At 45.3% G+C, this 208,896-nt stretch overlaps 2 protein-coding genes across 5 annotated transcripts; one reads left to right on the forward strand and one right to left on the reverse strand.

Annotated features, from left to right (window-relative positions):
• Positions 1–2,284: 2,284 nt before the first annotated feature.
• On the reverse strand, positions 2,285–40,621 carry DTX3L (deltex E3 ubiquitin ligase 3L). The gene is made up of 5 exons (XM_029605300.1): positions 40,273–40,621; positions 39,945–40,108; positions 24,123–25,622; positions 16,088–16,305; positions 2,285–3,793 (listed from the first exon to the last, which is right to left on the reverse strand). Exons 1-5 carry the CDS (start codon positions 40,553–40,555, stop codon positions 3,724–3,726), a joined length of 2,235 nt encoding a protein of 744 aa, XP_029461160.1. The 5' UTR covers positions 40,556–40,621; the 3' UTR covers positions 2,285–3,723.
• On the forward strand, positions 40,027–150,527 carry PARP9 (poly(ADP-ribose) polymerase family member 9). Of its 4 annotated transcripts, none has more exons than XM_029605299.1 (12): positions 40,027–40,158; positions 44,822–44,906; positions 53,313–53,412; positions 70,864–70,891; positions 92,067–92,929; positions 93,712–93,933; positions 94,041–94,259; positions 113,478–113,526; positions 118,628–119,191; positions 140,350–140,498; positions 141,627–141,801; positions 148,798–150,527. In XM_029605299.1, exons 3-12 carry the CDS (start codon positions 53,398–53,400, stop codon positions 149,100–149,102), a joined length of 2,589 nt encoding a protein of 862 aa, XP_029461159.1. In that variant the 5' UTR covers positions 40,027–40,158; positions 44,822–44,906; positions 53,313–53,397; the 3' UTR covers positions 149,103–150,527. The 4 variants fall into 4 exon arrangements, with proteins under 4 accessions (XP_029461159.1, XP_029461157.1, XP_029461156.1 ...); XM_029605297.1 differs by lacking the exon at positions 40,027–40,158 and adding an exon at positions 40,687–40,812 and having other exon boundaries at positions 44,822–44,951; XM_029605296.1 differs by lacking the exon at positions 40,027–40,158 and adding an exon at positions 40,687–40,812.
• Positions 150,528–208,896: the final 58,369 nt, after the last annotated feature.

Genomic DNA, 208,896 nt, shown 5'->3' on the forward strand with positions numbered 1-208,896 from the left:
CCAATATCTATTACCGGGACCTACAATTTAAGTTTTTATGGCGGGCTTATGTATCCCCTCAGGTGGCCTGCCAACTTACCATAGCACCCTCAGCCAAATGCATCTGCTGCCATGCCACCTTGGGTACCCTATCCCACATTTTTTGGTCTTGTCCCTTGGTGCGCCGATTTTGGCACTGAGTAGCAGACTACATGGCGGATGTGCTGGGCATAGTATTTCCTGTGTCCCCCATGTGGCTGCATTTCTCCCTTATAAAATCTGGGGTCGGCGCGCGCAAGGGGGTGCACATTTGTGCAACCTGCATGCGCTGCGCCCAGCGCGCGCTGCGCCCAGCGCGCGCTGCCTGTTCCCTCCGACGCCGCTCCGATTTCGGAGCGGCCTCGGAGGGAACTTTCCTTCGCCCTCCCCCCACCTTCCCCTCCCTAACCCACCCCCCCGGCCCTATCTAACCCACCCCCCTAACTTTGCGCGCGTCGGCTGGCAGTCCCGCTCCGTCCTCCGGTCCCGGGGGCTGGTCCGGAGGCCTCGACCATGCCCCCGGGCCGGCGCCACGCCCCCCGGCCCGCCCCCGAAACGCCGCGTCATTTCGGGAACGCCCCTGGACACGCCCCCTCCCACCCCTTTTCGAAAGCCCCGGGACTTACGCGCGTCCTGGGGCTTTATGCGCGCCGGCGTGTGAGGGCCCTACGTGCGTAAATCCGGAAGGATTTACGCGCGCAGGGCTTTTAAAATCCGCCCCATAATTTGTACCCTGATATAGCACTGTCCCATTGGTTATCCTCCTTCCACCATGTCTCTGTGATGCCAATTATGTCAATCTCATCATTTGCTGCTATACACTCTAACTCTCCCATCTTACTTCTTAGACTTCTAGCATTGGCATACAGACATTTCAAAGTGTGTTTTTTGTTTGTATTAACAACCTGCTTTTCAGTTGTTGGGGATAATTCGGAAATCATTAGCTTTGGTGATTTTTTACATATAGGCACATGGACTACGTTTGCTTTTAATGGAACCTCTCTGTTGGGATGCCCTAACTCTCTTGTTTCATTAGTATCCTTCAAGGATACATTTCTCTGAACCATGCACTGCTGAGTGACTGTCGGCTTTCCCCCTTGTTCTGGTTTAAAAGCTGCTCCATCTTTTTGAAAGTTAGTGCCAGCAGCTTGGTTCCACTCTGGTTAAGGTGGAGCCCATCCTTTCGGAAAAGTCTCCCCTTTCCCCAAAGGTTTCCCCATTTCCTTATAAAGCTGAATCCCTCTTCCCTGCACCATCATCTTATCCACGCATTGAAACTCTGGAGCTCTCTCTGGCTCTGGGGACCTGCACATGGAACAGGGAGCATTTCAGAGACTACCATCCTGGTAGTCTCTGAAATGCTTCCTACCTAAAATCCTAAATTTGGCTTCCAGAACCTCTCTCCCACATTTACCTATGTCGTTGATGCCCACATGTACCACAACAGCTGGCTCCTCCCCAGCACTGTCTATAATCCTATCTAGGTGACTCGTGAGGTCTGCCACCTTCGCACCAGGCAGGCAAGTTACCAGACGGTCCTCACGTCCACCAGCCACCCTGCTGTCTAACGGCAAACACCTGAGGAGGTGCCCACAAGGTACATGATAGAAGGAGAAGAAAAAATTGACTGTGCAAGAGCAAGCAGTGGATCCCAGGTATTTCCAGGAAATAAGAGGACGCTTCCAGTGTGACTGGGACAGCTTCATTTCATGGAAACATAAAGAAGATACCCTGCAGGATAGATGAAGGGACAATAGATGTATTCTGTCCCTGAGGCGACTGTTTTAATGTATTTCCGCCCTGGAGGCGACTGTTCAGTTCCTTGTAAACCGGTGCGATATGTATTCTTTACAGGAACATTGGTATATAAAAATTAAAAATAAATAAATAAATAGATTCATTGATCTGAGTTATAGTATGAATATTATTAGAGAGACTTGGATTCAGCTTCTTTTAGTAGCACACAAGAGAAGGTAACACACAATGCCCAGGGACATGGTTGTTTATCCTTCCCAATGGAAGATCTGCAGTTTGGAGATGATAGAATGCGTCCAGGACTTTGCTCTGGTACTGAGTGTGCACCCCATCACCTTAAAGGACAGGCTGGAGGTAAAGTTTCACTAATATTTACAATCTATTTTTCTGGCACTCTTATTTAGGTTAATGTGACTTTAATAGGGAAGAGTCTGTATCAGTGGAAGATTTCAGGCAATATGGACTACTACTTTCTGTAATAATACCGCTCTTTACACATTACCTCCACTGAGCACCATGTCTCTGTAAGTGCTAGATGCAGAAGTTGTCACAATTATAAACCAAATCTGTTTTTTTTTTTTTTGCTTTAATTAGAGAAACCAAAACAGGAAAGCTATTTTCATCTGCAGTACTGATGCTTTTACAGCACAACACAAACATTTTCAAATGGCTCATCACTCCATGATATACTGTTAAGGGTGAGAGGTGTCAAACTACATTCCGCCAGGGCTGCACCCAGGTCTGGTTTTCAGAATGTCAATTATGAACAAATGTAAGAAATTACTAGCATGGCTGGGTTTAAAAAAATGGTTTGGACAGGTCCACTACCATTTCTTAGCTAGGCAGAGATGGGGAGTACCACCATCTCCTCCCTCTGAAGGATGAGCAACAGCCAGATGATCGTGTAGGTACTTCCAAGTGATGCGGACTGGAAGACAGGATGCTGGGCTCAATGACCCATTGGTCTGACCCAGCACGGCCTAGCTTATGTTCTTATAAGATGTAGTGCGCTGGCTGTTGCAAATGTATCTTGAACACATTCATGGTGCACATCCCGAAAACCAGACAGGTTTGTGGCCCTGAAGGAATATAGTTTGAGACCACGTTCATAACTCACTGACTGCTAGTAAGGACTTGTGTCCATTCAAAATGGTTAGCTGGTTATTCATGTAGCTGTGATTAATTTTCTGTCTAAATATATAACCACTGTTCTTCATACAGCCAAAAGCTTAATAATTTTGGATAGGAGGACAAACATTTTTCCACAGCTTGCCCTTGCTAAAACTTATACAAGACGACAGATTTTCTTAATTTACTTGAAGCCTATAAAGACTGGTAGAGTTGATTAGTTTCAGACACTTCTATTTATGCATTAATTTACTGTGACATAAGATGGAGGTCCCAGAGGATAGCCGCACATAGAAACAGTCGGCAATGGCACTAGACAGGCCAAGGACCATGAGATCAAAAACTGTCCTCTCACCCGAGGAAGACAGGGACGCTGACACTGACTCCATCTATGTCATACCCCGGTGGGATTCTCCAGGGCCTCTTTCACTAGGAGGGTGGTGGGGAAGCAATTTTCCTTCTGCTTCTAAATTTACATCCAAAATAAAAAAAAAAAGCTGGATTTCAAATTAACCAAAAGCTGTTACTCAAGAAGCAAAGGAACCTGCAACTAACTAATACTCTACATCATTGCTTCTACAATGTTTGCAATACCAACTGAAGGGTAATATTGTCGGAACAATTTAGCAATGATCTAAGTTACAGTTACATCTCAGAATCCTAACACAAGGCTTTTAGTACTGACAGCTGTCACTTACAATAGGAGACAGCAACATAATACAGGAAAACAAGCTTAGAAGTGAATATCAAATCATTGTGCAGAGTGCAGCAGGCACGCTTTTGTGTAGCATAAATGTAATGACCTCTCGCTCGCTTGTCCTGCTACTCAATTCCCTTTGCTTTCAGCTCTTCTCTGACACGCTTCAGGTAGTCAGCATCAGGGTAGCCAAACCTAAGGAAACAAAACAAGAGTGGATTTGCGTACGCTTTTTTAGCTCTGGCTTTAGAAGCAGCAGCAGCAGTTGCATTAAAACATTTCTGTTTCTGAATAGTTCACCTGCAGGTGAACCAAAAAAAATCGCCACCGGGAATCATTCTTCTTCATTGTGATTCCTCTGTAATTGCTGACGTAGTGCAAGTGCTTAAAGATGTTTGTTTGGTTTTTTTTTTAAGTTTGGCTACTCCCTATTTAAGTAAATCAGATGCTGAGCTTATATCAGAATCCCCGCAGGAATCGCACGGACACATGTAGAAGTATAAACATACAGAGTTCGATACCAGATGGGGTTTGCCCGGCTAAATTTGGAATTTAGCCAGACAAACACCGAGTTTTAAATACCCCACCCTGCTGAACAGTAAAGTTTTAAATGGATAAGCCATTAGCCAGCTAAAACTCAGCCAGATAAAAACAAGACAGGGTGGAAGAGTTCCAGCAGCATTGCTTAAAAATTTACCCTCCCAGTACCGATATTCAGCGCGAGCTGGGGAAAGCCATCTGGCTAACTCTGGCCAGAAAAAATTGCAGTCCTAAAGTTAGCTGTTTGGATTTCTTTGTTATTCAAAACTAGCATGCAGAGCGGGTGCCAATCATCCCATCTCGCTCACCCTGATTCCCTAACTAAAAAAAAAAAAAAAAAAAAGATGTTGGCCAAATACCCACTCCCACCTCTATTCCCTGACCCCCAAGGTGACCCCATGGGCTGAGTACTGCCATAGAGCTGACAACTCCTGGCACATTAGTATTAATTTATTCATGTTACTCCAGGTGAAAAGACCAGTGATTGGTCCCTTCACTGACAGCTGCCAATGAGAGGACAAATTAATTACTCAGTTCTAAGCAGATAAAGTTATTAGGCTAACTTTAGCCAGTGAAAGAAACTCCGTTCTAATTTGTCTTCTCATTGACAGCTGTCAGTGAAGGGACCAATCACTGTTTTTTTTCACCTGGAGTAACATGAATAAATTAATACTAATGGGCCAGAAATTGGCAGGGGGCCGTTTATGGGGATTTAGACCACTCAGCAGGTTTTTTTTAATTTTATTTATTTATTTAAGTTATCTGGCTATATTCAGCATATAGCTGGTTAGGTTTAAAGTTATCTGGGCAAACTTATTCTTATAAAATTTTAACTAAGGATTTTCAGCGAGAGATTCGTTCCACTCAATATTCAGCTAAACTTATCCAGATAACTTTGCCGCTTGCTAAATATGGACCTCATCATCTAGTAGTTATTGGCAAGAAAGGACGTCTTCTCCCACCCAGCCTGGTTAAATATAGAAGAATATAAAGTGCATCACCTTTATCCTAAACAGTGTAAAATATAAGAAATTAATAATTTATCGGGATAAAATGAAAGACCTACAAAAAAAAAAAAGATGAAAAGGAAACCCAAGAACCAAGTCAGTCTGTTGCTTTAATAATATCAAAATACCAAAGGCGCACCGAGAATCTTTACTATGAGATCAGTTGCAGTGCCCCTGAAAGCAGCAGCTTACAAAATACTGCTCAATGCATATGTAGCTCCAAAGAGACCTTATGCTATGTGCTCCTCCTATGCTCATCTTTGCTGGAAAGGCAGCAACCATGTTGGTCTGTTTCTACCTGTCTAGTGGGAATGTCCCGAAAATAAAGATGTTCTGTACTATATTACATTTTGCCATTATCTGCCAAAAGGGTGCTAAGATTTTGGATAATGGTGGATTTGTTGGTTTGTATTTTTTATTGTTTTTTATATGACATGTGTGGCAGACCCTCCCAGTCTGGCCACTAGATACCACTATTACTGTCCTTAACACCTTTTACATAGGATCCATCCATACCTCTTTGTCCCTCCGAGTAGGAGGTTCTGGATTGGATGCCTCAGTGCTATTTAGACCAGGCATGTTATCACTCGGGTTCAGTTAGAAAGGGAAGTCAGAGAGTAAAGATGTATTTTTTCCACACTCTGGTAGGGCCTCCCGGCCTTTCCCAAAGGAGTTCTCTTCCAGGAGAGATACCTCATACTGCACTCCCTGCCAGAAGATCCTTCTTTTCATGAGTTAGAGAGAGACTTTTCTGAGCCAGATACCCTTTGGGACAAGAGGGCTCTCATCAGGGGACTGAAGACCTGCGAGTCCACTTTCATACAGATCTGGGCAAGCACCAGTGAGAGATCTTGCTGGAAGAGAGATTGTGAAGGCTAGAAGAATCCTATTTTTGAAGGGACTAATTCTCACCCTGCTTCTTTGGGGGTAACGTCATCCTTGCTGGCTATACCCGGAGAGCAGGGGCTGAAGATTAGTGAGCCCATTCACACCCTGACAGCAGAGTTGCTTACCTATAACATGTGTTCTCCGCGGACAGCAGGATGTTAGTCCTCACAAAACCCTCCCACCTCCCTTGGGGAATTGGTTTCTCCATGTATTAGCTATATCATGGATCTGAGGGACTCTGCCTAGGGGACAGGATAATGACTACAGCTGCACATGCTCAGTAGGGCATGTTTGAGAGTTCTAGAATCTTTGAGATCAAAGTTCTTTGTGGGTGGGGGAGAGAGCGGAAGAGAAGGTAGGAGGGACTCGCCCTCCCGCTGAGCCACCCGGAGACGCTGAGGAGAGAACTAAGTAGGGGAAAGTTTTGTTTTTGCTTTTCCCTGCTCCGGCTCCCCGAGAAGGAATCTGTGCAGGCAAGCCGAAGTCCTCCTGCGTGACGCAAGTTGAGGACCCTTCCGAGTATAAGACCGGTGGAAGGGCGGTGCCCCGCTGCCGCCGGCGCATCGCCTAAGCCGCGCGCGCCAAAGGGGCGCGCGGCTTGGACCGGCTTAGACCGGAGGCCGGCCAACTTCTTTTTATTTCAACGTAAATGGGCAAGAAACGGAAAGCGAGGGTCATCTTTACCTCCTCACCAGTGCAAGAACATCGCACGGGTCCTATGGACCAACACGTCGTCAGGGTGTTGGAAACGCCAAGAGAGGACAGATCGGGAGGTACGTCGTTGATCTCCCTTAGTCCTGGCGAAGGACAGTCTCCACCACCGCAGCCGAAGGTGGCAACATCTCCTGGAACATCAACGGAACTGGTAGGATTAGTACAGGGAGGTGCAGATGTTAATTCACAGCCTGTACCTCTCTGGACTGAGAAGGTTACTTCCCCTAGTAGAAGTGATTTACGAATGGACCTCCCAGTTCATACAGATAGTAACATAAGCCCGGTGTCTGTACCGGACAATGTTACTATGGCTGATCTTGGTAGAATGATATTGAAACTTGACAATAATGTAATTAAGATGAATGAATCATTAGTAACAGCTATTAATGCAAATAAGGGATTAATTGATGAATTAGCTAAAAGAGTGGATAAGCATGATAAAGAAATAGTGTTCCTGACAAATAAGACTCAGTTGATTCAGGATTCTGAAAACATTTTTATAAGGGATAGTATTATGATACACAAGGAAGTTGAACATGTGGAAAATTTATTGAGATCCAGGAATAATAGAATTATAAATTTCCCTATTACTCGGCTTTTATCCCCATGGGAAATGTTTAAAAAATTTCTGAAAGAGTCATTACAATATCATGATGATGAAATTCCCAAGATTTCTAAAATATATTATATTGAGAAAAAATCAGCTAGAGGTATTGATACCCAGAATGTGAATGGAGAAGTTTTGCCTTCTCCAGGAATTTCGACTTTCTTAGAGGAGTCAATTGATATCATTAATAAAAGAGCTACTCTTTTTATTTCATTTGTGGCTGAACAGGATAAGGAGAATTTATTTAAAAAATTCTTTAGATCTAAGGATTTACTATTTTGTGGACCTAAAATGCAAATGTTTCCAGATGTGGCTAGATCCACACAGGCTAGAAGAAAATACTTCCTGTCACTGAAAGCACGAGTACTTGCAATTGGTGCAACCTTTTTTTTGAAATTTCCATGTTTATGTTGTGTTAATTATAGAGGTAGTAGATTTGCATTTTTAGATCCAACACATTTAGAAACTTTCTTGGTTGATAAAAGTCAAGCAGTAACATCAAGTGAGCATGTCCAGTAAAGAAAAGTATACCTTCCTTCTCTTCATTTAATGTTTTATTGCTTGTTGTATAGAATATTATAAGTCTCCCCCATTTATGGTATATGTAACAACAGTAATAATAATGGAAATGTTTTGATTTTTATATTGTTTCTTGTGTTGAGGTACATATTTTCCTTTATTTATGATGTAAATCATTTAATGAAAATTTAATAAAGATTAAATTAAAAAAAAAAAAAGTTCTTTGCGGGTTCCTGCTATCCTTAGAGAACACCTGTTACAGGTAAGCAACTCTTTCTCAGAGGACAAGCTGGATAGCAGTCCTCTCATATGGGTGAATCCCTGGCTATAGTCTGTCCGAGCAGGACAAAGCGGGAAACCGCACAGTGCTAAGGACTACCTCTCTCCTTTGCCTTTGAGACAGCTGACCCACCAGGGGTCCAGGCTGGAGAAGAATTGGATTCGATGCCACGAAATGTCCGTTTAGAAACTTTATTATGGGAGACTCGTTCATCCAATGTAAAGCCCGACTCAGGCCAAGTTTCGCCCCCACAATGGGGCTGCTTCAGGGGCTACAATACACAAAAATCAAATACAACTTAACAATACAGGACATACAAAAATCAATTAAAAAATATGTATGCACATAAAAATGTGCATACATTCTTCTGCTTCCACTTTTGCATCAGGGAGGGGAGGCCTGCGCGATCGGCGCCCAGACCCGTCGGGGTAAGGCCTCAAATTTTTTCCCTTCCCCCCGGCGAGCCTGAGCTCCGATCCCACAGGCAGCGGCAAAAAGACCCGCCCACCAGCCCAAGCAACCAATCAGCGAGGGAGAGGGGCATTTAAACTAACCTGAGCTCAGGCGCCACGCGACAAAGGGGCCTGTCCCTTTGTGAGCCCCTTAGTGCAGCCCCTGAGCAGCCCCCCCCTTTCAACTCCACATGCCCGCGGCTCAAACAACCCTTTTCAACTTTCTTATTGAAAAGCAAGGCCTGGAAACGACATTTGCCCAGGACCCTTAACCAAGTCTCATCTTTGCACTCACAACAATTCCAGAGTAACACAAATATGATGACCCAACATATTCCCATCAGATATCACCGTCACCCCTTCAACATTCTTCCAGCTCAATCCTCTCCAGCAAGAATTCCCAGATCTCTCATCCCTATCCTGATCACTCCCCTGACTCAGCTCCTAGGTCTAACTCTTCTCTCAGTGACCCTATTCAATTCTCAATCCCTGACAAAAAAGACTCATATCCTCAACGACTATCTCTTAGACTGTAATCCTGACATCTGCGCCATCACAGAAACCTGGCTAAAAAACTCGGACATAGCGTTAATCAATCAATTGCCTACCCACAAATACGACTTTTTCTCTATCCACAGACACAAAAAACGAGGGGGCGGCCTGTTACTAGCCACCAAGAAAGAACTCAGACTAACATCTCATACAATCAAGACAGAATCCAAACTAGAACTAGGTTTATTCAAATCTAATCATCTGCAAGTCTTACTAGTTTATGCCCCCCCAGGAGTATTGGAAGCAGACGCCTCCCCCCTTATTGAATCCATTGTTAAACATATCAACACTGACTCTCCTACCATAATCTTGGGAGACTTTAACATACACTTTGAAGCCACTCACCATGCACCCAACTGTGAAGCCCTCCTCACCGCCCTCAATGCTATGGGATTCACCCAGATCGTCAACGGACCCACACATAAAGCAGGACACACCTTGGACCTTATCTTTATCAACTCTAACTTCTCCATCACCAAGGATCCGGTTTGTACCCCCATCCCTTGGTCAGACCACTATCTGACAACAACCACCTTCACCTCAAATAAACAGACACCCACCACCCAACACCTCTCCTCCATTCACTTCAGGAAATCATGTGCTTCCGACACTCAACGAACAGCTCACTAATGATCTCAAAAATATAGATCTATCCAATCCCAACACAGCGGTGCTCTCCTGGCACAATATCACAGAAGCTGTAGCAAATAAACACTGCCCATCTATCTCGAAAAGAATTAATCCTTTAAAAAAAGGAAATCAACCTTGGTTCTCCAATGAACTCAAACAGATAAAACAAGAACTACGTCACAAGGAAAACAAATGGCGTAAAGCCCCTTCCTCCTCCACGCTTTCTTCTTACAAAGGAACCTTACATCATTACAGGTCATTAATTTTAAAATAAAAAAAAGTTTTTTACGCCTATAAAATCCATGATATCCAATATGACGCGAAGGCTCTCTTCTCATATGTGTCTCAAATCACAAAGTCACTACCACCACCGATCCCAGACGAACAAGCTCAATCCAAGGCAAACGAGCTAGCCATTTTCTTTCAGCAGAAGATATCAAACACGCTCTCACTCCTCCCACCCAATAACAACACCCTCGCTTCATTTACCAATACCCATATGCTTAAGGGAGCCAAATTAGACAACTTCGAATTAACTTCATCTAAAGAGATTGAATCCATTCTCAAGAAGCAGAAACCATCCAGCCACCCCTCAGACAACCTACCAACCAAGTTACTCCTACTCATACCAAACACAATTTCTGGACCTCTGGCCAACATCATAAACTGCTGCTTAACCCAAGGTTTGTACCCAAACATCCTAAAAAACGCCTCTCTCAAACCCCTCCTTAAGAAACACAACTTAGACCCTAGTGAACTAGCTAATTTTCGCCCTATATCGAATCTTCCATTCTTAGCCAAAATCACAGAAAAGGTGGTTAACACCCAGCTCTCAGAATATTTAGAAGATTACAATATACTATATCCTTCACAGTATGGTTTCCGCAAATCACGCAGTACAGAAACCCTGCTCATCTCCCTAACTGACCATATTATTATGGGACTTGACAAAGGACACTCTTTTCTGCTAATCCTCTTAGACATATCAGCGGCGTTCGATACTGTCAACCACGCCATTCTCCTGAATAGTCTATTAGACATAGGCATCTCAGGACAAGTCTACAACTGGTTCAAGTCTTTCCTTAGTGATAGAAGCTTCAAGGTCAGAATAAATAATAAAGAATCACCACCAACAAAATCATCACTAGGAGTACCTCAAGGATCCTCCCTGTCCCCCACACTTTTCAATATCTACCTCCTCCCCTTGTGCCAATTGTTAACAAGTCTCAACCTTATTCACTACATTTACGCAGATGATGTGCAGATCCTGATCCCCATAACGGAATCCATTACCAAATCACTCTCGATCTGGAACAACTGTCTACAATCTATCACTAGTCTCCTCAACAGTTTAAATTTGGTCCTCAATGCTAACAAGACTGAACTCCTTCTCATTTCCGCCAACCAAGACAACTTCCAATCACAGACCCATCATAACCACGCCCTCACTCATACTCAGGTTAGAGACCTGGGGGTAATACTCGATAACCGTCTTAACCTAAAGAGTATGATTAACACTATCACCAAAGACTGCTTCTTCAGACTACAGGTATTAAAAAGACTCAAACCTCTCTTATATTTCCACGACTTTAGGACAGTTCTTCAATCCTTGATATTTGCCAAAATAGACTACTGCAGCGCTCTCCTCACAGGACTACCCAGCTCAACCATTAAGCCACTTCAGATGATACAAAATGCTGCTGCCAGAATCCTAACAAGCACCAACCGGAGTGATCATATTACACCCATCCTCCAAAATCTACACTGGTTACCAATCAACCACAGAGTCCTTCACAAATCTTTATCATTAATACATAAATCCATCTACGATCTCCTTTATCTCGACCTTGAAATTCCATTAAAACTCCATACTTCTAATAGGCCAATGAGAGAAATATCCAAAGGAACACTACAAGCCCCTCCAACCAAAGCCACGCGACTCATTGCATCCAGGGACCGAGCATTTTCAACAGCAGCCCCAGCTATCTGGAACAACCTCCCTGCTGAACTCAGGTTGGAACCTTGCCTGCTAACTTTTAAAAAAAAACTCAAAACGTGGTTGTTCCGCCTAGCCTTCCCAGAACCCTGGGATACAAATTAGACTTTATCTACTCACGAACAATTATACCTCCCCTCATCTGATTCCTGGACAGCATGGATACCAACTCTAACATGTGGACTAATTCTATTCTGAACTATCTCTAGTCCGGAATTTGTTATTTCTCTTTTCTTTAACTTAACTTTATCTCTTTTCTTCCAGCTACCTAAGCTTCCAAGTTCACGGTCCTCGTTTAATGTAACTTTGTCTCTTCCTTTACCTAATTATTTTTATCCCTGTTCGATGTAAACCGTCCTGATATGGTATTTAACCATGAAGGTCGGTATAGAAAAATGTTAAATAAATAAATAAAATACAAAAATCAATTAAAAAATATGTATGCACATAAAAATGGTAACAAATTGGAACATATAAAATGAAATACTTATTAAAAAATGACAAACAAAACAAAGTGGTATAAATGTATTGATTTAGATCTCTTACTTATATGGATTGTTAAAAAGTCTGTAGACATACAATGAAGGAAAATGACTGTGTAGCACTCAACTTAAACAATACATCTGATAAGAATTAAAAGTCAAACCAGGCAATTGAATCAAAACAGAGCTGAAACAATGGTGGAATAGGTGTGTCAAAAATGTATGATTTTACCTGTATGTGATATTTCTTGATATTGTATGATTTTCATCTCATACCTTATAGATTGTAGGGTCTGAAACACTGTGATTCTCTGCCCTTGGATGGTCGGGTAGAGGGGCGTTGGCTTCTTTTGCTCTTGTCCTCCGGTAACCGGGGTACAGGGTTTTCGCCCCATTTGTCGGCTAACTTCTCCAGTTCACTTCCGAACAGGAGGGCTCCTTTGAAGGGCATTCTCGTGAGTTTCGTCTTGGAAGTTGTGTCAGCTGACCAGCTTCGGAGCCTGAGTTGCCTTCTGGCTGCCACAATGGATGAGATGCCCCTGGCTGAAGTGCGCACCAGGTCGGAGGACGCATCTGCCAGGAAGGATATTGCTGGTTCAAGTGAGTCGACGGGCATGGCGGTGTTCCTGACCATAGACAAGCAGGCGCGTGTCACTACGGCACAGCAGGCAGCAATCTGAAGTGACATAGCTGATATGTCGAATGACTGTTTAAGGATGGATTCCTTACGTCTGTCCTGGGTATCCTTGAGTGCTGCTCCTCCCTCGACTGGGATGGTAGTGCTCTTTGTGACCCCGCAGATCATGGCGTCCACTTTGGGAAACGCCAGGAGGTCTTTGGTTGCGGGATCCAGAGGGTATAGGGCTTCTACGACTTGTCCTCCCTTGAAGCTGGCCTCCGGAGCATCCCATTCCAGATCGATCAGCTGTTGTACAGCTTGCAGCATTGGGAAGTGGCGGGATGCCTGATGGAGCCCTACTAGTAGAGGGTTCGTCTTTGGTTCCGCTGTGGCTGAGAGAACAAGGTCTGGCAGCTCGACTTTGAAGAAGCAGCGCATCATGGTTCGGTAAGGTTCCATTCCTGGAGGGATTTCCCCTTCCTCCAGGGAGTCTAGATCTTCCTCCGAGGTGTCCGTGTCCCCTAAGGTGAGACTTTTGGCCGGAGGAGGCACGTCTCTGGGATGCCTGGAGGGCCCTGGGAGGTTAGGGTCCTCCGGTGGAGGCTGTGGCTGTGTTGTCGGTGGCGTTGGATGCATGTGGACAAAGGTGTGTAGCCCTTTAAAGAATTGTACCCAGGAAAGGGTTCCTGGGTCTAGGTCGAACAGCGATGCGTTCCCAGGAGGCTGCGCTGGGGATAGAGAGGTCCGGTGTACTATCGGTGGATCCGGATTCCTGTACTGGCTGGGGAGGGTCTTGTCCTGGTTTTCCCAGGGCCACCTCGCACTGTAAACACAGGGCCATGGCCTCCTCGTGTTGCGCAGCCCTTATATGGCAGGCTGGGCAAAGGGCTTGAGCCTTGGCTTTCTTGGCCGGTGGTGCCATGGTTTGTGCGTGTAGGATCGCTGAAACCCTGGTCTGTGCGTTTAGCAATGCGAGCTGGGAGGCCGAAGATGTGCATGTAGGCCAGAATGCACGCTCACCGAGATGTGTGCGCCGCTATGCGCACAGCCGTAACTTGTATGCCCGGCACCATTGAGAGGGTAGTTGTGCGCACAGCACCTATGCACGCGCCGCTGTGTGTACGGCACCTATGTGCGCGCCGCTGTGCGTACAAGTAATTTGTGCGCCGCGCTCGCCTCTGTGCGCACAGTTCAACTAGGCGGACAGGGCAGCGATCAAGGGGAAATGGCGTTGGCGACCATGTGAGCAAGATGGCGACCACCCCGGAGGGTCTCCACATGGGAGGACCTCGTATCAGATCGAGGTCTAGCCCGGACGGGACTGATCAACCCAATAGTACAGACGCTGGCTGGCGATCTGTGCGACTATCCGAGCCTTGGAGACTGGAGACTTTTAGAAAGTTTTCTACCTTGTCTTGTCTCGGCTTTTGCTGGTCTCCGGCTGTGGGGGGAGAGGGGAATACCTTCACCGCCGCGCTTGGTCTTGCACCCGCTGCCTCTCAACCGCTCCCGTTGCCAGGGGCTAAGTCCACGCCGGGAACCGGCTACCGGACCGAGGCCTACCTCTGAGGGATTCTCAGAAATCACCTCAGGAATTCTCAACTGGGGGAGGGACCCTTAGGTATCACTGCAGGAGAGCGGGGCTCATCTGTAGAGGTAAGATTTCTTCTTTGTTTGGAATTTTCTTTGGTTTGAATACTCTAACGCTGTGCAAGCGTGTATAGAGTCCCATTATGGAGATGGAGAAATACTGAAGAGCAGAGCTACCTGCACGGGTATATGTACTAGTGCTGACGTCAGATTGAAATCTGACTGTCTCCAACTGCTATCAGGAGCACACTATACCCATTGGTCCTGAGTCCATCTGCTACACGCTAGAAAAGCTAGGATTTTTGGAGCTAAGCTGGGACCCTCTCAATAGGATTCCACTGGGAGAGTTATTCGCATGCAACATCACCATGGACTCTACCCGGAAGTCTGATTAAAGGGCACTTACCTACAGAGAACAAACATTAATGTACCATCAGTCAGATGTAAACCTATACTTCTGGACAATGGACTTTAATTTATTAGTACCAATCAGTAAACTTTTATTTAATACTCAGACCTGGTCCTGTGAGAGTTACTGCAGCATCTCACCTCATGGAAGCACTAACTCACAAAAAACACACTGCATATTTATTCATCGTTATGGGCCATAAGCGAGAGTCAGCGTGGGATGTAACATGCTAGCTGGAGCAACCCCTAAGATATAAATTGGCTGTGCGCTCTAAGGAGCAGAAATCCTCCAAAAAAAGGGGGTTACACACGAAACTGAAGGGATCATGAAACTGAGTAGTCTTTATTGAATATGTTTTATAACATATGTATTTTGCTGTCTATTTACTGTTAACTTTCTATTCAATCAAATGAAAATAATGAAAAAATAAATCCGCAAAAAACTATGTACCCTGTACCAGACCAGACATTTTATTGTTCTGATCAGGTAAAAAACTGAGGACAGATTTATGAAAACATAAGGAGTTAATGAGAAATGACTTTATCTTTGATGGGAAAAAAGCTCCCACTGTCATAGAAAATCACTTCTGAGAACTTGGCCCTGGATGCTGATGGGTTTATTTATATATTTATTTAATTTTGATATTTTTACAGTTCCCAACAACAAGATGAAAGCTACAATCTGAATGACTGGGCTGCAATAGTTAATAAAGTACATCTGAAAATGTTTAAAATAAAGTCTAGCAAAAAGGGGCACAAATCACAACTTGCAATGCAGAGGATGTGTTATCTGCGATTCGTCCAATCGCCTTCAATGACTTGCGATCAAATTACTCTCCCAGGTCTTGCACCTTCACCTCCTCCTCGGAAGAGGACCATGCGCAGATCCTGAGGAATAGCTTAATCCACTAACCATGATGCAGAGTCACAATCCCAGTGTGTTATCACCACCCGCTGGACCATGGATTCTGATCTGCAGATCATTCAGTTGAGTACCATTTAATATACAGGCAAAGAAAGCATTAGGATAGTCCAAAATTGTGTTTAACGTGGACAGTATAGGACTTCTCTTGGTGCTCTAATCATGCAGACTTCAGAATCAACATATCTCAGGCATGTGATGTATTTTCTGCCATGTCTAGTACTATAATAAAAAGTTTTGTTATTTCATTCTGCCATTCTGAATTGAGGAAAAATGTGCTCACCTTGCTGGCCCACCATCTATATTGGTTTTATGGTGGATATCGTTCCAGGTGATGACATCGTTGTATCCTGAAGTACGGGACTGCCCCACTGTGAAAATAAGTTTCTGATCAAAGGCTCTCTTAAGCAGCTTCAGAATTTCTTGCCCCTCCTTATTGTTAGGCAAATATGCCACTCGCATTGTTCCAAAATATTTTGCCCCTGGGTTTGGATGGTCTTCCTGTTTTGGGAAAATATAATCAATTCAAAACACAGATAATACAAAATAAACCAAGGAAACCTATGGCGGTGCTATGGCCATCTACCATACACACTCAGTCTATGCCATCTGCATACACAAGGAAACGTTCTCAAAGTTCCACATTTCAGCAAACATTCAGTGCACTGCTGACAAATTTCCCTGAGACAGAGGATTTACCTCTCCGTGTTTCTAGCCTTTCTGCTGTCTGATTCAGGAGGAAAGGCAAGGTCTCAGAGCACAGAGCTAGTAAGAGAGGTCATTCGCTGCCTGTTAACTTGTTTGATTTTAGATCCCTTCAGCTTTATTTGTATGCAATTTCAAATGCCAAAAATTCATCACAATAACATTTTAGGAAACAAGGAAAATGTTCCTAGGTATCAAACAAGTGACTATGAATGGACTTTTCACTGACATACATGAGGTTGAGTAGGGTTGGGTTCTTTTGTTATTGATCCACCCTCTGCAGGTGTGCCATGAAAGTTTGGCCACCCGCAGAGGGGAAGACAGGAGCTGATTACAACTGTCGCTGCCTCTTGGCAACAAAGTCTTCCTCTCTCTCTCTTTCCCCCATGTTCCCTTTCTGCTGCTGCCTCCGCCTCCTTTGCCAGCTTCCCACTGAAGTTAGAATTGTGCGGAGCTAATGGATTTCATCAAACTACAGGAAAGCCAGCAGAGAAGGCAGCAGGTAAGGAGTGCTACTCACCCAATTCCTCTTACCAGATGGAGCTTATCCCAAGTGGGGATGGGAAAATGGTAATGGCCGGGAAGTGGGCTGAATGGTGGTGATGCGGGGGAAGAAAGTAATGATGTCAGAAGGTGTGAGGGAAGGAAGGGACAGTGGTGATGCCAATGATGACAAGGTGTGAAAGGGAGGGAGGGAAGTGAAGTCATATTGCTAGCAGTGAACAAGGAAAGGCCAGAAGATTGGGGAGGAAGGGAAAGGAAGAGAATTTGGGAGGGGGACAGTGATAATGCCAAGGCATGGAAAGTGCTGATGCCAGGAGGTAGGATGGGGTGGTGACAATATTAAAAGCAGTGGGAGGGAAGGGGTGGTGTTGATGCCAAGCGGTGGGAGGGAAAGGATGGTGGTGATGCCAAGGGATGAGAGGGAAGATGGTTATACCACCAGGAGGTGGGAGAGAGAAAAAAAAAAAGAAGGTGGTGATGCCAAGTAGTGAGAGTAGATGGTGGCAGGGAGGGAATGTGGTGCAGGGAGTTGGGGGAAGGTAGTGATGCCAGGAGAGATTATGGGATGGAAGGGATGATGGTGATGCCAAAGTGGTGGTGGAAGGGAAGTGAATGCTGGAGAGGGTGGTGATGCCAATAGGTGGAAGCAAAGGGAAGAAGCTGGCTATAGAGGCAAAAACTCAAAATTAAAAAAAATATATATCAGAATCAGAAAGCCTGCAAGGGAGTCAGTCGGACCGTTAGATGATCGAGGGGTTAAAAAGGACACTTAGGGAAGCAAGGCCACCACGAAAAAACTAAACAAATTATTTGCTTTGATGTTTACTGAAGAGGATACTGGGGAGATACCCGTTCCAGAGAGTTTTCAAGGGTGATGATTTAGATGAACTGAACCAAGTCACGATCAACCTGGAAGATGTGGTAGGACAGATCGACAAACTGAAGAGTAGTAAATCACCTGAGCCACATGTTATACACCCTGTGCGATTTTCCGAATTTACAAATTACAATGGAAGCATTAACTGGTATTCTTTTGGTTATGCTGTATAATTTTTGGCACTGATACTCAAATAGTACACAGTACAAATAGTGTTGTTTTATAATTTGTAGAATTATAAGAAGGCTTGTGTACCATGGTGAAGAATTCTCTTAGTTTGATTTATGTGGGCATATTTCTGAAATCTGCTATATTACCTCAATGGTTCCCATAAGACATTCTTGTTGAAAATGTTTTAACATCTCCTGAAGAAGCTCCATATGGAGCGAAACATGTTGGGAATTATGTAGAAAATTGTGCAAAGATTTTGTGAGCAGTTGGATAACTGTGAAAAATTATGTGGATTTTTAGATGAGAGCATGTGTATGAGTAGGTATTTGAGAGTGGTGGTGTTTGGTTGTCTGATGCATGGTTGATTTTCGGATGTTTATAAGGGGTTTACCTTTTATGTAATTTTTATTAGCAATTTGATGTAAAGATTTTTTGTATTAGGAAGCTTTGTTGGAATAAAATTTAATATGAAAATTATATTTGTATATTCTTTATATTTGTCTATTAGATTTCATATAATATTTTATAAAGCCGGTCATTATTTGTGGTATGAACCAAAAATATTAGAGACATAGTGGTCCGATCAGTGTGCCTTGTGGAGCAACTAAATACAAGTGTCTCCTAAAGTAAGGGACAATCAAGTGGAAACTTCTCTTTGTGCATAATCCATACAAGGGGAAGAGTGAAAGCATCCTGTTTCTCAGGAAACGTTTGTATACAGACACTTATCGAAGAATATCATATACAGTGCATTCACAAAGTTTTCAGACCCCTTCACTTTTTCCACATTTTATGTTACAGCCTTATTCTAAAGAGGATGATATGCATTTGTCCCTCCTCAATCTACACACAATATCCCATAATGAAAAAGTGAAATCAGGTTCATAGAAATTTGTACAAATTAATTAAAAATAAAAAACTGAACTACCACAAATACATATTCAGATCCTTTACTCAGTACTTTGGTGAGGCACCCTTTGCTGTGATTACAGCCTCAAGTCTTCTTGGGTATGATGCTACAATCTTGGCACACCTGGCTTTGGGGATTTTCTCCCATTCTTCTCTGCTGATTCTCTCAAGCTCTGACAGGTTGGATGGGGATCGTCAACGCACAGCTATTGTTAGGTCTCTCCAGAGATGTTTGATCAGGTTCAAGTCTGGGCTCTGGCTGGGCCACTCAAGGACATCACAGACTTATCCCGAAGCCATTTCTGCATTGTCTTGGAAGTGTGCTTAGGGTTGTTGCCCTGTTGGAAGGTAAATCTTCATCATAGTCTGAGTTCTAGAGTGCTCTGGAGCAGGTTTTCATCAAGGCTCTCTCTGACTGCTCCATTCATCTTTCCCTCGATCCTGACTAGTCTCCCAGTTCCTGCAGCTGAAAAATATCCCTACAGCACGAGGCTGCCACCACCATGCTTCAGATGATACTTGCTAGGTGATGAGTGGTGTCTGGTTTCCTCCAGATGTGATGCTTGGCATTCAGGCCATAGTTCAATCTTGGTTTCATCAGAGTAGAGAATCTTGTTTCTCATGCTCCGAGAGCCCTTTAAGTGCCTTTTGACAAACTCCAAGCAGGCTGTCATGTACCTTTTACTGAGGAGTGGCTTCCGTCTGGCCACCCTATCATAAGAGCCTGATTGGTGGAGTGTTGCAGAGATGGTTGTCCTTCTGGAAGTTTCTCCCATATCCACAGCGGAACTCTAGAGCTCTGTCAGAGGGACCATCGGGTTAATGGTCACCTCCATGACCAAAGCCCTTCTCCCCCAATTGCTCAGTTTGGGTGAGCTGCCAACTCTAGGAAGAGTCCTCGTAGTTCAGAATTTCTTCCATTTAAGAATAATGAAGGCCTTCAATGCTGCAGCAATTTTTGTACCCTTCCCCAGATCTGTGCCTTGACACAAGTCTGTCCTGGAGCTCTCTAGACAATTCTTTTGACTTCATTGCTATGATTTTGCTCAGTCATGCACTGTCAGCTATGGGATTTTATATATAGACATGTGTGTATCTTTCCAAATCACATCCAATCAATTGAATTTACCAGAGGTGGACTCCAATCAAGTTGGAGAAACATCTCTCTGCGCTCAACTTTGAGTCACAGCAAAGGGTCTGAATAATTACGTGAGTTTTTTTTTTGTTTTTAATTTGCACAAATTTGTATAAACCTGATTTTGCTTTGTCATTATGGAATATTGTGTATAGACAGAGGAGGGAAAAGTGCTTATTCATTTTAGAATAAGGCTGTAACGTAATAAAATGTGGAAAAAGTAAAAGGGTCTGAATACACTGTATGTCATTATTTGTTCTTGTCCCCTGCTGTATGTAGGAAGAACCAAGGGACAGCTCAAGACGCACCTTATAGAACTCTGCAGTTGCTTTAATATACATTGTGTATGCTGGCATCATAAGTTTGCATAATTGCAATGGCTTGTTATGAAACAGGTCAATGAACAATGATGAGGAAACAATTTACAAAGCATTCTTAATTATAAAAAGCCAGGAGGGGGTGAAGGAGAGAGAGAAAGGAGCTCGAGCCAATTTCCTGAAGGAATATTTACCTACTTATTGCTTGGACCTTTTCTTTGCCCAACCGAGGGTGAGGCTGCTGTCCCGGCCCGTCGGAAAGGAGGCGCACATGTGACATCATCGAGGAGGGACCGGAAGGCCATAAAACCGGCCCCTCCTGCGGCGCGCAAGTGACGCCGGCGCGCGGCTTAGAGGAACATCGTGGACTCGAGAGGGCATATTACATTAACTTGGATTTAGTAAGTAAAACTTGCTTCTCTTTGTATCTCTCTCCTAATCGCCCCCATCTAAAGCAATTCCAAGAGTTTTAAAGCGTAATTAGTGGCATTGGAAGTAAGCCCCATATTTTATTTCTACTATATACGATTTTCTTAAATGCCACATTCTAAGAGAAAAGCTAGGATCAGGGAATTGGGGATGAATACCCCTAACCCAGATTCCTCTCAACCTACCATGACGGGGTTTATGGTTCCAGTCGTGGATCCCTTAGCTCCACAGGCGTCCTTGGTGGTGATTCCACAGGAGCGGGTGGATCAGGCACCAGACATGCAGGTCACCCTAAGCCCGGGAGCTCCGTCTACTCCCCCCTGTCCCTCTGAAGGTTTCAGGACATCAAGTAGTCTAGTGGGCAATGGAGAGCCATCTCCTATTGCAAGCAGAGCAGATCTAAGGATTAGCTCTGTTTTAGATCCCGGAGTGGTGGGAAATCCGGAGGGCCTAGCACAGGGAGCAGACATGCCGTCTCCCTCTGCATTAAAGGCCTCTACTCCTAGAGGGAATATAGAAACATCGGGGGAATCAAAAGGACAACAAGAGAATCAAGCTACTGTGCTGAATTTATTGCGCCCTGCTATTCCTAAACCCACTGAGATAACTCTGGACTCTATTTGGAGTGCCATAATGGTACTGGAGAAATCCATTGCTTCATTAGTAGATGTTACTTCAAATTCAGCTGGAAAACTATTAACGGTGGAAACAAATACCTCTTTAAATACCCAGAAAATAACAACGTTGGAAACTAAAGTTTCTCTTTTGCAACAAAATCAAAATCAATTGATAAAATCGGATTTGATACAACAACGTAAATTGGAAAATATTGAGAACTCTATTAGATACCAAAATTTGCATATATTAAATTTTCCGATTTCAAAGTGGATTTCTCCATTGGAAATGGTAAAAAAATATATATTGGAGATCTTAAAAATTCCTAAAGAATTGATGCCTACCATAGCTAAGGTCTATATGACAAAATCTGAAAGGACTGAATAACCCGATCAGGTGTCTGAACCTGAATTAGACCTGACAGTTCCTGGAAACATCCACAGAAGTAAAGATAACAAGACGAGGAACTTTGTTTCTACAATGTGTTTTTTCTCAAGATAGAGAAATGTTATTGAAAGCCTTTTTTCGTAACAGAACATCTCAGTTTTTTGGTCAATCGGTTTGGGTTTTCCCAGATATTACACGCTCCACTCAGGAACGAAGGAAAAAATTCTTAGCTATGGGAGCTGAAGTAATGGGTATGGGGGCCAGATTTAATCTCAGGTTTCCATGTCAATGTATAGTGAATATGAAGGGCGTTAAAAATGTTTACTTTGAACCTGAATTGTTACGTAACTTCTTAGATGCACGTACCTTGATGCCTTTAGTTTAATCTGTTTTTGATTACGGAATGTAATAGAAAAAGATCTATGACAGCCTCTATATATTCCTACACTATATTTCTTTATTGTTCCGCTTAAATTGTTCATATCTTGGAATTTCTTTTTTCTTTAATATTACATAGGATAAAAAACAAACTAGCAGTTAGAGTTATGTTAGATAACATGTATTTAGGAAGAATAACTGCAACTCCTATCTGTATTTTGCCTTTAATTTACCTGTATTGTATGGTATAAAAAATTCTATAAATAAAAAGTAAAAAAAAAAAAAAGCCAGGATTTAATTTGTAGACAAAAAGGAAGTGGAACTATGGATGGGGGAGGCAGAGTAGGGCTAGGTGTGACCTGTGCGAGGTGTCGGGGCTAGGGTCCCACTGCCTATCTCTTCCAAACACTCACACGCAAACAAACTCTTCCTCCTTACCCAGGCATTCTTTGCATGATGAGTGCTAATGGGCAAAGGATGGCTAGGGGTTGAGCACTGTTGGGAGCTGGGGATGGAGGACCTCTGGGGTAAGGAGGAGGAGAAGGGTAGAGAGATAGATTCCCTCTCTCTCCCCCTAGTGATCCTGTTCCTCCATTCCCAACCCCCATAATGAATCCCCCAGTGGTCTTAGGGCCCCTATCTTACCCCAGTCCCTGGTAGTGCTCAAGCCCTGCCCCTCAGGAAAATTACCCTCTCCCTCCATAGCCAGTAAGATACAGGCCTCCTCTTCGATCCAAAATCTGCTGGCTGACCTCAGCCTTGGGTGATAAAGGCAGATTGGTGTGTACCGCCCACTCTCCACATCCTCCTCAGACTGGGGGTGGGAGCCTAGAATGCAAAAGCATGTTCTGCTCTTTGCCTCCTTGATCAAGGAAAGAAGGGAGCAGTACTGCACTCACCTCACTCACCCCTTCTCTCCCCACCCCTCATTCACTCTTTCCCCAACCTTCTGATTGCCTCACTCACAGACTGCCCTCCTACAGAACAGGATGGAAAGAGGTGGGGGGGGAAGGACTGGATTAGGGAGCAAAGTGACTTTTCTCTGCTCTGTCTACCTCAGGTTCACCCCCTTCTCTCCTCTTCCCTGTAGGCTGCCTGGATGGGAGGGGCTGGAGCAGAACGCTCCTGCTGCTCTGCCTCTTAAGTCTGAAAAGAAGTGCCAGAACCGCGTTCCCCCAACAAATTTAGCCTTGTAGAAAGCAATCTTGGATCTTTCAAAACTGAAAACAATGGAACCCTTAGGAATGAACCATTAACTGGAATGGAACGCCATGATTTAAAGTCATCGATGGCCGGAGGTAATTGGATGGCTTAAATTCGTCACTATGATTGGCTGTTTTGGGGAGCAGAGTTTACCTTTTAACACCTGTGCATTTTCTCCATTTTTCATACAGATTTTTAAAGGAAATACATGCCAATAAGAAGGGGGAATAGTCTCAGAAGACGTGCATGGATTGCATCCCTGAAGCAGATACATGAAATTCAGAACCATGTCATGTGCCGATATTTTGGGATTTACAACCAAAAGGAAAAAGTGGTTTAAATGTCTGTGTAAAAGTGCACCATTTTAAAAAATTTTTTGTGAATTTACACAGCAATATTGAAAAATATACAAACATAATGAGGCTATGATTAAAATAAGTGGTTTTCTCTGTCACAAAGTCAAGTTTTCAGCATTTCATAGATTAGGTTAAGCGATATAAAGTAATATAAAAGGATAAGGCTGGTGATTTATTTCATTTGATATGTTTTCACTCAGCTTTTTGGGTTGTTTGTGTTTATAATATGGAAATCTATTACTGTAGGAAAACCATTTCATTATTAAACATGAACAACAAACAAAAAATCTGTTTAAATCAAAAGCATCTCTATTCATGGATAAAATACTCACTGTCTGAATGCCAGATGGGAAAGAATATTGAATAGTTAGAGTATCACAATTGTAACTGGGAAGGCGAGTTGACATAGTGGTGACAGACATGGTTCCCTCTGGCTGATTTCCCTTGACCACGCCATACTGCGTATTGCATACAGGACAGACTGGCTTTTGACTCATGGCCTTCTGGAGACACTCATTACAGAACTCGTGTTTGCACTTGGACAATGTTATTTTCTTATCAAACTTATCTAAGCAAATGGGGCAAGTATTCTCCTCTCCCTCTCCTGTCGCGGAAAGCTCTGAAATCACACCTGTTCCTTCTATTTCCATGGGTTCTTCCTGATCGCTCATAGCGGCTGAGGTGTGAGGCTGAACGCTGGCAGCTTGTGCTACTCCATCCTCATTCAAAAAGCGGGTGATGTGGGTCCCAGCAGCTGATATGTCCCTTGGTAACCCGGTCACAGTCAGTGTGCCGCTGCTGTACTGAAGTAGCACATTCGGATTGTCCTGCTGCAGCTGTCTAATGAACTGCTTCAGCTTCCGGTCCTGCTCAGCACTCTGAGCAGGGGAACTCTTTTTAATCACACTGGTCATGAGCCTTTGAAAGGCACCGATAAAGCTTTCGTATGCGCACAGGTACAGATTGGAATCTCTGTTCTTAGGTTTGAATTGGACGTTCACTTTTTTGCTACCCGAGGTGCTTTTCTCTATCACAAGACCAGCATCGTATCTGCGCTCTATCGTGTCAATTTCTTTGGCTAGTAAAGTTTCCAGGAGATGAATCTGAGAAGCATCAATTTTAATTCCTTTTTCCCATATGAAACTTTTTGGGACGATTCTGACTGACTTTTCAGGCCAGCTCTGCCCAACATTCATTCCCTCCAGGGTGGTTTTGGCTTGGAGGAGCTCTTGCTTTGGACCAAGAAGAATGGCTACATTTTCTTCCCATTTTGCTAGGACTCTTGGAAACTTTGCATTTAATGATTCTATCACTTTATTCGCTTCGCTTTTGTTAACCCGTGCAGGGACTCTTTCTTGAGATAAATTTTCTACTGTCTTCTGGTAAATGGAAATAAACAGCTGCTGGGCTTTATGCAGGTTATTCTTGTCATTAAGAGGTATAAAAGAGACAAAGCAAGAATCGCTTGAAATCTTGGAGCTTTTGATTTTCACGTTGCATTTTTCCTGTACTTCTTTAATCTCTTCCTGGAAAACATGCATGACATAGTCATAGAGGTCCAGATTGACCTGTATTTTATGGTCATCTGTTTCCTTAGAGCTTAAGCTGCTCCTTTGTTCTGAAAGTAAGGAACTTTCTCTCTTTCCCAGATGCAGCTCATCTAGATATCTGTACACTTTTTCCAGTTCCGTAAAGTCTCCGCTTACTTCTTCAATGCCAAGCTCATCTGAGTCCTTCACTATATTTAAGCTGGGAAACTGAATTTTTATTTGACACCTTTGATCCTTAGAAAACAAATGTGTATTCAGGCGGGCAGACATATGCAGAAATATCTGAAAATAATGAACAGAGAAAAAAAATCAAATCACCCTACAGCTGTTATTAGGGGACCATTAGCATACATGACTGCACATCACAGTTACGAAGTACTCTGTTTAAATTATTAGAACAAAGATTGCGTCACCGAACAGAGCACAGCTTGCGAAAACCCCTGGGAAGCACATCACTCTGGAGTGCGACCCTAAAAAGGTAACAATCTACATGAACCCACTGGCCGCAATGGTGCAAGGTCTCTTTATCAGAGAACACTGCACTAAGTAAAGTAGTGTATATTCCCTTGCCACAGGTATATTTGCAGCAGCTTTTTGTGCAGATATATTTTTTTCATGGAAACAACATGTGCAAACTTAAACACAATCTTTGGCATTTTTTAAGTAATTTTATTGAATCTTTTCCATCCTTACAAACAAATAAGCATTGCAGTCAAACAAAACCATAAATTGCCAGTAAGAAATATACATACTGTAGAATGGCGCAAAACTTCACTATGATTTGTTCATAGTAACACATTCATACAAATTCTTAAGCATCACAAGATCACTAATAACCCTCTCCTCCCCTGCCCCCCCCCCCCCCCAAAAAAAAATCCCCCATCTTGATATATGGGAAGCCTAACATGAAGACTTTGGCTCAGACTTTGGTTCACTCAGCTTATTCAGAACCCTTTGCTGTCTCTGGCCTAACAAACTCTGGCCATAAACAACCTCAGATTGACCGTAGAATGAAAACTCTGGGAGACATCTGGACTGCATTTGGAGCTGCTCAAAACTTATGGCAGAGGGTCACTGTTATGGTTAAGGGTGTTTGGGTGGATCCTTGGGTACTGTGGCAGATGACCATGCCCATGGGGAGGAGCCCCGTGGGGAGCCCCAGTAATGAGCTAGACTCAGAATGTACAAACACAGAGTTTAGTTCTTTATTATACAGCTTGAAGAATACCAGAGGTGGCAGTAGAGAGGCAGTCTGGTTGTAGCAGTCTCAGGGACCTCGGCAGAGGGAGCTCTTCTCACCCCGTTGGTATAGGGAGGTTCCAAAGCAGGTTTCCCAGCAAGGTAGTACTGTGGCTGAGATAGACTGAGAGTCAGAGTACTCACTAGATGTTTGCTGTAGGTATGCAATTCCACCAGGTTGAAGATGGTGGTACAGGCACCGAGGCAGGGAAAGCAGGCCCTCAAGGAGCGAGTACCTGTTCCCAGTAAGGCACCTGAAATAAAACAGAGGGCCCCCGAGGAGCAGGTACCCAGATTAGCAGTTACCCCGAAGGGCAGAGAGAAAGCTTCCAGCGGCAGCACAGAAGCGGCAGAGTAGGATAGTCAGGAACGGATCCGAGTCCTTGCTAACTCAACAAGCTAGCAAATTAAAATAGGTTATATAACCGGATGGCATGACGTCAGCAAAGGGGAACGCCCCCGAGGTTCGTGCCAAGGTTGGAATAAAGACGTGGGTGGTGCACGCGCATCCACCCTAGTAGTTACCTGGGAGGACCATGGTGGGAGGCTGCACCATAGCCGTTCCAGGGAAGCTGGAGAGGTCGGCTTGTAGATGCGGTGGTAGCCATCTTTCCTAGGTAAGCGGGAGGAGCCGTGAATAAGGTGAGGCAAATGGGGAGAAGCCGTCTAGCACCGACGGACGCAACAGTTACAAAGAGCACATGGACGAGGCCACGTTCTCACAATCAGAGAGTCCTGGAGATCCCCCTGAGCTTAAGAGAATGAAAGACTGACAGGACAAAGAACTAACAGAAGATTGACAGTAAGCGGCAGGCACATGGGTCTCAACTAGGCCTTAATTGGGCCTCAAGGTGGGAGGCGGGACAGGGCAACTTAGATTCAACTTATCTTGTTTTAACACAAGATACATGGTATTTGATACTCCCATTCATGGATTCCTATTAGGGATCATTATTTGCTTTACCTATAAAAAGCCAGCACACACTGACATACGGGGAGACACACAGGAATAGCTCTGGAAAGATGGAGCTGTTTCTCCGTGTCTTCCAGAGGTCCCCTAATTGCCTTTTGATATGTAATAATAAACTTAAATTTGTTTCTACTAAATTTGGTATGGTACCTCTGTGTTTATGGGGCAGCACCTTGAAGTTGATTTTAAAACTCTACAATCTCCATCTTGATAAATGTAAAATATGAACTATCAAATATGAATTTAGAAAAAGTAAAAAAGTAAGAAAGCATCCAGATGGTAAATGACAGAAAACAAACATAAATACAATTGAAGATTAAACCTGGCCTCAAGCAGTGGGGGGCTTGCCTAGTGGTTAGAGCAGTGGGTTATGAATCAGGAGATCAGGGTTCAAGTCCCACTCTCGCTTCTCGTGGCCTTGGGCAAGTCACTTTACCTTCCAGGCAGTGGTTCTCAACCTTTTTCCCACCTGACAGACCATGCTCACATGTGTGACACACTGCTCATTACAATTCACAGCGGAAATAAAAAATAAAGGTCCAGTATTATTTTTATTGTTAAGAATGACACAAGGAAAAGATAAGTACTCTGTCTGAACAGAATCTGCATAAATAGTAAACATCCCACACCAAAAAAGCACTCATTTCTAGTATTCAAACTGTAACTACCTTACCTAAGAAAAGGCAACACTGAAAATATTACACCAGGCCTTAAGATACCACCTCCTATTAAGAAACCAGAACAAGCCAGGCAACTACAGGGCCCTACACAGAAACTACAAGCCAGCAGAAAACCTCACCTGAATCACATGTGCTGACCCCTCACTAACAAAGAATAAAGAGACCATAAAGCATAACTAGAAGCATGCAGACAAAAACTGAATTGGCAACCACAAGCCAGAGTCTCTGTATGCAGTGTTACAAAGGAAAACAAAAACAAAGGAAAAAAAGAAAACACCACCAGTCTTTATAAAACAAATCAAGAAATATAAAATCAATAGCAGTAAAACCATACTAACAAAAAGAACAGATTTCAAAACAGCTGATGAATCGAATATCCAATAATTAAAGACTCATATCAAAAATGTCTAGATACCAATGGAGAAATTACTTACCTGATAATTTCGTTTTCCTTAGTGTAGACAGATGGACTCAGAACCAATGGGTATAGTGTACTCGTGCTAGCAGTTGGAGACGGATCAGATTTCAATCTGACGTCAGCCCCTAGTACATATACCCCTGCAGGAAGTGCAGATCCTCAGTATTCTTTCTTGCAAAGCATTGTGGATATATGTTTGACTGACCGATTGGTTAATTTGATTAACTTGTATAACTTCGTAACTATATAAACGTTATAACTTGATTAACTGGAGTAATTTGAACTGGTCGATTGAGTATAGCTGGAGACCGCCAGGGAGCTCAACCGGAAAGCGTCGACACCCAGCCGGGTGGAAACCTAGGTAAACGAAAAGGAGGCTTACCCTTTAATCATTTGCAATACCATGCGTGACGGCAGCCAAGGGCGGGCTGCTGAGTCCATCTGTCTACACTAAGGAAAACGAAATTATCAGGTAAGTAATTTCTCCATTTCCTAGCGTGTAGCAGATGGACTCAGAACCAATGGGATGTATAAAAGCTACTTCCGAACCGGGTGGGAGGCTGCCTGTGACCCACTCAGTATTGCCCTTGCGAATGCTGTGTCCTCCCGAGCCTGAACATCCAGGCGGTAGAACCTGGAGAAGGTGTGGATGGAGGACCATGTTGCCACCCAACAGATCTCGGTGGGTAACAGCATCTTGGTTTCCGCCCAGGACACTGCCTGGGCTCTAGTGGAATGGGCTTTGACTTGTAGAGGTGGGAGCTTGCCTGCCTCTACATAGGCCACCTTGATTACTTCTTTATTCCAGCGGGCTATGGTTGCCCGCGAGGCCGCTTCCTCTTGTTTCTTCCCACTGTGAAGGACGAATAGGTGGTCCGTCTTTCATATGGATTCCGACCTCTCCAGGTATCAGACTAGGATTCTGCAGACGTTAAGATGTCGAAGACGGCAAGAGTCTTCCGAGTCCTTAAGTTCGTCTGGAGATGGCAGAGAAATGGTTTGGTTTAGATGGAAGTGAGAAACCACTTTTGGGAGGAATGAGGGGACCTTGCATAGCTGTATGGATCCCGGTGTGAACCTGAGGAATGGTTCTTGGCAGGATAGTGCTTGGATTTCGGAGATGCGATGGGCCGAACATATTGCTTTGTTTAAAAATACGAATCTCACCCATATAATAACTCTGCCTATCCCTTTTTAGCTTAATCTCTGTTAGACATTAATTATTGTAAAGCTTGTTGCTATGTTATGTTACACTGTGAACCGAGGTGATGTTGCTCGGTATATAAAAATCTTTAAATAAAAAATAAATATTGCCACTAGGAATGCAGTCTTCAAGGTTAGGAGTCGTAGGGACAGACCGCGGAGAGGTTTGAAGGAGGCTCCCGCTAGGAAGTCTAGTACTAGATTGAGGTTCCATAGGGGTACCGGCCACTTTAGGGGTGGTCGGATTTGTTTGACCCCTCTCAGGAAGCGGGAGATATCCGGATGAGATGCTAGGCTGATGCCTTCCTCTTTGGCTCCGAAACAGGCCAATGTGGCCACCTGAACCTTGATGGAGTTGAGAGACAACTCCTTCTGTAAGCCGTCCTGCAGAAATTCCAGGATCGTAGGAATTTTGACTGTCTGCGGAAAGGATGTCGCGGTCCTCGCACCAGGCTTCAAAAATTCTCCATATTTGTATGTAGGTTAGCGATGTGGAGAACTTTTGTGCTTGGAGCAAGGTGTCAATCACCGCCCTCGAGTATCCGCTCTTCTTCAGGCGTGTCCTTTCAATGGCCAGACCGTAAGAGAGAATCGAGTTGGGTCCATGTGGAGGATCGGGCCTTGCTGGTGCAGATCCCTGTTTGGAGGTAGAGGGAGAGGGCTCCCCATCACGAGTCTTCGCATGTCTGCGTACCACGGTCTTCTTAGCCAGTCCAGGGCCGCTAGGAGTACTAGCCCCCTATGGTGTTCTATCTTGCAGATGATTCTGCCCAGTAGTGGCCATGGGGGGGGGGGGAAGGCGTATAGCAGGTCTTCCTGTGGCCAGGTCTGGATGAGGGCATTGATCCCTTGGGATTGTGGTTCTCGTCTGTGACTGAAGAAGTTGGGAACTTGGGCGTTGGACCGAGTTGCCAGGAGATCCATGGCAGGGGTTCCCCAGCGGTTTACTATCAACTGGAAGGCTGTGGCCGACAGCATTGATTCCCCTGGGTCTAGACTTTCTCTGCTGAGGTAGACCGCAGTGACGTCTTTTCCCGCGATGTGGGCGGCTGATATCCCTTGTAGGTTTGCTTCTGCCCACGCCATTAGGGGATCTATCTCCAGGGATACCTGTTGGCTTCTGGTTCCTCCCTGGCGGTTGATGTAGGCAACTGTCGTGGCGTTGTCTGACATGTCTCTGACAGATTTGCCCCAGAGCCTGTGACTGAACCTTAGGCAGGCTAGTCTGACCGCCCGGGCTTCCAATCGGTTGATGTTCTATTCCAACTCTTCCTTGTCCCATTGCCCCTGGGCCGTCAGTTCCTGGCAGTGGGCTCCCCACCCTCATAGACTTGCGTCCGTTGTGAGCAGGGTACAGGTCGGTGGAGATAGTCATACTCCCTTGCTCAGATGGTCTTCTTGTAGCCACCATTGGAGCTAGTTCCACACTTCTCCGGGAGCTGGAGGCGAACGGAGTATTCATGGGACATTGGGTTCCACCGTGACAGTAGGGAGCGCTGTGGCGGTTACATGTGAGCTCTTGCCCATGGAACAAGTTCCAGGGTTGATGTCATGAGTCTGAGGACTTGGAGGTAGTCCCATACTTTGGGGCGAAGACTTGTTAGTTTTCGCAATTGGTTCATCACTTTTCTTCTCCTTGTGGGGAGAAAAATGACCTTGTCTTGTCTGATGCTGAACCGGACTCCCAGGTATTCTAGAGATTGGGAGGACTGTAGACAGCTCTTGTCTGTGTTGACAACCCACCTGTTGCGTTCGTGCCTCTTCTCGTCCCTCGCTCCACCCTCTCTACCTTGGAAGCGACTCCCTTCGGCTCTGACGGACAGATGCAGCTGCAGCTTCTCCCTGCCTCTTGGTCCCGGTGCCCCCAGGCTGGCTTGATGCTACGGATCCGCCATGTTTCCGGTGACATAAGGGCGCGCGCTCCAGACTTGTACCAGCAAGGGCGTGAACCTCAGGGGCGTCCCCCCGTAGTGACATCATCCATTTCCACTTTAAAAGGTCTTTGTTTGCTAACCTCTAACGAGTTAGAAAGGAACTCCATCAGGACTTGCTTTGGCAGTCCACGATACTTGCAGCAACGACCTGAGTCAGCCAGGAGAATCCTTCCCCACTGCTCGGCCTTTTCACTCACCAGGAGTACCCGCTCCACGGGGGCTCCGCTCTTTCTTCTTGATTTCAGATTGCCGGAATACTCAGAAGACTCCTCATTGCCTCGCTCCACGAGGGCCTACATTCCTATAGCTCTGAATACTCCCTTCCTCCAAGATGCTATCGCAGGTACGGAGATCAAGAGTTACATTGGCAAGATTGCAGATAGGAACCGGTACTCACTCCATGAGAGCCCATGCTCCTAGAATCCTTTACAGACTCTCTTCTACTCTAGAAGCCATTTCATATACAGCTATTGTGAGTTCTTATTACAGAGGAACCAGTGCTCGCCTACGGCTCCTGTTCCTGAATATACTGATGACTCTCTGTGGCATAGAGACCACTGCAGACATCTACTATTGTGAGTGTACCATCTTGTATCCAGTATACCCTGTCTACTCACTACTTCTAGTCTCTCTCTACAGCTCAGCGACCCAGAGATTATATCCAGTATCAGTAGGACTTCAACCCTTTCGGACACAGCGACTCACTACTGCCACCTCTGGTGGTCCAGCTTCCAGCCTAATAAAGAACTATTGGGGCGGATTTTAAAAGCCCTGCGCCGGCGTGCCTATTTTGCATAGGCCGCCGGCGCGAGTAAAGCCCCGGGGCTTTGTAAAAGGGGCGGGGAGGGGGCATTCCCGAAACGACGCGGCATTTCGGGGGCGGGCCCGGGGGCTGGTCGAGGCCTCCGGACCAGCCCCTGGGTAAGCTGGCGCACGCAGATTTACGTCTACTTTTAGCAGGCGTAAATCTGCCAACAAAGGTAAGGGGGGGGTTTAGATAGGGCCAGGGGGTGGGTTAGGTAGGGGAAGGGTGCGCGAAAAAAAGTACGCGATCGCGCAAATTTTTAAAATCTACCCCATTGTGTTTACTTCATATTCTAGCCTAGCCGGTGGTTCCTCTCAGGATCTCCTCCCGGGGTTGCTGTCATCTGCCATCAGCCCAGGGATTCACCATTACCTCCAAGTGGTCATTTCTTTACACTACTGTCACTCTGTGGGAGCTAACCACTACAGACCACTAACACCGCTTACGGAAGTATTGTATATACAGCTAACTCCTCTTTCTATGGGACTTGTCATAAGCCTATATATAACAGATTGCTACTCCGTAGTGGAGGCATGATAGATTGCTATCTCAATAGCGAAGTACAATATATCTATTACTAGCTCCTCTCCTTGGAGGAATATCATTGAACAGATTGCCAACTCCTTTTCCTTGGGGAGTTGAACCATATCAGATTGCTACCTCCTTCCCTTACAGGAGCATCCAACAGCAGTTCATTAATAGCTTACTAACTCCGCCCTCCTGGCGGGTAAGCACTACAGATAGCTAACTCCTCCCCTCTGGAGGAGCAGATCATGACAGATTGCTAACTCTGCCCTCCTGGCGGAGCAAAGCAATAACAGATTGCTAACTCCGCCCTCCTGGTGGGGTGAGCGTAACACCACCCAAGGCTCTCCAGCAGCCTGGTGGTCACCTGATGACTTTCCTATGGAGAATTTGCCCTCATCAGCCAATTGTCCAGATATGGATCAGTCCCTGATCAGCCAATTGTCCAGATGCCAATTGCATCTGGACAAGATCTTGGACAAGATCAGCCAATTGCCCTGATCAGCCAATTGTCCATATACGCATCAGTCCCTCCCCGTCTCCAGCCCCTGCCCTAACACCACCCCCGCTCACCTCCCCAATTCTCCTCCTCCCAGATATATTATGTTAATAATCGCCTAAGATAAATATGTTTATATCTCGCTAATATATTGTTTTCGTTAATTTTATCACTCTCCAGTTGTTATCGTTTAAAATCTCTCCTGTTTTCCATCTCCCATTTCTTTGCTCCCTGTTTAATGTAACTTTACCTTTCCACTTAGTTGTTAATTGGTTTCCCCCTGTTATATTGTAAACCGGTACGATAAGACCTTGTCTTGAGTATTGGTATAGTAAAAGAACTTAAATAAAATAAATAAATAAATATGGGTGTAGGAGGATTCCCTCTTTCCTCACTGTTGCCGCTACTACCACCATAATTTTGGTGAATGTCCAAGGGGCTGTGGCGAATCTGAAGGGTAGCGCCCGGAACTGGTAGTGGTGGCCCAGGATCGCGAAGCGCAGATGCTCGTGATGGACCAGGATGTGCAGGTATGCTTACCTCTACAGACGAGCCCCACTCTCCTGCGGTGATACCTACGGGACCCTCCCCCAGTCAAGAATCTCAATCTAGTGTTAGACTTCCTAGCGGGAGCTTCGTTCAGACCAACTCGTGGTCAAGGGCTGATGGAAAAAAAAAAGTCCTGCTTTCTGTGCTTCCTATTAGTATCCTTCTGATACTAAATAGGAGGAACCACAGAAAGTAGAATTATGTCCCGCTCAAGGGCTTACCAAAAAAAAAAAAAAAAAAAAAATTCCTGCTTTCTATGGTTTCTCATAGGGGGCACCACAGAAAGCAGCATCCCCAATGTCTGGCCCAATTGGAACCCCTGCCAGCAGTAAGTGAAGAAGTGAATACATTAATACTAAAGGTCGGGCACTTGATATTAATTTATTCACTCCACTTCCTGCCAATTGGTCCATTGACTGTCAAATGTCAGTGAAAAGGACCAATCAGGAACAGCCCTGCCGGTGGTGGGGAGGGAGCTCTAGCCATGCTGCTCTAGACGCACAGCCACTTCTCCCGGGTGACCGATGCAGAGTGCCTGGGGCTCACAGATTACCCACTGCGCATCCCTTTTAGCGCGGCAGTTCATTTGTCTATTGTGTTGACCGCCCAGGACAGGTGGATGTGCGTGTGTTCAAAAAACATACACCCAGTTTGGATGCACTTTTTTTTTACGTGCTACTGCATCGGCCTGAGGGGGGGGCAGTGCATGACAATATACCATACTGGCATTTCTCTGCCCTCCTTCAGCCTGGTTAAAGGAGGAGAAGTGTATGTGGTCAGCAGAGAGCCTCTTTTCCCCATGTACCCCACCAAGCCACTGCAGGTGCAGAGCTTTGTAACAGAGGGTGGAGACAGGCTCGTCTTCTTTAGAAATGAAATGTGTGGGTATAAGAATGGAGCCCCCACTCTGCCATCTGTTACAGACCCTGTACCTGAGTGACCTGATGGAGATACGAGGAGGAGATGAAGGAAACACGGAGAAAGATGGAGGGAAGAGGATCCATGGGAACAAAAGTAATATGGAGGGAGATGGGTGGGGGGAGAGAAAGTAAAGGGAGAGGAACAAGAGAAAAGAGGAATTGGAGCAAGAGATGGAGGGGAGAAGGGGGGCAGAAGAGGGAAAGCGTGAGAAAGCAGAGGGCATTAAACGGGTAATGTGGGAATAGACAACATAGGATGAACACAAGTAAAGGTGTGAGAAGTATGCCTGAAAAGAAGACCAAAATGGAGAAGGAAATCCCCAGAACCCTCTGCGTGTCTTTGGCCTGCCTGGGCTGAATGGACTCTGAGTGACTTACAGAATGTCCCTGGATATCTGTGGAGGCAAGCTGGCACCAGACAGGTGATGTCTATTCATAGAGTCACCACAGGGGAGCTTCAGGCACTGTTCTCAGGAGTTTGTAATCCACACAGTTACAGACGTGTTGATTGTCTTGACCAGTAAGAGTTTACCAGAACAAAGAAAGTCATGGGAAATGGGCTATACATCCTGGGAAACCAATCAGGGATAGTTAGCGATGATTTAATCATGCAGTTGACATCACAACTTATGTAAATGATCCTTTGGGCAGTCATGCAAGTCTCTAGAACCTTCTACCCTGTATTTGAATGTTATCTATAAAACAAGGATCACTTCCTGTAGCCAGAGAGATGCTGGTCAGATTGTAAGACTAAGGGCACCCAGTACCCAGCATCTCCCGAGAACACTTATATTGACTAATAAAAATACATTATACTTTTACTGAGTCTAAGTGTTCTTGTGTCCCTGGCCATAAGCACAGAGTTAGCTTAACAGGTGATAAATGGGGATAGAGGGGTGCGTATGGAGAAGGCTCTGTTTAAAGTAATAGTGATGAAGGGAACCAACAAGAGAGAAAGGGAGATATTTTAGATTTAATTCTTAGTGGAGCACAGGATTTGGTGAGAGAGATAACGGTGGTGGGGCCACCTGGCAATAGTGATCATAACATGTTCAAATTTGAACTAATAACTGGAAGGGGGACAATAAGTAAATCTACAGCTCTAAAACTAAATTTTCAAAAGGGAAACTTTGATAATATGAGGAAAATAGTTAGAAGAAAACTGAAAGGTGCAGCTGCAAAGGTTAAAAGTGTTGAACAGGCATGGACATTTTTTAAAAATACAATCCTAGACGTGCAGTCCAGATGGATTCCACGCATTAAGAAAGGTGGGAGGAGACAAAACGATTATCGTCATGGTTAAAAGGTGAGGCGAAAGAGGCTATTTTAGCCAAAAATAAATCCTTCAAAAATTGGAAGAAGGATCCATCTGAAGAAAATAGGAAAAAGCATAAGCAGTCAAGTTAAGTGTAAAACATTGATAAGATAGGCGAAGAGAGAATTTGAAAAGAAGTTGACCGTAGAGGCAAAAACTCAAAATAAAATTTTTAAAAATATATCCAAAGCAAGAATCCTGTGAGGGAGTTGACTGGAACGTTAGATGACAAAGGGGTTAAAGGGGTCTTAGGGAAGATAAGGCCATTGTAGAATGACTAAATGAATTCTTTGTTTCTGTGTTTACTAATGAGATACCAGGTCCGGGGAATGTTTTCAAGGGTGATGATTCAGATGACCTGAACCAAATCACTGAGAACCTAGAAGATGTAGTAGACCAGATTGACAAACTATAGAGTAGCAAATCACCTGGACCGGATGCAATTGGTTCAGGAACCGACGAGAGAGTGAGCAATTTTAGATCTAATTCTCAGTGGAGCACAGGACTTGGTGAGAGAGGTAACGGTGGTGGGGCCGCTTGGCAATAGTGATCATAATATGATCAAATTTGATTTAATGACTGGAAGAGGAACAGTGTGCAAATCCAAGGCTCTCGTGCTAAACTTTCAAAAGGGAAACTTTGATAAAATGAGAAAAATTGTTAGAAAAAAACTGAAAGGAGCAGCTACAAAAGTAAAAAAAATGTCCAAGAGGCGTGGTCATTGTTAAAAAATACCATTCTAGAAGCACAGTCCAGATGTATTCCACACATTAAGAAAGGTGGAAAGAAGGCAAAACAATTACCGGCATGGTTAAAAGGGGAGGTGAAAGAAGCTATTTTAGCCAAAAGATCTTCATTCAAAAATTGGAAGAAGGATCCAACAGAAGAAAATAGGATAAAGCATAAACGTTGGCAAGTTAAATGTAAGACATTGATAAGACAGGCTAAGAGAGAATTTGAAAAGAAGTTGGCTGTAGAGGCAAAAACTCACAGTAAAAACTTTTTAAAATATATCCGAAGCAGAAAGCATGTGAGGGAGTCAGTTGGACCGTTAGATGATCAAGGGGTTAAAGGGGCACTTAGAGAAGATAAGGCCATCGCGGAAAGATTAAATGATTTTTTTGCTTCGGTGTTTACTGAAGAGGATGTTGGGGAGGTACCCGTAATGGAAAAGGTTTTCATGGGTAAAGATTCAGATGGACTGAATCAAATCACGGTGAACCTAGAAGATGTGGTAGGCCTGATTGACAAACTGAAGAGTAGTAAATCACCTGGACCAGATGGTATACACCCCAGGGTTCTGAAGGAACCAAAAAATGAAATTTCAGACCTATTAGTAAAAATTTGTAACTTATCATTAAAATCATCCATTGTACCTGAAGACTGGAGGATAGCAAATGTAACCCCAATATTTAAAAAGGGCTCCAGGGGCGATCTGGGAAACTACAGACCGGTTAGCCTGACTTCAGTGCCAGGAAAAATAGTGGAAAGTGTTCTAAACATCAAAATCACATAACATATAGAAAGACATGGTTTAATGGAACAAAGTCAGCAAGGCTTTACCCAAGGCAAGTCTTGCCTCACAAATCTGCTTCACTTTTTTGAAGGAATATATTTTATTTCGAATTTCTTCTATACCGATAGCCGTTTGCACATCGTATCGGTTTACATACAACTAAGAACTTTTGGGCGAGGCCCTTACATGAAACAATAGCAATTGTGTGAATAATAAACAAACTATCTATAAGGTGAATAAGAGGAGCAATATAAAACTGGGTATCTTAGGGCAGTAAAAGTAGAAAAAAAACCTAAATGTTAAACGAGGAATTATAAATTACAGAGGTATCATGATAGAGTACTTGCATTACAAGATACAAAATACCGGAAACTATAATACAAGGTATAGGGAGGGTTGAATGTGGGAAAAATAAAAAGGGGAAGTATAGATGACAGAGGAGGGGGAGAGAGAGAGTTTCTGGTGTTCATATAATAGATTACTGGCTGTTAGGTATTATTCGTGGAGGGGGAAGAGAGTTTGGGGTAGGCCTGAAGGAACAACCATGTTTTTAATTTTTTTTTTAATTTAGGAGTGGAGGTCTCTGTGCGTAAATCAGGGGGTAGGGAATTCCATAGGGTGGGGCCAGCAAGGGAAAAGGCTCTGTTCATAGTAGAGGTCAGTTTGATGGATTTGATTGAAGGGGTGCGGAGTGTTCCTTAGAGGGCGGGACGAGTAGGTCTTGTGGTTGTGCGGGGAAGGAGCGGAGGGTTGATCCAGTGGAGGTTATCATTTGTAAGGCTTTTATGTATGAGGGAAAGTGCTTTGTAGAGTATGCGTGATTGTATAGGTAGCCAGTGAAGTTCGATGAGAGTAGGTGTGATGTGGTCTCTTCTTTTGGAGCATGAAAGAATGCGTGCAGCGGCGTTTTGTAAGAGTTGTAACGGTTTAGTATACGTAGAGAGGAGGCCGATGAGGAGAGAGTTACAGTAGTCTATTTTAGAAAAAATTATAGACTGAAGAACTGTGCGAAAGTCGGAGAATTGTAGTAAAGGTCTGAGTTTTTTAATAGTTTGAAGCTTGAAAAAGCAGTCTCTTATGATAGAGTTGATAAAGGGTTTGAAAGAGATTGTTGTCAATGAGAACACCCAGGTTGCGAGTGTGTGAGGGGAAGGATGTGGTGGAGTGAGAGAGGGGGATAGGGGGGTAAGGATGTTTGGTGGAAATGATGATGAGTTCAGTTTGATGAAAATGGTGGAAATGATGATGAGTTCAATAAACATGTGGATAAAGGTGAACCGGTAGATATAGTATACTTGGCTTTTCAGAAGGCGAGAAGAGGGAGAGAGAGAAGGGAGGGGAACAGAGGGGAAAGGGGACAGAGAAAGAGAGAAGGGGGAAAGAGAGAGAAAGAAGGGGGAGGAGGAAAGAGAGGAGCTAAAGAAGAGGTCCTGGCCCTGAGAGTGTATGTTGAGTCCTTGTGTTTGTTGTGAGCCAGTGGGTAGGTGTCTACCTGGGAGTGTGTGTGTGTGTGTGTGTGTGTGAGAGAGAGTTGTATGTGGGGAGACAGAACATGTGTGTGACAGATGGCATGTATGATATCATGTAAGAGAGACAGTGAGCATGGATACTCAGGTGGAGAGGTTAGCAACAACTGCAGCAGACCCTGCCAGCTTGGCTCATCTGCCAGCAGCAGCAATTGCCACTGCTGGCAGATGAGCCAAGTTGCCAGGGACACTCACTGCAGTGAAATGCAGAAAAATTTGGAAAAAATATTGTGTTATTTTGAAAAATAAATGTGCAGAATTTTGCAGAATTTAGAAAATGTGTGCAGAATTTTCAATTTTTTGTTGCGGAATTTTTAATTTTTTTTGCACAGAATTCCACCAGGAGTATTACTTGTAGCCTGGATTGGCCACTGTTGGAAACAGGATGCTGGCCTTGATGGACCCTCAGTCTGACCCAGTATGGCAATTTCTTAGGTTCTTACGAGAGGGTAGAGGGAGAGTAACAACCTCCCCGCTATTGCCACACTGCTGCTCTCTGGAGTACCTTTTGGGACAAGGCGTCAGCGGAGTTCTGCCTGTGCACTTCCGGGCGCTGCCATTCTTCAAGATTTCTCAGCGGGAAGTCATCCGGAAGGCTGCAGGACATCGTCACGTTTTTGTCACTCAGGGTCAGGCTGTGCTCTCTTTTGGACATCACACGGTCACGGGCTAATTGAAGGAAAAACGAAACAGATTTCTGCCGACTCTGCTCTTTACACGTGAATTATTTGGGTTATATATATAAAAAAAAAAAAGGTGCTACTATCTAATGCTTCAGACCACTGTCCAAACCTGCCCCAGCGGCGGAGGCTGACCCTTCCCCCGGCCCTTACCCGCCATTTCCTGGAAGAGCACCAGATAGGTGCCGGCCTGCGGTCCCGCTTTCACGGTGCACTCCCCGCCTTCAGACACCTTCCTCTTCTGGAAATAGCACTCCAGCTTCTTCTCCAGGTCCGGGAGGGGCGGTGACACCCGCACGCAGAGAGGGAACTCTTCCCCTCGCGCTGCAGCTCCGGCCATGGCGCCCACCGCCCGGATATTCCCCGCCGCGCTGCAGCTTTCGCTTTCGTTTCTGCCCGTGCAGGGCGGTGCCGCCGGAGAATAGAAACTCTCCATTCCGCACCACCCTCCTCCTCCTTCGGTTCCCCCCCCCCCGGCCAGGCTCCGGGGCGCCCCCCCCACCCTGGGACCGAAAAAGCGAGGCGGAGCCGTCAGCGGCCTCTGCTTGCTTCCTTTCTGGAGCCCCTGCAGGCCCCTTCCACCCCGGACCTGTTGAAGCGTCTGCCAGTTGAGTTCCCCTCTTTCCACCCCCCGGCCTCCAGTGTGCTCAGGGTCACCGGGCGGAGAGACTCGCAGACAGCCGGAGGCAAACGGTGACTAAGAAACTTTATTCCTTCCTCTGCGCTGGTCAGAGAATTAGCCGGGGGGGGGCAAAGTAGCAGTGCGGGACGGGAGGGAGGAAGTGGGGGAGGGGCAAAGTAGCAGTGCGGGACAGGAGGAAGTGGGGTACGGAACACCTTGGGAGGGGGAGAAAGACGGGATCCCAATGAGGGATACTGGGTCTCGGTAAAAGGTGGAAGGGGCCGGGAGGAAAGAGGAGTGAAGGAATGGTGCGGGCAGAGAGAAGGGAGTGCGGGATGAGGTGCTTTCCTGATCAGAAAAGGGGGGGGGGGTTGTAAAACTGAGCAGGAGGTGGGGCTGGGACCGCTCGTCTTTCTATCTTCCTTTTCTCCGTAGTACACACCCCTTTCCTCGGGAATATCTTGGCTTACTACAGCTCGATACAGTAAAGTTCAGTTGAAGATTTCTCGTCTGTAACGAGCTCGCTGCGCACAATTCGGACGCGTAAGGCAAACCAGCGATACAGTCTCCAGTTTTGCGCGTCCGTAGCGCTTCTTAAAACAGACGCGTAACCCTTCCCGCACCCGGCATGTAAATGAACGAATTAGCTGTATAATGAAGGAATTAGCTATTCCCCTCCGATACCGTAACGGGCACTCAGGTTCTCTCATTAGTAACGCACTGTTTTGCCGCGGCCGTAACGTGTTAGTTTACCGCCTCCCCCTAGTAGGAGTTAGTACTGTGAGTCTAGTAACAAATCCATCGACACCGCTTAAGACACTCAAAAACAATAAAACACAATTTAAAAAAAAAAGCGATACAGAGATGATCGAGAAAATGTAATGATGTGGGACACATAAAACCTGTCAGAAGAAAAAATAAAAATTTTTAAATACCTGTCGGAGGGCCGCGTGGGTACAGGCGGCGGCGGCGGGAGCCGGGTGGTCGTGTGTTAAATCTAGGCCGCGGGCGGGTGGGCGCCTGTTTCAGGCGGCAGCGGCGGCGGGGGGACACGCTTTAGTTCGAGACGGGCGGCGGGTGGTCGCGTGTTAAATCTAGGCCGGGTCCGCACAGGCGCGCATTCATTCACTGCGATTCGGCGCTCAAGGCGTGACGTCACGGCATGTGACTGCCTTGAGCGCCGAATCGCAGGGGTCGCACAGGCGCGCATTCATTCATCCAGGCGGAGGAGCCGGTGCCTTCTCGGCAGCCCCCACCGGCAGTGAATGAATGAATGCGCGCCTGTGCGGACCCGGCCTAGATTTAACACGCGACCACCCGCCGCCCGCCGGCCGTCTCGAACTAACGCATGTCCCCCCGCCGCCGCTGCCGCCTGGAACAGGCGCCCACCCACCCGCGGCCTAGATTTAACACGCGACCACCCGCCGCCGGCCGCCTGGACCCACGCGGCCGTCTGAAACTAACGCGCGTCCACCCGCCGCCCGGAACAGGCGCCCACCCGCCCGCGGCCTAGATTTAACACGCGACCACCGGCCCCCCGGATCCCGCCGGCCGCCTGGACCCACGCGGCCCTCCGACAGGTATTTAAAAATTTTGATTTTTACACTTCCTGGTGCCTGTCATTTCAAATGTCATTTGAAATGACAGGTACCAGCGCACCCAGGTTACTGTATAGGCGCTGTATTAAGCGCCTATACAGTAAAATGGGTTACGCGGGCATAACCCTTCCCTACCGCTTTAAAGCCGCGGCATGCATTTGCGTGCGATTAGAGGAGAGTATCGGGGAGTTAGTGAAGAGAACTGTGCGTGCGGGGAGGAAGGGTGCGCCTGACACTACCTCACTGTTTCTACCTCGACCTTACTGTATCGACCTGACGCAAACTTATGCACATAGAAGCCACATGCATATAGCGGTACGTTTATTTGCATATTGGAAGTATGCATGTCATCTTTCTGGAAAACACTATGCACACATATGGAAATAGTTCTGGTGAGATGATTTTCAAGGGGAAAGTATGCGTGTACCTTCCCTTTGCACCTTGGTGTAAAGCCTCTGGTTACTGCATTTTAAATTTTATGCGGGCTGTTACCAAATTACTCCCATAAGGATTTTTTTTATTACAGAGTTCAGTTTCTTTTGATTTTTTTTTCTTTGATGCACTTTTATATGGGCACAGGTTTATTTGCATATTTTATTATTTGAAAAATTCCTAACCTGCGCATATTGCTAATAATTCAAGGTAGTTTACAGGATAAAAACATATATAATTTGTATGTAAAACATAACTAAAACAATGTTGCCAAACTGTGAATAACATCACAACTTGGTATGCTTTAATACATAAATATAATAATTATTGAAAATAGAATTTAATTAGCCTTTATTTGGTCTTTTGAAAATTGGGCTACTTTTGGACTTTGGGCTCCTACTTGGATTACTTGGCCAACTTTGGGCTACAGTTTCAGGCTGATACAGAAAGAAATGTGGGAGAGTGGGCGAGCGCACAGGCCAGTGTCCTCTGCGTGCGATCCAGCAAATAAAAATATGCTAATTAGGGCCAGCTGTAAAAGGAGGCGCTAGGGACACTACCTTTGGGTAGGCGCTAATTTCTGAAAGTAAAATGTGTGGCTTGGCTGCACATTTTACTTACTGAATCGTGTGGGAATAACTAATAGAGCCACCAACATGGGGGGGGGGGGGGGGGGGGGGTTGGACGCACGTTTTCAACGCGCTATTACCCCTTACTGAATAAGGGGTAAAGCTAGTGCGTCGAAAACGTGCGTCCAACCACTGTACTGTATCGGCCTGTTTGTCTTATTTTGGGCTATAAACCCTGTTTAAAACCTGGCAGCTCAGATCATGGGAAATGCATACAGACTGGAGAAGGGGGGTGGGGTGGAGAGTGGAGAAATCACTACTGGGTGTGCAGTAAGAAGGAGAGGGGGTGAGGAGAGCAATTTTAGTCCAGGATGAGTGGGAGCCTCAGGAAGAGGGAATTGGCCTTCACCTCACAGCTTGTCTTCATCCCTCTGCAAACTGCAGAGCAAGTTATTTTGCTGGTGGTTTGGCCCGATGTGCCATTTCCTGGGGTATAAAATGGGGGAGAAGGTGTTCTGTCTGGCACAAGCTTTCGCTAAATGGGGCCCAAGTCTTTGTAACTTTTCAGAACAGAAAAGCCAACAGATAGCTGCTCTGTACACCCCAGGAGGCTGTGCTGCTAATGCAAATGGAGAGTGCCTAGCAGAGTCTGTGCCACAGAGGGTTGCAATCCAGTCAGGGCTTTAACTCCCCATTCCTTTTAACACCAATAAGAAAGGATGCAGAGGGGATCATGGGCTGTACCTTTGTAGCTTCTGTCAAGTTCTGCTATCGAAAGACTCACCTATTCAAACTTGCATACCCAGAATAATGTATTCTTGTTCTACATTCTGTCTATTGCTGTAGTCTACCCCTCCCCCTCACTCATCCCTACATTGTTTTTATTTTTGTTATATGATTCTTTGATATTTCATTCATTATTTATGTAAACCGTATTTTTATTTTTTTTATCTTATTTCGTTTACCATTTTTATGTGTGTATTTTATTGTAAACCATCCTGAACCTTGGAGGGTGTGGCATGTGAGCACTTTAAAATAAATAAATGTGTATGTGGAAAATAAAATCTCCCAGATTGTGCTCTTCTCCATTTAGTTACACCATTGCTGTTTGGTGTTTCTCTGGAAAATGATGCACTAGAACATTAAAGATTACAGGACTTCCTCCCCTCTCGGTAGGTTCTGATAATCTTATTGGCATGGCAGTTTTACATGTGCCAAGTAATACAAGTAACCGCTTCCTACAGTTTGAATATGAAAAGGGAAATCTTTCTGGAGCTGTGGTCAGATCAGAGAAAGTACAGCATGAGCTAAGAGAAGGCACCAGATAAAAGAATGCAAAATGTTTCATTAATCATTTTATTGCTCCCTCCCCTTGTGCATTTCAGCCTGATGCCGATTCTGTTTCACTTTTGAAATGACTTGTCATGTTGTGAGCAGTGGAGCCATTTTAATCAGCCTGTCTTCACTCTGTTAACTTTCAGAGGAATAAAGGATCACCAAAGAAGGTGTAGGAGATACCTCAACTCGTTTGTGAGGACCTGATGAGAGAGTATAAATCTGTAAAAGGTAAATGGCATAAGAAGCTTAGGAGGATGGTGATCCAATGTACAAGTAAGTTACAAGTTGCATTGTAGTGGAAGCATGATGGTGTTTTTGTTTTCGAAGCTGCTACAGAGGTGTAAAGTTTAAAAAAAAAAAGTGAGAGTGATGCGCAGTATAGAAAAACTTTTAAATAAATAAAATGGGTTAGCAGAGGAGTGAGAAAACTGTCAGGAAAAATGCAAAAGCTCAGAATTTACAGCTGCAGCTCAGTAACTGCCGGATGAATAGGCAGGGAAGGAATTGTATTATAACCAAGGGACTGGATCCTGGTAGCCACACCCATCTCTCCTGCTCACTTGTCAGGCTGATTCAGTAAGAAATGCGGGAGAACTGGCGCTCTGTGTTTAGTGCCCGCTCTCCCCGATGCGCGCCCAGGCACCTCTCCTGGGCGCGTGATCCTATATTTAAATGAGGGGTCGCACTAAAAGGTGCTAGGGACGATTACGTGCCCCCTAGCCCCTCCTTGGCCCAGGAGAGGGGCGCTGTCAGTGGGTTCAGGAAACAGACGCTCAGTTTTATGAGCTTTGGTTTTCCGAACCCACTGACAGCGATCGGTTAGGAAAACACGCTGTTAAAATTGAGCGTCCATTCTCCTAACCGGGACTGGCTGGTACTTTTTTTTTTTTTACATTTTTGGTTCCTCCGACTTAATATTGCTAGGATATTAAGTCGGAGGCTGTACAGAAAAGCAGTATCTTCTGCTTTTTTGTACACTTTTGTATGTGGGCTGTGCGGATTGGCCGCACATTTTACTTTCAGAATCCCAGGTGACTGACTAATTGCCTCATCGACATGTATTTGCATTTGATGAGCGCTATTAGTTTCCAGGGGGTTTGGCCGCACATTTTCAACGCGCTAAACTCCTGACAGTATAAGGGGGTAATAGACGCGCGGTCAAAAGCGTGTTAAACAGTGCGCACGGACGAGCGCACTTTACAGACTTGGCCTGTGTGGGTTTGAGTGGCAGCCCTGCTACAGGTCTTCCCAGTTGGTTAAATATGGTTTAAAACTGCCTGCCAGATTACATATATTTTTTTTTTTTTGTTTATTTAATTAGTAAGATCCATTAATGGTATAGGACGGGGTGGGCAAACTTTTTTCTTTTTTTTTAAGAGGGTCACATTACTGGCACTTATCAGCGCCAAGGGCTGGCATTCCCCTTGGAACTCCATGGGGTGGGGGGTGGGGGCAGTTACACTGGCAATTATACCCCATAGTCAGAGGACCAGAGCAGCAACCATACCAATAAAAAGAATAATTCAACACAATTAAGAAATAGAAGAACATCAAATACTGATATAAAATGTCCCAAACATCCATAAAATATTTCAAAACAGACACATGAAATTATATCCAATAATTAAAACTAATTATTTTGCCCACCCCTGATGTAGGTTATCGACATGCTTCAACACTGAAATCCAACATTCACCCTGTAATCAGCATAGATATTTCACAAAATTACAATTATATAATGCTGCCTAACAACTAAATCAAACTTAACTTCATTATTCCAGATTTAACCTGAATGACCACCAAGACAGATCTAGCAATACCACCAAATGATCGAGCACTGGAGGGGGTGTCCCCAGTACCTTTCTTTCCTTTGGGTTCAGCAACAGGAGCTGATAAGCTCCTCGGGCAACAGTCCAGACAAGTGGTACTGAGTTCCCTAGTAGAGTGGCCTCCCAGGGCAACAACTTAAAAAAAAAATAATTCCCGCTCTTTTTACCTGGAAACTTTTGATTTTCGTATGCCCCGAGATTGTCATGAATTAGCAGGCGGGGGGGGGGGGGGGGGGGGCGGTGTTGTCGCACACACTTCCTCTCTTTCTCATGCATACACCCATACACACAATGATCTCTCACCCATAGGCAGGCACACAATGTGCTCTCAATCACCCACACGCATTGCTCTTTCACCCACCTCCATACACACAAACGTGCACTCGTGCTCGCCAGCTCCCTCACACACACCCCCCCAAGGCAGGCACCCATTCATTCTTATACACAAACGCACCCTAGGCAGGCGCACATTCATTCATTCATTCAGACACAGACTCCCAGGCTGGCACCCATTCATTTTCTCTCTCTCTCTCTCTGGTTTGGCCTGTGGCCGTAGTTTGCTCATCCCTGGTGTAGGAGGATTTTTCCAAATTGATGTCAATCATTTGTTTACTAAGGAGCTTGGTTCCCATATTTTAAAGAATTAATTATCCCCCTTACCCTGAACTCCTAACCCGCTCCCTCCCGCTGATTTCCCCCCCCTCCCCCCAATAATCTCTGTGTGCAGTAAAATGCAAGAGAAAGAGAAGCACAAATACAAAGTTTCTACACCCTTATTAACAAAGAAGGAATAACTCCTGAAATATCAACATCCTATGACTTTGGTTCACCTACCGCCCGAAATCTGGCCTGCAAGAATGGGTTCAGTTGGGCAATAAAATGTCCCCAAATGCTAGAAAATTGTTTGATCACTTTGCCCCTGCAACCCAGGCATCAGGATTTAAAGTCTATCATTAGAAGGTCTAGCATTTCAGCATGCCACAATGAGTAGGTGGGGGTATCTCCTGTCTCCCAGCGCACTCAAATACATCTTCGTGTGACACACAGACCCTTCGTCACCAGCAAACCCAACTCCTTTACACCAATACCCAATGTTCTGGTATCTTGTATTTTAATTTATCATGCAAGAACCCTCGAACCTGTGTCCAAAATTGTTTTATAGGAGGACAGTCCCAGAAATTATGGCGAAGAGTTGCAATAGGTTCCCCACACCTCTGGCAACTAGAACTATCAATGTTTCAACAAATGGGCCTTATGCGGAGCTATTACAATTCTATGCAAAATTCTTAAGCGCTATTCTCTAATGAGCGTGGAAATGAGTTTGCGATTGAGCAACCACAAGCTCTCTTGCAAGTCTTCTTTCTCTAAATTTATCCCTAGGTCATGGCTCCATACCGAAGTTAGAGCTTGCTTAGTGTGGTATGTAGTAGTAGAATGAAGAAATTTATCTAAAGTCGCCAGAGAGTGTTTCCCCCCGCTATATAGACCCATAAGTCTTTGAAAGGGCCCTGAGCCTTGTGTAGAGTTTTGTGAGTTAAGCCGTATGGAAATAAAGCTGTGGAGTTGTAGGTATTGCAAAAAATCGTGAGACTGGAAGTTAAACTGCTTCCTGCAATGCTGGAAAGGGAACGTGCGTCTGTGCGTAAAATCAATGAGTGAAATTTATCCTTCCTCCATCATGGATTGTTTGGTGAAAAAAGGGGTGCGTGCCCCTGCCAAGAACCTGGGGTTCCCGCACATCGGCAGCCAGGGCGACGAGTTCCATGTCAAGCACAGCATCTTACGTAGCATATGCCAGCCATATTGCATATATTGAAAAAGCATTTTATTCTTGTGCAAAAAGGAATCTCATCATGACACGCAAGTAGCAGAAACCTAAGGTGATAAGGACAGGCAATACTGGCCTCTAGGCCTGTGTCTACAAAAGTTCGATTGAGAAGCCAGTCTCCCAGGACTCTTAGGGCACAAGCCACATTGTAATAATGAATGTTGGAAATCCCCATCCCCTTCCCGTATGGGCACCATTAATTTGTGAGGCTCTTGCTCTTATTGCTTTCCTAACGAATCTAGAACAGATAGAGAGTAGGGCTAGCAAATCTTTATGGGACAGTACCAAGGGGAGGGTTTGCAATAGATATGAGTTTGGGGATAAGTGACATGTTGAGCAAAGCTATGCGACCCATCAGGGAAATTGGGAAGTTCATCCATCTCGTTGTACATCTTTCAAACTCTTTAATCAAGGGGACATTGGCATGATACCTTTCCTTTGTGTCCCTGTGGACCAAGACTCCTAGGTATTTAAGGCAAGAGGTCTCCCATCTGAGAGAAAAAGGCTGCCAGTGGTCATGTAGGTGGCCTAAAGTATCCAAAATAACTGATTTTTCAAGATTTAATTTAAAACCAAATGATAATCCATATTCCTCAAAAACATCTAGCATCAAGAGAAATAAGTCTTTAGCCCGGGGTATAAATAACAGGATATTATCTGCGAATAAAAATGCAAATGGGAGTGCAGCACCCTGATGGGTCACATGCGCTTTTTGCCCTTCGTGCAGTTTTACTGATAAGGGCTCTAGGGTTAGGATAAATAATAAAGGGGAAAGTGGTCATCCCTGCCGAGTTCCACGATGTAAAGAAAACTAGGTAGATAGCGTATTATTCACCCGTATCTTGGCCATTGAATTACAATAAAGTACCCCTATCGCTTGCATAATATTCCAGAAAAGCCGTACAATGCAAGCACTTGAAATAGGAAATCCCAAGAGACCCTATCAAAGTCTTTTTCTGCATCAAAGCCCACCAAGGCTGGGTCCCTGAAGACTCCTAGATGACATAAATCTAGCAGTATATGTATCCTTCGCAAATTAACACTAGCACGGCGACCCTTAACAAAAACCCATCTGGCCAGGTGATATAAGACCAGGTAGGATATTTGCCAATCTGTTAGCAAGAATCTTCGCGTAGATTTTAATGTCTATATTTAATAAAGAAATGGGCCGGTAAGAAGATGGCAACTGAGGCTCTCGGCCTGGCTTAGGAAGTACTACAATATGCGCCATGCTTAAAGTAGCCGGCATTTTACCCTTTTGAATCATTTCTACATAAAGATTTTTTAATCTATCTTGTATTGAAACAGCAAGTAATTTGTAAAAATGGTTGGTAAATCCATTGGGGCCCTGGGGCTCTGAAGCTAGCCAATGCCTGAATAACAGAGAGCACTTCAGCACTTGAAATGAAGGTGTTGAGAAATGCCAGTTGGGAAGAGGTTAGAGAAGGAACTGCTAGTCCATGTAAAAACTGACCTCCTAACAAAGGGTCTCCCCTCTCTCTCTCTGATACAAAACCGAATAGTAACCACGAAAGATATCACTAATATCTTTATTAGCTGTTTTAAGGTTCCCATCGCAGATCTCAACCCTGCTATAAAAGTAGATCTCCACTCTCCACCCACCAAATTGGCAAGGAGCTTTCCTGACTTGCTTCCATAGAGGAACAGCCGGTGTATTATGAGAGGCAGTAGGGATGAAGTTGACTTCTTGTGAAGAGCCTCATTTAATATTTTTGTAGGGGAAAAAAAATTTAATTTTTATTTGGTCCGAAGGATTAACCAAGAGTTGCTGTTTCAAAGCATTCAGTTGGGCTGTTAAAGACAAAATGTCCCCATCTAATTTCCTTTTTTGAGCCAAGACATAGCTAAGAATGTCCCCCCTAAGTACCGCCTTCATAGTTTCCCAAAAAAGGGTGGGGGTATCAGTGTATTGGGCGTTATTGAATGCAAACTCTCTCCAGCATGTTTGTAAATGAGGTGAAAGATTTATCCTGAATTAGCCAATGAGGCATTTTCCAAAGAGAGAAATCTCCCCCATTTGGGACTTGAAAATTGCAGGAAACTGGACAGTGATCAGAGAGAATCAGGGATTTGATTTCTGCCCTTGCTACTTTAGAAAAAAAAAAGGTTTCTGAGATAAGCACGTAATCTAATCGAGATTTAGAGTCTGTTGCCCGAGCAAAGTGGGTATAATCTCGTTCCCCAGGGTGTAACACCTGCCGTGAATCTATCAATTGGAGGTGTTTGCACAAGAAAGGTATCCCCTTCCCTTCCATCGATGGGCCTTCACAGGCGCCCTGTCTAGAAAATTATCAGCCACAGAATTAGTCTCCACACAGAATGGTAGGGGCCGAGTCAAGGGCAGAAACATGAGTAACAATGTCTGCAAAAAAAACTGATGGTCATAGGTGTTTGGACCGCATATGGATCCCAATATCATTGGCTTCCCATATAAAAGGCCACAAATTAAAATATATCTGCCATTGGGGATCCACATGTGAGAGTGTTGCACTTGAAAAGGAACGGATTTGTGAAATAAGATCGCCACCCCTCGGCTGTGTGAAGTACCCGAAGCAGCAAAGATTTGGTTAATCCCTCTCTTTCTAAGTTTCAAGTGTTTTCGCTGGGACAAATACGTCTCTTGTGGTCTGTTAAGATGGGACATTATTTTTTCGCGTTTTTACTGGCATTCCCAGGCCTGCCACGTTCCACGTAATGAGTTGAAGCAGATTACCCATACAGATCAGAGTGAAGAGTACTGGGTGCCCTCCAGGATGACCAATAGATGTCATGGGCCCTCCCCTCTCATTATCTGCTACTCTTATTCCGGCATGCGAGGAGGCATTGACAAAACAGAAAAGTGTCTGCAGTTGGAAGTGGTGTAACCACACATTACCTTTTATCTATGAACTCTCTTGCTTCAATAAACATAGATCCCTTCCCTTCTCTCCCTCCTCTGTACTCCTTGACGCAGAGATATACTCTCTGCATTCAAGAATATGGGAGTCTGTGATGCATTCAGGTGCCTCCCCCCCCCCCCCCCCCCTCGCATAAAAAAAGAAAAAAAAATACATAAGTTTGGTAAGATACAAAAGCTCACATAGTCCCTGCTTCAAGTAACTATCCCCTTTCAGAATATTAACTTGTCCAAATCTGAACTTTGTAAAGTAGAAACCCTTGCATTAGAATTCCTATAATAAGGAACCACAACTTGGCAGGTTAAATGGAAAAAGAAAACCAAATATAAGATTCCTGTAAGAGTCCACGCAGTAGATAGTTTGACATTTCCTGATGTCTCTGGCACATCAGGGAGCCTTCCTCCTGAGAACACAAAGTAACGTATCCATCGCACCACCCGACTTAACTGGACACAAGAAAACACCACAAGGGTGTGAAAGATATTGGAAATCCACTGCGGTTCAGCCAGTCTGATTTTTCATTGTTTTAAAGCAGCCATGCGAGTTAAGGTGGGCCTGCCTTGGCTGTGCTCGGGGGCAGGGCCGTTGGAAAGTCTTTTGCTGCTTGCACCGAGTCACACCAGTGAACACCCTGATCAGACCAGATTTTTAGGCGGACAGGGTAAATTAAAACAAATTTCACCTGGCGTTTCACTCTCTCCCCACATACGGGGCCAAACTCCCGAAGCATGGATGAAACGTGCAGAGTAGTCCTGAAAGATGAGCACCCGCTGACCTTCATATAAAAGTTCCTTGTGTTGTCGGTAAACGTGCAGGATCCATACCTTGTGGGTAAAATTAAGGATTTTGGCCTGTACGACCCTGGGCTTGGATTTTTCCGTAGCAATGGGGCCTGTGCGATGTATCTGCTCAATGCGGAGGCGATTCACTAGGTCGGCTATTTCCAACTCTCTCAGCAGCCATTTTTCCAGTAGATCGTGTAATTTCTCATCCGTGATGGTATCCGGAAATCCTACAAACCGCAAATTCGCTTGACGAGAGCGGTTTTATAGATCATCAATCTTATTTTCGTGAGCTCTGACCAATTTTTCTGGCTTTTCCAGCTTTGTCGTTAGAGCCAAATTGTCATCTTCTACCAGGCTATATGGCCTTCCACATTTTCCAGCCTTGTGTGTGATTCCGAAAGTGCGTTTTTGAGTTCCACCATTTGAGAGGAAAGTACATCAAACCGAGGGCTCAGAGCTGTAACCACTGCTGAAGTAAGGTCAGCCACCGCAGAGGCATTGAGCCCTCCTGCCGCTGTAGGGTGCTGCATGGCGGCCATTTTCCCCTCAGTCACTGCGGGCATTTTCTTTGTCCTTCTTTGTAAAAAACGCGTGGTCATTTACCACAAAATGCACTTTACTAAGAGTTTGAGATTGTTGCTAGTTGTTCCCACAGGGTACAGTGAGCCCTTGAGTGAGGGATGGATCCAGATGTTAAAGGATCCCGGGGGTTCAGCTCCCGGAACATGTCTATCCCGGCTCACTGCATCACGTGACTCCCTTTCTAAATATTTTTAATTTTTTTCCTCCCTTTGTTTATTTTGCTGTGAGAAAGTGAGGTGAGGGAACACTGTACACTTTTATCCTCACATTTTTAACTATTATTTCCATCCCAGGCTTCTTTTTATCAGTCCAGCATTCTATGCTCCTATCTCATCCATTCTTGCACTGCCCAGTTTCAATATTTGCTTCTCTTGGTAAAAAAAGGTGAATGTGGATGAGTGGGGTAAGACTTGAATCAGTGGTTCCACTGACCTCTTGTTTGTACTCTGGGTACTTCAGATTTCCTATTCCAGATTTACTGTCATAGCGAACTGAGAGTACTGTGGATAGTGATGTTTTTTTTTACCAGGTTTGTTTGTTTTGCACCAGAAATGTTTTATCGGTTAAAACCTAAAAACAGAGAAGGCGTAAATATACAGTATTCAGATGTATTAGGTAATCTTTTAATTTAAAGAATGTTTTGTTATCTTGCAGTGCTATCACTTCTCATGACTTTTTTTCTTTTTTTTTAGGTGCACATAAGGTTTTGTAAACTGGAAACCACAAAGTGTGTATGACACAAATTAAAATACATTAAGAAAAGACTGACTTGAAAGAATGGCCTATTCAAAGGTAATACAAGCTCTTGCATTATAGTACTGAATAAAACCTTGCCTTACAGTGTGATGACAGTGGTGATGGTACAGGAAGAGACTTTTGGAACATAAGAAATGCCATACTGGGTCAGACCATGGGTCCATCAAGCCCAGTATCCTGTTTCCAACAGTGGCCAATCCAAGTCACAAGTACCCGGGAAGTACCCAAACAGATCACAAGCTACTATTTCTTATTAATTACCATAATAGCAATTTATGGATTTAACCTCTAGGAACTTATCCAAACCTTTTTTAAACTCAGTTACACTAACTGCTGAAACCACATCCCCTGACAGTGAATTCCAGAGCTTAACTATGCACTGAGTGTGAGAATTTTCTTCGATTTGTTTTAAATGAGCTACTTGCTAACTTCATGGAGTGCCCCCAGGTCTTTCTATTATCTGAGAGAGTAAATAACCAATTTACATTAACTTGTTCAAGTCCTTTCATGAATTTGGAGACTTTGATCATATCCCCCCTCAGTCGTCTCTTCTCTAGACTGAACAGCCCAAACTTCTTTAGCGTTTTGTCATAGGGCAGCCATTCCATGCCCCATATCATTTTGGTTGCCCTTCTCTGCACTTTCTCCAGAGCAACTATATCGTTTTTGAGATGCGGTGACCAGAATTACACACAGTTTTCAAGGTGTGGTCTCACCATGGAGTGATACAGAGGCATTATGACATCCTCCGTTTTATTTTCCATTCCCTTCCTAATAATTCCTAACATTCTGCTTGCTTTTTTGGTTGCCACAGCATACTGGGCTGACGATTTCAATGTATTATCCACTATAGCGCCTAGATCTCTTTCTTGGGTGTTAACTCCTAAGATAGAACTTAACCCTTGCTGTAGTTACACAATTATTTTTCCCTATATGCATCACTTTGCACTTGTCCACGTTAAATTTCATCTGCCATTTGGATGCCCAATCTTCCAGTCTCGCAAGGTCTTCCTGCAATTCATCACAATCTGCTTGAGATTTAACTACTCTTCATAATTTTGTGTCATCCACAAATTTGATCACTTCATATGTTGTGCCCCTTTCCAGATCATTTGTAAATATATTAAAAAGCACTGGTCCAAGTACAGATCCCTGAGGTAATCCACTGTTTACCTGTTTTCCACTGTGAAAACTGACCATTTAATAGAAACATAGAAATGACGGCAGAAGAAGACCAATAGGCCCATCTAGTTTGCCCAGCAAGCTTTCACACTTATTTTCTCATACTTATCTTTTACTCTGACCATTGAGTTCAGGGCCCTTATTGGTAACTTTTTGATTCTAATTTCCTTCCACCCCCAACATTGATGCAGAGAGCAGTGTTGGAGCTGCATCAAAGTGAAGTATAAGGCTTAATGTTTGAGGGTAGTAACCGTTGTATCGAGCAAGTTACCCCGATGTTTGTATACTCGTACTGCTCATATCAATGCCTTGTTATATGTTGTCTGGATGTAAATCCTATTTCTTCATTCCCCTCTGCCGCTGAAGCAGTGAGCTGCGCTGGATATGCTTTCCAAGTGAAGTATCAGGCTTAATTTGTTAGGGGTAGTAACCGCCGCAATAAGTAAGCTACTCCTACGCTTATTTGTTTACTTAGACTGTGCAATTAAGTCCTTGGTTGTTGTCTGAATATAAATCCTCTTCCCTGTACGTACCTGGATCAGTCCAGACAGTGGGTTATATCCCCCGACCAGCAGATGGAGTCCGAACAGAGTTTGAGAGCGTCAGCATATAGAGTAGTGCACCCTCTACTGGAGCTCAGTATTCTTCTGACTCCAGCAGATGCGAGTGGGGGGATCCACTAGCTCCCCCAGATTGACAGGGTTTCTTCATTTTTAGTTATTTCTTTCTTTTTCTCCACAGTATTTCCCTGTCTTATGTTTCTCTTCATTTTGGATCCTTAAAGTTTAAAAAAAAAAAAAAAAGTTTTCAATTTTTGAGGAGGTGTGTGTCTGTGGCTTTGCCTTCTCTATTCTGTACTCCTTTCCTCTTCCGTTGGGGTAAGTGGAAGTTTTTTGAGTTTCTTTCTCCACAGGTTTGCTTCTTTTTGGTGGTGCCTCGTGGATGCCGGTGGTTCCGGCCGCTCCACGCGTCGTTTGTGGGTCCCGCGGTTCGCAAGCTCCGCCCGTGGGTGTGTGCTCAACTAAAACGGGGGTTTTCCCCTGCAGTTACTGGACCCCTTCGGCGGGTTGTTAGGGCCATTTCCAGGCCCCCCCGTGGCACTAGCTCGTCTTTGGCCCCCCCCGAGGCTTTTCTTTTTCCCGGTGCTGACATGCCGCGGTCCTCGAGGTGTGAGGCCTGCGATGAACCGGGGAATCAATTTCTGAGGGAGGGGCTTTGTGAGCGGTGCTTCCCCGACGGGGAAGGCATCCTGCAGTCCTCCGGTGCGATTTCGGACCTGCCTCCTCCTCAGCCCGGGTGGCGCGGGCCGGCCACGACGCCGCCTTTGGTGGGAACGGCGGCCATTTTAGGGGGTCAGCGTGAGACGGACTCGCTCCCAGATGCAGACAGGATTGGTTGCACTGGCTCTCAACAGGCTTTGCCCCCGGCGGGAGGTTTGCCCGACCGGGGCTCCCAGGACGGTCCCCCCCCCAGGGATTCCAATCAGCTCTCCGTTTTTCTCACCTGACTTTATTCTGGCAATGCACATGGCTTATTTGCAGGGTATGGGAGCGCAGGCGCCTAATCCCCTGGGGGCCCCTCCCCCCAAGGTTCCTAAACTTGCTGTTGGTCTCACCGCCTCGTCCGTTACGCCTGGATCCCTGCCGGGTCCCTCTCCCGTGCCACCCCGGCGTACCACGGGGCGGCTTCGCCGGTGAGACGTCTCCCTGGAACCCCCGGAGGCGCATCCGGATGGACATACGGAGGGGGACGACCCTCGAGCCCTACGGATTTTTCAAAAAGAAGAGCTGGATGAACTCATCCACCATATTATTCAGGAGCTGGATCTCGACCCACCTCCAGATCCACCGATCCCTGTGGCTCCTGCCGTCGCCACCTCGTCTCGCAAAGGAGATCCAGTACTTGCCGCCCTCCGTCCTAGGGCAAGGGCTTTCCCTATTCATGAGTCCTTCCTACAGCTTCTCACCAGGGAGTGGGACACTCCCGAGGCATCCTTGAAAGTCACACGTGCCATGGAAAAGCTATACACGCTCCCTGAGGATTTTTTGGATCTTATCAAGGTGCCCAAGGTGGATTCAGCGGTGTCGGCAGTGACCAAGAGGACAACCATCCCGGTCACGGGGGGAACGGCCCTGCGGGATACGCAGGACCGTAAACTAGAGACCTTCCTCAAGAGGGTCTTCGAAGTCTCCGCCCTGGGTATGCGGGCCGTGATGTGCAGTTCGCTCGCGCAAAGGGCCAGTTTACTCTGGGTACAGCAGCTTCTCACCTCTCAGGAATTGCCCCCCGAAGAGGCCGCCCAGGCGGACCGGCTGGAATCTGCCATAGCATACGGGGCGGACGCCCTGTATGATCTCTTTCGCGTAATGGCGAGGTCCATGGTTTCGGTTGTTGCAGCCCGACGGCTCTTGTGGCTTCGCAACTGGGCAGCGGATGCTTCCTCCAAGTCGAGCCTTGGCTCCCTCCCCTTTCGGGGGAAGTTCTTATTTGGAGAGGATCTGGATCAGATCATCAAGTCACTGGGGGAAAATTCGGTGCATCGGCTGCCGGAGGATAGACAGCGTTCCTTCAGATCATTTTCTTCCGGTAGAACCAGGGCCAGGGCACAGCGACGTTATAGGTCTTACCGACAGTCCGCTTCCCGGACACAGCAGACAAGACCCCAGCCTTGGTCTCGTTCCTTTCGTGGGCGGAGGCCCGCAAGAGAGGGTCCAGGGCAGGGAATTCCGCCCACAAAGTCATCCCAATGATGCCAAAGGAGCCCACTTCTCACCTCCCCGGATCGGAGGCCGCCTCGTGGACTTCTACGAGGAGTGGGCAGTTATCTCCACGGACCAGTGGGTGCTGGACACCATAAGAGACGGTTACGCCTTGGAATTTGTCCGCCCCCCGAGGGACCGGTTCATCTTCTCCCCCTGCGGTTCGGATCTCAAGATGATAACGGTTCAACAAACACTAGACCGACTGCAGGAAATAGGGGCCATCGTTCCCGTCCCCTTCGAGGTGGGCTTGGGCCACTATTCCATTTACTTCATCGTTCCCAAAAAGGACGGTTCCTTTCGCCCCATCCTGGACTTGAAGGAGGTAAACAAGGCCCTCAGGATCACCCGGTTCCCCTGGAGACTTTCCGATCAGTGTTTGCCGCAGTGCACAAGGGAGAATTCCTTGCTTCACTGGACCTCTTGGAAGCGTACTTACACATTCCCATCCTGCCGGCTCACCGGCGGTATCTTCGCTTCAAGATTCTCGGTCAACACTTTCAGTTCAAGGCGCTTCCCTTCGGTTTGGCGACCGCACCTCGGACCTTCACAAATATCATGGTAGTGGTGGCGGCGGCCCTCCGCAAGGAGGGTATCCTAGTACATCCGTACCTAGACGACTGGCTGATTCGAGCGAAGTCCTTCTCACATGGTCAGACCTCAGTGGCCAGAGTAGTACAATTCCTACGCTCTCTGGGCTGGGTGGTGAACCTTCCAAAGAGTTCCCTTGTGCCCTCGCAACACCTGGATTTCTTAGGGGCGAGCTTCGATACCCGGCGGGGGATGGTGTTCCTGCGCCAGGACAAGGCGCAAGCCCTGAGAGAGCACGTGTCTCGGTTTTCGGCTCTGGAAGAACCAACCGCCTGGAATTATCTGCAGCTCCTGGGAGTAATGGCCTCCACCATCGACATGGTACCCTGGGCGTTTGCACACCTGTGTCCACTGCAGGCGTCCCTACTATCCCGCTGGAAACCAGTCTCCCAGGAGTATCAGGTGATCCTGCCACTTCCACCATTAGCCAGGAAAAGTCTGGATTGGTGGCTTGTCCCCTCGCATCTGGCTCGGGGAGTCTCGCTCGAGGTTCCCAATTGGGTGGTGGTGACCACCGATGCCAGCCTCGCGGGATGGGGCGCCGTCTGCGAAAGAAGCGCCACTCAAGGGACTTGGACACCAGAGGAGGCAAAGTGGCCGATCAATCGCCTAGAAACGAGAGCCGTGCGTTTCGCTCTCCAGCGTTTTCTTCCCCTGGTGCGACACAGGGGGGTGAGGATCCTCTCGGACAACGTCACCACCGTGGCCTACATCAATCGGCAAGGGGGGACAAGAAGCAAGCATGTCTCCCTCGAGTCTACTCCCCTGATGGAGTGGGCGGAGAGCAATCTCGTCCGGATAGCGGCCTCTCACATCGCCGGGGTGGACAACGTTCAGGCAGACTTCCTGAGTCGTCAACAGCTAGACCCCGGCGAGTGGGCTGTCTCCCACGAGGCAATGCATCTCATCATCCGTCGTTGGGGGACTCCACGCCTCGATCTAATGGCGACCTTTCTCAATGCCAAGGCTCCACGCTTCAGCCGCAGAAGAGAGTGCGGCGCGGAGGGAGTGGATGCCCTCGCCCTTCCGTGGCCGTCGGATCAACTGCTCTATGTGTTTCCTCCTTGGCCTCTGGTTGGCAAGGTTCTCCGCAGGTTAGAACATCATCGAGGGACTGTAATTCTCGTCGCCCCGGAATGGCCCCATTGGCCATGGTTCGCAGATCTACTTCAGATGACGGTGGACGGCCCACTTCGCCTGTCCCATCTTCCTCATCTTCTGTGCCAGGGTCCGGTATTTTTCGAGCAGGCAGAACTCTTCTGTCTTGCGGCCTGGCTTTTGAACGGCGCCGTCTCCGCCACAGAGGCTACCCGGAGACAGTGATCTCAACGATGCTTCGTTCCCGCAAGCCTTCGACCTCCGTCGCTTACGTTCGAGTTTGGAAGGTCTTCGAAGCATGGTGTTCCGACCGCGGAGTCCAAACCATGGAGGCGACTGTCCCGCTGATCCTTCATTTCCTACAGGATGGTCTGGATAAGGGTCTCGCCTATAATTCGCTTCGGGTTCAGGTGGCGGCCTTGAATGTCTTGGTACAGAAGGACTGCTCTCTACCCCTTCAGCCGGATATCGCACGTTTTCTGAAGGGTGCCAAACACCTGCGGCCACCGGTCAGGGATCCTTTCCCTTCTTGGAGCCTCAACTTGGTGCTGCGAACGCTGTCGGGCCCTCCTTTTGAACCCCTGAGGGGGTCCTCCCTCAAGGATCTGACTCTCAAGACGGTTTTCCTGGTAGCCATCTCTTCTGCTCGCCGGATTTCAGAACTTCAAGCCTTGTCCTGCCGAGACCCTTATCTTCATTTCTCCGACTCCGGGGTTTCCCTTCGTACGGTGCCATCCTTCCTACCAAAGGTGGTCTCGGCCTTCCACGTCAATCAAACGGTGGAGCTTCCAGCGTTTGCTCCAGAGGAACCCCGGTCTCTCCGGCTCCTGGACGTCAAGCGGGTACTGCTCCGCTACCTGGAGGTTACCAATGCCTTCCGGGTATCCGATCATTTGTTTGTCCTCTGGTCAGGACAGAGGAGAGGTTCTCAGGCATCCAAGACGACTATTGCTCGCTGGATAAAGGACGCCATCTCATCCGCTTACATTGCGGCGGGGCGGGTGCCGCCTCGCAGCGTGTCTGCTCATTCCATGCGATCCCAAGCGGCGTCCTGGGCGGAATCTCGCTCTGTTTCCTCCCAGGAAATCTGCCGTGCGGCGACATGGAAGTCGTTGCACACTTTTTCCAGACATTACAGACTACACCTGGCGCTTCAGTGCACGGGTTCTTTTGACGATCAGGTTCTCCGAGCAGGTCTCTCAGGACCCCACCCGGTTTAGGGAAGCTTGGGTACATCCCACTGTCTGGACTGATCCAGGTACGTACAGGGAAAAGAAAATTATTCCTTACCTGCTAATTTTCATTCCTGTAGTACCATGGATCAGTCCAGATGCCCGCCACTAGGGGTTTCATTAAGTCCTGCTCGGATTCTTCCAGGTATCTTTCATTCTGTTTGTCTCTGATTATTGTTACTGTTCACAGCTCCTCACAAGTTGACTGTTGCTGGTCCCGTTGACCGTTTGTTTACTTATATCTTCCTCTGTTCCTCTTTGGGAACGGTTCTGGATCCAAAATGTTGTGTTTTTTGCTTTTGGGCTTTGCTATGCGTAATACTGAGCTCCAGCAGAGGGTGCACTACTCTATATGCTGACGCTCTCAAACTCTGTTCTGACTCCATCTGCTGGTCGGGGGATATAACCCACTGTCTGGACTGATCCATGGTACTACAGGAACGAAAATTAGCAGGTAAGGAATCATTTTCTTTTTTCTTCATTCTCCCTGCCGTTGAAGCAGTGAACTGTGCTGGATATGCTTTCCAAGTGAAGTAACAGACTTAATTGGTTCGGGGTAGTAACCGCCACAACAAGCAAGCTACTCCCACGCTTATTTGTTTACCCAGATTATGCTACCTTGCTGGTTGTTGCCTGAATGCAAATCCTCTTTTCCACATTTCCTTTTGCCGTTGAAGCATACAGCAAAGTTGGAGTCGCATTAACCGTGTGAATATTGAATAAGGGTATTAATCACCAGGTAGTAGCCGTCATTCCCGCAAGCCATACCTCTTCTCTTCATTCCCATCCTCCAGGCTTTATGGATCCACAGTGTTTATCCCACGCTCCTTTGAAATCCTTCACAGTTTTGGTCTTCACCACTTCCTCCGGAAGGGCATTCCAGGCATCCACCACTCTCTCCATGAAGAAATACTTCCTGACATTGTTTCTGAGTCTTTCTCCATGGAGTTTTAAATCGTGACCCCTGGTTCTGCTGATTTTTTTCCAACAGAAAAGGTTTGTCATTGACTTTGGATCATTAAAACCTTTCAAGTATCTGAACGTCTGTATCATATCACCCTGCTCTTCCTTTCCTCCAGTGTATACATATTTAGATTCTTCAGTGCAGAGTCATGCATATGGGGTGTGGAAATCCAAAAGAAATGTATTCGACGTGGGGTGAAAGGCTGATGTGCACGGAGCAGGAGAAACACCTTGGGGTGATAGTGTCTAATGATCTGAAGTCGGCGAAAAGTGTGACAAGGTGATAGCTAAAGCCAGAAGAATGCTGGGCTGCATAGAGAGAGGAATATTGAGTAAGAAAAGGGAAGTAATTATCCCCTTGTACAGGTCCTTGGTGAGGCCTCACCTGGAGTACTGTGTTCAGTTCTGGAGACCGTATCTCCATAGGGACAGAGACAGATGGAGGCGATCCAGAGAAGGGCGACCAAAAAGGTGGATGGTCATTTGATGAAGACCATCCACCTTTTTGGTCGCCCTTCTCTGGATCGCCTCCATCTGTCTCTGTCCCTATGGAGATACGGTCTCCAGAACTGAACACAGTACTCCAGGTGAGGCCTCACCAAGGACCTGTACAAGGGGATAATTACTTCCCTTTTCTTACTCAATATTCCTCTCTCTATGCAGCCCAGCATTCTTCTGGCTTTAGCTATCGCCTTGTCACACTTTTCGCCGACTTCAGATCATTAGACACTATCACCCCAAGGTGTTTCTCCTGCTCCGTGCACATCAGCCCTTCACCCCACGTCGAATACATTTCTTTTGGATTTCCACACCCCATATGCATGACTCTGCACTTCTTGGCGGTGAATCTCAGCTGCCATATCTTCAACCACTCTTCCAGCTTCCTTAAATCCTGTTTCATTCTCTCCACTCCTTCCGGCGTGTCCACTCTGTTGCAGATCTTAGTATTATCCGCAAAAAGACAAACATTACCTTCTATCCCGTCCGCAATGTCGCTCACAAAGATATTGAACAGGACTGGTCCTAACACCGATCCTTGCGGCACTCTGCTTAACACCGCTCTCTCTTCAGAGTAAGTGCCATTAACTATCACACATAGTCTTCTGTCCGTCAACCAGTTTGCAATCCAGGTCACCACCTCGGCACTCACTCCCAAGCTTCTCATTTTATTCACCAGTCTCCTATGCGGGACCGTATCAAAAGCTTTGCTAAAATCCAAGTAGATGACATCGAGCATTCTTCCTCGATCCAATTCCTTAGTCACCCAATCAAAAAAGTCGATCAGATTTGTCGGACAGGACCTTCCCTTTCCTTCAGCAGTGACTCCAATACTTTTCCCACCACCTAGGTGAGGCTAACCGGCCTGTAGTTTCCAGCCTCCTCTCTGCTCCCACTCTTGTGAAGTGAGACCACCGTCACTCTTCTCCAATCACTCGGCACCACTCCTGTTTCCAGGGATCTATTGAACAGGTCATGCAGTGGAGCTGCCAGCACATCTCTGAGCTCCCTCAGTATCCTGGGATGAACCTCAGGCCCCAAGGCTTTGTCCACCTTCAGTTTTCCTAGTTCTTCCCATACGTTCTCTTCCGTAAACGGAGTTTCATCCATTCCACTCCATTCCAGTTTCATGTTAACTAGCGACGGTCCTTCTCCGGGGTGGTCTTTAGTGAACACCGAATTGAAGTATTCATTTAATATTTCTGCCATTTCTTCATCTGTTTCCACCCGTTGATCCTTTTCACCTTTCAATTTCAGTATACCACTTTGGACTTTTCTCCTTTCACTGATGTATCTGAAAAATGTTTTGTCATCTCGCTTTACCTCTTTGGCAATCCTTTCTTCCGCTTGACTTTTCGCTTTCTTGATTATTTTCTTCATCTCCCTCAGTTCCACCAGATATTCTTCCTTGTGATCCTCCCTTTGGGATCCTTCATATTTCTTAAACTCTGTTCTTTTATCTTTTATTTTATCAGCCACCTCCTTTGTGAACCAGATAAGTTTCATTCTTTTCTTGCTTTTCTTTACTTTTCTAGCATTTAATATTAGTCGCTTCCACATCTCTTATTTTTTCCCAGCCTTCTAGTTCTTCCTCCAGGTACTTTCCCATTTAAACAAAGTCCGTGTTTTTGAAATACAAAACCCAGGTCTTTGTGCGACTTCTCCGTATCCTATTAGTGATATGAAACCATACTGTTTGATGATCACTGGTACTGAGGTAGGTGCCCACCTGGAAGTTAGAGACATTATCACTATTAGTGTGCACTAAATAGAGTATAGCTCTCTCTCTCATAGGCTCCATTACCATTTGTTTGAACAGAGTTCCTTGCAGGGTATCCACTTTCTCTCTACTACTGTTAGATTCCACAGAAGGGATTCTCCAGTCTACAACCAGCAGATTAAAATCACCAACAATCATCACTTCTCCCTTCTTCCCCATCTTTTGGATGTATTCCGTCGATTACCGTCGAGTTTGGCCCTCGCGGCCTACTGGCCGTCGACCGTCCCATGGCTCAATTTTTTCTATGGCCATGGCGTCGGGGTTTTGTCGGTGCCTGGACTGTACTCGCACCATGTCTATCACAGACCCCCATGGAGTCTGTGTAATGTATTTAGACCGTGAGCATGATGTCCTGACTTGCACCAAATGTGCCCTTATGACACCTAAGGGTCGCAAGGCCAGAACAGAGAAAATGGAACTCCTCTTCCATGCTCAGACCCCGACACCGTCCATCGCATCGACGTCTTTGGAACCGGCACCGTCGACATTGCGCCAGCATCGTCCACTGACCAGTGAATGACTGCCATCGATGTCTTCACAGCCATCGACACCCTCTACTCCCCCTCAAGATCGAGGGGATCATAGGGAAAAACATCGCCATCGACATCGTAAGACTTGGACAGTCGAGGGAGCGAAATCATCGACCGAGCCACCGTTGAAGAAGCCCCGTCCAGGAACGGCATCGACCCTTCCTGTGACCAGGTCATCGAGGCCACCCTCACCCGTTCGGGGTTTGGGAGTCGGGATTCTGCCTGTAAAGGTGGTCCTTCCGACTGTGCCTCTGCCTCCCTCTTCTGTTCCGGAGCCAGGGCTGCTTGCTCCAGGTCTCCGAGAAGAACTGGACCGGCTGGTTCAGGAGGCCATCGACAAGGTGATGCAACGTCTCCAGGTTCCTCCGGCACCGACTGTGGAACCAGCATTCGACCCGATTACCGCAGCGCTGGCACCGCTGCTATCCCTGATGGAGGCGCTAATGGCTGCCCTTCCACCGATGGATCCTGGGTTTCCGATGGCTCCGGTGCCCTCCCCGTTGACAGCTTCATCAGGAGGAGAAACACCGTTCCGCATTCCTCCATCGGGAGTTTTGCCTCAGCCATCGATGCCAATTTGTCCCTCACCACCGATTCATCCATCGATGCCGGCGCCGATGCCTTCCATGCCATCATCTGTGCCCCCGGGGATTCCTTCGATTTTCTCGGAGCCTCGTCCGGGGCCTTCAGGTATCCAACCTCCTTCTCGTCCTACAGGTCAATCTGCTGACCCTTATGACACTTGGGGTGATGATACTTCAGCAGACACCGATGACTTACCTTCACCACCATCTCCCACTGAAAGTAGGAAGCGTTCTCCTCCAGAGGACCTTTCATTCATAAATTTTGTGAAGGAAATGTCTGAGTTGGTTCCCTTTCAACTTCAAACGGAACAGGATGACAGGCACCAGATGATGGAGTTGCTCCAATTCCTGGATGCCCCCAAGGTGATTACCTCTATACCCATTCACCAAGTTCTTCTGGATCTCCTAAAAAAGAACTGGGAAAATCCTGAATCAATTGCTCCAGTACACAGAAAGGCTGACACTACTTACTTAGTGCAATCAGCCCCAGGTTTTCAAAAATCCCAGCTCGACCATCACTCAGTTGTGGTAGAGTCGGCCCAGAAGCGGGCAAAAAGGTCGAAACCTCACTCATCTACCCCACCTGCTAAGAAACAAAAGTTCCTAGACAACATTAGTCGAAGAGTGTTCCAAGGGGCCATGCTCATCTCCCGAATTGCTGCTTACCAGCTTTATATGTCCCAATATAATAGGGTCATCTTCAAGCAAATACAGGACCTTTCTGAGTCCCTCCCTGAACAATTCCAAGACCAGCTACAAACCCTTGTCAACAAAGGATTTGAGGCGGGAAAACATGAGATTCGAACATCTTATGATGTATTTGACACCTCTACCAGAGTGTCTGCAGCTGCCATTTCGGCAAGACGGTGGGCCTGGCTCAAATCTTCCGACCTTCGCCCAGAAGTACAAGATCGGCTGTCTAACCTACCATGTGTAGGAGACAGTCTGTTTGGAGAACAGATCCAACGAATGGTGGCTGAATTAAAGGACCATCATGAGACCCTTAAACAGCTCTCCTCAATGCCTTCAGACTTCTCCTTAAGACAGCCCTTCAGAAAGGACTCTTAGAAGTCGTTCTACCATCCAAGGAAGGCCTATCCACCACCAACAAGGTCCCGTACTACGAGACCTTATCAAAAGCCTCAGCCTCGCCAAGCCCGAAAGCAAAAGCCACAAGCAGCTCCCCAACTAGGACCTGCTCCGGTTTTTGACTTCTGCTTGGAGAGCAGCAGCCAGATTCCTCTGCCAAGCATACCAGTGGGAGCTCGACTGTGCCACTTTCACAACATGTGACAATCAGTCACAACCGACCAATGGGTACTAGCAATCATTGCTCAGGGTTACCACCTGAACTTTCACGCCCTGCCACCGGACTCCCCACCTCTGCCGACTTGGAGAACGCCCGACCACTCCATTCTTCTGGCACAAGAGGTCTCCCTCCTTCTCCAGTCAAGAGCAATAGAACCCGTTCCGCATTTGCAGCAAGACCTAGGGTTCTATTCCCGGTACTTTCTCATCCCCAAAAAATTGGGAGGAATACGTCCAATTCTGGACCTACGTGCTCTCAACAAGTGCTTCTAGTGGGAAAAGTTCAAGATGGTAACCTTGGGATCGCTTCTACCTCTTCTACAAAGGGGAGACTGGCTCTGCTCTCTGGACCTCCAGGACGTATACACATGCATTGCGATAACTCCATCTCATCGCAAGTACCTGAGGTTTTTAGTAGGCCCCAAGCACTATCAATACCGAGTGCTCCCGCTTGGCCTAGCGTCTGCACCACAAGTATTTACCAAATGTCTCGTAGTTGTTGCAGCTTTCCTCAGGAAAGAAATTGTTCACATCTACCCCTATCTAGACGACTGGTTAATCAGGGCTCCAACCTAGCAAGCTGCTCGGTCGTCCCTCGATTTGACTCTTCGCACTCTAATTTCTCTCGGATTTCTCGTCAATTATGAAAAATCCTTTTTAGTCCCATCTCAAACCTTGTTCTTCATTGGGGCAGACTTGGACACCTTGCAAGCAAAAGCCTTTCTGCCACGACAACGAGCCCTGACACTCGTATCTCTAGTTTACCAGTTGCAGTCTCAGCAGACAGCAACTGCTTGCCAATTCCTTGTGCTTCTGAGACACATGGCGTCCTCAGTACATGTTATTCCAATGGCCCGCCTGGCCATGAGACTCATACATTGGACTCTGAGGTCACAATGGATTCAAGCTGTTCAGCCTCTGTCGGCCATTGTCCACATCACCAACCCACTCCGTCTGTCTCTGGCCTGGTGGCAAGATCAATTCAATCTCCTTCGGGGCCTGCCTTTTCAATTACCAGATGCTCAAGCCATTCTCACCACTGATGCTTCCAACCTCGGGCGTGGACGATTTGCAGACACAAGGGTCTTGGTCTCCAGAGGAAGTCAAACACCAAATAAATTTCCTGGAGCTTCGAGCATTGCGATATGCTCTCAGGGCTTTTCAGGATCGCCTATCAAATCAGGTCATCCTGATTCAGACGGACAACCAGGTGGCCATGTGGTACATCAACAAGCAAGGGGGCATAGGCTCCTTCCTTCTGTGTCAGGAAGCTGCGCAAATTTGGGAAGAAGTTCTCTCCCAGTCGATGTACCTCAAGGCCACCTACTTGCTGGGAGTGGACAATGTACTGGCAGACAAGTTAAGTCGCGTCTTCCAACCACACGAGTGGTCTCTCAACCCTTCAGTAGCGGCCTCAATCTTCCAACAATGGGGATATCCTCAGACAGATCTCTTTGCATCCCCTCAGAACCACAAAGTGGACAACTACTGCTCTCTCATTTGCAACAGAGGCTCTCAGCCCAGAGACGCATTCTCCCTCTCGTGGGCAACTGGTCTACTCTATGCATTCCCTCCACTTCCTCTTCTCTCGAAGACCCTAGTGAAGCTATGTCAGGACAAGGGAACCATGATCCTGATAGAACCTCACTGGCCACGCCAAGTGTGGTTTCCAATACTCCAGGATCTCTCCATCCGCAGGCACATTCCCTTGGAAAGGACCCGCTCCTGATAACTCAGAACCACAGGTGTCTGTGCCATCCCAATCTTCAAGCCTTGTCTCTGACGGCATGGATGTTGAAAGGTTAATACTTCAGCCACTTAACCTTTCAGATCCAGTTTCCTGTGTCTTGATTGCTTCACGGAAGCCTTCCACGAGAAAATCTTACTCCTATAAATGGAAAAGGTACACATCATGGTGCACCTCTCAGTCCCTTTATCCCTTTTCCTGTCCAATCCCAAGGTTTTTGGACTATCTCTGGCATCTTCCATCAGAATGCATGTCAGTGCGGTAGCCACCTTCCATAAAGGTGTCGGGGATATCCCTATTTCAGTACAACCCCTCGTTACACGCTTTTTGAAGGGCTTGCTCCACATCCTCCGGCCCCTTCTTGGGACCTTAATCTGGTTCTTGGTCGGCTCATGAAACCACCATTCGAACCTCTTCACTCCTGTGACCTAAATCATCTCACATGGAAAGTGATTTTCCTTTTGGCTATCATTTCAGCTCGCAGGGTTAGTGAGTTACAGGCCTTAGTTATCTATCCGCCTTACACTAAACTCCTGCAGGACTGGGCGGTACTCCGCACTCACCCTAAATTTTTACCTAAGGTAGTTTCGGAGTTTCACATTAATCAATCCATCATACTACCTATCTTCTTTCCCAGGCCCCATTCCAATCCAGGGGAACAGGCTCTGCATACCCTTGTCTGCAAACGGGCTCTAGCTTTTTATCTAGACCGTACAGCTACCCACAGAACGAGCACTCAAGTTATTCGTCTCGTTCCACCCTAACAAATTAGGACAACCTGTGGGTAAGCAGACTCTCTCCTCCTGGTTAGTAGACTGCATATCTTTTTGCTATCAGTAAGCAGGCATTCCTTTTCAAGACCGTGTTAAAGCATACTCTGTGAGGGCCATGGTGACTTCAGTAGCACACCTTCGGTGCCACTTCCTGACATTTGCAGGGCTGCCACCTGGAGTTCCCTCCATACTTTCACAGCCCACTATTGCTTGGACAAAGCCGGAAGACAAGATTCCATCTTCGGCCAGTCTGTCCTGCCTAACCTTTTTCCAACGTGACGTACCAACACCCTTCTGTCTGCCCGGTGGGGTTCAGGATGCCTTCTCCCAAATTACACCCCAGTTGTTGTGCCTGTTCACACCTTTGGGTACATTTGGTGCAGGTTCGGACATCCTCAGCTCGGTACTCACCCATATGTGAGGACTACCATCCTGCTTGTCCTGTGAGAAAGCAAATGTTGCTTACCTGTAACAGGTGTTCTCACAGGACAGCAGGATGTTAGTCCTCACGAAACCCGCCCACCACCCCGTGGTGTTGGGTTCGTAACGTTTTATTGTTTTATTTTTCGGCACTGCCTGTAGCTTTCAAAAAAGACTGAAGGGGGACCCCTGCTGGCTGAAGGGTTAGTGCCATGCTGGGCATGCCCAGTAGGGGCCAATCAAAGTTCTGGAAACTTTGACAGAAGTTTTCCGTGATTGGGCTCCATCCTGATGATGTCACCCATATGTGAGGACTAACATCCTGCTGTCCTGTGAGAACACCTGTTACAGGTAAGCAACATTTGCTAATCCAAAGATGCTAGCGCTATCTTCTGTGTAGAGCAAAGGCTGTTAGGAAAGGTGTACCTAGAAGCAAGGAAGAAACAATACAAAGTTCTAGAAAGCAGTCCACTTGTTAATGCAGATTCTAGAATCAGGATTATTGAAAGCATCTGTAGCAAATGTCTTGGAATTTCTACAGCAGCGATTAAAAAAGGATTGAGCGCCAACTCAGGCGTCCGCATTGGGTTATCATCTAAGAGAGTAGAAGACAATTAGGATGTTAGAAGATTTTTATATACAGCTTATAAAATATATATTCCCTTTAAAAGCCCTACTCTGGGAGGGTTATAACTTTTTGGTGTTGTGCTGGAACCTCCATTTGATCCTTTGCAGGAGCTATCCATAAAATGCTTATTAACCCAAGTCTTTTTGTAGTAATTACGTCATCAAGAAGAGTGGGGTAGCTTCAGGCCATTTCATATGGAGAATCCTACCAGGTATTTCTGCTGGACAAGGTGGCTTCTAATTGGTCTGCACTTTATTTCAAAGATACTAGCTTCTTTTCTTGTGGAATGGGAAGTCCATTATGCCAGACTTTAGATTTAAAGAATGATAGGAGTTGGGTGGCACCTTATAGACTAACCAATTTATTAAAGCATAATGTCCTCAAAAGCTCCTGCTTCAATAAATTAGTCTATAAGGTCATTGTTATTGTCAGCTACACTAGACTAACATTTATTATTTTTTTATATACCGACATTCGATCTCAATTGAGATATCACACCAGTTTACATTCAGGTACTGTTGGTATTTCTCTATCCCCAGAAGTTTTTGTACCTGAGGCAATGGAGGCTAAAGTGACTTGCCCAAGGTCACAAGGAGCGACAGCAGGACTTGAACACTGGTCTCCTGGGTCATAGTCGACTGCTCTAACCACTAGGCTATTCCTCCTCCTAATATGGCTATCCCTCTGAAGATTGAGATATAAAGAGGGCCCTTGGGACTTACTAGGATAGATCAGCTCATTCTGTGAGGTCAATAGTGACATCTATTTGTGTGCCAGAGGAAATTAGCAACCTAGATATCTAGATACATCTTTGAAAAACAGTATAGTTCATGGGTTAGTGTAGCTGCTATTAATCAAGTTGACTTAGAAAATAGCCACTGCTATTACTACCATTAGTAGTGTGGGATATACCGGTACTTAGTTTTTGGGTACTTGCCAGGTACTTGTAGCCTGGATTGTCTACTGTTGGAAACAGGATGCTGGGCTTGATGGACCCTTGGTCTGACCCAGGATGGCAATTGCTTATGTTCTTATGGGTAGGCAGTTCTGGTCCTGGAGTATCACAAACAGGTCTAGTTTTCAGGACATCCTCAATGAATATGTAAAGATGGATCTGCATGACAAGCCTGCATTATATGCATTCAGTATACTGCTGGGGATCTGTTTTGAGTAGATTAAAATGTGTGCTTCAATCAGGATTTCTGATTAAAAGGATATTGTTTTGTCTGTCTATGATGAGGCTTTCACTCTTGAAATCAGTGACATTTTCTTGATCATATGCAACCACACTGAACATTAACACAGCACACATCTATATTTTTTTGTTTTTTAAATGTACCCTTGAAGCAGATACAGTTTTTGTTTTTTTTTATCATGCTTTCTGTTTTTCACAGGATTCCGCATCTTATGAAGCAAAATCAGGTAGGAATCTCCTCTTTTCCTTCTTTGTAATAGCCTGTGATTTATACCGTTATCCATTTCATTACTTCATAATCTGATTTCCAAAAGCAAACTGAAAAATAAAACAGGCCAGTAACTTAGCATACACTGAACCTAGTTTGGTATTGGGATGGAGACCAACTTATTGAGAGATAGTAGCACATACAGGACATCTTCTGAGAAAGAAGGGTATGGCAATGATCTTTTCTGAGTGGCAGAAGAGAATGATAGACACTTTACCAACAAAAGTAGGAATTTTGCCTTCCAGTTCAGGAGTTATGCTTGTAGAATGCTAGTAAATGAGTGCAAGTAATACACATTGAGATGTTTTTGTTGTTATGGAATGTAACTTGCTTTGTTGCACACAATTACTGGTTCTTGACCACTTGGGGAAGATGAGCATATAAATTCCGGTTTTTGTCTTTTACCCAATTTTGCAACCTGTTCCTGCCACCGTTAGTGTGCAATAAGCCCTGGTGCCTAAAATGTGAGACCTGCAAGCGATGGAATAGATGCTGGTGAAGTCGGGGAGTGAGAGTTTTGGCGGCTTCTGGTAGTGGGGCTGGCGAGAGGAAGTCACATTTGCTGCTGGCAGAGCCATCAAGAGGAAGCTGTGACAGCTGGGTCACAGAGAGTGAGTGGGCTATAGAGGGGGAGGGGGCAAGGAAAAAACTGGAAAAGAGAATGCCTAGAGGAGGAGGAGGATTGTAGGTTTTTGGGAGAATGTCTAGAGGCAAAGAGAGGATTCCTAGAGAGGGGAATGCTTGGGGGAAAAGGACAAGGAAATGGAAAAAACAGTAAATATAAAGGAAAAGAAGGAAAAACACAAAAAATAGATAAAATAAAGTGCAAAAAAGCCAAGATAAAATGATGAAAATGTGAAACAAAATTAACATTTCCTGGCTCCTAAGCTGTAGTGGGTAGGCTGAATGGTGGTTATTATGTCATAGAATACACAACACGTTTATAAGTATAGAGTTTTACTTATAATTCTGAGAATAAGCAATAAAAGCATACAAGATTAGGTTTTGCATTAAGAAGATATACAAAGATACTTCTCACAGTTTCCAGTATGAGTCTTATATATCTTGGAAAATCAGAAACACAGTGCTAGAGATTTAGGAACAGATCATTAGTCACTTCATTAACTACTGTAATGTCCAACATGCTTTTCCTCTGATCTTTTCTTTCTCTGATCTAACCAGTCTGTCTTTATTTTGGCTTTTTATGCTAATTTTCTTGTCCTATGTCCCAGTTTCTTCTATGGGCTACTCCCATATGTTCTTGTCATCTGCTGAGGCCTTAGCTATCTGTTCTAATCTGATACTTCAAAGCACATGATGATTTAATCTGTTTTTTCTCTCTACTGTATTATATTATATTCTTACCGTTGCTTTAACCTCTCTTTCCAGCTGATTAAGCTTCCAAGTTCCTATCCCTTGTTTGACTGTAACTTTTGGTCTCTTCTACTTCATTTGCTTATTTATTCTAGTTGTCACTCCAGTTATTACCCTGTTCGATGTAAACCGATCCGATATGGTTTTTAACTATGAAGGTCGGTATAGAAAAGCGTTAAATAATAATAAATAATATCAGAGGCAGTTAGGACATCAGCAACCTAAACCATACCTGTTTTCTCTGATATCTGCACATGAATAACTGCTCGTTAATATATCTGATCTCAATACTTGTTTCTTGTTACAAGCAAACTGAGAAAAATGGTATGTTTATTCTCAGAAATTATAGGCCTTATGTCAAGCAATTACACTAGCTATATTAGTGATTATCTTTGTTCTACTAATTTCTATTGCATTACAAAGTTATTTACATTAATTAAACTCCTTAAATAATTTTTCCACATAAGCAATTTATCCTAACTCCTGAGTTTTCTAAATATTTTTCCACCTGCATAAGGGTATGCATTGTTTAACGTTACCTTACATACTGCAGAATGGTTTAGTAGTGCGCTCTGCATAAAACACTTTCAGAAGGTTTTTCACTAATGTTTTCTGTGCACAAGGGTCAGTAAGGAATTCTCACTAATAGCAGGTCTTCCTGAGTTAGCCTTGAATAAGCGTACATGCTGTTTGTTATGCTCGCCGCTCAGCTACTACTTTTTATCTTACACTCGCTATCGTTTTGGGAGATTGTTTTGAATTTGTTTGTGTGGTCTTAGTGAGTACATTTTTAAAAGATCAGCCATAAAAGATGATGCAGTACATAAGCTTTCAAGACCTCACAAACCCTGATTAAACATGGAGCAAAAGAGAAAAAGTTAAATGAATGCGTTAACTTGGGAGGTAATCTACTTACCATTTTAAGGCCCTATTTCCCCTGATAGGACTATAAAAAGAATCAAATCAGACAGTCCATCTCATTGCAGTAAAACAAGTTCCCTTTATTCAGGATAGAATGAAGAGCCTGGGAAAAAAATAGAGGGGGATTTGATAAAACCCTGAGGCAAATGTGTCCAGGTGCAACACTGGCCCTCCAAAGGTGAAACAGAAAAGATTTTGGGACTCGGGGGCTACAGATCTAGATAAAAAGGCTGAATAGAGATTGACAATAGAGAAAACAAGAGACTATGGGGATTTTAGATAAGAGAGGGTAAGGATCAAGGACACTTGACACATCTGGCAAAACAATGGAATTAATAATCCCGTAAATCCTCCACAAAAGGGTAATGAATAGATACATCCTGGGTGACTGGTTTGGGGGCAGGAAGAATCAAGGAATTACAATGGACAGGAGTGCCTGGTGGAATTCTCACTAATAGTCCCTGGGTCAAAAGGTCATGACAGGGTGAATAACCTCAATGGCAGCAGGCTTAAGTGGGAATTGAGACCTGTGAGGCAAGTGGCTGGAAGTTTCAACAGAAATAACAGGAGGTAAAGCAAGATGATGGACATCATTGTTGTCGAGCGCCCAAAGGGACTCTGGGACAATAGGAGAGGTCAAGACCAGGAGGACAAGACAGGGGAAAGAATTGGGTAGGAGGAGTACTGTAAGGAGAGTCCAAGCAGGACTGTACTGCCAGGACCTCCCTTTCAGGTAACTAGAAAGATACCATCAGAAGAGCAGTAAATAATACAGCTGAGCTTGCAAAGCATGTTACGGCCAAGAAGGGTGAGGGGGGAGGAGGAGGAGAGGAGAATAGAGTAGGAGGTATCAAGGGGGCCAAGCTGCACAGGAGAACAGGGTGTGTAACTGAACACTACTGCTGAGTGCCAGACATGCCCACAACAGGTACTCTGCATCCGGAGAGAGGAGTAAGACACTCCCATGGCCTCTAAACATTCAACGGGATTTCCAGAGACAGTCAAGGTAACAAAGGGCTCAGGGGAAGTAAAAGGAGAATTTTTTTTTTTTCAATTTATTCTTTATTAGATTTTCAAAAAAGCTTAACAAAATCTTGCATTGTACATGCATAAATCAAGTAAATTGAATATAACAGCAATAATTCACAAATATATAGAAAAAACAAAATTTTCATAATTAAAAAAACACTGCTGTATTCAAACCTTATAACATGGGGGCCAATTAAAGAAACATCTTACATTCCAAATAATAATTTATCAAGGAAGCAGGAGCGCTAACTATTATTTTTATGTTTGGCCCAATGTTGGTGATACTTCGTTCTCTAACTTTGCTTGAGTTTTATCCACTCCACTCCAAATGTGAGAGTTGTGAAAAAATAATTTTTTTCCCCTGATAGTTAATACAGCATTTGCTGGGGTACTTTTAAGAAAAAGATAGCCCCCAGCTCCAATACTGCATTTTTTAGGGCTAAAAACTGCCTCCTCCTAACCTGAGTTGGTTTGGAGACATCATGAAAAATAAAAACCTTCTGTCCACAAAAGTGTATGTCTTTATTCTTAAAGAATTTTTCCATAATCTTCTCCTTATCTCTCTCTAAAGCAAAAGAAACAAACAGGGTTGTCCTCTTAGTTATTAAATCTATTGATTCCTCCAAGAAGGTAGATACACCTGGAGAGTTTTCTACTTCTCTCCCTGGTGCAGTATCTAATTGGCGTGGGAAATAATACATTTTCGAAATAGCTGGAACCTCTTCACATTCTAAAATTTCTCTTACATATTTCGAAAACATCTCTAATGGTGAGAGTAATCTAGTAATAGGGACGTTCACAATGCGAGGTTTTTTATTCGCATAAAGTTTTCCAAGTTTTCCATATTTGCATGCAATATAACATTATCTACCGTATGTAAATCTTCCATTTTCTTAACATTATCTACTTCTATAGATAAATTAGACATAGTTGTTTCAATCCCATTTAACTTCTTCCCCTGTTCCTGTATTAAGATCTTATTACGATTTACAATTGCTCCAAGAGATATATTCATCTTTTGCATGTTAGAGTCCAATTTAATCATCATCCTCCATATATCCCCCAACGTCACATTGTTTGTGTCAACGGTATCCAACCTTGCACTCTCAGTGTTAAGTACTGGAGAATACTCACCCATACCCTATCTGTCTAGTTCAGACTGGGAGGTCCCTGCAACATTCAGTGATTGAGAAATATTATCCAAATCACTTACTCTTGCTTGATCTTGCAAATTAGATTCTCCTCCTGATTTTCCGGGTGGGGGTTGTAGAGGTTTTGGGCCTGTGCCGGGACTCAGCGAGGCCTCAAAAAAATCTCTAATGCAGTCCCTTTGTGGCGAAATCCTACACACGTGGGTGTCCATCGGTCTGAGTCCCTGTAAGGCTGGAGATGAGGTGACAAATTTCACCTTCCTTTTACGCCCCATAAAAGGCCTAATAAATCTCAAAAACGATCCAAGCCGATCAAAGTCGATCTAAGTCGCGCACGCCCCTTGGACATGCGCGGCTTAGACGGTGGGTCGGCGGCTACGGTGTGCCGCTGTCCCGCGGGCTTTTCAGCTCGCGGTCTCCAGCCGATGATGTCAGGGGGCAGGAGTCCCACAGGTGCAGGCGATCTCAACTTCTCACCGCTCGCTCCACTGTGCCGGGCAGGTCAGGTCGGCTCCTTCCTTCCTCACAGGTCAGGCCCCCAAAAGGAGAAATTTTTATAAAGAAAGAACCATGGTGATCTCTGAAAATTCCTAGCCAGAAATAGAAAGATAAGACATAGTGGGGCAGGGGTGAGCTGGAGAAAATGGCACAGAGTAAGGGGTAAGGGTTGCTGAATTAGGATGCGGAGAGACAGAGAGAGACTGGCAGACAGGGCAATCCATGGGGCAACCCCTCTACGGAGGGGACATTCCTTCTTCAAGTAACCTGTCATAGTACAGATATGGCAAGCTTGGTTAGTGTTATGAGAAGGGAGGCGGGGAAGGGAAGAGGAAGAACATAAGAACATGCTATACTGGGTCAGACCAAGGGTCCATCAAGCCCAGCATCCTGTTTCCAACAGTGGCCAATCCAGGCCATAAGAACCTGGCAAGTACCCAAAAACTAAGTCTATTCCATGTTACTATTGCTAGTAATAGCAGTGTCTATTTTCCAAGTCAACTTAATTAATAGCAGGTAATGGACTTCTCGTCCAAGAACTTATCCAATCCTTTTTTAAACCCAGCCTTACTAACTGCACTAACCACATCCTCTGGCAACAAATTCCAGAGTTTAATTATGCGTTGAGTGAAAAAGAACTTTCTCTGATTAGTTTTAAATGTGCCACACGCTAACTTCATGGAGTGCTCCCTAGTCTTTCTATTATCTGAAAGAGTAAATAACAGATTCACATCTATTCGTTCTAGACCTCTCATGATTTTAAACACCTCTATCATATTCCCCCTCAGCCGTCTCGTCTCCAAGCTGAAAAGTCCTAACCTCTTTAGCCTTTCCTCATAGGGGAGCTGTTCCATTCCCCTTATCATTTTGGTCGCCCTTCTCTGATCCCGCCTGCCTGTTTCCCCATATTCTGCCCCTTTCTTTAGCAACATTCTCCAGCTGCCCAACCTGAAGTGCAAGCAAGCAATCTGCCTGTGAAGCTTTCAAAGATGGCATCTGATCAAAGCAGGCTTGGGCTACTGCACAAACTTTAGAGAGAGTCTCAATCACCCAGCTATGCAAGCGGCATAACTTGTTCAACTTGGCCGGCAGTCCCTGGTAAAAGAAATTGGTGAGGGCAGCCTGATTTCTCTCACGCCTGGATTTTCTAAACTTGAAAAATTAACATCTCAACAAGCCTGCTCATAAACTCAGATGGCTCTTTATCATCAGCCATTTTGCATTATGCAATTTTAGACCAAATGATTTTAGAGGGGAAAATCTCAAATGCAGCCTTAAACAAATCCTCTTTTTCCTTATCATAAGGGGAATATGGATTCGGCAGGGTTTGCTTGGGCCACTGAGCAAGGATGTACAGGCATTTTCATACATCTGTGCGGAGATCTAGTTTTAATAGTTGGTTGATGTTGATAAAAGTCGGGTTGTATATGCTTAAAAGACCACTTAGCTCATCTACCTAATTATGAGGTTACAGGTGGTCTTGCACCCATGGCATATATATCTCCTGAGTGCCAGAGGGGGTAGTTGCACTTGGGACGGTTCTAAGGGAATACGCACTCAGAGCTGGCTGGGCACGGTGTCTCTGGGAGCGCAACCTTTTGTGTACACAATTAGGATAGGCAATACAACAATGGATTGGGGTGAAAAGTCTGTATGGCCCATCCTGCAAATGAGATAAATCTGCAAGGAAGGAATGGTGGACCTTCTGCAGAACCTCATGAACAGAAGGGGGAACATTGTCAGTCATACCATGGGAGAATCCAGTTGTAGCACTACGGGAAGAGTCAGGAGTCTCCTGATAAGCGTTCTATGGAGCATTTGCAGGAGTATGGCATGAAGAAATCACTGGGGGAGCTTCATCAGATCTCAAAGAGGACACCGGGGGACCTTCTCTGTGGATTCATAAGATAGCAGCCCTGATAGGCTTGATCAACCAAGATATCTTCTGGTGGATACAGAGAGTTTTGCAACATCTCCATGGTTTTGACTGGATAAGTTGAGCGCTCTGGAGGCTGAGAGTATTCTAGTGGGGCAGGAGGTGGAATCGGACGTCCACACCCTGGTTTGCCTTGTGATTTAAATATCTATGGTTGTATCTCATTTAGGCCAACTTGGTTTCAGATATAGTCTTTCTAGTCTTGTATAGTGAATCTTTTAGCCTTACCCTAATTGATTTTTCCTTTCTAATGCAAGATTCCTGCAACCACGAATAAAAAGATCTTCACTGGCAATCAGGGGTCTTAGTGCTCACTGCTAGCTCATCCTTAAATGCATAATTCTGTCATAAATCAAAACTCCCTTCTAATGGAAATTGCAATTTAGGATCATCCCGATTCAAAGATACCTGACATTCAACTTAGAGTAATGCTCCCAAATATAGTGGGCAGAAGTATTTGGGGAAGGTTCTGGGACATCTTTAGAGTTTCCGGACCCTATGACTGAAAAATCTAACCCACTCAAGCGTGTCTTTAACATGTCAGAAGCAAAAAAAAACAAAACAATCAATCTCCACTGCCACTATAGTTCCCCAGGGCAATGATATGCTGCAAATCTGGGTTCTGCCTGGACTCCTAATACCTCCCTATTTCTTCTTATAAGGGCAATAAATACAAGTTCAAATAAACACTAAAATCCACCTAACAATAACTCTCACAGAGTCGACTACAGACACCACAGCAAAAAGAACAATGAACTGTACAGACGTGATTTTTCATAGGAACATAAAACCAAGAATCTAGTCTTGCACTTAGTCACGAGAAAATCCAATGGTTTGTGCTTCTCAGGACCCTGTATGCCACGAGGGACCCTATCTAAACCAGCAAGAACAGCACAGAACCAATACCAAACGGTTAGATGCCATTGACTCACAGACATGCGAATGCTTTAGGTTTAATGTCCACAATATGCCAAAAAAGTTCAACGTCAGGCTGACAGTTGGAGACCAAATAAACCATTTTTTGGCACCGCTGCCTAGCTAGGAAGCCAGGGAGCCGAACCAAAAGAGAGAACAGCAAGAGGAAAAAAAGATAAGAACTCACCTGGAAAACAAATGAAAGGCACTGGGGAGATCACACCACAGAAAAGGGGACACAGGCTTAGTGAGGAGCAGACCCAAAGCTAATACCACAAATCCAGAAAAATAAGTAAAAAGGAAAGGAATACGACAATAACTAGGATTTCAGGCATAAATAAAAATAGAAAGGGATAGACTGCAGGGGGAAAAATTCACAAGAGGGAGAAAGAGTAAAAAAAAATAAAATCTCGGGATCACGTGATGTGGTGAGCTGGGAGGAAGCGTTTCTCACCAGCTCCGGGGCCCGCTCCCTCTATCGCGTGTCATCAGAGCCAGAAAATAGCTTAAATCGAGTGGAGACCAGAGCGAAGTCTCAGCACGTATGTCCGTCCATCCCATATATGCAGAAACTTGCACCTTCGATGGCATCTAAGGGTGGAAGGAGGGAGAGAGAGAAAACCAAGGCCTCAGACCCGAAGATGGCGGCCGCTGGAGAAGGGGACCCTTCCCACCCCATCCTAACGATCGAGGACATAAAAGAAGCAATTCGGGAGGCTTTGGATGATAAACTCACTCAGATAACAACACAACTCGGGGAAGTTAAAGAATCTTTGCAGGATTTACAGCCCCGGCTGGAACATGTGGAAAATCGGATTTCTCTATTGGAGGATGATGCGACGCAAGCAGCCGACACAACAAAGAAGATCCAGGCCCTTCAAAGCAAGATAGACCTCGAAAACCGAGCTCGTCGGGATAATCTCCGCTTTCTAGGGTTTCCAGAAAGCATATAGGAAAGCTCACTTTGTTCCATTCTGGAGGAATGGCTTCCGGAGGCACTGGAACTCTTGCACTTACAAGGCAAGTTAATTGTGGAGCGTGTGCACCGGCTTGGGGGGAGGAGAGGCACCGGTGCCCGACCCCGTTTAGTGATAGCTAAAATACTTAATTCCGCCCACAAAACTGAGATTTGGCGGGCTTCTCGATCTAAAAGGGACCTAAAGTATCAGGGAAATCCGATCCGCATTTTTCAAGATTTCTCTGCAGTGGTCTCTGAGGCAAGGAAAGGCTTCGTGCCAATTTGTTCCTCCCTCCATAATCAAGGAATCAAATTCTCGCTGCTCTTCCCGGCACGATTGAAAATCTGGCAGGGGGACCAGACGCACCTGTTCGATGCGCCAACTGCAGCGAAAAAATTTATGGAGGCCATGCACAAATGACTTGCGGAGGCCAACGGAGTTTGTTAAAGTCAACTATTTTATGTTGTGGTCTACGAAGGAGGTTTCCACCATGCCTTCTCTTTTGCCGGGGGCACAGTAGGGGGGACTCTAACTCATTCTTTTCACTCTTTTTCCGCAAAAAAAACCCAAAACAAAACTTTACTATAGCCCACTACGCTTTATACGGTATATGGTTCTGCTGCGCATAGAGGGGTTGTCTCTCGTTCCTCTCAACAGGGGGAAGGATCTTCCTTCTCTCACAAGGCACCTCGGGGAGACTCGGGGGAACAGCTGGCGATCTTTCAGAGACTGGATATCACCCTGCCTTTTGCACACAGGACATTGGAGCCCCCTGCTAATCTTGGAGCTTATCAATCGTCCATGGCTCATTCTTAAATTCAAATAACCTGGTACATACAGTTCTGGTTTGCGAGGTTCCTGCGCCCTGAGCGGGAGTACAGCAGGCCCGCCGGACATCCTTGGGCTTTTCCGGGCTAAAGTCATGGGCGGCGGGCCCCCCCCCCCCTAAGGATTGCCCCCTCCTTCATTTTTCTGTGTTTTTCATACAACTTTAATCTTAATTTCTGGTTAAATCTTCAAACCTCTTTCTGCCGCTGCGGAACATTGGCATATGATTGGAGCTTTTGACACTGGAAAAATAAATAAATAAATAAAACAAACAACAAAGAGGATAGTTCTCACGGGAGTGTGGCCCCGGACACATTCTACGGATCTTCATATCTCCTAATATCGGGGATATAGACCTTTCCGGATTTGGACTATGGGAAAGGACAACGACGAGACAGGGGATAATAGGGGGGAGGGCTGGGGGGGGGGTTAACTATTTTGTGTGTGTGGGGGGGAGTTTCTGTGGTTTGCACGGCTCGATGTACAACTTTTTCTCTGTGGTACAACAATGGGATCTGCTCATTTATATACACTTGCTCTCGGAACAGGGGGATGGCCAGGCTGGGGGCCTTCCCTCCCTCAGATTTCTCACACCCCTTACTTGATTTCTCATATTTTATGGTTATATAATGCCTAAATCGGTGTCATGGAATGTTAATGGTTTGGGAACTCCCGTGAAGAGGAAAAACATTTTAACACATCTTAGACATTTGCAAGCGGATATTGCCTGTATTCAGGAAACGCACTTAACAGCAATGGAGGCTGCAAAACTTCAAAGAGATTGGGTGGGATCCTGCCTCTTTTCTGCGGCAAAACATAGGAAGGGGGGTGTGGCTATTCTCATTCATAAGCATACTGATTTTAAGGTGCTTAACTCAATATCTGACCCTGAAGGTAGATACGTTATATTGGTGGGCCTTTGGAATTCCAAACCGGTCACATTCTGCACGGTATACGGTCCAAATACTTATGTTCATGACTTTTTTGTGAATTTATGCAATTTACTCCACATGCATGCGCAGGGCACAGTATACATGTTAGGGGTTTTTAACTGCGTCCACGACCTGACCCTAGATAAATGTCCCTCTTTAGGGAACCCTACTGTGAAACGAAAGAGAGGAATTGCCTACCTATGCCACCATCTTGATTTACTTGATGTATGGCAAACACTCCACCCGGTCGAACGAGTCTACACTCACATTTCGAGATCGCATAACCCTTTATCGCGTATAGATTATATATTAATCTCCAAACATGTTTTTTTCGAAGTCTCAACCGCAACCATAGAAACATTGGCTATATCGGACCACACCCCGATATCCGTTCAATTGAATTCTTCGCCCTCAACACACACTACCCCAATCTGGAGGTTCCCTTCTTTTCTCAAAGGAGACGCCCATTTCCACAGGTTTTTGAAGGAAAAGTGGAGGGATTATGCACTGCATAATCAACAACATATTGACACCCCGCATCTTTACTGGGAGGCTGCTAAAGCGGTTTTGCGGGGTGAAATTATTTCATACCTCCACTCTCGGAACAAACAGCTAAATCAGAATATATTACAATTAGAGACACAACTGAAAGCAACTAAGGAGGCTCTGGTTCAGCACCCTTGTCCCACAACCCGGGCTGAATTTTACTGTGTCTTGGGCAGGCTGAACACTTTATTGGACACAAGAGCAAAGGCCTATCTTAGGAAGGGACAACAGACCTTTTTTAGATTCGGCAATAAGCCGGGTCGCTTACTCGCCCGACTGACTAAAGCACAGCGACCAAAATCCTTTGTTGCCAATTTGAAAACATGTACTGGGGGAACCACGACTTCTGACACTGAGGTTAGTGACATTTTCCAACAATTTTATAGCCAGCTATATACTTCTGACATAGAAGGTGGGGAGGGGGAAGAGGAAGCATTTTTTCACTCTCTCCAGACTCCCGTTCTCTCTGCTGCCCGATTGGAGTTTCTTAATAGACCTCTCCAGATATATGAAATCACGCAAGTCATCTCAGCCGCTTAATTGGGAAAATCCCCAGGACCCGATGGTCTAACTTATGACTTTTATAAAATCCTTTCACCCTTTATTGGTACTCCATTGACGAACTGCTTTCAAGAAGGTCTAAAAAACCACACCTTTCCCACACTTTTTAATGAGGCACATATTATTGTACTCCTGAAACCTGGTAGGGATGCCCAATATCCTACTTCCTACCGACCCATATCGCTGCTGAATTGTGATTTTAAAATATTGGCCAAAACCTTGGCAGAAAGACTGAACGTCTTTCTTCCATATTTGACTTCTGTACACCAGACCGGGTTTGTTCGAGGATGTAAGCCCAATACGAACATCATAAAATTGTTAACAGCCATGAATATTTGCCAACACCAAGATATACCAGCCTTGATCATAGGCTTTGACTCAGAAAAGGCTTTTGATCGGGTGGAATGGCGTTACCTTTTTTCCGTTCTGCAGCGATATGGGATTCGGGGAGATTTCTTACACTTCATTGCTTTACTTTACAAAGCCTCAATTTCCCGCATTCTGGTTAATGGGTGTCTGTCGGGAGAGGTAAAGATTGAGAGGGGGGTCCGCCAGGGTTGCCCATTATCCCCGTTGTTATACATTTTATCTTTGGACCCTCTATTGCGAAAAATTGATAGATGTAGAGAGGTGAAGGGTTTCGTGGGACCACGCCATATCTTTAAAATTGCAGCCTTTGCCGATGACCTGCTGGTCTTCCTTACCAAACCCCAAGCTTCGCTCCCAGTGGTCCTTGACTGTCAGCGACAGTTTGGTGCCTTTGCAGGCCTTCGGATCAACTGAAAAATCAGAGGCTTTAGATGTCACGGGAACCCTACAGCAGACCTGGTCAGGGAAATTTCCCTTCAAATGGGTAACGAAAACTTTAAAATATCTGGGACTCCATGTCCCGTGTAGAGTGAACAGGTTTTATTCAGTGAATGTATGGCCCTTGCTGGAGATCACGCAGACCACGCTTCAGAGATGGTCGCCTTTATCTCTCTCTCTTAATGGCCGCATACAGCTCTTTAAAATGGTCTTGTTGCCTAAGTGGCTCTACCTCCTTCAGCTGGTCCCTCTTTGGCTTACCAGGACCGACCATCATAGGATACACAAGGCTTTGAAGACCTTTTCTATGGCAGGGGAAGAGAGCCCGTATTCCCATACACGTTTTAATGACCCCCAGAGAAAAAGGAGGCCTAGGGTGCCCAAATTTAGAGCTATACAGTTTAGCATGTGGAGTTCGTTATGTTAAAGACGGCTATATGCCACGTCCTCCTTCACCCCATATTTCCTACTCCTTGAGTGGTATGGGGTTAAATCCTTTAATTCAGCTTCCGTTTTCCATGGTACCCCAACACCTAAAAACACAGGAACTGCTGCGTCTGTGTCGCCAAGCCTGGAAATTACTCTGTAAATTGGGAAAGATGCCTGGCACCCTCACTACCCTTATAAATCTCACCAGTAATGACTTGTTTCCCCCCGGAAAGGAGAGTGGGGTTTTTCAGCGTTGGCAACAATTAGGTCTCACCCACATTTTTGATTTATACGACAGAACAACCAGGAGCATACTCCCTTTTCCCATTTTACAACAGAGGTTTGCCTTACCAGTAGCAGATGCGTTTGCTTACATACAAGTGGTTCATTTTATTCACTCTCAGAAACCTTTTTTAGCGGAAACCCCAGACATGCAAAAGCTTAGGGCTACCATACAGGTGGGGGCACGATCCAAAGCTGTGATCTCCCTTTATTATAAGTCACTTCTGATTTTAGACGAGCCACAGTTTCTCCAGCATTTATTCACTAGATGGTAGGAATGGGCTTTGTTTTCTTTAACAGTTGCAGAATTTGTAAACTGTTTTCGGGAATTACCAGTGTTGTCTGAAAATGTCTCTTTACAAGAAACAAATATCGGGCAGTATGGAAACAGGGTGCAACCTGTCAATATGGGATCACTTACACAGTTGAAATCACCCAACAAGATTAGGGGGCCCTTTGAAATTGGGAGGAGCTGACCAACCAAGCCCTGGAAGAACGTATGGGTGTATGAGATTGGGGCGTAGACATTGCACAATGTTACTTCCCGGCTGTGTATCTTACCTGTCAATATGAGATATCTACCCTGTTCGTCTGACACCTGCTTCAGCAATTCAAACTTTAGGCTTTTGTGGATTAAGATTGCTACTCCTGCTTTATGCCCCAAAGCCGGAGTGAAGTAATACTGGCCAACCCATTGCCTTTTTAGTTTGAGGCTTTCTTCAGCCGATAAATGAGTTTCCTGAAGGGCGGCTATCCCCACCTTCTGTCTCTGAAGGGCACTCAATACTTTTTGCTGCTTAATGGGCATTCCTATACCTCCCACGTTCCAAGAAATAAAATGCACTTTACCTATCTGGTAATTAAGCGAGTAGCATAACTATCCAGACATATATTCCATATATGGCTGAGTGGTCCCCCAGCTTGGACCACCGTCCCATTTCGTACCAGGATCATTATGCTGATTCCCTCCATCCCTGCTGCTAGGAGTGTCACGTTCCCCCCCCCGGAAAACTCCCCCCTCTACCTTATAAAACATTTTACTCATATTTGCCTGTAAGAATGCAGGCGGGAGGTCCATATGCCATGTGCTCGGGTGTTGATCCTCCTCTGAAATTATACCTCAGGATATAAAAAAAAAACCAAAACCCTAAGGTCATCGATTTGTAACATCCATATACCAATTGGTAACGTCTCGTAACTGTCTGTGTCTCCAACAGTAGAATAAGAAGACATTGCACAGTCCACAGTAGCCAGTCGTGGTATAACATAGAAACATAGAAATGACGGCAGAAAAAGACCAATTGGCCCATCTAGTCTGCCCAGCAAGCTTCCATACTTATTTTCCCATACTTATCTGTTTCACCAACCATCAACTTCAGGGATCATGTTGGTAACTTTGATTCAAATTTCCTGCCATCCCTTGTCATTGATGCAGAGAGTAATGTTGGAGTTGCATCAAAGGTGAGCATAAGGCTTATGGTTAAGGGTTGTAACCGCCGCATCAAGAAAGTTACTCCGATGCTTGTTTACCCAGATTGCACAGATTGATGCCTTGTTGGATGATGTCTGAATGTAAATCCTGTTTTCCTCGCTTCCCTCTACTGTTGAAGCAGATAGCAACGCTGTATATGCTTTCAAAGTGATTATCAGGCTTAATTGGTTTAGAGTATTAACCGCCATAATAAGCAGCTACCCCCACGATTATTTGTTTATCCAGATTGTGACGTTCAGTCTTTGTTGGTTATTGCCTGAATGTAAATCCTGTTTTCCACTTTTCCCCCTGCCGTAGAAGCAGAGAGCAGCACTGTATATGTATTCAAAGTGATGTATCAGGCTTAATTGGTTTAGGGTAGTAACCGCTGTAATAAGCAAGCTACCCCCATGCTTATTTGTTTACCCAGATTGTGAAGTTCAGTCCTTTTTGGTTGTTATTGAATGCAAATCCTCTTTTCCACATTTCCCTTTGCTGTTGAAGCAGAGAGCAATGTTCTCTTGCTGTTGGCCATCTTTGGATCCGCTTTGTTCGGCTTCAGTTTGTCTTTCCACGGCAGCTTCATTGTCATCTCCGGCTGACTGCAGTTAGCGAGACTGTGTGCTCTAGCACCTCTGCTCTGAAATTAGGCAGGTTTTGGAGGATCAACACCCGGAGCCTAGGTGAGAGCGTCTCACTCAGCTTACCCGCATCATGTGACCTCTCTGCTCTGGTTTTTAAAAGTGGAAGGTTTGAAAATTGGCCCAGTACTTGCAGATATTTGCACCCACCTTTATTTTTCTGTGGATACTTTTTCCCATCAAAACTAATGTGTGTAGTTTTCTCCCTCAACCTAACCTGGTCCCCGGGAACGTCTCCACTTCAATGGGGAAAGGGGGGGGCAGTAACCAGGTTGTAGAACTATGCACATGCTTTTACCTGCATGCAATTTTCAGATGGGCAGTTTGCATGAGTGAAACATTTCTTTTTTACACCACAGAAATCCCTGTTGAAAATCTGCTTTCTGTATGACATGATGATGTTTGGCTTTTTCCTGTTTGTGTAATTCCCGTTATGAAGATTAACGAGTTTCAGAAAAGCCTTAGGTTCCTCTAATAAAATATGTAGGGGAGATATCAAAAAAATTGCCAGTGATCAGTGGAAACCAAAATAGCATGTACAAAAGATTGTAGCACAAAGCTTCCCTGTTCATAATTTAATCAGAGTGTAGTCCAACAGTGCTTACATTAACACATCATATGATGTTGATGTGGGTGCTCATAGGCCCTTAGTCTGTGTAACATTTTTTGACATGTCAAACAAGAAGTCATTATTCTTCTTCTCCTAGTTTTTGATTTTTGATCATAGACAGCTTTTTAACATTGTAACATGACATTTCTGTTACAACCTTGAAGTTGTGTTACAGCCTTGAAGTTTTTTTGTCTAGACAGACGGCACTATAAGCAAGATAAAGATGCTAAGCTACAAGATTGTAGAACATTTTGAACTGATATGAGTTTCGTTGACATTCCATTTAAGATATTTATTTATTTATTTTTCAATACCGATATTCGATTCGAAATATCACACCGGTTTACATACAACAGGATGCAAAATGGGCGAGCCTTATGGTGACATGATACAGTATAACAAATTAACCGAGTAAATATAAAGAACAACTTGCTTTACATAATAACTTTACTAACAGTAAATAAGTTCTGAGTTTAAACTTGCTATGTACAGAGGCAGAGAGGGAGGGAGTTCGCAGTGCCAGGGAGGGGGACAGGGGGGCCGGGAGTTAGTTTCCTGTAGGGAATGCTTTTCTAAAGAGCCAAGTTTTGAGACTCTTTCTGAAGGAAAGTGTAGAGGGGTCAGTTCTGAGAGGAGCCGGGAGGTTGTTCCAGATGTGGGGGCCTGCTATTGATGCAGCGCATTCTCTTGTGGAGACTCGATGAACTTCCTTAATGGAGGGAGTTGTAAGTAAACCTGTGTTGGATGAGCGGAGGTTCCTTGTCGGGATGCAGGGGTGCAGTGGTTCTTGGAACCATCTAATCTGGTCTTGTCATTGTGGATTGCTTTGTGCTCCCCTGCCTGCTCCCCCAGCCGGACTGTTCCTCCCCTCGCTCTCTCTCCTTCGCCCGTTCTTCTGCACTTCATATCTGATCTGACCTAACCCCTGATCCAGACCTAGAACTGCACCTTGAAGCCGCTATTGCGTTCCGCACAGACTGCCAAGCCCTCTGCCATCATTTATTCATTACTATATGTATATTTTTAAATTGACTTATACTGAAAAATGATTTTCAATTAGCATGTGCACTCCTAAGGTAACTCCCTTTGTAAATCAGCACCTTCCTCCTGTTCGTAGCTCCCTCATCCAATGATTATAGTTTCTGATGCAACCCTGTGAAAATACCATCCCGCTTGCCCCTCAAACACACGCTCTGCTCCTTCACACCAGTGACCTGCCTTACACCCCCACTTCTGACATCCCCACACGCTAAATTCCCCCCCCCCCCCCCCCCAGTTTGCATACTCACCTGTTACCAGCATCCTGGTCCTCTGTCGCAGACCTCACCCTCTCTTCCCCACAATGGCCAGCTACACAAGCTTCCCAACCCCGCGTATCTACTACCCGAACTGCAGAACCCCCCGCCCTACATTTCACAATGTTCCCGCCCTTCGTAAGTCCCTTCTCCCCATCCTCATCTCCCTTCTTACACAATTCTTAGGCTCACAACCCTATCCATAATTCTATTCAATGCTCAATCACTCTCCAAAAAAACCCTAATCCTTAACGACCTCCTAACTGACTATAAGCCGGACATCTGCGCCATCACAGAGACCTGGCTCAAGGACTCCGACATTGTCCTCCTCAACCAGCTCCCCAATCTCACCTACGATATTTTCAACACTCTGAGACCCAAGAAACGAGGTGGAGGCCTACTCCTAGCAGTTTAAAAAAAAAAAAAAAAAAAAGCTCAAACCTGTGAACATTGAACCCCCTCCCAAATTTGAGATCGGGCTTTTCAAATCACACGAGCTACAGGTCTGCCTTGTCTACGCACCCCCAGGCCTCCTAGAACTCAACCCATCCCCCCTCATCGAATTCATTACTAATAATATCAGCATTGAAGCCCCCACCATCATACTAGGAGACTTTTTAATCACCACGTCGACGCCTTCCCCCCCCCCCCCTCATCCTGTGAAGTCTTCCTCAGCTCCCTCGACGCCATTGGATACAAACAAATCATCTCCTCCCCCACTCATAAAGCTGGTCACACCCTGGACCTATTATTCATTAACTCCAGCATCTTCTCCACGAACATACCCTCATACACCCCTGTTCCCTGGTCAGACCATGCCCTTATAAAAACCTTACTCTCCACAAAGACACCCTTACTGGACCATCCGGCCTCCAATACCTCCATTACATTCAGAAAATCCTGCCCCAGTGAAGATCTCGTCTTAGCCTTCTCCAGATCTCTGTCCAATCTGGACTGCAGCAATCCTGATGCTGCGATCAAATCCTGGAGCAACCTCACACTCGACATTGCAAATAATCTATGCCCAATCACCAGACGTGAGCTGAACCCCTCTGCTAAAAACCAAAAACCGTGGTACACGGCTGATTTAAAACAAATGAAAAATGATCTCAGACATAAGGAGAGAGCCTGGCGTAAAGACCCGTCCCCGCAAAAAACCTCTTCATTCAAATCTTCCCTTCATTGCTACAGAATCTCCACTCTTAATGCCAAACGCAATTTCTACTCCAAGAAAATTCACGACTACATTTACGATCCGAAAGCCCTCTTCTCTTATGTTACTAAACTCACCAAATCTCCCCCCCCCCCCCCGTCATTCCTGACAATGAGGCAAGCAGCAAATGTGAAGAATTAGCACTCTATTTTCACAATAAAATAGCAAACATTCTCCTCAGATTCACCCCCGACCCCCACTCTCCATCCCTGGGCCCACGCTCGACAGCTGCAACCCTCAACTCCCTTGACCTCACCTAACCCATCGAAATTGCCTCCATCCTCAAAAAGATTAAACCTGCAATCCACCCCTCCGACACTGTTCCCACCAAAACCCTTCTCACGATACCCGACACTATAGCTAAACCCTTAGCAGATATCATTAACTGCTCCCTCTCCTCAGGCATAGTCCCTGACACTGTCAAGCATGCAGCAATTAAACCACTGCTCAAAAAATCCTCACTAGACCCTAAGGACCCAGCCAATTTTCGTCCCATCTCCAACCTCCCTCTCATCTCAAAAATCATGGAAAAGCTAGTCAATTCTCAACTAACAGACTACCTTGAAGACAATAAGATACTTCACTCCTCTCAATTCGGCTTTCATAAGCATCTTAACACAGAAACCCTCCTCTCTCTTTCTGACTTCCTTATCAGAGGCATGGACCAAGGACACTGATACATCCTTGCCCTCTTGAACATTTCTGCCGCGTTTGATATTATAAGTCACAATCTACTCCTATCCCGCCTAGCCGACATTGGCCTCTCAGGCACTGCCCTCCAATGGTTCACCTCCTACCTCTCCAATAGAAAATTCTCAGTCAAAATAGGCAATGCTGAATCTACCCACTATGCACTCTCCCAAGGAATTCACCAGGGTTCCTCCCTCTCATCCACCCTATTCAACATATACCTTACTCCCCTTTGCCAACTCCTATCTGATCTTGGCCTTAAATTCTATCTATACGCTGATGACGTTCAAATCATCATACCTATTCAGGACTCTTTAACCAACGCCCTTGAATTTTGGAAAAACTGCCTTGACTCCATTAACACCCTCCTCTCCAACCTTCACCTTGCTTTAAACACCTCTAAAACAGAATTGCTCCTTATTTCACAACACATACCCCCTAAACCCTCCATTGCAAACGATCCGGCCTATAACACCTTTCCTATGCAGCCTTGTGCACGAAACCTCGGGGTTCAGATTGACCAGCAACTGAACCTAAAAAAAACATATCAACTCAATCCTCAAGGAAGGCTTCTACAAACTCACTGTGATGAAAAAACTAAAACCCTTACTTCACGCCTGGGACTTCCGCACTGTCATTCAAGCCACCCTCTCAGCAAAAAATGGGCTAATGCAATGCCCTCTTCCTAGGCCTCCCCTACTCTTCTTTAAAACCTCTCCAAACGCTGCAGAATGCGGTAGTGAGAACCATCTCTAACGCCCACAAATATGACCACATCACTCCTATCCTTAAAGACCTGCACTGGCTCCCGATCCCTTCTCGCATCCTATTCAAAACCCTCACCATCATCCACAAAGCCATACACACGCACAACTCTTAACTGGCTAGATGAGCCATTCTGCCCCATACGCTTCAACCGATCTACCAGAGCCTCCAACAATGGGACCCTTCACGTGCCTTCCCTAAAAAAGGCACACCTCACCTCCACGAGGGATCGTGCCCTCTCCATTGCTGGACCTACACATTGGAACTCTTTACCTCCCAACCTCCGACTTGAGACATGCACGTCTAAATTCAGAGCTAATTTAAAAACTTGGCTCTTCAAACAAGCTTACCCTCAATAACCCCGGCCCCCCCCCCTTCCCTTCATCATCATGCTAGTAGTTAACTGAACGCTTGTACAATGTTTTTAGTCATAATTGTTACATTACTATTTTTGCTGTTTCTTGGCTCTCAGTTTTACCTGAGCAGCCCCATGCCACTGTATTCTTTATTTCCTTGTACTTTATTCTTTGCTATTTATATGTTATTATGTGATCCATTCCCCAATACCTGTTCATTGTAATTTTCCATTCTTTAGTTCTGCTGTAAACTGATATGATGTCCCCACTAATATCGGTATAGAAAAGTCTTTAAATAAATAAATAAATGAGCATGAGGATCTTATATTGAGATCTGAATGGTGCAGGTAGCCAGCGGAGTTGTTTGAGTAGGGGCGTATTCTTAGAGCAAACACAAGGTTGCTAATGCTGGCAAATTCCAAGAAAATATTTTCATGCGAGATAAGAATTAAATTACCATATGACCATTCAGATTATTTATTTATAATAGAAAGCCAATCATAGACATTTTGACAATTATGCAACCTAGTTTAGGGGCTGGAGTTTTGAAGCCTTGCCTAGGAACCTGCCTCTCTGTAAGGTATCTTATTATTTAATGTTTAAGGTTTATATTAAATTATAGCATGTAATACAAACATTTTCTCTACAGCTAGTGACTTTAAGCATTCTTATTTTCAGAGAATTAAAACACTATGAGCAAAAGAGTTTGAAACATCTCAGTATAAGCATAGCAAAAATTAAGAAGGCATAGATACACCTTATCAAAGTATTCATCTGTTAGGTTATATCATACCTTGTTAATTTTGGAGTTCTCATACTGAGATGTTTTATCATTCCTGCTACAGAAATGCTATTTTTGTTCTGATTGCTGTGTTTTGTTAATAAGATGACCTCCCCCAAACTTAATTCCTTTTTTATGCTGCAGAGTCGGGTGGGTTTGACCGGAATGAAATCTCAGTTCCCATTGGGGACCATGTTTACCAAGCACTTCTGGAGAGTGAAAATTTGTTGAGCGATGTAGTCGAGAAGAAGTTTGGATGCATTGGTTATCTTAGGGGTTCTGTATCTTTGACAACCCAAACCAGCACCGTGCATCCCATGGTAGTATACAGGAAAACATTACGGAAAGAACTTCAGCTCTCTGTGTGGAAGGACGATCTCACAAGACACAAGGCGGATGCTGTGGTGAATGCTGCCAACGAGCACCTAGATCATGCGGGTGGCCTTGCCTTGGCACTGGTGACAGCTGGTGGGAGAGAAATTGAAATAGAGAGCAAAAAATGGATTGACCAACATGGAAAAGTAGAAACTGGTGAAATAGCAATTACCACTGGTGGAAACCTCCCCTGTAGGAAGGTCATTCATGCTGTGGGGCCCATATGGCAATCATCCATGGAGATCACATGTAAACAAAAACTTCAGGCTGCTGTTAATTCAATTCTCAAGTTTGTTGATGGTAGCAGTGATATCGGATCTGTGGCGATTCCTGCCCTGAGTTCAGGGCTTTTTAGCTTCCCTTTGGAGCTCTGTGCTGCAACAGTTGTCACTACTATTATGGAATTCTCTAAGCTGGCTCCCGCTTCTCCACACAAGAAGGAAATCCGCTTAGTAAATAACGATGACCGTACTGTCACTGCAATGAAGAAAGCTTGTGAAGAGATCCTGGGCAGCAGTGAGGATGCTTTATCTCATCCGAGCCCAGTCCTGCCATCAAACCAGGCTTTTGATTCCATCTTGGTAAATGGTCTTCGCCTTCAGATTATCAAAGGGCACATTGAGGACCAACAAGTGAGTCTTTTTATTTTATATTAATCCAGAAAGAAAAGTGTGACAGTTTTTGCAGGTTTTATTAGCTTTGTTGTAAAGGGGTACACAGCCATCCTGCAAGGTCATTGCTGCTTCATGGCAGATGCGTTATGCACATTTTCAGCTTAAATGGAAATGAAAATTGTAGTATGTTTCAAAATCTTGTAAATAATATTGTAGAATTTTTTGTTCCATCATATAACTTCAAGAGAGAGAAATTAAGTGTGTTGCTTTATTCATTTTATCCCACCCAAATTCTCAACCATACCCTCATTTCCTACTTTAATTACTGTAGCCTCCTTTTTCACTGACCTCCCATGTCTTGAGACCACAACGGGTACTTTTTTTTGCCCCAGAGGCTTTAGATGAATTTTCAAAAGGGAAAAAAAATTTCCTTTTGAAAACTGAGTTGGAAAAAGTGCACGCACAGGCCTGCCCTCGCCAATTGTGTGGTTACTTCTTCCTGTGAATTTACATGTGTACACGCAAGTGCCAATCCCTCCCTGACTCCATCCCGTGGCATGCCTCCTCACTGTGCACATGTACTGGCACTAGGCATTTACTTTTATGTATAGAAAGAGTAGAAAATTTTCAAGGAGCCCATTCCTGCACGTAAAACACTGTTTTACGAACAGAAATGCCTTTGAATGTTGCTCTCAGAGTAAACATGTAAATCATGCGAGTAGAAAAACATCATCAGTCACCTTCAGTTATAAGCCTTAATTTTAAGAGAAACTAAGCTTTGCTCTCTTCTTTTCAACTAGACTATGGTTATTGTTAATTCTACATCTGAGACACTGGATCTCAAGGAGGGACGTATTTCTGAAGCAATTCTGAAGAAAGCAGGTCCTCAACTTCGGCATGAATTTAACAGTAAAAGAGAATCTCGTTCACAACCAAGGTCAATAATATGTACAAGAGGACATAATTTAAGCTGTCAATATGTATACCATATTTTGTGGCCAAAAACTGCAGATCCAAAGGAGGTAAAAATATATTTATTTCCGCTCAGAGTTGCTGGATATAAAAAAAACTTTTAATGATTTATTCTGTTCTGGGTAAATTTAAATCTCATGCTTGTCTTATTCTGCAGAAATTACAGAAGGTAGTAACGGAGTGCTTGCAGCTTGCTCAGCGCTTTCGGACCTCTTCGATTTCGTTCCCTGCCCTTGGAACCGGTGCTATAAATATTCAAAAGGATTTAGCAGCACAGATCATGACCAGCAAAGTTCTGAGCTTTGCACGCCAGTACCCTGGAAAGAAGCCAGATGTGAATTTTGTGATATATCCAACCGACGATGAAACTTTTAAGGCAAGTTAAGGCACTGTGTGCTAAACCGTGATCAGGTCCTCAGTATTGAAGAAATCTTCTGCCCTTTGCTCTGAACGGAAGCGCTTTCAGTATCAAACAGCTGCACAAAGTACTTTGTTTAGGGGAAGGCTAATGAATGTTTTATGATGCAAACCTTTGGGACTGCCATGGTAAGCATGTTCACAAGACCCAAAGGGAAAGAGTTTAATTTAATTTAGCCTGATTAACAAAAGTATAGTACAAAATATCCTAACTACAATAGTAGATTAAAAAAAAAGAAAACCGTATGACTCTGGCTACCTAATTAATGATCTATTATTTTTTTGTACTCCAGGGTTTAAAATTAAGACCGTTCAAAGTGGTGTACAAAAGTTTAAAAACAGTAAAACAAAATAAGATCTATTTAAAAAAAAACAAACAAAAAACAACCCATGAGCATTATAATTACAAATCAGTATAACATCCCAGCCTGGATATAATTATCTACCACAAAATGCAGCACATGTCCCCTAACCCTGCCCACCAAGCTCCCTCCCACCCCATGCCAAGCCCTACCAGAACATATTTTCTCACCAACCAGGAGAAGTGGAGGGAAAGGCTTGTCCAAGACCCCTAGAGGAAAGAGGATGAAAATGAAGCACTGGGGGTAACCTGCGGTAACTTCTCCGTAAGGGCCTAATCTGCATGGAGTGGCTGTTACTCCTCTTAAAAAAAAAAAAACAAGAGGGGAGGGGTAACCTGCATGAAACAGTAGTTACAGTCCTGAACACCTTGCTGCGCAGAACTGGATGGACCACTTTGATCATTATCTGCCGTCATTTACTGTGTTACTACATAAGGCCTGCTCTTGGCACCACTCCTGTAGCTGGCTGGGGTCTCACTGTAGTAGTGGCAGCCGTCTTTCCTACCTGGGATGAAACGCGTTGCCTCTTGAGCACACCAGGCATTTGTCACCGTCGAGCAGGAGACTCGTACCTGAGTCGTCCTGCTCCAGCGTGCACAGCACTGTGGCCTGAGTTGCAGGACTGTCCCATTTCATTTCCCTTTGGCAATGGAGGACAGTGGGCTGAGAACCAAGGAAGCCGGAGTTAAAATTCTGCTGACACTCCTGAACTTGGGCAAGTGATGTCACCCTCCACTGTCTCAGGGTACAGTCTTAGGGGGTTATTTGCTAAAGGTTTTCTCCCATTTTGTGTCTGCGGGGAAAAATGCTTAGAAGGGCATATTCAGTAAGCTGGCAGGTGGCAAGTTTATCCAGCTAAAGTTAGCCAGATGACTTGTCCTGGATATTCAGCAGGATAAACATCCTGCTGAATATACTAGCCTATAGTTATCTGGCTACATCCAGCCTTGTGTGGCTGGATAACTAATTATTTAACCAGATATCTTCAAAGATATCCGATTAAGTAGCAGTTCAAAAAATTAAAGCGGGGGGGGGGGGAACTGTGCCTGATTCTCTCCCTTCTTCCTACTCCCCCCCCCCCTGAAATTTAATATATGGGTTTGTTGTGCCATGCATCCCCAAACCACTCCAAAATTAGATTATCATGTTTTGGGGCCCTGGCAGGACTGGGCTGGTATGAAACTAGTCTAGGGCTTCACACTTACAAGCCCCTTTCCCTTATGTTCTGAGGGGCAGGCAGGTCTTAAGCGAGAGTCTCGTGAAGAGTGGTATGGGGGAAATCCCAGTTGTGGCTAGGGTAAGAGGCAGGTGGCAGGCAAGGATGGTCATGGCTAAGGTCAGAGGCAGGTGTCAGGCGAGAGTGGTCAATATCCAGGCTGTGATCGAAGGCAGGCGGCAGGTGAGAATGCTCCAGGTCCATGCAGTAGTCAATCCGAGGAGAGGCTGGGCTAGGAGAAATCAGGCAGGCAAGGCTGGAAAGACGAAGTGGGCAGGGCAGGAACTGGGATGCTGGGTCAGACAGGCAGGAACAGGAACACACGATGCAGCAACTCGCACTACAAAGCAGTAGTCTACCTGTTGCTGAGGTAGTGATTTGATATATGGCTGGGGTTTAAATACCAGCCGTGAGACATCATCTGCCAATGCCAGTCAAGGGGATTCCCACCATGGAGCCTACAAGTTTGTGTGCACACCTGGGGGGAGCCCCGAAGAGGAAGATGGCGGCGAAGTGGAGCCATGTGAGAGAGGGAGATCCAAATGAAGTCTGTGGAAATGTTGGCAATGGGCTGTAACAACCCCCGGGGCTGGGCACAAACAGGTTTGTTCGGCGCACATGTAGGACTTCATATCTTTCTTTACTTGAGGCCACCAATAGTAAGCGTTGAAGAGCTTGAGGGTATGGGATACTCGATGCCCAGCCATGTGAGAGTTGTGCACCCTTTCAACACTTTTTTTTCCCAAAGCTTCTTAGGGACAACTGTCTTCCCAGAGGGGATATAAGTGGCAGAAGCAAGGATGATTCTTGCAGGATCAATGATGTGTCGGGGTGCTTCCGCTACATCTTCCATTAGGAAGGAGTGAGAGAGTGCATCTACCTGCAAATTTTTTGCAGCTGGTTGGTAGCAGAGCTCAAAATCAAACTGACAAAAGAAAATGGACCAGCGAGCCTATATAGGGTTGAGTTGTTGGGCCTACTGAAGGTACTTGAAATCTGTATAGATGATAATCTGGTGCTTGGCACCCACTAAGAGGTGTCGCCATTTCTCTAGAGCCAACTTGACTGCCAGGAATTTCCAATCATGAAATTTCTCTCTGCAGGAGAAATTTTCCTGGAGTAAAAAAGAAAAGGTAGCAAAAGTCTCTACAAGCATTGTGTTGACTGAGGACAGCCCCTGTGCTGAGGGTAGAAGGCATCTATCCTCCACAATGAAGGACATTCAGTGTCTGGGTGTTGTAGGCAAGGACTTTGAGATTATTTATTTATTTAAGATTTATATTCCGCTTTCTGCACTTTTTTCAGCGCTTCAAAGTGGATTACATTCAGGTACTGTAGGTATTTCCCTATCCATAGGAGGGCTTATAATCTTAAGTTTGTACCTGAGGCAAGGGAGGGGTAAGGTAACTTGCCCAAGGTCACAAGGAGCCGACAGCTGGATTCGAACCCTGGTCTTCTGCTTCGTAGCCTACTGCTCTAATCACTAGGCTACTCCTCCACTCTCCAGAAAGGCTATCATAGCTTCTGGGGTCCAGTTTTGGGTGTCCGCCCCTTTTCTGGTCAAGGTGGTAAGTGGGGCAGCTAGGGTGGAATGCCCCTGGAATGAACTGGTGGTAGTAGTTAGCAAATCCCAGGAAGCTTTGCAGTGCCTGGAGACCAACCAGCAGGGGCCAATCCAAATGGCTTTCTGTTTTGACAGGTCCATCAGGAGGCTAGTGTGAGAAATGATGTAGCCCAGAAAGGGAAGTTGTTTCTGTTCAAAGAGGCATTTCTCTAATTTAGCGTAGAGATGATGTTCTCGCAGGCGCTGAAGCACTTGCTGTACGTGTCATCGGTGAGAGGCCAAGGACTGTGAATAGATGAGGATATCATATAAGTATACCATGACAGAAGAATAAAGAAGATCTCTGAAGATTTCATTGACCATGTTTTGCAACAGAGCTGGAGTGTTGCAAAGCCTAAAGGGCATAACATGGCACGTGTTGAAGGCTGTTTTCCCACTCATCTCCTTGTTTGATATGAATAAGATTATAGGCACCACTCAGATCAAGCTTCATGAATATCTTAGAGCCATGCAGGTGGTCAGATAGTTCAGCGATGAGAGGCAATGGATAATGATTTTTCTTGGTACAGGCATTAAGGCCTCTATAGTCGATGCAAGGTCTGAGAGTTCCATCCTTTTTGGCCACAAAGAAAAAGCCCGCTCCAGAGGAGGGTCAGATTAAGCCCCTGGCTAGGTTTTCTTTAATGTATTCACTTATAGCCTTGGTCTCCTTTGGAGCCTGTGGGCAAATTCTTAGTGTTTGGATACTTTCCAGGTTCTTGTAACCTGGTTTGGCCACTGTTTGAAACAGGATGCTGGGCTTGATGGACCCTTGGTCTGACCCAGTATGGCATGTTCTTATGTTCTTCCCAGTGGGAGTACTTTAACAGGGAGGATTCTGTTTCGCAATCATACAGACAATGCAGTGGTAATGCTTGGAGAATACAACAAAGTAATTGGCGTACTGTGGAGGAAGTCCAGGTCCATCAGCTGTCCTGGCTAAGCAAACTGGAGGCTGAACAGGGGCTAGGCAGATGGTGGAACAAGCAGGGCTAGTTCTGATGTCGCTGAAGCCAAGGTAGCCCTAGTATGATGGGATTCACAGCCTGAAGGATGACATGGAGTGAGAGAGTTTCCGAATAAAGGAGTCTGTTATAGAGGGAGACTAGAACTGTTATCTCTGAGAGTTTGCCTGGAAGGGGCTCCCCATAGACAGAGGAGATGGTAACAGGTGGTTCCAATGGAATAGTAAGAATATGGTATTGGCGGACCTGGGCCTGATCGATAAAATTTTCTTCAGTCCAAGAGTCGAGGGTGGCTTCAGAATGAACAAAAGGACCGTCATACTGGGTCAGACCAAGGGTCCATCAAGCCCAGTATCCTGTTTCCAGCAGTGGCCAAACCAAGTCACAGGTACCTGGCAAGTACCCAAATATTAACTACATCTCAAGCTACTGTTGCTTATTAATTACCGTAATAGTTTATGGATTTTTCCCCTAGGAACTTATCCAAACTTTTATTTAAACCCAGTTACACTAACTGCTGTAATCATATCCTCTGGCAACGAATTCCAGAGCTTAACTATGCGCTGAGTGAAAAAGAATTTTCTTCAGTTTGTTTTAAATGAGCTACATGCTAACTTAATTGAGTGCCCCCTAGTCCTTTTATTATCTGAAAAAGTAAATAACTGATTTACATTAATTTTTTCAAATCCTTTCATGATTTTGTAGACCTCTATCATATCCCCCCTCAATCATCTCTTCTCCAAACTGAACAGCCCTAACTTCCTTAGTCTTATCTCATAGAGCAGCTGTCCATGCTACTTATCATTTTGGTCACCCTTCTCTGCACTTTCTCCAGTGCAACTCTATCTTTTTTGAGATGCGGCGACCAGAATTGTACACAGTATTCAAGGTGTGGTGTCACCATGGAGCGAATTAGAGGCATTATGACATTTTCCGTTTTATTCACCATTCCCTTCCTAATAATCCTAACATTCTGTTTGCTTTTTTGACTGCCGCAGCTCACTGAGCTGACTATTTCAATGTATTATCTATCCACTATGACGCCTAGATCTCTTTTTTGGGAAGTAGCGCCTAATATGGAACCTAACATTGTGTAACTATAGCATGGGTTATTTTTCCCAATATGCATCACCTTGCACTTGTCCACATTAAATTTCATCTGCCATTTTGATGCCCAATTTTCCAGCCTCACAAGGTCTTCACAATCCGCTTGTGAATTAACTACTCTGAATAATTTTGTATCATCTGCAAATTTGATTACCTCACTCGTTGCATTCCTTTCCAGATCATTTATAAATATATTGAAAAGGGGAGAGGAGTGATGTCATCGGAACAGATGGCTGACTAAATCTGAGCTCCCACTCCATACAACCCTGTATCATGGTAAATCTCCACCATCAGACTTCGTAGACCCATTTCAACAGTGCCCAGCTTGGGACTGACAGTCCCTGATGTCGATGTGACGAAAATCAGCGATTTAAAAAAAATTTCATATAAAAAGCAAGAGCAACTGAAAGCACCTGGCCTCTCTCAAATGGCGGCACTTGAGGATATGTCCGCGAGCAAGCAACAAGAAGACTCACCATCGATCGACGAACTGCCGACCAGACTAGAGATGAAGCGCTGGGGGGGAGGGAGGAGAGGACATATGTGGGATGACTGATTTCTCTCCTGAAATAGCATACAGGCCACAGGGCCTGTCTGCTAGGGATTTAGAACTAGTAGGGGAAGCCCTACGATGGTCAAAGAATTTAAAGGTTAGGTGGGTACTGGCGGGGGGTCTCACGTAGCTTTCATTTCCTATATGTACTTTTTTAGCAGCAACAGTTTTAGGAGTTATAAAGAGATGCGGTTGGCAAATTCAAGGTGGTTTCCTTTCAATGGCAAATGCACATTATGGGTATCAAATTTCTAAATGGCTGAGTTGCAAATATTGTCCCTTAAAGTGAATGGACTTAACTCATATAGAAAAAGGCAACTTTTATTTGCTGAATTGAAAACAAACAACACACTGCTGTAGCCTTTATATTCAGGAATCACATCTCAAATGCAGACATGAGCATACGATGAAATCTGCAATTTTCCCTCATCAATACTGGGCAGCAAGCACCAAATCTAACAGAGTAGGGATTCTCATTCATAAATATATCATATATGAGCAGCAGGCTTACATATCGGATCCAGAGGGTAGAGATATATTACTTACCATCATATTAGGGGGCACAACTTATACTTTCTTAAATATCTATGCACCAATAACAATCAAGGCTCTTTTCTGGAAAAATTGGAAAATGTAATAGAATTGCATTCTTCTGGATGCTTGATAATAGGGGGAGATTTTAACTTGACAATAAACCCTCAGATTGACAACACTAAGGAGTGAGAGATGACTTCCAGCAAGAATAGAAAGATACTCAAAGCTCTTCTTGCGAGGCAAGGCCTCCTTGATACATGGAGGGTACTTAATCCCACATCAAAAAACTTTATGTACTTTTCTCGGGCGTACCAATCTTACTCCAGAATAGATTTATTACTAGTAGATAAGGCCAACATAAACAATGTGATTAGACCTTATATAAGGAACTAGTGCACCTAGACCTCTCCAACGCCAACTCTGCAACTTTATCATGGATCAACATCACCAAAAAGGTTGCAGATCAAATATGCCCCATGACGACCAAATATATCAACCCTAACAAAGACAACAGGAAACCCTGGTTCACCCAGGAACTGAAAAAACGTAAACAAGAACTGAGATGCAAGGAACAAAATTGGCGAAAAAAACCCATCTTCAACCACCCGCCTCATCTACAAAACGTGCCTCAACTCATACACAAACGACATTAACAAAACCAAAAGAGAATTCTTCTCCAAAAAAATCCACCAACTCATCTTTGATTCAAGGGCACTGTTCTCATATGTTTCAACTCTTACTAAACCACCCTGCGCCTTCTATTCCAGATGATCAAGCTCTCAACAAGCGAATGAACTAGCTGACTTCTTCGATAACAAAATCACAGCACTCCTAGCCCCTCTCAAAGGAGCAGCTACACTTCCAAACCACGTTCAACAATCATCACAATCAACCATCCAACAATCTTTGCACGCAACAGATCAACAAACCTCGCACTCTACCGTCCAGCAATCTTCACCTTCACACATGCAACAAACATCGCACTCAACCACTTTACAACTTAACACAACTCCAACAATGCTCGACAAGTTTGAGCCTACATTCACACTAGAAATAGAGAATATCCTCAAGAAGATAAAACCATCCTCTCACCCTGCAGACCATATTCCATCAAACACACTGAGTCTGATCACCAACACTATAGCCAAACCTGTCACAGACATCATTAACTGTTCTCATCACCCAAGGCCATGTACCTAACCAAACTCAAGTTAGCCATGCTCAAACCGCTTCTGAAAAAACCCAACCTTCCCACCTCAGACCCAGCTAACTTCAGACCCATAGCAAACCTCCCTATGATAGCCAAAACTATGGAGAAAGTTGTTAACAAACAACTCACAGAATTTCTTGAAGAAAACAACATCCTCACCCCAAACCAATTTGGTTTTTCGCAAGACGAGGAATACCGAATCGTTATTAGCCACTCTATCAGACACTATTATCTTTAACCTAGAAAAAGGCCATCCTTGCCTCCTCGCTCTCCTTGATCTCTCATCAGCGTTTGATACTGTAAACCACCAGTGCCTCCTACAACGACTAACAGACATTGGCATTACAGGAGCAGCATTCAACTGGTTCAAATCATTTTTGGAAAACAGATCATACAAGGTCAAGATAAACAACAATGAGTCCCACGCCATCGAATCCAAAAGGGGAGTACCGCAAGGATCATCCCTCTCCCGACTCTCTTCAATATATATCTTCTCCCACTCTGTCAATTACTCACCAACCTCAAGCTAATTCATTTTCTATATGCGGATGATATACAAATGCTCATCCCTATAGAAGACTCACTATACAAGCTATGTCACAACTGGAATAAAATGTCTCTCAGCTATCAACAACCTTCTCACCAGCCTCAACCTAGTCTTAAACACAAAAAAACTGAATCCTCATTATAGCACCGGAAAACTATGTCCCACCACCCACAACTCTTAATACTAGCCAAAGCCTGGATACCTTTTCACAAACAAGTAAAAGACCTAGGAGTCATCATAGACAGCGGATTCAGCCTCAACAAATTCGTCAATAACACTACAAAAGAATGTTTCTTTAAACTTCAAACCTTAAAGAAACTAAAACCACTCCTGCTATACAGAGACTTCCGCATGGTACTACAGGCCATCATACTCCCAAAACTGGACTACTGCAACTCCCTCCTTCTAGGCCTACCAGCATGCACCACAAAACCACTTCAGATGGTCCTTAATGCCTCAGCAAGAATCCTCTCAAATGCCAAAAAAAGAGATCATATTACCCCAATCCTTCTTCATCTCCACTGGCTCCCAATTAAATTCAGGATCCAATTCAAATCCTTAATGATGATACATAAAGCCTTGTACAACATCGCGCCTCTCAAGCTAACATTCCAATTCAGCTACACACATCCATGAAACCGACAGAAGCGCTTATCAGAACAGACTAATCACCCAACCAGCTAAATCCGCGATGAGAAAACGCGCCCTATCCACAGCGGGCCCTTCACTCTGGAACTCACTTCCCACAGACCTTCGCCTTGAACCATGCCACTCCACATTTAAAAAGAAACTTAAGACTTGGTTATTTAAACAAGCATTCCCGCAGAGCTAAGAGCAGGTCACATATCATCCGTTTACCCCAGCATATTTCACATAACTTGTTATCTTTTTTACTGTTACTTTTCATGGATGTTTACTGTTATTTATTTATTTATTTATTTTTATTTATTTATTAATTGTTATTTTATCTATTTATTATTACTTCTTAATTGTTAACATTATTATATATATTTTACTGTTATTTGGATTAACCATGTTCATTGTAAACCGCTAACTTGAAGCGATAGTTACTGTTCATTGTAAACCGGGGTGATATGTATATTATACAGGAACCTCCGGTATATAAATCCTTAAATAAATAAATAAATAGAGACTCTATAACTTGGTCTGATCATGCCCCAATAGGACTCACACTTCGAGTATTACATTATGATAAAGGTACTCAATATTTGAAACTTAATGAAAGCTTAATTGAAGATGAGACATTTTTCCTGGCACTCAAGGGAGATATACAGGAATATCTAGCTCATAATGATTCTGGTGATGTTACACCGATGACACTTTGGGCTTGCTTAAAATCAGTGCTCAGGGGTAAATTAATTGCTAAGGCGACCCATGTCAAAAAAACAAGAGAAGCTGAAAAGAAAAACATTCTGGCAAGGATTAAACATCTTGCAGAATCACATAAACGCATAGGTTCTGCCAGAACACTGAAGAATCTAGATCAATGTAGGAAACAATTGGAAGCCTTAGAAGCAGCAGCAATAGCTCATCATCTAGAGTTATTAAAACAAACTCACTATGAGGGAGGTAATAAAGCAGGTAAACAACTAGCCCGTAAACTTAAAGTACAACGCTCCCTCAATAATATAGTCAAAATTAAAGATGAACTGGGTAAACTATTAACAACAAATAGTGAAATCAGACAACGTTTTTTGCGCTTTTCTACAGATCTTTATGCTACGGATGGAGCTATAAACCCTGAAAAGGTTAAAACGTACCTACTTAATGCTCCTCTACCCCAGATATCACAATCCCAAAGAGACATGTTAGATAGGAGATCTCCAGGGCTGAAGTAGCCTGGGCTATTAAAAGTTTGAAATCAGGCAAATCCCCTGGCTTAGATGGCTACACAGCTGCCTTTTACAAAAAATATGCTGACCATTTGATTCCTCTGCTATTAAAAGTATTTAATTCTTTAAGGGGCACAGGGGAAATCTCATCGGTAACAAACACAGCAGGCATAACAATTCTGGCCAAACCTGGTCAAGACCCAACACTCTGTGGTTCCTACAGACCAATATCCTTAATCAACCTCGATATGAAAATCCTAGCAAAAATACTGGCAAATAGACTGAATTCCATTTTATCAGATTTAGTGCACCCGGACTAATCTGGGTTTATTCCAGGGCGTATGGCATCGGATAATGTCCGCAAAACTGTTAATTCCATTTGGTGGTCTAAACGTCATAATATCCCATGCCTGCTGCTAGCGATAGACTCAGAAAAAGCGTTTGACTACGTCCACTGGCCATTCCTTTTCCAAACTCTGCAGATGGGGAATTACTTTATCGGGTGGATTAAGAAACTATATTAGCACCTCTTGCCTGCTTAAAAGTTAATGGGGGTTACTCCCACACATTTCCCATAGGCAGGGGTACTCGCCAAGGATGTCCTCTCTCACCCCTTCTCTTTGTGCTTTTCTTAGAATCATTTACACACAGGATTCGCAATCATGATCACATAAAAGGCATCCAGGTGGGACATTTTTGTTCTAAACTATCGTTGCTTGCTGATGATATTCTATTCACTGTCACCCTTTAAATTCATTATCAGCAATATGTCAAGAGATCTCTAACTTCAGTCAAGTCTCTGGTTTTAAAGTAAACTGGGAAAAATCTGAAATTCTCAACGTTTCAGTAACAGAATCAGTGGTAGACAGACTTAAAAGGAATCATCCCCTTCGATGGAACAATTCTAAGATCAAATATCTTGGAGTATACATAGGCAAGATGACCTGTTCCAATTAAACTACCCACCCTTACTGGAAAAAATATACAAAAACCTGGAGGAATGGGACCGTTATCATATATCCTGGATAGGTAGAATAGCGGTCCTTAAAATGAATATTCTCCCTAGACTTTTATATCTTTTCCAAATGCTTCCAATTGCCTTACTGCCAAAAATGATAGAAAAATGGCAGCGGTGGCTTCTCAAATTTGTATGGAAAGGAAAACGGCCAAGAATATAAAAAAAAAAAGGTAGTGTTTTTACCAAAGATGCAAGGAGGAATGGGTGACCCTAACTTACATTGGTATCATGCAGCAGCACAACTAAAAGCGATTATAGATTGGAATAAGCAGAGTAAACAACCGCTATGGGTGAAACTGGAACAGGCCACCCTTGGTTATATGCCTCTTTCAGCTTTGATGTGGCAACCTAAATCCTCATGACGATTGCCCACCATACTTCCTGAAACAGTTCAAATAACATACAATATATGGTCACGCTGGAAATCTCTCTTAGTGGGAAACAAGACCTATTTTCACAGCTCCCATATTTTTCACAATAATCTATTTGGGCCGTGTCAACACCCATCAGCTTTTAGTTAGTGGCGAACAAAAGGAATATATAAATTGGAACATTTATGGGATCCAGGAGGTATGAGTCCTTTTGAGACATTACAACATAAGTATCAATTGTCCCCTAGAGAAATATTCTCATATTTACAGATTTGGCATTTTATTCATAGTCTGGCGATAGGGGATGATCTTGTCCAGGGTATCTCGGCTTTTGAATGTATGTGTTGACATGCTGATAAGACGGGAAAAGTTATTTCAAAACTATACTCAATGCTTGCTGGGAAAACTAACTTCCAACATTCACATTTGAGGGCTTGGGATAGAGACATACCAGACACATTATCAGAGACTACATGCACACATATATTTCAAAACATCGGAAAGGGCCTGATATCAGCTGGACATATAGAAAATGGATATAAATTGCTATATAGATGGCATACTACCTCGGACAAAGTGCACCACATGTTCCCAGATATCTCTAATAAATGTTGGAAATTATGTGGAGATACAGGCACCTTTTTACATATGTGGTGGAATTTCCCTAAGATAAAAAAAAGGTGTGGACCCAGTTATTTGACTGGCTGGGAGAAATCCTTCATGAACCAATTACAATCAACGCCTCTCAGGCGCTCCTCAATTTGGAGATTGGAGAGGAAAAGATAGTCCATCTGCGTTTCGTTCAATTTGGCATTGTTGCCACCAGATGTGCTATAGCACAATTTTGGAAATCCGAAGAAACCCCTTCTATGGCATTCATACAAGCCAGGGTTCAGACACTATATAATCTGGGGAAAATCACAACACATAAACAAAAACGAATATCACAATTTCATAAGATCTGGTCTCCCTATGAACTATGGCTTTCCAAACAGCTTTCAATGTAGAGTTAAAATGCAATGCTACAATAGCTCCCGTAGACCAAGACTCCATAAGGTGAACTTACCAAGGAGGTGTTTGCAGGGAGGACTACCTCGCAGACTCACTTTTCATAGATACAAAAAAGTTGACTGGGGGGGGGAAGGGAAATAATTCACACACATATCTGATACCAATGGGCGGTTAAGAAATAGTTGTTTATTAGCATACAGTTCAGACAACGTGACTCGTGTTCATAGATGTAAAGGTTATCACATCGACAGTATTGTAATGTTCAGTCAGTATACATAATAAGTTAAACATTACGTGGACTATCAGAAATGAAAGCTTTATACTGGTGTAATATTTTAGTTCTATTGTTACATTGTTCAACTGGAATTTGTTTGAGATTTATAATAAAAACCATTTATAAAAAAAAAATATTGAAAAGCATGGGTCCCAGTACAAATCCCTGAGGTACTCCACTGCCTGCTGAGTAAATTGTACATTTAATCCTACTCTGTTTCCTGTCTTTTAACCATTTTGTAATCCATGAAAGGACATCGCCACCTATCCCATGACTTTTTACTTTTCCTAAAAGCCTCTCATGAGGAACTTTGTCAAATGCCTTCTGAAAATCCAAATACACTACATCTACCTGTTCACCATTATCTACATGTTTGTTAACCCCTTCATAAAAGTGAAGAGGATTTGTGAAGCACAACTTGCCTTGGGGTTTATTTATTTATTTATTGTTTTTGTTATACCGAGTTTCATGATAGGCATCACATCAACCCGGTTTACAAATAACAAGGAGTGTAAAGCATAACGTAACGTAAAAAACAATATTTTCAATAAGAACCTTGAACTTTAAATACAGTGAATCAGAAAAAGGGAGAGGGAAAGTTACAAAAACAAGGAAAATAAACTTGGGATGGAAGGGGAGAAATTGAACAGCACAATATTTACATTTCAGCCTATTGATACATTAGAATAGCAAGTGAAAAAATAAGACTATGAAACGGTACATAGGTAATCAAATGAATAAATATGACACAGTTGTGAATGGTAATAGTATGATAAATATTCAGCAGGAATTAGTGAGAGAGGGTTTTATTTATTTGGTGGTAATGGACATGGTTTAATGGAATAAAGTCATGCTGACTTTGTTCCATTAAACCATGTCTTTCTATATGTTCTGTGATTTTGATCTTTAGATCACTTTCCACTATTTTTCCTGGCATTGAAGTCAGGCTAACTGGTCTGTAGTTTCATGGATCACCCCTGGTGCCCTTTTTAAATATTGGGGTTGCATTAGCCACCCTCCAGTCCTCAGGTACAATGGATGATTTTAATGCTAGGTTACAAATTTTTACTAATAGATCTGAAATTTCAGAACCCTGGGGTGTATACCATCCGGTCCAGGTGATTTACTACTCTTCAGTTTGTCGGTCACATCTTCTAGGTTCACCATGATTTGGTTCAGTCCTTCTGAATCATTACCCATGAAAACCTTCTCTGGAACGGGTATCTCTCCAACATCCTCTCCAGTAAACACTGAAACAAAGAAATTGTTTAATCTTTCCATGATGGTCTTATCTTCTCTGAAGTTAGCATGTGGCACATTTAAAACTAATCGGAGAAAGTTCTTCTTCACTCAACGCAAAATTAAACTCTGGAATTTGTTGCCAGAGGACGTGGTTAGTTCAGTTAGTATAGCTGTGTTTAAAAAAAGGATTGGATAAGTTCTTGGAGGAGAAGTCCATTACCTGCTATTAATTAAGTTGACTTAGAAAATAGCCACTGCTATTACTAGCAACGGAAACATGAAATGGACTTAGTTTTTGGGTACTTGCCAGGTTCTTATGGCTGGATTGGCCACTGTTGGAAACAGGATGCTGGGCTTGATGGACCCTTGGTCTGACCCAGTATGGCATGTTCTTATGCCCCTTTAACCCCTTGATCATCTAACGGTCCAACTGACTCCCTCACAGGCTTTCTGCTTTGGATATAGTTAAAGTTTTTACTGTGAGTTTTTGCCTCTGGCCAACTTCTTTTCAAATTCTCTCTTAGCCTGTCTTATCAATGTCTTATAATTAACTTGCCAGCGCTTATGCTTTAACCTATGTTCTTCTGTCGGATCCTTCTTCCAATTTTTGAATGAAGATCTTTTGCCTAAAATAGCCTCTTTCACCTCCCCTTTTAACCATGCTAGTAATTGTTTTGCCTTCCTTCCATCTTTCTTAATGTGTGGAATACATCTAGACTGTGCTTCTACTCCTTCCTGAAGAATGAAGCAGTTTAGCCACCAACTAAATCCTATTTAATCTCCACTTTGATTGTCAAGGGCTGACTTAGCTGGTCCCACTGGGAATGAAGTCCCCACTGCAGGAGGTGTTTATAAAGACGGGTTAGTGTTGCTATGTGAATTGCTGCCACCATGTAACCTGGCTAGGGACTAGTTTGTGTTCAGGATTCTGTGAACTAGTGATATGAGAGTTCACCTGATCTAATGGGAGGAAGGCTTTTTCCTGTAGAGAATCTATCCACACTCTAATGAATTTGATTTTTTTGAGAGGGAATTGGAGTCTTGAAATTCACCAGGAATCCTGGCAACTGTAGGTGTTGTATTGATTTCTGGAGGGAGGCCTGTACTCCTTCTTGGTAATTCTCTTTCACAAGTCAGCCATCCAGGTAAGGGAACACTTGGATTTCCTGATTCCAAAGCTGCGCTGCCTCTTCAACTAGGCACTTTGTGAAGTCTCTCGGTACTGACTACAGGCCGAATGGAAGTGCCTTATAGTGATAGTGGGATAAGTTCATTGTAAATGCAGGCAATGCCAGTGTGAGATATGGATGGGAACATGAGCATATGCATTGTTTAGATCTAGAGCACACATTCACTCCCCCTCTGGATGTGTGTGGAGGGGTTCATTTTGAATTTCTCCCCAAGTATATGTTTGTTCAGGCGTCTTAAATCTAGGCTGGGTCTCGGTGGTCCAGGTTGTTTGGGGATAAGGAAGTAACAGGAGTAGAACCCCTGATCATGTTGATATGGAGGGACTGGTTCTATCGTCCACTGTTTTGAGAAGCGATTCCACCTCCAGTTATAGTTATGCCAAATAAGTTGGATCTGCAATGAGGGAGCTCGGGAAGCTTGGAAAAACACATTCTGTATCCAGTCTTCACTATTTGATAGCCCAGGAGTCTTTTTTGATCTTGCACTACTCCTCCAGGTAGTGCTGGATCCTATTCCCTACTGGAGAGGACGGTTGCTGGGTTTGGAAAGAGGTAAAAAATGTTGTCCAGGTTTTTGGTTGATGGTGCTTATGCTACCAAGTGCGAGGTGGAAGTTGTTGCTGGTGCGGAAGTAGAAGAGGCATCCGGCATCGTTGGAATTGCAGGAAGGGGTGTGTCTGAAAAGATGGTCTTTTTAAAATCATATTTTTGTTCTGGTCCTGTGGAGAGGGACTGTATGGTTACATACTATTCCTTAATTTGCGCAACTGTTTCTCTGAGCTTTTCTATGAAAAGGTTATCACTCAGTCAGGGTATGTCTGCTGATTATCATGAACATCATCACAAAGACTACTGGCTTTCAACCAAGATATACAGCGAGCTCAAATAGAGGCTTATGAAGACTGTGTGGTAGTATTGAACGCCTCATAGACAGATCAAATAAGATGGCATGTTCATGCCTCAGCATTTGAGTGGTTGAGAGTATGCGATTCTGCCTTCACCAGTCAGAAGAAAAGGTTTCAGTTTTTGTATACAATTATGTAATTATTCCACCAAGAAAAGTTGGTGGGCAGAAATCTGCACACTGAGCATGGAGCTTTGAAACATCTTTTGCCAAAATTGTCTAAAAGCCTAGGATCTTTCTCTGGCAGAGTATTTGAGTATATTCTTGTTTTCTTTGCCCTTTTAAGAGCTGACTCTTCTTCTACTGATTGATGGATTAATTGCACTATGCCAAACCCTGGAAAATTTTCCACTCTGCTTTTGACATCAAATTTACTTGCTACTGGGACACAAAAAATGGAATTTTCCCACATTGTCATTTGTGATTCTTGCAGGATATGATAGACAAGAATAGCTGTTGGCTCCATTGGTGTTTCCAGTTTCTGGAAAAGGCCCATATTTGGGCACTTATTCTGAGGATTTTTCTCAACTTGTCCAAAAACAAGGAATAGGAAAGGTGTTCTGGAGGCTCTGGAATTGGGTCAAAGGGAATACCTGTCAATCCCGTCTTCTGAGTCTAGATGTGAGGGAACATGATCCAGAACTCCAGTGATAAAGATGGTGACTGAGAAGGGCTTCTTGGTTGCCTCTGAGTAATGCACTCCTTTGGATGGCTATAGCCCTCTGCAAGTGAATGCCGAGGGCTACCACTCTGCGGGGGTTCTGATGGAGCACCCATATGAATCGGGGGACACTGGGACTTCTCCTTGTGTGAGTAAAGTTGATATTTTGGAAAGGAGAGGTTGGAAGGTACCTTCCCTATCCTTAGCTATGAAAGAGGCAACAAAGTGCCTGAAAAGCAGAATATAAATCGAATACATTAAAAATAAATCTTTCACCAGCTCCACTACGTGGTCGAGAGGCTGACATGCTCTCTGACCTGGCGGGAGTGGTGGGACAACCTCTACTGATACTAGAATGGAATTTTGCACCTTTGAACTGTGTAAAATTTGGCTTGGAAGCAGATTAGAAATGAGAGGTAACAGAGATCACATGGGATCTGGTGTTTCTGAACGTAGCCCTTTTTCCAGTAATTTTGTTGGTGAGAGTGCTCTGATAATCAATAGTGGTAGGAGGAGCATGTCCCCCTTCTGCTCCTGATAGCAGTCTTTTTTTTTAAATTTTAAACATTTTTCCTGGGAATTTATTAGGGTTTATTATGACAAGAACAAAAACAGTCGAAAATCGGTGGGAAAATGTGACTCATTTTTCTGGGTAAATAAACATCTGAGTTTATTTTGGTGGACAGAAGACAGGACAATAAAACAGTACTAAGCAGATTTCCCCACTCACCCGCACCCTTAACTCTAGTCCCATCCCTTAACATATCCCTTTCCTCTCCCCTCCCCCTCTCATTGTAACAGCTTTCCTCCTTACTAGTGGTGGCTCCAGGCTTCTCTCTCTCTCTCTCTCTCTCTCTCCTTCAGCAGGACGCTTACTGAGACTCCTGTGCTCTACGTCTCTGCTTGTGTGTGCAGGGCCAGGGAGCTTGCCGGGAAGTGCGCTTTTGGTAGGCATGGCCAGCTTCAGATGCTGCATTGGCGGCACCAAGCAGCAGGTAGTTTGGCTGCTTTGGGGGAAGGTGGAAGCAGCTGCTCGCTCTCCAGTGCCAGGTCAGCCACCCTGGAGAACCGGTTGCTTTCGCTGATGGTGGTGGGGGAGGGGGGCGAGGTTTGAAATACTGCAGGTACTTTGGCTCCCCCCCCCCCCCCCACTGGCTTTCCAGCAATTGCTGCATCTACAGCTCTGGAGCTGCTCTTTAATCAGTTTAAAATTTTGGGGGTTAAAATCGGTTTAAAGTGCTTATCACGTTTGACAAATTCAGGAATTTATGGGCGAGAATCAGTTTAAAGTAAAATGAGGGGCCCTAGGTATGATGCATTGGTGTTTCTTATGATTTTATGGCTAAAGGTGTGGAGCATCAGTGTTCTGAGGCTCGCCACGGTCTTTCTATATCCACCTCAATCCTCGCTAGACATTACAGTCACACTGTCAACCCTCAGTGTTCAGTTTTTTTTCTTTTTTTGCTGTAATTTGTGTTGAGTTCAATGCCCCCTGTCATTTTCAATGTTTGCATCAGTGGTGCTGGGGCTTTTGCTTTGATTTTATTTATTTATTTATTTAACAGTTTTATATACCGACCTTCATAGTAAATAACCATATCGGATCGGTTTACAATTAACAAGAATAAAAAACTGGGGTAACTATTCAAGTAAACGAAAGATAAACAGTAAGTAGGAATGAGTCAAAAGTTACAATCAACAGGGAAGAGAACTTTGAAGCTTGCAACAAGCTGGAAAGAAGATAAGGCAGGAAATAAATATGAAGTGATGCCATTGTTGTCAGGGTACATTGATGTCACCAATGTACCCTTCTGCGCTGACAGCACTGGTGCACTTGAGGCTGTGTGTGTGTTTTTTCAGTGCCAGCGGGCCCCCAGAAGCTTCGTAGAGGGGCGGCTCTTTTTTTTTTTTAATATGTGCCAGCCATGTTTGCTTGACCCAGAGGATTTGACCTATTCTCCTGCTCCACTCTATTGCCGGTGAGGCAGACGAGACTGCCCTTCAGGAGGAAGACAGATTCTGGCTTCACCATGACTTGCACAGTTTTTCTCTGTTTTTCCAGGCCCTTGATCTTTGGGTATGCGGGGATATCTGTCCACAGTTGGCCTGGTTGTGGTTCAATCTGAGACAATGGTAGCAGAGCTCATGTCCATTTGTAATGGACATTTTCCTGCCACATACGCAGTCCTTGAATCCACTTACTATGTCTTTTTGTTTCTTGCCATTGTTGTGGAAATTTTTTTTTTATTTTTTTTTTTAAGTTCTGTTGTGGCGGCTGAAGAAGCTTATGATTCAACGCCTGAGAGGGAATTCCCGCATATGCTCTACCAGTTGAGAGAGATGAGTTTATTTGATGCCGCCAGATGCCATCACTCATATATAATGCCTAATTCTTCCCTACTTATCTATAGTAAAAAAAAAAAAAAAATCCTCTGAGAAACACTTATCTGAAAGGTCTGAAGTATACCCAGCTCATGAGCCAGCCATTCTCCCTAACATGATCCATCCTTGAATGACAGGTTTGATGCATAATTCACCTCTTTTAACTCTTTTCAGGCCTTCCAGCATGCACTGGAGATGTCACAGAAAAGGCCTAATTATACTGGTGAGTAAGCCATTTGTAACAACGTCATATTTTTAAGGTGACACTATAAAAAAAAACAGTAGCAAGAAAGGGAACCCAAACACAAGCTAAATCTTTCAACTGTAGCAAAGCTGTGCCCATTGTGCTATTTTTGGTATCAGTGCAGCAGTTATGTAGAAAAATGTCACTGCAGCATGTGTTGTCTTAACAGATGGTACACCATGAAACATAGAAACATAGAAATGACAAATGTCCCATCCAGTCTGCCCAGCAAGTTCCCACACTTATTTTCCCTTACTTACCTGTTTCACCGACCACCAAGTTCAGGGCCCTTGTTGGTAACTGTTTGTTTTGAATTTCCTGCCACCCCCTGCTGTTGATGGAGAGTAATGTTGGAGTTGCATCAAAAGTGAAGCATAAGGCTTAATGAAGAAGGGTAGTAATGCCGCATCAAGCAAGTTACCCCGATGCTTGTTTACCCAGACTGTACACATCAATGCCTTGTTGGATGTTGTCTGAATGTAAATCTTCTTTTCCACATTTCCCCCTGCCGTTGAAGCAGAGAGTAACGTTGTATATGCATTCAAAGTGAAGTATCAGACTTAACTGGTTTAGGGTAGTAACCGCCGCAATAAGCAAGTTACCCCACACTTATTTGTTTACCCAGACTGTGTAGTTCAGTCCTTGTTGGTTGTCGTCTGAATGCAAATCCTCTTTTCCGCATTTCCCCTTGCCGTTGAAGCAGAGAGCAATGTTTGGAGATGCATTAACTGTGTGAAGGCTTATTGAGTAAGGGTAGTAGCCACCATTCCAGCAAGCTACCCCTTTGGCTCTTCTCTTCATTCCCATCCTCTAGCCTTTATGGATCCACAGTGTTTATCCCATGTCCCTTTGAAATCCTTCACAGTTTTAGTCTTCACCACTTTCTCCGGAAGGGCATTCCAGGCATCCACCACCCTCTCCGTGAAGAAATACTTCCTGACATTGGTTCTGAGTCTTCCTCCCTAGAGTTTCAAATTGTTACCCCTGATTTTTTTTCCAATGAAAAAGGTTTGTTGTTGACCATGGATCATTAAAACCTTTCAAATATCTGAAAGCCTGTATCATATCTCCCCTGCACCTCCTCTCCTCCAGGGTATGCATTTGTAGGTTCTTCAATCTCTCCTCACAAGTCATTTTATGAAGACCATCCACCTTTTTGTTCGCCCTTCTCTGGACCACCTTCATCCTGTCTTTGTCCCTTTGGAGATACTGTATCCAGAACTGAACACAGTACTCCAGGTGAGGCCTCACCAAGGCCCTGTACAAGGGGATCATGGCTTCCTTTCTCTTACTAGATATTCCTCCCTCTATGCAGCCCAACATTCTTCTGGCTTTAGCTATCGCCTTGTCACAGTTTTGCTGAATTCAGATCGTTAGACACTATCATCCCAAGGTCTCTCTCCTGCTCTGTGCACATCAGCCCTTCACCCCCCACCAAATACAGATCTTTCTGATTTCCACACCCCATTATGCATGACTCTGCACTTCTTGGTATTGAATCTCAGCTGCCATATCTTCGACCACTCTTCCAGCTTCCTTAAATCCCTTCTCATTCTCTCCACTCCTCCTGGCGTGTCCACTCTGTTGCAGATCTTAATATCATCTGCAAAAAGACAAACCTTACCTTCTATCCTGTCCGCAATGTTGCTCACAAAGATATTGAACAGGACCGGTCCCAACACCGATCCTTGCGGCACTCCGCTTAACACTGCTCTCTCTTCAGAGAGAGTTCCATTTACCATCACACATTGTCTTCTGTACGTCAACCAGTTTGCAATCCAGGCCACCACCTTGGCACTCACTTGTAAGCTTCTCATTTTATTCACGCCTCCTGTGCGGGACTGTATCAAATGCTTTGCTGAAATCCAAGTAGATGACACTGAACGCTCTTCCTCGATCCAATTCCCTAGTCACCCAATCAAAAAAAGTCTATCAGATTTGTCTGACAGGACCTTCCCCTGGTGGATCCATCTGGTCCAGCAATTCTTCTGTCTGTAGATAGTTCACTATTCTTTCTTTCAGCAGCGACTCCATTACTTTTCCCACAACTGAAGTGAGGCTAACTGGCCTGTAGTTTCCAGCCTCCTCTCTGCTCCCACTCTTGTAAAGCAGGGCCACCACCGCTCTTCTCCAATCACTCAGCACCACTCCTGTTTCTAGGGATCTATTGAACAAGTCACGCAGTGGACCAGCCAGCACATCTCTGAGCTCCCTCAGTATCCTTTGATGAACCTCATCAGGCCTCATGGCTTTGTCCACTTTCAGTTTTCTTAGTTCTTCCCATACATTTTCTTCTGTAAACGGAGTTTCATCTTCTCCACTCCCCTCCAGTTTCTTGTTAACTAGTGACGGTCCTTCTCCAGGGTCCTCTTTAGTGAACACTGAACTGAAGTATTCATTTAATATTTCTGCCATTTCTTTTTCTCTCTCTACATATTGATCCTTTTTCTCTTTCAATTTCACTATACCACTTTGGACTTTTCTCCTTTCTCTGATGTATCTGAAAAATGTTTTGTCACCTCGCTTTACCTCTTTGGCAATCCTTTCTTATGTATCTGTATGCACCACATATGAGAATTCAGTTGTGTAAAATATTTTCAGGCGTAGTGCACCCAAAACCAAAGTAATAGCATATTTTGGGTTACTCTTGTTAAATTCAAATTAACGTATTGAGTAGGCTACAAAAGATCATGCTTGTACAGATGTCTGAGTGCTGGGCTTTTCAAATGGCGGATGACAGCATAAAGTTGCAAATTAGTATACCATTATAATTACCAATTATACTTAAACTAAAGCAATACTAATTTTTTTGTGTTTTATACCAAAATTAAGGTATATAACAGCTGTAATGAATAGGTTTGAAGATGAAAGCTGAATAAATCAGGTATTGCATGATTTGACTAATAGATTTACTTTTGCTCAGTCTGTTTTTTCTAGCATGACTTGATGCAAACCTAACTTAGGGCAAGGCATTTTATCTCCTGTTGCCTCAGGTGCCCTCTTAGATTGTAAGCTCCTTCAGGTAGGGACTTATTGTACCTAATTCGAATATTGCTGTAAGCCACCTTGAGCATTATTTGGAAAGGCGGGCTAAAAATAAAAAAATTTACATTTTATTATCCACTTTATCCAAAAACAAACCATCTGAATGGTTATAATTAAAAGCTGAATGCATAAAAGATCCAAAACCCACCCTTAACTCATCTACACACCCACTCAACCTACTAAAATACAAATTGAAAATAAGTTAAAAATAATGAATAAAATCCCTTAAAACATCTTGCATCCATCGACTCAGCCTATTCAACCCAGCAGTGCCCTTAAAACTAATCTTTGCAGCTTTTCCATCTGTTGAGCTCTGAGCAGCAAATATGTTTGACTTAATTAACTGGATAAAACCTGGTCAAATAGCCAAGACTTACTGGTAACTTGTTTCCTATAATGTAAACTCAGTTGTGAAAAGCACTTTTATGTTTTCAGAATGGTCACGTGTACATCATGCTGACAAATTGAAATGAGAACTGGTGACGTGTTCCCTTCACGATTTTTCCCCTCCTGCTGGTCCTCTGAATCCAGCACTCTTCCAGCAGAGAGCAGAATGCTTCATAAGACTTCTCTGGTTCAGTCCCACAGGCTACCTAAATTTAGGTCTTTTGAAACTTTACAGCCAAGCAACAGAGCCAGCTGAGAATTGGATACAAATAAAGTTCCTTCTGCATTATTTTATCTTATGCAAACTGGACTTTAATTTTACTATTTTCTGAATTTTTATTTTGAAAATACCTACCCCTCAATCAGAGTGTGAAGGCATTAACTTGATCCCTTTTAGGATTATTATCATCCAGGAGAGGATTAATGGAGGATGTTGTAGATTTTCTTTTTAAGGCATGTTGATAAAGTCCTGGTTTTACCCCATGCATATAGGCACTTGTGATTCTGAAATCTGTATTGCATTCCTTATTAAAACAAAACTACGAGTCCTTGTATGCAGTGGGAGTAAAACCAGGACTGGATCAACCTGTCCTGAAAATCTGGAGCCAATTGAAAACCCTACTGCCACCCTCTGCCCAGCACCATTACTTCCTTTACCCTCTCTCGCTTCCCCTCACCCAAAGGGCCCATCAATTCCCCTCACCTTCCCTATTGAGCACAAGTATGCCCTTAACTCTTCCTTCTGCCCTCCCCGCATGAGTGCTCAGCAGCTTCCCCTACCACAGAGCTCAGCACCATTAGGTTCCTGCCCAGCAATCCAGCATGCGGCATCAGCTTCAGCACCACTTCCCCAACCTCTGCCAGCTATGTATGTCTCCATGTCCCTCCCAGCAGGCAGATCTCAAGTCACTGCCCCCCCCCCCCCCCTCCTTTCACAATCTCTCTGGCGGCTCCTCCAGACTGCAGGAGCCTTCTTCAGCTTTGTGGTGGTTCCTGCACAGGCTGCTAGCCTGAGAAGCTTCCACAAATGCTCCTGTCCTTAATGGTGATGGTACAGAAAAACTGTCCCTCTCCTGCATGCACCTTTGCATTCTTCAGGAAGTATTAGCATTCTGCGCTTGTGCGGCATTTCTGGCTGGGTGGACTGGCTACTGCCTGCATCCAGAATGAATGCTGTGAAGGGCGCGGGGGTGGGGACTGTTGGCAGGAGAGGGGAAGCTGGTGCGATGGCACCCCCTTGAGCCTAGCACCCTATGCAGCCTTACAGATCGGCCACTGCAAAATCTGGCCCTGCACAACTCAAAACTGAGAGGGAATGGGTGCACCTTCCAGGTGTTCTAGAGGTAGACAGAGATAGTCGACTAAATGGAGGCATCTGGATTTCTAGATTCAGCAACTAATGATGGATGGCTCCAAATTTGAGGACATTTGAATGTAGATATGACCTCACAATGAATGGTAGTGATATTGAGTCTCCTATCCCTTCCTTACCAGTGTAACATTTTTGTCTTGTTCAGATTTAACGCCACTGAGCTTTGTCTGTAAAAAATCATTCTAAAAATGTTTAGATATTCTTTTCAAAAATGTCTGAAACTTCTTCCCTTATAATTATTTTTTAAAATATATATACGCAAATATTATTTTTCAGAAAATTGGTCATCTTTTTCTGATGACGAGAAAAGAGACCATGAACCAATTGGACCAGCCATCACCATCTGTGGAAAGGACAGTACAAATGTGAGTGTGGCAGGAGCATGGATCAAGGACACTCTGCTGCCTGTCCAGGAACATCTCCTTGTAGAAGACAAGCACATATTTTATTGTGGCAAACGGGAGCATGAAGCACTGTCTTCGGGGTGTGCCGGTGTGTCCATAGCCACGATCCTGAGTAACGGATGTGCAAAGGTGGAAGTGATAGGTCTTCCTCGTGATGTCATTAAGGCGGTACTACACATTGAAAAAATGCTTTGTGGCGTCCAAGCTGAACATGCAAGAAAAAAAGAAGAGGAGCTGCTTCAGTCCGCAGTTCAGTGGTCTTACGCTGGCACGGACAGAACAAACTATGGAGCAACCGTAAACTGCGCTTTGGAGAAAGCTTGTTTAGCTGGAAAGGATGTGGATGTAGAAGTGAACGGCAGCTTCCATACCACAAGCTTCAGAAGCAATACAGTAATAGACAGCAAGGGGCAAAGATTCCGTCTTGACAGAAAATGTAAGTAGCATACTGTTTGCTATATGTGAGCATATAGCATCCTTAGTCTGTATATGTATATGGATATGACCAAGAGTAATCAAAGCCAAAAAAAGTAATTTTATTTAAAGGGACCCATCCTGAGTATAATTACATTATATGAAAAGCTATCATTGAAGCCTTTTCGGTAATTTGCTACACCGTGTATGACTCCACTGCGGTTAGCAAATGCAGTACATGTAGAATTTAATTTTTGACTGATGCATCTATTTTTTATTTTAAAAAAGTGTGGAGAAGAATTGAAGAAATATGAATTCTGAGCATTGACAGGTATAAACAGTGCTTGTAAAAGTCTTCATACCCTTGAGCATCTTTCACATTCTGCTGTCTAAAAAATACAAATCAGAATGCTTTGAAGTAGGAGTTTGTTTCACTGATCTACATAATAACATACTCTACACTTTTTCCATTTGACAGAACAATTCTAGAAATATGCCAAAAGTAATTTAAAAATAAAAACCAAAAACCCTTGCATGCATAAGTCTTCATATGCCATGACTCAATACTTAGTGGAAGCCCCTCTTGTAGCAATTACAATCATGAGTCATTTAGAAAAAGTGCCTACCAACCATGCACAGTGGGATGGTGCAATGTTTGCCATTCTTCATAGCAGAATTGGCTGGGTATTGCCTGTGGACTGCAGTCTTCAAGTCTTGCCACAGATTTTCTACTGGATTCAGGTCTGGGTTTTGACTGGGCCCCTCAAGGGCGTTCACTTTCTTCTTGCTGAGCCCACTCTATTGTTGCTTTTGCTTTGTGCCTAGGATCATTGTCCTGCTGAAGGGTGAATCCTCTCTCCAGTCCCAGGTCTATACAGACTGGAACAGGTTTTCCTCCAGGATCTGCCTGTACTTTGCATCTTCCATCTTTCCCTCAATCTTCACAAGTCTTTCAGCTCCTACTGCTGCAAAGCATCCCTACAGTATAATGCTGCTATCACCATGCTTTACTGTAAGGATAGTATTAGCAGGATGATGTGCTGTGTTTGGTTTATGTCACACATATTGCTTAGCATGGAGACCAAAAAGTTTCACTTTGGTCTCATCAGACCACAAAATCTTCTGCCATGTATGCTTATCCCCTAAGACAGATTTTAAAAGCGTTGTGCATGCAAAAACGGCCACATACATGTATAAGTGGAACTGCGCGGGAGTATGTGAATTTTAAATAGCTGGGGGGGGGGGGGGGGGGGGGGGGGGAGAAACATTGATATACACACGCCCAGAAAAAGTAGGCGGAAAAGGGGCAGGGCATGGGCATTCCAGAGGCGGGACCAGCACTGATGTGCCAGCTCCTCAGTAGGCGTAAGAGTCAGGGGGGGGGGGGGAGGGCAGAGAGAGAGCAAGCCTCTTTATAAGGCTAAGTCTGATACTCTATATATGGAACATTGTAAGGGGGCACTTTGGTTCGTGATGAGTTTTTGGGAGGTGGGTTGGGTGTAGGGGGGTGGTGTTAAAGACACATTCAGAGGTATCCATTGTAAAGTTGACATCATTAAAGAATTTTAGACTTTAGAAGTGATAAAAAGGAGTTGATTTGCTAGCTGCATTGTGCGCAGAGCTGCAGAGAAGAGTATTTTATAACCTACATGTATACTTTCTAAAATAGCGCATATAAGAAAATTATTCCTTACCTGCTAATTTTCGTTCCTGTAGTACCATGGATCAGTCCAGACAGTGGGTTATATCCCCCGATCAGCAGATGGAGTCAGAACAGAGTTTCAGAGCGTCAGCATATAGAGTAGTGCACCCTCTGCTGGAGCTCAGTATTACGCATAGCAAAGCCCAAAAGCAAAACACAACATTTTGGATCCAGATCCGTCCCCAAAAAGGAACAGAGAAAGATATAAGTAAACAAACAGTCAACGGGACCACCAACAGTCAACTTGTGAGGAGCTGTGAACAGTAACAATAATCAGAAACAAACAGAATGAAAGTTACCTGGAAGAATCCGAGCAGGACCTAATGAAACCCCTAGTGGCGGGTGTCTGGACTGATCCATGGTACTACAGGAACGAAAATTAGCAGGTAAGGAATAATTTTCTTTTCCCTGTACGTACCTGGATCAGTCCAGACAGTGGGATGTACCCAAGCTTCCCTAAACCGGGTGGGGTCCTGAGAGACCTGCTCGGAGAACTTGATCGCCAAAAGAACCCGTGTACTGAGGCGCCAGGTGTAGTCTGTAATGTCTGGAAAAAGTGTGCAACGACTTCCACGTCGCCACATGGCAGATTTCCTGGGAGGAAACAGAGCGAGATTCCGCCCAGGACGCCGCTTGGGATCGCGTGGAATGAGCAGACACGCTGCGAGGCGGCACCCGCCCCGCCGCAATGTAAGCCGATGAGATGGCGTCCTTTATCCAGCGCGCAATAGTCGTCTTGGATGCCTGAGAACCTCTCCTCGGTCCTGACCAGAGGACAAACAAATGATCGGATACCCGGAAGTCATTGGTAACCTCCAGGTAACGGAGCAGCACACGCTTGACGTCCAGGAGCCGGAGAGACCGGGGTTCCTCTGGAGCGAACGCTGGAAGCTCCACCGTTTGATTGACGTGGAAGGCCGAGACCACCTTTGTTAGGAAGGATGGCACCGTACGAAGGGAAACCCCGGAGTCGGAGAAATGCAGATAAGGGTCCCGGCAGGACAAGGCTTGGAGCTCTGAGATCCGGTGAGCAGAAGAGATGGCTACCAGGAAAACCGTCTTGAGGGTCAGGTCCTTGAGGGAGGACCCCCTCAGGGGTTCAAAAGGAGGGCCCGACAGCGTTCGCAGCACCAAGTTGAGGCTCCAAGAAGGGAAAGGATCCCTGACCGGTGGCCGTAGGTGATTGGCACCCTTCAGAAAACGTGCGATATCCGGCTGAAGGGGTAGAGAGCAGTCCTTCTGTACCAAGACATTCAAGGCCGCCACCTGAACCCGGAGTGAATTATAGGCGAGACCCTTATCCAGACCATCCTGTAGGAAATGAAGGATCAGCGGGACAGTCGCCTCCATGGTTTGGACCCCGCGGTCGGAGCACCAGGCTTCGAAGACCTTCCAAACTCGAACGTAAGCGACGGAGGTCGAAGGCTTGCAGGAACGAAGCATCGTTGAGATCACTGTCTCCGGGTAGCCTCTGTGGCGGAGACAGCGCCGTTCAAAAGCCAGGCCGCAAGACAGAAGAGTTCTGCCTGCTCGAAAAATACCGGCCCCTGACGCAGAAGATGAGGAAGATGGGACAGGCGAAGTGGGCCGTCCACCGTCATCTGAAGTAGATCTGCGAACCATGGCCGACGGGGCCATTCCGGGGCGACGAGAATTACAGTCCCTCGATGATGTTCCAACCTGCGGAGAACCTTGCCGACCAGAGGCCAAGGAGGAAACACATAGAGCAGTTGATCCGACGGCCACGGAAGGGCGAGGGCATCCACCCCCTCCGCGCCGCGCTCTCTTCTGCGGCTGAAGAAGCGTGGAGCCTTGGCGTTGAGAAAGGTCGCCATTAGATCGAGGCGTGGAGTCCCCCAACGACGGACGATGAGATGCATTGCCTCGTCGGAGAGAGCCCACTCGCCGGGGTCTAGCTGTTGACGACTCAGGAAGTCCGCTTGAAAGTTGTCCACCCCGGCGATGTGAGAGGCCGCTATCCGGACGAGACTGCTCTCCGCCCACTCCATCAGGGGAGTTGACTCAAGGGAGACATGCTTGCTTCTTGTCCCCCCTTGACGATTGATGTAGGCCACGGTGGTGGCGTTGTCCGAGAGGATCCTCACCTCTCTGTGTCGCACCAGGGGAAGAAAACGCTGGAGAGCGAAACGCACGGCTCTCGTTTCCAGGCGATTGATCGGCCACTTTGCCTCCTCTGGGGTCCAAGTCCCCTGCGTGGCGCTTCTTTCGCAGACGGCGCCCCATCCCGCGAGGCTGGCATCGGTGGTCACCACCACCCAATTGGGAACCTCGAGCGAGACTCCCCGAGCCAGATGCGAGGGGACAAGCCACCAATCCAGGCTTTTCCTGGCTAATGGTGGAAGCGGCAGGATCACCTGATACTCCTGGGAGACTGGTTTCCAACGGGATAGCAGGGACGCCTGCAGTGGACGCAGGTGTGCAAACGCCCAGGGTACCATGTCGATGGTGGAGGCCATTACTCCCAGGAGCTGCAGATAATTCCAGGCGGTTGGTTCTTCCAAAGATAAGGGTCCCGGAGCCGAAAACCGAGACACGTGCTCCCTCAGGGCTTGCGCCATGTCCTGGCGCAGGAACACCATACCCCGCCGGGTATCGAAGCTCGCTCCTAAGAAATCCAGGTGTTGCGAGGGCACAAGGGAACTCTTTGGAAGGTTCACCACCCAGCCCAGAGAGCGTAGGAATTGTACTACTCTGGCCACTGAGGTCTGACCATGTGAGAAGGACTTCGCTCGAATCAGCCAGTCGTCTAGGTGTGGATGTACTAGGATACCCTCCTTGCGGAGGGCCGCCACCACCACTACCATGATCTTTGTGAAGGTCCGAGGTGCGGTCGCCAAACCGAAGGGAAGCGCCTTGAACTGAAAGTATTGACCGAGAATCTTGAAGCGAAGATACCGCCGGTGAGCCGGCAGGATGGGAATGTGCAAGTATGCTTCCGAGAGATCCAGTGAAGCGAGGAATTCTCCCTTGTGCACTGCAGCAATCACTGATCGAAGAGTCTCCATGCGGAACCGGCTGACCCTGAGGGCCTTGTTTACCTCCTTCAAGTCCAGGATGGGCCGAAAGGAACCGTCCTTTTTGGGAACGATGAAGTAAATGGAATAGTGGCCCAAGCCCACCTCGTCGAAGGGGACGGGAACGATGGCCCCTATTTCCTGCAGTCAGTCTAGTGTTTGTTGAACCGCTATCATCTTGAGATCCGAACCGCAGGGGGAGAAGATGAACCGGTCCCTCGGGGAGCGGACAAACTCCAAGGCGTAACCGTCTCTTTATGGTGTCCAGCACCCACTGGTCCGTGGAGATAACTGCCCACTCCTCGTAGAAGTCCATGAGGCAGCCTCCGATCCGGGGAGGTGAGAAGTGGGCTCCTTTGGCATCATTGGGAGGACTTTGTGGGCGGATTTCCCTGCCCTGGACCCTCTCTTGCGGGCCTCCGCCCACGAAAGGAACGAGACCAAGGCTGGGATCTTGTCGGCTGTGTCCGGGAACCGGACTGCCAGTAAGACCTATAACGTCGCTGTGCCCTGGCCCTGGTTCTACCGGAAGAAAATGACCTGAAGGAACGCTGTCTATCCTCCGGCAGCCGATGCACCGAATTTTCCCCCAGTGACTTGATGATCTGATCCAGGTCCTCTCCAAATAAAAACTTCCCCCGAAAGGGGAGGGTGCCAAGGCTCGACTTGGAGGAAGCATCCGCCGCCCAGTTGCGAAGCCACAAGAGCCGTCGGGCTGCTACAACCATTACGCGAAAGAGATCATATAAGGCGTCCGCCCCGTATGCTATGGCAGATTCCAGCCGGTCCGCCTGGGCGGCCTCTTCGGGGGGCAACTCCTGAGAGGTGAGAAGCTGCTGTACCCAGAGTAAGCTGGCCCTTTGCGCGAGCGAACTGCACATCACGGCCCGCATACCTAGGGCGGAGACTTCGAAGACCCTCTTGAGGAAGGTTTCTAGTTTACGGTCCTGCGTATCCCGCAGGGCCGTTCCACCCGTGACCGGGATGGTCGTCCTCTTGGTCACTGCCGACACCGCTGAATCCACCTTGGGCACCTTGATAAGATCCAAAAAATCCTCAGGGAGCGTGTATAGCTTTTCCATGGCACGTGTGACTTTCAAGGACGCCTCGGGAGTGTCCCACTCCCAGGTGAGAAGCTGTAGGAAGGACTCATGGATAGGGAAAGCCCTTGCCCTAGGACGGAGGGCGGCAAGTACTGGATCCCCTTTGCGAGAAGAGGTGGCGACGGCAGGAGCCACAGGGATCGGCGGATCTGGAGGTGGGTCGAGATCCAGCTCCTGAATAATATGGTGGATGAGTTCATCCAGCTCTTCTTTTTGAAAAATCCGTAGGGCTCGAGGGTCGTCCCCCTCAATATGTCCATCCGGATGCGCCTCCGGGGGTTCCGGGGAGTCGTCTCTCACCGGCGAAGCCACCCCCGTGGTACGCCGGGGTGGCACGGGAGAGGGACCCGGCAGGGATCCAGGCGTAACGGGCGAGGCGGTGAGACCAACAGCAAGTTTAGGAACATTGGGGGGAGGGGCCCCCAGGGAATTTGGCGCCTGCGCTCCCATACCCTGCAAATAAGCCATGTGCATTGCCAGAATAAAATCAGGTGAGAAAAACGGGGAGCTGATTGGAATCCCTGGGGGGGGACCGTCCTGGGAGCCCCGGTCGGGCAAACCGCCCGCCGGGGGCAAAGCCTGTTGAGAGCCAGTGCAACCAATCCTGTCTGCATCTGGGAGCGAGTCCGTCTCACGCTGTCCCCCTAAAATGGCCGCCGTTCCCGCCAAAGGCGGCGTCGTGGCCGGCCCGCGCCGCCCGGGCTGAGGAGGAGGCAGGTCCGAAATCGCACCGGAGGACTGCAGGGTGCCTTCCCCGTCGGGGAAGCACCGCTCACAAAGCCCCTCCCTCAGAAATCGATTCCCCGGTTCGCCGCAGGCCTCACACCTCGAGGACCGCGGCATGTCAGCACCGGGAAAAAAGCCTCGGGGGGGGGGGGGCCAAAAACAAGCTAGTGCCGCGGGGGGGCCTGGAATGGCCCTAACAACCCGCCGAAGGGGTCCAGGAACTGTGGGGAAAAAACCCCCGTTTCAGTTGAGCACACACCCGCGGGCGGAGCTTGCGAACCGCGGGACCCACAAACGACGCGTGGAGCGGCCGGAACCACCGGCATCCACGGGGCACCACCAAAAAGAAGCAAACCTGTGGAGAAAGAAACTCAAAAAACTTCCACTTACCCCAACGGAAGAGGAAAGGAGTACAGAATAGAGAAGGCAGAGCCACAGACACACGCCTCCTCAAAAATTGAAAAGTCTTTTTTTTTTTAATTTTAAGGATCCAAAATGAAGAGAAACATAAGACAGGGAAATACTGTGGAGAAAAATAAAGAAATAACCAAAAATTAAGAAACCCTGTCAATCTGGGGGAGCTAGTGGATCCCCCCACTCACATCTGCTGGAGTCAGAAGAATACTGAGCTCCAGCAGAGGGTGCACTACTCTATATGCCGACGCTCTCAAACTCTGTTCTGACTCCATCTGCTGGTCGGGGGATATAACCCACTGTCTGGACTGATCCAGGTACGTACAGGGAACTTTGCATGCGCACATGCAGCCCTTTTAAAATCTACCCGTAAGTGTTTCATTGCAGGCATTGTGCAGCACGACATAATGGCTTTTTCTTCAGCAGTGATTACCTTCTTGTCACCCTCCCCATACAAGCCACGTTTGTGGAATAATCTTGAAATTTTATTCAATAGAGTACATTTTCCCCAGTCTCAGCCAGAGACCTCTGTAGTTCTTTTAAAATAATCTTAGACCTCGCAGGGACCTTCTTTAGCAGTTCCTTATCTATGGCTACAGACTTTAGAGGAATGGCCTGATCACGGCAATGTCTTGGTGGTGATGAACATGACTGTGCCCCAAGGGGTATTCAGACACACACAAAAATTTTTTATAGCTTTCCCCCAAACAATACCTTTGAATAAAGTTATTCTATTTGGCAGCTCCTTGTTCTGCATGGTTTTTGAGCTTTGCTTTATATTCTCTTTAAGATCATGAGAGGTCTTGAATGAGTAGATGTGAATTGGTTATTTACACTTTCAAATAATAGAAGGACTAGGGGGCATTCCATGAAGTTAGGAAGTAGCACATTTAAGACTAATCGGAGAAAATTCTTTTTCACTCAACGCACAATTAAGCTCTGGAATTGTTACCAGAGGATGTGGTTAGTGTAGTTTGGTTCAAGAAAGGTTTGGATAAGTTCTTGGAAGAGAAGTCCATTAACTGCTATTAATCAAATTTACTTAATTGCATCAGTAGCATGGGATCTTCTTAGTGTTTGGAAAATTGCCAGGTTCTTGTGGCCTGGTTTGACCTCTGTTGGAAACAGGATGCTGGGCTTGATGGACCCTTGGTCTGACCCAGTATGGCAATTTCTTATGTTCTTAACAAACAGCTTGTTTCTTCATTTAGGAGGATTTGAACCAGTTCAACTACTTAAATTCAGCCCAGCTGTGTCCAATTAAACTTATGGGCCTCATTAAGGCATTTTATTGAACCAGTGCTATGACAAAGGGCATGAAGACTTAGGAAAATCAAGAATTTTTAGGCCAATATTCAAAAACATTAGGACTGATAACTTCTCCAGCTAAATGTTTTCCTGGATTTTCAAAAGGATAAACATCCTGCTGAATATAGAAAAGTATAAGAAAAGTAGTCCAAGTACCTATAATTAAAAACTCACCTGAGCTAAAATATTCCAGTTTATCCCTGTCAACTGAAAAGCAGAATGTAAATACAAACAAAAAACACCCTTTGAAATGTTTGTATGCTAATTCCAGAAGTCTAAGAAGTAAGATAGAATTAGAGTGTATAGCTGTGAACGATGACGGACTTAATTGGCAGAGACATGGTGGAAAGAGGATAACCAATGGGATAATACTATACCAGGGTACAAATTATATCTCAATGACAGAGGAGCATCTTGGTGGCAGGGTGGTGCTTTGTCTGCAGTGGCATAGAGTCCAACAGGATAAAGATCCTTCATGAGACTAAATGCATAATCAAATCCTTATGGGTAGAAATCCCTTGTGTGTTTGGGAATAGTTTAGAGATAGGCATATACACCATCCACCTGGCCAAAATGGTGAGATACAGTGAAATGCTAAGAGAAATTAGGGAAGCTAATCAAACTGGTAGGGCAGTAATAATGGGAGATTTCAATTACCAAGGAAAGGAACTGTTACTTCTTGTCACAACGAGTACATAATCCAACAGGAAAACGTTATGCAATTCAATTTTTCTTTCAATGTGCAATCTGGTTGTTACTTTTAAAGGACCATCATAACACCCGTGGGCATACTGAGTCATTTGCCATCATGTATTGCCACCTCGGGTCATGCTTAATCATGGGTCCATGTCCTTTATTATTAAACACTTTTTTCTTATTTTTATGTTGTTTTTTTCAAACGAAATTTTCTTTAAAATTAAAAGTGGAATGGTACCTTCCTTTATATGACGTTTCTTCAGTTCTCACTCGGTGCAACCGCACTCTCAAGGACAATTACATTCTGATGATCATTTAAAGACAGTTTTCTCTCAGAGGGCGATTAGCCCTGCTCCAGCCCGACGAACGTTTCGCTAGTGCTGCTTCAGGGGCTGTAATCAAGGTGAATTCTTCCAAACTTTTCAACGAAAGGTTCTACTTCTCGTTTCCACTTACTCTGCTATATTGCTGAAAAGTTTTTTGTGGACAAACATCAGCGTTACTCAATGTAATTATTTACCGCACATACTTTCAACTATAAAGTGGCACAAATTTACAATTTTCATGGGTGAATGAAATTCCAGTGCTGACTTACCAGACCTTGCCGCCTTTTCCTCATTTACTGGCGTCTAGGTGGGGTTATCGCGAGACTACTAGTGATTTTATATCGTGTGTCATACATCAGCTGTGTGTGCAATTTGACTAAGTAAATGGGTTCACATGAAGTGGACCCATTCAATTTCCTTGTTCAAGCCGTGTGGCATTACAGTGTTCAATTGAAAAATCCAGCGTTGCTCACTCTGTCTGAGACGTCGGGTTCTATTGCCTCGTCTCCAATGCATTGGTACTATTTCCAAAATAGTCCAGCGGATCTCAGTGAAGGTGTGGTTATTTGCCATGAAATGAGCTACCAATGGTTCCTCTGTTCGTTTTGTGTTAATACAACATTTATGCTCTGTAAGTCTCGTGCGAATAGCACGCTTGGTCATGCCCACGTAAATCAATTGACAGGGACAGTAGATGGCGTAGATGACAAATGAGGTTTTACATGTTGCCTGCGGTAACGGGACCATGCGTCCTGATAAAATCCTGATGGTGGTTTGGGTAGACTTTAGGCTGCACAGGGAACAGTTGGTGCATTCACTAATGTTTGTTGACAAAATCACGGACTGACGATCACTGGAATGTACAATCTGGTCTTTTATGTTTCTACAACACGGGTAGGCAATGCGAATAGGCTCTTGGAACAATGGATGTAATTCTTGTAGTATTGTCCAATGTTTTCTGATAGCTCTGCTGATAAGCGGGGTAGCCAGTGTGTGCTTAGTGACCAACGTCTGTGGGTCGAATCCCCCACATTTTTCTGAAGGAAGAAATAATCTCTGTTAGAGAACAGTGCTCTTTGGTACGCTTTTTTAACGCTTGAGACTGGATATCCACGCTGCAAAAAGTGTTTAACCAGTTGCTCTGCTTGTGATTTGAATTCTGTATTGTCGGTGCATAGACGCCGTATCTGCAGAAATTGTCCCACTGGAAGATTGGATTTAAAGGTACTGGGATGGAAACTGTCATACCGTAACAAATTATTTCGTTGATTAGGTTTACGGTACAAGGTAGTGACCACTGTGTTGCCACTTCTTCTGATCAGGATGTCTAGATAACGCTACTTGTTGGAAATCAAACTGAATGGTAAATTTTAAACTGGAACTTAAGTTATTTAACCAATTGTGAAATTGCAACAATGATGCTTGAGACCCTTGCCACACAATGAAAATATCGTCTATATACCTTCTCCAATGTTTTAGGTATGGTGTCCACTGATTTTGGTAGATATGCTGGTGTTCAAATTCGGTAACAAATAAATTAGGTACATCAGGAGCCATGGCCGCTCCCATGGCAGTGCCGCGTATTTGTAAAAAGAATTTCTCTTGAAACGCGAAATAATTTTTGCTCAATGCTAAGTGCAGTAATTGAATGAGAAAGGAGGTAGGGATGCGTTGCGGTGATGGATGGGTATTCAAAACTGAAGATATAACTGTGAGAAGTTCTTAGCTTGACAATGCTTATGTTTTATCCTATTTTCTTCAGATGGATCCTTCTTCCAGTTTTTGAAGGATGTTTTTTTTGGCTAAAATAGCCTCTTTCACCTCACCTTTTAACCATGACAGTAATCGTTTTTCCTTCCACTTTTCTTAATGCGCGGAATACATATGGACTGCGCCTCTAGGATTGTATTTTTAAACAATGTCCATGCCTGTTGAACACTTTTAACCTTTGCAGCTGCACCTTTCAGTTTTTTTCTAACTATTTTTCTCATTTTATCAAAGTTTCCCTTTTTAAAATTTAGTGTTAGAGCTGCAGATTTACTTATTGTCCCCCTTCCAGTTATTAGTTGCAGAGGTATTGTCTCCGCAAACTCCTGGACTAGTTTCCAGAGATATCTACTATATTGGGTCATGTATAATTGATATGCTGCTATTCGCGCTATCAACATGGACCCTTGGAAAACATCTAATGCCTTCTGTTCCTTACCAGGAGGAGCAGAGGAATGTGGGCATGATGGTTTAGCTCTTTTCTGAGCTGATTCCACGACTACAGAGTGGTGGGGCAGCTGACTTTTTGAAAACCTGGGGTTTATTGTACCAGGTACGTAACATCTGTCTTTCTATTGACTAGAGGTACCTGTACCTTGGACATGGATGGTCCCACAGGCGGTGCAAGTGGTCTAGAAGAACTTCATGCACTGGTATTGCCATTATTTCCTTTGGAGCATTTACGAATTGTAAGACCTCCAACATCTTGTGGCGAGCGTCTTCCTCCGTAACTAGTGAAAATGGGATAGTCTCAGACATCTGTTTGACAAAACTGGCAAAGGAGAGGTCTTCCGGAGGAGATCATCGCCTTTCTTCCGGGGTGAAGGCTCTGAGTGCAAGTCCTCGGAGGTTTGTGAAGAATCATCTGAGGATGCATCTTCCCATGGATTATAGGGACTTTCCCCTTCTCCCAGTGGACTTCCTGAAGGAGGAAGTATGCCAAAGCCGAGAGGGCAGGAAGGCATCGATGGAATCGGTGCTGGCATCGAGGGCACCGGAGCAGATGAGGTGAGCTTGGGTACCGGTAGCCCCGATGGCCCTAGCATGGGCTCCAGTATAGATGGTTCCCGTGGAGGTATCTGGCGGGGAATCGATTCTTCCTCCTCCGAGAAATCTGGTATTGGAATCGGGACCTGTGCAGGCCTCGATGGACGACTCGGTGCCAGAGTGTCCAGTGGCAGAGGAGTCTGTAGGGCACCGATGAGCGTATCAAGGCACTCAAGGAGTGGTGCGAACATCAAGGGGGCCAGTATGGGGGCCGGCGGCGGCGATTGGAAGCCTCGTAGGGCTTTAGCACTGCCTCTTGGACCTTGCGGTCCAACTCTTCCGGCATGGATGGCACGGATGCTGGGGTAGGTGGCAGGCTAGGCGTCACCGGAGCTTCCACGGGGGCCCGTGGAGTCTCGGTGCCCAGCCCCGGTATTGGTGGGGAATGCCTAGGGGTCCCGGGTCCAGAGGAGGATGGGGGCTTCTCTCCCTGGGCCCTCTTCGCAGGTGGCTCGATGGAAGTCGATTCCGCTGTGATATTGGTGCCAGCATCAGTTGGGGACGCCAGCCGGTGTCAGTGTTTCCCTCTGTGCTCATTCCGGTCCTTCTCCGGCACCAAGGACGATGACCCCGATGTCTTCGATGGAGTCAGGGACAGACTGTCACCCTGTCCACGGTGTTCCTGGTGAAGCGTCTCCCGAGGTCGATGGCCCCCCCCCCCCCCAGTCGGTGGTGCTTGAACTGGCGTCGATGGAGCAGTACGTTTTGAAACAACCTTCTTTCTTTTCAATAAGAATATAATTAATACATTCCTAGATTTGTCAAGGCATTAAAAAAAAACAAACTGTGTAGATGCAACCGTTATGGGGATGGCCAGAGCCAGAGCCTCTCAGTGGTGCATGAGCTATGATGGAATTGTGGCCTACGTGTCCATAATTGCTTCCATTGCCCTTGAGAGGCAAAATGCAAACTGAAATGAATGAAAACCCCCACATTCATGGGCTCCAGACAACATGACCAGTTGTAGTAGAAACACATAGGTTTCTCGTAACAGAAACAAATAAAATAGGTAAAGGATGCATAAACATTTAATTTTACCAATAATTCTGTGACAAATTGCCATTTTTACTTCTTTACATAGTAACATAGTAATGATGGCAGAAAAAGACCAAATGGTCAGTCTAGTCTGCCCAGCAAGCTTCCCATGGTAGTAACTGCCGCTCCGTGCAGGTTAAGCTTTTTTATTTATTCCCAACCTCTAGCCCAGGGGTCGGGAACCCATGGCTCGCGAGCCAGATATGGCTCTTTTGAGGGCTGCATCTGGCTCGCAGACAAGTGTCGCCATACTTCGCGGTTCCCGCTGACCCAGCTGCTCCCCGGTCCTCCGCTGCCCGGGCTTAAAATGCTGTCAGCCCGGGCGGAACGCGGCAGGACAGCTGGAGTCCAGCGGCACCGGCGTGCTCTCTTCTCCCCCCCCCCCCCCCCCCCCCGCGGCCCGGAAGAGGAAGTGGAGAGCATCGGGTGCCTGCGCGGGAAGAAGAGACCACACTAGCGTGGTCTCTTCTTCCGCGCAGGCACCCGATGCTCACCACTTCCTCTTCCGGGCCGCGGGGGGGAGGAGAAGAGAGCACGCCGACTGGAGTCATCCGGGTGCCTGCGCGGGAGGCATCGGGTGTCAGCCGGGCGCCAGCGCTGGAGTCATCGGGTGCCTGCGCGGGTCTTCCCGCGCAGGCACCCGATGCTCTCCACTTCCTCTTCCGGGCCGCGGGAAGAAGAGAGCACGCCGGTGCTCTCTTCTTCCCGCGGCCGGAAGAGGAAGTGGAGAGCATCGGGTGCCTGCGCGGGAAGACCCGCGCAGGCACGCTAGTGTCCGACGGGAAAAAGACTGCAGCGCGGCTCGGAGGAAAATGAAAATCTTCAACCGCGGCCGATGGGACTCCGCCTTCGCCTCCGCGCGGGCTGAAAATGAAGGAGGTTAGCGTTGGGAGGTGGCTGCTGCTGCCGCGAGTTCCCGGGGGGGGGGGGAAGGGGGAGAGAGAGAGTGAATGAATGAGCGAGCAAGCATGTGTGTTTGAGATCCTGTGTGTGTGAGTGAGAGATTGCATGTATGTGAATGATTGAGAGCCTGTATATGTGAAAGAGAGTATGTCTGTGATTGAGATCCTGCCTGTGAGAGAGAGAGCATGAATGTAAGTTTACCATTGGGAACCTGTATGTGTAAGTTTGTAATTGAAAACCTGTTTGTTTGAAAGAGTATGTGTGTATGATTGAGATCCTTTGTGTGGGAGAGAGATCATGTGTATGTATGATTAAGAGCCTGTGTGTATAAGTAAGAGAGAGATCATGTGTGTCTGTGTCTGATTGACAGCTGGTTTAGGTGATGGAGCATGTGAGTATGTGATTGAGAGCCTGTGTTAAATGAGAGAGAGAGACCATGTGTGTCTGTGTGATTGAGAGCTGATTTAGGTGAGGGAGCATGTGAGTATGTGATTGAGAGCCTGTGTTTAAATGAGAGAGAGAGACCATGTGTGTATGTGTGTGATTGAGAGCTGATTTAGGTGAGGGAGCATGTGAGTATGTGATTGAGAGCCTGTGTGTAAATGAGAGAAAGAGAGGACATGTTTGTAAGCATGTGAATGAGAGTCTGTGTGTGAGAGAAAAGACAGCATGTATTTATGTGATTGAAAGCCTGTGTGTGTGTAAGCGTGAAAAGATAGACAGCATGTGTGTAAATGTGTAATTAAGAGCCTATATAAGTGAGAGAGAAAAAACATTGTATATGTGAGTGACTGAGAGCATGTGTGTATAGGTGTGTCATTGAGAGCCAGTGTGAGAGAGAGCGCTGGTATGTGACTGAGAGAGGAGAAAGTTCCAAGCAAACCACCCCACCTCCTGCTAATTCAGAACAATCTCAGGACACCTGGATATCAAACGTTCCCAGGTATGCAGAGCAAAAAAATTTTTGTATCCTTATTATTTTTCATTACTGGATCTTTGTGTCTGCTATTTTGAAATATTTTGTTGGTATCTGGAAATGTTTATATGAGTTTTTAATTATTGGATATTCCACTCATCAGCTGTTTCGAAATATGTTCTTTTTGTTAGTACAGTTTTACTGCTGATAATTTTATATTTCTTGATTTGTTTTATAAGGATGTGTGATGTTTCTTTTTCCTTTGTTACACTGCATACAGAGACTCTGGCTTGTTGCAGTTTCCAATTCAGTTTTTGTCTGCATGCTTCTTGTTATGCGTTTTGGTCTCTTTATTCTATGTTAGGTGAGGGACAGCACGTGATTCAGGTGAGGTTTTCTGCTGGCGTGTAGTTTCTGTGTAGGACTCTATAGCAGCCTGACTTGGCCCGTTTTCCTAATAGGAGATGTATTGGTGTCTTAAGGCCTGGTGTAATATTTTCAGAGACTTATTGTACTTTAAAAGTGTGATCTTACATAAAATGCACACATTTACTTGTATTTAATTTTAAACATATTGTATGGCTCTCTTGGAATTACATTTTAAAATATGTGGCGTTTATGGCTCTCTCAGCCAAAAAGGTTCCTGACCCCTGCTCTAGCCTTTAGAGATCCACAGTGTTTATCCCATGCCCCTTTGAAATCCTTCACAGACTTACAACCATTGGGTTTAATGCTAAATCCTTGGTGCAAAAAGCAGCAAATTCTCATGGACTTGGTGGTCATTTCTACCTAAAAAGACATCAAAATCAGTGGGTTAATATTAACATGCTTTTATAGATGTGTATAATTCTCATTTTATGAATACGTGAAAGGTAAAAATTCCAGGTTTCCTAGTGTGTAGCCGAATGGACTCTGGAACACTGGGTTATATGCTCCCCTGCTAGCAGATGGAGACAGTCTGGTTTCAAAGCTGACGTCACCTTAGTTATACCCTTGCAGTGACCTCTGCCCTCCAGTATCTCTCTGTCTCCTAGCAGATGTGGACGTGCTTTCCCTACACCAGCATTGGTGGCATAGCAGGATTGCAGTACTCATTACAAGAGGAAAATTTACATTTAAGTTGGAGAAATATTGAGTCCCGTTCTCCTGTGGTGATACCTTCCCCCAGTTGATAATTCCTGAGGCGATTTCCAAGATCCCTCAGAGGTGTACTTTGGTCTGGTAGCTGGTTTCCGGCGTGGACTTTGCTGCTGAAGCAACTGAAAGGCAGTGGGTGCAGGAAGCCGAGCGAAGTGGTGATGGCCAAAGCCCTCTTCCCCCGCAGCCGGATACCGTCTCTGTACTCAGCCGGTAAGCACTGAACCCAGATAAGTAAAGAGAGAAGAGGATTCCTCCCGATTCAGACACATGGAAGGGCTTCAGTAAGTCTTTCCTCTGGTTTCCTTGCACGGTGCGCCGTATCAACGACGTTCCTGATCCCATTCGGGCAAGGGAAGGGGGCTTCACTATGAGGAAGCCCAGGGAGGATTGAATTCCTAGAACTTTTCCAAGCTGGGCTCCTCCCATTCAGAAGATGGGTCTGCCACAATCTTATCTGGTAGCAGCCTGGATCTGAGTAATCCCGGGGCTGGATCTACCTCGGGAGAGGGCAATTCAGCTGCACCTGCCCCAGTCCCCCCAGAGTTAAGTATGGACCCGGCGGCTTTTTCTTGGGTGGAATTTTTCCAAGGCCTTCAAGCCTTCGTACAGGCACAGTCTGTCTCTTCTGCCCCTGTCTGGACCTAACCCAGCTGGGAAGGTCTTTCTCTTTCAGCCCCATCAGCATGCCTCGAGACATGCCTCGTCTCACCAAGGGTGTCCTTGATAGGGACCCAGACACCATGGACAACAAAGGGGATGCAGACTCATTGGAGGATGGGGAAATCCCTCCAGGCTTGGAGCCATATCGGAACATGTTGCGGTTTTTCCATAGAGATGAATTGCTGGCCCTGGTTTCCCAGACCTTGAAGACTCTGGGAGTTCCTGGCATGGACTCTTATGAATGAAACCAAAGAAGAACCCCATCCTGGTCTCTCTATGGAAAGCATCTTTCTATTTGTTGATGCTGGAATGGGATGCCCCAGAAGCCAGCTTTAAAGGAGGTCAAGCATTGGAAGCTCTGTACCCCCTGGATCTGGCGACCAGAGAACATCTGTGTTTTCCCAAAGTAGATGCCCTGATCTGTGCCGTTTCAAAGCAAACAACTATCCCAGTGGAGGGAGGAGCAGTCTTAAAGGATGCACAAGAAAGGCGGCTGGAATCCATCCTTAAACAAGCATTTGGCGTAACAGCAATGAAACTGCAGATTGCTTCTTATTGTGCCCTGGTGGCGCACTCGTGGCTGCTTCTCTCTTGAGAGAGACAGATAACTCTGGAGCGCCTTTAAGAGAGGTTATGGAACCCACCGCTGCCTTTTCCGTACCTTAGCCAGAGGAGTGGTCTCAGTGGTGGTGGCCAGAAGACAGCTATGGCTGTGGAATTGGTCAGCGGACGCGACCTCTAAGGCAAATCTTACAAAGATGCACCTTAAGGGATCCCTCCTATTCGGTAGCAAACTGGAAAAGCTGGCCAGTAAGTGGGGTGAATCTCCAGTGCCTCAGCAACTGGAAGATAAGAGAAAGAGGTCCACAGCGCCCCTCGCCTATGAGGGTTCAGTCTGGGGCTCCCAGCTTTTACTGCCTACAGGAACTCATCATTTCAGACATCTCGGTCCTTGGGAAGGTCTCAGTCCTTTTGGAGTTGACAACCAAAGAGAGGGGCTGGTTCAGGTTCGGCCCAAACTCCCAAATGAAGTTTTGCCGACCCATCCACGGGACGAGGAGATAGGGGGTTGACTATCCCTCTTGTACCAGTGGTAAGTCGAGATCATGTCGGACAAATGGGTACTGGATATCATATGGGAAGGATATGTGCTGGAGTTTCGCAGCATCCCTCGGGACATATTTATGATGTCTCTGTGCCACTCCAAGCACAAGAAGCTGGCAGTGGAATCTACTTTGATGAGGTTCCTCAATTTGAGGGCTATAATTCCAGTACCTGCGCCCCAGGAAAATACGGGGCGCTATGCCATCTGTTTCATCGAACCCAAGAAGGAGAGTTCCTTTCGCCCCAACATGGATCTCAAGAGCGTCAGCTGTCATTTACAAGTAATTCATTTCTGCATGGAAACTCTACGCTCTGTCTAATGGCCGTACAACCGGGGAGTTCTTAACCTCCCTGGACCTCTGGGAGGCCTACTTCCACATTCCAATCTGACAAGACCACCAGCGTTTCCTATGCTTTGCAGTGCTAGGCCACCATTATTAGTTTCGGGTGCTGCCCTTCAGCTTGGCCACCACCCTCAGAACATTTTCCATAATTATGGTGGTCGTGAGTTTGGGAGCAGTGGCACTGAGGAAAGAAGGAATCCTGGTGCACCCATACTTGGACGACTGATTGATCCAGGCAAAGTCGTTAGAGGAGAGCCTCCAGGTGACTTGCAGGGTTGATGTCCCTGCCTCAGGAGCTTGGTTGGGTCGTAAGATGGACAGAGCAGTTTCAAGCTCTCCTGATCCTTAGAGTATTTGTGGGGCTGGTTTGATACCAAGCAGGACAAGGTCTTCCACCCTCAAGGATAAGGAAGATGATGTGTCAAGTGTGCTGGTTGACTAACACCATACGCCTCAGGGTATGGAGCTATCTTCAGGTCCTCGGTCTGATGGCTTTAACCCTGTAGGTAGTACCATGGGCGAGGGCACATATGCGTCCACTTCAACGCTCCCTGCTGTCACATTGGAATCTTCTGTCCCAGGACTATGCAATTTGCCTACACCAGCCGATGGAAGTATGTTCTCTGCTTCAGTGATGGCTGCAGGAAGCCCACCTGAGCAAGGGTATAAGCCTGTCCCCTCTGGAATGGCTAGTTCTCACGACAGACGCGAGCCTCACCGTCAAACTGATGACTCAGGAGCGTTGGACCAAGAAAGATGCGCTCTGGAACATAAACCGCCTGGAAGCCCGGACAGTCAGATTAGCGCATCTACAGTTCAGCCACAGGCTTCAGGGTCACGAGGACTGTGTGATGTCGGACAACGCAACAACGGTAGTCTACATCAACCACCAGGGAGGGACCAAGAGCCAGCAAGTGTCCTTGGAGATAGACGCCATTATGGAATGGGCGGAATTGAACCTACGGATGATTTCGACCTCCCAGATCGCAGGAAAAGACAATGTCAGAGCAGACTTTCTAAGCAGAGAGATTCTGGATCCAGGAGAATGGACATTGTCAACCAGAGCCATTCAGCTGCTGGTAGATCACTGGGACCTCCTATTCATCAACCTGCTGGCCTCATCTCACAATACGAAGGTCTCCAATTCTTCAGTCGCGGAAGAGATCAGCAATCCCTACGGATAATTGCCATTGTTCAGGCCTGAGAGGCCCTGCTGTACGCATTCCCTCCATGGCCTCTGCTGGGCAAGGTCATTCACAAGATCGAGTGCCATAGGGGACTAGTCTGGCTAGTGGCTCCAGATTGGCCCAGACACCCATGGTATGCAGACATGTGGAGGCTTCTGGTGGAGACCCCCTATGCCTTCCTCCACCCAGGGACCTGCTCCAACAAGGTCCAATCCTTCATGAGGACCTGACTCTAGTCTTACGGTCTGGCTCTTGAGAGGGCTCACCTGATGAAGCATGGATATTTGGCGGCAGTAATTTCCATTTGCTCCACGCTTGGAAGTTCTCAATGTAATTAGCATATGTGCGGATCTGGAGAATATTTGAGGCCTAGTGCAAGGACAACCAAAATTTCTATGGTTCTGGAATTTTTACAGGACGGCCTGAATAAAGGGTTGTCCCTTAACTCTTTGAAGGTCCAGGTTGCGGCTCTCTCCTGTTTCAGAGGCGATGTGAACGGAATCCGCTGGTTGGCACATCCAGACTTGGCCTGGTTCCTAAAAGTGGTTAAACACCTTTAACCACCCTTACGGTGGCCGGTCCCCCTATGGAATCTTAATCTAGTGTTGGATTGTTTTAGCAGGGCCTTCCTTTCGGTCGCTGCGCAATCTATCCCTGTGCCTGTTAACACTGAAGATGTTGTTCTTGGTGGCGATATGCCTGGTTCATCGCATCTCTGAACTACAGGCATTGTCGTGTCGGGAACCATTTCTCCGGACAAATCCAGGAGCGCTGCAGCTTTGCATCGTTCCTTTCTTCTTGCCTAAGGTAGTCTCGGAGTTTCACTTGAATCAGTACATTTCTTTATTGTCCCTAGCTCTAGAATTTGTTGGGTTCAAAAAAGGTTTGGATAAGTTCTTGGAAGAGAAGTCCATTAACGGCTATTAATCACGTTTACTTAGGGAATAGCCACTGCTATTAATTGCATCAGTAGCATGGGATCTTCTTAGTGTTTGGGTAATTGCCAGGTTCTTGTGGCCTGGTTTGGCCTCTGTTGGAAACAGGATGCTGGTCTTGATGGACCTTTGGTCTGACCCAGCATGGCAATTTCTTATGTTCTAGATGGACTCAAGGATATGGAAGACTACGGCCTCCTCCGCCATTTAAACGTCAGTAGGCTTTTAGTGAGGTATCTGGAAAACACGGAACCGGTGCGCAAGATGGACCGCTTGTTCTTCACAGTGGAAGGAAACAAGGCGAGGCAGCTTTGCAAGCTACCTTAGCTCGCTGAATCAAGGAGGTGATCACGGGAGCTTATGTAGAGGCAGGGAAGCCATTACCCTTTCAAATTAAAGCTCATTTCACTAGGGTCCAGGCAGTATCCTGGGCGGAAACTAAGCTACTGTCTCCTATCAACATCTGCCGAGCGGCGACATGGTCTTCCTTGTACACCTTCTCCAGGTTCTATCGCCTGGATGTTCGGGCCCAAGAGGATGCAGCCTTTACAAGGGTGGTGCTAACTGGACTGTGGGCAGCCTCCCACCCTATTCGGGAGTAGCTTTTGTACATCCTGAGTCCATCTGTCTACACTAAGGAAAACGAAATTATCAGGTAAGTAATTTCTCCATTTTGTCTTTTTTTTTTTTTTTTAAAGCATGTGATATTCAAACTGTTTATCTTTGCTTTATTTTCCACTAACATCATATTCTTGAAGGGACTAGAAGTGCAATCCTTAAGGAGTGAGTTGCAAAATTTTCTGGTATTTTTTTTTTTTCTGCTTAAACGTAGGTCTTCTGCAGCATGATTATCTTCAAAAAAAACGGGCAGCCCTGATGGGTTCCGATTTGTTTTACTGTAAATTGCCGGTGGAATTAAGTTCGCAAGAATTTCAAGACAGGAAGAGAGAGTTTGAAAAAGCAAACCTTCAGATAATCAAGGTAAGTGTGGCTTTGTCAGCTAATCTACAAATCTTTGGAGAATCTGGTATACAGATTCTCACTATTGAACCTTTTCTTATGAGTGGCATGAGATTCTTTGTGGTTGTTAGTAGGTGGAGAATGTCAAGAAATGTATGCATGTGGCTTTGGTGGTCCAGGGTGGAGGATGAAAGATAAAGGTTAATCCTCCTCTCTGGTGTCACCCTGGAATGGAAATTAGGATTCCATGTACGGACAGCAATTGAAGTTCTGAAGAACTCAGTCAGGATTATGGGTCTCCCTCAACAATCAGATGCAATTTCCATATCAAATATTAGCAAATGGCTTTAAGGCTAAAACTAACCAATCAGAAATGGAATTCTTCTCCTCTTCATTAGAGATGACAGGTGATTGTAAATTTTAGCTGACACGAAGCTGAACACTGATAGCAGTTGAATGTGTTATGTCTGTAGAGATGGAGGGCAGTAAAATGGTGTTAATAAGTGCATGAAATGATAGACCCTTCCTGGATAGATAGCTTTGTCTACATGTATGATACCTGGGAAGCAGAGAAAATACTTTTTTTTTTATTATTATTTAATTAAGTATGACACCTTACTGTAGAGTTAAATCTTCTAAGCATTTAAGAGCCTACCTTTAGGAGTTAGTCATCTAAATCACCCCCTTAGAAAATTAACTAGGGCTGCTTAAATTTAGGGGTCTAGTTTCACTAGGATCCTAAAAAATGGGTGGCTACGGGTGCAGATTTAGAGTAGGGAACAAGAAAGTTAGGAACCAGTCCTAGACTCCTACTTTAAGCTCCTTGTCAAATGAATTGCAAGTTTTAATTTAGGTACTTCAATTTTAGGATCTTAAATTTAGGTGAATTTTCAAGCAAAACTTTGGGCTCTGAAGTTTGACTGAAAATCTGACTAACTTTAGGCACAGGGCATTTTTTGAAAATTAATCATTATGTAAATGTTTCAAATGCTGCTCTTTCCCAAGTAAGTGGAGCGTAGGACTGTAGCTTGGGGATCCATTTGTTGTCGTAAGAAGTGTGCAAAATAATGTGTTGAAGAGAAGTATGATTTCTGTTTCATCTTTAATGAAATTTTCTTCTTCTTTTGCAAATTTGTGGGGTTTTTTAAGATGGAAAAAGTGCAGAATGTTCTCCTAATGGCACTCTACCAGTCAAGAAAAGATGATGTACAAAGAAAACATGGAAACATAAATGTAATGCACCAGCTGTACCAGCAGGTGCCTGCTCAGTTCTGTGATCTCGTGTGCAGAGTTGGATTTCAGAGGGTATACGCTCAGCCAGAAGGTAGGACACATGGCGGCGTTGCCATAGTTTGCATGAAGGCATTCAAGGAATTACATTTTGCATTAACCTCCTTTCCCCAAAAATCAAAGCAAGTTTTTAACTCTGATCTGTTATCTAAACTATTAAACACTAAGGGACCAAGTGAATCTGTTTACATGTTTGGTATGCGGTTGTGCATTTTGGCTAGAAACAGTGTGGCCATATATATAATAAAAATTATTCCATTAAAATATTTAAAAAATGGAGTATTATTGTATCATTTATAGCTGGTCTAGCGTTTCAAGGACCTAGACTCTACTTAGGGCCATCCTTAGGGAAGGGCAAAAAGGGGAGGCCCATGCTACCACCATAACCCTGCCCCAGCACTAAAATTTAAGTATTTTGCATTCATTTTCTAATTCTTTTGTACCAGATTAGAAAAAAAAAGAGTAGATATGTGTGTTTTGCTTATTTTAAATAAAGGCTTAGGTGGAAATATTTTTAAACCAGGACAAGCAGGATGCTAGTCCTCACATATGGGTGACGTCACCGACAGAGCCCGAATGCGGGAAAACTTCTGTCAAAGTTTCTATAAACTTTTGACTGGCTGCCTGAGGCTACTGAGCATGCCTGGCATGCCATGATATTCCCTGCCACAGGGGTCTCACTCCAGTCTTCGTTTTTCCACGTGCCCATTAGCACTGCGGTCGTCAGAGCCCTGTGAGTCTCCTCACAAACTTTACTAAAAAAGTTAAATAAAACTTCAAAGTTTTTTCCCACATCGGGTCTCATTCCTGTTTGAAACCGGACGGTGACAAATTTTTCTCAGTCTTCTCATTTTTTGGCAATTCTTTTTCTCAGACTTCCCATCGACGGCTGTCGGTTTTTTCAGCATGGCCTCCGGGTTCAAGAAGTGTTCTTGTAACCGGACCATGTTCGTTACAGATCCGCATAACAAATGTGTGATCTGCCTAGGAGAGAAACATGAAATTTCATCATGTTCTCAGTGCCAACAAATGACCCCCAAAGGGTCGAAAACTCAGACGGGAGAAGATGGCCCAGGTTTTCCAACTACAATTATTACCATCGCCATCGACTTCGACCAAGTCTTCACCTACAGGGGTAACTAAAAAGCTTTTACTAAAGAAAAAACATGTCGAGGGTTCGGGGGACGCGCCGTCACCGACACCGTCCTCCGCATCGATCAGGTCAGTGTTACAAACTAAGCAAAAACATAAGCACAAGCCCCATCGACCATCGTCGATACCACCATCGACGGAACCACTAGCGAAACGGCCTAAAGTCGTCGGAACTCCAACCTCGATGCCTGCGTTACCCTCGACGTCAACATCGCCTTCACTGATAACGACTACACTGGATTTCACATCCCTTGTTCAAAAATTAGTACTAGACGCATTACAGAAGCAACTTCCGGCGCCGGCACCAATGCCAGTGGACACACCGATGCCGGCGGGATCGCCGTTGCCGGCGTCATCGTCAATGCCAGCGGGATCGCCGATGCCAACTCTTGGTACTATACCATCCATACTACCGATAATGCAACCATTATCGATGCCTGTCACTTCCTCGATGCCTCCATCGACGTCAGTCACTTCGAGAATACCAATTTCAGAATTCTCATTCCTCCCTACCTCAACGACACCTATGTCCTTGATGTCAAGATCACTACCTCTGTACACCACTGCTCCCACTATACCATACCTTCCCAAAAAGGCATTTCACACTAAGAGAGCATCATTGGTAACAAAAGGACCAATCTCTGAAGAAAGATCCTTCCAGGATATTATTACCAAAAGATATACGGACTTACTATCTTCGTTACCAACCGCACCAGAAGATGTACCGCCTGAACATTCTTCATCAGATGATCCTTTACCAGGACCCTCTGGGATACACATACTCAAAAGGCAACACCACCTCATCAACCAACTCAATATGATTCATGGTCTGACACGGATTCCGAACCATCATCAGAGGATTTTATGTCAGATCCATCTCCGCCACCTGCCACAAAGCAGTCACCACCGGAAGATTTCACATTCCAGTCATTTGTACAAGAAATGGCAGATAATATTCCTTTTCAATTACATACCGAACAAGATAATAGGCAACAAACACTAGAAGTGCTTCAATTTGTTGATCCCCCTAAGCACACTCTTGCCATACCTGTCCACGACATTCTGTTCCAATTACAACAACGTCTGTGGGAACACCCTTGTTCAGTCCCTGCAATAAACAAGCGCATAGAGTCTACTTATTTGGTACAACCTTCCTCAGCATACCAAAAAACACAGCTTCCCCACCACTCGGTGGTTGTTGAATCGGCCCAAAAGAAATCTCAATGGACAAGAGCCCATTCCTCAGTCCCTCCAGGGAAAGACAATAGGTTCCTTGACCAGCTGGGCTGCAAAGTGTACCAAGGAGCAATGCTGAATTCCAAAATATCAGCATACCATTTGTATATGACACAATACCACAGAAACTTGTGGAAGCAAATGGAAGAGTTTGTGCCATCTTTGCCTGCACAATATCAAGAAGCTGCGCAGGCTGTTATAAATAAGGGTTTTAATGCGGGCAAACACGAAGTACGAGCCGCATATGACAGTTATGACACTGCCTCACGGGTGGCTGCATTGGGCATTGCTGCAAGACGCTGGGCCTGGCTTAAAGCATCCGATTTAAGACCAGAGGTACAGGACAAGCTGGTTGATCTTGCCTGCCTGGGGGATAACCTATTTGGTTCAAAAGTCCAGGATGCTGTTTCCCAACTACGGGAGCATACAGAAACACTGCGGCAGTTATCCACACTGCCACATGACCCTTCTCCACATTCTGCCAGATGACCATCACGAAGGGACACCAGAAGGCCCTTCTTCAGACAGCGAAAATACTAACCCCCATCGTCTAGACAGAGACCACCTAGATCTCAGCAAAGACCTCAACAGCGACAACAAAGAGCTCCAAGACCAGCACCAGCCCCTCAAACTGGACCTGCCACTGGTTTTTGAGATTACGACCGGAGAACAGAGCCCACATGCCAACCCTTACCCAACGCTACCAATAGGAGGCAGACTACAAAAATTTTACATCAATTGGACATCGATAACGTCGGACCAATGGGTCCTGTCTATCATCCACAAAGGATACCATCTCAGTTTCAATTCAATCCCTCCAGATTTTCCACCAAAACCTTCTCATCTCACCGAGGATCACATTCTTCACCTTCAAAAAGAATTATCCACCCTTCTGAGCGCCAGGGCAGTCGAGAAAGTACCCTGGGCCCAGCAGGGCAGAGGGATTCTACTCCCGTTATTTCCTCATTCCAAAGAAAACCGGAGGCCTTCGTCCTATGCTGGACCTCAGAAATCTCAACAAATTTCTAAAAAGAGAAAAATTCAGAATGGTATCCTTAGGTATAATGCTCCCACTCCTTCAACAAGGAGATTGGCTTTGTTCTCTGGACCTTAAAGATGCTTATGCTCACATTCCAATATACCCTCCTCATCGCAAGTATCTGCGCTTCATGGTAGGAAATCAACACTTCCAATACAGAGTTCTACCATTCGGTCTTGCCTCTGCTCCCAGAGTATTCACAAAATGTCTGGCAGTCATAGCAGCACACTTGCACAAACAAGGTGTTCATGTTTTCCCATATCTCGACGATTGGCTCATAAGAAGTCAATAACAAGAAGGAGCTCTAACTTCCCGAAATCACACGATTGCTGTGCTTCACAACATGGGTTTTCTCATCAACTATCCAAAATCCCATCTAATTTCTTCTCATCTTCTCCAGTTCATAGGAGCAGAGTTGAACACTATCATCGCAAAAGCCTTTCTACCGGGCGATAGTGCAGAAACGCTGTCCCTCTTGGCAAAGTCGTTACATTCACGGAAACAGGTAACGGCTCACCAGGTTCTAACCTTATTAGGCCACATGGCTTCCACAGTTCATGTTACTCCTATGGCAAGACTCGCCATGAGAGTAACCCAATGGACTTTAAAATCACAATGGATTCAAGCCATTCAACCCTTGCACTCTCCAATCCAAATCACACAATAACTTCGTTCATCTCTCCTTTGGTGGATGGACAAGAACAACTTACACAAGGGGCAGGACTTCCAGCAATCAATCCCATAGATCACTGTAACTACAGATGCATCCACCTTAGGTTGGGGAGCTCATATAGACAATCTCCAAACTCAAGGAACATGGACAAAACTCGAAGCAACGTTTCAAATCAATTTCCTAGAACTTCGAGCTATAAGTTATGCGCTGCATGCGTTCAAGGACTGCCTATCGCACAAGATTGTTCTGATCCAAACGGACAACACAGTAGCCATGTGGTACATCAACAAACAGGGAGGTAAGGGCTCGTATCTCCTTTGTCAAGAAGCCGCACAGATTTGGGGATGGGCCCTGAACCACTCAATGTTCCTCTGGGCCACCTATCTTGCAGGCATTCAAAATGTAGTGGCGGATCGACTCAGTCGTCAGTTCCAACCACACGAGTGGTCCCTGGATCCCTCAATAGCGACCAGGATATTTCAGCGTTGGGGTCAACCAATGATAGACCTGTTTGTGTCACATCTGAATCACAAAATGACCAATTTCTGTTCTCTACACAAACAGAAGAACCAGCCAGCCAAGGACGCCTTTGCGCGCCCTTGGAACTCAGGCCTACTATACGCGTATCTTCCGATACCACTTATAACCAAAACTCTAGTGAAATTACAACAAGACAAGGGGTCCATGATACTCATAGCCCCGTATTGGCCTCGACAAGTATGGTTTCCCACACTTCTAGACCTCTCAGTCAGGGATCCAATTTGTCTGGGAGTAGCTCCCACTCTCATAACTCAAGATCAGGGTCGGTTGCGCCATCCCAACCTCCAATCCCTAGCCCTAACAGCATGGATGTTGAAAGCTTGATCTTACAACCACTCAATCTTTCATCCAATATATCTCAAGTGCTTATAGCTTCACGTAAACCTTCCACACAAAAGAACTATTCTTCCAAATGGAAGAGATTCACTCTGTGGTGCAGGCAAAAGAGTATTGATCCTTTCACCTGCCCCACTACTTCTCTTCTAGACTATTTATACCATCTTTCAGAATCTGGTCTCCAGACTTCATCTGTAAGAGTTCACTTAAGTGCAATCTCTGCTTACCATAATAAAATGGGAGATGCACCAATATCTACACAACCTCTTATCACCAAGTTCATGAGAGGTTTAACTCAACTTAAACCACCAATTCGGCCTCCAGTCACGGCATGGGACCTGAACTTGGTCTTAACAAGACTCATGCGTTCCCCTTTCGAACCCATAGATTCTTGTGATCTTAAATTTCTCACATGGAAAACTATCTTCCTCATAGCCATTACATCAGCTAGAAGGGTTAGTGAGCTACAAGCACTGGTCACATATGAACCTTACACTAAGTTTCTACATGACAGAGTGGTTCTCCGAACACATCCAAAATTCCTTCCCAAGGTAGTTACGGAATTCCACTTAAACCAATCCATAGTTTTACCCACATTCTTTCCAAGATCTCATTCTCATCAAGGAGAACGAGCCTTACACACCTTGGACTGCAAACGTGCATTGTCTTTCTACATAAACCGCACAGCAGTCCACAGGAAATCTAAACAACTTTTTGTTTCTTATGATCCAAACAAACCAGGAAAGGCAGTGGGTAAGCAGACTTTATTACACTGGCTAGCAGATTGCATACAGTTTTATTATGAACAAGCAGGCCTTCCTCTCCAAGGGCGAGTAACGCACATGCAGTCCAAGCAATGTCAACCTCAGTAGCACACTATCGTTCAGTGCCAATTCTTAACATTTATAAAGCAGCAACATGGAGTTCTCTTCACACCTTTGCAGCTCATTACTGCCTAGATACAGCCTACGGACAATCTATCTTAAAGAACTTGTTTCCAGTTTAAACCCAACTCCTTCTACAACCAATCTGCTGTGATCTTCAGCTGATTCATTTCAACAACAATACTTCACTGTTGACTCAATCACAAATGACTCAGCCTCTAGCTTGCTAATCACCCATATGTGAGGACTAGCATCCTGCTTGTCCTGGGATAAAGCAAAATTGCTTACCGTGTAATAGGTGTTATCCCAGGACAGCAGGATGTAGTCCTCACGAAACCCACCCACCACCCTGCGGAGTTGGGTCTGATACGTTTTATTATTTTATTTTTGCTAAAGCTTATTGCTACATACGAGACTGGCGTGAGACCCCTGTGGCAGGGAATATCATGGCATGCCGGGCATACTCAGTAGCCTCGGGCAGCCAGTCAAAGGTTTATAGAAACTTTGACAGAAGTTTTCCCGCGTTCAGGCTCCGTCGGTGACGTCACCCATATGTGAGGACTACATCCTGCTGTCCTGGGAGAACACCTATTACAAGGGAAGCAATTTTGCTGTATTCAGTAAATTTAAAATTTGGTGAAACCCTACGTCAGGAGCAAAAATGCATCCCTTCTTTAACTGAGTAAATTTTGTCCATTAGCTAACTTTTGGATCTGAAGGATCTAACAGTTGGGCCTCATTGTATGAGAACTTCAATCAGCCTCAGAGAGTACAATCCTTTCTGCCCTTTCCAATGCAGTTAATCCAATCGAATAAATAATAATAATAAAAATTTCCTGTGAGCTTGCTCATGGGCTCCATCGCAGCCAGTTAGCAATATTTATTTTCCCAATGTGTAAAACATTCAGTTCCTTTGAATATTGCTAGTAGACAAATTTCTCTTTCTTATAACAAACAAACAAAAAATAAGGAGAATTAACTATGGGTATGTATCCACAAGAGAGCAGTTACTGTAAATGTTCCAGTGACAAGACAAAAGCAGAGCAGTAACAGCCTTCATTTTGCAGTTGCTAGCCATAGGTGGTGGCTATAATCTGTTTTTAAAAGCAACAAAAAAAAAAAGGTAATCCAGATGATTCATTATGTGCAATTTTTTTTTTCCCTCCCCAGAACAAAAATATGGAGCTGGCCTCTACTTTCACAGCAACCTAAGAGAGTTGATGCTTGGTGGAAAGAAGCCACTGGAGGAAGACAGTTTGATATGCATCTTTCAGGCTGAAGTGGTGACGGGCCATTATGTCATGGGTGATCAGTCCTACATTGTGCCCCCCACGGTTGGCTCCGATTGGATGGATTTGAGTGATAGCGTTGTAAATAACACTACAGTTCCTGAAACATTTGTCATTTTCAATAGCTCTCAGGCTAATCCGCGGTATTTATTTACTTGCAAACAAAAGGGGGAATCTTCACGTTAATATTTTCGGATAAAAGGGAGTATCACCTGAGAAACTTACAAAGAATACATTTCTTCATGATTGATGAGGAACTATATTCATTCAGTTTTAACAGTGTCTATACTTCTTATTAATGTGATTGGAATATACAAAACAGATTTATTCAGAAACGAGCCGAGTTATTTCTTGCATAAACTGATACACACAGCCTTTAGTTTATCAATCCATATCTTTTGGGTAAAATATGGAGATCATGAAAAATCACTACTTAGCAATAGAGGAATATTTAGAAATAAGCATTTTATCAATGGGGTGGATTATATTTTAGGACCATATTTGAGGTGTGATTCCCTCTAGGTGGGATATGTTTTATTTAGCATGGTACATGGCTGGTTTCCCGCAGTTCCCTGCTCATTGTTTCCCTTTTCCTAATATAGCAGTAAGGTTGCCCTTGACCCATCAGAAAAATGTATCTTTAGTAGATAGATGCTTGACCTTAGGCTGAAGAAATCGTTGAATAACTGATTGGATAAAACTCCCACAATGACTCTAGAATACTTAACTACAAAGGAGATTTCACTACTCTCTCCCTTTCCTCCTTCCAAAAACATGAGACATTTTACAGAGTTTGTAGAAGTCTAAGCACCCTTAATTTGCCAATTAACTTTCTAGAGTGGGGCAAGCTGAATTTTATGTAGAGAGAGGCAGAGTCATCAGAAGTTATGCAGTTTCCATTTAGACAAATATTAGCTTAAAGAAAGTTTTGGTTTGATTTTTTTGTCAGAATTGCTGTGTGGCTCGCACTGATAAGGGTGGAGGGAAGTTCTGCTACTTGATTTTTTTTTTTTTTTTTAATTGGAATGGGGAGATCTCAACTGAAGTAGAAAGGAAAGATAGTATTATCCTCTTAGCAACTCCCAGTCAACATTACTCAAAATTTAGGAAGATTACAGTCTCAAGGCAAGCCATGGTGATCAGTAGAGGTAGAGTTAAGGACTTGATCATAGAAGAACAAGTGCTTTCAATCATAGGTACAGGAATGTGGTATGGCACTGGGACCAAGGCATGACCAATGTTTTACCCCACATAGAATCAGGGAGCTTGGAGGGCAAGTTGGTTTGTTTGGGTCCCACCCAACCCCGCTGGCCCTGCTTTCAGTAATACATATAATCTGAAGTGCCAGAATACCAAAGTCAAGAAAGTAAATGGAGCTTGTTCATGCCAACAGTTGGAGTGTGAAATTTCTTGTTTCCTAGCGTGTAGCCAGATGGACTCAGGACCAATGGGTTATGCTCCCCTTCCAGCAGGCGGAGACCTAGACGTTTCAAAGCTGACGTCACCCTACATACACCCCTGCAGAGACCTCAGCTCTTCAGTATTTCTCCTTCTCCAGCAGATAGTGGACGTACTTTTTGGAGGGAGAAATTCTACATTTAAATTGGAGAAAAAAATTGAACCCTGCTCTCCTGCGGTGATACCTAAAGGTCCCTCCCCCAATTGAAAATTCCTGAGGCAATTTCCTAGATCCCTCAGAGGTGTTCCTTGGTCCAGTAGCCGGTTCCCAGCATGGACTTTGTTGCTTAAGCAGCTGAAAGGCAGTGGGTGCAGGAAGCCGTGCGTAGTGGTGATGGCCAAAGCCCTCTCCCCCCACAGCCAGAGACTGTCTCTGTACTCAGCCAGTAAGCGCTGAGCCCAGATAAGTTTTAAAAAAAAAAAAAAAAAAAAAAGATTTACCTTCCAATTCAGAAGGGTTTTCAATAAGACTTCCGGTCTCCTTGCTCTGTGTGCCATACCAATATCATTCCCGATCCCGTTGGGGTAAGGGGAAATGGGCTTCTGAGCAGGTTGAGCGCCCTCTAAAGTGGATGGGCTAGGCCCCGCTTTAGGCTTGGTTTGCATACCGCGTGGTAGGCTATGGTGGCGCCATCTTGCGTGCTGTATTGCCCTCAGAACGTCGGTAGGTGCAATGTGTCAGCTTTGCGTATGCGCCGTGTGCACAATATCGCACACATATATAGCACACAACCGATGCACAAAATACAGACAGAGCCAAGCACACAGGCTGTGCGTGCGCCTTGCCACGTCCCGCCTAGGCACTCAAAATCTGTGTGCATAAAATTTTAAGCACAAGCCAACAGAGCACACAGTTACCACCACAAATGACTCTGGCAGCCGAGAAACATAAGCGCCTTTCTCTTTGCACTGCCTGTCATATTAAGGCTTCATAGTCTGACCTTCATTGCAACTTATGTCAGCACTGTGAGGAAGCCCAGGGAGAGCTGGCCTCCCCGGACTTTGCTAAAGCTGGCTCCTCCCATTCAGAGGAAGGGTTAGCCACAGCCTTAACTGGAAGCATTCCAGATCTGAGTACTCCCATGACTGGGTCATCCGTGGGAGAGGGAAATTCAGTGGCACCTACCCCAGTACCTCCTGGGCTAAGCATGGACCCGGCTGCCTTCTCTTGGGTGGAATTTTTCCAGGGACTACATGCCTTTGTACAGGCGCAGTCGGCTACCTCACTTACCCCTGTCCGGACAGAACATCAGCTGGTAAGCCCTCCCTCACCCAGTCCTATCTGCAGACCTCGAGGCGTGCCTCGCCTCACCAAGGGTATCTCTGGCAGGAATCCGGGCGGCACAGACAAAGAGGAGATGGATTTCTTGGAAGATGGGGAAATTTCCCCCTAGTTTGGAACTGTATCGGACCACGTTAGTTTTTTCCATAGAGATGAATTGCTGGTCCTAGTTTCCCAGACTCTGAAGGTGCTAGGAGTTCCTGTGGCGGAATTTATGACTGAACCAAAGAAGAATCCCATTCTGATTTCCCTTCGGAAAGCTTCTTGTTACTTTCTAGTACTGGAAGCCATCCAGTACTAGATGCCCCAGAAGCAAGTTTTAAAGGGGGGCAAGCATTAGAAGCTCTATACCCACTGGATCCGGCAGTGACAGAGCATTTGCGTTTCCCTAAAGTGGATGTGCTGGTCTGTGCCGTCTCTAAGCGAACAACTATACCAGTGGAAGGAGGAGCGGCCTTAAAGGATGTGCATGGTAGACGGATGGAGTCCATCCGTAAAATGGCCTTTGATGCACTAGCAATGACCTTACAGATTGCTTTTTCTTGTGCCCTGGTAGCTCAAACATGCCTACACCTCTCTTAGAAGGTGGATGACTCGGGTGTGAATCTCAGAACAGTTATGGAACCCGCCGCCTTTTTAGCTGATGCGGGCTTGGATCTAGTTCGTACTTCAGCTAGAGGAGTGTTCTCAGTGGTGGCAGCCAGAAGTCAGCTATGGCTATGGAATTGGTTAGCAGACACAACCTTCAAGGCAAATTGTACAAAGATGCCCTTTAAAGGATCACTCCTTTTCGGAAGTGAATTGGAAAAGCTGGCCAGTAAATGGAGCAAATCTCCAGTTCCCTGGAGATTATGAGAAAGCAGTCACAGCACCTCTTGCCTATGAGGGGTTGATCCAGGGGCTCCCAATGCTTTCGCCCCTACAGAAACTCGACATTTCAAAAGTCTAGGCCCTTTGGGGAGGTCTCAGTCCTTTCGTAGTTGACATCCCAAGAAAGAGGCAGGCTCTGGTTCAGGTTCATCCTGAACCCCCCCCCCCCCCAGTGAAGTGTTGCCGGCCCACCGTTAGAAGGAGGAGATAGGGGGTCGACTGTCCCTCTTCTACCAGCAGTGGGTTGAGATCACTTTGGATAGATGGGTACTGGAGGACATACAAGAAGGATAAGCACTGGAATTTCACAGCACTCCTCGAGACTTATTCATGATGTCTCCTCGCCACTCCCAGCACAAGAAGCAGACAGTGGAGACTACTCTTTTAAGGCTCCTCAGGATGAGGGCTATAATCCCAGTACCTGCGCACCAGGAAAATACGGGGTGTTAGTCCATCTATTTCATCGTACCCAAGAAGGCAGGTTCCTTTTGCCCCATCCTGGATCTCAAGAGCGTCAACCAAGAGTGAATCATTTCCGCATGGAAACCCTACGTGCCGTGATAATGGCCGTCAATCGGGAGAGTTCTTAACCTCCCTGGACCTAGCCAAGGCCTACCTCCATATTCCAATCTGTCAAGAAAACCAATGTTTCCTACTCTTTGCGATACTGGGTCGCATTATCAGTTCCAGGCACTGCCCTTTGGCCTGGCCACTGCCCCCAGAATATTTTTCAAGATTATTGTGGTTGTAGCAGCAGCATTGAAAAAAGAGGGAATCCTAGTGCACCTGTACTTGGTTGACTGTTTGATCTGGGCCAAGTCCATGAAGAGAGTCTGTGGGTGACCTCCTTGCTTCAGGAACTCAGCTGGGTCGTAAACCTGGACAAAAGCAGTCTCAAGCCCTCCCAATCCTTGGAATATCTGGAAGTCCAGTTAGACACCAAGCAGGGCAAGATCTTCCTTCTGACTTACGTGGATAAAGAAGTTTATGTCCAAAATGTGTGAATTGATAAGCACAATACGCCCGAAGGCGTGGAGCTATCTCCAAGTTCTCGATTTGATGGTGGCAACCCTGGAAATAGTGTGGTGGGCGAGGGCATGCATACGACCACTTCAACGCTCACTACTGTCATGTTGGAACCTGCAGTCTCAAGCCTATTCAGTTCGCCTCCACTTACCAATGGGAGTATCCTCTCAGCTCCAGTGGTGGTTGCAGGAAGCTCATCTGAGCAGGGGTATACCCCTGTCCTCCCCAAGCTGGCTACTCCTCACAACAGTCACGGCCCTCCATGGCTGGGGAGCTCACTGTCAGGAACTGACGGCCCAGGGACATTGGACTGAGGAAGAGACCCTCTGGAACATCAACTGCCTGGAAGCTCGGGCACTCAGATTGGCGTGTCTACAATTCAGCGACAGGCTCCAGGGTTAAGCAGTCCTCGTAATGTTGGACAATGCAACGACGGTAGCCTACATCAACTGTCAGGGTGAAACCAAAAGCTAGCAAGTGTCACAGGAGATAGATCGCCTTATGGAATGGGCAGAAATACATCTACAGATGATCTCAGCCTCCCACATCGCAAGAAAAGACAATGTCACAGCAGACTTTCTAAGCAGGGAAAGTCTGGATCCAGGAGACTAGGCATAGTCAGACAAAGCCTTTTAGTTGAAAGTAGATCGCTGGGGTCTCCCATCCATTGACCTGCTGGCCGCATCTCACAAATGCAAAGGTTCCCCGATTCTTCAGTCATAGAAGAGATTGGTGGTCCCTGCGGATCGACGTTCTCGTTCAGACCTGGCTGGCATAAGAGTTGCTATATGCCTTCTCTCCATGGCCCCTGATGGGCAGGGTCATTCGCAGAATCGAGCACCACAGGAGATTAGTCCTACTAGTAGCTCCAGATTGGCCCAGACATCCGTGGTATGCAGACGTGCAGAGACTCCTGTGGAGACCCCCATGTGCCTCCCACCGCACAGGGACCTGGTACAGCAGGGACTGGTCCTTCACGAGGATCTGACTTGATTTTGTCTTACGGTCTGGCCCTTGAGAGGGCTCACCTGATGAAGCGAGGATATTCTGCAGCAGTAATTGCCATTTTGCACTGCGCTCAGAAATTCTCTTCGTCCCTACGTATGTGTGAGTCTGGAGAGTATTTGAGGCTTGGTGCGAGGAACGCGGTGTCACCCCTCGGGCGGTCAAAATCCCTTTAATTCTGGAATTTTTGCAGGATGGCTTGAATAAAGGTTTGACCCTTAATTCCTTGAAGGTCCAGGTAGTGGCTCTCCTGTTTCATGGGCATGGTGAATGGAACCCGCCTGTTAGGTCACCCAGACATGGCCCATTTTCTGAACGGGGTGAAGCACCTCTGGTCACTGCTGCGGTGGCTGGTTCCCTTGTGCAATCTTAACCTAATATTGGAGTTTTGGGCAGGACCCGCCGTTCGGCTGCTGTACAGTTTTTCCTTGCGTTTATTATCCTTGAAAACGGTGTTCCTGGTAGCAATATGCTCTGTACGTCGCATCTCTAAACTGCAGGCAATGTTGTGTCAGGAACCATTCCAATGGATGACTCCAGGAGTGTTACAGCTTCATACCGTTCCATCCTTCTTGCCCAAGCTGGTCTTGGAGTTTCATTTGAATCAGTCCATTTTGTTGCCATCCCTGGATAAGCACATGGACACGAAAGAATACCGCCGCCTCCGTCATTTGAATATCAGTAGACTTTTGGCGTAGTATCTGGAAGTTTTAGAACCAGTCCGAAAGACGGACCGCCTGTTTGTCCTTCACGGTGGAAGGAAGCAGGGCATAGAATATTTGGTTAGACTACATAGTAATGCTAGTGACTAACTCCTTGGATTAAGGAGGTGGTCATGGGAGCCTATGTGGAGGCAAGAAAGCTACTACCTTCTCAGATTAAAGCTCATTCCACTAGGGCTCAGGCAGTCTTATGGGGGGAAGCTAGACTGCTGTCTCCCGTCTCTATCTGCCGAGCGGCGACGTGATCTTCCTTACATACCTTCTCCAGGTTCTATTGCCTGGATGTACAGGCCCGAGAGGATGCAGCCTTTGCAAGGACGGTGTTAACTGGACCAAGGGCAGCCTCCTGCCTCAATCGGGAGTAGCTTTTGTACATCCCATTGTTCCTGAGTCCATCTGGCTACATGCTAGGAAATGGAGAAATTACTTACCTGATAATTTAATTTTCCTTAGTGTAGACAGATGAACTCAGCATCCTGCCCATGGCTGCCCAAGAACAGTGCCAAGGATTCACCAGTAAGGTGGATATCGATTCTAAGATATTACAGGTAAGTCGTCATCCAGTCCCTAGATCAGGGCATCTGTATGTTTACTGGGGTTCAGTGTTTGATTGCTTGAGTATAGTTATGGTAATCTATTTTTAATCACATTTTTAATCCAAGTTTTTTCAAGAGTATGAAGAGAATACTGAAGGGACTGAGGTCACTGCAGGGGTGTATGTAGGGTGATGTCAGCTTTAAAATCTGACTCCATCTTATCTGCTGGTAGGGGAGAATAGCCCATTGGTCCCGAGTTCATCTGTCTACACTAAGGAAAACACAATTATCAGGTATTTTTTGATGTATTTTCTTTGTCATTAAAAACACAAAGCTAAAGGATGTTGAGGCATAAATATGTAAAAACTTTATTCTTCCTACAGACAATCACATACTCTTAATGAGGTGAAATATTTGATAAACAAGATTTGTCATAAAACGAATTCACAGATAATCTGTGTGAAGGTTTTAGTTTTGAACATGTGATACTATAGTATTATCATAGAATATTTGGTTAGACTACATATTAATGCTAGTGACTAAAGGAATAATGTTTATTTTTAGTTTATAAGGAAGCATTTTTATGAATAAATAACTTCCATTGGAACATCTAGTTTGGATTTTTAATGTTATTTATTGGATTAGAAATAGTGATGTGTAAAAGTTACACTTGGCTATCAAATTGTTAGCCTCAGTGGATGATAGTTTAGCATCTGCACTTCTAGATTATATAAGACATGTTCCTATAACCAAGGTCTGAAAATTCACTCACCATTTATTTCACTTCTCTTAGATGTATCACAGCTTATTCCCATCTCAGTATAGGTAGTCCTGTGATACATCTAAGAGAAGTTAAATAAATGGTGAGTGAATTTTCAGATCTTGGTTATAGGAACATATCTTACATAGTTTAGCATCTGCACTTCTAGATTATCATCCACTGAGGCTGACAATTTGATCTGACTAAAAAAGGACAACTAAGAAGATTTTTTTGCCCTGCCTTGTGACATTTTGTGATTATCCTTGTGGATCGGGCTTTCACATTATTACCTGTGCCTGTGCTGATATGGTGATTTTATATGAAGGGCATCACCCACACACCCAGATACATTCATTTACTTGGATGAAATGCTTACGTCCTTACTTGCTGAAGTGCCTTTCTGCACTGGTTCTGTGACTGATACTGTGGTTGATCTTGGACTGACATGATTAATCTTCAGAAACGGGCCACCCAAGCATAGCTTCTTTCAGATAATCTAATTGAATACGATAGAGAATGACGAATCCCTCGTGAATTGCGGATATTCAAAGATCCAAAGGAGTTTTTTAATGACCCTCAGTTTTTGACACCCCTGGAACCAGATCTTGAACAAATATAGTTTTGATCTTATATCCTGATTATTGAAACAAAAAAGAACTGCCTCTACATTACAGGAACAGGTCCAAACACAGATCAACAGTCTAAAGAACTAGCTGCAGACCTTTTCATAACTCAGTTGGCTGAGTTTAGAAACAAATTTACAAAAATTTCAACAAGATTTAAAAGATACTAAATATAAGAAGTTTTATTTGGGATGAAGAAGGACTACAACTGAGGGAATATTTATCCAAGGATGTCCAAACCATCTGTTTTCAAGAAAAAGGTCACCTTTTATTCTTCTTCCTTGTCAGACAGTTCTTCGGGAGACTAATTTGCATGTCCCTCTTTATGCCATATGTGCATTCACTCTTCAATGTCTTTTTTTAGTCCAGCGAACAGATCCATACCAACTAAGACAGCAACCATACCATGGCAGACTCTGCCATGGTATGGTTGCTCTGCATGGTATGGTTACTGCTGCCAGTAAAAAAGTCATGGGATAGGTGGCGATGTCCCTTTCGGGGATTGCAAACTGCTAAAAGACAGGAAACAGAGAGTAGGATTAATGGACATTTTCTCAGTGGAAGGGAGTGGACAGTGGAGTGCCTCAGGGATCTGTATTGGGACCCTTACTTTTCAATATATTTATAAATGATCTGGAAAGAAATACGACTAGTGAGATAATCAAATTTGCAGATGACACAAATTGTTCAGAGTAGTTAAATCACAAACAGATTGTGATAAATTGCAGGAAGACCTTGTGAGACTGGAAAATTGGGCATCCAAATGGCAGATGAAATTTAATGTGGATAAGTGCAAGGTGATGCATATAGGGAAAAATAACCCATGCTATAATTACACAATGTTGGGTTCCATATTAGGTGCTACACACCCAAGAAAAGAGATCTAGGTGGTCATAGTGGATAACACATTGAAATTGTCGGTACAGTGTGCTGCTGCAGTCAAAAAAGAAAACAGAATGTTGGGAAATATTAGAAAGGGAATGATGAATAAAATGGAAAATGTCATAATGCCTCTGTATCGCTCCATGGTGAGACCGCACCTTGAATACTGTGTACAATTCTGGTCGCCGCATCTCAAAAAAGATATAATTGCGATGGAGAAGGTACAGAGAAGGGCTACAAAATGATAAGGGGAATGGAACAACTCCCCTATGAGGAAAGACTAAAGAGATTAGGACTTTTCAGCTTGGAGAAGAGACGACGGAGGGGGGATATGATAGAGGTGTTTAAAATCATGAGAGGTCTAGAACGGGTAGATGTGAATTGGTTATTTACTCTTTCGGATAGTAGAAAGACTAGGGGGGCACTCCATGAAGTTAGCATGGGGCACATTTAAAACTAATCAGAGAAAGTTCTTTTTTTACTCAACGCACAATTAAACTCTGGAATTTGTTGCCAGAGGATGTGGTTAGTGCATTAGTATAGTTGTGTTAAAAAAGGATTGGATAAGTTCTTGGAGGAGAAGTCCATTACCTGCTATTAAGTTCACTTAGAGAATAGCCACTGCCATTAGCAATGGTAAACATGGAAATAGACTTAGTTTTTTGGGTACTTGCCTAGGTTCTTATAGCCTGGATTGGCCACTGTTGGAAACAGGATGCTGGGCTTGATGGACCTTGGTCTGACCCAGTATGGCATTTTCTTATGTTCTTATGCTCTTTCGAGTCCTTCCATCCCAGACCACCACTCATGAAGCGCTGACAAGGTCTGATACTGAAAGACCCTTGGCTTTGACTCAATCATGTAATAGTCAGTTTATCATTAGGATGTTATCCCCTGCAGAAAGTAAACTATTTGAGAAGGGACTTTCTTTTGTTCTGTCTCTGCATTGACACCTTTGAGACAACGGATGTTTTTTGCAGCATTTCTTGTAGAACTCTGAAGATCCAGCTGTTTTTCCTCCACATGACCTGACACACTTGACTGCTCAAGGATTTCTCAAAAATCTACTTGGAGCCCACTGGATGTGATGGGCCTTTTAATTCCCTCCTTTGAGAACTTATCCTGTTTTGATTTGCAGCTTTTTGAATCACAGAAACATATGAGACTCAGAAAATGTCCATTGTCATGCTCTAAACTCTATCCTCTCAGATAAGTCAATTGTTATCAAACCGGCAAATAAGAGGGGTGGTGTGGTTTTGATGGATTGGCGCGCTTCCCAGGCGTCCCTCCGACCTGGCGTCCTCAGAGATCGGCATCAGCCGGCGCCCAGCACCCACTGGGACCGCAGGAAACAAAAGAGGGGCAGAGAGTGCCCCGAAGACCACCTGAGTGTCCCTGCCTCCTCGGACGGGAGGCCCGCCCCCCCCCCCGGTGACATCATCTCCCGGCGCTGGACCTACCAACTAGAGAGGCGCGCTTCCCAGGTGTCGCACGACAAAGGGGCACTCCCCTTTGTGCACCCCTTCGTGCAAACTGTAGTGCAGACACCAAACCCTGAAAATCTACTGCTACACTACACAAGTAATGGCAAACAATCAACCCCCTGACTACACCCACCTCAAGAACCACAGAAAAGAACAAAGCACAGATAACCCTCAGAAAGAAACAAGAAAAAAAACAAAGCAATACTGTAAGTACCAACAATCAAACATCACTAACATCAACACTAAGACCTACAGCAGTTACATAGCACTATCATTTGTTCCTTCAACGCACAATCCATAGTAAAGAAAATACCCATCATCTCCGACCTACTTGAAGATCACAAACCAGACTTCATAGCCATTACGGAAACATGGATAAGAAACACTGACACAGTATTAATCAACCAAATCAATAACCCCATCTACAGAACGTTTTCAATCCCCCGACCTAAAAAGAAAGGAGGAGGACTAATGCTAATAATAATAAAAAAAAAAAACCAAAAAAAAACCCTACAGATGAAACAACTCCCAACCAACACCCACCCACCACTGGAAATTGCTCTATTCAACTCACCTCTACTACAGATCTGTCTGGTATACTGTCCCCCCAATTCACTGGATTGGGACTGCTCACCACTAATAGAATTCCTCTTGTCCAAACTAACTATTAACAAACCCATCATCATCTTATGAGACTTTAACATACATGTTGACACAATCCCCCACTCCCCCACGTGCAATACAATAAAAGATGCCCTATCAACCCTAGGACTAAGTCAAATCATCAAAGGCCCAACACACAAAGCAGGTCACACACTATACCTCGTCTTCATCAATACTGATACATGGACTAATTATCAAACAAATATCACTACTATCCCATGGTCTGACCTCTCTCTAATCTACGCCAACCTGTCTTCCAACTGTAAACTTACAACAGGAAAAATCCCACCTAGATCCTTCTCCTATCGGCCACCCTTCAACATAGAGACACCTCAAGATAATCTACAAACAGAACTAACAAACATAGACCTATCTAACGCAGAAAACGCCACCTCGTCCTGGCTCAACATCACTAAAACAATAGCAGACAAGATAAACCCCACGATAAAGAAAACAATAAAAAAAACCCAAACACCAGACCAATGGTACAACGACAACATCAGATCAGCCAAACGCGAACTCGAAAAAAAGAAAAAGCCTGAGGAACACAAACAACTACATTACTGAACGTCTACCGATCACACTTAGCATACTACAAAAAAACTTATCCATAGCGCAAAAAAAGACTTCTACTCAAAAAGAAAATAAACAAATTGCAACACAACCCAAGAATGCTCTTCAATATCGTACATTGCCTAACCAAATCCTCCAATGACCAGACATCACAAACCTCCAAGCTCTCAAACAACAACTTTGCAGAATTCTTTAAAGAAAAAATAAAAAACCTCATAAACAACACACAAGACCCAAAAATACAAATCAACCAAACGCCAAGCTGGCCCAACTTTGATTTAGCATCATCACTGGAAATCTAAAATATCATCAAAAAAATGAACCCAGCTAAGCACTCTATTGATAGCATACCCATACAGACGATCAAAACCATCGAACCATCAATAACGAAAACATTAACTGACATTGTGAACCTATCCCTCACAGAAGGAAACTACCCCGACTGCCTAAAATCAGCAATTATCAAACCCATCCTGAAAAAGACCAACCTTGATCCAGAAAACCCACTAAACTACCGACCCATCTCAAACCTACCATTCATTGCCAAAATAATTGAAAAAATCGTCCATTCCCAACTCAGTGACCACCTGGAAAGGAACAACATCCTACTTCCCAAGCAATTCGGCTTCAGAAAACAAATAAACACTGAATCTCTACTCCTATCATTAAATGACACCATGCTCAAAGAATTTGACAATGGCCACAGCTACCTTCTAGTCCTACTAGACCTATCAGCAGCCTTCGACACGGTAAAACATTCAATACTGATTGACTGTCTCTCCGAAATCGGCGTAAATGAAATAACCCTACAGTGGTTCTCATCCTATCACAAAGGTCCTACCAGGTGTCAATCGACACCCTCTCAAATAAAATAAACCTCGAAACTGGAGTTCCCCAAGGCTCTGCACTATCGGCGACATTCTTCAATATTTATCTTCTCCCGATATGCCACTTCCTCTCAAACCTTAAACTGACTCACTTCATATATGCTGATGACATCCAAATACTTATCCCAATACACAATTCTCTGGAAGACACCTACAAAAAAACAGCCAACTACCTCACCAAAATAAAGCAACTACTAACCAACATGAGACTTATCCTAAACATCGATAAGACAGAAATAATCATGCTGGATAGGAAGAACAACCCTACGCACATACCACCACTCAACATAATGAATCAAATGACAGCAATCTCCCCCGTCACCCATGCCCACAACCTAGGAGTCATAATTGACAAGGAACTATCATTCAAGAACCACATCTCCGCAAAAATCAAAGACAGATATCACAAACTCTTAACCCTACGACACCTAAAACTTTTCCTTTCCCCCAACGACTTCAGAACAGTCCTCCAACTACTCATCTTCTCCAACCTGGATTACTGCAACTCCCTGCTATTCACCTTACCTTTCACCACCGTCCGACCTCTCCAAATCCTTCAAAACACAGCCGCCAGAATACTTACAGGAACGAAAAAATACAATCACATTACTCTAACTCTCATCTCGCTACACTGGCTCCCAATAAAATACAGGATAGACTACAAAATACTATCCATAATACACAAAATAATTTATGAAAACCAAACAAATTGGCTAAGTGCATCCATAAAACTCCACTCACCAAACCGAAATTTCCGTTCAGCTAACAAAGGTCTATTAAAAATTCCACCTGCTCGTCACAAACTTACCTCAACTCGGAAGAGAGCCATATCCCTAGGAAGCCCCGAACTATGGAACTCCCTCCCAACCGAACTGAGAACACAACAAAATTTAAAAACCTTCAAAAAAAGAACTACAAACTTGGATGTTTACCAAAGCCTACCAAAACACCCTATGATTCCATGCTACAACTTCCCTCCCTACCAGCCCATGTAAACATATAGAACCAATCCAAAGCACGTAAGTTAACCTATACAAGGCAACAACCAAACTATGGTTAGAATGACTAAGATAACTATATTAACAAGCATATGAATTTTTATACTCTCTGTTAAACATTGAAACTTTGTAAACCATTGTGATGGCGAAACCGAACAACGGTATATAAAACTCGATAAATAAATAAGTATATATTGGAGATGGAAACACAATTAGCTGACCAGACTTACCCACTGTCCCCACTTTGACATTACATAAATCTAATTTCTGATCTAGTATCTCATGCTTTAGCTACCCAATTGATCACCTCCTGTGAAGCCAATTTTCTTATTGAGACTTACCCTCGCATGCCGTTTTTTACATTCTCCCCAAGATATACAAATCTCTTTCTGACCTGCCAGGCAGACAGCTTGTGTGTGGGATAGGCTCTCTTCTTGAACCCCTGTCCCGGGTGGTTGATCTTATTCTGAGACCTTTGATTCCCCAAGCACAGTCTTATGTAAAAGACTCTGGACGCTTCATTCAATTGATTCACCAATCTGTTCTGCCCCAATCTTGGATTTTATTAGTTATGCTGGATTTAGAATCCTTATATTCCAATATCCCTCAGTCCAAAGCTATTGCTATAGTCGACACAGCTCTTTCTGATTGTATTGATTTTTTTTCTATTATTTATTTGTCATGTTTTGTATACCGTCATTTGGTTTCGCCATCATAACGGTTTACAGAAGGTAAATTACAGTGTATAGTCGTTAAGTCAGTTGATGTTCTATAGTCCTTAGTACCTCTTCTGGTAGCTTTTACTTGGATTGCCTTGACCAAAATTTTTTTTGCCTTTAATGATAAGATCTATCAAACATTATAGTCATTGTGATGGGGACCATTATGCCCTCCAATATCACCTGCCTATATATGGCTGATTTTGAAAATAGATTTTTGTATCCTTCAGTGTTTCGGCTGTTTAAGGTTTGATTAAGGTACATTGATGATACATTTCTAGTATGGGAGGGCACTGAGATCCAGTTCTATATGTTCTTGAATTGGTTGAACTCGTGTAATTCTAATTTACGCTTCTCTGCAACTGTTCATCCATTTGAGACTGCATTCTTAGATATGACAGTATGGTTACTGAACCACCAATTTGTCACCTCATTCTACAGAAAACCTACTGACATGCTGTTATCATATGAGAGTTGTCACCCACACCACCTGCGGGACAACATTCCTGTTGGTCAATTTTTCCATTTACACATAGACAGTGACTTCTGATTTTTTTCACCGCGGCTATCCTGCTAGAATCATAAAATGCACTTATAAGGGTGCACTTTACATCAATAGAGACCTTCTTTTTCCAAAACCTTCTGTTGATGATGATGATGTGATAACTTGTGTTCTCCCCTACTCCCCAGCAAGCTGACACGTTTATTGTTAAAGTTCTCTTTAAAGTTCTCTTTACCCTTGTTCAATGTAAACTGATATGATAAGATATCCATCTTGAATGTCAGTATAAAAAAAGGTTTAAATAAAAAAAAAAAAATGTTTGTTCTTTGATCCACCGACATTGGTCTTGTTTACAACCTCATCCAGTGTTCCAGAAGCACCTTCGCTTTGCATTCAAGTGTGGACAGAACTTACGAGATAAGTTAAGTCTCTTCAGATTAAAAATGATGGCTCCTTCTACTACCACTTTGTCCACTGGCCATTCCCTGTGTGGCCACTGTAAAGTGTGCCAGCTGTCATTGACAGCTTCTTTTTCACACATCCCACTTTTAAGAAGCCCTTTCAACTTAAATTTACATCTGATTTTCTACCAAAGGTGAGATATACATTATTGAATGCCCATGCAAGCTGCTGCAACTGGGGAAAACTACCCATAGTGTTCGCACACGCATTTATGAACACTGTTCTCGTTAGCGTTTTCATTCGAGAAAACATGCTCCTTGTAAAACATTGGCAGGAAGCCCAACATGATAGATGATCTATGATTTTTTATGATTGAGATAGGTTACTCCTCCCCCCCGTAGAGGCAATTTCTCCCATTTCTTAATGCAGCATAAACAAAGATGGATTCATTTTTTTATTTTTATTTATTTTATTTATTTAACATGTTTTGTATACCGTCATTCGGTTTCGCCATCATAACGGTTCACAGTAATCATATTAGGTAGACAAAGTTACATCAGGGTTTCTACAATGATTTGAACCCTGTATCATCTCATGGTTTAAATCCTTATTCTCCTAGGACAAGTAGGATGGTAGTCCTCACATGTGAGTGACATCATCAGATGGGGCCCGGCATGGAAAACTTGTCTGCTGCTATCTGTGCATCCATGCGAGGTCCCCTTTCAGTCTCTTCTTTTCTGCGGTGCAGTAGCTTTGCAGTTGTGGAGCTCCAAACCCTTGAAGCGTTGTTTTACGGTTTTTCAGGGGTTTTCTTTCTGAATCTGGTCCCCCTTCGCATTCGGTTCCAGGTAGGTACCCTTAGTTTTTGCCTCCGCAATTCGCGGTCAATTCCCGACTCCCATTCCTGGGTCCCCGTCTGTCATAGACCGCGCGCCGGCCTCTCTTTCAATGGTGATGTGGGTTTTCGATGGTGCCCCCAGTGCCTGCAGACCATGTCCATCACAGAATCCACATGAGGTATGTATCCTCTGCCTGGGGGCCCTCGTCCAACGTCAGAGGGTGTCATTTGTGGCAAAAAGTGACCCAAAAGGGCCGTTGTGCTCACTTGGACAAAATGGAGAAACTTTTTGGCTCTCCAAAACCCTCTACTTCGGTGTCTGTATCCTCCACGCCTAAGGACCGCAGGGAACCATCCCCATCTCTTCCCCTGGCGGTCCCGCTCTCCAGTACCCCTAAGGATTGAGGAAAGGGAGATAGATTGCTCGGTGGTCCTCTCCTCCCCTAACCTCGGGGTCGTCATCATCCTCTGCGCTGGGGAAAGACTGGGCCGAGTGCTGGAAACCGAGGAAGCATAGACACTGGTCACCGTCCAGACATGGTTCCGGTTCCTGAGCAGCATGTGCAGCCACTGAGCTACCGCCAAAGCTGCACCGGCCACCGGAGGCCCCCATTCTCTGGTGCCCCCGATAGCCCAAGGCGTTCCCCCACCAGCAACAGTGCTGGGTGCTGTGCCCGCTCATGATTCCTTCGAGGTGTGGCTGGCGACGCCTTGTCCCCCTCCTTCAGTCCTCACCACATAGGACTTTCCAGGAGGAGTTTGGACCACAGGGGGCAATCGGTGGTGCTCAAAGTGCTTCAAAGAGTCGAGCTGCTGGCGCCACCGGCCCCCATACCGGTGCCCGAGCCTCTGCCTTCCATGCTTGCTCCCTTGCTTAGAGCATCTGGATGTCCTTCTTGGCACCCAACAATGCAACCGGTGCCAGAGAGGCGCCTGATGCCTCCTCGCCCACTGATGCCCTCCATCGGAGCAATCCCGATTCCCAGGTTCTCTGAGGAGGATGAGGCCACGGGGACCAGGCACCCATGCCTGTGGTTCCCCAGGCCGCCACAGTTTTTCCCCCAGTGTACCATGGCCAATGCTCCCCTCTATGCCTGAGAGCCCATAGATGCCGTCGGTGCCTCCATGGCCCTCCATGCCCAGACCTGGTGCCCCTCCCGGCCCTGCCCTCGGCGCCCAGATCCTAGTGAGGAGGGAGGGCCCCCTATGTCACGTGGTGCGATGAACTCCTTGGATGCATTATCCAGTTCTCCGACTACCCCTCTCGGAGCCTTCCCCGCCTGAAGGACCTATCCTCGCCAGCTTCGTGAGGGCAGTGGCAGAGGCCATCCCCTTCAACTCCTGTCGGAGGAGGACTCCCATCATAAAATGCTGGAGAGCCTCCAGTTCATCGATGCTCCAAAAGAGATCGTGGTGGTGCCGGTCCACGACATCTTTAAAGAGCTCCTCCTCCGCATGTGGGAACACCCAGTGTCGGTGGCCCCGGTGAACAGGAAAGCTGATGCAACTTACCTGGTTCAATAGGCAATGGGCTTTGAACGGTGGCACTTACCTCACCAGTCTGCACTCAAAAAAGGCGGGACGCTCTTGGACACATGCTTCTGCCCTCCGGGGCATGAACACCAGGAGCTCAATGGCATTGGGAGAAAGATGTTTCAGGGGGGCGATGCTGGTGGCCTGTATTGCGACCTGCCAACTGTACATGACACAATATGGCCACAACTTGTGGAAGCAATTCCAAGATTTTGCAGAGAACCTCCCCCAGCAACAGCAGGAGTCCCTTATGGCCCTCGCTACACTGGGCCTTGGAGGCAGGTAGACATGAGGTCAGGTCGACCTATGACGTCTTTAAGACCGCACCCACCTAGCCACCGGGGGCGTCTGTGCCAGGCGGCTGGCTTGGCTCAGAGCCTCCGACCTCCGCTCAGAGGAGGAGAACCTGTTCGGGGACAAGATGAGAGGTCATAGCGCAACTGAAGGCTCAACATGATACTCTTCAGCAACTCTCCTCCAGTCCCTCTGAAAGCCCTTTCACTGCCAGGAAGTCTACCAGGCCAGGCTCTCGCAAGCCCTTCTACTGGCCGAATAAATACTTCCTTCCAGCTGCCCGCACTCGGCCACTTCGGCCCAGTCCCAGAGGCTGAGGCAGACAGCAGCGGGTACCGAGGGCCCAACCAGCCCCCCAGCAGGCCCCGTTCGCCGGCTTTTGACTGGTGGCAAGGGGGCACGAGCCAAACACCTGTTCCCATGGCGGCCAATCCCCCAGTCGGTGGCAGGCTCCTTTGCTTTGCCCGCTGCTGGGAAGAGATCATTTTGGACTGTTGGGTCCTCGCCATTGTCAGCCAGGGCTACCACCTAAACTTCAGCAGGCTCCCAGAGACCACTTCCCCATGTCCATCGTGGGATTCGTCTGCCCATCAGGTTGTCCTCCAATCGGAACTTTCCACCATTCTAGCAGCAGGCTCGGTAGAACCGGTTCCCCGCGAACAGTGGGGGCACGGCTTCTACTCAAAGTACTTCCTCATTCCGAAGAGGAACAGTGGCCTGCACCCCATTCTCAACTTCAGGGTGTTGAACCATTTTCTCGTAAGACAAAAATTCAAGATGGTCTCTCTGGGCACGCTGATTTCGCTCCTCCAAAGAGGAGACTGGCTCTGTTCCCTTGACTTGAAGGAGGCTTATGCCCATATTTGAATTGTCCCCAGCTACAGTATGTACCTTTACTTTCTTTTTTTAACATGAACATTTTATTAACGCATAAAAATGGGAACAATACAACAATAAAGCATGAAACACAAAAGAATGCGTCAGAGTATCATTTCAAACCCTCCCATGTGTTTTCCCCATACTCCTCCCCAAGTGCCAGGAAGTAGACCCCCCCCCCCCCCTTTTCCAGGTGCATAGATCTTACATAAAGGCAACAGCACATTGAAAAATAAGGTAAACAAATGTCCAATAGGATAAAATAATGGACCGGTCCGTGAGTCTCAGGCCCGCAGAAGCTGGGTCTCCCTCCAAGTATAAGAAGCCAGTAGACATCAGTTAGGCATATTCGTCTTGAGCGACCCAAAAACTCAATCTATGAATCAGACAGCATGGATGACTCTGTGGATCGCCACTGCAGATAAGGATTCCAGGTCTGGTAGAACCTTTTCAGTCTCTTGCGCCTTTCCGCTGTCAGCTTATACAAAGTACACAGTTGATCTGTCCTCCGCTGTACCACAACCAGACCAGGTCCGGTCTTGTCCCTCCACAATCGCGCAATTTCTAAGCGTGCAGCTATACACACTTGCACACACAGTTCTGAGGCCCCTGTGAGCTCAATACTGGTAAAGTCATTCAGCAATGCTCCTCCGATGGTAAGAGTGATGGGGTGAGCGAGCATCTGAGTTAACCAACATTCAACTTTCCGCCACACTGAAGTAATACAAGCCCCCTCCCACCACATGTGCAAAAATGAGCCCCGAGCCTCGCACCCCCTCCAACATTTGCCATCATAATTGGGGTTCATTTTCTCTAACTTGGCCGGGGTAATGTACCAACGATACAATAATTTGTACCCATTTTCTACAAGGAGAGAAGAAATAGAGGCCCTACTAACATGTAGGTAGATCCGATCCCATTCAGCGGGGGAGATATCCCGTCCAAGATCAGCAATCCATGCTTTAATATGACTGGGTTCCCCCCTCAATCTGCCATTGAGTAACTTATAAATCTTGGAAAGAAGTCCCCTCATGCTATGTGGGCTTGAACAATAACCTTCAAACAGTGTCTTACCGCCTCGCAAGTCTGCCAAAACTCCATTAGAAAGGCAAAAATGCTCCAACTGCTTATATGATAAAAATTCCGAGACTGGCATGCCTACCATCTCTTGCAACGAGGCGAAGGAGAGAAGTTTATCCCCTCCCCATAGGTGTTCTAGTCTAGTGAGGGACCTATCCTTCCAAGCATGGAATGCTGATGCAGGCAGCCCCGGACGAAAAGCAGTGTTATAATAGAGACTTGTCATATAAAAATATTTCTTATTGCCCACCAACTTAACCTTCCAGGCGTTCCATAAGGACAATGTGTGCCTAGTGGTAGGCAGGAGTGTTTGGCAGTCCCGCCACGTGTGCCTGGGCTGCCAGGGTAAGGCAGCCAACTTCATCTCCGGTACCCGATGTTGCTCAATGGCTACCCAATGTTTCGGATCCCTGCCCACATGCCACTCTATGAGAGAGCGAACCTGGCCTGCTACAAAATACCAGTGAAGATTAGGCACGCTCAGCCCCCCTTCCAATTTAGATTGGTATAAAACGTGTCGACCAATGCGTGGCGGACGCCGTCTCCAAATAAAGCTAAAGATCCGGCGTTGCCACAGTTTAAGTGCGGCTGTGGGGATAGGTATGGGTAATGACTGAAATAGATATAATAGCTTCGGAAGAATATTCATCTTAACAGTAGCTATGCGCCCTAGCCACGACAGGGGTAGTCTATGCCATGTGTCTAAATCAAAAAAGATTTTCCGGAGGAGCGGAGGATAATTGCAAGCATAAATATCTCGTGGGTGACTAGGTAGATAAACCCCCAAATACTTGAGTTTTTTAGGAGCCCAGCGAAAAGGGTGGAGGGGTTGTAGAAATTGGACGGTAGGGGCGGAGCAGGTAAGGTTAAGGATCTCTGATTTTTCCCAATTAACCCGATATCCAGAAACTTCACTGAACTGCCGAATTCTTGTTCATGGCTAATAGGGAGGCATGAGGGTCCGTTACTGTGAATATGACATCATCTGCAAAAAGGCAAAGTTTATGATGTGCGTCACCCACTAACACTCCCTGAACAGCCGAATTACTACGAATCTGTATGGCTAGAGGCTCCAAGAAAATTGCAAAAGAATGGGCGATAAAGGGCACCCCTGCCTCGTACCCCTACCCACCACAAAACTATCCGAATACCCCCCATTTATTTTGAGGCAAGCCTGAGGGTGATCATACAATTTAAGCAGCCATTCACAGAAATACGGGCCAAACCCCATTCTACGCAACACCCCAAATAGGAAGGGCCAATGCACCATGTCGAATGCTTTTTCTGCATCCATGGAGAGGAGAAGCGCCTCCCCGGGATGGTCCTGAACAAGCCATAACAAATCTATCAGTTTCCGAATGTTGTCCCCTGCCATTCTCCCCGGGATGAACCCCGCCTGATCCCGATGAATAAGGCCCGTAACATAATTATTCATACGACTAGCAAGTATTTTCGCCAATATCTTCAGGTCTAAATTAATCAGGGAGATGGGGCGATAGGAACCACAGACCGTGGGGTCACGTCCCGGTTTAGGGAGCACCGTGATACCCGCCAGGTTAGCTTGAGGTCCCAATTTAACTCCCTCCCGTAGGGAATTATATACTTTTTGCAGGTGTGCTACCAAGTAGGACCCAAATTGCTTATAAAATTTGGCCGTCAAGCCATCGGGGCCCGGGGATTTCCCCACCTTCAACTCATGAATACTATCTAGTATCTCAGCGACCGTAATCTCAGCATCAATGGCCTTTTGCGCCTCAGCATTTAGACTAGGCAGGCTGATATCCGCCAGATAAGCATCCACATCACCCTGAGATATAGTGGTTTGGGGAGCATATAATTGAGCATAAAACTCTAAGAAGCGGTTCCTGATATCTGTATTATTAGTGAATATGGCGCCCGTGGATGATTTAATTTTGGCAATATTATTTTGATATTGTATGCGTTTCAAGCGAGAAGCTAGCTGCTTTCCGGCTTTATCGCCCCCTTCAAAATATTCTTGCTTCACCAGCATCATTGAATGAGCAACCTTTTTGGTTTCCAATCGGGTGAGATCCTCCCTGGTCCTCTCTAATTTCAGCCACACCTTCCCCGAGCCACTGAGCTGATGTTGCCGGGACAGAAGTCGTATAGTATCCCTCAAGTCTTGAGCAACCTTGGAGTCCCTCCGCTTAACAAAGGTGCCCCGAGAGATCAATAAACCCCTAAGGTAGGCCTTAAAGCGTCCCAAATTATGGGCGCCGAGACATCCTCCCCCTGATTGAGGTGAAAAAAACTCTTGATGTCTTCAGTGAGGACTCCAACATAGTCCTCCTCGCCCAGTAAGGATTCATTGAGGCGCCAAAACCTCACCCCAGCATCATACCCTTGCAGAAAAACCTCTAGTACCACTGCAGCATGATCCGACCACACCACTGGGCTAATATCTGAGTGCCGGATCTGGTGAAAAAGCCCCTTATCCGCCAAAAAATAATCGATTCGCGAGTAGGAGGAGTGAGGTGCGGAATAGAACGTATAAACTCTGGAAGTGGGATAATGGACCCTCCAGACATCCAGTAGCTGCCATGTATCCATGAGGGCACTCAACCTAGCTCTGTGCGTATGAGAGGTCGAGACACTACCCTTAGAAGCATCAAGCTGAGGCAACCGGACCACATTGAAGTCTCCCCCCAACAGCAAAAATCCCTTGCTGTGTAATAAGAGAAGGGAGCTAAGCTGATCATAAAACCGCCCCTGATCCGCATTGGGTGCATAAATATTCATTAAGGTGTAGGTCACCCCATTGATGGAAATGACTAATAAAAGATAACGTCCCAGGGGGTCTTTGAGACAGTGAAGGCATTCAAAAATCACATGTCTACTGAACAGGATTCCCACCCCTGCATATTTTGCCTTGTTAGAACTGGCTGCATAGAATTGGCTGGGGTAGTTAGAAGAAGACATGAGTGATTCATACCGCGCCCGTAAGTGGGTCTCCTGAACAAAAATGATATCAGTTTTGAGACTTCCCAATTCCCTATAGAACATACGCCGCTTATATGGAGTATTCAGCCCCTTAACGTTAAGAGAGGCTATACGTATGGATGTCATTTTATCCTATCCAAGAGAGCCTCCTCATCTCTACGGAGGTAGTGAGACCTCAATCCCATCACGGACATCCATATTTCCCTTGCAAAAAAACTAAAACTATTGGCCGCACCGGTGGCCAATAGCGTTGCCATTAAATACTCAGTTCCACCTGGCACCCTCAATGATCCCCCCCTCCCTGTCCCATTCCCCTCCCTCATAACAGATCTACATGTTCCTGCCTGTAGAACCATATTCTCCAAACTTGTGGAGGAAGATTTTAACTGACTTCACTCCCTCTTCCCATGTACCTTATGAAGACAGCAGTGACATTCTAGAATTCCCCAACTCTGAACATATATAAAGCACAGTAAACGAAATGAACAGTTAAACAATAAGTGGCTGCGAACACTATCAGTATGCTCACACGCCTGCGGCATTAAATGCAAGAATAATAACCAGCTGCATTAACCCTTTAAGTTCAAGTTTTCCCATCCACTTGTTTGGCAGCGTCTGAGTTTCTCTTCAGCCGGCTGTTTCTGGAATTGGCTCTTTGCCATCGTGGATGCTGCACCTGAGGTAGAGCCCTCCGCATGGGGCCAGACACCGGTGCTACAGGACAGAACCCCTTATCTTTCAGGATCCGAGTTGCCTCCGCCACCGTTTGCAAATGCGATGTTTGTCCCTCCCACGTGAAAGTCAGACCAAACGGATGTAGCCAACGGTATTTAATATTTGCGCCTCTTAGGAACTGTGTTACCTCTCGAAACTCATAGCGACTCTGCAGGGTAGCCTGTGAAAGGTCTGCAAAAATAGAGATCTCCTGATCCTCCCATAGCCACTTCTGTTGTTTCCTCGCCGCCACAGCTAGTTTCTCCTTCTGGGAGTAGCTATGAAAGCACACAATTATGTCTCTGGGGACATTTGCTTTGGGAGGACGCAACGCTCGATGTGCCCTATCTAGCTTGATTACCTCCCTCTCTTGCGGCTCAGTCGGAGTGTCAACATTCAGGAGATGGGTGCAAAAGCGAGTAACCAGAAGCTCACAGTTCTCAGTAGTAGGATTCTCTGCAAAGCCCCGAAAGCGGAGATTGCCCCGACGTGCCCTATTCTCCAAATCCGCCATTTTGGCACGCATGGCGGCATTTTCTCCTTGGAGCTCGGAGCAGATATCCTGAAGTTGCTTCGTGGTCTCTGCCTGTTCTTCCAGTTTACCATCATGTTCATCGACGCGCCGCCCCACTGCATGTAACTCCTCTTGAAAGTCCTCCATCATTTCACGTATCTCTTTCTTATAGCTTTTTAGGTCTTGCCTGATGCTACAGAACCATTCGCGGAATTCAGAGCGCGTTGGCGCCTCAGCAGATGCAAGATTAAATTCGTCTGCGCCATCATGGGGATCAGCAATCAAATCGGAGGCCGCGCTCCGGGGCGACACCTCCGTCTCCTCTCCGCCCGATTTTTGATAAGAATAGCAGCGGAAGTCTACCGATTTTCGTTTCGCTGCCATCCGTACTCCGGCTAGCTCTGCTCACCGCGTGTGCAGCCTTTATGTGCGATTCGTCACCCGAAAGAAAGCTTTTGATGGGGAAGACAACGGGAGCTCGTAAGTTAAGCAGCCATCTCTGTGGCTGACGTCACTTCCTCGTACCTTTACTTTCTGATGGGGATGGCACATTTTCAGTACAAAGTGCTGCCCTTTGGGCCTGGCTGATGCCCCATGTGTCTTCACAAAATGCTTGGCGGTGGTGTCTGCCTACCTCAGGCATTGCTCGGTCCACGTCTTTCCATACCTGGATGACTGGCTGATCCGGAGTGATTCACGCTCCAGGGCTATGAATGCTCTAGTCTTGTTGGTCAACACCTTACAGACTCTGGAATTCGATATCAACTTCCCCATGTCACACCTCAATCCGTCTCCACTGCTGGACTTCATCCAGGTTGGATACTGCATAAGTGAAGACTTTTCTGCCCAGGGATTGAGCGGTCGCCCTCTCTTCGCTGGCTACCCTTGTTCGCAACAAGCAACAGAACCTGCCCGTCTGCTGGGCCATATGGTGGCCTCTATCCACGAGACCCCCTTGGCCCACCTCCACATGAGGGACCCGCAGTGGGCCTTGCGGTGTCAATGGCGGCAGGCATCCCAGGATTTGGAAGCGCCAGTGACAGTCACAGACCCCTCTCCGTTTCTCCCTAGCCTGGTGTGAAGCCCTGTCCAATCTGGAAATAGGACTCCCGTTCCAGCCTGCCCCACCCCAGGTGACCCTCATCACTGACGCCTCACCTCGGGTGGGGGCCCACACGGACGGCCTCCATACTCAGGGCCTTTGGACTGTGGCCAAGTCCCGTTGCCAGATATATTTTCTGGAGTTGCAGGCGATCCGGTACGCCCTGTGGGCCTTCCAGGACAGGCTGTCCTCCAAGGTCGTCCTCATCAGAATGGACAACCAAGTGGCGATGTAGTACATCAACAAGCAGGGAGGCATGGGCTCCTTCCCTCTCTGCCAGGAGGCGTTGCAGGTCTGGGATTGGGCCCTCTCCAAGGGGATGTATCTGCGAGCCACATACCTGCCGGGCCACCTAAACACATTGGCGGACCATCTCAGCCAGTCCTTTCAGCCACACAAGTGGTCCTTGAACCCGACAGTAGCAGCCAGCCTATTCCGTTGCTGGGGCACGCTGGGCATGGACCTGTTCACCTCTCCCCACAATCACAAGGTGAGCATGTTCTGCTCCCTTATCCTGGGGAAGGGCCATCCGACCTACGACGCCTTCTCCCTTCACTGGGGACAAGGCCTCCTGTACGCATACCCCCCAGTTCTACTCCTCTCGAATACTCTGAAGCTGCAAGAGGACGGGGGGGGGGGGGGGGGGGGACGGACCATTAATCTGGTGGCATCCTCCCGGCCAAGGCAGGTGTAGTTTCCTCTGCTCCAGGACCTGTCCATGAGCGCACTGGTTCTGCTGGGGATGGCCCCCGACCTCCTATCGCAGATCCAGGGTACCTTGCGAACCTCCGGGCCCTGGCCCTCACGGCATGGATGTTGAGCACATGATCCTTCGGCCCATGCAGCTCTCGGACGGGGTCTCCAGGTTCTTGATTGAATCCTGGAAGCCTTCCACTCTGAAGTCTTACAGCTTAAAGTGGAAGCGTTTCTCTATCTGGTGCAGGGGCCACGGACTGGACCTTTTCTCCTGCCCGCTCCCCCGCCTGCTGAATTATCTGTGGCATCTGTCAGAGTCTGGCCTCCAGACATGCTCGGTCTGAGTACACTTCAGCTCCTACCACCAGGGGGTTGCTGGGGTGCCCATTTCAGTCCAGCCACTGGTTGGGTGCTTCATGTTGGGCCTGGACCAACTGAAGCCCCGGCTTCGCCTGCCAGCAACCCCGTGGGATCTCAACGTTGTCCTGGCGAGGCTCATGCGGCATCCATTTGAGCCTCTTAAATCCTGTGACCTGAAGTTCCTCACCTGAAAAGTTATGTTCCTGGTGGCGATCATTTCCACTTGCAGGATGAATGAGATCCAGGCCCTGGTTGCGTATGCTTCCTACACAAAATTCTTCCATGCTGTGCACGCATCCAAAATTTCTGCCGAAGGTGGTGACTGCTTTTCACATCAACCAGTCAATCATCCTTCCCACGGCCTCATTCTCACCCGGGGGAACATGCTCTCCATACCCTAGACTGCAAGCAGGTGCTCGCTTTCTACTTAGACCATACAGCGAGTCACAGACAGTCCCACCCAGCTCTTTGTGTCTTTTGACACCAACAGGCTAGGAACAGCAGTGGGGAAGCAGACCCTATCCAACTGGCTAGTGGATTGCATTGCCTTCTTCTATGAGCAATCAGGCCTCCAGCTGGCTGGCAGGGTGAAGGCTAATTCTGTGAGGGGTATGGTGGCATCAGTGGCCCATCTGCATGCTGTCCCTGTCGCTGAAATCTGCAGGGCTGTGACCTGGAGTTCTCTCCATACATTCGCGGCTCACTACTGTCTCGACAGGGATAATCGCCAGGACAGCGCTTTTGGCCAGTCTGTCCTCTGCAATCTATTCCAATTCTGAACCCATCTGTTCTCATCGTGCCCTCGGTGGGGCCAGACTGTCCCTGTTCCCCACAACACCTTAGTTGTTGTGCCCATTGGCACCTTGTTCAGCCACTGTGGGTCCCTCTGTTCACAGGGGGCAGTCTGGAGCTCTATAATAACCCACATGTGAGGACTACCATCCTGCTTGTCCTAGGATAGGAGAAAGTGCAGTTGCTTACCTGTAACAGGTGTTTTCCTAGGACAGCAGGATGTTAGTCCTCAGGAATCCCGCCCACCTCCCAAAAATGTTGGGTTCACCTTCGTTTTGTTATGTTATTTTTCTCGCTCATATTTTTTGCTATGTTATGAGACTGAAGGGGGACCTCGTGTGGATGTGCAGATAGTAGCAGGCTGGGCATGCTCAGTCTGCCAGTCAAAGTCTAGAAACTTTGACAAAGGTTTTCTGTGCTGGGCTCCATCTGATGTCACCCATATGTGAGGACTAACATGTTCTAGGACAACACCTGTTACAGGTAAGCAACTGTGCTATATTGACTGGTCTGTTTTCTTTTAAGCAATCTTGTACCTCTAACCCAGTTTAGATACATTTTCTCCTTATTCTGTTTCCTTTGACTCGCTCTTATAGTGTAAAAAAAAATGACTCTAAACACAACTTTTTCATTTTTATCCTTTTTGTTTAAATACAATCCTTTTTGTTCTGATAGATCTAGCCTTTGTTCTGACATACTTGCTTTGCAGTGTACACATCACCAGCCTGGCCGGGCCTACTTTGCCAGATAGCTGATATCATGTGATCACACTTTTGGCGCCATTTGTATCTCTCAAACAGACCATTTAAACCTTCCTTATAAGCTCTGGTTTTCCCGATGTATCATCCTTGTTGACAAATGGTCAAACGATTGGTAAGCTGTGTGCTCTCCCTCTCTCTCGGATACAGTTTTTGAATTTAATTTTATTATATGCAGTTTTGTAATTATACAGTGTGTTTACTTCTATAACATTATAAAGACAGTTCTAACCTTTGAAGTCATATAACTTTCAAAATCCTTGGTAAGTCACTGAAGTTTGTTTGAAATTGTATCCTTGTGTTTTCGATGCCATGTTGTCCCTTTATAACAGTATGTTGTTTGTTTTGATTTAGACATATGGTCCCTTCCGTCAGTTTTGCTACAAAATATGGCCTGTGTTGGGGGACCGTTTAACCTATACTGAGACTTGGAATATCCTGTCATACATCTAAGAGAAGTTAAATAAATGGTGAAATTTGATTAAAAAAGGACAACTAAGATTTTTTTGTCTTGCCTTGTGACATTTTGGTTTTCCATTTTCAACCCACATCTCCTTGTTCTGCCCCCTTCTCAAATTTGCCACCAGTAACATTATTTTCCCCAATATAGTCCCCAGATACCTTCCTCCCTCCTTTCCCATGTCATATAGAACTATCCTCAGCAGACTAACATATAGATCAAACTTGATTTACATGCTTCCATGTTATATAAGGCTGCCAAATTGTTGTAAATTTCTGCAAGGCATCTTGTCTCATAGCTAATTGACCTAAATAAATATGGCATGTAATTTCTTTTCAACCATTGCTAATGTAGGACATTCCAGTTTTTTTCCAAGTTGGTCACTATCACATACTGAGTAAATAGTCTGCATATGCCTAGAAATGTCTGGTACAAGTATAGTCCGCAGAAAATGTCTAAAACTTTGGGTATATTGCATTTCAGTACAGCATGAAATAGTATTATCATATCCCAAAGTTTACTCACCTTAATACACTCACACCATACATGGTACATTGAACTTACACCGCCACATCGTCTCCAACAGCTGGGGTGAAGCATCAGCATATATCTTGTGCAATTTATCTGGTGTCATATACCACTGATATAAGATCTTATAGCAATTTTCCACCAATAAAGATGAAATTGTGTTGCACCCCACCAATAGAAAACACAAATCCCAATCAGAATCTTCAAGAGGCACCCCCTGATCTCTCTCCCAAGCTGACAAGTGTGTTGGCTTGGTGGGTAGTTCCCCCAATAACTGTAAATATAATTTAGAAATTACTTTCTTGCTCCTCTTAGTACTGTCACATAGACCTTCAAAGAGGGTTAGGTATAAAGACTGAAGATAATGAGCGAACTGTAGATTTTTATTTATTTATTTTATTTAAGGCTTTTTATATACCGACTTTCTTGATACAGATCAAATCAACTCTGTTTACATCGAACTAAGCAGAATAATAAACAACATTTTAACAAGTGACAATTTGAGGGAGCATAAAAGTTACATTATAACAAGGTTGCCTGAACTTGGAGAAGGAAAAAAAAAAAAAAGAGGGGGAGAACGAAAGATAAATTACTATATACAATAAATTACTATATACAATGGAGTATGGGAATGAGACAGGGGCCTCATAATGGCTAGTAGGCATCGTTTGTTAATTTACATAAGCTATACGATAATTCTAAATCAGGCTTATTTACATAGGCGATATGATAATTTTAAGTCAGGCAGATGGGCTAGTGGCTGGGAAGGCTCGGCAAAACAGCCATGTCTTAGTTTCTTTTGAAAGTTAGTAGACAGGGTTCCTGCCTGAGGTCTGGAGGTATGGCGTTCCAGATGGCAGGTCCTGTGATAGAGAATGTCCTGTCTCTGATGTTTGAGTGGTGTACAATTTTGATTGGTGGAACATGTAGGGATCCCTTGTAGGCATCTCTTAAGGGTCTGGACGTAGAGTGCAATTTGAGAGGGTGTGAAAGATCTAATGGAGTCTGGTGAATATTTTTGTGGATAATTGTCAGTGATTTATGAAGGATCCTGAAGTTTACTGGGAGCCAGTGAAGATCTTTTAGGATGGGGGAAATATGCGCTCTCCGGTTAGTATTTGTTAAGATTCTTGCCGCTGCATTTTGGAGCAACTGGAGAGGTTTTAAAGTAGAAGTCGGTAGACCATGCAAGATGGAGTTGCAGTAGTCTATCTTAGAGAAAAGAATGGCTTGAAGGACAGATCTGAAATCGTAATGGAATAGGAGCGTTTTGAGATTTTTGAGAACTTGAAGCTTGTAGAAGCACTCCCTTGTATGTTTTATGAACTGTTTTAAATTCAAATGACTATCTATTATAACTCCAAGATCTCGGGCGTGGGAAATTTGTATGTTAGGATGCAGCTGGTTATGAAAGGGACTGCCTTCTGGGGTGATTAGCAGAAGTTCAGTCTTCGAAGTGTTGAGCACCAGGTTAATGCTTGAAAGGTGTTGGTTGATCTTTTGTAAATGGGAGTTCCATAATTTGAGTGTTGCGTCCATTGACCTGGAAATGGGGATTAAAATCTGTACATCGTCGGCATATATATAGAACTTAAGTTTAAGATTAGAGAGGACGTGGCAGAGAGGGAGTATGTAGATGTTAAATAGTGTGGGCGATAAGGAGGAACCCTGAGGAACTCCGAATGGGGCGTTAGTATGAGAGGATTCCTTGTTATTAATTTTCACCTTATAGCCTCTGTGGCTAAGGAAGGAGTCGAACCATTTAAGAGCTGATCCTGCAATGCCTATATCCGATAGCCGGTTTAGTAGGGTATTATGATTTACAGTATCGAAGGCAGCGGAGATGTCAAGAAGGGCTAGAAGGAATGATTGACCTTTGTCAAAACCGACGTAGATTTGATCAAGGAGTGAGATGAGGAGGGTTTCGGTGTTGTGACCTTTTCGGAAACCGTATTGTGAAGGGTGTAGAATATTATGGTCCTCCAGGTAGTCTGAAAGCTGCTTGTTTACAATTTTCTCCATGATCTTGGCTATAAACGGGAGATTTGAGATGGGACGATAGTTGTTGAGGTCATCCAGATCCAGGTTAGGTTTTTTGAGAATGGGTTTAAGAGTGGCCGATTTGAGAGCGTCTGGGAATATTCCTTGTGAGAGGGAACAGTTAATAATATCAGCTAGATATTTGGAGATGTATTCCGGTATGAGAATCAGAAATTTGGAGGGTATATGGTCCAGCGGGTGGGACGAAGGTTTCAGTCTTTTTATCAGAATTTCCACCTCTATAGTGTGTGTAGGATCAAAGGATTCCAAGCTTATGTCTATGTTTGGTCTGTGGAGGGTATCCGGAGGCAGTGAGATTGGGTTGGTGGGTAGTTTGGCTAGGGTGTTTGAGATTTTATTCTGAAAGAATAAGGCCAGCTCATTGGCTTTCGATTGGGCTTTATCGTCTGGAATGATAGGGGGAGCAGATTTGGTGAGTTCCGATACGTAAGAGAAAAGAGCCTTAGCATCGAATAACATATCGTGGATACGATGGGCATAGAAATCTCTTTTTGTACGAAGCGTTGTCATTCTGTAATGGTGGAGGGCGGCTTTATATGTGGATAGAGAGTGGGGGTTGGGGTTCTTCCTCCAATCCTTTTCTTTCCATCTGAGGTTTTGCTTCAGGGTACGGAGCTCCTTAGAGAACCATGGCTGTTTATTTTTTCGAGAAGGATCTATAGTTTTTTTAGACAATGGGCATAGATTGTTGGCTATCCTTTCAGTTATAGTTTGCCAAGAGATAATAGCAGAGATGGGGTTAGATAGGTCCAGATTAGGAAGTTCTTTGATAAGAGAGTTGCTGAGGTCTTCTGAAGGGCATGGTTTTCTGTAGTGTAAAGTGGTCGCCTGACTAGGAGCAGAATATTCTGTCAACGACTTGATGGTGGAGGTGATCATGAAATGGTCTGACCATGGAGTCGGGAGGCATAGAGGGGGTGAAAGTGGAAGAAGGTTGGAGTTTGTGAAGATGAGGTCAAGAGTATGACCTGCTTTATGTGTAGGTTGGTTGATATGTTGTTTGAAGCCCATGTCAGACAGGGCTGATAGGAAGGCTTCGCAATTAGAAGAGCGAGGATTGGGTCAATATGAAAATTGAAGTCTCCAAGGATTATGGCTGGAGAATCAAGTTTTACGTATTTTGCTATGATTTCCACCAAAGGGGAGGCGTCTTGTTCTAGAAGTCTGGGTGGAGCGTAAGTGAGGAGGATTTGGAGAGACTTAGATTTGAAAAAGCCTATCTCCAGTTTAGGAATTGTATTGATAGGTTGGAGAGTAAGGTTGAGTGATTTTTTGGCCGCTATGAGGAGACCTCCCCCTTTTCTCTTTTTTCTGGGTAGGGAGAAAATATCATATATCTGTGTAGGAAGTTGATTAATTAAGACTGTGTCTGATGTCTTCAGCCAGGTCTCCGTGATGGCACAGATGTCTGGTTTGGCATCGAGCAGATAGTCATGAAGGATGTGAGTTTTTTTGGTTATTGATTGGGCATTGAGAAGAGTTAAGGTGAAGAGGGCCAGACCCAGCAATTGCGTAGTGGGAGAGATCATCATCGGAATAAGATTTCTGCGTGTTATAGGTTGATAACGTAACAGAGGCTTCGTCTTGAGGCAGAAATTGTGTTGCAATGTGTGTATCGGGTATGCAAACATCATGATGGGACTAAAAGAATGCTGGAGGATGCTGGATGAAAGCTGGAGGTGGCTGGGTGATTATTTGAGGGTCCTGGATGAATGCTGGATGTGGCTGGGATGAGAGCTGGAGTTGCTGGGATGACTGCAGGAGTTGCTGGGATGACTGCTGGAATTGCTGGGATGAGTGTTGGAATTGCTGGGATGAGTGCTGGAGTTGCTGGGGTGAGAGCTGGAGTTGCTGGGATGAGTGTTGGAATTGCTGGGATGAGTGCAGGAGTTGCTGGGATGACTGCAGGAGTTGCTGGGATGAGTGCTGGAATTGCTGGGATGAGTGTTGGAATTGCTGGGGTGAGAGCTGGAGTTGCTGGGATGAGAGCTGGAATTGCTGGGATGAGTGTTGGAATTGCTGGGATGACTGCAGGAGTTGCTGGGATGACTGCAGGAGTTGCTGGGATGAGTGTTGGAATTGTTGGGATGAGTGCTGGAGATGCTGGGATGACTGCAGGAATTGCTGGGTGAAGCTGGGAGCTAGTGAAAGCTGGAGCTGGGATACTAGAAACTGTACTGGGAAGAAGCAGACTGCTAATGGAGAGGACCCGGTTTGGGTTCAAGGGGCGCACTAAGGGGCAGGCCCCTTAGGTTGCGCCCCTTTGAGCGCGCGACGCCCGAAGTTAACGAAATATGGCCTGGAGGGAAGTCTCTATTATAACAAATAGACATATTAACAAAAAAGTCTCTTTGCCTAATTAAAAACTTTTCTTTGTAAAGTTAATTGCATATAAGGAGAAATATTCTCTGTTGTAATCTAGCATTTTTAGAAAGCCAGAGTTGTCTGGACTGGAATATTCTCAGCTATAGCCAGTTCTATGCTTGCCCATTATTTACAATTCCCTTAGGGGTGCCAGTCGACCACTGCTCACAATTGTGCAGCAGCAAAGTATTTTTTTATATTAGGAACTCCAAGGCCACCTGATTGGATTGGTACAGTACATTACAGACGACCGTTGGTGTTCTTCGCTGCCAAATAAAGCTAAAAATATGAGTCTGCAATTTTTTCAAAAAGGCATTATTGAGAGATATGGGAAGAGCCTAAAGGAGATACAGCAGCCTGGGAAGAATATTCATTTTTACAGTGGCTATTTTTCCAAACCAAGAAAGGTTATATTTATCCTAAATATCTAAATCCTTAAAAATATTAGAGATTTAAGGTGGATAATTGAGATGAAAAGATCTTTAGTATCTGAAGTCACTGATATCCCTAGATATTTCAGTTTTTTATTAGCCTATTTAAAAGAAAATTTAGATTTCAGCTGGGGAGTTATATCTTCCAGTAACCAGATTTTGAAAATTTCAGATTTATTTAGGTTTATTTTAAAACCCGATGCTTTTCCCATAACAATCCATCTCTGTATTTAAGGCTTCCAGAGAGTGTAATGGATCACTTAGAGTAAACAAGATGTTATTCGATGGGGGGAGAAGGGCTGATGTGCATGGAGCAGGAGAGAGACCTGGGGGTGATAGTGTCTAATGATCTGAAGTCGGCGAAACAATGTGACAAGGCGATAGCAAAAGCCAGAAGAATGCTGGGCTGCATAGAGAGAGGAATATCGAGTAAGAAAAGGCATGTGATTATCCCCTTGTACAGGTCCTTGGTGAGGCTTCACCTGGAGTACTGTTTTCAGTTCTAGAGACCATATCTCCAAAGGGACAGAGACAGGATGGAGGTGGTACAGAGAAGGGCCACCAAAAAGGTGGAGGGTCTTCATCAAATGACTTAGGAGGAGAGATTGAAGAATCTAAATATGTACACCCTGGAGGAAAGGAGGTTAATGTGACTCCAACATGGCTCTATGCTTCAACGGCAAGAGGAAATGAAAAAAAAAAAGGATTTGTATCCACAAAAAAGGGGAGTAGCTGCTTGATACGGCAGTTCCTACCCCAAACCAGATAAGCCTGATACTTCACTTTCAATGATATCCAGCATAGTTCTCTGCTTCAATGGCAGGGGAATGATGAAAAGATTATTTATATTCTGACAACAACCAACAAGGACTGAGTTGCACAGGTTGGATAAACATGCATGGGAGTAGCTTGCTATGACGGCGGTTACTACCCATAAACAATTAGCTAGATACTTCATTTAGATGCAGCTCCAGCAATGATACCCCTAACCAATTAGCTAGATACTTCACTTAGGTGCAGCTCCAGCACTGCTAACTACATCGATGGCGAGGGTGGAAGGGAAATAGATCGATCGGCAGGGGTGGAAGGGAAATAGAACCAAGAAGTCACTTACAAGGAACAAGAGTAACATAAGTATTGGGGGGGGGGGGGGGAAGTGAAAGTTTGCTGGGCAGACTGGATGGACCGTTTGGTCATCTTCTGCCGTCATTTCTATGTTTCATATTTTATACGGAACACCTTATACAGATATGCCTTCTATCTTTCTGAAAAGGGTTCCATTGCCAACGCAAGCAATAAAGGGGGCAGAGGATACTCCTGACGCATATCTAGTCCCATCCTAAAATTAGCAGATTATCCTACGTTAATTTTAATACATGCTTTGGGTCACAGAGCCTAATCCCATCTTTTCAATAATACAAAATAGAAAATCACAGTGTACGCTGTTGAATGCTTTACTGCATCCACTGTCCTCTTCAGAGAAGGAATTTTCTTAAACCTATCCCACCATATTAAATCTAGCATCCTTCTAATATCTGCTGCCATCCTTCCCGGTATAAATCCGGATTGGTCTTTATGTGCAAGCAACGGTAACACATTAGCCAGCCTGCTAGCCAAAACTTTAGCTAATATTTTAAGATCTGTATTGATTAAAGAAATTTGGCAATTTAACTAACAAAGATGTAAATGTTTTATAAAATTTAATAGAGTATCCATTGATACCTGGAGCCTTCCCGATCTTTAATTCTTTAATAGCTTTTGAAGCTTTTGCTCCCTTAATTATCTTATTCAAAAATCTCTGCTGATTATTATCAAGATAGGGAAGATGTACCTACCTAGCCGAGTCATTCATCAAACCACGATGTGCTGGTATTGCATGCGTTAGGGCCTTATCACATGCAATAAGGCCCTACCACATGCGATAAAGGCCGCATCGCGGCAGCACAATGCAAATTAGGGGATGGGGAGGGGTTTGGGCGAAGGTATGTCCTGGCAGCGCTGCGGGCAGTAATGTTTTCTACATTATTGCTGGCAGCATCGTAGGAAATAACACCTTTTCCTGTGGTGCTATGGGTGCAAAACTCTGCAGCCCAGCTGCAACTGCGGCAGGCGAAAATGCATTGCCACCATGTGGCCAACTACACAATTTTGCCCCTGCCCCTCTTTTTCGTGCGGCCCATTCTGCTATAAATAAGTAAAAATGATGAATGGATTGCTCTCCATTTCCAAACCTTGGATAGAGGAGTCCATGCTATTCAGCTCCTCGTAAAACTATGCAAATCGTCTGATTAAGGTAGTATTGTAAAGAAAATTCCCATTTTTATCCTTAATCTTAAAGATTTATCCTTGCACAATCCTAGCTTTCAGTGACTGTCAGTATCTTCCCAGCTTTATTTCCATATTAAAACATTTTTTTATTAGAAATATCTAACTGGAAATAAATCTCATTCAAGTGTAACATTTGTAGTTCTTATCAGGCTTTGTCTAACTACTTATGACTCCATCCATCTAACTAATATTTATGAATATGTTCTAAATCTTTGATTGTTCTTTCCAATTTTAATTTATTTTTTAAATTTTCTTTTTTCTTGTAACTGTACCAAGCTATTAAATGCTCTCTAACCACTGCTTGAGACAATCCCAAAACTTCACCATCATCATTAATAAAAATGTATCAAAAATTAAAAAATTATTGCAGACTATAATTCCTTATCTTGAAATAAAGCATCAGTTACCCTTCAGAACTGTCTCCCAGAATCATTTTGTTTCAAATCAATATCGCACATAACTGGAGCATGATCAGACCACGTAATCAAGCCTATGGTAGCAGTTGAAACACTGGGAACAAGGGTCTTACCTACTAAGAACAAATTGATTCTCAAGTAAGAATTATGAGGTCTAGGAAAAAGACATAATTCCTCATTGAAGTAGTCAAAACCTCCAAATATCTATCACCCCCAATCTAGTTATCAATAATTTTAAACTATTACAATGTGTCTTGGTAACTGATCCGTGACCATTTGAATTATCCAAAAATTGATTTAGTGTGATAGTAAAGTCCCCTCCAGTTATTACTCGCCCCTCCATTTTATATATGAATAAATCAGAAATTGTCTGGGGAAAAAAACCTTATCCAAATTTGGGCCATATATCTTTGAGAGTGAATGTATCAGAAGAGGTTACCATCTTAGCAAAATTTATATCTCCCATCTACATGTATATTTAACACTTGGAAATCTGCACACATTCTTAGAGTTGAAGATACCAATCCCCCCCCCATATTTGTCTGCTTTTAGTCTTGACTTTCTTTTAACCAAGTGTTATGGATGTGAGGTGTTGGAATGGATTCTTAGGTACTGCTGAGATGGCCACTCCCATGGGGAGGAGCCCTGTGAGGAACCGTAGTACTAGGCTAGACTCTATACACGCAAACACAGAGAAGTTGAATTTATTGTACAGCTCAATGGTACTGCCTGGGGAGTGAGCAGCAGTGAAGGGGTAACCCAGTGAAGTAGTCCAGGGGTCCAAAGCAGAGGAGACCAGTCTCACACTCGAGTAGGATGGGCAGCACGGCGTAGCAGGGACAGGTTCTGGATGTAGATGCAGAGTGCTGAACTGCAGATGAGACAGACTGAAAGGGTTAGTACTCACTAAAGTAGAAAGCTGTATAGTTGAAGGTCCTGGCAGGCAGAAGTTGTTCAGTAGCAGGCACCAGATTAGGGAGAGCAGGCCCTCGAGGAGGTACCTGAAATAGAGCAAAAGGGCCCCCGAGGAGCAGGTACCCAGGTTAGTGAAATTACCCCAAAGGTCAGAGAGATCTTCCAGCGGCAGCTGGGAAGCAGCAGAGCAGCTTAGACCGGAGCCAGTCCAATCCAATCCTTGCTAACTCGGTTTGTTAGCAAACAAAGGGCAGGCTAAATACCAGGATGTGATGACGTCACTCGGAGGGGACGCCCCCGAGGTTCCCGCCATGAAGTGGATAAAGACATGGGTGGCGTGCACTGTTGCCGATCTGGGGATACCGCAGAGAGCAGCATGAAGACGCGGCAGCAGCCATCTTCCCAAGGCTTGAGGAGAGAGAAGAAAGGTGAGGCACAGAGGTCGAAGCCGTCTGAGACCGACGGACGCAACAGTACCCTCCTTCAAAAGGGCCCCCTCCACCCTCCCTACCTGGTCTTGGTTTTTGAGGATGCGATCGATGAAATTGACGAAGCATCTATTTGTTCATGATATTAGCCAAAGGTTCCTAAGAGTTTTCTTCTGGTCCGTATCCCTCCCATGACAGGAGGTATTCCCAAACTGTCTCTCTTCCTTATATCAAGGATGGAATCAACCTTATACTCAATGACTTCTGCATCAACAGGTGTAGGTTCAAGTGTCTTGGTGGAAAACTCGCTAAGTACAAGCGGTTTCAGCAGTGAAACATGGAATGCATTGTGGATCCGCATAGCTGGAGGGAGTCTGACTATAGGTGAGTGAGCCCAATCGTCTGAAAATAGGAAAGGGTCCGACAAAGCGTGGAGCAAATCGAGCAGATGGAAGCTTAAGTCTCAGATGTTTAGTTGAAAGCCAAACTTTATCACCAGGCTGGAATTCAGGAGACTTGCTTCGGTGAGCGTCATAGCCTTTCTTTGCTCTTTGTCCTGCTTTTTGGAGCATCTCTTTAGTCTTTCTCCAGAGCTGCTGTATATTTTTGACAGTAGATTGAGTTGCCGGGGACGACACAGAAATTGGAAGTGATAAAGGTGGTAAAGGTTGTCATCCATAGACCACTTCAAATGGTGTAGATCCAGTAAATGACGCTGGATGCAAATTGATGGCAAATTCAGCCCAGGGCAACAGTTCAGCCCAGTCATTCTGTCGTGAACCGACATAGGCGCGGAGGAACTGTTTGAGAGTTCCATTCATTCTCTCAGTTTGACCATTCGACTGAGGATGATATGCAGAGGTGAAGTCAAGTGTGATGTCGAATTTCTTGCCCAAGGCTTTCCAGAACTTTGCTGTAAATTGAGTTGTTCTGTCAGAAACAATATGTTTCGGCATGCCATATAGGCAAAAGATGTGACTGATGAATAGCTTAGCAAGTTCCATGGCTGATGGCAAGCCAGAGAGAGCCACGAAGTGAGCCATCTTCAAAAATCGGTCCACTGTAACCCAGATGATATTGTTATCTTCAGAAAGTGGCAGGTCCACCACAAAATCTGTTGCAATATGGGTCCAGGGCTCATCCGGTGCTGGTAAGGGTTGAAGCAGGCCCAAGGATGTCCGGGGTGGAGGTTTCTGTCTGGCACAATTGGAACAAGAGGCTACATAAGCTAGAGTGTCTTCTTTCATGGTAGGCCACCAATAGTACTTTTGTAGCTTGGCCAGTGTTCGCTGTTGACCAGGGTGTCCTGCCAGTTTCGAATCATGAGCTCATCTTACAATTTCTTTCTTAATTTGGAGGGTACGATGGTCTTGCCTGGGGGTACCGGATGTGTAGCTGAGAGAACCACTCTCTTCGGGTCAATAATATGCTGGGGTTCATCAGGTACGCCCTTTGAGAGGAAAGAGCGAGATAATGCATCTGCTCTGACATTCTTGTCACCCGGGTGATATTTCAGCAAAATGTCAAATCTGTTGAACAAGGACCACCTCGCCTGTCTATGGTTGAGGCATTGAGCGAGACGGAGGTACTTCAGATTTTTGTGATCAGTGTAAACAGTAATCTGATGTTGTGCACCTTCAAGCCAGGGGCACCATTCTTCAAATGCCATTTTTATTGCCAACAGTTCTTTATCCCTATACAAATCACCATACAAAAAAGACATTCTGATATCATCTCAGTAATAGCAACACAAACTCCCTCTACTACTAGGCCTGTTATAAAATACGAAACCTGAAGAAAAAAATAAATCCACTTAGCATGTGTAGCAAACCTGCCATACCATAACAGTACTAACTCCAAGGACTCGAACAGAAATATGAAAAGATAGCAGTGCTTCAATGCATGTTCTATTAAGAAAACACAGCAAATAAGACTGATACAAATGCCTATATGCTAGCAAAATACCTCACCTTAGTCACAAACACAGAACTGACCTTCACCATATACAGAATAAAAGACCACAAATTACAAATGTGGAAATAGTCTGGAATGGAAACCCCAAAAAGCCACTCTGCATACAGTAGAAAAGTGGAGAACTGGAAACAAATATATTTCCTCCCATTCTAAGCAAAGTACAACAATAAAGAAATGAACATTCCCAAAACTTAACACATTATGGTTCTTGCACCCTGTCATCCCCCTCTGTGCCCCTCAGCTTTCCTCACTTCTTCCATCTATTCCCTTTCAATCATCCCTGCCCAGCATTTCACATGCTCTGCATCCTTTTCCCTGTGTTCCCCTCTCTCTGCCCCCTTCCTGTTCAGCAGCACCAGCAGTTTTGCTCTTTTCCACCTCTCTGTGCCCAGCATTCCCTCCACAGGATAAAGAGCACGAGCAGCATCATTCCAGAGCCAGCGGGTGAAGATAAAATTGTCTTGTCAGGCCCAGAAAAGCAGGAGTTGCCAGTGTCTTGCTCTGATCTGGGTGAAGGAGGAAACAGCTCCCACTGTGCCAGAAAGAGGAGAAGAAAGCAAGAATAATCTTGCCAGGCCTGATTTAAAAGAGAAAGTCAACTGACTCCCACCCGGGTTGATGAGAGAGCAGCATCTCGCTGGCCCTGTGTTGCAGCAATGTATCCCAAAACACCTGTTGAAGCACTGAAGTAGACCATTGGTTCCCAGTCCTCTTTTGTTGGAAATATCTTTATTGTTAACCTTAGTGACCACGTAACATCATAATTGTAACTGACAAATCAGAACATAAAATATGACAGTGTCCGAATACAAATGAGGTATTGTATACAAACAGTAGCTTTGTCTACTTAATTAGAAACGCTTTCTTCAGAAACATCTGTTCAGCACATACAGGTCCCATTTCTCCTGGTCCCTGTGTATATGTGGATCCTGGTTAACGATATTTTTATTTTCTATACATCAATCTATCTATCTATACCCCTACCCTTTCTCTATGAAACACCCCAAACCAATAGACATCATACCCCCCTTCCCACCCCGTGTTCACCTTCCCACCCCCCTTCCTTCCCATTGTAGTCACCCCGGACTATCAAGTATATTAAGAGATAGAGATATATTGAGATAGTGAGATGCACCGAGAGCATAATACGGCAACCATGCAACATTCATGTAAAGGAAACCGTGAGCCTCCCAGACCTGACTCCCCAGGCATTTATGAAAGCAAACCCAGTGAATGCAAAAAGTTCATGTCCTCCCAGTGTGTTCAGTAGATTCCACTTCTTCCAATTTCGGTAAAAGTTCACACACTGCTTGTGGTAAATGGTGGACATGGTCCTTCCAGATACGTATAGTCCACTTCCGGTATTTTAATGGTCTTTGTTTCGCCGTCCGCTATTCCATGTGGAGTAACCCAGAAAGTTTGTTTTCCCATATGGATATATATTGCGGGGCAGGTTCCATCCATTGTGCCAAGATAGTCACTTTTGCCAACAGTAATACTTTATGAAAGAAAGCCATTTGAAAACAATCCATTTTGTATTCCGTTTCTATGATTAAGCCAAAGAGCCAGATCTTTGGATCCAAAGGAAAGCAGAGACCCCATAAGGTACGCAAAAACCGCTGAAGATACAGCCAAAAAGCCTGGACCTTGGCACAGGCCCATATCGCATGGTAGAAGTGTGGGGCAGGGTGCTGACATTTCACACAGAGGTTCGTGGATACCTTCCCCATGTGAAAAGCAACTTGCTGTGTATAGTAAGCCTGGAAGTAGAATTGGTAGAGTTTGTCCCTCAGAAGCACATTCTCCACTATCTTCGGAATAATCCGTAGGCTCTGAATAAGGTCCTGATTGGTAAGTCTGTCCGGTAGATGTCTGTTCCATTAATTTAGGGTCTGATCGTTGGGCGCCAGATAAAGGAGGGATATCAACGCGCCATAATATTCAGCGCAACGAGTACGCTTGCCATCCTGACCCAGCAGCAGAGGCAGTAATTTCTGAGATAAAGTAAAACTAGGGCTTGTAAGTAGCTCCCAGTCCTTTTTTTTTTTTTTTTTTTTTTTAGGGCACACCTGGCTTAGGGGTCACTTTGTGGCTCACCATCCACTTCCCCATCACTTTCTCTTCTCTTCCTTCTCCTCCCACCTCTTGGCATCATCTCCTCCTCCCTTTCTTTTCCCACAGCAACATAATCATGCCTCTGCCAGGGCATCATCTTCCTTTCCCCTTCCCTCTCCCTCGCTCCCTGGCATCAACATCACCTTCTCTCTCCACCTCCTTACCGCTGGAATCATTAACACCTTCCCTTTCCTTTTACCTCTCTCCCCCACCCCCGGCATCATCCTCTCTCTCCACCTCATTACCCCTAGAATCAGTACCACCTTCCCTTTCCTTTTACTTCTCTCCCCCACCCCCGGCATCATCTTCCATCTCTCACCACCTCATTGTCACCACCTTCCTTCTCTTCCATCCTCAGACATTACCAGCACCTTCCATCACCTCTTTTACACCCCCTCACATCATCCCTTTCACTCTCCCCTGATATCATCTCCTTCCCTGTGATTCCATCCTTCTCCCTCCATCCCCTGGCATCATCGCTTTCTTCCCTCTCCCTCCACACCCCAGGCCATTCACCGTCTTTTTCCTTTTCTCTTCACCCCCTGGGATCACCATCATCACCTTCCCTTTCTCTCCTCCACCCAACTGACATCAATCGTCTGTTTCTCCCCCACCCCCTGGTATCACCTTCCCCCCAACCTCACTCCCTGGCATCATCATCTTTCCTCCCCACCTCCTTGAATCATCATAATCTTCCCTGTCCCTCCACCCTTCTCCCCCCAACCCCTGGCATCATCACTTTCTTGTCTCTCTATCTGGCCAAAATGAAGAATCACAGTGAAATACTAGCTGAAATTATAAAAGCAAATACGTGGGGCACATTTAAAACTAATCTGAGAAAGTTTTTTTTTACTCAACGCACAATTAAACTCTGGAATTTTTTGCTAGAGAATGTGGTTAGTGCAGTTAGTATAGCTGTGTTTAAAAAAGGATTGGATAAGTTCTTGGAGGAGAAGTCCATTACCTGCTATTAAGTTCACTTAGAGAATAGCCACTGCCATTAGCAATGGTTACATGGAATAGACTTAGTTTTTGGGTACTTGCCAGGTTCTTATGGCCTGGATTGGCCACTGTTGGAAACAGGATGCTGGGCTTGATGGACCCTTGGTCTGACCCAGTATGGCATTTTCTTATGTTCTTATGTTCTTACATTTGGCATACGTAATGAGATATCAATTACCCTCGTCAGTGTCTCATTGGGACGTGCTAGAGAGTTTTCTAGATGCCATAAATAACTGCTTCATGGAGCAGCTGTTCCTATAACCATTGAGAGGGACAGCAACTTTAGATCTAGTCCTAAATGGAGCATACAACCAGGTATGAGGAGTTACTGTGTTGGGCCGCTAAGCAATAGCAATCAAATTGGATGTAATCACTGGAGGGAGGACATTAAGTAAAACTACTACAGTAGGACATAACTTTATAAAGGGAGCATGATAGAATTAGAAAATTAATTAGAAAATAAATACTAAAGAGTAGTTGCAAGTATTAAGTTTGCATGAGGCCTGGACACTTCTTAAAAACATAATTTTGGAAGCCCAGATAAAATGTATTCTTTGGTCTTTTTTTTGACATTTTATAATGCAAACTACCTGCAGGATTTAATTTGAGGTAAAGGAGGCAGTTAAAGCTAAAAGGGCATAGTTAAAAAAAAAAATGGAAAGCAGATGAATGATGAAAATAGGCAAGAGCATAAGCACTGGCAAGTCAGATGTAAACAGTAGTTAGGCAGTCCAAGAGAGAATTTGCGAAAAATCTTGCTAGTGAGGCAAAGCTAATTAAAAAATTTTTCAATTACATTTGAAGCAAAAAGTCTGTAAGGGAGTCATTTGGACTGCTAAATGACCAAGGGGTGAAAGAGATGCTCAGGGAGGACAAGGAAATAGCAAAAAAAAAAAAACCTGAATGAATTCCTTGCCTCAGTCTTTAGAGGAGAATGTTGACAGCATACCCACATCTGCAACATTAATGGTGGAGATTCTGAGCAGCAACAACAAATATCTGTGACAGTGAAGAATATAATAGATCAGATTAACAAACTAAAGGTTTTGGGTACCTGCCAGGTTCTTATGGCCTGGATTGGCCACTGTTGGAAACAGGATGCTGGGCTTGATGGACCCTTGGTCTGACCCAGTGTGGCATTTTCTTTCTTATGTTCTCCGCTGGCGAGAAGCATCGGGAGAAGAATGCACAGGGGTGCAAGATCTTTGAATCACCAGTTTGGCTTAGCACGGCCCCCACACCTACATCAGAGGCATAGACTTCCACAATGAAGGGTCGAGTAGGGTCCGGATGGCGGAGACATGGTTTGCTTTGAAAGGCGTCTTAACTTCTGGAATGCAGTCACAGCTTCCATAGACCAAATAGCAGCGTTGGCTCCCTTCTTAGTCATTGCTGTTAATGGAACAGTCAACGACGAGTAATTTTTAATAAAGGTCCGGTAGTAATTGGTAAATCCCAAAAATAGTCTTAGAGCTTTTAGGCCCATGGGCTGTGGCCATTTTTTAATACTCTCAAGCTTCTGAGGGTCCATTTGGAAACCGTTGTTTGAGACTATGTAACCTAAGAAGGGCACGGATTCTTTATGAAATTCACATTTAGACAAGTTGGCATATAAGCGGTTTTTGCGAAGTCTCTACAGAACTCTTTTGACATCTTCCTGATGGGATTGCAGGTCCTGAGAAAATATCAAGATGTCGTCCAAGTAGACAACGACACATTGGCAGAGTAAATCACGCAGAATATTGTTCATCATGTTTTGGAAGACAGCCGGGGCGTTGCACAAGCCGAAGGGCATCACCAGGTATTCAACGTGTCCATCCTGGGTATTAAAAGCAGTCTTCCATTCATCGCCAGAGCGGATGCGAACTAAATTATATGCTCCTTTGAGGTCAAGCTTGGAGAATATCTTGGCTCCCTGTAACCTATCAAATAGCTGCAAGATGAGTGGTAAAGGGTAGCGGTCCTTTATGGTGATCTCATTCAGACCTCTGTAGTCAATGCACGGATGTAATGTCCCGTCCTTTTTCCCCACAAAGAAAAATCCTGTGCCGGCATGAGACTTTGAAGGTCTTATGAAGCCTTTCTGGAGATTCTCGTGGATGTACTCAGACATCACCTTATTCTCCACTATGGAGAGGGGATAGACCCTTCCTTTAGGTGGTTCCGTATTTGGCTTCAAATTAATTGTGCAGTCGTATGATCTGTGTGGAGGTAACACATCAGCAGCTTCTTTTCAGAATACATCTTGGTAAGATCATATTCAGGCGGCAACCCAGGCAACAACGGGGTAGTTGGCATGCATGGTATTGGAGAGGCTTCCATTAAGCATTTGCCATGACAGTCTGGACCCCAACGTGAAAGCTCCAAAGTGGTCCAGTTGAATTGTGGCATGTGTTTGTGCAGCCACGGTAGCGCAAGTACCAAAGGGTGCATGGCCTTCTCTAGCACAAAGAAGGAAATTCTCTCTGTATGAAGAGCACCAGTATGCAAGCTCACTGGTTCTGTAAGCAGAGTTACTTCACCCAGTAAGGGCTCTCCATGAATAGAGGACAAAAGTAAGGGAGGCGTCATCGTAGTGGTAGGGATCCGCAAATGTTCCACTAGACGTTTAAAAATGAAATTTCCCCCTGCCCCAGAGTCTACTAAGGCAAGGGTCTGGTATTCCAAAGGCCCACAGATTAAAGATACTGGAAGAGAGAGTGGAGGAGAGGGTGCGGTTAGACCTAAGAGCCCTCCCACAGGACGTAGGTCTGCCAGTTTCCCGGACATATAGGGCATGTTTGTACAGCATGACCAGCTTGTCCACAATACTTGCATAGTCCCAACCTCTTTCGGACTAGTCTCTCTTTAGAAGTCAAATGACTGTGGCCTAATTGCATTGGTTCTTCTTCGCCAACAGCAGGTCCTGGGTGTGTAGGCCTGGGTACAGACTTGGCACGAATCTCTCCCTGGAGTGGTCTTCTGGGACTCTTGATCTCTTGAACTTTGTCGCGAATTCGGCAATCAATCTTTGCTGCCAACTGCATAAGTTCCGGTAAGGTCTCGGGCATCTCACGAGTCACCAGTTCATCTTTCAACTGGGAGTTCAGACCTTCAAAAAATAGGTTTTTCAGGCACCTAGGGTCCCAATGTAATTCAAAAGCCAACGTCTTGAATTCAATGGAGATGTCTGGTAAAGATTTGTTACCTTGTTTTAGATGAACCAAAGCTGATCCTGCTATTGAGTACCGGGCAGGGTCATCAAATACTGACTTAAACAGCTCAAGACACCCGGCAAGATCATTCAAGATAGGGTCATTGCGCTCCCACAGCTGTGAGGCCCAAGCCAGTGCTCTTCCTTCCAGATATGAAAGGATATAGGTGGTCTTGGCATACACTGTACGGAAATGGTGAGGTTGCAGAGAAAAGTGCATGCAACATTGATTAATAAATCCTCTACACTTCCAAACTTCACCCGTGAAGTGTGTCGGAGCAGATAGAGGCACTGTAGACTTGACCATCACTTCTGGCAGTGTAACTTCTTTACCTGCGACAGGTGGTGCATTCATCTGTGTGTGTTGCTGATTAAAGGCAATAGTCAAGTTGTCCAATAAAGTCTGTTGTTTAGAGATTCGCTGGGCCAGGCCTGGAATAGCCTGCAAAGCGGTGAGCTGAGCTGAATCCATGGAGTTAGCAATCTGTTATCATTTTGATGTGTTGAAGTGGATTCTTGGGCACTGCGGTGATGGTCACTCCCACAGGGAGGAGCCCTGTGAGGAACCACAGTACTAGGCTAGACTCTATACACGCAAACACAGAGAAGTTGTATTTATTGTACAGCTCGATGGTACTGCCCAGGGAGTGGGCAACAGTGAAGGTAACCCAGTGAAGTAGTCCAGGGGTCCACAGCAGAAGAGACCAGTCTCACACTCGAGTAGGATGGGCAGTGCAGCGTAGCAGGGACAGGTCCCAGATGTAGAGGCAGAGCGTTGAACTGCAGATGAGACAGACTGAAAGGGTTAGTACTCACTGAAGTAGAAAGCTGTATAGTTGAAGGTCCTAGCAGGCAGAAGTTGTTCAGTGGCAGGCACCAAATTAGGGAGAGCAGGCCCTCAAGGAGCGAGTACCTGGTTTCCCAAGATAGGTACCTGAAATAGAACAAAAGGGCCCCTGAGGAGCAGGTACCCAGGTTAGTGAAGAAATTACGCCGAAGGTCAGAGAGAGCTTCCAGCGGAGCTGAGAAGCAGCAGAGCAACTTAGACCGGAGGCAGTCCAATCCAATCCTTGTTAACTCTGTTTCGGCTCGATACTGTAAGGCCGCGGTAGAAACAGTGCGGCAGTGTCAGGCGCACCCTTCCTCCCCGCACGCACAGTTCTCTTGACCTAGCGCCTGATACTCTCTTCTAATTGCATGCAAATGCATGCCGCGGCTGTGAAGCGTTAGGGAAGGGTTATGCCCGCGCAACCCATTTTACTGTATAGGCGCTTAATACAGCGCCTATACAGTAACCTGGGTGCGCTGGTACCTGTCATTTCAAATGACATTTGAAATGACAGGCACCAGGAAGTGTAAAAAACAAAATTTTTAAATACCTGTCGGAGGGCCGCGTGGGTCCAGGCGGCCGGCGGGATCCGGGGGGCGGGTGGTCGCGTGTTAAATCTAGGCCGCGGGCGGGTGGACGCGCGTTAGTTTCAGACGGCCGGCGGCGGGAGCCGGGGGGCGGGTGGTCGCGTGTTAAATCTAGGCCGGGTCGCACAGACGCGCATTCATCCAGGCGGAGGAGCCGGCGACGAAAGCAGCCGGCTCCTCCGCCTGGATGAATGCGCGCCTGTGCGACCCCTGCGATTCGGTGCTCAAGGCAGTCACATGCCGTGACGTTGGGCGACGTGACGTCACGCCTTGAGCGCCGAATCGCAGGGGTCGCACAGGCGCGCATTCATTCATCCAGGCGGAGGAGCCGGCTGCTTTTGTCGCCGGCTCCTCCGCCTGGATGAATGCGCGTCTGTGCGACCCAGCCTAGATTTAACACGCGACCACCCGCCCCCCGGCTCCCGCCGCCGGCCGTCTGAAACTAACGCGCGTCCACCCGCCCGCGGCGGGAGCCGGGGGGGTCGCGTGTTAAATCTAGGCCGGGTCGCACAGGCGCGCATTCATTCATCCAGGCGGAGGAGCCGGCTGCTTTTGTCGCCGGCTCCTCCGCCTGGATGAATGCGCGTCTGTGCGACCCGGCCTAGATTTAACACGCGACCACCCGCCCGCCGGGACCCACGCAGCCCTCCGACAGGTATTTAAAAATTTTTATTTTTTTTTCTGACAGGTTTTATGTGTCCCACAGCATTACATTTTCTCGATCATCTCTGTATCGCTTTTTTTTTATTGTGTTTTATTGTTTTTGAGTATCTTAAGCGGTGTCGATGGATTTGTTATTGGACTCACAGTCCTAACACCTACTAGGGGGAGGCGGTAAACTAACACGTTAAGGCCGCGGCAAAACAGCGGGTTACTAAGGAGATAATATCAGCGCCCGTTACAGTATCGGAGGGGAATAGCTAATTCCTTCATTATACAGCTAATTCGTTCATTTACACATCATATACATGCTGCGTGCGGAAAGGGTTATGTGTCTATTTTACGAAGCGCTAAGGACGCGTGAAACTGGAGACTGTATCGCTGGATCGCCTTACTCGTCTGTATTGTGCGCTCCCAGCACGTTACAGACGGGGAATCTTTAACCGCACGTTACTGTATGGACCTGTTTGTTAGCAAACAAAGGGCAGGCTAAATACCAGGATGTGATGATGTCACTCGGAGGGGACGCCCCCAAGGTTCCTGCCACGATGTGAATAAAGACATGGGTGGCGTGTGCGCGCGCACCCTAGGAGGCCCTCAGGAAAATCATGGCGAACATAGTCGCCGTTGCCAATCCGGGGACACCAGAGAGAGCGGCATGAAGACGCGGCAGCAGCCATCTTCCCAAGGCTTGAGGAGAGAGAAGGCACAGAGGTCGAAGCTGTCTGAGACCGATGGACGCAACACCAAGTCTCTTGTCCTGTGTTTGTTGTAGTAATAATAGTAGTAGACAGATGCCAGACAAATCTGAGAGAATTGTATTATTCTCTAGCCTCTTATCTCTTCTGCATAAATGTGTTTCTTGTTTAAAAATAACAAATAACTTGAAAATAATGTGCTTTAAGAAAGGACCATCATAATAAGCACTACTGGTAATAATCAATATACCTTCATTGCTTTATATTTAATCATTGGTCCACAGTCTATTTTTTAAAGTATTTCTTATGCAAATAACTTTTTTAAAATCAATAGTCCAAAATCACTTATCTTTTTTCTAGAAGTATATTAGTAGCAAATATTTCTTCCTTTGATTTTTGTTTTTTTCCTTTAGTGGTTACCCTTTCTACATAATCTATTAAGTAACTGCTAAAGTTAAAAACAAAGATCAAAGGAAGAAATATTTGCTACTAATACACTTCTAGAAAAAAGATAAGTGATTTTGGACTATTGATTTACAAAAGTCTCTGAATTATTGATTTTAAAAAAACTATTTGCATAAGAATTGCTTAAAAAATAGAATGTGGACCGATGATTAAATATAAAGCAATAAGGTATATTGATTATTACCAGTAGTGCTTATTATGATGGTCCTTTTTTAAAGCACATTATTTTCCAGTTATTTGTGATTTATCTGGAATTTTTTACACTGGGTTTAGTCTTGATAAAAATATCAGCCTTCACTCTCTGTGCTTCTCTGAATAGCATGCTTCTCTTATTAGGAGAATTTAACCTTTTAACATCAAGGGATATAACTTTTAGAGACATCATGAGACTGAGAAGAAAGACCCCCCTCCTAGAGATTGCTATGATTAACCATAAGAAAGGGACAGCAAAAAACAAGCCACATCTGTATAGCCCTCTGTACTACTTCAGTTGATATCTGTAAACTGTGGAGCCCAAACCTGACTGTGTCATTGAAGAATATTTCTTTAACACACCCCTTATCCTTCCCTTGAATACAAATCCCTTCCCCCACTCCCTACCAACCTCCCTAAATCCAAGTAGAACCTTAATAGGCTCCTAAAAATTGAGGATAACAAAACCTTCCCTCCCTCCCCTGCATCTACCCTATTTTATTGAACTAAACCAGAGATTAAGGGAAAAGCAACAACCATAACAGGCATCCTAGCACATTATTGTTAAGCTTGGCCAAATGCAGGACAGTCCCACAACTGGCCGGACTCAACCTGAACACTGTCAATTGTTGCTATTGCTGCCATCACTGCAAGGTTGATGTCTCCCCCTTCAGTGTGTGTGTGTGTGTGTGTGTGTGCACATTTGTGCACAACAAGCCCCATGGCGAGAAACTCAGCACGACACATCACGATGTCATCAGGCCCTCTAGGCCATTTAAACACCAAAGTGCCTTGGATCTTGGCTTCAGCAATGTGTCTCCTGCCTTCCTGTACAGTGTGTGTTTACAGTGTTCCTGTTCCTACGTCCTTGCCTTGTCTGCCCTAATCTCCTCCTCAGCTTGATCTAGTGTTGACCTTTTGCTTTGGACCTGGACCATTCTCTACTTCTGCCTGCTGTGACCGTCGGCCTGTGCCTGGATTCTCCTTGAACACAGCCTTCCGTGACCTCAGTTTGCCTCTGGACATTATCTCTGCCTGTGCCCTGTAGGACATTCACCTAAGTCCTGCTGGCCCCCAGAACCCAAGGGCTCAACCTGTGGGGAAAGGGGCTGGTATAGGTGAAGTCCTAGTCCAGTCCCAACCCCGGGTGTACCCAGCAGCTGTTGGTGTAGGCCTAGCAGGTTCACCTACTGGCTGCGTCAAATTTGCTACAGCACAATTGTCCATTCTCCATTACAGATTGCTGAGGCCATGGTCCTGCAGACCAATTCGCCCTTTGGGCCATTTCCAGTTTTGCCCTGTGCCTTCTGCAACAGAAAGCTATTCTTGATCAGGTCACCAGACTGCTGGAAGGATTAGCCATCCAGATGGACGCCATGCAGCATGGCTTCCTGCTTAGGTACCTGCAATCCCGACTGTGCCCAAGCCAGTGCATCCGGGACACAGTCCGCATCTGTTACCACCTTCCAAGTACCTTGGTGATCCCAAAGAATGCAGAGGATGTATAAACCATTTTGAGCTCCAGTCTGCCCTCTTGTCCAACTGTACGAAGATTGCGTACATGCTCTCGCTAATGGGTGGCTATTGGGCCAGATTAAGGATGAGTTGGCCAGCCGGGAAATTCCACTTATCTTGGAAGCTCTTATTGCTCTAGCTACCCAAATTGACCTGAGATTCCAGGAGCGGGCCCAGGAATGCAAGGCCTCCCAGCGGCCCATTCACTTGGCTCCATGCTTCCAACATCCTATGGCGCCCTCACCTAGACCAGAGTTGATACCTTCTGAAGAACCTATGCAGCTGGGTCATTCGCAACTCTCAGAAGAGGAGAAACAAAGACATAGGCGACAGGGGCACTCTCTATATTGTGCTGGAAGGGGGCACTTTGTTTCCTGCTGCCCTGAAAGGCAGGATTCCAGGACCTAGGGTTGGTCAGAGAAGCAATCCTAGGCCAAACATGCCTCTCTCCCTAGATTCTTGTGCCCATTCAGTTCTTCAGCAGCGAGATCCAAATTGACACTCAGACCTCCCTAGACTCAAGAGCTGGGGGCAATTTTATTGATGCAGCTCTTTAACCCAATACAAGATTCCCACTATTTTCTTGGACAGAGCACTCAGATATCCTCCATTTATGGGGATGCGTTGCCTGAACACCTGACAGTGTCTACTGCATCCGTAACTATGCAGACTGGCCTCCTCCATAGCGAGATGCTATCATTGTATGTTTTACCTAAAACCATCAATCTAGCCATTCTGGACCTACCTTGGTTCAGGTAACATCAGCCACTCCTGGAATGGAACATGCTACAGATTGACCAGTTGGGCCCCTCCTGTCATGAACTATGCCTCTCCCAGATTCTGTCCCTTATCTCTCTCACTCGGATAGTTGCTCTGCTTTTGTCTGCTTTACCTCTTCAGTATGCAGTCTATGTGGATGTCTTCAGCAAGCAACGGGCTGAAACGCTCTCTCCGCATTACTCTTTTTGACAAATTGACTTACTGCCAGGTAAGATGCCACTCCAGGGCAGGGTTTATTCTCTGTCAGCTCCAGAAACTGAAGCAATTTCTAAATATATTAAAGAAAAATTGGAAAGAGGCGTCATTCGCTCATCTTCCCCTACTGGCGCCAGCTTCTCTTTTGTCAGCAAAAAAGATGGATCGCTTCACTCCTGTATTAGAACATAAGAAATTGCCATGCTGGGTCAGACCAAGGGTCTATCAAGCCCAGCATCCTATCTCTAACAGAGGCCAAACCAGGCCACAAGAACTTGGCAACTACCCAAACACTAAGATGATCCCATGCTACTGACGCAACTAATAGCAGTGGCCATTCCCTAAGTATTCTTGATTAATAGTCATCAATGGACTTCTCCTCCAAGAACCTATCCAAACCTTTTTTGAACCCAGCTACATTAACTGCTCTAACCACATCCTCCGACAACAAACTCCAGAGCTCTATTGTGCATTGAGTGAAAAATAATTTTCTCCAATTAGTCCTAAATGTGCTACTTGCTAACCTCATGGAATGCCCCCCAGTCCCTCCACCATTCAAAAGTGTAAATAACCAATTCACATCTACTTGCTCAAGACCTCTCATGATCCTAAAGACCTCTATCATATCCCCCCTCAGCCGTCTCCTCTCCAAGCTGAACAGCCATAACCTCTTCAGCCTTTCCTCATAGGGGAGCTGTTCCAGCCCCTCTATCATTTTGGTTGCCCCTCTCTGTACCCTCTCCATCGCAACTACATCCTTTCTGAGATGCAGCGACTAGAATTGTACACAGTATTCAAGGTGCGGTCTCACCATGGAGCGATACAGAGGCATCATGATATTTTCCGTTCCATTAACCATTCCCTTCCTAATAATTCCTAACATTCTATTTGCTCTTTTGACTGCTGCAGCACACTGAGCCGACAATTTTAAAGTATTATCCACTATGATGCCTAGATCTTTCCTGGGTGGCAGCTCCCAATATGGAACCCAACATCGTGCAACTACAGCAAGGGTTATTTTTCCCTGTATGCAACACCTTGCACTTGTTCACATTAAATTTCATCTGGCATCTGGATGCCCAATCTTCCAGTCTTGCTAGGTCATCACAGACCTTTCCCCTCTATGATGGTTGTAACACTATTTGGGTTGTTATAGACTGCTTCTATAAAATGGCTCACATCATGCCACTTCCTGGGCTTCCCTCTGCACCAGATGGCTCAATGCCATAATGAAGATGAACTGGTATCCCCTGCCCTTTATCTCAGAACTAGTTGATTGCCCTCAGGGTGCTCAGATCTTTATAAAGCTGGATCTTCATGGGGCATATAAAATGGTTCAAACAACAGAAGGCAATGAATGGAAAACAGCTTTCAGTACCAGGAATGGACACTGAGTACTTAGTGATGCCATTCAGACTGTGAAATGCACCTGCTGTTTTCCAGTTCTTGGTACTTGAAATTCTAATAAGTTGGTGTACGTGTACGCTATTCTTATTTTTCAAGATCCCCTTACCAACATCAAGAGCATAAAAAACAATTCTTGCAGAGACTTTGGGAACACCATTTATATGCAAAGCTGAAAAAGCATATTTTTGAGAGAGAGGAATTGCTGTTTCTAGGCTATATAGTTTCCAGAAATGGCTTTTGTATGGACCCAGACAAGTTAAAGGCTATCTTGGAATGGTCCTGACCTGTTGACCTCAAGCCCCTATAGTGCTTCCTAAGGTTTGCAAACTATTATAGACAGTTTGTGCATGACTGTTCTATCTTGACTGCACCTCTTACAGCCTTTTCTAAAAGGGGTGCTGATTTAAAGAATTGGGTGGAAGATGCCATTTAGGCCTTTAACAGACTTAAATTTGAATTTACTTGAGACCCTTGTCTTCATCACCCAAATCCAGTCAAATTTTTCATATTGGAGGTAGATGCCTCTACCCTTGGGCTAAGGTCAACATAACCAAGGGACTCTTGTAACCTGCTCCTATTTTTCCAAGAAGTTTACTCCAGCGGAGAAAAACTACACAGTCAAGGACCATGACTTACTAACAGTGAAACTTGCTTTGGAGGAATAGTGACACCTGTTGGAAGGAGCTTGTCACCAGAAAATGATCTATACTGATCACAGAAATTTAGAATACTGTCTACGGGCTCAACGTTTAAATTCTCGACAGGCCCACTAGTCCCTCAATAGGTTTAATTTTGAACTTTGATACCAGCCAGCGGAGACAAATCTACAAGCCAATGCTCTCTCTCGATCCTAAAGACTCTCTGGAGCCTCAGTGCCACATTATAGATCCAGTGAGAATTGTGGTCGCTGTAGCTGTGCCAGTCCCATCCAGGAAGACAGTCATTCCTAAACAATTTGGAGAAAAGGTCCTTCACTGGGCTTATGACTCTCGCCTGGCTGGTCACCCTGCTATTGCCCGAACTGGGGAATTAATTTTCTGCCATTACTGATGGACCCAAATAAAGCATGATGTAAAGCATTATGTGGAATCCTGCCCCACAGGTGCCATGTAAAAGAGCCTTTGGACTTGCCCATGGGGTCTGTTATAGCTGCTGCCAGCCCCCAAAGGAAACTGGATCCATTTGGTAACTGATGTCATCACAGACCTTTCCCCTCTCTGATGGCTGAAACACCATTTGGGTCATTATAGACAGCTTCTCTAAAATGGCCCACATCATGCCACTTCCTGGGCTTCCCTCTGCACCAGAACTGGCTAACAATTTGTTCAGCATATTTTGACTGCACCGGCTACCCTCTCAAATCCTGTCAGACCAAGGAATAGAATTAACAGCCTGATTCTGGAAAAGCCTCTGCAAGAAGTCTGATATCACAGTAGACTTTACCTCAGCCTACCACCCTCAGAATAACAGGCAAACAGAATGAATGAACCAGACCCTCAAGACTTTTTTTACAGTCAAATGTAAATCAGCACCAAGACAACTGGGCATCCTTCCTCCCGTGGGCAGAATTCTGCATCAGTAATCACAGAGAGTTCATCGGGATCTTCACCATTTCAAATTATCTTTGGCCATCATCCGAGGGTACTCTTGGCAGTCCTGGTTTCCTGTCCAGCAGTTAATGTCATAGGACAATACGTGAAGGATTTCTGGCAAAAAAAACTCATGACATGCTTACTGAAACTGCCATTCATTCTAAAAAAAACAAGCAGATAAGAAATATAGACCTGCACCTCAATTCCAGGTTGGGAAGAAAGTCTAGCTCAGTACTCAAAACTAAATCTTAAGTTACCATTTCTCAAACTTGTACCAAGATTCATGGGGCCTTTTTCCATTGCATGCCAGGTGGGCACCGTGGCCTAACAACTGAGACTACCTCCCACCCTAAAAATACTCAACTTATTTCATCTGTTACTTCTAAAGCCAGCTGTCCATATCAGAAGACGATACAGAATATGAAGGACAGGAGATTCTAGACTCCTGAAGGGTTTGAGGGAAGATTGAGTACCTTATTTCTTGGAGGGGCTTTGGCCCCAAAGAAAATCCCTGAGAACCTGCTTCTAACCTTCAAGGACCCCATCTTGTAAGGAAATTTCTCAGATGCTTCCCCCAGAAGCCTAAGCCTAGAGGCCTTAAGAGGGGCTTTAAGGGAAGGTGTACTGTTACGCTTGGTCTGCCAAGGGATGGTCCCGTACTCACCCTGAATGCTGCTGACTGCTGCTGATCCTGCCATCATTGCAAGACCATCTCCCCCTTGTGCGATCATGACAGGCCCCACGACGAGAAATTCAGCATGGTGCATCATGATGATGTGAGGTCCTCCAGGCCATTTAAACACTGCATTACCCTAGATCTTGGCCTCGGCAACGGGTCTCCTGCCTTCCTGTGCAGTGTGGGTTGCCAGTGTTCCTGTTCCTACGTCTTTGCCTTGCTTTTTCCAGCCTGGTCTCTTCCTTGCCTCATCCACCCTTGTTTTCTTGGCTTGATCTCCTGGTGTTGATCTCTGGTCCAGGTCCAAAGCAATTCTCCACTTGCCGCCTGCCTTTGGCCTGTGCCTGGACTCTCCTTGAATGCAGCCTGCCTCAACCTCAGCTTGCTTCTGGACATTCTCTCTGCCAGTGCCCTGTGGGAATTTGCCTAAATCCTGCCAGCCCTTGGAACCCAAAGGCCCAACCTGAGGGGAAAGGGGTTGGTATAGATGAAGCCCCAGTCCAGTCCCAGCCTAGGGCATACTCACCAGCTGTCAGTGTGGGCCTAGTAGATTTGCCTACTAGGCTGCATCAACGATGAAGTATATGGAATATTGGCCGGACCCTTGTTCCTCCACTGGAACTGGAACTATGGCACCCAGTTCCAGCAGCCTGCTCAGGGTCTGGTCGACCGTAGGCCTCTTTCGACTTCCGCAGGGAGAGATTAAGTGAAGGTCCGGTAAGTCTCAAGCATATTCTAACACGTAGCCTTTTTCTATTACTTGTAGGACCCACTGATCCGACATGATCTTGGCCCATTCCTCGAGAAACAGGGACAGTCGTCCACCTAAGTTTCGAACGGAGGAATGGGCTGGCCGCATTTCATTGGGAAGAGGACTTTGTGGCCGAGTTTTGCTGGCTACCATCCCAGAAGGGTCAACATCTTCGAAAGGAATGAGACCAGGATTGTGCTCTGGAAGCATTGCCTCTCGGAAAGGAGCCCCGTGCTCTGCTGTTGTATCGACGACATCTGAAGCGAGTGCAGGAAGGAAAGAAAGCCTTAGACTGTTTCGGGTGGTCCTCCGGCAGTTTTTGAACCTTATTCTCTCCCAGAGATTTAATAAGCGGCTATAGGTCCTCCCCAAAAAGCAACTGGCCCTTGAAGGGGAGAGTGCCCAACTGCGCTTTAGAAGAGGCATCTGCAGACCAATTTTTCAGCCAGAGGAGACACCTGGCCGAGACCGTGGAGACCATGGCTCTGGCTTGCACCCACAGATCATAAAGGGCGTCGTCCCCATATGTAATCGCACCTTCTAGCTGATCCGCCTGCTCCGCCTCTGCAGACGGGAGGTCTTGGGTGCTGAGTAACTGTTGAACCCACCTGAGGCTTGCCCGCTGCATGAGACTGCTGTAGATTGTCGCCCGAACTCATAAGGACAAGACTTCAAACATGCGCTTTAAATAAAATTCCAGTTTGCAGTCCTGGACATCCTTCAATGCTGTAGTCCCCACCACCGGAATGGTGGTGTGCTTGGTAACCACAGAGACGGAGAAAACCACCTTGGGTATCTTAAGCATATCCAAGCAGTCCTTAGGGAGAGGACAGAGCTTGTCCATAGCCCTACCCACTCGGAGTCCTGCCTCCGGGTACTCCCATTCCCGAAGGAGCATCAGCTTGTGCATAGGATGGAATGGGAATGTATGTGGAGGAGCCCTAAGTCCCACCAGGACAGAGTCCACGTTAGCAGGCATAGCGGCCGTAACCGTATCCTCAGGGGGCACCTCAATGCCCAGTTTCTGCAATATGAAGGGAATGAGCGGTTCCAGCTCATCCCTTTGGAATAAGTGAAGCACCCGTGGATTGTCCCCCTCGAGGGGGGGGGGGATTGGGAAGCAGTGGATTAGCATCCGGATCCAGATCAGGGACCGGCGACGGCTGGGGGGGTCCGCAGGTGGCGGGGTCCCCGGGACCACCCTGATCCTAATGGAGCTCTGCCCCTCCAGCGCCTTAGGAGGTTGCTTAGAAGAAACCCGCAGGTTCTTAGGCGGGGAGGCCCATGGGGGGATCCTCCTCCTCCTGTAGACTAGTGAGATAAGATTTGTGCATAAGGAGCACAAACTCTGTGGAAAAATGAGACTTGGACTTCCCGGGGGGGGGGGGGGGGGGGGGGAGAGGGAGGGGGGCAAGGGTCAGACACCCCCCTCCAGGGTATGAGGGTGCTCAAATCCGGAGGGGAAATTAAAGAATCAGGCTCACCTTCCTCCTGTAGCCCCGATTCAGCATCAGAGTGCTCCCAAAATGGCCGCTGTTCCCGCGGTATTCTGAGTTGGGAATGGCCTGGCCACGTGGCATGCAGCTCGTCCCCGGGCTGTAGTAGTCACGGATGCAGAGGATGGGAACTCTCCACCCGGCAGGCACCCGGAGCAGAGCCCACCACGGGAGAGCCGCGTGGCACGCGTTATACACATTTGAACGCATCAGCTAGAGAAAACAAAATTGCTGTGAAGGAAAAAAACAGCTGAGCAGCGCTGAGCCAGCCGGTCAGCGGAGGCAGAGGCTTAACGCTGCTCGCTGCCGGAGCTGTCCACAGTTCTTAAATCATTAATAGGGCTTGGTTTAAAAAAAATCTTTTTTTTTTTTTTTTAAAAAGCACAGCAAATGCAGAGGAAAGCTTTCCCTTCCCAGGCCCTAGAAATGATACTTTTCACATGTGGACAGCCAGCCAAGGGGAAGTGACTGGACCATCAGTAACACCCCAAAAGGTCACCGGGAATGGGGAGCCTAGGCTGAGGATTCAGGCCCCCAGCAGAGCAAGGAGACAGAACTGTCTCATAGAAACATAAAGAGAAATCTTTCAAAGTGTTATTATTATTATTTTTTTTAATATAAACAAGAACAATACTTGCTTGATCCTGACAAAGAAAAGGTATAAGATCCACACAGGGAAAAGAAGGTAAGAAGAAGGGGGAACTGCAGGTTCAGCTGCCTGCATCTGCTGGAGACAGACGAATACTGAAGGGATGCAGGGTAGGCTCTGTCCTGATATAGGATACCCTTTTCAGTTTTGGTCTGTCTCCATCTGCTGGACAGGAGGCTCAACCCATGGTGTGGACTGATCCGGGTACGTACAAGGAAAGGAGAAATTTTTAAAGAGTTTTATCAGCAACTGTATACAACCAAGAGATCGAATATACAGAATCAGAAGCAGTTTCTCCAAAATATTAATTTGCCACAGTTGGCTGATCAGCAGACTGAGAGATTAAATAGTCTGATCTCAGCAGGGCCAGATAGCCTAAAAGGATTGTTTTACAGGTCCCTAAGGGATTTAATAGCACCATTGTTGGGAGATTTATTTAACCATATGGTGTTCAAATACTTCCCGAAACCATGAAGCTGGCGGCCAAAACAGTGCTTCCTAAACCAGGCAAAGATTTAATAGACCCAGGGTCCTACAGACCCATTTCATTACTAAATTTAGGTGTTAAGCTCTATGCCAAAATTTAGGATAATAGACTTAAGATGGTCTTGCTAATCTCTGAAGAACAAACTGGTTTCATGTCTGGTAGGCATTCAACAGCTTATTAGCTGCGCTGGAGAGTTGCAGGAATGTTTCTGTGGTTGACCCTCTTTTGGTAAGCTTTGATGCTGAAAAAGTCTTTGACAGGGTGTCTTGGCAGTTTCTCTTTGCAGCATTACAGAGATTTGGCTTTAATGGTCTGATTTATTAATGTCAACAGCAAAGAGCGTATAGTAGGTCCTTTACTTCAAATCAAAAAACACAAAAGGCACCTAGTCTTGATTATGAACCAGTGGTGGTGTGTAAACAAATATGTAAAGCAAAAATATTTAAAGCAAAAATATTTGTATAAAGGCAGGAGCCGCATCTGCAAGCCTGGCGACGTGTCTAACCTGATCCGGTCGGACCGTCCGGTCTGTTCTTCATCTGCGGCTCGTGCCCGGCCGTGAGGCCTGTTGATGATTTATGGTGGCATTTAAGCCTTAAAATTATATTATTCCTGAAATAATGTATATAAACAATGTCCCGAGAGTACTGTAACCAAAATCCCGACAACGGCCGGAGTTTCGCTGCCCGTCTGGCAGCTTCATCAGGGGTGACAACCTCCTTCAAGACGGACTTCCAGTCTCAGAAGTACCAGATGTAAACTGGTCCGACCGGGTCAGGTTAGACACATCGCCAGGCTTGCAGATGCGGCTCCTGCCTTTATACAAATATTTTTGCTTTACATATTTGTTTGCACGCCACCACTGGTTCATAATCA

This window comes from Rhinatrema bivittatum, chromosome 6 (genome assembly GCF_901001135.1).
Source record: "Rhinatrema bivittatum chromosome 6, aRhiBiv1.1, whole genome shotgun sequence".
Taxonomy (NCBI): Eukaryota; Metazoa; Chordata; class Amphibia; order Gymnophiona; family Rhinatrematidae; genus Rhinatrema; species Rhinatrema bivittatum.

What these genes read in the sequence shown, in the direction of transcription:
- DTX3L (XM_029605300.1), bottom strand. Translation starts at nt 40,555, where the DNA reads ATGGAGAGTTTCTATTCTCCGGCGGCACCGCCCTGCACGGGCAGAAAC. An exon ending in GCTCTTCCAGGAAATGGCGG is followed by an intron (nt 40,109 to 40,272) that starts GTAAGGGCCGGG and finishes TCCTTCAATTAG; the next exon opens with CCCGTGACCGTGTGATGTCC. An exon ending in CTGACGCCTTGTCCCAAAAG is followed by an intron (nt 25,623 to 39,944) that starts GTACTCCAGAGA and finishes CATTATTTTCAG; the next exon opens with ATATTTCTGCATATGTCTGC.
- PARP9 (XM_029605299.1), top strand. An exon ending in AAACTGCAGATCCAAAGGAG is followed by an intron (nt 93,934 to 94,040) that starts GTAAAAATATAT and finishes CTTATTCTGCAG; the next exon opens with AAATTACAGAAGGTAGTAAC. An exon ending in CCGACGATGAAACTTTTAAG is followed by an intron (nt 94,260 to 113,477) that starts GCAAGTTAAGGC and finishes AACTCTTTTCAG; the next exon opens with GCCTTCCAGCATGCACTGGA.